Below are 275,681 nucleotides of genomic sequence, written 5' to 3'. Positions count from 1 at the left end.
CTAACTCCTTTAATTCTGACGACACCCCTAAGTTGTAGGTGCTGTTATTAGCTCTGTTCTACAGTAAGGAACCAGAGGCACAGAGAGGTTCAGCAACTTTCCCAAGGTCATCCAGCATTAAATGGTAGACGTGGGATTCCAACCTAGGCATCCTGACTTAGCATCTGTGCTCCTGTACTGAGGTTCAATGTCATGAGTAGGGCAGAGTGAGAACTGAAGCCATCTTCAGGTTTTTTTTGTTGTTGTTGTTTTTTTTAAGATTTGTTTATTTATTTACTTCTGACTGTGCTGGGTCTTCATTGCTGCCCACGGGCTTTCTCTAGTTTCGGTGAGCAAAGGCTCCTTTCTAGTTGCAGTGCCTGGGCTTCTCATTGCAGTGGCTTCTCTTGTTGCAGAGCATGGGCTGTAAGGTGCACCACCTTCAGTAGTTGTGGCACACAGGCTTAGTTGTTCCACCACGTGTGGGATCTTCCTGGAGCAGGGATCGAACCTGTGCCCTTGCATCAGAAGACCAGAGTCTTAACAAGCAGACCACCAGGGAAGTCTGAACCAGTCTTCAGTTCTGCCACTTACCTTCTCTGTGCCCTTGGGCAAGTCTTTCGGCCTCTCCTCAATCATAAAATGGGGTCAGTAACCCTAGGAAGGTTAGAGATTTCAGGGAGGTAAGCATAGAAAGTGCTTGAATAAGTGCTTGATGCATGTGAGTTGTCATTTTTTTGAACGGGAAACGCAGACCTGAGAGAGGGCGGTAGAGAAAGACTGGTGAGGGAGACACCAGCCAGACTGCCTTTTCCTTTCTCTCCCAGGTTGCTCCTGTGTCCTGACTCTTCTAGTTCCCCACCCTCTGTCCCTGGCACCTAAGCCCAGGCCTGACTCCCTGAGGGGGTGCTCAGAAACTCAATCTGTTCCCATTCCCATTCCTAGCCCCAGCCAAATATAAATAATTCACTCACCAATGCCCAGCCTGGCCCAACTCCAGGTATTTCAGTGAATAGGAGATATTTCTAACAACTGTGTTTTTTTTCTCTCCCGACTTTTTAGTCACTGGGACCTCGCAACTTGTAAGTAATTTTAAAACAGTTTGGTTCATTTGTTACAGGCTTCCGGAGTTTATCCCCTAAATTGGCTCTAATAGGAAAGCTTATGGTTAAAAGCATCAGCGTCCGGTAGGCCCACGTTCCCATCCCCACCTCTGCTGCTGTGTGTCCTTGGCCAAGTTGCTTGCCTACTCTGGGCCTCCGTTTTCTCATATGTAAAATGGGCCACATTCCAACCATGAAACTCTTGTCAGCAGTTCATGAGATCTCATGTATCATATGCCTAGTGCATATTAAGTTCTTTGTAAGTGTGATGCATTTTTATTAATTTTATTCTTTCCAGAAAAATTTATTGAGCATGTGCTCCAGAACCATAACACCAAGATTTGAATCCTGGCTCCATCACCCCCCCGCTCTGTGACTTTGGGCAAGGCATTTAACCCCCCAGGACCTCAGTTTCCTCTTCTGGAAAATGGAGGTTCATCCCTTGAATCATCCACCGTGTTGACAGAGCACCTACTATTTGCCGGCACCTGTCCCAGGTACAGGCTGCCACCCTCCCCTTGGGGCGCTTGTGGCTGTCACAACACTGGGGCAGTTTTGCATCTCTGGTGGCGTCTGTGCTCCTTTTTCTGGTGTGGGTTACTCTTCTCCTGATTCATTTTCAGCCCCTCATGCCAGTTTTGCCTGTTTGTCCTTCAGTTCAGTTCAGTTCAGTCACTGCTCATTGGTGTCCGGCTCTTTGCGACCCCACGGACTGCAGCACCCCAGGCTTCCCTGTCCATCACCAACTCCCGGAGCTTGCTCAAACTCATGCCCATCAAGTCGGTGATGCCATCCAACCATCTCATCCTCTGTCATCCCTTTCTCCTCCTGCCTTCAATCTTTCCCAGCTTTCTTGGATTTTTAACATTTTGTTTCCAGGTTGCAATGAATGATCTGGAACCCCGTTGGTTTAGGGAAAAGTTGCCAGCCTCTCCTCCTTGTACCCAATTGTCACATCTGGGCGCCCCCTGGTGATGCAGTGCTTCCCCTGCCTCCTTCCTTTATTTGTTTGTCTTAAAAAATGTGTCTGCTTTCCAAGTTACTTTGCCTTTTCCTCAAATCTTAAATGTGTTTCCAACCTGGGTTTATCTGAAGCTTTGTTGTTATTCAATCGTTTAGTCGTGTTTGACTCTTTGTGACCACATGAACTGCTTACTCATGCAGAATGATATATTATATATGTATATATATATAGGTTTTTTTTTCTTTACTATTGCTAGCAACTCTGGTAAAGCTGCATTATTCCTAAAAGCACAAGTTTTCTTTTCTTTTTTTTGATATTTATGTATGTATTTGGTGGTGTCAGGTCTTAGTGGTGGCACATGGGCTCCAGAGCACACAGGCTCAGTGTTTGAGGCACTCGGGCTTAGTTGCCCTGTGACATGTAGGATCTTAGTTTCCTGACCAAAGATCGAACCTGAGTCCCCCTGCATAAGAGGGGGGATTTTTAACCACTGGACTACCAGGGAAGTCCCCAGGTTTTCTAAAAGACTTGGCTTGTCACCTGCTCCTGACCCCTCGGTTAACATTATAATCCCCACCTTACACTCTTGAGTCCTTTCACTTACTATATTTGTTTTCCTGTAGCACTGTGAGATTTACCCTGTCTCCAATCCATGAGGACTAGGATTTCTGTCTCCTGTGTCCCGCATGTCCCCGATGCCCAGAACAGTGTCTGACACATAGTAACTGCTCTGTAAATGCTGTTTAATTACTAGGTGAGACCCAGTACCAGACAGTAACAAAGTAATGGCCATGTTTTGATTATTGGGGGGGAATAGGACCGGTTTAATTTCAGAATGTAAAATAAACAGGGAAGTGGTTTATCAAGTATAACCATCAAGTGGTTGTCAGACTCTTGAGTGGTCCCTATTTTTTTTTTTTCTTTTTTGCCATGCTGATGGGATCTTAGTTCCCTGACCAGGGATCAAACCCCTGCCTTCTGCAGTGGAAGCTCAGAGTCCTAACCACTGGACCACCAGGGAATTCCCTGTCTTACCTTTTCTTACTTTCCTTTTATTTTTTTAAAAACTTGTTTTTATGTGAACCATTTTTAAAGACTTTATTGATTTTATTACAATATTGTTTCTGCTTTATGTTTTGATTTTTTGGCCCCCAGGCATATGGAATCTTAGCTCCCCAATCAGGGATATAATCCTCACCCCCTGCACTGTAAGGAGAAGTCTTTAACTACTAGCCGCCAGGGAAGTCCATGTCTCACCTTTTCTTAATAATCCTGGTCCCTTCATATTGAAGCTGTCCTTGGTGCCTCACTGGCATTGAGCGCTCTACTGATTTGATCTCAATGAATCAGCAGCCAACCCATGGGTGGGTACTGTTACTATCTGTATTTTACGATGGGGGAAACTGAGGCATAGAGGGATAAGGACCCTGCCTGTAGTCACAGCCCTAAAAGTGAGAAAGCTGGGGTACTCCGAAGCCCTGCCTGGATTCTGTCTGTGGCCTGGATTTCTAGATGCTGAGGATTTGTATGATTCTGACCAGCTATTAGAAAGAAAAGCTTAAGAGGAGAAGAGAGACCAGCAGACCCAGAGTCCAAAAAAACCAATAAAGGGGCATGGATGGATCAGGATTGTGGACACAGTTGTAGCGGGGGTGACAGGGTGGAGAGAGTGGAGAATTGAAGGAATAAGACCAGGAGCAGTGCCATGAGGGTCCTGCCACCGGTGCCTGTTGTAGTAATGGGCAGGTACGCTCCCTGGACACCACTCTGTGCCCAGCCCTGTCCTGGCATGACCCTGACCTCTCCAACTTGCAAGATCTTCGTTCCCTGACCGGAGATTGAACCCAAGTCCTTGGCAGTGAAAGCACAGAGTCCTAACCACTGGACTTCCAGGGATTCCTGTTTCCAGCTTCTTAAGTCCAAGGCTTAGCTTGTTAATTAGCAGCCTTTTTCCTTTCTCTGTGCATTTATGGAAGCAGGTTCTCCCTTAACCTGCTACACAGCTGTCCCCGGAGCTCCCTTTATCGTCATCTGCGGAGTCCTTCCTTTTGTCTTTCTTCTGAGCTAGATCTTATCTCCTTGATCTCATAGGTTCCTTTTTCTTGGTTTTCTCCTTTACTTCTGTGAAGCAAATCCTTTGGCAGCTTCCCGAGAAAGGGTTCCTGTGCCTGTCCTGTTGGTTCTTTCATTTTGTTTTGCCAACTTGCACCTCTCACGGAAGGATTTTTAAACAGGGGAGTTCTGTGGTCTGATTGGTGTTTAGGAAGATCTTTCTGGCTACCATGAGAAGGATGGAGCCAGAAGAACTAAACCAGGCCAGGGAGCCGAGTGCGGAGGCTGGAGCAGCTGTGCCTTTGGGGAGAGAATCCAGCCTTCCAGAAACGCAGAGGATGGAGGGGAGAGAGAGAGGCCCGAAGCCAGGTCATTGTCACTCAGCCGGGACAGATGACAGATGTGGCCAGAGGAGGTCTCAGGAGGGCACCAACACGGCTCCTGGAGGAGGTGGCCTCCTGCCTTGGTCCTGGGAGCAGGATTGCCACCACTGGACTTGGCTGGACCAGCTCATGTTTCACAAGAGGCCCCCAGGAGCATCTGTGCAGAAGGCGGACAGTAAGGCAGTGTTAGGGGTTTGTTCCAACCAATAAGTGCTGTACACCTGCAATGTGCCTGGGCGTAGATTCTCCAACTTAATCGTGTGATCCCCCAGAGATCTTGTTGACATGTACTTTCTGATTCAGCAGGTGTAGGGGAGAGCCCAAGATTACATTTCTAATACACTTCCAGCTGCAGCTGCTGCTCTGAGGACCACACTCATAGTAGCCAACCACTTGGTGCTATTCTAAAAGCTGGGGATGCAGAGGTGGGGAAGAAAAAACTAGGCAAAAAATACCAGTCTGGGGGAGTCTTCATTTTAGTGAGGGGAGCTGACAATAATAAAGTTTATAGTATAGTAGATAGTAATGCATGCTAAAGAGAAAAATAAATCAGGGAGAGTGTGTATGTCTATCTGTGGCGGGGACTGCAGTTTTCAATCAAGATGTTCTCAGGAACAACAGGATCCTACTGTATAGCACAGGGAACTATATTCAATATCCTATGATAAACTATTATGGAAAAGAATGTATATATACATATATATATAACTGGATCACCTTGTTGTATAGTAGAAATTAACATGACATTGTATATCAACTATGCGTGCTAAGTCACTTCAGTCGTGTCCTACTCTTGGCGACCCTATGGACTATACCCTGCCAGGCTCCTCTGTCCATGAGATTCTCCAGGCAAGAATACTGGAGTGGGATGCCATGCCCTCCTGCAGGGGATCTTCCCGACCCAGGGATTGAACTGGAGTCTCCAGAATCTCCTACGTCTCCTGCATTGGCAGGCGGGTCCTTTACCACTAGCACCACCTGGGGAGCCCCAGTTGACACTACTTCAATAAAATAAATTTAAAAAGAAAGGTCTCATGAAGGTGATCTGAGGAGCGGGGTGAGCCCTCTGGATACCTGGGGAAGAGTATTCCAGGCAGAAGGAACAGAGAGTGCAAAGGCTTTGCAGACAGAACAAGATGATCCAGGAAAATCGCTCCGTATACTCCATGAAGGAGCTGCTTGCACTCTGGAGTCAGCCAGACTCTGATTCAAAGCTTGGCCACAAAGCTGTGTCCGACAGCAATTACTTAGCCATTCCATGCCCCCACTTTCTAACATCTGAAATGAGATTTAAAAGTAGTAAAATGATGTGAGAATTAAATGAGTTAATATTTATAAAGCACTCAGAACAAAGCCTGGCTCACCCTGAGGGCTCCAGTGTTAACTGCTGTTGTGATCATCATTTCCTCTGTAATACATTCATTTGGCCATGACTGTTTCTTTGGATGCCTGCCCCCTTTCCCATGAGCTCTTTCTGGTGATCTCAGTGTCATCTCTGTATCTCCAGCACCCAACCCAGGGCCAGCACACAGGAGGACCTCAGAATGTCAGATGAGGGACATAAAGCTGGATTCTCTAATTGGGGGTATTCCAGCAAGAGTGCTGATTGTGTGGTTCAGGTCCTTACTGATTTTTCTCTTTTCAACCACTGTCTTATGAAGAGATACATTAAGGTTTCCCACTACAGTGGTGGACTTGTCAAGCTGGCATTTTGTTGCTTTGTGCCTTGTCTGTTTTGAGGCCATAGTATTAGGAGCATGTATGTTGCAAACTTTTGTGTATGATGGGTCAGTCTGTTTTGTCACATTCTTTGTCCCTAATCATCCCTTTTTTCATTTGTCCGTTGTTAACTGTTTTTTTTAAATCAGCACTGTCACTTCTCTACTTGACTTTTTTTCTTTGGCTGTGCTGGGTCTTTGTTGCTGCATGGGCTTTTCCCTAATTTCAGCAAGCGGGAGCTACTCTCTGGTTGTGGTGCACGGGCTTCTCATTGCAGTGGCTTCTCTTGTTGCAGAGCGCAGCCCTGTAAGGCACATGGGCTCAGTAGTGCCGGCTTCCCGGCTCTAGAGCACAGGCTCTATACTTGTGGCCCACGCGGGCTTAGTTGCTCCACAGCATGTGGGGTCTTCCCAGATCAGGGATCGAACCCGTGTCTCCTGAATTGGCAAGCCGATTCTCTACCACTGAGCCACCAGGGAAGCCTCTCTACTTGACTCTTGGTTCTTATTTGCCTGGTCAGTCTTTTTCCATCTTTTGATTTTCAGTCTGTTTGGCTCCAGATGTTTTTCAATAAGAGGATCTTCACGGAGCATTGCCTTAGGGTATGGCCTTGTTCGGAGCCCAGTGTTTGGGAAGTTAGAGAATTCTGCCCTAGTAACCTCTGACACAAATAGAATATTTGGGTGTAAAAGAGAGTTTACACTGCCAGGCCTCCAGGCTTTTGAGACATGGAGCCTTAGGGCAGGGAACTTTGATCCATTCCGGCTGTGCTGGGCAGTGTTGCTGGGGTCACCATGATGACCATGATAACTCTGACCTTTCCTCCCATGGGTTCACTATTCAGTGGAGCAGATGATCCATCCCTCGATAGTGACAATGGACAGAGCTAGGTTTGGGGAACCCAGAGGACCTCTCTGGGCAGGTGGAAGGTTTCTAGAAAGGGAGCTCAGGGAAGGCCTCCTGGTTAAAGATACAGGCCCATGAAAGTTACATTTGAGCTAAGACCCAAATGGTAGAAGGGATAGAGCCATGTGGGCTCGCTCTTTCTTTTCTGGGGGGAAAGCATGCCAATCAGAGGTAACATAGGAGGAAAGGGCTTGGTGACTCTGAGGAATATCCAGCAAGGAGGCCAGTGTCGGACCCCAGAGGTGGAGCCTGACCCACCCTTAGGGGGTTAGCTTCCTGGAGGAGAGGATGGCTGAGCTGAAACCCCAGAGAATATATAATTAAATAGAGCACAGCAATCTAAAATCAGATTCCCTGGGTTCCCATCCCTGCTCTAAGTCCCACCAGTTATGTGTGACCTTGAGCTAGTTAGGCAACCTGACCTGCCTCAGTTTCTTCATCTATACAATGGAGATAACCACTCCTGAGGATCAGAGAAGGCCTCAGTATTCTAACTATTCTATAGGCCAGAGCTGGTGCTTACCTGGGTCCACTGGGGGCATGGGAAAGTGGGGAAGGATGAGGCTAGAGTTGTAGAGTATCTGGGCTTTTCCCCAGGGGCACTGGGGAGTCATGGTAGGTTCTGAGCAGGGTAGGGACAAGGTCAGGTTTATATTTCGAGAATACCCTTCTGGCTCTGATGTGCAGGATGGCTGGTAGCAGACAGGGTGGTGGGAATGGACAGATGCCTGCAGTGGAGTGTCTCTTGAGCCAGCCTGGCACTGAAAGTGCTGTTCAATAGAAACAAGGTGAACCTTACATGTAATTTAAAATCTTCTAGTAGCCACATTTAAATCAAAAGAGATGAAGTCAATTTTAAACATTTTAACTCATTTATATCCTAAATAGTCTCATTTTAACAGGTAGCCAATATTAAAAAAAAATTATTAAAGTATTTCATATTATTTTCTTGTGCTATTTGCGGCGCCTGTTTAGAAGGGCTGGCCTGAGAGGTCCTTTTGGCCACGTGGCTTGAGCCTCGAATGCCAGGCCCAGAGGCTTGGACTTGATGCCGACGACGACGGTTCTGCCCATTTGTTTTTCAGGGTGAGGTGATCCTGCTGCTCCGTTTCCCCCGCGGGAAATCTCTCCCTCCAGGTTTCCCTACCAAAGCTAGGCACTTTTCAGATCTTTCTGCGCCCTTCCTTTCCTCCGGACCTGGAGTCTCAATCCCTGAACTGCTTGGCCCTTTAAATCTCAGCTGTCAATCAGGGCTCCTGTTTAGAGGAAACGTCGTAATAAACCTTTCCTTGATTGTCATGGCTTGGGTCCTGGCCTCGTTCTTCCGTTTAGCAGGAAATTAGGAATTGTTCCACACTCTCTTGCACTTGACTGTTTCCACACCCCGTTCATCACCTCTCGCCTACTCCACCCTCTTTCGAAGTTGGGCCCCTTCGCCAAGGCCTGCCTTATATGGGCATGGCTCCGAATGGCCGCCGCTCATTGGCTGGGGCCATCACGCGCACGTCTGTCAACAAAGGGGCGGAGGGAAACCAGATGGGTGCCGGGCAGGCAAGACAGCTGGAGGGAAGGAGCGAGGGGGCGGGGCCCTCTTCTCTTGCGCATGCGTGGGTGCCGCCTTCTCCCCGCAGGGGGCGCGGCGCGCCGGTGGGGCGCTTTGAGGGGGCGTGTCTAGGTTTCGAGAGTAGCCTTAGAGGTTGGTGAATTCCAGGGAAGCTGTAATAGGAGGGAGTGGGGACATTTTTCGTGGGTATGGGGATACTTTGGGATTCTCTTGAGTTTAGGTGGCGCCTTGGGATTTGAGTTTGGGTTCCCATGTACTGTGTACTGTGGAAGATTCGAATGTATTGTAGGGAATCGCCCATGTGGTTTGGGTGTTTGATGGATAGAGGATTTGGGGAGCCACGGAGAGACTTAGAAGCAGAGAGTCCCATGTCTGGACCCAGAATGCATGCGCTTTCGGCTCTCCCGACTTCCTCCCTGTCTGGGTCCGGACAGGGACTTAACCTTTCTGCCCCTCATCTGGACTCGGACAAATAACACTCCCTGCTTCCTAGGGAGGAGCGAGGATTAGCAGGAGTTGTTAAAACAGTACCCAGTAAGCTCATGTCTGCATATTAACATTTTGTGAGGTTTCTTTGGGAGTATTTTGGAGGTTCTTTTGACTTTGAGAAATAAATGGTTTGGTATTAGTTTTATGTGTGAGGGAGCATTGATGTTTTAGTTAAGTTTTGCGGTCGGGGGGCCTTTTGTGGGATTAGGAGGTTTAGAGAGAGTTTGAGCTAAGAATAGAATTTCAGGAAACTGGTCTTTTGGGTCATCTGTGAGGTTGGGAAATTGCTGTGTGTGTTGGAGTTCTTGGTAGGCATGGGATTTGTGTGGGTCTACATTGAGATTGAGGCTTTCTGAGCTGGAGGGGATATTTTTAGGTTTGGAAGTTGAAGATTTTGAGAGGGTCTGGATGTTTTGGGTTAGGATATATTTGCATCTGTAGAGAATGAGTGGCTTTTGCTGTGGTAGTTTCTATTCCTGGACATTTTATTTATTTATAATTTTGTTTATTTACTTTTGGCTGTGCTGGGTCATCATCACTGTGCAGGCCCTTCTCCGGTTGCAGCAAGCAGGGGCCACTCTTGCTGCGGTGCACAGGCTCCAGGGCACATGGAGTCAGTAGTTGTGGCTCTCTGGCTCTGGAGCACAGGCTCAAAGTTGTGGTGCATAGGCTTCCTTGTTCCGAGACATGGGGGATCGTCTCAGATCAGAAATCAAACCCGTGTCTCCTGCATTGGCAGGTAGATTCTACATTCTTTACCATCAAGCCACCAAGGAAACCCTGTTCCTGGACATTGTAGATGTGTTGGTTGTTGGTAAACTTAGCCATCTATAGGTTTTAGGGGCTGTGTGGTTTTTTTGTTTTTTTGTTTTTGTTTTTGTTTTAAGCAAGAAAGAGATTTCAGCAGGGGCTGTGTTAGGAGTAGTAGGTGGGATTGGGAATTATGGGGGGCAAGGATTCTTAGGATTAAGACTGGTGTCTGTGAGTGCTTGGAGGTGCTTGCAGGCTGTCTAGATCTTAAAGCTATAGGGCCATGAAATAAATGGTGATTTAGTGGTGTCTGTGGTATTGCCTGAATTTAGAGGAACCATATATACTGCAGAGGTCAGCAAACTTTTTCCATAAAGGGCCAGATAATGAGTATTTTAGGCTTTGCAGGCCATATGTTTTCTGTCACCTCTACTCAACTCTGCTGTGGTAGCATAAAAGTAGTCATGAACAAAGGAACATGTTTCGATAAAATTTTATTTGCAGAGACAGGCAATGGGCTGGATTTGGCCCGTGGCTCAAAATAGTACAACCAGGAGTCAGCAAACTACTTTCACTGGTCTGTAAGCATGTGGAAGTTTTGACATTTGAAGAGTGTCTTGGTTTCAAGATATCTGGAGGGAGATGGCCCAGGGAAAGACTGAGGATTTGAGACTGTTAGTTCTGCAGTAGAACATAGTTGGGTCAGGCTCATTAGCAAGACTGCCTCCAGATTAGGTCATGCACACAAAGTCATTGCAAAATAAAATGGTCACTATTACAAGCCCTAAATTGAGAAATCTGGAAGCCAAGTTTGAGGGCCTGGTTTTGCAATATACAAACCTTCCCCACTCTAAGCCTCAAATTCAGCAAGTTGGGAGCAACTTGAAGAAGCTAGACTAGAAAGCCCTTCTCATGCCAGGGGTCTACGTTTCTGCTTAAAGGAATTACCTGCAGTCTTGGGGCAAGTGTGGTGCATTTTCCTGGGTGAGGATCCACAGCTATAATAGATCCCCAAAGAGCCTCACAACCGGAACCGAGTGAAGAGCTCCACTCTTAAGGACCTCTCTGCCTCCTGCCTCCAATCTTCCCCTGCCCAGCCCACCTTGTTCCTTCCTCCATGGGTTCAGGCTCCCATAGCTGTGGGCAGGGCTGGGAATTGTCTTTTCAGGAACTTGTTACTGGGTGAGCAAATAGAAGAAGGAGGAGCTTTCCATCAGTTGGTACTTTAAATTCTGTTTAAAGTTCTGGCAGCGGAAGGCCTGTAGATCGTGAGTAAAACCAGTCAGGCAGTGGAGGGTTGGAGCAAACTGCCAGCTCCTGTCACACTCTGGGTATTACAGAAGCAGGTCCCAACCTCTCTGCAGCCCTCCATTTGCTCATCTGGGTCAGGGCGGGGCGGGAACAGGATCTGAGTGGTATAGCCTGGTCTGTCTCCTCAGGTCCGAAGAAGTTGAGGTCAGAGAGGAGCTGACAGGGCTGGCTGTTCCCCAGCTCCCCCACCCCCTCTTCCGTGTCTCCAGGTGACCTGTGGAGCCCCCCACCGCCATCCAGGCCCTGCGATGTGGTGAACCCCCGCCTGTCTGCCACCATCCCCAGAATGGACCGAGGTGGCCTTCTGCCCTTCCAGCTCTGGTGCCCTCGGCCCTTTGGCACCTACTCCCAGAACCAGCCACGCCCCCCTTCTGCCACCCTCAAGCCCTCAGCCTGCTCCGAGCCGGGCGGTGGGGCGGAGCCAGAACATGGCCCTGCCCACTCTGAGAACACGCCCCCGGTCTTGGCCTCCGATGCTCCCGCCTCCCAGCCTGCCCCGCTCCTTTCCGCAGCGGCTGCTGGCGACGAGGGTCGAGTCCTGCTGGACACATGGTATGTGATCAAGCCGGGGAATACAAAGGAGAAGGTAGCCTTCTTTGTGGCCCACCAGTGTGGTGGGGGCAGTCGGGCCAGCTCCATGAAGGTCAAGGGGCACTGGGGCAGTGACAGCTCCAAGGCCAAGCGGAGGAGGCGCTGTCTTGAGTCTACGAAGGCTCCGCCCGACCCAGGGGGACAGGACGGGCCCCCTGCCGCAGAGGGGGCCCCAACCTCCGCCGGGGAGGATGTGGACCTGCTCTCTGTGGCCGAGATGGTGGCCCTGGTGGAACAGCGGGCCGCCCTGGCCCTGCAGAGCTACCCGCGCCCCAGCACCCCAGCGCCTGTGGTCTTCGTGTCGGCTGAGCAGGGTGGGCCTGGCAAGGGGCTGGGATCCGAACGAAGGTCTGGCGGCGGGGACTGCAGCCGTGTAGCCGAGGCAGTGGCCCACTTTGAGGCCCAGCGGGACAACCCTCCGGCCAAGGGTCTCCGCAAGGAGGAGCGGCCTGGGCCAGGCCCCGGGGAGGTGCGCATCGCCTTCCGGATCTCCAACGGCAGAGAGTCCCGAGCACCGGATGGCAGCTTACCCAACGGGAGCGGGGGCCGGCCAAGTTGTGCCTACCCTGGCAGCCCAGGTCCCGGAGCCCGGGCCAAGGACAAGATCACCTGCGACCTGTACCAGCTCATCAGCCCCTCTCGGGACGCCCTTCCCAGCAACGTGGAGTTCCTGCTGGCTAGGGCAGACGAAGCCAGTGAGGGTGAGACCCCCGCCCCCGCCAGGCCCGAGGACACTCCCCCGGCACCCCCGCCACCCCCTGCCCGGGACTGCGGAGCGTCAGGCTTCCACGTGGATGTGGTGGTCACAGGAGTGGTGGACGAGTGCATCTTCTTTGGCAAAGACAGCACCAAAAACGTGAAAGAGGAGACGGTGTGCCTGACTGTCAGCCCCGAGGAGCCACCCCCACCAGGCCAGCTCTTTTTCCTCCAGTCCCGGGGGCAGGACGGGCCCCCTGAGCCCCCGCCAGCCGACTCACCGGCCACAGCGCCAGGCCCGGACGATGCCGAGGGGACGGCCGACACCTCCCTGTGCCGCCTGTACCGGCACGTGTCCCACGACTTCCTGGAGATCCGTTTCAAGATCCAGCGGTTGTTGGAGCCGCGGCAGTACATGCTGGTGCTCCCAGAGCACGTGCTGGTCAAGATCTTCAGCTTCCTGCCCACGCGGGCCCTGGCGGCTCTCAAGTGCACCTGCCACCACTTCAAGGGCATCATTGAGGCATTCGGCGTGCGGGCCACAGACTCGCGCTGGAGCCGCGACCCACTCTACCGCGATGACCCTTGCAAGCAGTGCCGCAAGAGATACGAGAAGGGCGACGTGTCGCTCTGCCGCTGGCACCCCAAGCCCTACCACCACGACCTGCCTTACGGACGTTCCTACTGGATGTGCTGCCGCCGAGCCGATCGTGAGACCCCCGGCTGCCGCCTGGGTCTGCATGATAACAACTGGGTGCTGCCCTGCAATGGGCCGGGCGCTGGTGGGGGCCGGGCTGGCCGCGAGGAGGGGAGGTGAAGCCGGGGGAGGGGGTGGGGAAGAGCCCACCACGCCCACCCCCACCCCCTCCCCCTGGGAGCCGAGGGTCAGGACTGGGTCACCAGCCCATACCCCCAACCCAGGCAGCATGGATCCCCCTCCAGAACTAAGATGGGGTTCCTGGGGGTGACCAAGAAAGCACTCCAATTGACCCCTACTGGTTTTCTACTCTTCAGATCCTCAAGTTGGGTGTTTTTTTTAATCAGCATCTCAATTTCCTCTCCATTCAGCCCCGATGCCCTCCCTGCCACTCTCCGTACCCCAGGGACCCACTAGCAGGGAGCAGACGGCAGCTAATTTTGGTACTACTTAAGGGTTCCCCCATTCTGGCCCCCTTGCATTCCCTCCCCCAGTTCTTTCTGGAGTTATTCTTTTCCCCCAAGAGGCCGCAGCACCCAGGGTTTGTACCCTTCCTAACCTGCTACACCAGGGCTCACCTCCTCTTTAGGAGTTGGGGGCCATCAGATCACAGATCACGTTTTGACACTTTTCATGGCCACCTGCCATTTCTAGACATTTTCCCCATTAAAACAATAAAAATCAGTTTTCTCCGTAACCTCAAGCTATCAGTCTCTCTAGGTCCCCAAGAGGAAAACAAAAGTTGAAGTGTAAAACTTATCTTCCAATATTTAAGCTATTGCCATGACCCCATCCCACCCCCACCCCACCCCCACAAAAAAAGCTGTGAAACCCTTTGCCTAACTCTGGACAGCATAGGGGGGCCGGTGGGCAGGGACTAAGGGTTTCAATATCTGTTTTTTTTCCTTCCACTCTGGGTACTTGTTCAGGTGTTAGAGGTCTCTCCATCCCCCAGCCACATATTTTTTTAAAGAATCCTTTAGTGAACCAAGACCTTGACTTTCAGGCAGTTTGATCTGGAGTACTTTTGTTTGTTGTTTTTTTTTTTTTTAATTTGGTTTTGTTTTTTCATCCTTGTGGTTCTGGAAAGCTTCTAACGTGTGGCATCTGACCAATTTTGAATTGGTCCTTTCTATAAAATCAATATTTATAAGGCTGGGCCCAGACTGGTTTGTGTGTTGTTAAGGGAAGCTGTTTGGAAGAGAAGGAAGTCATGGGCCAGTTCATGGTGAGATGGAAAAAGCTGAAAGAATCCTTAGCCAATTCCCTTGGACTGAGATGACTTGACTCTTCATCTGTGTCAGTTTGGATTCAAAAATCTCAAAAGAGTATTAACAGAAACTCAAACAGGGTAGCTTTTATTCCTTTAGAAACTCAGTGTTGGGCAGGTATGGTGGCCCTGAAGTCACTGGGAGCCCAGACTCCTTCAAGCCCACTGTTCCATTATTCTTTGCCTTTGGCCCTCAGCCTCATGGTCCAAGATGGCTGCTGAAACTCCACCCATTACTGTTTTGTGGGGAAGGGAGTCTCCTTCCTCTCAGAAATACTACACCCTGCTTCTGTGCACAGCTCATGGATCGCAACTTTAGCCACGTGGAAGGACTGCACGGGAGACGGGAATGCAGACGCTTAGCCAGATGCATTATGCCCAACCGGAAACTCATAAAGATCCCTGAAATAAAAGTTTTAAGATATTCAGCTAATTATTAACTAACAGAAGAGGGGGAAATGGATATTGAGCAGTGGCTAACAGTCTCTGACATTCTTACCAAGGAATCAAAATTTCCAGAGATGAGGATATGTCAGAGTAGTTATTTAATACTTAGATTTTAGAATCAAAGAGACCTGGATTTATAACTTGGCTTGGTTTTGTGGAATTTTGGATTCCTGTAAAGAGAAGGCCAGGTTATTTGGACTCTCCTGCTGAAAACAGGAAGTAAAATCTGAAAAGCCTCAAATAGCCAATAAAACACAGTTATGGATATACTAAGCCAAAAATTTAAGGAAAAGGTCCATAGGGGTCCTAAAGCCACTTTTGCTCTGAGGGCATTTGCCGATGTTAACAACCCTGGGTTTCCAATTTGTAGCCTTATTGGGACAGGCCAGCAGAAGTCAAAGCCTGCCCAAGGTGAAGAATCTAATAGGAGCTGGGATCCCACCAAACTACAAGCTCAGGTAAGACTGACCCAGAACACTGCAGAGAAGGTAAGGAAAGAGGGGGGAGGAGGAAATGAACCCTGAGAATCTGTGGTCACAGGCTGGCCCTTGGCTTGGGTTTGCAACCCAGTTTTGCATCACCTATTGTGATCCAGGGTACTGAGATGTCTAGCAGAAACAAAAAAATCCTCTGGTGGAAGGAGCTGACACCTAGAATCCCCACCAATGAGCAGTAAGAGTCAAATAACCAAACACACATGGAAATAAAGCAGCTGCAGTGGCCACAGAGCAAAAACAGACCCACAAAGGCTGCAGGTGGTGGAACCATCAGTCAAGATTAGAAGAAAAAAAAGAGCTTGGAAATACATGCAGGGAACCCAGACCTGAATAATGGCCTAGCCAAAATGAAAGGAAAAAACCCACAAAGGTATATAGTAGCCAAAAGTAAAAAACCAGTGACTAGGCTAAACAAATCAGACACAATGAAAGAGTTATTCAGCTAGAGCAAGGTCTGAAAAAGTGGCACAGAGACCAAAAAGAAAAAAATGTAAACGGTTATGGAGGATAGAGGAAGTCTAACACATTTAACTGGCATCCTAGAATCAGAAGAGAAAATGAAATGGTGCGATGATAGTATGTCAAGACACAATGATTGCAAATTCCAGACTGATAAAAAGGTGGGTACACGCAATGAATCATAGGCAGGATAAATAGAAACAAATACCTAGACACATGCAATGAACATGTCCAGCTGTGATCTTCAGCAATTGACTTCTCTGAAGCTCAGTTTCTTAATCTGAAAAATGAGAATGTTGGACAGTTCCTCAGAAGGCTGATACACTAGAGTGCTCACTGGTTGTGCCCATCAAAGACCCCTCTTGGGCCCTTCATAGTGTGAAGCTGGGGGAGGCTGCCTTTCAGGGACAGATGGGAGGTGGGGAAAGCATTACCTTGTCAAGCATCGGCAGCCTCATCTGTAAAATGGGCTCATGATACTGACCCCAGATTCAAGTGGAAAGCCCTGCCCAGTGCCTGGGTGTGGTCCACTCAGCAAGAAGACTTACAGGGAGGCCTGGAGGCCCAGGATAGAACTGAACAGTTTCTTCTAAAGCTGAGGTGATGGTTTCACCTACCTCTGAGATGGCTGTGATGATAAGGAGATACATTGTAGTTTTAAGTGCTTGGCATCATGAAATGAACAAACAGGAACTCTCTGATTTGAGACCCTCTTACTACCCTAGTTGTTGATATCTGTCAATTTCCTTTCTGACTTCTGGCAATTACACTTCTAAGAGGCTGTTAGTCCCCCCTTCTAAACTTCATTGTAACTTGCAGCCAAATAAAAGCCTCAGGAGGAACTACTTTTTTGGTCAACCATCTGTTGGATCAGCACAGGTGATTTTTAGAAAGAGGTAGGACACGGGCTTAGGAGCACAGCTGTGGGTGAGGATCTGAACTCTGTAAACTACAAACAGTTTGTAATTCTCAGCCCCGGCCACTTCTTTTGCAAAATGAGAACTGAAATTGTCCCTCAGCCCACAGGTCCTCTTGAGTCAGCCTTGAGTTGTCTGGGAAAGCCAATGTTCACCTTCACACTTTTAAGGTTTTTTTGATGTGGACCATTCTTAAAGTCTTTATTGAATTTCTCACAATACTGTTTCTGTTTTGGTTTGTTGGTCATGAAGCATGTGGGATCTTCAACTAGGGATTGAAACCGCCCCCTGCATTGGAAGGTTAAGTCTCAACCACTGGACAACCAGGGAGGTCCCCACCTTCACTCTCTAACCCTCTACCCTGGCCTGGCCTCCCTGCGGCCTACCAAGTCTCCATCAAAGTCACAAAGTCAGCAGGCACAGAGCTGAGCACCACACTCCCTGCCTAAATACTCTCCTAGGCTTTCTTTGGAGCAGGTTTGCTAAGCAGCTAGAATGCACCAAACTTATATCCTTAAGGACAACATGTCCCAAAGTGCTGATCAAAGTGAAGATTCCCCAGGTGCTTATAGAGTTCCAGCCTCTGAATCTGCTTTTTGTTGTTGTTGGCTTTGCTGCGCAGCTTGTGGGACCTTAGTTCCCTGACCAGGGGTCAAACCCAGGCCCCAGCAGTGACACGCCAAGGCCTAACCACTGGACTGCCACGGAATTCCCCTCATTTTTCAAAAAGCACCCCACTTGCATCTGAAAATTAGATAGGGCTGGGAAATAATTCCTTGGGCCATCACTAGAGTTTGCAGTTACACATGACATCTCTCGTTCCTGTGCTCACAGCCAAAAGGGAAAGGATGGTTTGGTGTAACTATTTTATAGTGAGTTTTAGATCAGACCCATTTCTACCATAAGCACTTTTGAACTATCAAAACCCAATGTTTCCCAACATATCTCCTGAGGTACCCAGATTCTGTGAGGTGCTTCCCAATAAAGGGGTTCCGTGGTGAAATACTTGGGGGAAACATTGCATTCCTACTCTGGATGAAAATCGCACACCGTGAAATGAAGAAATTCATTTAATACTGTTTCACCCTGCTTTGGTCCCCTTTTTCATGCAACACCTATGTACGCTAGTTGTGCAGAATATGTTTTGCAGAAACACTGGTCTATCAGCCATTGGAGGTGGCAGAATCTGGAGTTCCCAAGGATTGGCTTCTCCCTCCTCTGTCCCTGCTTACAAGCAGAGCCTCGGTGGGCCCCACATGCCACGTCCGTGTGGGAGTTAGGTTTGGACCGGTGCAGTAGCAAGGCTGCCATTCTGGAGAACGAACTGCCATGAAAACAGAAGCCACAGAATTCATTTGGTCGAGGGTATTGCTGGTCCGGATGCCAGTCCACGGTCTGCTGATTAAAACTGCAAACGGCACTCAGTCCCCTGTAGATGTGCAACCCGAGCGTTTCCTCAGGACAGGAGCCTGGCTCGTTCCTTTGGCTCTCACCCCATGGTGATCTCTCTCTCTCTTCCATGTCTTTGAAGAGTGGCAGCTTGAGATCAAGAAAGAGCATCTTCCAGTCGGAGCACAAACAGAGCCGAAGGGGTTAGAAAGGGCAAGCCAGCGCATCCCAGAAGGGCCTTGGCCTGTCTCCTGCTGGGCGTTTCTCCCTCAGAGTGTCCCCTGGGCAGGCTAGAGCCCCAGGTACTCAGCCAGGAACACGGCCAGGATGCGGCTCAGGTTGTGTACCGTGGGTGGGTGCAGGTTGGCCTCGGAGTCATCGGACGTGTGCCAGACAGAGGGGAAGGGTGTGGCGATGAGGTGGAGCACGGGAACTCCTGCAGGGCAAAGAGGAAGCACAGCCCCATGTGTGGCAGGCCCATGCCTGGGGAAGTCTGCCTCCCCGCGCCCCCCACATTGTGCCACTTGAAGAACTCTGAACAATTATTTTAAGTGTGTGAGGGTACGTGTTGATTAAAAAAAAAACACATCCAATACATTCATAACACAAATCAGAAAAGCTCAAAACTTCATGGCTTATGAAAAGACTAGAAGATCTGAACACTCGCTAGTGCCGGGCACTGGTCAAGGTCTTTACGTTCAGTCCCCTCAGCAACTCTTGAGATGGGGGGGGGGCTGTTAATTATCCCCATTTTATAGATGAGGAAATTGAGACACAAAGAGGTTAAGCAATTTGCCACCAGTCCCCAAATCTAGGAAGGGGCCAGGTCCTACCTGTGGCCCCCCTGTCCCCCAGTTCCCATAGCAGGTACCTCGGCGGAGGAACGGGATGTGGTCGTCTTCCACGGAGCCGGGGGGCTCCCCGGTCTGGAAGTACATCACTTCCCAAGGATGAGACTGCAGGAGGTTCAGACGGTGCAGGCGCTTCTCTGGATGTGGTGGGGATTAGAAGCAGAAGGTCAGCCCCTCCAGGGTCAAAGGTTCCCCTGCTCACAGATCAGAGGAGGGTGGGAGGCCTGGGGGTAAAGCACTGATCATGCCAATAAGGATGAATGTTACTTCATCATTCTGGGATAATGTCAGATACCCCAGACTGCAGGCTGACTATGTTCCTGATCTCATTTAATCCCTTCGAGTCTAAGGAAGCAGACACCCCCATTATTAGCATTGAGTCTAAGGAAGCAGACACCCCCATTATTAGCATCATGCCCATTTTATAGGTGGGAAACTGAAGCTCAGGGAAAGGAGGCCACTTGCCCAAGCTCACACAGCTGGTAAGAAGGAAAGCCAGAATCTGAACCCAGGGCTCTCTGACCCTAGAACCCCTGTCTGTAATCACTTCATTTGACTGCTATGGGATCTTTTGTGTTTCTGCCCCAGTGCTTTAGGGAGAGGCTAGAGAGGTGGAAGGAAAGCTGGATGGCCCCTCAGAGGCCAGGTGCCTGGTCCTCTCTCCAGCATCCCAGGCAGGTGTCTGCCTATACCTTCACCCTTACCAATGCTCCTGAGCCGATGGAACCAGCGGGCCGTGCGAGGGAAGTGACTGTAGAAGGTCGGGTTGGGGGCTCCCAGGAGATCAAGAAGCATAAAGAGCTCCTAGGGAGAGAAGTCAGGACTGAGCAGCCCTGCGGGATGCTGCCAACCTCATGCCCCCCTCCTCCCACCTCACCGGCACCCAGCAGGGCCCTAGTCTTACAATAGCCTGGATCCTGGTGGAGCCCAGGCCGTGGGGTGTAGACTCCATGAGCTGGGCCAGGTGCCGGGAGCCATAAAGCGAGTCCTTGGGTCCCCACTGCTTCAGTGCCTCTTCACCATCCAGGAAGATCAGCTGCAAGGTCATTGGCGCTGCCTGTGGGGGCCAGTGGTCAGGGCCAGCTCAGTGCTAGCCTGCCACCTCAACGCACCCACATTTCCTGCCTGTTTGCACAGCTGACTAGGGCAAACAGTCTCCTCACTTGTAGAACCTGATAGCCAAGAGTACAGTCTGCCTGGATTTAAATCCTGGCTGGATTGCTCACTAGCCAAGCAGTAGTGGGTCAGTTACTAAGTTCTCAAAGCATCGACTTCCTTATGTAGAAATAGAGTTAATACCACTTCTCATAGGGTAGGATTTGAACCCGGGTCCTAAGACAGCACGGGTTTCCCTGGTGGCTCAGTGCTAAAGAATCCACTTGCTAATGCAGGAGACGTGGGAAACGCAGGTTCAATCCCTGGGCTGGGAAGATCCCCTGGAGAAGGAAATGACAACCCACTCTAGTATTCTTGCCTGAAAAACCCCATGGACAAGGAAGCCTGGCCGGCTACAGTCCATGGGGTTGGGAGGAGTAGGACACGACATAGCCTCTGAACAACAAGAATAATAAAGCAGCCTAGGACAGTGCCTAATGCATAGTAACTAAATAAGGATTAGCTCTGATTGTAAGAGCTATTCCTCAAGTTCATTTGGCAAAAGAGACAGATCCACAAATAAATAATTGTACAAACAATGAAATGAAGTCGGGCAAATGCTTCTAAGAATAACAGGGTCCCGAAACATCCTCCAAGGGGGTGGGGGATAACCTGGCCTGGGGAACATGTTGGGTCTGCTGAGAAGGGATGTTTGCACTGAAGCTGAGGAGGACCTGGCCTGGCAAAATGGAGCAAAGGGAAGCGTGTTCCCTGGTGAGGAAGCAGCATGGACCAGGACTGGGGACAGAGAAGGGGCCAGAGAGGTTTGAGAAGAGGCCCTAGGGCCCAGCAAGGGCCAGGGAGCTTGGGCTCTGTTACAAGGGCGCTGGGGTTTCAGCCATGGAAGGGATCTGAGCAGGATAGAGGCATGAGGTGCTTCCATTCATTCCATACATTATTACTGACATCCTACTTTATGCCAGGCAGTATTCTGGGCAGTGTTCAGGGAATACACAGGAAATAAACACAGCCAAGGGCCCACCTATCTGAAGCTTATTCGAGCTTGGGAGACAGACAAACAAATCAACCTAAAGCCCCATGAGGCATGGGATAGCGACAAGGAGCTATTTTATGGTGGCTGGGAAGGTCTCTTTAGGAAGTCTCTTTGACATCAGAGTGGACCCCTGAATGAAGGGTGGGAGCCAGTCAGGAAGGTATCTGAGAAAAGCACATTGTAGGCAGAGCAAACAGCAAGCGCAAATGCCCTGAGGTTGAGAGTGAGGTCCACAGAGGAGGTGGGAGGCTAGCATGGAGTGAGTGAGGGATGAGGGGTGGGAGAGGAGACCAGAGAGATGAGAGGGCACACCTCATGGGCTAAGAGAAGGACTCTGGCTTATTCATGGAATGACATGGGAGCCATGGGAGGGTTTTAGGTAGAGAAGGGACAGATTCTGACATTCGGGAAATGGAAAGACCCCCTGGACTCTGGTGTGGAGTGGAGGAAGATAAAACCAGGGAAGGGAGAGTGGCAGTATGGACCAAGGAAGAGACATCCCTCATTCACCCACCCCTACCCTAACCCCTGCTCTCCTTACCCTCTCCTTGGCTTTGCCCAGCTCCTGGTCAAGGGCTTGGGCCAGCTCCAGTAGCAGGGAGCAAGGCACTGCCGAATCCGTGGCCCCCACAAAGGGGGCTGAGTCAGATGGGAAGAGCTTGGAGTCATAATGGCAGGCAAGGGTAAGGTGGCGGGCAGCCCCTGGGTCCAGCGTGGCCACCACATTGCTGAAGTCCAATGGCCCCACGGGTGTGGAGGCAGTGAAGGAGTCGAGTTCTATATGCCAGCCTGCTGAAAGTGTCCGCAGCGTAGCCTCCAGGAACTAGTGGCAATAGAGAAGAGGGAGGGTGGGTGGGACTGGGGAGAAGGTCAGAAGGGCCATGTGAACCATGCTGAGCAGTCAGGTTGGCTCACCAATACCACTTTGGTTGAATCATTCCCTTGAGACACTTCTGAGTACCTACTAAGTGTCAGGCATGGAGTGCCCCTATTTCTTGAAGCCCAAACTAATCACAGCTCACCCTTCCATAGCACTCACTCTGTGCCCAGTCCTTGTTCTAGGAACCCCTATGGAGTGGGGACTGACAATGGTTCCATTTTGCAGATGAGGAAACCGAGGCACAGAGAAGATGAAATTAGTTTAAGGTCATACCAAGTGGCTGAGGTGGATTTGAAGTCAGGCAATGTTCAAATGACTCTCAATGCCTTCTGGGGAGCAATATAGAGCTCTGGAGCCAAACCATTTGGGTTGAAAGCATACCATTTATTGGCTGTGGGATTTGGGCAAAATGCCTAACTATTCTGGGTGTCAGTTTCCTCATCTACACAATGAAGATCAGATTGGTACCCACCTCGTTAGGCTCATAGGGCTGTTGCTGATGCATATAATAAGATTGGGGGAGGCGCAGTATAGAGGGCAGTGGTCTGGTGGTTAGCAGAATAGAGCTCCTATTAGCTCCAGGCAGACCCCCAGCTCTGCCACTTGGGCAGGATACCTATTTCCTATTCATTGATGGGCTGTGGGGTCAGGAGTTAGAGGTGGGGTCCTTTTACCTTTCTCACTTGGAGATTGCCCGGGCTGCCCGGAGTCCGTACAACCAGCAGAGGGCGCAGGAAAGTGTTCCAGAGACGGTGAGGGTCCAGTTGCCCCACTACCCTCCGCACCCGAGCTTCGGGGAGGCTTCCGATCAAAGGGCCCTGAGGAAGCAGGTAGGGAAGAGAAGAGCAGAGCATGAAAACGACCCTCGTTCCAACCATATCCTGGAGGCTGCCCTCCTCTTCCTAGTCGCAGCCTCCAGCATCAGAGGTTTCTAGAAGTCCCTCCAAACCCATCCTGCCCAGCCCACGGCAATCCTGATGGGGGAAGTCTAGGCCCAGCGAGAAGGGACTCTTCCAAATATCTGACTTTAGGATTAGAACCCAGAACTCCAAGTCTTACTACTCCAGACTCTCTTACGGGGTAACCGCTATTACAAAACAAGCCCGAAGCCTCATTGCGTTGGAAAGGGGTATGCGCTCTAAGAACGGAGACGGCGGCACCGCAGCTAGGGCCATATGGTACAGACAAAGCCAGGTCAACCCAACCTAGGGTCTTCCCGTGAGACCTTGGGGAAGGGGAGGCAAGGAGTAAAGGGTTCCGCAGTGCCCGTGTCCCCGCCTGTCCTCACCCGCAGCTCCCGCCCCAGCGGTAGCTCTTCAGTCTGGCTATGCCAGATCCTCCAAATGGTATAGAACACCGAGGCTACCGTCAGAGCCAGCAGCAGCTGGGGCAACAGCTGTGCCCGCGGTATCAGGCGGCGCTTGGGCGGTGAGGGTCGCTCCAAAAGGCTGCGTTCCCCGACCTGGAGCCGGGGCCGCCCGCGGCCCCCGGAAGGCATGGCAGCTTGGCCCTGAAACGGGTCGGAGACGGCGGATAGAGTTAAGGCCCAGCCAAGTCCCGCCCCATGAAATAAGCCGGACCAATGAGCAACAAGAGCGGCTGCACCATCCGCCCTCCCGCGAGCAGTAAAGCCAATGGGACTTTCGGCCTGAGGACTGGGCTCCTTTCCTTCAGGGAGCTTTGGGGGTTGGTTCCCCCGGGTTGCACAACCCCAAAGGGAGAGCGTAAGAAGTAGGCGCCGCCCCAGCGCAGGAGGGGAAGCCAATGAGAAGCGTTTGATCACCGAAAACATTAGTCTTACTGGGCGCAAATCCACGCCGCTCCCGGATGGACCCTCTCCCTGGTCCAGAAAATCCAATATACACGTAAATCAACAGTTCCCGAAGGAAAGGGGGAGGTGCCCATCCCTGAAGCGAGGAGCGGATTGGCTTCTCGAAGGCCGCGCCCCCAAAGGCAGAGCTGGAGGGCATTTGGAAATGGCTAGTATTTCCCTCGGAGAAGGCAATGGCAACCCACTCCAGTACTCTTGCCTGGAAAATCCCGTGGACAGGGGAGCCTGGAGGGCTGCAGTCCATGGGGTCGTGAAAAGTCAGACACGACCGAGCGACTTCACTTTCACTTTTCACTTTCATGCACTGGAGAAGGAAATGGCAACCCACTCCAGTATTCTCGCCTGGAGAATCCCAGGGACAACGGAGCCTGGTGGGCTGCCGTCTATGGGATCGCACAGAGTTGGATACGACTGAAGCGACTTAGCAGCAGTATTTCCCTCCTTCAACCTATGCGGTTCTACAACAAAATGGTTTGAATCAGTCCCGCCTTCTTTTCCTCTCCATGGTCGTGAATATCTGCCCAGTACTGTCTTGAATGGTGGCCTGGAGCTACTTACTAAGTAAGGCTTCTATTCTGTAGCCTCCGCCGAAGGCGGAGGTCGCTATAGCAACGGGCCACGCCCCACTCGCTGGCTAGGTTTGCGCAGGCGCGCGCGGAAGTGGGCCGTAGGAAGAGGAAGTCCCGCCTCTGGCTCTCTGTTCCGGAGGCACACCACGGAGGAGACGGTAGTGACTTGAAAACGCGGTCACCATCATCATGTGAGGCCGGGCTGGGTTTGGGTGGCGACAGTGGGGTTGAGGGTGTAAATTTGGCTTCTTACCGGTTGGAGGGGGTAGGCAGAAATGGGAGCGGAAGCAAACATTTGGGGGTAAAGTGGCGTATCTTTCTACTGATTAGTTGCGAAGGGACTCATTGGGGCCTTTGACGGATCCTGACTCGGGAGAGGGGACAGCTTTATCAGATAACAGGGTGGGCTTTCCCAAATAAGCAATCTTATTGAACTGAATTTTAAGAGGAAGCGTTTTTACGAATTAAAAACCTGGGAGATGAGGAGTACGGACTTGTAGGAAAAGTGGTCTTAAGGTAAGAGGCTTAGCTGGAGACAATTGGCTTTTCGATCACATCCGCCATTTGTACGGATAACGAGTTATGGGGGTGATTTTACTTATATATTCACTCAACAGTTATTTATTGAGTGTTTGGGTATTAGGCTGCTTTAGACACATAGATTATTATCACTGAATTACTCCACTTTCCCCAAGGAAAAAAAATCCTCTTCTACATCTTACGGGATGGGAAGAGGCAGGCAGGAAACGTGCTGGTAATAAATACGTAAATTCTAGAATGTGTTAGGGAATAGGGTTGTGAATAAAGAAATAACAGAGCAGGGTAAAACAGTGTGGAATGTCACTTTTGAGAGACAGAACACATAAAGGAGGGAACACTTGAGCAAAAACCTGAAGAAAGTGAAAAAGCAAACCACAAAGATACCTGGGGAGGTACCTAGGCAGAGGGAAAAGTGAATAGAGGGGCCCAAGAAGGTTTGCCTAATATCTTCAAGAACCGCTGAAGAGGCCATTGTGCCTGGAACAGAGTGAGGGTAAAACCTGGGTTTTACTTTTTACACCGAGAGGAGAGCCATGAGAGGGTACTGAAGAGTGAGATGATTCTTGACACAACCCCTGAGACTGCTCTGTGGAGGGCAAACTGTTGGGGAGCGTGGGTGGAGGCAAGGAGACCTCTAGGAAAGAGATGATGGAGGTTTAAGCCAAGGTAAGAAATTCAGATTCTGATAGGTTTTAGTGGCAGATGACTGGATTTTCTGACAGACTGAATGTAGGATGTGAGAGAAGAGTCAAGTTGACAGCAGGGCTTTTGCTCAAAGAACCAGAGGGATGGAGTCACCATTGACAGAGATGAGGAAGGCTGTGGATAGTATAAGTTGGGGTTATGGGCGGTCTGGAGTTCAGTCTAGGACATGTGAGGATTGGAAATATCCATTAGGCATCCAAGTGGTGATACCAAGAGAGAGGACTGAGTAGGAGGAGAGGGTATGTGTCGGGGAGACACCGAGGGAGAGGCCATGAGCACCCAGGCTGTGGGCCTTCTCACCTCTGGGTTCCATACTTGTCTTCTCAGGAGTCTCCTCAACAAGCCCAAGAGTGAGATGACCCCAGAGGAGCTGCAGAAGCGGGAGGAGGAGGAGTTTAACACGGGGCCACTCTCCGTGCTCACGCAGTCAGTCAAAAACAACACTCAAGTGCTCATCAACTGCCGTAACAACAAGAAGCTCCTGGGCCGCGTGAAGGCCTTTGACAGGTGAGCACCAGGGTCTGTGGAGGTATGCTGTCCGGGCCTCAGTTTCCTTACCTGTGAAATATGCGTCATAATAATATCCTCCAGAAGAGTCATGAGGCTTCAGTAATACTGTGTATGAAAAGCACTTGGCTAAGTACCTAACACATGATAAATGCTCAGTAAACATATGCAGCCTTTAGTTAGCATTTGGGAAGTGCTTTCCTCACCATAGATTGCTATACAGCAAGATACAGAGCTTTCCCAATTTTTTTCTTTTCTTTCTTTCACTCAGTCAAAGTTTCCTATATCCATCTATCCCTTTATGTGCGTGCATGAGGGCTAAGTCGCTTTAGTTGTGTCTGAATCTGTGCAACCCTATGGACTGTGGCCCACCAGGCTTCTCTGTCTATGGGATTCTCCAGACAAGAATACTGGAATGGGTTGCCATGCCGTCCTCCAGGGGATCCTCCTGACCCAGGGATCGAACTCGCATCTCTTACGTCTCCTGCATTAGCAGGCAAGTTCTTTACCGCTAGAGCCACCTGGGAAGCCCCCTGTCCCTTTACCTTGCTTTAATTTTTCTTCATAGCACTGACTACCACTGTTTACCTGCTTCGTGTTCTGCTCCCTTCACTAGCCTGCAGAGTTCATGAAGACGGGGCTCTTATCTGTTTTTTTTCATTGCTCTAATCATCGCAAAAGTTTGTTGACTGAGCCATTCCACACTGTCATCACACATGCCCATAACAAGAATACTGTGTTGATTCACTTAATTTTCACAACAGCCCTAGGAGGCAGGCACCATGAATGTCTCCATTTTAGAGAAGAGGAAACTGAGGCACAGAAGGTGAAGTCCTTTGCCTGAGCCTTGGAGCCCTGGCTGTCCCCCTTCCTGGAGGCAGTGCCGCCCAGAGGAAGGGTCAGGACGCACCCCTCACTCACTCCTGCTGCCTCCTCGTCCCCACCAGGCACTGCAACATGGTGCTGGAGAACGTGAAGGAAATGTGGACGGAGGTCCCCAAGAGCGGCAAGGGCAAGAAGAAGTCCAAGCCCGTCAACAAGGACCGCTACATCTCCAAGATGTTCCTGCGCGGGGACTCTGTCATCGTGGTCCTGAGGAACCCGCTCATCGCTGGCAAGTAGGGGCCTCCTCCCTGCTGTCAGAACTTGCCCCCCGGTTTTGCGAAGACGTGCCCTCTATACTTGAAATAATAAAACCGTGCGTTTTTTCTAGCGGCCTCTGCCTGTTCCCAGGGCCTAGAGAGCGGAACAGACCCCAGGGAGGGGTGGCAGGGTGTGGGGCCAAGCATGGGCTCAGGCCTCTCTGAACAGGTTAAGAGGCCCAGTCTCTGCCCCTTCCAGGCCTTAATTTTCCCATCTTGCGGTCTTTTGTGTTTTAAACTTTTTTCTACCTTCTCATCACTTTCTCCTCCTCCTCCCCACCTCTCAGTAAGTCACTCTCTCTCAAAATTTTTTTTCACTCTTTTTTTTTTCCCCCATTTGTTTGAACAGTCTGTGCCCAGCCCTGTGTTGCCATGCTGGGGACACAGCAGAGCCCAGAAAAGCCCCCAACCTGCCCTCACTGAGCGGAGGTTAGAGCAATTAACACTGACAGCATTTGTAGCTGACACCTGCTGAGCTGTGAGAGCACCAGGCCCTAGGCTCTGTCTGTTGCTACGTCTCTACACCTCTGAGCAGGCACTGTGATCCATCACCTCCAATTCCAGGGGCAGGGGCTGAGGCAAAGAGTGGTGATGGTGCCTCCCCAGGGGAATCCAGCCCAAAAGTGGTGATGCTGTGATTCAAATCCCTGTTGCTCCTGATCCAGTGGCTTAACCCCTGAACTCTGCCCTCAGATCACAGCTTCATGAGCCCTGAGAGAAATTCTCTGACAATTGTAGAGAGGTGGGGGTGGGAAGAAAATAGCAACCCACTCCAGTGTTCTTGCCTGGAGAATCCCAAGGACGGGGGAGCCTGGTGGGCTGTCGTCTCTGGGGTTGCATAGAGTCAGACATGACTGAAGCGACTTAGCAGTAGCAGCAGCAGGAGGTGGGAAAGGAGGTCCTGGCTTATTGTGGGTGGATTAAGGGAAATCCCTTTAGTCTTTCTCTGAAGCATATCCATTATGCTCCTCCCACCCGCATCTCTCTCCGAGTTCTGTCTCTGCATCTCTCTCTGTATTCTCCAGAGAGGGCCAGGTGCCAGGCTGGTGCAGTTCCTAGGCACGAGGTCAGGATCCAAGGAGATGTCTGACACGCTGAGCTCTGGAAGGCACAGCCTGAGTTATCCCAAGAGCCCATCAGCAACAGGGCTGAGGACCCTGCAGTAGAAGAAGGCCTCACACATGCAGGGAGATGGCTGTGAGGTTATAAGTGTGCATGTTCATGTCTAATTGAAACACCCATCTGAGGGATAGATACCAGAGCCATCCCATTTTATCGATGAGACAGCTGAGGCCCAGAGAGGGTAAGCGACTTGCCCAGGATCACTCAGGAAACAAGCCGAATTCAAACCCAGGGAGCCAGACCCTGTGACTGGGAGCGGGGCAGGATGGAGCCATGATATCCTAATCTTTAAAGCATGGCGGGGAGGGGACGGTGCTGCTGCAGAAATCTTCCCCCTGGATTTGATGATTGTTTGGAGCCTGGGATAGCACAAGCCCTGGGGTCACACTCCTGGGTTTGAGTCCCGGTCGCACGTCCCTCCTGTCTTCCCCAGGAAGTAGCAGGTCCTTTTCCTGCTTTGCCAGGCTGAGAGCAAAGATTCTAGCCTAGGGCTAGAACTGATGACCCTGCCTGTCATCCATCGTCTCTATCCAGCCATCTGCCCAAATAGTTTCTAATCCCCTCTTCCAATTCAAGTGTGTGAAAGTGAAAACAGGTTGCAGGAAAAGCACTAGGCAAACCGGCCAAGTGTGTTCCATGCACCGGTGAGATCCTCTTAGGAACTTGAGGCCATCCTGGGATGTCGGTGTGATCATTTCTATTTTCCCAAAGTGAACCTGAGGCATTTCCCCCAAGTCACATAGCTAAACAGTAGCCAATCTAAGATTTGAGCCAGGCTGGTTCCTGCAGCATTAGTATTCCTCCACCATCTTTCTAGAGAAGCAGCTTTCAGAAAATGTTGGGTCTGTGGACTTCCCTGATGGGTCCAGTGGTTAAGAGTCTGCCTGTCAATGCAGGGGACACTTGCATTGTGTCTGAACCTAACATGGGTTCAATCCCTGCTCTGGGAAGATTCTGAAACTACTGAAGTCCACCGCTGCTGAGAAGCCTGTGTGCCTAGAGCCCAAGCCTCGCAGCAAGCGAAACCAGCACAGTGAGGACGCCACATACAGCAACTAGAGAGTAGCCCGCAGTTGCCGCAACTAAAGAAAGCCCGCGTGCAGCAACGAAGACCCAGCACAGTCACAAATTAATTTTTTTAAAAAAAGAACATGATCGTCACACGCACAATTTTAATCATACACACTGCAAATAGTTTAAATAGCAGGCGATCACAGGAACATTCCCAGTTGGGGCTTAAGCATGGAGAATGGTAGCGGCATGGTGTCCATGATCTCTTGGCGACTCGAATCTCTTGAAGTTAGGCAGCACTGCTCTCCAGAGGGTGCAGGGCCACCACCAGCACCTGGCCATACAGCCTGCCCTCCCTACTGTCATCTCCCTTATGGCCTGGCCAAGATTTCCCCACCCCGAAAGCAACTGTTTTTCTCATGCTTTATTTACAAGGACCCAGCTCTCAGGCCCCCACCTTCCCAGAACCCACAAGAGGGGCCCAGGAGGGCCGCATGCTTCAAAGGACATTGAATTCAGCGGCCGTGAGCCATATCTGTCCAGAGAGCTGGGGACCCCAAGGAAGCGAATCAACAACACCCAGGTGCTAACTGAATCTAAGTGTGTGTCTGTGATGGGGAGCAATTTAGGAGTGAGAGTCTTGTGTGTGTGTGTATATATATACGTGGCCCAGCCACATTGAGGCTGCTGGCTTCCCCCCTAAATCTCATAGTTCCCAGGGGCCACCAAAAAGGGTAGGTATGTCTCCAGGTGGCAGTGGGCCTGGCCTCCAGATGTCGATTTCAGCTCTGGTGCCTGCCGTGAAATTGCTTGTTTCTATCCACACTCAGAATCCTCTCTGGACCCCAGTGCCCACTCACATTTCTATCTCTAATCTTTGCTATGAGCTCCAGACCCTTATTTCCAGCTTAACAAGTCCAGAGAGCACTCCTGGTACTCCCCACCTCAAACCCCATCTCCCTCCCTCTTTCCTCTCTCCATCCCAAACTGAGAAATCATCCCTGGAGTTTCTCCTTCTTCAGCAAATCCTCTCAGTTCTACCTTTAAACCAGCTCTAGAATCCAACCATTTCACACCCTATGTGGCTGCCACCCCGGTCCTGCTAACATCACCTCCCACCATTCTCAGACTCCTGACTGGGCTCCCAGCTGCTCCAATAGCCCCTAATAATCCATCCCCCGACAGGGCAGATGGAGCGGTCTGTTTAACACCTTAGCCCATTCCATTAGGAGACACTCCAAAGAATCTTCCATGAACTTGGAATAAAATGCCCACTCTTCTGTCCCCACCTACTTCTCTCTCCCCATCTGTGGGCTGTGACTCATCCCGCTGCAGCCTCGTAGGTCACCTCTCTCTTCCTCAGACACAGCCAAGCTCCTTGCCCCAGGGTCTTCGCAGGTATTCTTCCTTCTGCCTTAAAACCTCGCCTGCCAATTCTTTGCAAAGCTGTCTCCTTCGCCTCTTTTGGGCATGACTACAAAGTCGCTTCATCAGAGATGCCCTGGACCACACTAGGTCCCCTTCTAACCTTTCTTCCTAAGCCATCCCACAGTGTACATAATATAATTTAATTTGGCCTCACCGCCTGTTTCCCCCACTCAGTTGTGATCTCTAGGAAAACAGGGGCTTTTCTGTTTCCTTCCCCGCCCCCAGTCCCAAACCCCCGCCATTTCCCCAGCGCCCTCCAAGCCAAACCTGGTACACAGCAGGCCCTCAATAAATACATGCTAACTGAATGGACCCAAGAATCCCGCTGCCTAGCAGTAACTTTCTAAGACGTGGTTGGCCTCACCCCCAGGACCTGGGAGGGTCCTCGAGCACAGAGCGCGGCCGGAGGCGACCTGGCCCGGGCCGGAGCCAGAGGGCAGGGTCCGGAAGACGGGCTCGGGGCGCTGGCGCGGCTCCTCGCTGAGGCTGTGGCGCAGGCGGCAGCGGTGCCAACCCCGGCGGATCTCCGACTGCACCTGAAACCGGACGGCGCTCAGAGGCGGCGGCGCGCGCGCCATTCCCTGCGCGGCCGGCAGAGGGCGGGGGCGGCGGGCCGCGGCTCTCCCTACCTCCTTGTTGATGAAGCAGTAGAGGACGCTGACCAGGAAGCCCTGCCGTGGGGGGAGCGGGGGTTAAACTGGGAACAGGGGCAGGGTTATAAACACCCCTCAGTGAGCTCTGACCCTTTACAGGCCCAAACCACCTCGCCCGTCGCCACATCGGTCCCAGATTATTGCAGTCACCCTTTCCCTGGCTCCTGACTTTCCCCCTCCCCTTGTCCTCGTCAATTTGCAGAGCCATAAGGGCTGGAGATTAAGAACATGTAACCCCAGAGGCTGACTGCTTGGATGTGATCACTGCTTCTCACTTTCTTCCCCACTTAGGCAAGCTGCTTAACCCCTCTGTGCCTCAGTTTCTTCATCTGGAAAATGGAACAATAATACAGTGGTGGTGCTGAGATTTAAGGTATTATTAATACACAAGAAGCTCTAGTGCACGGCACATAGTTAAACCTTTTTCTAAATCTTATCATAACTTACTACATGACATATTGGATTTATTTATTTGGCCGTGCTGCAGGGCTTGCGGGATCTTAGTTCCCAGACCAGGGATGGAACCTGGGCCCTAGACAATGAAAGTGCTGAGTCCTAACCACTGTACAGTCAAGAAATTCCATAATAATAAACTTAAATAGGCACATCCAAAAAATTAATTTTGAAAAATTAGTTTTATATTTATAATTTAGAAATTTAAATACATATAAAATGTATTTATAATTAATAAAGTAATTGATACATTAATGCAAGACAAGGGCTTCCCTAGTGGCTCAGATGTTAAAGAATCTGCCTGCAATGCAGGAGACCCAGGTTCAATCCCTGGGTCGGGAAGATCCCCTGGAGAAGGGAATGGCAACCCACTCCAGTATTCTTGCCTGGATAATTCCAAGGACAGAGAAGCCTGGCAAAGTCGGACATGACTGACTAAGCATACAGTAAGATATTACTTATTATCACTTTCCACAATCCCATTAAAATCCAACTCTGATCACATTCCTGTGCTCCCGTGGCTCCCAAATGACTCAGAGGAAAAGCAAAGGGTCCTCTCTAGGCCCAAGGATCTACCTGGGTATCTCACCTCTGTCCTATCCACCCACCCCCTGCTTCAGGCATGCTGGCCATGATAGTGCCATCATGATCAGTACTCTCTCTCACCTCAGGGATCTTGCACTTGGCATTTCTCTTCCTGGAACATTTCCCCCAAATATCTTCCTAGCGCATTCCCTCATCTTCTTTGGGTGTCTGCTCTAGTGTCTTTTCAGCAAGGTCTTCCCTGACCCCTGTCCATAATCCCATTCTTCTTTGTCATCTCTATTTTCTTGCCTTCTCATCCCTCCTTCCTTAAGGCACATCTCACCATCTGACATTCTGTGTATTTTACTTATATAGCATCTTTAGCATCTGTCTCTCCCACTAAAGGATAGGGACCATTGGGTTGGTCATATCCCCATAGTAAGCCTGGAAAAGTGCTTGGTATATAGTAAGTGTTCAATAAATTTTTGCTGAATTGATAAATGAACAGCCTTTTAAAGTGAAACTAGTATTGTCCCCACTTTAGAGATGGGAAAACTGAGGCCCAACAAGGTAAAGCAGGGTGGAGACTAGGGTAGGACAAGCACAGGCAGGGTTGACCTTAAATATCAGTGGACATCTCCTTCCATTTGGCATGTTAGGGACTTCATATGCTTCGCCTTTTCCCTGGCCCTGAGGTGAAGGTCAAAAAGCTGGGAAGTGAGGACCCAGATTTGGTCCCAGCCCTGGCTGATCTCAAAGCCCTCGATCTTAACCAGGAGGCAGTACTGCTGGGGCTGCCGGGTCTCCTGCCTTCTCCCTGCTTCCCCAGTCAGGACAGAAGTGTAGAATGAATGAAAAAAATCCCATCTTCGCAGCCCATTCTGGGCTGCACCAGAGGATGTCTCTAACCCTCCTTCCTCTCTGAGTAGGAGGGCCCGAACTCAAAGGGCATAGCTCCTGCACCTCGCTTAGGCACCTGGAAAGAACTGAGGAAGATTTCAAAGCCGAGCTTGGCCAAGCGCAGGGCACCCCGGGCCTGTTCTTCAGTCACGGGAGCAAACACCACCTCGTGGACGCCCAGCAGGGGCACCAGCGTCAGCGTGGAGCGAGCCAGCCTGCGGGTAGAGGGTGGCAGTGATGCCGGGGTCCTGAGTCCCCCACCTTGCCCCCAGTCACCCTCCCCTCCGTCCCCACCTCAGTCGGTAGTCCGGGCAGCGCATCTGTCGCGTCCTCAGCTTTGACACGAGGATGCCAAGGATGCGGACAAAGATGAGAAAATTAATCTGTGGCGGGTGGGGGGTCGGGGGGGTGGGGGGTGGTAGGGGAGAGAGAGAGACTGAGCCAGTTCCCCGCCACCTTGGCTTCCCAGAATGGGAAATTCTTGAGACCAGCCTGGAGGAGATGGGACCGGTCGTACCAAGATTGTTAGGAGAATAGGGGTTCGTATGATCCACCAAATGGCTTTGATATCGTTCCGCTCCCAGCACCTGGGGGAGGGGGCGTAGAGCTGAGATAGACCAGAATACCTGAAGACTCACAGAATTGAGCACTTAACCTCCCCACCTTCCTTAAGGCCACACCCACATTCCCCTAAAGTCCCTGCTACTATTTAGGCCCAGCCCTCATCCCGCCCCTTGCAGTAGTCCTGGAACCCATCTTCCTAAGCGACTGGTTCCTTTAGACACCCTCCCAGGCTCCTAGAGACAATTAGAACCTCCCCACGATTCCGTCTCACCCCGCCCACGTCCCTCCAAGGACCGCCCACGTCCCTCAAAGCCCCGCCCACCCCCCAGACCCGCCCCCCAGACCCCGCGACTCACTGCGTGTTCTCGAACAGGTACCTGACGATCACCCAAGGAATGACGAAAAGCGTGGGGGCCCCTGTGCAGACCCCAACCCCCGCCCCCCACCCCGCCGCAGCTGTCAGAGCGCGCACGGGCCCTGCCAGGCCCAAGACCCGCGGAATTCCCCCGCCGGGAAGGGGAGGCAGAGAATCCTAGAGAGAGGAGGAGACCCCCTCAGGCAGACCAGCTGGGTAGTTTGCGGGAGGGGAAGCGCGCTGGGCAGGGCAGGGGACAGGGTCGGGGCTCACCCCAGCCGAGGAGCATGTAGCAGCGGAAGTGGCCCTTCTCGGAGCCTCCCACAAGCACGAGAAGACTGTGCAGGTAGATGCCTTCCACCAGCAGCCACGTGTAGTTGGCGCCCACGCAGTACTGGGTCACGATCTGGGCCGTGCGACAGGCAACTAGGGCCTAGGGGGTGAACAGACAGGGGGAGGGGGCAGTCAGGGTCCCCTCCAAGCCCATCTCTTATCATCAAATATTCTCTTCCCATTCTGTATCACCAAAGGATGAAGTAGCTATCCTCTCCTCACTCATTCTGTTCTCTTTCCCTACGTGAACTCTCCCACTCTAACCTCTTTAACGATTGGTATCTTCCCTGGAGAAGGAAATGGCAACCCACTCCAGTATTCTTGCCTGGAAAATCCCATGGACGGAGGAGCCTGGTTGGCTACTGTCCATGGGGTCGCAAAGAGTCGGACACGACTGAGCGACTTCACTATCTATCTATCTTCCCTGGAAGCTCAGCTCTAAGGAATCCGCCTGCAATGCAGGAGGCCCTGGTTCGATTCCTGGGTCGGGAAGATCCGCTGGAGAAGGGATCGGTTACCCACTCCAATATTCCGGCCTGGAGAATTTCATGAGTTCCCCCCAGATTCCCCTGAATATGGACTCTCCCACGCCATCTCCTAAGAATTCAACTACTCCACCTTTCAAAAGGTTTTTCTCATCACCCACCAGCACATGGACTCTCCCACCCCCTTCGCTTTCAACAATTGGTATGGCCCAACTTGCTGCCAGACAGGTTCTCTCCCCACCCGCCCCTAGTCTCTAGTCTCTCCCACCTTGTCTCCCTGGAACAAATTGGTATCTGCCAAATCCCCCCATCGGTTAGTTTCTCCCATCCTCCCAACTTCTGTCTCGCCTCTAGAAGGGGCCTCTCTTATTGGTGCAAAACTCCAATGACGGGTGAGATACCAAGAGAAAGGGAATGGAAAAGTTCCAGTAGAGGAGATAACGGGATGAGAGAGTTCAATGATGAGGGAGGCTGAGTAGGGAGGGTCCCTCTCTAGTTGTGTCAGAAGGGTCTAGAGAGATTAACAGAGATTAACAATAACATTATTGTTCTTTTTGTTGTTTCCTTGCTAAGTCGTGTCTGAGTTTTTTGTGACCCCGTGGACTGTAGCCCATCAGTCCCTTCTGTCTGTCCATGGGATTTCCCAGGGAAGAGCAGTGCAGTGCGTTGCCATTTTCTTCTCCAGGGGATATTCCCGACCCAGGGATCGAACCCATGTCTCCTGCATTAGTAGACAGATTCTTCACCATTGAACCACCAGGGAAGCCTGGTTGATAAGGTGAAAATTGCTCAGTCATGTCTGACTCTTTGCAGCCCCGTAGACTCTACAGTCCATGGAATTCTCCAGGCCAGAATACCGGAGTGGGTGGCCTTTCTTTTCTCCAGGGGATCTTCCCAACCCAGGGATCGAACCCAGGTCTCCTGCATTGCGGGCTGATTCTTTACGTTCTGACCCACAAGGGAAGCCCGTTGATAGGGTAGGGAGGTAGTAAATGGAATGGGAACCCTCTGGCCCTACCAGAGGAGGCAGAATCTCAATTTGAGAAAGAGAAGGATGTTGCTCACCTGGTTCCACAGGGTAAGGACCTGATCCCCAGGGTAGGGACCAGGGGGAGGAAGCAGACGGTCCCGGGTGAGGATGGCAGCTGCCCGCAGCATGAAAGACGTGAACAGGTTGATGTGGATGTAGTTGCGAGTGCAGCGCAGCCGCCTGGGAGATTTGGGAGGCAGTCTGGGGGCCTGTCCATGGCCACACAGAGTCCCTTAAACCATGTCCCAGCCCTCCCCATAGAACCACCATTGGATACTTGTTGCCGGTGGAGCCTGACTACCCCCATCTTTCTGGGAAAACTGAAGCCCAGTCTCTGCTGCTTCTGTTCAAGGTTGGGGGGTCCCACCTGAAGGTACTCAAGATGAGCAAGGCAAACAGCAGTGTGGCAAGAGACAGGGAGTAGCCCACGGTGTACACAACCTGCAGCCGTTCCAAGGTCAGCCTTTGGTCCTGGGGGTGGAGGTGGGGGGAGAGGACACAGAAATAGAGCTCAGATACCGCAAGCCACAACTGCTGAGCCCGGACCGAAAAGCCTGCATGCCGCAACTAAGACTAGACCCCGCTCACCGCAACTAGGGAAAGCCTGCACAAAGCAATGAAGACCCGGTGCAGCCAAAAATTAATGAATAAATTTTAAAAAGAAATAAAGCTCAACTCCTGCCCTCAGGCCATAAAGGAGCTGCTCTTTGTTCATACTCGCACCCCAACTTTTTGGGGGGGATCTATCAACCTTTTTTTGAGTGGGGCATTCCACCCCTCAACCCCAGGGCTGGGCATGTGACCAACGAATCAAAGCATGCTATCTAACACCACACACACACACACACACACAGAGTGACTACTCAAGGGCAGGTATGCTACTCAAATCAGGCCAATGACAGTCATTCCTGGAACATTAAGTTGGAGCTATTGAGAAAAAAGCTCAGTCTGCCTATAGCATTGCTTGCAGGTGGAATGTGAGCCTGGTACCGATGGGGGCCACCTTTTCCACCCCACAGAAAAAAAAAAGAGGACACCATCATAGAGAAAAACATAAGTACAATATGGTGAGAGAGATTCCCAACTACATCATTTTAGCACCAGATCCAGCTGTACCTGAAGCTGCAATCTTATAATTTTCAATCACAAAAGCCAATATCTTTTTCTTTCTCCTTCAAGAAAGGAGTTGAATTTCTATCACTTGGAACCCAGAGTCCTGAATGGTACAAGGGGTTTCAGGCTCTGTCTGAGGCTGCTGCTTTTCTACTGCTGCCTGGAAATCATACCCTGAAATCTCTCCTCTTCTTACCTGAAAAACCCCATTTTTCTCTGGGTTTTCACACTGAGAATGGTCTCTCCAAGGTCCCCATTGGCCATCACTGCCACATTGGCGGAGGACAAAGCCTTTAGCCACTGAGGGGAAACAAGGGAGGGAATCAGAAGCGCACAGAAAGAGATGGAGACAGAAAGACAAACTGAGGCAAAGGCAGAGAGAGATATCCAGTGATGATGATGATAAACCATAATATAGCATTTTACATGTAATAATTTAATATTCATAACAAGCCTATGAATTTGGTACTATCATAACCATCAATTCACAAATGAGGAGTTGAGGCATAAAGAAATTTCACTGGAAAAAACTCTGATGCTGGGAAAGATTGAAGGCAGGAGGAGAAGGGGACGACAGAGGATTGAGATGATTGGATGGCATCACTGACTCCAGGGACATGAGTGTGAGCAAACTCTGGGAGACAGTGAAGGATAAGGGAGCCTGGGGTGCTTCGGTCCATGGGGTCACAAAGAGTCGACACAACTGAGCAGCTGAACAACAACCCCAGGTCACACTGCTAGTTAGGCAAGGAAGACCAAGATGTGCAGAGACAGACTCATGAAAAGGAGAGAAAATAACCTGGTGGCCGTCAGAAAGATACAGAGACAGATAAGGGACGTTATGTGGAGGGACACACAGACGGAGACACCCAGCCCAAGAGGACCAGGGGAGCTGCGGGGGAGTGGCGTCTGGGACCAGGGTTAGGAGGGAGATCTTTGTGTCAGAGGTGGGCCTGGGGTCCACCCGGCAGCTCACCGTGACCGTGCCAGGGCAGATACCAAGGGCAGGAAGCACGGGCAGTGGCGTTGGGTGCAGTGTAGTCCCAGCAGACGTACATATCGAAGGACCCGTTACAGGCGAGGCCTGGGGTGGGCGTGGGGGCCAGAGTTCGGACAGACCTGCTGTAACTCGAGCCCAAGGAGTCTCTGCCCCGCACACACAAGCCCCGCCCAAGCCCCGCCCACCTGGAGTGGTCGCGTCCCTGCTCCTTCGTAGCCCCTCCCACCAGACCCGAGGCCCCGCCCATCTTTCGAGCCTTACTCTGGGCTCCTCCCACCAAGCGAGTTCCCGCTACAGATGCTTCCCAGTCAGTAAGGCCCTTCCTAGACTCCACCCCAAACCCCGCCCCCGTCGCCGTCCACTTTAGGTCCCACCCACCGAGTGTAAGCCCCTCCCAAGACCCCTCCCCTTTCAAGCTTCATCTCTGGTTTCTCCCACGAGGCCCACTTTTACCCCAGACACTCAGACTTCCCTTTCAGGCCTTGGCGGCATGTCAGTCCCAGGCCGGCCTCAAGCCCATCCCTCTCAGCCCCAACCCTTTCCTTACCCCCAGTCCTCCACCCCTGTCACACCTGCTGGGGGCTCCGAGGCCTCCAGGGTCTCCTGGCACTCCCTGCGGTACCGCTCCCAGCGCTGGTACAGCTCTCCCGCTGTCTGCCCCTCAGAGCCTGCCTACAAAAAGAGAGAAGGAAGGACCACACCCACCCCCCCACCTCGGCCCGCGCCTCGACCCGAGCTCCCAGGCAGCAAGATCCCTGAGGGCCAGAGATACCCTGAAGGAACTTGAAGCGGCTGTCCTGTTTTGCTCAGGCGTCTTGGGTGGCTTAGAAACCTCTTTTAAGTCTTGAGGGGTGCCTAGAAACCACCAGGGGAGTTGCTGTGGGGAACTAAAAACCTTCAGGAAAATGAGGAGACGGAGGTGGCTGGATATTATCAGGAGGATTTGAGGGGAGTGGCGGGTGGGGGAAGAAGAAGGACTAGAAACAACCATCAAAACTTGAATCTGGGCAGGTGGGGAGCCTTGAAACAATCTTCCCTGTGGGATACGACTTAAAACCGGCCCCAACATCCCTCCAAGCCTTGAGATCCTTGGCTCCTCTGGTTCTCACCTCCGCGCTCCGGAGCAGCGGCTCCCACAGCGAGAGCAGAAGCAGCAGCCACCAGGGTGGACAGGTGGGCATCGTGTGGGCAGCAGGGCATGGGGAACGAAGGGTCCGGTCAAGCAAGGGCAGCCGGGTCTGGGGGTCCGAGGCAGAATCAGGAGCCTCTGCCTCCTCTCCCAGCCCCAGCGCCCTCTGCTCAGGGAATCACGTACCCCGGAGACAGCGCCCCCCACAACTACGAGGGATGATTTGGGGCCGGGGGTGGGGGTGGTGAGTCTTGAGGAGTGGGCGGAGACCTATCTCCAACACCTGATTCCCCGGCCCGCCCCCGGCTGTTGCTGGGGCAGCGGTGATGGAAGGGGAGTGTTTGCAGAGGGTGCGGTTGCCTTAGAGTTGCGCTGGACGGGAAGCTCCAGGGTCACCCACAGTCTAGACCTAGAGACTCGAGGGAACCTGGGGACCACCTTGGAGAGGAGGGCATGTAGCTCGAAGTGACTCTTGGACTTCCCACTCTCCCAGCTCAAAGGGTTTTCAAATCACGAATAGGAACCCGACCTTATCAAACATTTCCGGCTGCGGATAAAACCCATAGTTAATGGGACAATGGTTCTCCTTAGGGACTAGAAAGGTGAGGGGCCCAGATGCTTGGAAATCAGTCTACCCCCCAACACACCACATCTGGCACCATGCAGGGAAAGGAGGAAACAGGAGGATGTCGGTTGGAGCTCCAGAAACACACGAATCAGAAATGCTTGAGACAAACATAGAAACTGAGAGACACAGAGACAGACAGAATGAGACACACTGCAAGAGACTAGAGACCAAAAGGGAGAGGAAGACAGAGACAAAAATGTGGGCTCGGAGACAGAGAGAAGGTAGAGACATGGAGAGACACAGAGAATGGGGGTCAGAGACGGAGATATAGAACTAGCGGCTAAACAGGGATTTGCGACGTGGCGACAGAGATACTGAGAGATAGATAGGACATAGACCGTGGGCACAGAGAAGCTGAGACAAAGGCACGGAGCAAGAGGGCTCCAGAGACGTGAGGGGACACAGGGCAGGGGAGTGGCTGAGATGGGGGAGCGCTCACCTGTTCCCAGCTCTCCTCTCAATCACTTGCTTCTGACGCTGTCGCCTCCACGGCCTCGCCTGGGCTCCGCGGGAGGTGACAGCCTGGGGTAGGGGTAGGGGGCGGGGCCAGGGCGGGCCAAGGAACAGGAGCGGGGAGCTGGGGCAGAGACCTGGCGCAGGGGGCCAGTCATCTGTGAGTATCACAGCCACTCAGGGTCGCGTGGGGGAGCACAGTCACAGAGTCAGCATCCTGAGGAGCCCCTCTTCCAGCGCACACAGCCTCTCACGTTGTCCCACTTGTCCCATCCAGCCACCACACGCGAGGCCATGCACACAATGTCACACACGATCCCATACACTGAGCCGCCGGGAGGCACAGAGTCTTATATACTGCACCTCACTGAACCTGTTCTTCATATTCATTCATAGTCCCACAGTCCAGCATCACACCCCGTGAGCCAAAGGTTCTCCCCCACAGGTTGACAGTCATTTGTGATACAGTGACACACAGCCACGCACTCTGGGCATGGACTCTTGCACTCACACAGCAACACAATCACAGCTTCCTACAGTTCCCATGATACTGTGTCCACCACGCATACGTTCACACCATCATTAAATCACATCACAAATACTGTCTCCCCCAACTGGCCTGAGTGCCCCCATGAGGACAGGGAAGGCATCTGTCACCACTGGGTCCCCAGGGTCACTCAGCACAAGTTGGGGCACAGAGCGGAGGCTGTTGATGACATAAAGGCAAACAGTTATAGGTGATTGTCATACAATCCTTTAATGACAGTCTGAAAATTATATATACAATGTTACACAATTCCACTCATTAATGTGCTCACACAACGTCTCACACACTTCACATAATTACCAACAGAGTCCACAGTCACATTCCAACAACACATGTTCTTCAAGTGTCTCTAAGGCACACACTCCCATGAGCTCTGGATGTTACATTGTCATCCTCAGTCACGCCCAGTGCTAAGACATACAACGGGCCATCACAGCCTCACTTGCACTCACAAGTCGTATACAGCCACCCGCAGTCGCACAGTTGTGCACAGGATTGCACACTATCCTCCTACCACCATGCACGAACCCACAGCCTCGTGTGGTCTCCCGGTCACAGTCACCACTGAATCACACACCTCCTCAGAGTCTCCACTTCCAGTCTCTTCCTTTGCCCTAAAATATGGAAAATATTTGGCTTAGAAACTGAATCCCGGCTCTCAGCACTCACTTCCCCCTTGAATGCAAACCACCAATTCCTGCACATTAATAATACTAGTAACATTCATGAGCACACACTCCCTGGGGAGCTGGAAGATAAATGGGACAGAGGTGAGTCTGCCCATTTTGCAGAGGAGAAACTGAGGCCCAGAGGCGCCAGGAGGGGCAGAGAGTAAGGAGTGGTGTGAGATCCAGCACTAGAGGCTGGAAAGAAACAGTCTCGGGGAGGGGGAGTGACATGGGGGCTCCTGGCTTCCTGACCTCCAGCTGGCCTCCTGCTCTCTGCCCCACATTCCTGGCGCCCTCTGGGTCCTGGGAAAGGCTCGGTTCATGGAGTGGAGAGGAGAGGAGTCTGAGAATGCCAGACACCTCAGGAAGAGGCTGGGGTTGGGAGGGAGCCTCTCCTTGGTCCCAAGAGGGTCTGGGGTCACTTGCTGAGGATGGGAAGTGGGGGGAGGCTGGAAAGGGGCAGGAGAGGGACTGGGTGTGAGAGGGGGAAGCAGGGGAGAGGAACTGAGGTGATGAGAAAGACAGGAAAAGAAATCAAGGACCAAGAAAGAGCAGAGACAGACAGAGACAGGAAGAGGCAGAGATGAGGGAGACCAGGAAAAAGAGATAGAGAGAAAGAATCAAGAGAGACAGAGAAGTAGAGAGAAATATACAAAAAGAGAGAGACAGAGAGAAAAAATCAGGGAAGACAAAACGGACCAAGAAAGGGAGAGAGAAAGAAGAGATACAAACTGAGAGATGAGACTCTGAGAGATGGAGATGAGGTGGGTGGAGGGAGGGAGAGCCTGAGAGATGGGCCCTGAGGAGAGACAACCAGGACAGGAGCCTGGGGATGAGCAGGCTGGCCCCTCCCTCATGAATCCCTCTGGGCAGAATAGAGCACTGTGTCCGGGGGTGGGTGTGGAGGACAGGAGGAGGGGTGTCTGGGTCCCCAACTGGCCCCCTGCTCATCTTAGCCCTCCTGGAGGTTTTTACATTCTCCCAGGGCCTGGGGAGGAGGTAAGAGGGCCTCAGGGGTAGCCACACGGGCCCTCTCCAGTCCCCATGCTCAGGGCTTTGGAAGCTGCAGGCAGAGAAGCGGTCATGCCCTCTCCCCTTGCCCTTCTTCTCTCTCCATGCCCCCTTCAGTCCCCTTGATCCAAGAATCTCTTCTTTCTCCTTTCCTCCAAGCCTGAGTGCAGTTTTTCCATCTTCCTTCCTTGTTGGCTGGGCTGTATTTTCTCTTCTCTTCCCTCCGGATTTCCTTCTGCCCCCTCCTCATTTCTCTTGCTCGCTCCACTCTCCAGCTCAATTTCTTCTTGCCTATCTTGAAGCTTTCTTCTTTCTCATCCCTCTTTTCCCATCGCCTCTCAGGGTGTCTTTCTGTCTGTTTCCCTTTCTCCATGTCCCCTGGTCCCGGGTCTCCAGGCTGTTGTTCCCTCTACCCTAGCCACGACCAGGCAGTGTTCCCCCCCACCTCAGGATGCCATGGTGGGGAGGAATCTGGGGTGGGTTGTGCCTCCCCCCATGGGGCTGCCTGGCTAAGAAGAGCCTGCGGGGAGCAGGCGGGGGCCTGGAGTGCCGGCAGATGGTGCAGGAGAAATGAGGCAGAGAGAGATGGGGAGAAGGGGGGCCCCATAGGGACTGAGGCCAGAAATGGGAGGCTGAGATGGCCCCCTGAGATTCAGGACTGCGGAGAGACAAGGCCTCAAAGACAGAAACCCAGAGAGAGACACACACATGCACACACACACACAAACAGAAAGAGATTCAGAATGTCAGAGACTGAGACTGAGAAAGACACAGCTGAAAATATAGGAACCCTTAGAGAGAAGGAGGGACAGAGATTCAGAGAGGGACCTAGGGGTGACACAGGATCCGGTGAGACACAAGCCGACAGCGCTCCAGAGATGGGGGTACACGGAGAGAAAGATTAACAGATGACCTAGAGAAAGATAGGAACCCAGAGACACAGATCCAGAGAGGAGGGCCTAGAGAGACCAACACCAAAAACACGGGACCGGAGAGAGAGACAAAGACCCAAAGAGAGATGGAGACATAGAGACAGGATAAATACCTAGAGAGACACAGAGACGTGGAGAGACATAGAGGTGGAGACCCAAAGAGAGAAAGCAAAGGACAGAGAGAGAGACTCAGAGAGATGGGAGCAGAGGTATCCAGAGAGATAATCAGGGACAGAGAGGAAGAGATGGTCCAGAGAGAGCGCAGAGGGTCGGGGGAAAAGACTTGGAACGCAGATAAATGGGGATGGGATAAACTCCCCAAGACTCAATCAGGTAGAGGTGAGGCAGAGATGACGCCTGGCTCCCCTCACCCTCTTCCAGGAGGGAGGGTGCTCCCCGTGACCCTGCCTCTCTTCCCTCCCCCCTTGCCCCCCGCCCCGCAGCACGTCCCCAGTCTCCATAGCAACCTTCCCAGATCCTGAGGGCAAATATTGTCCTGGACAGAATCAGCCGGACTGTGTTGACATAATCTCTTGCTGGTGGGGTAGGGGCTCCAGGGAACCAAGAGGCCAGGATCGGTGTGTGTGTTGGGGGGTGGAGCAGGAAAGCAGAGGGGCTCTCAGCTGGGGCCCGGAAGACAACTTCAACCTCTCCACACCTCGGTATCAAGGTGAAGTTTTCGCCGCCCTGGGGGAGAAGCCGCTGGGAGTTTCAAACCTGAATTCCCGGCTGCCCCCTGGTGGTGGTGCGTGAGCCGTCAAGCCCATTTTCTGGCATCACGGAAAGCAGGCTGACCGAGGCACTTTCCTCCTGGTTATTTATTTATTTTTTATTTTATTCTGGCCGCACGGGGCTTCTGGGATCTAGTTTTTCCAACCAGGGATTGAACCTGGGCTCTCGGCAGTGAAAGCGCGGAGGGAATTTCCCGTCCTGGTTTTTAGAATCTGGCTCTTCCTCCCTCTCTCCCCAGCCCCTACTCTGATCCAGTTCGCTTCTGGCCCCCGCCCCCCCCCCCCCACCCCCCCGTTCTCCTGCCCCAGTCATGTCCTTCTTCCTTCCATCCATCACCTCCCGCCTCGACCTCCCCAGGGCAGCCAGGCTGTAAGAGTGGTCCTGCTAAAGCACAAACCAGCCGTGGTCCCTCCCCTGCTCAGAACCTGCCATGGCTCCCCAGTGCACTCAAGAGAAGAAAGCTCACGTTCCTCTCCACAGCCTTCCAGGCCTTTGCTGAGCTCTCCAGCCCTCTCTCCATCACTTCCCAACTCTTCAGACTCTTTCCCACCCTCTCTTACCTCAGTCCCAGCAGTTTTCTCTGCCTTAAATATCTCCACCCAATTTCGGTCGAGTCTTCCAAGCTCACCTCAAAATTAGCTCATTCATTCAACACATAATGATTTCCTCTCCTGGATCGTGAGCTCTGAGAAGGTAGGGCTGGGGCTGTCTCAGTCACTGCTGGGTCCCCAGCATCTCCCAACACTGGTTCGGCACAGAGCTGGGTTCGGTACAGAGCTGGGTTCGGTTTACTTTATTGGGTACTTGTTTTTTCTTTTTTTTTGGCCATGGTGCGAAGCGTGTGGGATCTTTATTCCGTGACCAGGGGTCAAAACTGAAGCTCAGAGTCTTAACTACTTTACCAGCATAAAGAGGTTCCTTCACTGGGTACTTGTTATATATCAGGCCCTGGGCTTGACAATGCTGGGGACCCCAATGGCCAAGATAGTTCTTGCCCTGCCCTCATGGAGCTCCCAGCCCAGGCATAGACCTAAACAAACAGAAGGAGAGGTAGAAAGAAAAACAGGAAGAAAGAAAGAGTTGGAAAGACAGAGGAAAAAAAAAGACGCTGAGAGAGGAAAAAAAAAACACAGTCCCAAATCAGAAATAGAAGTACTGCTACCCCTACTGCTGTCGAGTCGCTCAGATGTGGCCCACTCTGCAGCCCCATGGACTGCAGCACGCCAGGCTTCTTTGTCCTTCACTATAACCCAGAGTTTGCTCAGACTCATGTTCATTCGTCAGTAATGCCATCCAACCATCTCATCCTCGGTCTCCCTCTTCTCCTCCTGCCTTCAATCTTTCCCAGCATCAAAGTCTTTTCCAATGAATCAGATCTTCCCATCAGGTGGCCACAGTATTGGAGCTTCAGCTTCTGCATCAGTCCTTCCAATGAATATTCAGGGTTGATTTCCTTTAATATTGACTGCTTTGATCTCTTTGCTGTCCAAGGGATTCTCAAGAGTCTTCTCCAGCACCACAGAACTACTACTACTAATTAACAAATAATAATAATAGGTACCATATTTATTAATAAGTACCATATTGGGCATTTTACATGCACGTATCTCACTTGATCCTCATAACAGACCTTCAGCAGAGGCTTTTTTTCCCCCTAAACTGCAAGGCATATGGGATCTTAGTTCCCCGACCAAGGATCAAACCCATGTGCCCTGCAGTGGAAGTTCAGAGTCTTAACTATTGGACCACCAGGGAAATCCTGACATCTTGGCGTGTCATCCTCGCCGCCCCACCCCACCCCTAACAGCCCAGCAGCCTAAACTCCTCTGCCTGTGGTTCCTTCATTCACTTCCTGGCTCCCCTCCCCTTCCCCAACTGCAGGCTTTGAAGTCCCTTGGGCTCCCTCCGTCCTCTGGGGACACTCCAGTAACAGCCTTTAGCACATTGCACATTTCACCCCTTGCATATCATTCTGTATGTAGGAGTCTGATTTCCCCTTTCCTAGAATCTGAGCTTAGGGAGGTGGAGGCTGGGAGAAATGGGAGTTGGGAAGGCAAGAAATCTGAGTTCCTGCTTTGTTTCTTCAGTAAGAAAATTAGCTGTGATCATAGAATGATAATGGCCCACGTCTATTTTAGTCATCACTTGGAACTTATTATTGATCTTTTAAAATTTATTTTTATCTAGCTGTGTCGGGTCTTAATTGCAGCATGTGGGACCTACTCCCCTGACCAGGGATCGAACCCAGGCCCTCTGCATTTGGAGCGTGGAGTCTTAGGGAAGTAAGTCCCTATTGACCTCACATAGTAGTTGTTCACTGGCACACGAACAGGGGTTGCTGCCTTTTACTTGTGCCTACTGTGTGCCGGACACTGTCCTCCTGTGTGATTTACCAATGTGGCCTCCCTGGGCCTCATGGAGGATACAGTGACAAACCGCCAACATCTGCCACAAGATTTGGTGCTCCCATTATCTCCCGATGCCATCTACCTCCTGCTCTCCTCTTCACATGGAAGCTCTCCACAGTTCCATCATCAACAGCCTTCTTGTTGCCAAACTCATGCCTACCTCGGGACCTTTGTACTTCATGTTCCCGCTGCCTGGAAAGTCACCCCCCTTCCCCCTGCCCCTGTGTGATTGCTTCCTGCATGTCGTTCACATCTCAGCTCAAATGTCACTTTCTCAGAAAGACTTTCTCTGGCCACACTCTCTAAATTAGCTTCAGCCTCCCATCCTTGACAATATCACTCTGTCTTATCTCTCTAATGCCAGGACCTGAAATGATCTTACAAGCTCTGTGCCTGTTTCTTCATCTATCAAATGGTGATGAAACTAGGGCTTGTGGTGAAGATAACTGAGTGCTTGGCACATAGGAAGTGCTCGGTAAATGTTAGTTATTATTAACACTCTTTATTTGTTTTGTGTCTTGTGGTTTACCTCCTCCAGAAACTGCAGGGTCCATGAGAGCAAATTCTGGGGGCTGACTTGCTTATCACTGAAACTCTGGCACTTAGAGCTTGGCACATGATAGGCACTCAGTAAACATTTTTTAATGAATAAAAGAAGTCGGTTCGATATTTAACCTTCACTCCCCTCCTCCCTGCTGTTTCCAGATGTGGAAACCGAGGCTCAGGGTCACAATCAGACCCTGGTGGAGTCAGGACTCAAACCCAGGTCAATTTGGTTCTAAAGCCCTGAGCTTCAAGGCCTGGCTGTGTCCAGAAGCAAATCTCTTCTGATTTACGGTCACTTCCCAGGTGGGGCAGTTGGTAAAGAATCAGACTGCCAATGCAGAAGGCACAAGAGACCCGGGTTCGATCCCCGGGTCATGAAGATCCCTTGGAGAAGGAAATGGCAACCTATTCCAGTATTCTTGCCTGGAAAATTCCATGGACAGAGGAAATTGGTGGGGACTACAGTCCATGGGGTCGCAGAGAATCTGACACGACTGAGCACGCACTGGCTGGCTGACATACATATGTCTCTATATATCTGGCCCCCAGATATATAGCATGGTCTGGGTCATTTCTAGGGGCTGACTTTCAATAAGGACTCGGAGAAAGTGGTTCAGTATTCTTTAAATCCATTGTCAGGTTTTCTTCCCTTTTCTCTCCCCACAACTTCGGAGCCAGCTCCGACTGACACCGCCAGTCGTCCAAGCATCACAACTAGGCCTTTGTCAAAACCTGGACTGGATAATAAGGTGGGAGGTGAAGCCTGTGGGGGAGGAGCTAAGGGCCGGGGCTGGCCAATAGGAAAGTGGAAGGAAAGGTGAGGGAGGGACTAACCGACTTAGGGTAGAGGGGGCTCTAAACTTCAAGGGCGGAGCCAATCCTATCGGTTGGCTGGGTCTAGATGCTCAGGAGGCGGTGCCAAAAGCTCTGGGGGCGGGAATAGAACTTTAGCTCCCCCCACGGGGTTGGGGGGGGTGGGTGGAGCTAAGAGCCTTGAGGGCTGGTGTAGATAGAATAAACAAGAGCTCGAAGAAATGAGCTAGAATAAGAGTTCCAGGGCGGAGCTTGTGGGTATCTGGGCGGATTTGAGGCTCCAGGATTTGGTCTTGCAAGGAGGCTTCTCGAAAACCCAGGAAAAGATTAGGAAGATCTGGGGGATGTGGGAGTGTCTTCTTCTACCCTACCTTTCTCTAAAAGCCGGGGGCTATGCTTCGGGCTGAAAAGCAGAGAAGGCCCTGCCCCTTCCAATCCTTTTGCATCCCTATTGGTGGAGGGGGCCTGCGCGACAGGCTCTCATTGGTCCTGAACAGGCGAGGAGGGGGTCTAGAGAGAATATGCGCCTGTTGTGGGCGGTACCAGACAGTACCGAGAGGGATCTCGGCTCAACCAATCCCGGCCCGAGGATTGTGTTGGGGGGCCTGGCAGGGGGTGTCCCGACCCCCTCCCCCTTTCTGGGCATCCTGGGGGATGACCCCGGTGCCAGGCCCGGCGTCGGCCGCCTGATGCCGGGCGGGCCGAGCCGGGGATGCTGGAACGAAGGGCGTTGCTATGGCAACGGGAGGCAGGGCCTGGGGGGGGGAGACCGGGCCCGAGCTGGGACCGGGGGGGCCGGCGGTGGATGTGGCGGGGCGATGGCGGAGCGCGGCCCGGCCTTCTGCGGCCTCTACGACACGTCCTCGCTGCTTCAATATTGCAACGGTGAGACCCCTCCTCAGTTCCGACCCTGGCCCCGCCCAGGGCAGGACCTATCTCCTTCTACCCCAACCTCCTTCCAAGTCCCCATCCTCGCCCCTAGCTGAAGATTCTTCTTTCTCCCCTAGCAGGACCCTGACCCCAGAGCAAGGTGCCTGATCCCCAAAGCCCTGATCCCAGTCCCCTACCTTCTTCGACCCTCCCCTTTTTCCCCAGGTGGCTGAACCGAGAGAAGAGAGCAGAGCCTTTAGGATCTTGGGGTTGAAGGAGGGAAGGCCTGGAGGTGTGGAACTCTGCTCTCTCCATCCCCTCTCAATCCTCCGGGACCCTCTCCCTTCTCCTCAGCAGAGGGACCGATTGAGGGAGAGTGGAATTGGGTGTTGGCTTGTGGGCTGGGTGTGGGACCAGGCAGGATGACCAGAGGACTTTGCCTCCACTCTACCCCCCAAGTCCTCAGGCCCCACCCCTCCCGCCCATTAGGATTCATCCCTTCTCCCTAGACAAATGGGTATGAAAAAGAAAGGCCACTGTGGGTGTCAGACCCAGATGAGGGGAGCTGGAGGCAGAGGGGAGAAGTGGGAAATGGGGGCTGGCCTCTTGGCAAAAGAGCTGAAGGTGGGGGATGAACCGGCAGGAGGGGACAGAGGACTTGAGTCATGGTAGGTGAGGGGTGGGTGGGTAGGTCAAGGCCTCAGAATAAGCTGGCTCCCTGGATGGGGGTTGCAGGGGCAAGGTAACAGTTCCTCCACTTCACTCTGAGGCCCTGAGAAGGAACTCCCTTTTGGAGGCTTACCTCTGGGCATACACCCCAGTGTCAGGGACCAGAATGCTCATTTTTGTCCTTCTCAGCCCCTCTGAGAGGCAGGCTGACAGGGTGCCTAAGCCTGGGTCAAATACCTGTTCCGGGGCTGAAAGGTTGTGTGTCTGTGTACAAGTAACTTCATCTCTCTGGGCTTCAATCCCCATCTATCTCCTTGCCTCCTAAAATGGGTACAATACTAGAGCTACTAAAGTTGCTGGGACATTGGGTACCATGTACTCAGTCACTTCAGTCATGTCCAACTCTTTGCGACCCCGTGGACCATAGCCCACCAGGCTCCTCTGTCCATGGGATTTTCCCAGCAAGAATACTGGAGTGGGTTGCCATGCCCTCCTCCAGTGTGGGTACCATAATAACATTTAATTATATTCTGGATTTATTGAGCACATACCAGAGCCAGGTGAGATGCTAAGTGTTTTGCACGTGTAAGCTCTCTATGACAAATCTCATTTTTGGGGGTAGTATTATTAATGGTAAGTAAGAGGGGTCTTGGCACAAGGAGGTGATCAGGCCCTCCTACACCTCCTCTATTGGCTGTTTGACCTTCGGTGATCTCTGTACTCTCCCCCATCCTCCGTTTTTAGTTTCCTCTTTTGCAAAACGCAATGCCAACAGGCCCCTGAGATTCCCTTTCTTATGAGTTCCGAGTCCTGACAGCTCTCTCCCTCAGACCTAACCCCCACCTTCCAATGCAGGTCCAGGCACCCGACCAGAGTGGCGCTGGGTGGGGGGCAGGGCAGGCGAGGCCAGGCAAGCGATTGGGCCGCAAGGGGTGGGGGAGGGAGGGGAGGGACCGATGGCTGCACTGCGGAGCCCAGCGGACGGGCGGGGCATCCTATGGACGGGGGATAGCAGGTGCTACTTCCAAGCCCCGTTCCTGTTAAGGCTACCACCTTGACTTCCACCGAACTGGGAGCCAGGGCCTCCTTGGTTCTTGCCAGCAATGAGTCTGGGTATGAGTGGTCTGGGACGAAAGGGGGAGGGGGGACCACTTTGGTACTCTGCCCCTCCCACTTTGGGAAAATGAGGACCGCGGGAGATGCAGGAGGAATTATTTGGCTGCATCTAGAGAAGAGAGGGAGAGCCGAGTCAGGGGCATGGGAGTGAAGAAGCTACATTTTAAAAGAGGATCAGAGGAGAGACGCTTGGGTCGGGGAAGTTAGTTTGGGTGTCAGATCCCTTGCGCGAATCTCGGGTCTTCGAGGAGCTGCCTGCAACTCCCAAACTTGCCGCCAGGGGCCGCAGAAAGCCTGTCCTTGCAGTAGGCTCTGGGGTCGAACCCCTCGGTGACGAGAGAAAGCAGAGAGGGACCAGGCACAGACCTTTTTGGCTTGGAAAGTCTTAGAAACAGACAGGGAATGTTAGTACCCGCGATAAAAAATCTCGGTATTCGTCAGAGGATATTGGGGATCAATTCTAGAATGTTGGTGTCGTTCGGAAAAAGTTGATGTCATCCTTAAGATGTTGATATCACTTATAGGTATTTAGCATCTTAGTCATAGAATCTTAAAACCAGAGTCGAGAGGCTCTTGATTTGTAGACTCTTTCTTAGAAGGTTAGCGAGGAAGGGACTTCCCTAAGGTCACGCCTCCAGGGCGCTGAGGCAGAGAGGAGTGTGCGGGCAAGGGTTGAGAGCCGTGGGGATTTCCTTCCCCTCTTCTTGGCCCACATCCAGGCGTTCCAGCCCCAGGTCGCGGGAGATGAAGGGGCGTGGCTGGCCCGGGACTTAGCCCCGGGCAGGTGGGAGGGACACTTCCCCTTGGGCGTTGGAGCTCCTGGGTGGCCCTCGCAGCCAGCGATCTCTTGCCTTCCAGATGACAATTTGTCGGGCACGAGCGGGATGGAGGTGGACGACCGCGTGTCGGCGCTGGAGCAGCGGCTTCAGCTGCAAGAAGATGAGCTGGCGGTCTTAAAGGCGGCGCTGGCTGACGCGCTGCGTCGCCTGCGGGCATGCGAAGAGCAAGGCGCAGCGCTGCGCGCGCGGGGCACCCCCAAGGGCCGGGCTCCTCCTCGCCTAGGCACCACTGCCTCCGGTATCTTCACTAGACTAGAGGGGTGAGGTGGTAGGGGCTGGGGCCTGTACTTCAAACTCATCCTCTTCTGTCCTCTAACTCCATCTATCTAGTGTGTCAGCTCCTGAAAGGTCTTCCCACCAGGACGCCCCTCAATGGCTCGGGACCTCCGCGGCGCGTGGGCGGCTATGCCACGTCTCCATCCTCCCCCAAAAAGGAGGCGACCTCTGGGCGCAGGTGAGGCGCGGAAGTCGGGATCCCCAGCCTCTTCCAAGACCTCGGAGGCTGTTTATATGAAAAGGGATGGACTCGGGTGTCTGAACATCAGCAGGGGAATGTCCTGTAAAGTTCTCGCCCGCCTCCGGCACTCGCCTGCTGGCTTCGCAGGTTCTGACCCTAACTGTGTGCTCTCTATTAGCAGTGCCCGGCGCTACTTGTCACCAGAGCGCCTCGCCTCGGTGCGCCGCGAGGATCCCCGCAGCCGCACCACATCCTCTAGCAGCAACTGCAGCGCCAAAAAGGAAGGGTAAGTGTCCAAAGCGGGGTCGTACCGCAAAGGGTGGGACCAAAACCTCAGTTAGGCTTGGAAAACGATGGGGAGATTAGGGTGATGCCCCAGGCCACGAGGTAGTAACCTAAAGCATGATCATCTAGTTCAGAAAGCGGAAACGGTGCAGGAGGATCGGAGGGACCAATCTTGAGACAGAGTGGTAATAGTGAAAGGCACGAGAAGGCGGAGCCAACATTGAGGGGCGTGGTCAAAGCTTTAGAGGCTGGACTAGCGCGTAGGAGGCGTGGATGGTCAGAGTCTCTCGGAAGAGCCCGAGTAGAAGTTAGGGAGGATCCAGGATTGTGGGCGTGGCTACTAAGGTAAAGGCAGAGTCCGCATTTAGTCTCGGGGAGGCAGCCAGGTCAGGGCTCTAAGAGGAGTTTCTGCAGGAAATGGGGTAGTCAGAGGAACCGGCGTGAAAGGAATTTGAGGGCTTGGCCAGAGGGTAAACTGGGCAGAATCAGAACCTGGGGTGAGGGCAACGGGCTGAGATCATGTGCAGTAGTGTCCGGTGCAAGAAACTGGGAGGAGGGGAGCCTGGGCGCTGCCAGGTGGAAATGGGCGCGGTTTGAATTTGAAGGTTAGGTGTGGTCATAGGAGGAGAAGGGGACGACAGATGAGATGGTTAGATGGCATCACTGACTCAATGAACATAAGTTTGAGCAAGCTCCGGGAATTGTGATGGACAGGGAAGCCTGGCGTGCTGCAGCCCACGGGTCGCAAAGAGTCGGAAACGACTGTGCGACTGAATTGAACTGTGGTCATAGGTGGACGTGGACAGACCCCAGTAGGTCTGCAGGGACTGAGGGTGAATGTTATCTTGGTCTGCTTGCTTGACCAGACCTGAAGACGATAGGAGTTTCCATGGGGAGCTGTCGACTCAGGGATAGGTTCAGGAGAGGTGAGACTATCAGAATGTTGGGCGAGGTCAAGTTCCCAGAGGCCGGGCCAGACTGAATGTCTGGGCGGTGAAAAAACCTGCGTGTGGAGTCCCATGCGGCGGGCGAGGTCAAGGCTGGGGGGTGGGGTGGACTAAGGCTGGACCGGAGTCAAAAACCCACACATTTCACCCCACTGAAATAATAGCAAACACGTACACAGAGCTATGTGCCAGGTACTACACAAGGCACTTTACATGAATTAACCAACTGAAGCCTCACAATCGCCTGAGAGGTTTATTATCCCCAAGTGAAAAGTGAAGAAACCGAGGCAGAGGTTTGGCAAATTGTTCACAACACTGGGAACTGGCAGAGCTTGGGTTGGAACTCAGGCAGACACGTCCTCTAGTCTGTGTTCTCAAAAAACACTCTCCCTCCCCCGACAAAAGAGCCTGGTGTCAGGACCTCACAGCCCCGGAACACGAACCTCCGGCTGCGGGGTCTTCCGTGGAGGGCGGGGCAGGGCGCGGCGGCGCGGGCGCCTCCCAGGGCCGGAAGCGGCGGAGCTGGGCCCGGCTCCACCCCCGGCCCCGAAGCGCCGCCAGCCGCCGCCATGAGTAGCTTTGGACCTGGGTGAGACCCTCTTGCACATACCCCACTCCTTCTTGCACTAGCAGGACCCAGGTCTCCCCTTTCTCCGGGGACCCAGACCCGCGGGCATCACCTCTTTCCGTCAGCAAAAAGGAGTGTAGAGACACGCCCCTTCCCTTAAACCCTCACCTCTTCCCTTTCAGTTAGAAGTTTGGGGCGCTGTGGGACTGGGGGTGGAGAGCGTTGGGAGAACTGTGCTGACTTAGGAGGGAGGGGTACCTTGTGACTCCCCGCTTCCAGGATCGCGTCCCTGCCACTTCGTGCTGTGTGATCTTCGGCGATCACTGCCTCTCTGGGCCTGTGTCTTAGGCTCTGCAAGATCAACCGAGCAAAGCACACGGCCTGCAGAGAGGCAGCGCTCAGCTCCTTACTCGCCCCCAACCCCCCCCCCCCCCCCCGCCCCATTACTTACCAAAGACCTCGGGAGAGCCGTGGGGTGGGGGAAGTGGTTTCTTCCATTTTCTGACTTGCCTGCTAATTAGGGCTTTCTTTTCTTTCTTTTTTTCCCCTCCTTCTTTATCCTTTCCTGACAGCAAAACCAAAGAAGTTATCTTCAGCATGGGTAAGTAGGGAGAATGGGAGGGCCTCGCTGGGGTGAGAGGCCAATGCTGGAGGTCAGGAAACCTCTTTGACCTCATCCCCACCCCACACCCCTTCCCTTTTTTACTTAAAAAACATTTAAAAAGTGAAAAAAAAATAAAAAGTGAAGTCAGAAGGGGAGAGGTTACGGGGTTGCGGACTGGTGTCAGCACCTGACCTCTGGGGATATGCATCCTAGCAGAGGAGGGCTCGGTGAAAATGTTCCTGAGGGGCCGCCCTGTACCCATGCTGATCCCGGAGGAGCTGGTCCCCACCTACAGCCTGGACACACGCTCTGAGCTGCCTTCGCACCGATTCAAGTTGGACTGGGTGTATCCTTTTACTTTAATCCCTTCCTCCCGCTCCCCCCACCCCCCACCTCCCCAATCCGGAAGGGAAGCCCTTCCGTGGGACTGCAGCTAGAGGGAGGGTCTTTGTACCGAAAGTGGGACTTCTCAGGCATCTGTGACTTAAGGGATCAGGAAGAGCTTGGAGTCTGCAGGGAGCAGAGGGAGGCAGATTAGCTCACGTGACTTTTATGATTCATTAGAGCAGCAAACATTTGCTGAGTGCCCTCCATCTATCAGATTCTCTTCTACACACAGGCTAGGTTCCCTGAGCTCCCTTCTAAAGTGGGGGAGACTGAGGCCAGTGAGTCAACAAATAAGATAATTTCAGCTAAGTAATAAATGCTGGTCATACAGTAACCTAAGCTCAAGTAAGAGGAGTAACTGGGTTTCTCTGAGGAGGGGGCATTTGAGCTGAGAATTGAACATTTAGGGGCCAGCCATCTCTGGTGGCTCAGATGGTAAAGAATCTGCCTGCAGCGCAGGAGACCTGAGTTTGATCCCTGGGTCGGGAAGATCCCCAGGAATGGTTACCCACTCAAGTATTCTTGCCTGGAGAATTCCATGGACAGAGGAGCCGTGTGGGCTGTAGTCCATGGGGTCACAGAGTCAGACACAACTAAGTGAGTAACAGTTTCACTTCACTTTCATAGGAAGAACAGAAGGCACGGCAGGTCCAAGGGCTCTGTGGCCAGAGTGAGTTTGGTGAATGTGAGAAATGAAAGAAGTTGGCATTGGTTAAGAACTCTGTCTTTGGAGCCTGGCAGAAATAGGGTGAAATGCCAGCCCAGCCTCTGGCTGGCTTTGTGACCCTGGATGAATCACCTTGCCATTCTGTGCCTGATTAGCCTCCTCTGAAAAGTGGGTGTCATGATCTCGGATTCATAAGACTGTGAAACAATGTGCTTATAATATGTGCCAGATAAACAGAGATTGATCAAAATAATGACTAATCACTGTTGAGCACGTACTGACCATGCCACATGGCACGTGGGATCTTCGTTCCCTGACCAGGGATTGAACACACATTCCCTGCATTGGACATGTGGAGTCTTAACCACTTGACTGCCAGGGAAGTCCCTATTGAGCGCTTATTGTATGCTAGGCACTGTTCGAAGAAGGCAATGGCACCCCACTCTAGTACTCTTGCCTGGAAAATCCCATGGATGGAGAAGCCTGGTAGGCTGCAGTCCATGGGGTCGAGAAGAGTTGGACACGACTGCGCGACTTCACTTTCACGCATTGGAGAAGGAAATGGCAACCCACTCCAATGTTCTTGCCTGGAGAATCCCAGGGACGGGGGAGCCTAGCGGACTGCCATCTATGGGGTCGCACAGTCGAACACCACTGAAGTGACTTAGCAGCAGCAGCAGGCACTGTTCAGTTCTTTCAATATAAATACATCGAATAATATGATCCTTCTCTTTTGTAGGGTTCAGAATATATTTTTACAGCCAGTGTTCTACAAGAGCCCTCTAAGGCCTGCAGATTGGGAATGATTACCCTTACTTTCCAGATGAGAAAACTGAGGCCACGAGAGGGGTCCCAGCCCTGTCCTAGGGAGTCAGAGCAGAACTGAGGCCAGAACTCTGACTCTGAGCCCTAAGCTTTTTCCAAAACACAAACTGAGGTTTGGGGTTAGTATCCTGGGGATCCACTCCCTGTCCTCTCTTGGCCTTGCTGTTTTCTCTGGAAGAGGCAGGAATAGTTGGAGCCTGGAACCTCTTTAAGGCAGCTGGAAATATTCACAGGAATTGAAGAATACCATGCTGTCATGCCAGGCTTGGCTTGATAAGTGAGCATCAGGAGAAAAGCAGCTGAGACAACAAAAGTCCATGTGGGCCTCATTCCCCAGCCCTAAAATGGCTGCAGGGTGAAGCAGTTTCTATGGGGTCGGGATAGGCATATTGACATCCATTCAGATGTTTCGCAAACATTCTGGGACTAAGGACTGGAGTCCAGCAGTCCCCAAATTAGTACAACCTGCATTCCTGGGCTTATAATCCAGTGTGGGGACAGAATCCATGAAAATGACAACTTAGAGCGGACAACTTAGATGGGGGAACCCAGAGAGGGCAGCCGACCCAGCCTGGGCATCAGGGAAGGCTTCCTGGAGGAGGAGTTACAGAAGAGAACAAAACAGCCCAGTTTTGGCTGCCGTGCAGTTGACAGTCTCATCAAGGACTGGGTGCAGTTACCACATTGATCAGATGAGTAGGATGAGTCCAGCAGATGAAGTGAGACTGAGGCCTGCTCTGAGGATGTGACAGCTGAGAAAGGTGGCAGGTAGCATGTAGTAGGCAAAGGGAACAGTTAGTGCCAAGACCCGGGTGATGGTCATGATTGTGGTGTTTTGGGGAAATCCAGTGTCAGAGGGCAGAAGCTGAGACTAGGGGAGGGCAAACGAGGCCAGCAAGAGGAGCTTGGACTTTCTCTTAGGGGAACAGGGGAGCCACAGAAAGTTCTGAACAGAAGAGGGGTCACACTCCTTCAACAAATATTGAACTCATATGTCCACTGTGTACCAGGACCTCATCTGGGCACAGGGGGTACATCAGTAAACAGAAAAGACAGAGGCCATGCCCTCCTGGAGCAGGCACTCTAGTTGGGGAGACAGAATAATTCAAACAGATGGACTTCCCTGGTGGTCCACTGGTTAAGACTCTGTGCTTCTAATGCAAGGGGCGCAAGTTACATCCCTGGTTGGGGAATTGCCGTGGGATGTGGCAAAAACAAGAACACAAATGGAACATGTGGGATGCTGATGAATGTACTGCAGGAAAATTAATAGGGAAGGCGGATGGGGGCATTGAGGTGCATAGGTTTTCTTTATTTTTTAAGTTTTTTTTTTTTTTTTGACGTGGACCATTTTTTTTTTTAAGTCTTTATTGAATTTGTTACAATATTACTTTTGTTTTATATTTTGGTTATTTGGACCTCAGGCATGTGGGATCTTAGCTCCCTGACCAGGGATCAAACCTGAACCCCCTGCATTGGAAGGGGAAGTCTTAACCACTAGCTTGCCAAGAAGTCTTGAGTTTGCAGCGTTTTTTTGGTCATGCTACGAGACTTGTAGGATCTTAGTTCCCCAAACAGGGATTGAACCTGGGCCCCGGAAGCAAAAGTGCTGACTCCTAACCACTAACCCGTCAGGGAATTCCGGTTTGCAGTTTTAAATATCTCAGAACTATTTGGGAGAGGCTGAGAAGGCCTCTCTAAGGAGCTGAGTAGAGAGCCTGAGCAGGGGACACATGTAAAGTGACTTAGTGATAATAGGTTTTAACAGGATCCCTCTGGGGAAGAAGAGTAGACAGATTACTTTCCTGTGGCTGCTCTTAACAAATGCCCACAAACTTAGTGGCTTAAAACAACAGAAAAATCTCACAGTTCTGGAGACCAGAAATCCCCAATCAAGGTGTCAGCAGGGCCATGGTCCCTCTGGAGGTTCTGGGGGACTTCTTCCCTGGCTGCTAGCTTTTGGTGGTTGCTAACAAGCCTTTCGGTTCTTCCATCACTCCAGTCTTACACTGCCTTATCCCACCCAGTGTCAGTGTCTCTTTGTTCTCTGGCTCTTACAAGGACATTTGTTACTGGAATTAGACGGCCCAGCCAGATAATCCAGGATGATCTCATCTCGAGATCCTTAATTACATCTGCAAAGACTCCTTCTCCAAGTAAGGTCACATTCTCAGTTTCCAGGTGGTAATATTTTGGTGGACACTTTTTTTTTCCTTCATTATTTGGCTGGGCGGCATGTGGGACGTTAGTTCCCTCACCAGGGATTGAACCCGCGTCCCCTGCATCGGAAGGTCAGAGTCTTAACCACTGGACTTCCAAGGAAGTCCTACAGTAGACATATTTGCGGGGGCTGTTATTCAACCTCCTACACAGTAAGAGTGGAAACAGGAAAACCTATCTCCCATGACCTTCATCTGGGAGTCAACCAACAGCTACGATGCAGAAGACACTCCTTAACCGGCCGCGGGGCATCTCTAGCTATGGTTACCGTGGCCGAGACTGCAGAGCCAACCTTTACCTGCTGCCCACGGGGGAGATAGTGTACTTCGTGGCCTCCGTGGCCGTTCTGTACAGTGTGGAGGAGCAGAGGCAGCGGCATTACCTGGGACACAACGATGACATCAAGTGGTGAGGCCAGGGCGGAGGATGCCAAATATCTCCCGCACAGGGCATCAAGGGGGAGGCGGGGGGCCAGGTCTTCACTTGGCCTGAATTCAGGCAGAATTCAGGGGGAAAAACATCGTGGATTAACTATCAGTACTTCAGATGTCGGTGAATTCACTCCGATACCTGGATTTTTCACTTCTTTTGAAAACTTCAAGCAGGCACACCAGACACAGTGTGTTGGAATCCCGTGGTGGCAGCCACCCTTTCGATGGGTGTGTTCTCTTGGCCATTTGTGGTTCAGGCTTGAGCCCTGTGGGCCCCTGAGTTAGAGACCAGAGGTCTGAGTCTTGCTTCTGAGCCAGGGTACCCAGAGAGTGTTCCCTAATTGTTACTGAAGAATTAAATCAATGTTCATTGACTAACTCAGGGGTCCCCAACCTCCAGGATCTAATCCCTGATGATCTGAGATGGATCTGATGTAATAATAATAGAAATAAAGTGCACAACACCTGTAGTGCGCTTGAATTATCCCCAAACCATCTCCCTCTTCCCCATCTGAAGAATCATTTTCTTCCACGAAACTGGTCTCTGGGGCCAAAAACATTGGGGACTGTTGGATTAAAAATAACTCATTGAACCAACCCGTGGAATGAATAATCAGGCATCATAACTGTGGCTGCTGCTGGAGGGGTTCTGGGCTGCTGTCATCCCTGCCCCCCCGCCTCACTCCCTGAGTCCCCTCCACCTGCGCTTCTCTCCTCAGCCTGGCTGTCCACCCTGATATGGTCACCATCGCCACTGGACAGGTGGCGGGCACCACTAAGGAGGGGAAGGTAACAGAGTGGAGGGGGCAGGACCTGGAGGCTGGGATGGAGTTGTGGGTGCGGGGTTGGGGTGGGGGTGAGGGAGTCAGGCCCCCCAGGTAACTGGCCTCTCTCCTTCCTGCAGCCGCTGCCGCCCCACGTGCGCATCTGGGACTCGGTTTCCCTCTCCACCTTACACGTGCTGGGCCTGGGGGTGTTTGACAGAGCTGTGTGCTGTGTGGGCTTTTCCAAATCTGTAAGTCCTGTGCAAGCCTGGCCCTGGGCCCTCTCCTGCCCCTTGTTCCCCTTTGAGTTGGAGGCCACGCCTTCATCGTGACATCACAGGTGCTGGACACGCCCCCGGCCAAACTCCCGGCCCTTCTGACCTTCCAGGCTGGGTGCCCACAGTTGCAGCCTCACCGGCCTGCTCTGGTGGCTCAACTGTAAAGAATTCGCTGGCCTATGTGGGTAGACGTGGGTTTGATCCCTGAGTCAGGAAGGTCCCCTGGAGGGGGAGATGGTCAACCTGCCCCACTATTCTTGCCTGCAAAAGCCCATGGGCCGAGGGGCCTGCAGGCTACAGTCTATGGGGTCGCAAGAGTCAGACGCAGCTTAGCAACTAACAACAGTAAAACAACATGTCTGCCCCCAGACAGACTTCTCAATGATCCTTTGTAGATCAGGTAATGCTTTTTGCATTGTTTTTCACACCACCTTTCATTCTGGAAGGATCCTTATCTGTAGGCATTTAAAGCCCTGTGTCTAGCGCAGCCCTGCTCCTAGTACCATCCGGAACATGGGTGTTGGCAGATATGTATGGGGGTGGTAAGCACAGAAATCAAAGAGTAAGGCTTTAGGGATTTGTAGAGCAATTTGACATTCCCACAGCATCCAAGTGCGTGATTGGTGGTTTTTTCCTAAAATCATATTTTACATTTTTATCGCATTTCACCAAAGCAGTGGCTGCAGCGAATCAGGAAATAAAAAACAACTGGTCCTCCCACCTACCTACAGGTTTTCTGAGACCTTTGGAGAAATAAAGCAATTTTTTGCCAGCGTCTGGGAGAAAGAAAAACTCTGCAAAATCAAAACTAACCTATGCCTAACTAAAGATATAAAACAGCAACATTGTCCCAACTTTATAGTTGTTTAACTTCATAGTCATACAAGTCATTACAGATAAAGAGGCAGGTTAGATGTTCTTAGTAAGAATTCCTGAGGGCGTGCTGGTTGCAGAGAAATTATAGCTGAGGGGAAATTAGATGAATTTCTTAGGGACTAGTCATTTCAAAAGGAAAACTATAAACAGCCTTTAAAATGTGTGTGGCCCTGGATGGAGAGTGTATTTTAATGTGTTCCATATGCCTTGGGCCAGGGCCTTCGAAAATCTTTAAACAGGCCTGAGTGGCTAATGCGCCAGTGGGCAAGGTATTGGTGTTGGGGGCGGGGAGGGAGGGTAGACCCAGAGCTGTCTGCCCCTTCCCCATCCTCTCTCCTCTTCCTAGAATGGGGGCAACCTCCTGTGTGCAGTAGATGAATCCAACGATCACGTGCTCTCCGTGTGGGACTGGGCCAAGGAGACCAAGGTGGTGGATGTCAAGGTGAAGTAACCCCCTTTTTTTTTTCAATCCTCATTCCTTGGGGTCCCTCTCTGGTGGCCAGATCTCAGTGTTCATGAGTCCAGAGTCAGACTCACCTCCAAGTCCTGGCTTTTCCATTTGCTAGCAGTGTGACTTCAGGCAAGTGGCTTGCCTTCTCGGTGCTTCAGTTCCCTCATCTGTAAAATGGGAGTTATGGTAGCATCTCCCCTGTAGGGAAAATTTGGCTTTGATGTTGGGATATGGGGTGGGCAGACCAGGCCAAACAGGAGGATCAGTACAAGGTGGCTGCTGTTTCAGTTGCCCTGCGATGTCTAAGATAGACCTTGACTTGCATCTCTGGCTGGTGGCCTGTTTTACAGATGAGGAACCTGAGGCAGAGGGCAGAGGGGAGAGCTACTTGCCCAAGGTCACATGCTCATTCTGGGCTGGGGGCAAGAGACCTGGAATGGAGGGCCCATGGTTTGGGGAAGGAGAAGTAGTTGAGAGCCTGGGCTCCCAGTGACTTGATTCCAGACGGAGTCTGGCTGTGTGTCCTTAGGCAAGTGACTTCCCCTCTCTGAGCTTCACTTTGTCATCTGTAATGGGAGGTACTAATGAGCTTTACCTCACAGGGTGCTGTGGGGTTAAATGAGTTGATGGATGTAAAGGGCTTGGCACGGAGCTTGGTGCAAAGTAAAGGCTCTCCACGTGTCTGCCATTAGATTGGTGAAGAAGGCAATAAAGCTTCACTGACTGGCCCTGCTTCCTGTGCTTTAGCTTGCCTGTATAGGAGAGATACAGGCAAGTCAGTTGTGCAGTACACAACCCACATGGCTGTATTCAGGGCAGTCCTTCCTGAGATGGATGTGGTGGTCCTGGTGGCTTTGAGGTCCTCATTCTGAATCTCCTCCACCCCTTAAAGTGCTCCAATGAGGCCGTGCTCGTGGCTACCTTCCACCCCACGGATCCCACCGTGCTCATCACCTGTGGGAAATCCCACGTTTACTTTTGGAACCTGGAGGGGGGCAGCCTGAGCAAGCGGCAGGGCCTCTTTGAGGTGAGTGCCAGGGGTCCCGGGACTGGCTGGCCCTGAGGGAGGCTGGCAGGGACACCCCAGAAGAGGCTGGAATGTGTAGGGATGCTGAGATATTGCCTGCTGGGGCCTCAGTTCCCTTATTCATACCAGGGGATGGTCCTCCTCAACTCTTTCAAGTTGTGAGGATTCAATGGGATGACGAGTACAGCAGCTCCTAGCAGATAGTGGATGCTGGGTAAATGGGTTGCTGTGGTTGTTGATACTCTGGATAAATAGAGAGGTTGGAGCCTGGTGACCGGGAGAGAGAGAAAAACAGCAGGAACCAGAGGCCCACCTTTGGTGAGAGTTGGGTCTTCCACCCCAACAGAGGAGGCCCTGAGAATACCAGACTCAGATGGAGGTGAAATGGAGATATTGAGAAGAAGGTGGGGCAGGGCAGGGAAAGGGACCTAGGGGCAGACAGGGGTTGTGGGGGAGGGAAGGAGAGGGAGAGGGGTGGGGCAGAGAGGGGAAGACAGCAGGGGAAACTGAGGACAGAGACTGGGACAGAAGTCAAGATGAGAGGAGGGAGGAAGGGAATCTGGGGTGGAGAAGGGAGACAGTGGGGTCAGAAACTCTAGGCGACGTGACACTCCGCGGGTGTGCACTGGAGACAAGGATGCTCCTCACAGGGCCGCACCTAGAAGCAGGGAGGACATCCCCTGGACCGTGGTCCTGGCTGGTGGGTGAGCTCGGGGAGGCCACCCGGCTTCAGTGACCCTCTGACACCATCCCCTTCTCCCCCACCTTAGAAATACGAGAAACCGAAGTACGTGCTGTGTGTGACCTTTTTGGAGGGTGGCGATGTGGTCACCGGAGACTCTGGGGGGAACCTCTATGTCTGGGGCAAAGGTCAGTGTTACCCCACCGTTTGGTCCCCAACCCAGTCCTCCCTGACTCCCTTTGGCTGTGCCTTCCTTCCTCAGACCCTGCTGGAATGTATGATGTGCGTGCGTGCGTGCTAAGTCGCTTCAGTCGTGTCCAACTCTGTGCGACCCAATAGGCTGTAGCCTGCCAGGCTCCTCTGTCCATGGGATTCTCCAGGCAAGAATACTAGAGTGGGTTGCCATGCCCTCCTCCAAGGAATCTTCCCAACCCAGGGATCCAGTCCACTTATCCTACGTCTCCTGCACTGGCAGGCAAGGTTCTAGCACCACCTGGGAAGCCCTGGGTATGATACAACAGGTTAAATCCTTACTTGACCAAGTCTAATGCCTCCATCAAGGTTCAGCTCTATCCCCACCTGCATGAAATCTTCACGTATTCCCTTCCCTGGTCCTCTGCAAACCCCATGGTAGTGATCAAGTTTGAACTGTAAATGAATGGATTAACCCAGGTTAGATGGATGGAAAGATGGTTTGTTCCAAAGGAATGAATGAATAAGGCAGTGAATGAATGTAGGGGATGTCCTACTCAGTGAATAGAAGAATGAGTAAATGAATACACTATCTTTCCAGATGGCTTATTAATGGATGGTAGGGTGGTTGGGTAGATGGGAAGGTAGGTAGAAGAAGAGGTGAGTGAATGGCTGGATGTGGGAGTGAGAGTTTGAGGTGTTTTCTGGGGTCAGTGTGGGGCAGCTTCTGCATGCTGACCCCTGCCCCTGGCCACCCTGCAGGAGGGAACCGAATCACACAGGCAGTGCTGGGTGCCCACGATGGCGGCGTGTTTGGGCTCTGCGCCCTGCGGGACGGGACGCTGGTGTCCGGAGGGGGCCGCGATCGGCGGGTTGTCCTCTGGGGTTCTGACTACAGCAAGCTGCAGGAGGTGGAGGTGAGGAGGGGGAGAGGCTCATACAAGGGTGAGGGGATCTCCCATCACCCCCCCAGGGCTCCTAACACTAGACCCTGTTCTCCCAGCCTGTCTCCCCCATCCCCACCCTGCCCTCACGTCTGTTGTTGCTGTTCAGTCCCTAAGTTGCGTCCGACTCTTTGTGACCCCATGGACTGCAGCATGCCAGGCCTCTCTGTCCGTCACTATCTCCTGGAGTTACCCAAGTTCATGTCCATTGAATCGTTGGTGCTATCCAGCCATCTCACCCCCCACCTCTACATGTGTCCTAAACTCATCTGCCCACCCCTCCCCCCACACCCAGGTCCCTGAGGACTTCGGCCCCGTGCGCACCGTGGCAGAGGGCCGGGGAGACACGCTGTACGTGGGGACCACCCGCAACTCCATCCTGCAGGGCTCTGTCCACACCGGCTTCTCGCTGCTGGTCCAGGTGAGCATCTCTTCTGCACCTGCCCCGCTCCGTCTCTACACGCCTCTCTTCTCTCCTCTGCACCATTCACTTCTCTCTTACTACTCCCATTTCTCCTCACCTCTCTACCCCATTCCTTATCCTCTGGCCTAGTTAACACCTCTTACCTTCCTTTTACCTGCTTGTGACCTATAACCCCACCCCTGCCCTAGAATTCCTGCCCCAGAACACCCCATGGCCCAGCAGTGGGTTAACTGGTTGCACGGCAGGGGCTTCCCAGGACCTTGCTCCAGCTATACTGCCCCCTGCTGGTCAGGGCGGTGTACTGTTTCTGTAAGTACCCTGGCAGGTTGTCCCACCTGCCACACACCTTGCATGTCTCGGGCTCCAGGGCTCTAGGAATGTCCTCTGGAGTCTGCTCAGACGCCCACACCTCCCTCCTGGTAGGCCACAACCCTACCCCACATCCAGTTTAAAGAGCCCACCTACCAAGTGATGGTCTAGAAGGATGGCTTAGCATATGAATTCTGGGGAGTGACTGCCTGGGAGTGAAAGAACCCTGTCGCTCACTCGCTGTGTGATATGAGGCCAATGAGTAACTTCTCTGTGCCTTTATGCAATGAGAGAGTAACACAACTGATCTCACAGGGTTTTATAAGGATTCCGTGAGTCCATTCATATACAGCATTTTGAATGATGCCTGGCACAGAGTAAGTGCTCAAAGAATCTTGGCCAAAACTGCTCCTTGCTGGGACTGCCCTAGTGGTCCAGTGGTTAAGACTCTCACCTTCCATTGTAGAGGGCATGGACAGGTTCGATCCCTGGTCTGGGAACTAAGATCCCCCATGCTGCATGGCATGGCCAAAAAGAGAAAAACAAAAATTGTTCCTTATTCAGTGGTTTTCCCCTTCCTTCATTCCCAACATGCATTTTCCCTCTTACAAGGTGGCTGAGATCCATGCAACTGAGTTTAGATTCCCCCTTCTGGCTCTTAGGGGCTTTCCCAGTGGCCCAGTAGTAAAGAATCTGCCTGCATCACAGGAGACATGGGTTCAATTCCTGGTTCAGGAAGATAGATCCTCTGGAGAAGGAAATGACAACCCACTCCAGTATTCTTGCCTCGGAAATCCCATGGACAGAGGAGCCTGGCAGTCTAGAGTCCATGGGGTCAAAAAGAGCTGGACATGACTGAGTGACTGAACACACACACATGTGTGTGAAGAAGATGAAGAAAAACAAGGGCTAGAGGGATTTCTTAGGTGTCCCAAGGCCAGAATGGACCTTGTTGCCGCTAAGTCACTTCAGTCGTGTCCGACTCTGTGCGACCCCATAGACGGCAGCCCACCAGGCTCCCCTGTCCCTGGGATTCTCCAGGCAAGAACACTGGAGTGGGTTGCCATTTCCTTCTCCAATGCATGAAAGTGAAAAGTGAAAGTGAAGTCGTTCAGTCGTGTCCGACTCTTAGCAACCCCATGGACTGCAGCCCACCAGGCTCCTCCGTCCATGGGATTTTCCAGGCAAGAGTACTGGAGTGGGGTAGACCCCTAATAATAGCATCACTGTTCTACAATATTAATTATACATATTTTTAATTTTTTTATTCTTTTGGCCACACTGGGCCACTTGTGGGATCTTAATTCCCCAACCAGGGATTGAACCTGTGCCCTTGAGCAGTGAAAGCAGAGTCCTAACCACTGGACCACCAGGGAATTCCCAAGTTATATATGATTAGTGTATTACTAGAATTGTATTATTTAGCATTAATCATTATGCTGCTATCAATAATTATAGTTCTGTTGATTATCATAGTTAATTATTTTAATAATATATTAATAGGATATGTTATTATTACTAATAATAGTCAGCCACTTTCATTTGATGAGCACTTTGTACCAGCCTCATATATCTTCCATGTATTTGCACTTTCCATCCACAATTTGAGTAAGCAGAATGCCACGAGACACATACAGTGATTGGACCCATTTTACAGAAGATGAAACCAAGCCTTCAAGGAGAAGTCACCTGCGCAGGTGACTGCCGTAGTCAATAAGTGAGATGTGGTCAGACTTACCAGGCTGAGTACCCTCCATGGTTTCTCGCAGCCTTCTGGGCACCGTCTGACTCCTAAGATCTAGCTCCTACGCACCACGTCTCTTGCTTCTCATTGTGCAAACTGGAAAGCAGAGGTCTGAGGGGAGGGGGCACATTTGCCTGGAGCCCCCCCACTGGGGCAGGGATCTGCCCAATCATTGCCTCCTTCAGATACCCTGGGCAAAGCGTCGTCCCTGGGTCACCTGTGGGGAGAGTGTGTTGCTGAGGCTAGTCCAGCACTTCTTTCTGGCATCAGAGGTGGGGGATGCGGAGGAAAGATCTGGATCGGTGGTCTCCATGCTGTAATCTGTCCTTCCTGCCAGGGCCACATGGAAGAGCTGTGGGGCCTGGCCACGCACCCTAGCCGGGCACAGTTCGTGACATGCGGGCAGGATAAGCTGGTGCACCTGTGGAGTGTGGAGTCCCACCAGCCCCTGTGGAGTAGGACCATCGAGGTAAGGGGCTGGGGGACTTGATATACCGTTCTAACAGGACCACCTGTCTCAATGTGTCAGGGATCAATCAGGAACCACACCCAGTGTCTTTCAGCAGAAGGAGATTTAATGCAGGGAATTGGGTGCTTACAAACTCGCTTGGGAGGGCTGGGGGGAGTGAATTCTTGACTGGAAGGAAGCCTAGAACAACACCCCAGACCTGACGTGCCTGAGGAGCTGCTGCCTCTTCCATAGTCAGGAAGGTGGGGAGTCAGGAACCACTGGGTTCAAGAAAATGCTGTCCTCATAACTGTGATCCAGAAATCAGGATGCTGTGGTCACTCAAGTGTTGGCTCTAGAGCTACACTGTCTAGTACATGTGGCTATTCAAACTTAAATCAACTTTAAATTTAAGAGTGAAAGGTTCAGTTTCTCCTTTGCACTAACTACATTCCAAATATGTGACTGCATGCGTGTGTACAGGCTCAGTTGCTCAGTCGTGTCCAACTCCCCTGTCCATGGAATTCTTCAGCCAAGAATACTGGAGTGGGTTGCCATTTCCTTCTCCAGGGTATCTTCTCGACCTAGGGATCGAACCTGCATCTCCTGTGTCTCCTGCATTGCAGGCAGATTCTTTACCTGCTGAGCCAAAACATGTGGCTAGTTGCTACCAAATTGGCAAGTGCAGATACAGAACATCTCCATCATTGTAGAAAGTTCTGTTGCACTGTCTTGCTAGATCTAGAGTGACTCAATTCTGGCTATATTTGCACTGACCAAATCAGATCCTCGGTGCCCTTGCCTTTCAAGGCTAGTGACTGCTCACCTGCACAGCAAATGTTTTCACAACCTAACTGATCAGCGGAAGTGGCAGAGTGGGGCCTCTACTTTGTGTCTTCCAGAGCCCACGGTAGTGTAACTGATTGTTGGACACATCACAGCTGACCCTAGCCGCATGGGCTTCTGGGCAATGTAGTTTCTAAGCTCCCCTGCCTGTGCAGTATGGGAGAGTAGAAAGTCAGTTGTCATAGTCTTCACACCACCTTTTGAGGTTTTGTTCTAGGCATCCAGGGTTACCTGTGATCCTGGAACACCTGATGGCCTTTCAACTTCTGGGAGTCAGGGATGGTGTGTCCTAGAAATTACTGGGGCCATATGTAATAATCCTCACCTTGGCTGCTAACTGAACGCCTACTATATGCCAGGTTCCATGTTCAGCACAGCAGTTCTGTAGCCAGGGCATCAGAACCACCTGCGATGTCAGAAACACAGAATCGAATCGTGAGCTCCAAGCACAGGAAGTCTGATTCAAGAAGTCTGAGTTTGGTCCCAGATTCTGCCGATTGTAACAAGCTCCCTTAGGTTACTCTGATTCAGGCAGTCTTCCTACCATTCTTGAAACTGCCTTAGCACTTTACCCACATCATCTTTTTTTTTCCCTAACTTAAAATGTTTAACTTTGTATTGGGGTATAGCCAGTTAACAATGTTGTGGTAGATTCAGGTGAACAGTGAAGGGACTCAGCCATACGTATCCATGTATCCAATCTCCCCCAAACCTAGCTCCCATCCAGGCTGGCAGATAACATCATCTTTTTAACTGCTTCCGCCCCCAACCTCCACAAGGCAGTAGGAATGATGGATCCTCACTTGGAAACAGGCCCAGAAAGGTAAAATCACTTGCCCATCAACAAGTGTAATTACGATCATAGCTGACCTTTATTGAGTGCTTCCTGTGGGCCATCTTGCTTACCATTCTCAGGGCTTTACACCTTGCCTATAACAGTCCTGGGAAGTGTGTGTGCTTATGTTCTCCATTTGAGACAACCAAGGCCAAGGTGGAGAAACCTATTTGATGTCACATCACTAGGAAGTATCAGAGCCACTGTTTGAACCCAGGTCTGATTCTTCTGTTGCCTGTAAATCAACCAAATCCCCCCCATACCCACACCCCAATTAAATATTTTTTTGCTGGAGATTAGATAAAGATGCGGGGAAACAGGCACTCAGACACACCTGGTGATACGCTGATAAATTTTATAGCAAGCAGATTGACACGATGTATCAAAAGTCTTAGAAACGTGGACAGTCTTGATCCCAGCAATCTCATGTCTAGAAAAGTCCCTAAGGAGATCATCTTGGGTGAATAAAAGTGTGGGAATTTAGAACAGGAGTGATAAAGGATCCAGAGTCCACAGTGAGGAGGAATGTTTTCTGTTCGAGCCAACATGTTAAAGGGCAGGAGAGTGTTTTCTGAGTGTCTGCGGCAGGGGGTTACCAGAGGGCAGCAGAGGGAAGTGAGAGCCCTTAGGCAGGCTCCGAGGCCGGGAAGGTGGGCCAGATGGATGGGGACCCCAGCTTCCAGCCCCGGTTCTTCTCTCCCTCCTCAGGATCCTGCCCGCTCTGCCGGCTTCCACCCCAGTGGCTCTGTCCTGGCCATCGGCACAGTGACTGGCAGGTAACACTGACGGGCATTTGGGGTGGGCTTCTGTGCTCCCCCCAGGAACTATCCCTTGATCCCCCCCTCCTTCCCTACTGCCCCAAAGCCTACAGAGAACGATAATTAGGTCCCAAGTGGTTGCCAGGACTTGATCTCCCATCATTCTTCTTTGAGAGTCCGCTTTCTCCCACATCTTAATGCGGTCCCTCCCTCAAAGCCCCAGATTGCCACCCCTCTCTCCCAGATCAGCTCACCCCTCCTCCCCCCACCACGCCTTCTCCTTAAAGATGGCTGCTGCTGGACACGGAGACCCATGACCTGGTGGCCATCCATACCGATGGGAATGAACAGATCTCAGTGGTCAGCTTCTCTCCGGGTAAGGAACGCGACTGGGGACGCTGGAGAGGCAGGGCCCGGGAACCGAAAAGCTGATTTACAGGCAGGAGGAAGGGTTGGAGCCTGTGTGGCGCTGGCCTAGGGGTGGGGCCAGGACTGTGGTAGGGATGGAGCTCGGGACTACTGAGTTGTCTGGGATAGTGGGGGGGCTGAATCTGAGAGAGGAGGGGTAGAACCTGGGTGCTTCCTCATAGCCCCCTCCCCCTCCCCCAGACGGGGCGTACCTGGCCGTGGGCTCCCACGACAACTTGGTGTACGTGTACACGGTGGACCAAGGCGGCCGCAAGGTCAGCCGCCTGGGCAAGTGCTCGGTGAGTGGGCCGTGGCCCCCAGCCCGCGCCGCCACCCCGTTCGGGGGGTGCAGGATTAACCAGTTTTCTACCTCAAGGGAGCACAGCTTCAACACTCAACTGACTGCCCTGATTACGTCTAGGAGTCTTAGCCGGGCACACACGCATTTACCCTCTCCTGTGTTTTAAGCCCGCCCTTTGTGTAGCCCCGCCCCTCACATTCTAAGCCCGCCCCTTCGTGTAGCCCCGCCCCTCACATTCTAAACACACCCTCTGTGTTATAGCCCAGCCCCTTGCATTCAAAGCCCGCCCCCTCTGTGTCTAGCTCGGCCCACTTGTTCTAAACTCTCCTGTGTTCGAAGCCCTCTTTGTCTAGCCCTGCCCATCACGGTCTGCCCCTGCCCCCCTGCCCATCACGGTCTGCCCCTGCCCGTGGTAGTCTGGCCCCACACTCCAAAGGCTTGTGTATCCTTCCTCTAGACCCCTTGTGTTTTCACCCTACCTCTGTATTTAGCCTTCCCCCCATCCTGGGCGGATCCTGCCCTCTCCAGCTCTAACCCCACCTCTTCCCTCCCCCGCAGGGCCATTCCAGTTTTATCACCCACCTGGATTGGGCCCAGGACAGCAGCTGCTTTGTCACCAACTCTGGGGACTACGAGATTCTGTACTGTGAGTTCGCTGAAACCCAAAGGCACGCCTCCCTCAGCCTCTCTACAGCGCATGTGTGATTTGCATAGCCTTCCCCAGGTTCTGGCAGAAAAGCCAGGGCATTCAAGTCCCTCACCTCTGGCTGGTGTATTCAGGGGCTGATCTGTTGGGCTGGTCTCCTGACTTCTGGTTTCCTCCTTGGTGGACCCAGCTTTTAACCAATTCCTCCCCTCCCTGGTTGGATGGGTTAGGTACAGGTTTCTATGCAGATACCCTTGCTCTGGCCTTGGGGTAGAGCATCACCATCCAGGATCTAGTCCCCTCAGCCAGTCTGAAGACTTAGAATAAGCCCTGGGACCTTAACCTCCTGTCTCGGACCTCAGTGTCCACTGTCTGTGAAATGGGTGTGTTGTCACTAGTTCTTTATGCTCTGAACATCTCTCCTCTGTTTTCTGCCCCAGGGGATTCATCTACCTGTAAGCAGATCACTACTGCCGAAACTGTGAGGAACGTGGAATGGGCCACGGCTACTTGTGTCTTAGGGTTTGGGGTGTTTGGTAAGTTGTGGAATGGACAGAGTCTTGCTGAGGACAGGAGTTCTGAGAAATATCCCTGACTGGTGGTTTTTGCGGCCTCTTATTACCAGGCTGGGAAACTCATTCCTTTACCCATGTGAGCAGCCATGTTTGTGTCAGAGGAAAGAGGAGGGTGAGATGACTGCTCAGGTCCCTTGGAGCTGTAACGAAATGAGAACAAATGAGGGGTGGCGCCTGGCCCAGAGAGATTTGCACGGCCTGTGTCCCAGTCATGAGTTCATTCAGGCATTAATGTACTCAACACATACTCCCTGAGCACCTGTCTGCACAGCTGGGCAGTGCCGAGACCCAGTGGTGACCACAACAGCCCTGGCCTTGCCATCGTGGGTCTCACAATCCAGTGGACAAGACAAACCTGTCCCCAGACAACCCAGAATAGATCAGGTGGAGGCAAGGAACTCCAGAGAGGACATCTGGCCCCAGTCTAGGAGGGAGTCAGGGAGGACTTCCTGGAGGAAGAGACATCCAAACTGGGCCCTGCAGGATGAGGAGTTACATTCCAGTGTGGTGAAGAAGGAAAGCAGTCTCTAGGCAAAGGGAATAATACTATTACTACTAAGTCGCTTCAGTCGTGTCCGACTCTGTGCGACCCCACAGACGGCAGCGCACCAGGCTCCACCGTCCCTGGGATTCTCCAGGCAAGAATACTGGAGTGGGTTGACATTTCCTTCTCCAGTGAATGAAAGTGAAAAGTGAAAGTGAAGTTGCTCAGTCGTGTCCGACTCTTCGAGACCCCATGGACTGCAGCCTACCAGGCTCCTCTGTCCATGGGATTTTCCAGGCAAGAGTACTGGAGTGGGTTGCCATTGCCGTCTCCAATAGCCATGTGGAAAAGTGCAGAGGTGACAAAGCTTGCTATTTGGAGAAATGCAAAAAGGCAGGATGGCTAAATCATTTCAGAGTTCAAGGGAAGCACTGGTGAGGGGAGCACAGAAGGGTTTTTGTTTTGTTTTGGCCACGTTGTGTGGCTTATGGAATCTTTGTTCCCCAACCAGGGCTTGAACTCAGGCCCTTGGCAGTGACAGCATGGAGTCCTAACCACTGGATCACCAGGGAATTCCCCATGAGAAGGTTTTGAATGATGGAAGATAGGGTCAGATACATATTTCCAAAAGATTATTCCAACTCTCATCCCTGGCTAGAGACAGGCTAGATGAGAGGAAGGCAGGGAGGCTGCAGCTGGGGCCTGCTTGCCTTGGGGTTTCCTGGCCCCAACTGACATCTTACCATCACCACCCACCCCCAATCTTGTCCACAGGGATCTGGTCCGAGGGAGCAGATGGTACTGACATCAATGCTGTGGCCCGCTCCCATGATGGGAAGTTGCTGGCTTCAGCTGATGACTTTGGCAAAGTCCACCTGTTCAGCTACCCCTGCTGTCAGCCTCGAGTGAGTCCCTGTGGGGGCTGGCAGGGTGGAGGTACCAAGCAACCCTTTGCGGATCTCAGTTTCCCATCTATACAAAGAGGGCAGTGACTTGATCCCAAGGGCCTTTCTTAACTTGAAACTTGATAAATTTCTGAGTCTGTCGTGCTAAAGCTCTGAGCACCTGCATTATGAAATCTTTGGTTCTTTTATCCTGTTAACTCAAGAAATATTCATTGAGTACCTACTATATGCCTGGGCACAGGGAATACAGCAGTGAACAAGACAGGTGACCTCCTTTTCTTTCCTTCTTTCCCTATCACAGGCCCTCAGCCACAAATATGGTGGACACAGCAGCCATGTGACAAATGTGGCCTTCTTGTGGGATGACAGTATGGCCCTGACCACGGGGGGCAAGGACACCAGCGTGCTGCAGTGGCGGGTGGTCTGAACTGAGGAGGGTGGGGTTCCCAGGAACATGGGGCCCAGGTAGAGTCAGGTGGTGAGGGTGCAATTCTATTTTCGGGAGATGTCTATTGCCGAGTAGAGTAATATATACCCAGAGTATGTCTATAGCAAAGGGGGTTATGGGGGTGGGTGGGTGGACTGACAGAAGTCTCTATTTATCGGGGTGGGAAGAGGGGTCACATTGATTTGGGGGAGCCATTAGAGTGTTTGGTTCAGAGTGTTTTTTAAGTTTATTATTTTATATCATCCAGAAATAAAAACATGTGCACTGAGGTGGAGTGTCAGGGTCTGTGTATGGGAGTATCCATAGATTGAGTGTGTCTATAAGTATATGTGTATGTGTGCATGTATTACAGTGTTTGTGATGAGAGACCATTATTGGGTCTTAATTGGTCTTTTTTTTTTTTTTTTTTTAATTGGTCTTTAAGCTTGACAGAAACCAAGCTAGCTCTAACTTAGGCCAAAGGAGTACTCAGTTGGCCAACATACCCAAACAAGGAAAGGCAGTTGTCCCCTCTGGCTTTCAGGGCCCATGAAACAAGGGTTTGAGGGCAATCAAGGTATTCCATACCTTCTCTGATCTTCTGCAAGTCAGCATTTTTCTCTGGGAACAGCAGTCTCCACGCAACAGAAGGATGGCACCCAACAGCTTGAACCCCAAGCCCAGAAATCCCAGAGAAGGGCTATGATTGGGCCATCTGCAAATCAATCAACTTGGACTGTTGGTTGGTCTACTGTGATTGGTTAGTTCCACTTAGGTGCTGACCAGTCCTGGACCAATGATTGTGGCCAGAAGATGGAATCATTAAAAACATGGAAGCCTCACTTGAACCATAGGGTTGAAATAAGGCAAGGAAAGTTTTTAGAGAAGTGGACTGATGACACTATAGATATCTGGTGGATGAGGTGTGAGCGTTCTGCATTACAAGAGACAGAAACCTAATTTCATCCAGCAGAAACAGTAAGAAGCAATTGCCAGGTCATGGATCTGAGTAGTCCAGGAGGGGTCTAGCTGGACTGTGGTGATTGGGTTTGTCCCATTGGGGATTTCTCAATTTTTTATCTGTAATCTTGAGCAAATTTTGAACTTTAACCTTTTATTGGTGTGTTGATACATTACATTCAGAAAAGTACACTCAACATAAATGTACAAAAATAAACGGATCCCATCCGTGCAGCCATCTCCCAGGTGATGACATAGAACATCCCCAGCCCCCAGAAAGCCCCCTTGAGTCCCTTCCTGGTCATTGCTCCCCTCTCCCCTCAATAATCGCTACCCTACTTCTCACACCGTAGAACAGTTTTACCCATTTTTGAACTTTAAATCAGAGGTCAGCAAACTTCCCAGAAAGAGCCAGTTAGTAAATATTTTAGACTTTAGAAGCCACTCAGTCTCTGTCCCAAGTAACTCTGACCTTGTCTGTGTGAAAGTGACCACAGATGACGCGTGAATGAATGAGCTTGGCAGTGTTCAAATAAAGCTATTTATGGATACCGAAACTTGAGTTTGGCAACATTTTTGCTGTGTCATGAGATACTATTGTTTTAGTCTCATTGTATTTAGAAGTGTGAAACCATCTTAGCTCATGGGCCATACAAAGATGGGCAGTAGATAAGATTTGGTCCACAGTGGTACTGATAGTTTGCCCACTTTTGCTTTAAATCATAGAGTATGAACTCTTTTTGGATCTGGCTTCTCCCCTGGAGCCGGGTTCTTAACCTCTCAAGGCCTCAGTCTCCTGGTGTATAAAATAGAAGTTAATATTAGCACCTGCCCCATAGGGGTGCTGTGAAAATGACTTAAATACCCACAGAAAGCTTAGGACAGGGCCTGACACATAAAAAGCCTTCTAGAAATGTTAGCTGATTATTTTTACACTTGAGAACACAGACACCGTGGCTGCAGGCATTCTGCCAGGCCACATGATAGCAAAGCCAGAGGAAGTCTTTCTCTCATAGTGTTCCTGTCTCCAGAGGAATCAGATGGGCTCAGCTTGGATCCTGTGCCCAGTCTCCATGGCCTAGGGCAGCAGTCCCTAACCTTTTTGGCACTAGGGGACTGCCTTTGTGGAAGACAGTTTTTCCATGGACCAGGGTAGGGGGATGGTTTGGGGGTGATTCAAATGCATTACATTTACTGTGCGTTTTGTTATGACATCAGCTCCACCTCAGACCATCAGGCATTAGATCCCAGAGGTTGGGGACCCCTGGCCCAAGGGCTAGGGTCATGTGATGGGCCAGGCCTGGGTCACTTGCTCATCTCTTTGCTTCAGTTCAGTTCAGTCGCTCAGTCGTGTCCGATTCTTTGCAACCCCATGAATCACAGCACGCCAGGCCTCCTTGTCCATCACCAACTCCCAGAGTTCGCTCAGACTCACTTCCATCAAGTCAGTGATGCCATCCAGCCATCTCATCCTCTGTCGTCCCCTTCTCCTCCTGCCCCCAATCCCTTCCAGCATCAGAGTCTTTTCCAATGAGTCAACTCTTTGCATGAGGTGGCCAAAGTACTGGAGTTTCAGCTTTAGCATCATTCCTTCCAAAGAAATCCCAAGGCTGATCTCCTTCAGAATGGACTGGTTGGATCTCCTTGCAGTCCAAGGGACTCTCAAGAGTCTTCTCCAGCACCACAGTTCAAAAGCATCAATTCTTCGGCGCTCAGCCTTCTTCACAGTCCAACTCTCACATCCATACATGACCACAGGAAAAACCATAGCCTTGACTAGAGGGAACTTTGTTGGCAAAGTAATGTCTCTGCTTTTGAATATGCTATCTAGCTTGGTCATAACTTTCCTTCCAAGGAGTGTCTTTTAATTTCATGGCTGCAGTCACCATCTGCAGTGATTTTGGAGCCCCCAAAAATAGTCTGACACTGTTTCCACTGTTTCCCAATCTATTTCCCATCTCTTTGCTTAGGAAGGGGTTAATGTATGATGCCTGGGGCTGACAGCCCCACCAGCCTCATGGAATTGGGGGGACTTCTCTCAGAGGAAGGGAGGTGGGGAAGCACATGAGCAGGAGATGGAGGTTACCGGCCACCTCAGCCTATTTACGTCAAGGTGAGTGACACATCAGAGGGCAGGGTCAGCAACGTTTCTGGGAGTTTGAAGACCCCTATTGCCAGTATCCACTGTTTCAGAACAAAGCTTTTCAAAGTTTAATGGTTTAGCAGGACTTCCCTGGTGGTCTAGTAGCTAGGACTTTATGTTTCCAATGGTGGGGGCCTGGGTTCGATACCTGGTCAGGGAACTGGACACTACATGCTCCAACTAAGATCCAGTGTGGCCAAATAATTAAAAATAAAATAGTTTCTTAAAAAGAGTTCAAAGGAGAGTTAAAAAAAAAACTTAATTGCTTAAAACACAACCATTTTGCTATGACTCAGTTTGGTGTTAGCCATTCACACATGATGAAAGTTTGGGTTGTATCCATCTTCTGCTATTGTGAATAATGCTGTGATAAATATTTACATTCATGCATGCGTTGTAAGTCGCTTCAGTTACGTTTGATTTTTTGCGACCCTATGGACTGTAGCCCACATGGCTCCTTTGTCCATGGGATTCTCCAGGCAAGAATACTGGAGTTGTTATGCCCTCCTCCAGGGGATCTTCTTGACCCAGGGATTGAACCCATGTCTCTTACATCTCCTGTGTTGGCAGGCGTGCTCTTTACTGCTGCCACCACCTGGGAAACCCAAACATTCATATACAAGATGTTATTTGGACATACGTTTTCATGTCTCTTGGGTATATACCGAGGTGTAGAATTACTGGGCCATATGGCAATTCTATGTTTAACTTTTTGAGAAACCTCTGTGTGTATGTGGTTTTACTTAAACAATTCTGAAATAACTATAGACTCAGATGATGTTGCCAACATAGTACAGAGAGGTCCTCTATACCCTTCATCCAGTCTCCCCCAGTGGTAACATCTTGTGCAATTATTCTACACTGCCAAACCTGGAAACTGGCCCTGGTGAATCTACAGACCTTATTCAGATTTAACCTGTTTTATACGTCTTCTTGTGTGTATGTGTGTGTGTGCAGTTTTGTCACATGTATGGATTTTTTCAGGAAGAAAAGGTTATAAATTCCCTTTTGTTTCTACAGTATTTCCAAATTATACCTGCTGTTTATATATAAGTATATTTTCTCTCTGGTCTTTGGCTAGTTAACAAGCCCTAATAAGTACAATGAGTTCTGTCATCTGGGCTGAACATACTTTAGGTATGGGACGATATACTAAAGAAGTCCTTAGATTAGTGATAGGATATCCTGCTTGATAACATCTAGTTTCAGTTTTGAAGTAGTATATCAGTCAGAGAAAACCCCAGAGAAACAGAGCCAGCGGGGTTTATATATTATAAGGAATTGGTTCACTCAATTGTGGAAACTGACAAGTCCCAAGATCTGCTGGGTCAATCAGCAAACTGGAGAACTAGGAGAGGCAGAGATGCAGTTTCCAGTCTAAGTTATTCACATGAAGTGCTTAGAATGGTACTTTGACTGTAGTAAGTGGTCATTAAATGTTAGCTGCCCTTGTTTTCCCCTCGTTTCTGATCTTCCTTTTTAAGCCAACATCTTCTCCTGTCCCCATCTCTTATCTCCAGCCACTTGAATCGCCAGTACTTGCCCTTGCCTGTGACATTTCATGCCTCTGAGCTTCAGCACATGCTGTTCCTTCCCTGCTGGTACACCCTTTTGAACTTGTCCACCCAGACAACTCCCATTCGATAGGCAGAGTCCAGCAATCATATCCCGACTCCAGACCCCTAGGTTTTCGATCAAACTCTCCTTTCCTGGGATCAAAGTCTCCTTTCCTGTCCTCCAGCTTTTAGACCCTTCCCTACTGTCCAAGTTCTAGGGAGTAAGTGGTCCAGCTCCATCAAAGCATCCCTTTCCCTGGGTCTTGGTGCTCTGGCGCCCCCTTGTGCCCAGCTTCAGACCTGCGTGGAAAAATATGCCTAGAAAGTTCTGGGAGAATAGTGCAGGTGCGGGGAAAGATTGAAGGCCGGAGGAGAAGGGGACGACAGTGGATGAGATGGTTGGATGGCATCACCGACTCGATGGACATGAGTTTGGGTAAGCTCCGGGAGTTGGTGATGGACAGGGAGGCCTGGCATGCTGCAGTCCATGGTGTCGCAAAGAGTCGGACACGACTGAGCGACTGAACTGAACTGAACTGCGTGCAGGTGATTCTCCACAGTGCACCCAAGGGGTCACTCTCAGCCTTTCTCCTCCAGCTCTGGGTACTGTGAGAGTGCCCTGTGTGGACTCCATGCACGAGAGTCTATTGGTTGGGTTCTTCCCGTTACAAGCACTGACAGGAAATCTGAAGGTCAGTCGTGGGGGAAGAGGTTGGAGTATTTATTTTCCAGGCCTCTCTCTGCATCCCTGCAGTTTTGCCAGTGACTGTGTTCTCTATCGAGAGCTATAGCTCCTCTTGTGGCTCAGACGGTAAAGAACCCGCCTGCAGTGTGGGAGACCTGGATTCGGTCCCTGAATCAGGAAGATCCCCTGGAGAAGAGAATGGCAATCCCATGGACAGAGGAGTCTGCCAGGTTACAGCCCACAGGGTCGCAAAGAGTTGGTGCTACTGAAGCTATTCAGTACACAAGCTCTCTGAATGGCTACCTGTTTCCTGTCAGGATCCTAACTGAATCACATCATAAACTTAGGGTGTGTGCATGAGAGAAGGAGACCCTCACCCACCAGAGCACCTCAGAGTTTCTCTGCAGAAGGACCTTGGGATGGCCAAGGAGCTGACTGGAGGACTTGTCTGAAAGCTGGTAAACTTTACCTGGGGTTATTTGTGGGGAGGGGCTAAACTCTTCTTGACACTTCCATTGGTATGTCTCTCTGCCTCTCCCCTTGAGGGAGGGTGGAAGGAAAAAGCTTTTATTCCTGTGTGCATCGCAGGTCACTTGGGTACTTGGTTAACTCTTACTTTCTATGTGCCTCCAGAGCCCCGAGAGGAAAGGGGTACTATGGTTCAGAGAGGTGAAGTCACTTGTCCAAGGCCACACAGTGAGTGATTATAATAGCTACCTTAAATGAAGCAGAACAGAACTGTTTCATTTCATTTCTATGAAGTTCTAGAACAGGCAACACTCATTTCCAGTAAAAAAAAAAAAAAAAAAAAGGCATGGAGTGTCTCTGGGGGTAAAGTAGAGAGTGAGTGCCCTGGAAAGGAGCAAAACACCAAACCAAACAGTGGTCGCTGGTGATGGAATGTTTATGTTTTAATTTGGCTTAGTCACATGGGTGTATCTGTTTGTCACAACTTACTGGGCTTCTCCCTTAAGATCCCAGCATTTTTATTCTCAAAATAAATAAACAGGGATTTCCCTGGTAGTCCAGTTGTTAAAAATCAGCCTTCCAATGCAGGGGAAGCAGGTTCCATGCCTGGTCAGGGAACTAGGATCCCACATGTCATGAGGCAACTAAGTCAGTGCACCTCAGCTAGAGAAGCCCTCATGCCACAATGAAGACCCAGAGCAGCCAAAATAATAATTATCACTGTGTGTGTGTGAGAGAGAGAGAGAAAGAGAGAGAGAGAGAGAGAGAGAGCGAGAGCATGCGCATGCGCTCAGTCATGTCTGATTCTGCGACCCCATGGGCTGTAGCCTGCCAGCCTCCTCTGTCCAAGAAATTTTCCAGGCAAGAATACTGGAGTGGGTTACCATTTCCTTCTCCAGGGGATCTTCCCCACCCAGGGATCGAACTCTTGTCTCTTGCATCTCTGGCATTGGCAGATGGGTTCTTTACCAGCTGAGCCACTGAGGAAGCCCCAATAATTATTATAATTATAATAAAAGAATAATAAATAAACAAAAAAGAATTTGCAAGCCCGATAGCTGTCACTTCCCCCCCACACACACACTGTGCCAGATCTTAGTTGCTGAGTATGGGATCTAGTTCCCTGACCAGAGATCGAACCCAGGTTCCCTGCATTGGGAGCTCAGAGTCTTAGCCACTGGACCACCAAGGAATTCCTAGCTGTCACTTTTTCTAAAAAAAATTTGTTTTATTTTTTTACTAGTTGTCACTTTTGAGTGTTACATCCCAGGTCTGTCCAAAGTGCTTCGCCTAAGAATGGATCAGTTTATGAAGGACATGATGATAACATAAAAATCAGCAAATATTTTTGCAGCACTTAACATTCATGTATTTACTCCTTGAAAACAACGTGTATTGCACATGTATCGTGTAGTAAAGTAACCCAACAGAAAAATGACACTCCTCCTAGTGGGAAGGCAGATATTTAGAAAAACAACCAAAAAAAGTGGAATACACAGACTGTTAGGACACTTTCTATGGGGAAAAGCAAATAAAGCAGGGCGAAAGAAGGTCGTGGCGGGGGGAGGGGGGGCGGGTCATGTTTTACAGACTTTATAGTATGACGTCCTCTTGATAAAAGGACTGTGAGAGACCACAGCATCAGAAGAGGAAACGGAGGCACACAGAGGTCACCAGCCTAAGTCTGGCCAAGAGGCAGGGCTGGAGCTGGAAACCCCAGGAGAGATTCCTTCCAGGGGTGGCCCTGACCATGGGCATGGGGAACTAACAGACCCCTCATTCTCTCCCTTGGGGAAGTGGGAGTGCAATGACCAAAAAGTTAATGACTTAGGTCTGGGGTCTCCCTAAACCCCCGTCCCACACCTCCCCATAGCTTAAGGCTTGATCTAGTTGGAGTGCGGGGTTGGAGGGAGGGTAAGCAAAGGAATTTATGAGATGGAGGCTTCCAGGCTGGGGACGTTGAAGGACTCGGGGGTGTTTCACCAGCAGGTGAGGTTTCTCCAGAGCTGGAAAGCTTTAGTGGGGTGAAGGGGTTAAGGGGGAGCGACAATGGAGGGGTTAACGGGGGCGGGCCCGGTCCGGGCGGGGCGGGGCCTCAGCTGGTGGCTCTGGCCCGGGGCCGGGAGGAGTCGCCGCCGGGTCCCTGCGCCGCCGCGGATCCCGGATCCCCCAGCCGCAGGGAGAGGCGCCGCCCGCCCCGTCCAGCCGCCACGCGCAGGTAGGCGCCGGTTTCTCCCCGGTCCGCGCAGGTCCCGCGGCCGCCGGCGGCCGCTCCTCCCCGCGCCCCTCGCGGGCTTTGCGTCCCCGCGTCCGTCCGCTGCCTCAGTCTCCCGCGTGGCCTCGGTCCCCGCCCCTCTCTGGGGCTGGCTCTCCCTGCGTCTCCGCGACTGACTTTGTCTCTGGGTCTGTCTCCATCTCTCTGTCTGTCTCTGATGTCTCTCTGGATCTGCGGTCCCTCTTCCTCTGCTCGTGTCTCTCCTTAGCCATCTCGATGTCTCTGTGTTGATATCTTTTATCTCTGCCTCTCCGTGTCTCTCTGTCACTCCGTTTGCCTGGATCCCTGGGTCTTGATGAACTCTCAGTCTATACGGATCTCTCTACCTCCGTCTCCCCGTTTCTGGGCATCTCTTTGCCTTTTTTCTTCCTGTCTCTGTATCTCTCTGTATCCCTCTGTTTCTGTCTCCATGTATCTTAGACCCGGTTCTGGCAACTTCACTCCGTCGTCATCCTTCTCCAACTTTCCCCTGGGCTGAGGGTCTTCTTGGGAGTCGGGTAGGGGGCAATAGGATTACCACCTGGGGCAGGTGGACTTTGAGTACCCCTGTGACCTGGGCTCCCCCTTAACAGAGTCACCCCACTGCTCTGGAGGTCGCACCCACCCCACCCTCCAATTTCAGGAATTCCTGGCTGGGGGAGGGGGTGAACTTCCTCCCCAACTTCCTCCAGTCCAGGATTTGGCTGGGTCACCCATTAACTCCTTATTGTCTCGGCTTCATCCCCGCCCCCCGCCCCCCCAAGCACCCTGAAGGACAGCTCTGGAATTTCTGTGAGGCATCGACTGTGGGATGAATGTCATATATACTCAGGTGGGATGAGGGCTGGGGGATTTTCTGGAGGGCAGAGATGAAGATGATGGGGGCCGCACCCCTCATCACCCCCCACCAGGGCCCTCCACCAGCCACACCTCTCCTGAACTCACCAGTGTGTCCCTGCGAGCTCAGTTGTGGCCAACTCTGCGACCCCGTGGACTGTCCCCACCCGCCAGGCTCCACTGTTCATGGGATTTTCCAGGCAAGAATACTGGAGTGGGTTGCCATTTTCTTCTCCAGGAGATCCTCCCCTCCAGGGGTCAAACCCGCATCTGCTTCTCCTGCACTGCAGGCAGATTCTTTACGGCTAAACCACAGGGGAAGAATTCACCAAGGGCCCCCCAACTCTGTCTCTGTGGTTGAGCTTGACTTCAGGTTTGGGGTGAGGATGGGGAGGTTGTCCTCTCTGGGCGGGGTTTCAGTAGGAGAAAATGAGAGAGATTGATGGGTTTTTTTTGGCGGGGGGAGCTCCAAAACTCTGGGAATCATAGCATCAAGAAGTTAGTGAACTCTTTTTTTTAATTAGAGTATCATCAGTTTTGAATGTGAAGTCTTTGCATGAAAGGACCCAAGTATGTGAGAATGATCTGAAAGGAGGATTGGGAGAGCTCAAACCTTCAAGTTAAAGGTCTTGGGGTATTTGAATCCTTCAGTCCAAAAAGATGGGCTTTGGAATATTGGCAGTTTTCAGTGGTCGCAGTCGAGAGCTCGAAAGTGCTGTCAGAGCCAGCTAGACTAAACCCCCATTTCAGAGATGGGGAAACTGAGGCCCAAGTGTAGAAGTCCCCAAGGTGAGTCAGTTTCAGGCTGGGTTGGGACTCCGGTTCCACTGAAGCCCAAATCCAAAGTACTGGCTTCTTTTGCTGCTACTACCTCAGATTAATGTGGGGAAGGAGGTCTTCACAGGCAACAGGGAAGAATGCCAGGGTGAGTGTGAATGGCTGGAACCCAGGAGGGAGCAATTTTAGAAGCAGAGGAGAGAAAATATTTCTAAAACCATGGTGGTGGAGAGGGAGAGGGGATAAGAGTTGGTTGGAGTGGAAGGGGTGGAATTTCAGAGAAGGAGGGAAGAGAAGAGGGGAAGTGGGGAGAGGGGGCAGCGATTAACTCCCCACTGACTCTGTCTCCTGACCCTCCCCATGAAGCCCACTGCTCCTGCAGGACAGGGCCTATAATTTGGTTTGTGTCTAGACAAATAATAACTCAGCCTCAGCCAGTATGTGATCCAGTGGGGTGGGATGAGACAAAGTTTCTGGGCCAGGTATAGAGAGGCAGCCTGGGCTCTTAGTGTCCCCACCAGGAGGAGAGAATTTAGGGGCCAGGTAAATGTGACTACCCACCCCCTGCCAAAATTGAATTCTTAGTATTTTACAATTTTGCACAATTTTAGAACTTCAGGCTGCTGGAATGTTAAAAAAAAAAAAAAACCGGAAGAGATAAATGGAGAAAAAAGGAAGTGGGGTTCACCATATCTGTAAAAAAGAAAGGGGAAATACAGATAAGTGTTTGCTGAGCAAAGATAATGATCACTGAGAGTTTAATAATATATTATGAAAGTTGTACAATTTTTTTTTTTTTAATCATAGAGCGTTCTAACAATAGAACTTGAGAATCCTGGAATGTGAATTTCCTGGGATATTGGAAACCTAGAGGGTAGGGGTGTGGAAAGCCGCCATAATAATAATAATAGAATGGAAGGAAGGTAAAGCTCTAAAAGGTTATAATAATAGAACAGTAAACCATGGCGTGGACTAACAATAGAATCTGAGGATCTGAGAGCCTTGGGAATCTAGAACATCAGAGGAGTAGAGTCAAGGACCCTCCCTGGTGTCCCTTCTGGGTGGTGTGGGGGACATATGTGGAGGGGATGGGGATCCCTTCGGTAGAAATGGGGCCAGTGGAATGGTCTCGGTGGCCTGACTGTCCCCGGTTCTCGCCGGCCAGCCGCCAAGGCGCCAGGTGGGGAGCGAGGCTCTGTGATCACATTTCGTTCCCCTAATGAGCAGACCTACCGGAGCTGACTGGTCCCCAGGGGGCTGACAGGGGAGCAGGAGCCTTCAGAGGAGGGAAGCGGGGAGTGAGAGAGATGACCTGGAGGCTTCTAGGACAAGGCTGGTGGTGAGTGGGTGCGGGGGCTGTATTACCTCTCCCTCTTGCCCTTTCAACCCCCTACCCCCAAGCCTTCAGCCTTGCTGGACTGAGAAGTCGCTTCTGGAGCCTGGCTTGAGCAGCTAAGACTGTGCAAAGTGGGGTCAGGGGTCTGACAGTCCTTTCTGTCTCCCCACTATCGCTCCACATTCCCAACTTATCTCTCTTCCCTGGCCCTCTGGGAGGGACCAGCAGGGACCAGGAGGGAGCGGGGGTGTGGGGTTGGGGGAGAGAGTGCTGGGCAAGGGAGTCAGGTGATGGAGGGGCATGCAAGACCCCCGAGATCACTTGCCTTCTGGTGGTGAGAGAGTCTGTGGGGTTTTCAGCAGAGTCTCAAAGAGGGCTGAGAACCCCAGAAAGACTTGAGAAAAAATTACAAGAGTGCAGGGAGGGAAGAGAGAAAACATTCTTTTTTGTTAAGAACTAGCGATCTAGGCAGCCTTGACACGTCATGTGACTTAGACAGCTAACTGCCTTGTGGCCCTGGGCCTCAGTTTCCCCGTCTGTATCAGGTAGGAGTCAAATAACCTTGTGCCCACAGTTGTGGCATATAGGTTTATTGCATTGTGGAGTTCTAAGAGTCTGCCATTCCATGCTATCTTTATATGTGGTGGGGTTGATGTTGGGCATATCTCAGGTAGGGGAGAAGAGAGGGTTGAATGCCCCTCCCCCCACGCCTAGCATCCCCCAAGAAGCAGGTGGGTTGAAGTAGAGGGACCGGAGGAGGAGGGAGGGGCGAGTGTCCCCTGGAGGAAATTAGCAATGGGAAGTACATTTCCTTTGTCTGCAGGAAATCAGTCTCCGGCCTGTGTACCCACCCCAGCCTCAGCAGAACTGGGGGGTTCTTGAGAGGGTGGGACAAAGGGAATTTCTCCAGGCTCACTGCCTCCTTCCGTTATGAACTGGTTCATTTCTCATGTCAGCTCCCCAGTGCCTGTGGAATAGTAATAATTGTTCAAACACTGCACAATTTATAGATGATATCACCTCTACCAAGGATTTTGTTTCTTTCTTTAAAATTCATTTTCTTTTTTAAATTGAAATATAGTTGATTTTGGCGCTGTTAGATAGCATCACTGACTCAATGGACGTGACTGTGAGCAAACGCCAGGAGATGGTAGAGGACAGAGGAGCCTGGCGTGCTGCAGTCCATGGGGTCACAAAGGGCTGGACACGACTTAGCAACTGAACAAGAACAGTAGTTGATTGACAGTGTTATGCCAATCTCTGCTGCATGGCAAAGTGACTCAGTTATACACATTCTTGTTTTTTAAATATTCTTTCCATTATGGTTTGTCACGGATGTGGAGTTAAGAAAATATTCACACCCAAAAAATTGTTCATAACCTATAAGTTGAGAGTTACATTTTACTGGGTGGGAAGTTTTAGGACTTCAAGCCTGGGAGATAGCATCTCAAGTCACCCTGAGAAAACATGCTCCAAGGAGCCAGGTTATATAGATGTTTTGCAACAAAGGGTGGGTAGTCTGAACATCGGAAGATTGTTGTCAATTAAAGAAAACCAGATATCCCAAGTTGAGGGAATTTAGCGCTTTTCTCTGTATTATGGGAAGATGCCAGAGTCTGGGCTCAGTGAAATCATTCCTTTGATAGGCACCTCAGCTATCTGGGGCCAGTATCCTGTGTTTTCACATCCTGAGCTTTCTGGGGGTGGGGGGGGACTCACCACGGGGAGTGGTTGCAGTCTGATGGCTGCTAGATGGCAGGTATTCTTTCCTTCCTGAGTTCCCTCAAGGCTCACCAGCTCACCATCCATTGTGGCCACAGTTGCTGGTGACTGTGACATCCTCTTTTACTGATACGGCAGGAAATATTTCATTTCTCACAGGATATTGAATATAGTTCCCTGTGAATAAGTTGGGAGATGTTTCATCCTCTTCAATTTTCTGTAAGTTTGTATCAAATTGATATTTTCTTCTGTGTTTTTTTTTGGGGGGGTGGGGGAGGGGCCATGCCATGCAGCATACAGGATCCTAGTTCCCCAAATCAGGGATCAAACCCACAGCCTCTGCAGTGGAAGCCAGGAGCCTTAACCACTGGACCACCAGGAAGTCCCAAAGATTTTTGTATCTGTGATGCAACTGATATAAAAGTTGTGTCCCACCTCCCCTTCATGCAGAAGGAGAAACTGAGGCTCCTGCTGCTGCTGCTAAGTCACTTCAGTCGTGTCCGACTCTCTGTGACCCCATAGACGGGAGCCCACCAGGCTTCCCTGTCCCTGGGATTCTCCAGGCAAGAACAGTGGAGTGGGTTGCCATTTCCTTCTCCAATGCAGGAAAGTGAACAATGAAAGTGAAGTCGCTCAGTCGTGTCCAACCCTCAGTGACCCCATGGACTGCAGCCTACCAGGTTCCTCCATCCATGAGACTTTCCAGGCAAGAGTACTGGAGTGGGGTGCCATTGAGGCTCCTGAAGGAGAAGTAATTCCCTTGGTCTTACAGGCTGAAGGAGAGACCCAGGGCAGAGAGAGAGAGGTGTTTTGAGTGATTTGTTCTGGGCTGGAGGAGGGGTGGTTCAGTTCAAAGGGAGGGACCGGATTGTACTGTTCCAGTCGGGAGCAAGCCCCCTCCCTCCCATCTCCACAGGATCCAGGAGTGTCTGTGAGTCTGGGGTGGGGGCAGCTCTTCTGTTGCGGAGGACCCCACAGCGGGTAGGACTTACTAAGCGGGACTCAGCCCTGACCTTTCAAAGTCAATTATGCAGCAGAGAGAGCCTGCCCTTTTCACTTTTTCCTTCCTCATCTCTTTATCTCTGGGACCCTGCAGGGACTCGCTGGAGCTTGAAGTGGGGGGTGCTGCTGCCTCAAGGGGAGGTGGTGCCTGTGTGGAAGCAGTGGCTGACCAAATGCCTGTTCCCTCAGCCAAAGGCATTTATTGAGTGCCTACTGTATGCTGGGCCTGTCCTGGGTGCTGGCGAGAGCTACAACAGTCAATATACAGTCCCTGCCCTCCCGAGATATCCACTCAAGACAGACAGGCAGACACAAACAGGATGCAAGGTGATGTGAAGAGAGTTGTTTAGTCGCTCTGTCATGTGTGACTCTTGCTCAGTCATGTCTGACTCTTTTGCGACCCCACGGACTGTAGCCCGCCAGGCTCCTCTGTCCATGGGTTTTCCCCCAGGCAAGAATAGTGGAGTGGGTTGCTGTTTCCTTTCCCAAGGGATCTTCCCAACCCAGGGATGGAACCCTTGTCTCCTACGTTGGCAGGCAGATTTTTTTTTTTTTTAACCATAGAGCCACCAAGGAAGCACTGGGACTATGGATAAGCATATTTTCATTTTTCATTTGTGCCTTTTCTAAATTTCCTTGAATAATGACAGATTTCCCTCACTTCTTGAACTTCCAAGTACCCAATCTATTCAGTCTATCCCTTTAACATCAACTTCATAGCCATTGCCTCTGTCCTGACTCAGTCCTCTTTCTTGCCTTGACTTTTACAACAACCTTTTCCAGCTGTGAATAAACTAACAAAAAGCACCTCACAGACATGTGTACCTCTCTCCCACCAGCCATCTATGATGGCAGAAATCATGTCTTATTTATATTTATCTCCAGTGTTCAGTCCTATGCGGGGCACAGAGGAGGCACTCAGATGTTGGATGAACTGAAGTTCTCCTCAAATAGGATGTAACCTCCTGGAAAAGAAGAGCCCTATCTTGAGATTCTGTGATCTCTGTAATTCCTCCACACAGAGTGTGTGGGTGTGGGTGGGCAGGACTGTGGGTACAGAGGGCCGCCCTGAGGAAGTGATGGAGATATAGGAGCTAGTCCTAAGTAGATCTGAAGGAAGGACAGAGGTGGTGAGGCTGGAAAGAAGGTCCAGCCTTGAGTCTGCTGAGGGGGAGGGAGAGGTGGGTATGAAAGTCAACTAGGCTGCAGAGGCTGGGCAGGCAGTGCCTTGTCATCTGGGGAAAGACTTGGGATTTTGTCCCAAGTCCATGGGGAAGTTATTGGAGGATTTCAAGCAGAGAAGGATTTAATAACAAGAGCTGACTGACATGTTAGAGAGACCTGCCTGGCCGCCACATGGGGCCGCCACGTGGGGAGTGAGTGGAGGGAAGCCAGAGTGGCAGGCAGGAAATCCTCAGGGAGGCTCAACCGTAAGGTCCAAGCCAGTGGTCGTGGTGGAGCAGAGTGGGCAGCGGCTGGGGTTTTAGAGACACGCGTGGGCACAGAATTTAGTGTGGAGGTTAGGGAGAGCCCAGAGCACTCTCCCATGGGAAGACACTGCTCAGGCACCGGGGAGGTTCCCGTGAGCCTGCTGGATGCCTTGGGTCTCATCCCTTCCCCTCTTTGGCCCCTCGGTTTCCTCATCTGTCCTACTGAGTCAACCACTGGTTTTCAAAATGTGTCCTGGGGACTCTTCAGAGGTGGACTTCCTCCCACCACCTCCTTTTATCTAGAGCACAGAGTAGCTTCCCCTTTTCACTGTCTTAGATGAGGTTTCCTGTTGAGATATGTTTTTTTAAAAAGTGGTTCCACAGCCTACAAACTGATGCAAACCGCTGGATGGAATGGCCTCTAAAGATGCCTCTACTTCAGGACTTCACTCCCATCCTCTTGGGGGCTGACAGTGGTCCAGGGCTTGGTCCAACACTGTCTTTTTCCCTGTGCTTAAAGATCTCCCCAGGACCAGGGCACGACAGGCCCAAGACTCTCACTCAGGGAAGTCAGAGGGAAGCGGAAAGAGACAATGAAGGGGGTGGTCTCTGAGGGAGGGGACTCCTGGCACTGCCCCTAGGGCTCCCCCTTGGTCAATTGAGTTCTCATAACTTCCCTGCCCCAGCCCCCTGCAGCTATGCTTCCATGGGCTGTCAGACCAGGGCCCCTTTCTGTCCAATTATTCTTGGGTGAAAACTGACGTTCAGGCTGGAGAAAGGAGGCGAAAGCCAAGATTTTCCCCGCTCCCGTTATCAGGACCTTGGATAGGTCTCTGAACCTCTCTGTGCCTCAGTTTGTCAAATAGGGGAGTAACAGTACTTTCCTCATAAGGTTCTTGAAAATTTTAAACTCACATCCATAAAGTGCTAAAGACAAGATCTGCTATGTAATAGGACTCAGAAAAACTTTGGTTGTTATTATCACTACCATCATCATCATTGTCAAGAATTCAGTGCCCTGGGTTAAGAGTAGGAAGCTGATTCTATCACTGTCTTGCTGTACATCCTTGAGGGGAGTGACCCAGCCTCTCTGGACCCTGTCTCAATGTTTATGATATGATAGGTGAGACTAGTTCAGCATTTCCCAAAGCATGATATGAGACTTGTGCCAGTTTTATATGGTTTCTTGAAGAAAGTTTTAAAGAAACAATTAGGGAAAAAATATAACTGACATCTCAAATCTGTGTTTTCAGTGATCTGTTGCTTAGATTAAGCATCATTAAGGGGCCTACCCTCTGGAGCTCACAGAAGGGTGTGGGGAACAGAGGGAAGTCCCTGACACCTCTCATGACAGTTCTCTTTCCCCACAGGTACCGCAGTCAGCTTTGAACTGTGAAGCAGGGCCACCTTGTCTTAACTGCTCAGCCCCCACCAGGACCAAGCTGGAGCCCCTCCCATGTCCCTTTAAATTTCCGGTATTGGTAACCTGGTGCTGATAGAGCCCTTACTCACCACCTTCCTGTTTCTTTAAAACCCTTCCCACATTCCCCAGACTGAGTCTTCTCTCTCTTTCATCCCTCATAGGACACCCCCCTTTTTTTGTAGTCTTCGCCTCTTTGGTTACCTCCCTTATTTCCATATTTCTTACTGGGGTCCTAGGAGGTGTCAGGTGTCAGCACCCCCATCCATCTGGCCTAGTCTCCTCTGCTCCCAAACTGTGAACTGCCCTATCTCAACACTACCGCATACATTTCCTGCGTCTTCTAGTATATCTCACCTCACTGTTACTTCAGCATAGCCACGCTTACTTTCTACATCCTCCACAAATCTCTGTCTCTCACCACTGCCCACTGATGCCTTCACCTCCCGTATAAACACTCCCCTTGGTCAATCGTGTGTTACCCCAATACTCTCCCATTTATACTCTGGTTGGGTCTATAAAACCTCCTTGACAAAGCTCGTTGTTAATCCTGCCACCCCCAAACCTCCCTCCTGTCGTAATTCTATCCCTTCTCCAACTTTTCTCTCTGAAGCCTCTGTCCTTCTCTGCCCAGTCTGGCCCACAATTTTCAGTCCACCTCATCCTCTAACCCCGTGAACTGCCTCCCACCATGTTCCCCTGAGCCTCCAAGGAGGGGGCTCAGGGGGGCCTGATGGCCTCCCGCCCCCCGTGGCCCCAAGCCCCCGTGGGCCAGGGGAAGCACCCTGAAAGACCCAGTGCCAAGGATGGGCAACCGCACGTTGGAGGGCTGCCACGTGGACTCCCGCATGGACCACCTCTTCCCGCCCTCCCTCTACATCTTCGTCATTGGCGTGGGGCTGCCCACCAACTGCCTGGCCCTGTGGGCCGCCTACCGCCAGGTGAGGCAACGCAACGAGTTGGGCGTGTACCTGATGAACCTCAGCATTGCTGACCTGCTGTACATCTGCACGCTGCCACTGTGGGTGGACTACTTCCTGCACCACGACAACTGGATCCACGGCCCTGGCTCTTGCAAGCTCTTCGGGTTCATCTTTTACACCAACATCTACATCAGCATCGCCTTCCTGTGCTGCATCTCGGTGGACCGGTACCTGGCCGTGGCCCACCCGCTGCGGTTCGCCCGCCTGCGCCGTGTCAAGACAGCTGTGGCCGTGAGCTCTGTGGTCTGGGCCACGGAGCTGGGCGCCAACTCGGCACCCCTGTTCCATGACGAGCTCTTCCGCGACCGTTATAACCACACCTTCTGCTTCGAGAAGTTCCCCATGGAGGGCTGGGTGGCCTGGATGAACCTCTACCGAGTCTTCGTGGGTTTCCTCTTCCCCTGGGCGCTCATGCTGCTATCATACCGTGGCATCCTGCGGGCTGTGCGGGGCAGCGTGTCCACTGAGCGCCAGGAGAAGGTCAAGATCAAGAGACTGGCCCTCAGCCTCATCGCCATTGTGCTGGTCTGCTTTGCGCCCTACCACGTGCTCCTGCTCTCGAGGAGCGCCGTCTACCTGCGCCGCCCCCGGGACTGTGGCTTCGAGGAGCGTGTCTTCTCGGCATATCATAGCTCGCTGGCCTTCACCAGCCTCAACTGCGTGGCTGATCCCATCCTCTACTGCCTCGTCAACGAGGGCGCCCGCAGTGACGTGGCCAAGGCCCTGCACCACCTGCTCCGCTTTCTGGCCAGTGACAAGCCCCAGGAGATGGCCAATGCTTCGCTCACCCTAGAGACCCCGCTCACTTCCAAGAGGAACAGCATGGCCAAAGCCATGGCAGCCGGCTGGGTGGCAGCTCCGCTCGCCCAGGGGGACCAGGTGCAGCTGAAGATGCTGCCCCCGGCACAGTGAACCTCGAATTCTGCAGAGCCCCCACTCCTCCGGTCTAATCCCCCACTCCCTTCCCTTCTGGCCCAGTGTATGCAAATTGTATGTAAATAAGGCCCTGTTACTATTCATAAAATGTAAGAAAATAGGAAAACAGTGAGGCTGATGTGTCACTGACCAGCCATCATCCTCTGCCATGACCCCCCATGATAATTCAGTAGAACTGTGCCAAGCCCTGTGCTGGGTGGTGCTAGTGACCCAGCAGTGACAAATGGCGGCCCTGGCTCTGTCTTCACGGCTCCTATTCCAACGGAAGAGACAGATCTATCCCGGGAGGGTGATGCTCCAGAGTGGGCAGGGCTCAGACAGGGGAGCCTAGGGGCCGGGGGAACCCAAGAGGGCCTCTGTTGCAGTCTGGGGGATGGAAAGGGCTTCCTAGAGGAGGGGACCGATAGATTAAGTTTCCAAAAGGCAAAGACAAAGAAGTTAGGATTATTTCCAACAAGGGAGTAAAAGTCTGTGATTCAAGGGGAAAGTGGAGTATTGAACAATCACTTGTGTCTTGGGAAGCCCCTGGTCATATAGAGTAGAGAGAGAGCAGGACAGAATATTTCAGAGTTTGGAGATAAACAGATTTTTCCAAGTCAGGCCTGAGGAGGAAGAGGGAGTGTGTCAGAACCCAAATAAAGGGCCACTGGCCAACTATCTGGAGGAGCAGGGAGCAGGATAGGCTTGGGAACAGGGCTTAGGACAAGAGAAGGGTATTCATTCATTCAAGAGAGATTTATTTATACCTGTACTGGCCAGTATAAACAGTGACCAAGACAGTCCAGGCCCCGCCATCATGGAGCTCACAGTAAATGAGTAAATAAAGATAAATATTAAATTTGGAATCAAAGGACTTCCTTGGCAGTCCAGTGGTTAAGACTCCGCACTTCCACTGCAAGGAGCACAGGTTCAGTCCCTGGTTGGTGAACTAAGACCCCATATGCTGTGTGGTGCAGCCAAAAAAAAAAAAATGGAATTGGTAAGGGTAATGGAGCAAGATAAAGCCAATTGAGAGGACAGAGAATGATATGGAGTCTGATCTAGATCAGGAGAGTGGGGAGGGCTCGCTGAGAAGGGGGCATTTGAGAAAAGACCTGAAGGAGGCGAGGGATCAGATGGGAGAGGGCTGCAGGCAGAGGGGACGACAGGTGGAAAGTCCTGGAGTAAGAGAGCGCCTGCATTTCGAGGGCCAGCAAGTACACACAGCAGTGTGGTGGGAGCAGAGGTGTGGGAGGACATTAAGAATGGAGATGAGACAGGTAGGGACAGGGGCCAGTGTCCCAGAGCATTGTGAATCCATGTGAGGGCCTTGCCTTTTATTCCAAGGTATATGGGAACCACAGAGGGGCTCTTAGCAAAGAACATTTGGGATTGGCTTAAATGTTAACAGGAGTCCCAGGCTGCTGAGTGGGGAACAGAATATGGGAAGTAAAGGCAGAAGCCAGAAGCCCAGGCAGGAGATGCTGACAGCTGGACCCGGGTCAGGGTGGAGCAAGCAAGGATTGGTGTCAGCTTTCGGATTTCTCTTGAAGGAATCCAATGATGGAAGAAATACAAGGCCCTGTGGGATTGTGTAACCCTAGTCCCTTGCCCATCCTGGGAAAAGGGTGACCAGAGGACCTGAATTAGAAGGAACTCTGGGAATGATCCCAGGCGCTATTCACCAGAGAGGCCAAGTGATTAGCCCAGGGTCGCACAGCCGGTGAGTCAGTGCTGAGACCATCCTGGGTTCCCTTTCCCCTCCCCGCCTCTGCCTCTGTTCCCACGCCCCAGAGTGGCCAAGGCTGCTGCCCTGGCTAACGGCGTTCCCCTCCCTCCGCTGGCCCTCAGGGGTCAACCAGGAATGGCTGTCCTTCCAGAACCAGACTGGAGAGCAGGAGGAGGAAAACACCCAGCTCTGTAGGCCTTGACCCCTCTGGGTATGTAAGAGGCTCCAGGCTAAGGAGATGTGAAGCCTATACACACACACACACACACACACACACACACACACACACACGGGCATAAATACACCCTTGCCCCGAAAGTTCCCAGGAGAGGTTCCTGAGAGAAAGAAAGAGGAAGGAGGAGGGGAATGAGGGGGGAAAAAAAAGAACTTAATGAGGACAACTTTTTTGCAAGAGGAGGGTTGGGTCACTGAGATGCAGGAAGTTGGGGCTCTGGTGTTATGGGAGAAAGAAAAGAGGGAGGCCTGGGATCTGGTGGTTGGCTGGGGTGGGGGGGGTGTTATAATTTTCCCACCCTGTCTCATTGCAGTACAGCTACCAGGATGAACATGTAGGGAGCCAGAAACTTTCTGAACATGGGCCCCTTGGGGAATCGGATGAAAGCTTGAACACTACCCCTCCACCAAATGCTCATTTCCATTCATTCAACAAGTATTGAGCACCTACTGTATGCCTGAAATTGTTCTAGGAGCTGAGGAAACAGTAGTGAATTATACACAAAAAAATCATGTACAAGTTTAAAAGTTTCCTAAATGCATCAAGTGGAACCTGAGCCCCACTCCCAAGTCGGTTCTTGGACCCCAGGCTAACACCCCTAAGAATTAGGAGAAGACTCTAGGCTGGGACTCAAGAAACCCAAGGGGTTTCTCTCCTGATTACCCATGGAACTCTGGATAAATCCTTGTGAAGTCTCTGGCCTCAGTTGGTCAGTCTGTAAAATGGGGGAGTGGTTGGTTCCCAGTGAGTGGGTGATGGATCTGGAATAGGTCCCAAGCTCCTTCACACCTTCAGTCCAACAGGGATCCTGGAGAGGAGTTGTTTTCATGGAGTCTTGGTATTCTTAGTAATTTAGAATATCAGGGTTCATACATGTCAGTATCACCATTATCTCAGATGGAGAAATGGGAGTCCATCAGGGCCAGGAAAGTGACAAAAGCCACACAGGGAGTCAGAGCGGTTGCCGAGGAAAGCCCTGGGTCCCCCGACTCTGACCTGAACGTTTGTTTCCTCCTGTACACAACTCTGCTCTTTGGACTTTCCCTCGCCCTCTGCCTCTTCGAGAATCTCTCAGTTACCCATTAGCACTCCACCACCCAGGCATTTCTCTCAGACGAACTTGTTTACATGATTTTGCTCCCCGCTGGGTAAGGGATGACAGTCTGGGACATGTTCTTTAAACTCCTTCCTGAGCCAGCTCCCTAGGGACCCTCCTCCCCAACAGAGGAAGTGGACCTGCTTGAGAACGGATAAGTTTATTAGCCAAGAGGCTGGGCTATCAACCTCTCCTGGCCGAGGGACCTCGTGCCACTTCCCTGGCCCCTTTTTAGGCCTGTTTGTCAGTTACTTGGGAAAGGGTTGAAACAGCTGTTTCTGGAGATGAAATGAACCCTCATGCTCAAGTTAGCAATAACAATGCTAATACCTGTGCAGTTATAAGGGCTGTTTGTTGGGTGATTCGCATCATTCTAAACACTTAACATAGTTCACTCGTTATGTATTTATCTTCAAGATTCTCATGCAAACCTCGTAACAATCTAATAAGGAATGTGCCTTCTTATGATTTCTATTCTGTAGATGGGAATGCTGATACTCAGAGAGGTTAAGTCACTCGCCATACACAGCAGGTAAACCGCAGAGCTGGGATCTCACTACAGGTTACCTGGCTAGTTTCTCACGACCAGTGACAGCTCTAAACTGAGAGAGAAGGTGCATTTGGAATGCCTGAGCCCTAACTAGGACTAATTAAGACTGCTCTTTTGGAGAAGCCGCGCAGGTACGCCACGTCACGGAGGAAGGCGATGACGTCAGCCGAAGCGGGCGTGGGAACCCATATAGGCTACAGCAGCCGTTTAACGGTACCACCCTCTGACAGCCTCACTTCCGCCGTATATTTGCATATTCATAGGAGCGGACGTCGGAGCGTCAGCGTCTACGCCGTGACGTCATGGACCGCCCCAGCGGTTCCCCCGGGGCGTACGCACGTACGTACGCACGCACGGCGACGAGAGGGCGGGGGAGGAGGGAGCGATCTGAGGCGCCCCTCCCAGTCAGCAAGGTTGCGTGTTCCCCTTGCGACCGCCAAGATGGTGGTGGGCGCGTTCCCTATGGCGAAGCTGCTATACTTGGGCATCCGGCAGGTCAGCAAGCCGCTTGCCAACCGCATTAAGGAGGCCGCCCGCCGAAGCGAGTTCTTCAAGACCTATATCTGCCTCCCGCCGGCTCAGCGTGAGTCTGACCCCACGTCCCTCCAACCTTTCCATTCTCTAATCCTTCTCAGGTGGTTGCTCAGGAGATGGGCTTCTGTTCACAACCAATCACAGCCCGAACCGGCAGAGTCTTGACGCCAATAGGGAGGGTTCCTTGAAGAGGGGCATACGAATAGCCCAATAGTAAGAACGGGCATGGGGTGAAGGGCGGTACAAAGTGCCCGCGCTTGATTTGGGAATATTAGCCAATAGAGGAAAAGAGCGCGAGAAGATTGACGTCTAGACGAGCCAATAGTGTGGGCAACGGGAGTGATTTGGGCGGGGCATGCCAGGACTGAGAGGACCAGGGGAGAGCTGAGGAAAAACTTGACCGGGTCATTTGCCAAACCATCCTTGTGTGGCATCATTCCTCAAACGCCACCTCGTGCCTCAGTTTCCCTCCCGTCCTGGGAAGTCAGGGGTGCTTTTTTCATCTGTTTATGTCATTCGTTTGTCCCAGTTGGACTCCGGGGAATAGGCCTAGGTTAGGGGCGTGGCTCCGGGCAAAGTCTGGAGTCCTGACATGGGAATTTGGCTAAAGGAGTCATTTTAACTAAAGTGGACATTCATCCGTCTATTTATTAATCCACACATACACCATATTTGTTCTTCCATTCATTCAGTAGACAGGCCGTTCTGGCTTTTTGCTGGGCTGGGAGACACATTTATGATCCATCGTTGTCACTCCAGAGCGGACAGGATGGTGCCAACTCCAGAGCTGAGAGACCTCCTGACCCAGGGGCGTGGGGTCGGGAAAGCTGTCTAGACTCTGGAGGAAGGCTGCCTGAGCTGAGATCCGAAGGGCATAGTAAACATTTAAAATACGGGCTACTGTGAGAAGATGATCTATGTGCTAGGGGCCTGTGGGAGCAAAGAATAAGGAAATTTAACCTAATTTGCTAGGTCAGGGAACCACCATTAATCCAGCTGGTACTTCATTTGGTTGGTGTTTTCTGAGTGTCTACCCTGTGATTGGCCTTGTGCTGGGCAGTGCTGGTGAAACAGCAGGAATCAAGCCAGCCCTAGTCTGTGCCCTCGAGGAACTCACAGTTGGGTGAGGACAGGCCCATCCTTCAAGGTGATGACCCAGAGTGGGCAGAGCTTGGATAAGGAAGCCCACTGGACACTTGACCTGATGTAGCATTCAGGGAGAGCTTCCTGGCAGAAAACCTCTGGGCTGGGAACTGAAGGGTGAGAAGAATGTCAGCAGACAGCACAGGGACACGGATAATGTTGAGGGACAGGGAGGAGCGTGTGCAAAGGCCAAATGGTTAAGGGAACCACACTTCTTTTCTTTACAAGTTTGGATGCCTAAAATTTGCTTTGCAGGGCCTGGAATTCTTAATCTTTTGGTGTTTGGTCGGTTGTCTGCCAGAGTTGCAGATCTTAGAATGGAGAAATGTTGGATTTCAGTTACTGAAGTGCTTTCCTATAAGCTTTCTCATTTGACTCTCACACTGTTTTGTCCCCATGTCAGGGAGGGGAAATGACTCCCTGCAGTTTATCAAAGAGAAAACTAAAGTCTTGAGAGCAGAAGAGAATTGCTGAGGTTACACGTGGAGTCTGGGCCAGACTTAAACCCTGGCCCTTTAAGGCGGGACTTAAACCCTGCATTCTGGATTCCCAGAACTGGTTTCTGTTTCCTGCCACTGCCTTTCTCCCAGACACCGTGGGATGTCTTAGTGTTGTGGTTTAAAAAGCAGCAACTTGAGTCAAACTGACATCGGTTCCAAACTGGGGTCCCCCCCTTCTCAGCCAGGTGATTTTGGGCAGGTCACTAACCCCTCTGAGGTTCAGTTTCCTCCTCTGTACAGTGGGTATTATATAATAGTGACATTTAATGGGCACTCACTTTGTGCCAGGCAGTGTGCTAAGCACTTCACAGCATTAAGTCCTCACCAATTACTCTGAGTTAGACACTGTTATTATTCCTATTTTGTGTATATGCTGCATATGCATTTATGCTATAAATAATACTTATCTCATCCTGTTGTTGTGAGGAGTAAGTGGATGTAAAATGGTAGGTCAGTGCATGGCTCTGAGTTGTGGCTGTCGTGTAGATGTTATGGATACAGCAGAGAAGAAAAAGCAAAACATTTTGTCTTCAGGAGACCTTACATTCTCAGCTTTGGGGGAAAGTCAGACAATAAAGAAAGCAGTAAAGTGTGAAATATATTCGATAGCACAAACTGCTCTGGAGAAAACATCAGGGATGCAGAAGGAGGAGTATTTGGGGGACGGTTGTGAAGTTTAGATAGGATTATCAGGGTGACCTCATCGACAATATGAGGAGAGGAGGGAGCCAGCAGTGCGGGTGTCTGGGGGAAGAGCTTTCTCACCCGAAGTCTCCACACCTGCCAAGGCCCTGAGGTGAGCACGCACCTGGCATGCTTGATGAACATCGAGGAAGCCAGTGTGGCTGAACAGAGGGACAGAGTAGAGGCTGAGGGCTGAGCAGGTGGCGGGAAGGGGGCAGATTGTGCAGGGCCTGTGGACCCCTCTGAATGGCTGGGACTCACTGGAGGGTCCGAGCAGAGGAGGGACCGGATCTGAGACCACTTTTCAGTGATCCTTTTGGCAATCATAGAGTGAGAGTGGTTGCAGGGAGGAGATGACTACAGGAGTCCAGGTGAGTGGGGAAGTCACTTGTCCACTGCCTCACACTCTTTCTCCAGCAACTTCTTTCTAAAATTTCACACTCCCAGAAAAGTTGAAAGAAAGAATGGTATGGTCATCGGTTATATGCCCTTCAACCCCTAGTTCGCTCTTATTAGCTTTCAGCAGATTTGTTTGGTCTTCGCCATCATACATGAATGTATACACACAGTCTTTTTTTTTCCCCCTGAAAAATTTGTAAATAAGTCTTGGACATGGTTCTAAACTCCTAAATATTTCAGCCTGTATTTTCTAAGAACACGGAACCAGTATCACACCTGAGAAATTTAGCATTGATAACAATAATATTGGTGACAATATTGTTTAATATACAGCTTCTATATAATATATAGCTCATATTCTGGTCCCCAAAATGTCCTTTTTAAGCTGTTTATTATTTTTATTTTTAATCTAGTGTCAGCTCAACAATCATGCACAGCATTTGATGATCATGCCTCTTTAGTATCCTTTAATCTACAGCAGGTTTGGCAGTCTGGCCCAGTGCCTGTCTTTGTAAATAAAGTTTTATTGGAACAGAACCATGTCCATTTGTTATACGTTGTCTGTGGACACAGAGATGGATTTCTATGGTCCACAAATGTGAAATGGTTACTCTGTGGCCCTTCACAGAATAAGTTTGCTGGCCCTCCTCTATAACAGTATCCCTGTCCTTGTGACGTTGACTTTGGGGTAGTTGTTCCATAGTGTCCTGCAATCTGAGGTTTTCTGATCGTTTCCTCTGATTTGATTCACGTTGAGCATATTTGGCAGGAACACTTCAGAACACCTAAGGACATCACCTCAGGGGGTTCCTGATGTCTGTTTGTTCCTTCATTTGTGGTGGTAACTTGGATCCCTTGGTTAAGGTGGTGACCACTAAAAGAACCTTTCTTTTTCCCCTTAGTAATGAATAAGCAGTAGATTTATTTGAAAGGTAGCTCCAGCAGGATTTCCTGTGGATGGGGTGTGACAGGCAGTCTGGTGGAGGGGCAGGCTGAACAGAAAGCACCAGGAGCTCAGTGGGGGGACAGGTTTGGTTGGAGATGCTGTTTGATGTTGGAATGCACTGACGTATCAGATTTACGCTTTTTGAATTATGTTGTTGTATTGTCTTCATACTGCTAACTGCTGTTCACCATGGCCCCTGACCCAGGCAACTGAAGTTTTCCAGCATTATGGCTACTGTGTGTTCTCCCGGGTCAGGCCTCCCGAGCTGACCCACACATACAGCGACTGTATCTTTGGCTAAGATTCTTTAGACACAGAGGGTGGGCCTGGCCATGCGTCTCCTCACAGTAGAAGCTGGAGGAGTAGGTGTGTCTGCCTGCGAAAGAACAGTAAATGCACGAAGCATAAATCATCGGTGACGCACTGTGCCGAGGAGGCAACGATCTTTTTCAACCAAGATTTCTTGGGGAGAGAAAATAAAAGAGGGCAGTGATGCCAGGCAGGTTGGGGCCATGCCTACAAAGTGCACTGTGGGAAGAGCTGTGGGAGGTTTCTGGGCAGTGGGAAAATTCCAGTGTGTTTCCACTTAGGCCTTTGGAGAACACTGGTTATTTTTCCAGTTTGCTACCCTGGTGGGCAGAATAATGAGCCCTCCCCTGCCCGGAGATGCCCACATCTTAATTCCAGGAACCTGTTGAATGTGTTACCTTACACGACAGAGGAACATTATTACGTGTATGATTGAATCAGGTATTTGAGAAACGAGAGTGGCCTGAATTGTACAGGTGGGCCCAGTGTCCTTGTAGGTGAAAGAAGGAGACAGGAAAGACATCCATTTGAAGATGGAGGAGGGAGCGTGAGCTCAGGAATGCAGGTCCCCTCTGGAAGCTGGGAAAGGCAGGAAAACAAATTCTTCCCTACAGCCTCTGGAAAGGAGCTCTTACTTACTGACAGAGTGTAGCCTAGTGAGAACCATTGCAGACTCCTGACCTTTGAAACTGTGGATAACAAATGCGAGTTGTTTTAAGCCACTGCTTTTGAGGTCATTTCTTACAGAAGGAATAGGAAACTAATATGCCAGGTAATTCTTTCAGGCGACTGGGAGAGTTTTTTCAGAAGAGCTCAGCTCTGTGGTCGTTCTTACAAGTTTTGGCTTTGGAGTTGGTTTTTGTTTTCTTTTGCTTACAAAGCAATGTGACCTACTGTTTAAGGGCTTTACACAGCGACCGTTTTGTTTTTCTCTCACAGTTTTGTGCCTTGACTGGGCTCAGCTGGCTGGTTCCTCTGTCCGTCTGGCCTGGTGGTCTCTCAGGGGGTTTCAGTCAGAGGGCAGCCGGGCCTGGAGTCATCAGGAGGCTCGACTGGGGTGTTGGAATATCCTGTTTCCTCTCTCCATCTCAGTGTTGTCTACAGACCTCTCTTTTCCACATGTCTTTCCCCTCATGGTCTCTCAGGGCTTGCTGGAGCCGGATTTCCATGGGAGAAGGAGCAGAAGCTGCAGGCCATTTAAGGGCAGGACCTGGAACCACACAGCATCACTTGCAGCGCACTCTGTTGATCCCAGCAGCTCTGGCACAGACTAGAGGGAGTGTGGGAGGGGGCTACACAGGGCGCAATACAGACAGTCACCAAAGGCAGTTTGCCCCAGGGGAGACCCTCCTGGCTTGGCATCTTGGTGCCACTAATGAGCTGTGGGCAAGCAGCTTGACCTCTCCGAGACTCCCAAATCCATGTTTGTCTGATGAGGGTGACGACAGAACTCACCTCCCAGGATTCTCGTGAGGATCCAAGAGCTAGTGGATATCAAGGCCTAGCCCAGAATGTGCGGATCTGGTCGTTGGTGCTGGCTGTGATAATCTGTTCTTATCCTGCATGGGCATTACTGTCCAGAGGCAGAACACTGCCTCCAGATAAAGGCTTCCCGCACTCAGCTTTCTGCTCTGCCATCCAGTGTGTGTCCTGGGCGAGTCCCTCTGCCTTTCTGTACCTCAGTTTCCTCCTCCGCACAGTGTAGCACTCACCTCATAGGTCTGATGGGAGGATCTGTCAAGTACGTGAATACCCTTAGCACAGGCCTGGCACGTTCTAAGTTCAGTGACTTAGAGTGAACTCAGTAACTTGGTTGGGTGGAGTGGGCAAAACTAGCCTCTGAAGCTGAGCTGTCTGGCTGCATGTGAATCCCAGTTCTGCCATTTTCTGTGTGGCCCCAAGGCAAGTTATTTAGCTTCTCTGGGTCATACTTTTGTTGTCTATAAATTGTATCATTATAATTCATATTCCATGAGTTCATATATCCATAAAGCATTAAACAATGCCTGGCTCTTAAGCACTGCATAATTCTTTGTTGAATATATGGAGATGTCAGGCACCATACTATTTTGATCATTATCATTGCCTTTGTGGGGGCTTGCAGCTATCCATTTATCATCCTAGAGTATTTTTTTAATTTTTTTAAAATTATTTGTGTGTTTAGTCATTATTTTTGGCTGCATTGGGTCTTCGTTGGCATGCTCATGCTGTCTCTAGTTGCGGCGTGCGGGCTTATTGTGGTGGCCTCTCCAGTTGAGGGGCACAGGCACTGGGCGTTCTCAGTCGTTGTGGCACAGGGGCTTAGTTGCCGCAAGGCATGTGGGATCTTCCCAGACCAGGGATCAAATCTGTGTCCCCTGCACGGGCAGGCAGATTCTTAACCACTCTACCACCAGGGAAGTCCCATCATTATCTTAATACTAAACTTTCTAGTGCATTCTTTCTCAGGTGCACTCCCTGGCGGCCTCTTGTGGCTGAGCTGTCAGTACTTCAGGCCTCTAGGTGGTGTTGGTGTCTCTTCCTCAGTCATTCCTCACAGCCTTGCCACAGGCAGAGGAGTTGGGCCCTCCCCGCGAACATTTCTAACTAGCACAGGGCAATTATGTTGATCTGATGGGACTGGAGGTGTGTCTCTGAGCAAAGAAAAGTGAGAAGGTCAAAGAGAGAGGACAGTGTGGCTGAGTAGAGAACCTCCTATGACCCAATGCTTCCTGAAATACTTGAAGCATCCTTTGGAATGAACGGTTTGTACCTGCGAGGAAGAAGGACTCCTCGCAGAGCAAGGAGAAATCAAGAGCAAAGAGCCAAGGAGGGGAGCAAGCACAGAGGCTACCTGATAGTCTGGGGACATTGAGAGGTTCACGTGGCCTCAGGGACAGAGGCTGTGTTGTGGGAAAGCTGGACAGGGGACCACCTTGTGCACAACCAGCTCCCAGCGAAGGTACCCTCAGGGGAAGAGTGGACTAAAAAGAGCCCATCCTGCAAAGACACACACCCTTAGATCTAGGCAGAGATTGAAAACGTCTTCCTCTGTGAATTGGCAGTCACCGACTGTCCCTGTGTGGGTTCGAGGCTTAATTTATACTCTTTGAAAGATCCTGGAAACAGGAGGCTGAAAATGAACCTGGGTCTGTGTGCCCCTAAGTACCTGGTCAGGACAAACATACACCCTCCCTGGAGGAGGTCTCCCCCCTCTGCCTGGGCCTTGGAAAATTCCTTCAGGTAGAGTTCCAGCAAATACGAGCTCATGAGAAAAAATTGTGTGCGGTGCAGAGAAGCAGGCACCATGATCAACAGTCAGCAGATACAAAATATGGCAGCTCAAGACCTGCCAACACTGTGGGTACAGGAATGGTCAGATGTGGATACAAAAGAGCTCTGCTTATGTATGGAAAGGCTAAAATAGGAGGGATACAAAAATACAAATGAATACAATAAAAAATCACCAGGGAGTTGGGAAAAAAGCCAAAGAGAACTCCAAGAAGTGACAGATAGAATTGACATTCAGAGCTCAATAGGATTACACAAACCCCAGACTAAATACAGCTGCTGTGAAGACTGATGAGCTGAAAGTAGATGCCCTGAAGGGGAAAAAAAGTGAGGTTTGTGGGGTGCTCCCTTTAGCCACCCAGGATCCTGATCAGGTCCATCTGGGGAAGGAAGAGCTGGGCATTTTTATTTTTAATCTTCTTCAGAAAGGATCCTCATGTGCATGAGTGTTTGAAAACCACTTCCCTGAAGTCTATTTATAATCTCCAGAGCACCATACCAGTTTTGTTACACGGCAGCAGGCTGATGCTGGTGACTTCCAAACAGTTTCATCATGCTCTCCTATTAAGGAAACATTTTGAGCGTTCTCCTCTAGTATGAATGTATGTATGTGTGTATATGTGTGTGTGTGTGTGTGTGTGTGTGTGTGAAGTGAAAAGAAAGTGCAAGTCGCTTAGTCATGTCCGACTCTTTTCGACCCCATGGACTACACAGTCCGTGGAATTCTCCAGGCCAGAATACTGGAGTGGGTAGCCTTTCCCTTCTCCAGGGGATCTTCCCAACCCAGGGATTGAACCCAGGTCTCTCACATTTCAGGCGGATTCTTTACCAGCTGAGCCACAAGGGAAGCCCGTGTGTGTATATATATTACAATATGAAGAGAGATATATATATATATAACTATATATATAGTTAATTAGGAGTCGTGTATAGTGCTGACATATTACTATGAATATATTATGTGCATTTAGAAACATTTAAAAATTAGGAGGGATGAAACTAATATTTAAATATTTTTTGTTTTATGTATTCCTAGCCCCCCAAATATTTTTGCTCTCACTAAAAATATTTTCCTATACAGACATTGTTAATGCGTTTGGAAACTCTCCATGAGACCCTCTGTGAGAGCTGTGACATTCTTTGTGCACAGCTGTCACAGCTGGCAAAGACCTCACTAAGATACAGAGATCCAAAGAAGAGTGTGCTGTCAGCTGCTTTTAATCCCCTGCTCAGTTTGCATCCCTACCCTTCATATGCAGAGGCATTTGTTGGAATTTCCTCTTGCTAGTCTTGTTAGATGTGCAGTCTTTGGTTTCTGAGCAGGAGTCTAAGAAGCTCCTGTGTGAGGACTTGATTTGCAACCTGAGAATGTCCCTGGGAATCGATTTGCCCAGCTGCAATGCGCTGAGTGGACAGGAGAGGGCGGCCGTGTCAGTCCTTTGCCTTTAGGTCTGGCACCTGGGGAAGCTGGCACCTGCCGGTGGAGGGGCCCTAGAGGCCTTTTCTGGGTGTATCTCTACATGCCTGTGGTGGTGGTTGTTGAGTCGCTTCGTCGTGTCTGACCCTTTGCAACCCCATGGACTGCAGCACACCAGGCTTCCCTGTCCCTCACTATCTCCTGGAGTTTGCTTAAATTCATGTCCATTGAGTTGGTGATGCCATCCAACCATCTCATTCTCTGCCACCCCCTTCTCCTTTTGCCTTCAGTCTTTCCCAGCATCAGTCTTTTCCCAGTGAGTTGGCTTTTTGCATCAAGTGGCCAAAGTATTGGAGTTTCAGCTTCAGTCCTTGCAATGAATATTCAGGGTTGATTTATTATATGCCTAGTAAAGCTTAATTTCTTCTCCTTCTCTTCTTCTTCTCCCTTTTCTTACCTTTCTTCCTCCTTTTTCAAACAAACATAACTGTGAGTTCTGACTTTTTCTCCCTCTGCACCAGAGAAACTCCTCATCCACCCCTCCTTGTTCACCTGTCCTTGAGACTTCCTGGTCAGTTCCTTAGAAACCTGTCCTGATGGCTCGTGCTCCCAGGGTGTGCTCCTGTCTCTAACTGGGGTCTTAACCCTCATTTGTAGGTAATTGGTTCTTTCTCTGTTTCTGCTGCCCTGGCTCCAGCTGACCCCACATCAGACCCCTAAGCCACTGTATTTCTTCAGATTTCTTCAGACCCCCCCCCCCCGACTCCCTCTCTTTCCTCAGTGATCTTCCGGCTCCCGGACTCACCTGGGTCCTGCCTTTGATGAACACACAGCCACAGTGGCTTCCTTCTGCTGAAGGCCTAGTGTGTGCTGAATTCTGTGCTGTGTTTTATCTCTTTTCTTTTTAAAATTGAATCACATTTTATTTTAAATCACATTTTATTTTATTTTGGAGCTTTAGGGTTTTTTTCCCTCCGAAGTTTTTTAGGAGGACTTAACTAAATCTGAGAAAGTAATGCATGCTTATTGTGAAAGAACAAGACACAAATTAGTTTGTGCCCATCTGTGATGGATTGGAAACCCAGCCAATAAATCTTACCCAAACCTTAAGTCTAAGGGATGTTTATTGTTGGTGGAGGAAGGTAGCTTGTGGTTGGTTCGGTGGCTTGGTGATGTCATTAGGGACTTGAGAACTCTTTTTATCTTTACCATCTTGGTGTTCAGGCAGTAACTCCCCTCAAGGCCTCAAAGGAACTGCTGGAGTGCCAGGCATCACGCCTTTATACTGCTGTGTCCAAAGGGAGGAAGTGTGTGTGTGTGTTCATGTGCGTGTTCAGATGTGGGATGGGGGTTCTAGGGATATGAGAGAAGGCCCTGCAAGGAGAAAAATATTTTCCCAGAAGCCCCCAGGGGACTCCCCTTACTGCTGATTGACCAGAATTGAGTCATAGTCTCTAGCTATCTGGGAAGGTCATGGTAGTCAATTGATATAGTTTCTGCACTCTAATGGCAGGAGTGTGCTTGGTTGCTCCATCGTGTCTGACTCTTTGCGACTCCGTGGACTGCAGCACGCCAGGCTTCCCTGTCCTTCACCATCTTCTTGCCAGGCTCATCTCTCCTGGGGATTCTCCAGGCAAGAATACTGGAGTGGGTTTCCATGCCCTCCTCCAGGGGATCTTCCCCACCCAGGGATTGAACACAGGTCTTCTGCATTCCAGGCAGATTCTTTACCAGCTGAGCTACCAGGGGAGCCCATTGGCAGAAGAGAATGGAGTTAATAAGGCAGTAAAGAATGGTACAAAGTGAACACTAAAGTTGTCGTCCTTCTCTATGTTATTTCTCCATGCCCCATGAAGTAGATCGCTATCACTGACATAGCTAAACAGACGGAGAAACGAGCAGAGCAGCTCTGCAACCTGCCCAAGGGCACATGGGTGCCGAGTGCCAGAGCTGGGACCCGATTATCTGGTTCCACTTTGCACCCCGTGTGTTCAGCCTCATTCCTAGTCTGCAGGTAGCCTTGCTGAATCTCCCGCTGGACAGTTCATTCATGCACAAGCCTTGACTGCGCCAACATCCTCACAAGCCGGGGTTTATGATCCCCATTTTGAAAAAGAGGAAATGGACAAAGTCAAGGAGCATTAGTTCCCCCTCAAGGGCTATAGATAGTATTCTTTGCGATGTCCTGTGAGCTGTTTTGCAGGTACTGAAACCCCCACCAGGTGGGAGATGTTAACTATATGCTGCCCACAAGCATGCAGACCCCAGACTGGTTGGAATTGGAAGATTGATGATGTTGGCCCTGGATTACCTCACCACCAACCAATAAGAATGTCCACCAGCTGATCATGCACCCCACCTTCCCCCTGCCTCATTCTGTCTCTTAAAAACCTTTCCTTGAAAGCCATCAGGGAGTCTGTGCCTGGACTGCTTGCTTGGTGCCCTGCAATAAACACTACACTTTCCTTAACGACAAAAAAAAAAAAAGGAGGAAATGGAGGTGTAGAGAGGTTGAGAAATGTCTGCAAGCTCACAGAGCATGCAAGTAGCAGATCCAGAACTTGAATCCGGGGACTTAGAGCCCACTAAACTCTTAGCCTCTGTTAGCTGCTTCCCTTGTGCCTCTTAACATCCCCAGATGCCTTCTGTACTAAGTTGTACAGACTCTCCAGATCTGGGCAGGGAGTAGAAGTGGAATTATATTCTGGGACAAGGACTTGCTTCAGTCCATTAGGCATCTGTATACTTGACTCATTCCGTCTTTATCTAGTGCCAGCTGTGTGCCAGGAGCTATTCTAGGAGGTGTGACAAACAACAGAACAGACAAAAGACGCTCCTCTCACGGAGCTCACAGTTGAAGTACTAGTTACCTGCCCAGTGACTCCAGGGCACAGGGAGGTCGTTCTTCCCAGGGTGAGCCTCAGTGGTGCAGCTTGGGTCACGTCCCCAGCCCTGAGCCCATCCCTGTGGCCTGGGAATGCCGTGCTCTGATTGGCCAGCCTGAGGGGCGGGGTTAACCTCTAAGAAATTTTTTAGACCCAGAGTGTGGGACATGAGATTGGCCAAGGTGCTGGAAAGACAGAACCAATCGTGTTTCCTGTGGTGACTGGTGTAAAGGGGGACAGGACCAGGTTTGCCAGACAAGGTTCCCGCTTGCGGCGGCACAAGTCTGTGAACACCTGGAGCACTGTCGGGGTGCGCTTTCAACTGGCTGGAAGGCAGCCAGCAAAAAGGGCAGCTGGCCCAGGGACTGGCTCAAAGCTGTGTTTACTCTAAATAGTAATTTCTTAACTGATGATAATAGTTCTCATTTATTAGCTTTCTGTGATCTCAACAAATGATATTAACCACTTTATTAGGGAGTTTATGTGATTGTCCTGATTGTATGAATGATGAAATAGCCCAGAGACCGTTAAGTTCCCCAAGGCAACACTGAATAAGAAATCAAGCCTCACGGGCTCCCAAACTCCTCCTCTTACATTTAGTTACTAATATTTATTTGTCTGTATATTACTTATTGAAGTACAATACAGTATACAGTGCAATACAGATCTAAAGGTTAGTAAAGATGTATAGTTTAATGAGCGTTAACAAATGCATATGCCCATATAATCAGCATTCAAGATATAAAACATTTCCATCACTCTGGGAGAAATTCCTTTCTCTCCGGCTCTGTTGCCCTGTATGACTCCTCTCACTGTAGATTAACTTTGTTGTAGTTTTAGTCGCTAAATTGTGTCCAGCTCTTGGGACTGTAGCCTGCCAGGCTCCTCTGTCCATGGGATTTTCCAGGCAAGAATACTGGAGAGGGTTACCATTTCCTTCTCCAGGGGATCTTCCTGACCCAGGGCTTGAACCCACATCTCCTACATTGGCAGGTAGATTATTTACCACTGAGCCACCAGGGAAGCCCATAGATGAACTTTATGTGTTGTTAAATGTCATGTAAGTGGAATCACACAGGATGAAGCTCATGTCTAGCTTTTGTTCACAAGATGCTTTTGAGATATTTCCTGTTGCTGTATGTATCAGTTCATTTTTTAAAATTGCTTTTAGCGTATATTCTTTTATTCTAATACTTATATGAATAGCCTGTGTTTTGTTTATCCACTCTCTTAGTCATTTGGGTTTCCGTTGATTGATGAGAGACTTGAGTAAAGTGAGGAAGTATTGACGTTTGGAGAGGAGTGTTTCAGGCATAAGGTACAGTAAGTGCAAAGGCCCTGAGGCTCGAGCATGCCTATCAAGTTCTAGGAACAGTGGCTTGTGTGGCTGGGGCAGAGGTTGATGGAAAGAGGAGGCAGTCAGAGGTCAGAACCTCCAAAGGTCACTCCCCAGGCACCTTCCAGAGGTGTTCTGGGCGTGATCAGGTGTATTGTATGTATAAACTTAACTCACATAACAGATTGTGTACTGTTCACATTGTTCAGTGACCTATTTTTTTCCCTCTTAACTGCGTACCTTGAACATTTATCCCATGTTCTTTTTCACAGCACTTGGTACTTGGTGTGGTTGTACTCGGCCCCGTTGGTGAACATGAGGCGGTTTCTGGGTCAGGCTCCCCGGAGAATGCCGCTGTCGGCAGTGCAGACTGTGTGGTACGTGGCAGGGGCCTTCAGGCTGCAGATGTGGCTTCACCGCCCGCCCCCACGCCCCGCACTCCTGCAGGGGAGTCTTAAGGGAATCCTTTCCAGAGCTCCAGTTTCACCCGACTTGCCTGAGGAATCTGCTGGGTTCCCTCCTTTCCTCCCTCCCTCTTTTCCTTCCTTCCCTCCCTTTTCAATGGCTCTGCTCCCAGGAAAAGAAATTCTGGGAGAAGTATGAAAAAAGAGGCGAATCTCCTCTCCCTTCCTACTGATGCATTACCCCATATCGAAAACTAACCAGCATAACAAAGGAACAATTTAGAATGTTGATGGAATGAATGCTTTCCCCAGTCCACCTTATTAAGACATGCATCTGTGGTCAAAATTTACTTTTTATGCTCAATAGTATTAATATGTATCAAGTTGTGTCATATATGATATCTTGATCAGCTGATATACCAGTAATATGGAGAGGGAAATGGCAGCCTACTCCAGTATCCTTGCCTGGAGAATTCCATGGACAGTGGAGCCTGGGGGGCTATAGTTCGCAGGGTCGCAAAGAGTTGGACATGACTGAAGCGAGTTAGTGCATACACATACTAATAATAATTGTAAGGGTGACTCAGTCTTAGAGAAAAATTTAACTAAGATCACAAGAAATGAAAATTTTGATCTTAATTCATAGGCACATTTTTTGTTTCAGAGAAATATAATAGGACATTTGTGCATAAAAATATGTTAGGATAAGATTTTGTAGAGAAAGTAGAATAGAGATTGAACATCGAGAGAGTAAGGAACAGTGTCAACACTGTTCAGGAGGAGCTGCTTGGTGTTTATCTTTAAAATGAATCATGCTAGAGGTTCCCTGGAGGCTCAGTGGTAAAGAATCTGCCTGCCAGGGCAGGAGACACGGGTTCGATCCCTAGTCCAGGAATATCCCACATGCCTCGGGACAGCTTAGCCCACATGCCACAACTACTGAGTCTGTGCTCTAGAGTCTGAGAGCTGCAAGTGCTGAAGCCTGAAAACTCTAGAACAAGAGAAGCCACCGCAGTGAGAAGCCCGCACACCACGACTAAAGCCCGTGCAGCAACAAAGACCCAGCACAGCCAGAAATACAACAAATAAGATGAATTTTTAAAAAGAAGAGTAAGGAACAGTGCAAAGTGCTGTTAAAGAAGAGCTGCTTGGCATGCATCTTTAAAATGAACCTGGAAGGTGTTACATTTCTATGGCTCTTTAGCCCTTTGCATATGCTTAAAAGAGTGATGCAGTGGATTTCTTTTAAAATTCATTATGTTCTTTGCAATAATTTAAATTTAGGATGGAAAAAATGGATCTGACCGCTTCAAAGTGTATAAAGAGGGTGCACAGTTCTTCCAAAATTTGTTGAGAATACACAGGAGCAATGCGATGCTTATTTGGCTCCTACACAAGGGTGTCTCCCTGTAATTATTCCTGAGTGCCTGTCTGTGGGTCTGGGTCTGCGTCTGTGGGAATGTGGGCTGTGGTTTGGGGACACCGTCCAGCAGCTTTCAGCCTCCTCCCTCTAGCATCAGTGTCCCCTCCCTCTTGGCACTGGCAGGACGTGTGTCCTTTAGCCATTCCTGGAAGAGGTCTTCATCTTTCTTTAGCAGCAGAAACTGGCTGGGGACCACATAGGCCTTGTCAAAACCCCTTTCCTCCAGCTTGTCACCCAGGTCTTTGCCAGCCCGGGCTAGGCTTCCCGCTGACTTTTCCCCCATGGGTTCTGTCCTGAAGTCTCAGTGCCTTTGGGAGGTTGTCCTCTTGCTCAGGCTTCATCCCTGGCTCTGGTTCCCGTATTGGCTTCTCTCACCACCCAACTCCTCCCAGCGATACCTCAACCCACTTGGGATCCATCTTATTTTCTTTCCTAGTTGGCTTTTCAGTTGTCCCAACAGCATTGATTGAACGAAGCATCTTTTTCTCACCACACTGATATGTCTTCCCACTCCGGTATTCTTGGGCTTCTCTTGTGGCTCAGCTGGTAAAGAATCTGCCTGCAATGTGGGAGACCTGGGTTTGATCCCTGCGTTGGGAAGATCCCCTGGAGAAGGGAAAGGCTACTCACTCCAGTACTCTGGCCTGGAGAATCCCATGGACTGTATAGAGTCCATGGGTCGCAAAGAGTCGGACACAGCTGAGCGACTTTGACTTTCACTTTGATATGTCTTCACAGCTCAGACTTTTCACTTTTGGTGTCATTCTTTCAACATATCTCCCGTTTGCACATCTTCTCCATACCATGGCCTGTGCTGAGTGCTGGGGACACAGGGGTGAGACAAACCCTGTTCATCCTTATCTCATCCGTCCATTAACACTGCCCAACAGCTTCTCTGTGCCAGGGCCTGTGCTGAGCAGTGGTGGGGACACAGCCCTGCCCTGATGAGTCTCCAGTGCAGAGCGGGACACAGGCCCAGCCCTCGATGATGAGGGGTAGTTAGTGGGTCAGTGCTGGGCTGGGCAAGCCTGGAGGGGACCTTAGCCTGTCTGTGGGTTTGGGGGAGGGCTTTGGAGAGAAGGGGATGACTCAGAACTCAAGGAGGAGTGAGCCACAGTGAAAAGATGGAGGCACAGGTGCAAGGGTCAAGGTGTGAATGAGAGGAATAAGAGGCTGGGGTGGCTGAAACGTAGACGGTGGGACCAGATGGGCATCCAAAGACAGATCACACAGGGCCATGTTAATACATTTGGACCTGGTCTGGGAGGTCATAGTGACAAAAGAAATGAAGGGCGGCAAGGAATCAATCAATTTGCTTTATTATTTTTCGAAGAAAATTGATTTCTGCTAATAAAGGTAACACTTGCTCAGTGCAGAAGACCTGTCTAGCCTCTTGTCTGTGCTGTCAGCGTCCTGTTGTACTCTGGCACACTCTTCTAGGCATGGCCCCCTCAGCGCTCCCTGAGTTTCCTGTCTCTCAATATTTGTCAAGAAGGGGTGGTGACCTCATTTTGAACTCCTCTCTCAACTCCTGTTTACAAGTGGCAGAATCCTAAGCTAATGGGCAGGGGCATAAAAGCTCCGGAAGTGTACAGCTTCAAGCTCAGCTGCATCCAGGAACCCAGACAATTCCTGGAAGGCGCAGTCCCCTCCGCGGGCCCTGTGTTTCTCTGTGCTGTCTTCTTTCTCAGGCAGTCTCTCTTTGGGGACAAGATGGCCTCAGTAACTCCAGTTTCACATCCCACTCACCAGGCAACCCCAGAGGAAGGAGGAGGCCTCTTTCCTGAAATTCCAGGAAAAGTCCCAGGGCTGAATGCCAGCATCTGAAGATGAGGGGAGGGTCAGGTTTACCTGAACAGCATGCGGGAACAGTGGGGGAGCGGCTTCCCCACAGGAGGGTCGGGGAGAGTTTCCAGAAAGAGGAGTGGATGCTGGGCTGGCAAACCTAACAGATACCCACTTCACGGGGGCTTTAGAGGAAGAGCGGGGAGGGGGCTCTGGATTCCTGAAGAGAGAGGCCTGGGAGCTACTGGTATGTCAGTGGCCTAGACCTTCCCTGTGCCCCTGACTGCCAAGGTCACAGCTCAGCAGAGCCCCTTTCTAAAAAAAAGTGCCTCAATGAACGATGTGGCCTCACTCCCAGCAACTCCCGGCTGGGCCACTGGCCTTCACTCTTGACCTCTGGGCATTGACCACCAGTCCCAGGCCAGAGGGGCAGGCCTGTAAAATTTCAGCATGGCACCCGCTCCCTCAGCGGTTCCTGGAGTCCTCCTGGTTCACCCTCTGCAGCTTCCTGTCAGGTGGGGAAGAGGTTCTGAGGGTCCTCAGCTTATCTCCACTCTCAGGGGCACCAGGGCCTGCTATCCTGGTCTCCTGCCCCACCCCACCCACAGGTGCCCCCCCTCACTCCCTCCAGGCCACTCCGCCCTCTCCGCTCTGTTCTTGTGGCTTCTGGCTTCTTTCTACCAGATCACCATCTTAGTGGGACTTGAGGGAAGAGCAGAGTATTTCATCTAAACAGGCTTGACCCCAAATTCTGGGTCCAGGGTGGCTTGTTTGTTGATTTTTGGAGAAAAAAATTTTAGTTATCTGTTTTGTCTTCAGTTTTTGGTTTCAAGTTCCCATAGTTTAAGGTTCAGAAGAGTTAAATAGGGGAAAGTCTCCCGCCACTTCTGTTCCCCAGGCACGCTGTTCTCCTCCACATCGGCAACCATGGTTATCTTGAGTATTTTCCAGAAAAAAACAAACAAACAAACAAAAGACAACTGTGCATTTCCAAGCAGATGCTGATATGCAGCCCCGCCACCCCACCTTCTTTTTCCGTGAACTCAGCACACAGTAGACACTGTGCTGGCCCTCACTGCTTTTCACTGACTGCTCCATGGCATCCTGGAGAGAATTGTCTGTCTACAACAAAAAACTTCTTACTCTCAGCTACTGACAGATTCTTGTAATTTCTGAGACTGTAGATAGTCTCGTAGGGTCTTCCTGGTTTTGTTGTTGTTGTTCTTATATCATAAACGATGCTGCAGAACTCATGTGCCAGGCAAGCCTTTCACACCTGCAGGGTGAATCTGGCCAGAAGCGGAATGACTGACTCAAAGGTGTGCAACAGATTTACCCTGGCAGCCAAGAATGTTCCCAAGGTTCATTTCCTCCCAGTCTCGCCACCTGGAGGCTATTTCTTTTTTAAAAAATTTATTTATTTGGCTGCACCAGGTCTTGGTTACAGCATGTGGGATCTAGTTTCCCGATCAGGGATCGAACCCAGGTCCCCTGTGTTGGGAGCATGGAGACTTAGCCTGTGGACCACCAGGGAAGTCCCTTCTTCTTTTTTTTAAATCTTGTTCCTTTGAGCTCAGGGTAGATTTAAAGAAAAGTTGTGAAATGGTGCAGAGTTCTTGCAGACCTTTCCTTCAACTTCCCCCCATGATAGCATCCTCTCTAAACATGGTACAGGAAGCAAACCCAGGGAAGGAGCGCAAGTGCAGTGCTGGTAACGCAGCCACCATGGCATTCCCATTTCACCAGTGTTTTCACCCAAGTCCTTATTCTGTCTCCAGATCTCATCTGGTGTCCCGAGTTAGTTGTCATGTCTCTGTAGCTCCCTTTAATCTGTGACAGTTTCCCGGTTTGTCTTTGTCTTCCTTGACCCTTTCGAAGAACACTGGTTAGTTAATTCTGTAGACTGTCCTTTGATCTGAGTTTGTCTGATGCTTTCCCGTGACTGGAAAGAAATTCCACGTTTTTGGCAAACATAACCCAGAGCCAGTGTGCGCTTCTCAGTGCACTGTGTCAGGAAATTTAGGATATCAGCCGGATTTCTGGTCATACCGACCTTGGTCACGTGGTCGAGGTGGTGTCTGCTAGGTTTGTCCAGTGTGAAGTTAGCATTTTTCCATTTGTAGTTAATCTAATTTTGCAGTATATACAAGGACCAAGTCATTAAGTCATTGAAATTAATGTAATACTCTATGTCAGTTATACCTCAATAAATAAAATGGGGGACTTCCCAGTGGTCCAGTGGCGAAAACTCTGTGCTCCCAGGGGCAAGCAGGGGGCCCAGGCTCAATCTCTGGTCAGGGAACTGGATGCCATGTGCTGCAACTGAGACCCAGCACAGCCAAATAAATAAATAAAAATTTTAAAATGAAATAAATCTCTTGGGGAAGACACTCTGAGACCATACAGATATCCTGTTTCTCCTGAGACTTCTGCCCACTTATTTTAGCGTCGTCTATGGATCTTATCTGTGGCAGTTATTATTGTGTTATTTATCCAGTGTTGATTTTCTGTTTCCTTCTTTTCTTCTCCATTTACTATTTGGAAGTCTAACGTAGGAAGAACTGTTCCTCCCTCTTGGGGGCTGTTTTACCAGTCACTGCGGTGAGGGAAAGGGGGTTCACCAAGGACATGGAGACTGGATCCAGGCCCAGCCTGCCTCCAGCCTGTGGTCTTGGCATTTGTAGGAGCAAAGAGGACCCTCTGGGTATTGCTAACAGTGACCTTGTCTCCCAAGCCTGGAGGAGCACACCCCTGTGTATTTTCTGTCATCTCCCTGCACCACACCCAGTGAAAACTTTTCAATTTTGAGATTCAGGAGCCTCAGCCCAGGCCTGATTATAACAACGACAATAGCTGCCCAGTATGGAAACCTTCAGCTGGTGCCAGTCTTGATGGAGTCACACACCCTATGGGTAAGGATTATTATTAAACCCTTTTTATAAAGCAGGAGACTGAGGCTTGGACAGGGAGCATCGCTGGGCCTCCAGCCTTGGAACTGCTGAATCCAAGGCTGGCTCTTAAAATAGCAGGTTCCCCTGCAGGAGGGAGCAGAGGGACAGCGTCCCACCTTCATCTCAGGCCAGCAGAGGGAGACGGAGACCCAGTGTCCCCTGAGGTCCCTGTTCCTGGAGAGGAGATTTCTCCTCTGTGTTGGGCACCTGGCCAAGAACTAGACAGCTGCTCAGTTCACCTGTTACATTCAGAGCCCCTTTCCACATTGGCCATAGACAGCTTTCATCATTTCTAAGACCACGGCATCTTCGGGGTTCACTTGCAGGAAAGAGAAAACACTCCAGCTCTTTTAGGAAAAAGGATGGTTCTCAACATTTTATTATTAATATAAACATTTCCAAACATACAGCAACATTGAAAGAGGTTTACATTGAATACCCATATACCCCCACAAAGAGTCTCCCAGTAGCATCTTACTGTACTTCCTTTACCACGTTTTGACCCATTAGTCCATCCCTCTATCCATCGATTAATCTGTCTTATTTTTGGTACATTTCCAAATAAAGTAGGCAGAAAGCAATTTAATACAAAGGATGAGGTTTGCAGAGTCATTGAAAGGGCTAGAAGAAGTGCCTCTTGGCTGGGCTTCCAGGAATACCACCACAGAACTGACCCACCAGGGGAGATGCTGCCTCTGACGCTGCCTGCTTGACTTTTGTATTGAAGAACACACTGATTTAATGCCATCCAGGGGCCAAGAAGCCATCACACCCCTGAAGTTGGTAATAGGACACTGGACATTTACCTTGGAAATCCTTGAGGTCCCTAACCTACCTTCACCAGCAGAACCCATGCAAAGCTGCAGTTGGGGGACCCTATCTCAGTAATGTCTCCTTGCAAATCCTGGGTGATGCGTCTCATTGGTGGACTCTTAACTCATATCCTGGTCTCGCGTGGTCAGTCAGTTGGGGAAGGACCTTGCAGCCTGTTGGTACAGGAAGGCCCAGTCACCTGGGACTGTTGCAGCACAAACAAAATCATCTACTTCTGGCAGCTGAGTTATTTTCCACTTTTTACCTCTGTAAACCTCACTGCCAGGAACATCCTTGAGCCACAACTAGAGAAAACCCTTGCAAAGCAATGAAGAGCCAGTGCAGCCAGAAAAAAAAAAAAGAACATCCTTGAATGCCTGTCTTTCCCCCTCCTGGATCTCTTGCCTCTCTGGTGCTAGGAGGAAGACCAGCAGACTGGCCTGCAGCTCAGGAGAATCATGAGGAAGGAGAAGGTCCAGAGAGAAGTTTCTGCACCATCTTGTGGTTTATGAACTCAGCAAACTGGGGCCTTTGGCTCAGCATGTTCATTTACTTGCAGAAAGAAATCTGCCTTGCCACCACATGCTTCATCTTCCCTAGCCATCATCCTTCACCCTCCGGCTAGAGCTGGAAACCTCTCTAATTTGGTCTGTTTTGCAGACAAGGAGCCCCAGACCAGGAATCTGTGGTCCATAACTTAGAATCTTGGAAAGAAGAGACCACTGGTGACCCCGGGCCGTGTCCTCAAAGTGAAGGTTCAGGAAGGAAGGGGAGGAGTAAGGGGAGGGGACGATGCCTTCTCAGGGCCTGGACGTTCTTCCTGTAGTATTTCCTGCAGTTATCCTATTCTGACTTGGTATTGTCTTCAGAGATGACCAGGAGCTCCATCTCAACTGAGCAGCTCTGATGGAAGGAGCAGTAGAGCCCACAGCCCTCTCCGTGCGCTCCCTGGGATCCAGGGCCACACTGCCTCCACTGAGTCACCTGCATATCGCCTGGGGGCCAGAAACAGCTCAGCCTGGGCCTGGGCAGAGCTGGGAGGCGGGCTCCCTGCCTGGGAGTGTCTTGGGCCCCTCCCCTCTTCACTTTAGTTCAGCTTTGATCCCCCTTTCTGGGGACTGCCCTCATCTCCTGTGGTATTTGTTGACTTCACCCAGCTAACATCCGCTCCTCTTCCTTCCTGGCTGGCTTAGTCTGTTCTACTCTATTTTATTCTCGTCTGTTTCTTTTAGTGTTTTTTTTTTTTTTTTTTTGCCACACCATGTGGCATGTGGGATCTTAGTTCCCCAACCAGGGATTGAACCCACATTCCCTGCATTGGAAGGTGGATTCTTAACCATTGGACTGCCAGGGAGGTTTCCTCTTTTAATTTTTAATGACTTTATTGAGGTATAATTGACACATCATAAACTGCATGTATTTAAAGTATACAACTTGATAAGTTCTGACAAACGTGTACACCCATGAAACCATCACCACAGCCTAGAGAGTGAACATAGCCATCACCCCAGGGTATCCCTGTGCCCCTTCCAGCCCCTGCCTGTGACTCCCCGATCCCTAGGCAACCACTGATCTGTTGGAGAGCAGCTTGCATTTTCTAGAATTTTATGTAATTGAAATTACAAAATGTGAATTAAAATGTTTTTACTTTAAAGAGACGCTGGTTACCACATACCATATTGATTTTGCAGCTTATGATCATAGATCTGCAATTTACAACTCCTGCTTGGAAGGCTGTCATACCCACATCTCACCTCACATTTACCACCCTTCAGAAGATCCTGGCTTTCACACCTCCTCTCCCTATACTCACCCCGGGTTCTTGGCTCAGGGAGGGCAAGCTGTTAAGAGAATGGCCACAGCAGGAGGCAGAGGAGAGAAGAGTGAGGACTGACTGGGTCCAGGGGGTCTCCAGCGAGGTAGTTACTGGAGAAGGTGATGTGTCAGATCGTCCTGCTCGAGTGGACCCTGGGCCCCATTACACCGGCTGCTGGCGGGGCCCGCCACCCTCTGGGGTTCTTCTGGCTGGTGCACACTGACACTGCAGCAACAAAGCTTCCCGAGAAAGATCCAAAGTCTCCTGAGATATTTGTGATTAACTTCCCAAGAACCTGTCTTCCCCATGAAGGTTATTCAAGTGATCTTATCACATGGCCATAAAACTTCAGGTCATCAAATGGTGTCATGCACCACTCACGTGCCTCTGGCCCTAATAGTCACTGATAAAGTCCCCTCCTGGTGCGCCCCAGTGGTCCTGCAGATCAGCCCCTCAGGAGTGGCTGGTGCCCAGGGTGCACCCCTGGGTAACTGAATGCAGAGCAGGCCCCTGGCCTAGCAGGTGAAAGAAGCTCCCTGCTAAATGGTCCCAGCATGTGGGGGTTAACATGCATTCCTCTGGACTCCAGATCTTTCTATAAACCCATACATACTTTTTTTTCTTGGAGAAGAAAGTGATAAATTCCTAGAATCAGAACTGTGAGTCAGTGTTTTTGTTTTCTTCAGATAAATACCCAGGAGTGGGTTTGCTGGATCATATGGTATTTCTATTTTTAATGTTTTGAGGAACCTTCATACTGTTCTCCACAGTGGCTGCACCAACTTATGATCCCACCAACGATGCCCACAAGTTCCCTTTTCTCCAAGTCCTCACCATCGCTTGTTATTTCCTGTCTTTTTGATAATAGCCATTCTCATAGGTGTGATAGCTCACTGTGGTTTTGATTTGCAATTCTCTGATGATTAGTGACGTTGAACATCTTTTCATGTACCTGCAAGCCATCTGTATATCCCCTTTGAAAAAATGCCTGTTCAGACATCCTCTGCCAGTTGAGTTGTTTGGTTTTTCTGTTCTTGAATTAAATGAGTTCTTTATATATTTTGGATATTAACCCTTTATCAGATATATGATTTGAAGATATTTTCTCCCATCCCATACGTTACCTTTTCTTTTTGTTTATGGTTTTTCTTTACTGTGCAGAAGCTTTTTTAGTTTGACTTGTTTATTTTTGCTTTTGGTGTCAAATCCAAAAAATTGTTGCCAAGACTTATGTTAAAGAGCTTACCACCTGTTTCTTCTAGGAGTTTGATGGTTTCAGGTCTTACAGTCAGGTATTTAATCCATTTTGAGTTAATTTTTGTATGTGGTGTAAGATGTGTGCATGCTAAGTCACTTCAGTTGTGTCCAACTCTTTGCGACCCTATGGACCATAGCCTGCCAGGCTCCTCTATCCATGGAATTCTCCAGGCAAGAATACTGGAATGGTTTGCCATTTCTTTTTCCAAAGGATTGTCCCATCCCAGGGGTCGAGCCTGCGTCTCTTATCTACTGCATTGGCAGGCAGCTTCTTTACCACTACTGCCACCTGGGATAGTGGTACAATTTAATTCTTTTACATATGGTTGTCTAGTCTTCTCAGTGTCTTTTATTGAACATAAATATATTTTTGAAGATAATATTTCTTCATGATTCAGTCTTGGAAGATTGTATGTTTCTAGGCATTTATTCATTTCTTTTAGGTTGTCCAATTTGTTGGCATACAATTGTCTATAGTACTCTCTCGATCCTTTGTATTTCTGTAGAATCAGTAGTAACTTCTTCGTTTCTGATTTTATTTGATTCCTCTCCCTTTTTTTGGTGGTCAGTCTAGCTAAAGATTTATCAATTTTGTTTATATTTTCAAAGAGCCGGCTCTTGGTTTCATTGACCTTTTATGTTGTCTTTTTAGTTTCTTTTTCATTTATTTCTGCTCTGGTCTTTGTTATCTCCTTCCTTCTATTAACTTTAGGCTTCATTTGTCCTTCTTCTTGTTCCTTGAGGTATAAAGTAAGGTTGTATATTTGAGAGTTTTTGTGTTTCTTGAGGTAGGTGTTTATCACAATGAACTTCTCTCTTAGAAGTGCTTTTGCTGAATCCCATGAGTTTCGGTATGGTGTATTTCATTTTCATTCATTTCAAAGTATTTTTTATTTCTCCATTGACCGATTGGTTGCACAATACATGTTGTTTAATCTCCACATATTTGTGAATTTTCCAGTTTTCTTGTAATTGATTTCTAGCTTCATACCAGTGTGGTCAGAAAAGATACTTGATATGATTTCAGTCTTCTTGTTAAGGCTTGTTTTGCTGCCTAACACATGATCTATAATTGGAGAACATTCCATGTACACTTGAGACTTGAGAAGAATGTCTTTTCTGTGACTTTTGGATTGAATATTTGGCTTAGACAAGTCTTTTAAATGTATTTGTGTTTTCAAAATTACATTAATTACTAATGTTGTCAAAGGAACATGAGTATTTAAAGAGTCAAATACATCTATGATTTATGATAAAAAGAAGAAAACTCAACCATCTTCTTTTCTACCTCAGTTCCTGTTCCCCAGTTTAACTGTTTTATCTGTTTTATTGTATTTACCACTGTATTTTCAAAAATTGTTTTCCCTCTTAGAACTGCTTTTGCTGATTCCCATGAGTTTTGATATGTTGTATTTCATTTTCATTCATCTCAAAGTATTTTTTAGAATTTCTCTTTGAATTTCTTCATTGATCCATTTGTTGTGCAATATATGTTGCATAGTTTCCTTTAAAATTTAAAAATAGAACTATATACGATCCAGCAATCCACTCCTAGGCATATATCTGGACAAAACAGAAACACTAATTTGGAAAGATACACGCACCCCAGTGTACATAGCAGCACTTTACAATAGCCAAGACATAGGAACAACCCAAGTGCCCATCAACAGACGATTGTGATTTTGCTGGGAAGAAGAGGGACCTCAGTCCTTGTCTTCTTTGAAGGAAGAATTTAGCAGAGATTAAGACTGTGAAACAAAAATAAAGCATTTATTAGAAGCAAAGTATGTGTGGAAGAAAACAGGGGAACTCAGAGTGAGTTGTGTGTCAATAGGAGAGAGTTAAGTCTCTTACATCCGGGCAGTCTTTGGGTTGCCTCTGACACCATCTTGTCTGTGCCCATCTTTGGTCTGACTCAGGGTCCTCCCCAGTGTGTGTGCGTCTCTCAGCCAAGATCAGTTCAAACATGAAGGTTTCTGGGAGGTTGTCAGGACAAATTATGGGCTGGTGTCTCCTCCCTCCCTTTTTCTCTCCCCTGGACTGAGGACCTTCTCTGCCAGTGTGTCAGGCAGGGAAATCCTCTTAACCACAAGAATTAGAAGAATGTGGTTGCTTTGGCTTTTACGCAATCAAGGCCCTGATGATACCTTCTATCTCCAAGTATCAGCCAGGAGACTGGTTGGAACTGTTCAACCTGGGGCCCCATCTATGTCCTGCCTCAGTTGGATTAAAAGAATGTGATATATATATATCTAATATGTGTGTGTATGTATGTGTGTGTATACATACATATAGAGAGAGATGTGTGTGTGTGTGTAATGGAATATTACTTGGGCATAAAAAGTAAGTAGTGCGATTTGCAGCACATGGATGAACCTAGAAAGTGTTATGCTTAGTGAAATAAGTCAGACAGAAAGAAAGGAAAATACTATTTGATATCACCTATACGTGGAATCTAAAAAATAATACAAACGAATGTATATGTAGAACATAAACAGACACACAGATACAGAAAACAAATTTGTGGTTACCAAAGAGGAAAGGGAAGTGGGAAGGGACCAATTAGGGGCATGGAATTAACAGATGCTAACTATATATAAAGTAGATAAGCAACAAGGGTTCACTGTATAGCACAAGGAATTATACACATTATCTTGTAATAATCTGTAATAGAGTATAATCCGCAAAAAGACTATTACTATGCTGTACACCTGAAACTCTTGTTCACAATACATAATATATTCAGTTCAGTTCAGTTCAGTCGCTCAGTCATGTCTGACTCTTTGCGACCCCATGAATCACAGCACGCCAGGCCTCCCTGTCCATCACCAACTCCCAGAGTTTGCTCAGACTCACGTCCATCGAGTCAGTGATGTCATCCAGCCATCTCATCCTCTGTCGTCCCCTTCTCCTCCTGCTCCCAATCCCTCCCAGCATCAGAGTCTTTTCCAATGAGTCAACTCTTCGCATGAGGTGGCCAAAGTACTGGAGTTTCAGCTTTAGCATCATTCCTTCCAAAGAAATCCCAGGGCTGATCTCCTTCAGAATGGACTGGTTGGATCTCCTTGCAGTCCAAGGGACTCTCAAGAGTCTCCTCCAACACCACAGTTCAAAAGCATCAATTCTTCGGTGCTCAGCCTTCTTCACAGTCCGACTCTCACATCCATACATGACCACAGGAAAAACCATAGCCTTGACTAGAGGGACCTTTGTTGGCAAAGTAATGTCTCTGCTTTTGAATATGCTATCTAGGTTGGTCATAACTTTCCTTCCAAGGAGTAAGCGTCTTTTAATTTCATGTCTGCAGTCACCATATTGTAAATCAACACACCCCAATTCAAAAGGAGAAGAATTGAAGGTGGCAGTGCGCCACCGTGATATGATGTTAAAAGTTCCAGCAGAGTGACTAAGGGCAGATGAGCAGGTTAGGCCAATCCTGCCTTTCTCTTGGCTAAAGCGACCTGTGAAATTCTCTCCCGCTTGGGAAGGGCAGCATTCTTGACTCCTGAAAGATAGGATAAACATCAAGCTTTATTTAAGATATAAACTTCAAAACAGACAAGAATGTTTGGGCAAAATTTGGTTGCTTATAGTGACATTAAATACAATAAATTTGAGGACACCCAAAGGAAAGATGAGCCGTTCATCCACTCATTAAACATTGCCTGAGTGCCTTCTTGATGCCAGGTGCTGGGCTGGGCATTTCTGGGAACCTGCCCTTCAGTCTAGCCTCCAGGCAGTGACAAAGGAGTTCCCCATGAAACAGGGAGAATTGCCAAAGATCCCAAGAAACTTGAAAATAGTGAAACCAACATTTCTGGTGAAAGGTCAGACATGCCTGGGTGAAACTGATTTCTGTATCCATTTTAGAAGCAAGGAGTTCTACATCCGTATTTAAAGAAAAAAAAAAATTCAACCTGGAATAAACAGTGTCATGATAAGGGAAGCCTGGGAGCTTCGCCAGCCTAGAGGAGGTGTTTGATGCAGCCTAGCTGTCAGAGAGGTGTCTTCCTCTAGGGAGAAGAGACCCTCCAGCTGAGACCTAAAAAGTGAATTGGGCACAGTGGGAAAAGAGGAGTGCAGGGCTGGTACCCCGGGCAGAGGTGAACTCAGCTGTGAGATGGAAGGGCAAGCAGAATGCGCCTGCGCCCAGCCCTTGTGGAGCTCGTGACCAGTGGGGAAGACAGATCTGTCACCAGTGATACCCAAGATTGATCAGGGCTGGGATGTAGGAGCCCAAGGAGCTGAGGATGCCCAGAGGGGTCTTAGTCCTGAAAAAGGAAGCACCTGAGACACACCTTGAAGAACAACTAGGAGTTAGCAGGCATTTCAACAAAGTCAAAAGATGTTTCTTTGAAAAGGTTAATACTACTCAAGGGGAAAGACATAAAGTTCCATTAAAAGGGATGAAAGACGAAAGATGAATTCAGATCCTAACTCTAGGATGACAAGAGTATATCATGATCAACTATAGCCCCCAAATTTGGCAATGTAGAGGAAATGGACAGTTTCCTTGAAAAATACAATTAACAATGTTGACACAAGAAAAAATAGAAACTCTGAATAGCCCTATATCTGTTAGAGACTTTGAATCTATAATTTAAAACCTTCCCCTTAAAGAAAATCACAGGCCCAGATGGCTTCAGTGATAAATTCTTCCAAACATTTAAGAAAGAAATGAGGTCATTACCCAAACTCTTCTAAATAATAGAGAATGTGGAACACTTCCTTATTCATTTTATGAGTCGAATGAGATACTGATAACCACAACCTAACGAGGTCGTTATAAGAAAGAAAAATTTTAGGCCAAGGTCCTTCTAAACATGGATTCAGATATTCTGAACAAAAATGTTAGCAAGTAGAATCCAGCACTGTATAAGAAAGATAATACTTTATAACCTAGTGGGATTTGTTCCAAGACTCCAAGGTTGGGTCTAGCATTTGAAAAGCAGTCAAACACGTGGGGCCCCAGTTTTGGACGGTCTGTTCTTTCCCAGTCTCTATTTGTCCTTGGTCCAGTACTGTCTTGTCTTAATTACTTTAGCTTTGTAGTTAGTCTTGAAATCTGATTGTGTAAATCTTCCAAATTTGATCTTCTTTAAAATTTTCTATTCTTAGGACATCTGCATTTCCTGTGAATTTTAGGGTCAGCTTGCCCCTAACAACGAAATACTTCATTAAGATGTGTGTTGGATTGTCTGGGTTATGCAATGCCCTGTGATTCAGCAGTTTCATTCCTGGGAAAGCTTGCTACTGTAGGCTCTCTGAGTGTCCATCCGTGGGGTGTGGGTGAATGAACTGTTCAGTCAACACACTGGATGAGCTGAACGCATGGCAACACCATGGATCTCACATATTGCTAAACAAAAGAAGTCAGAACAGAAAGAGTAACAGAGTGCTCTATCACGAGGAAGACAGACTAGGATTTCAGGGAGCTTTCATCTATCATGAGCGGTCAGAATAGTGATCTTAGGAGTACCAACTGGAAGAAGGCTTGAGGGTGGGAGCCGTTTGGAGTGTGAGAATGTCCTAGATCTTGACCTAGATGATGCTTACATATTACAAAACTATGCAGCTCTTGGGGGAGAATGGGTACATGTGTATGTATGGCTGAGTCCCTTCACTGTTCACCTGAAATCATCACAACATTGTTTGTTAATCAGCTATACCCCAATACAAAATAAAGATTAAAAAAAAATTCTCTAGCTCTACAGTTAACATTTGTATACTTTGTGTAAGTTATATTTCACTAAAAAGGGAAAAAAAGAATGGATGGGGGTGGTCACTGGAGAGAAAGTTATTTACATAACTCAACTGTGTCATCACTGTGCACCAGCCCCAGCCAAATGGAAAATGGAGTTTAAAATACCATGAGTAATAATGGCAAAACTATTAGTACCTAGGAATAAATAAAATTAGAGAAGTGCAAGGCTGGCCGAAAGAATGCGAGGCTAAGTGGAGAGAGAGAGAGACCATACTCACGGATTGAAGGACTCAGTGTTGGGAAGATAGCACTGTCCTAAACATTGTCTGGAGATTTGGGGATCCAACCAAAGTCTAGGACAGTGGCTTTCAGCCTTTTGCCCATGTTCCAGTCGCACACACAGTCATATAGTCCCACACAAAACGAGAATAAAAGTTTTGTGAAACAGTCCGTGCCCTGAGTTCATGAGATTGGCTTGGATGTTTTGTATTTTTTGTTGTTGTTGTTATATTGATGAGCTTGGTTTTTTGTTTTTGTTGTTTTAGTTCCACATGTAAATGAGATCATCGGGTATCTGTCTTTCTCTGACCAACTAGGGTAATGCCTCCAAGTCCATCTAATATTTTTTATTATGTTGCAGGAAGGGGTACCCCTTCCAGGGCCCGAGAGTGTGCTCTGTTCTAACACCTAGAAATGCGTTGTCTGAGGAGAAACACGTGCTGACAAAGCAAAAGACTTCATTGGGAAGGGGCACCTGGGTGGAGAGCAGAAGGGTAAGGGAACCAGGAGGACTGCTCTGCCACGTGGCTCGAGGTCTCAGGTTTTACGGTGATGGGATTAGTTTCCCTGTTGCTCTGACCAATCATTCTGACTCAGGCTCCTCCCTGGTGGTTCGTGCATCACTTAGCCAAGATGGATTCCTGCGTGAGGGTTTCTGAGAGGTTGGCAGGATATATCATCTCCTCCCTCCTCCACTGGCTTCCCAGGTGGCGCTAGTGGTAAAGAACCTGCCTGCTAATGCAGGAGGCATAAGCAGCTAGGATTCAGTCCCTGGGTTGGGAATCCCTGGAGGAGGGCATGGCAACTCCCTGTAGCATTCTTGCCTGGAGAATCCCATGGACAGAGGAGTCTGGCGGGCTACAGTCCATGGGGCTGCCAAGGGTCAGACACGACTGAAGTGACTTAGCACTCACCTCCTCCCTGGGCTCCCCCTGAATTCTGGGCTAATTTTACAGGACATGCTGTGGGCGGGCGTATCCTCTCTCCTTTGGTCCCTTCTGAATTCTCCAGGTTAGCATTTGCAGGCAGGACCGCATTCCTTATCAGGACCTCCTATTGCAACACAGGTCATGCAAGTGGTTATCATCATACCTGACCAGGGTCAGTCACCAGTTCCCTAAAAATTACATTCTTGCTTATATTTTTAATGATAGTTTGTGCAACCACACCGGCCTCATGACCCACTTATGGGATGAGATATGCAGTTTGAGAACTGTCATGCAAGAGAAGGTCAAGTCATCCTAGAAAGTCATCGTCCAGCTGAGAGCAAACTGACGTGCTCCGTGGAGTAAGAGTAGAGAAGCTGGCTGACCTGATCCTGAGGACACATCAAGGCACCGAGGCCCCTCTGCCAGGCGGCCCCCACCCTCACACAGCCCATCACAGGGGCTCCTTTCTAGCGTAGTCACGTCACACCGAACAGTGTCTCCATGATTGGTGCCTTGTATGTGCCATTTATTTTCATTTTTCTGACTTACCTGATGCACAGAGTGCAAGGGACTGTACTATAGCCCCTGAACAGCCAGTGTGTTAAACCTTGATCTTGAGAAAGAATGGTCTGACCTAGGGAGATTGCGGGGTATGAAGTGGAGAGAGGAAGAGGGCTTGCTGGCTTCCTCCTCGGCCATGTTGGGAGCCAAGGGAGATGGTGAGAAGAGTGTAAATATAAGAATAAAATATATATTACAAATCACTTGTAGGAATGGGAAGCAGAGGGGTCAGGGAAAGACGAGGTGCTCATCTCTTATGGTGTGGCTGGGGGACCAATAGGAACTACAAAAGATATCATTTCTGTTGTGTTAGGAATACAACATTTTCAAACACCTGGAGCATCCTTTCTTTGAAGTATTACCGAAATCCACATACTCTTGTGATTTGGTGCCTGCCGTTGCCCGGTTTATAAGGAAAAAAAAAAAGAGCAAGTTCTTCTTTTACAGTCAAATTTTATGTTGTCCCTTTTTGTCCTTGAAATTATACTTACAGTTTCATTCCCCGAAGAATTCTAATGAATGATGTATCAGCAACCAAAATATGTACAGAAATTCAAATTTGAATCTGTTTAATTTCCTATGTAAGGTTCTAAATGTTAAAATATTTTCTTCTGGTTTGAATTGCCTTTAAAATTATTGGTCCAAAAAATAAAATTATTAGTCCACAATTAATTAAAACCTTTTATGTGTTCTACATTTTCTGGATAATTATTATACATTAAAAGTAAAATGAGAGGAAGGAAAATGAATCTCCAGATAAGTCAGAAAACAGGACATCACCCCCAATAATCCCAAGTGTCCTTGGATGAATGTTAACTGTCTTATGAGTGAGTCAGGGTTCAGCATCCATTCTGCCTTGTTTCTAAGACTCAAACGCTGAGAATCTTCCTTCACAAAGAAACAGCTAGGCAAGGAAGTTTTTTGTTCCAGCAGCATCAGTCAGCTGTGAGCTTCTTCCAGGATATGTGCCCAGAACCTTACTGTGAGGAGCTCCATCTTCAGAGTCGATGAAGATCTAGGCTGGGAGCCAGACTTGCAGAGGCTCGGGCACCCTGTGCTCACAGTCGCTTAGCATCCATTCCCACATTTCAGCTGCCCTTTCTTTGGATCCAGGAGGTGCCCCCCACACCGCCGCCGCTGCATTTGGGGAAGATCTGGAAAGGGTTCTGCCTCTCTCAAGTGGGTGGGGTGATGGTACCCAGGGAGGTGGCTTGAGAGACAAGCAGAAGGAGCTAAGCTTTCAGCAGTTGACCCTTTCTTTACACCTCCTGGGACTTTGAGCCCTGGGAGCTCCTAGTGACCTTCCAGGAGCTTGGTCCCCAGTCTCAGAACCTCCCCTCTGGGGCACAGTTTCTCATTCCTGGCCCCTTGCCAGAATCTTCTGGGAGATTTAAAGGATGCCCTCAGGGTCACCCCAAGAGGGGTGACTTGGTGTTCCTCAGACCAGGCCAGGGGCAGGGTCTTCTTTAAAGCACCCGCCTGGTGATTTTGGCTGCTGTGTCCCCAATTCTCTGACCTGGACACCGAGGCGTGGAGGGGCGGGGGTGGCAGGGGGCCCTGAACGCACAACCTGACCCCTTTCTTCCCCCGCAGTGTACCACTGGGTGGAGATGCGGACCAAGATGCGCATCATGGGCTTCCGGGGCACGGTCATTAAGCCGCTGAACGAGGAGGCGGCCGCCGAGCTGGGTGCCGAGCTGCTGGGCGAGGCCACCATCTTCATCGTGGGCGGCGGTTGCCTGGTGCTGGAGTACTGGCGCCACCAGGCGCAGCAGCGGCGCAAGGAGGAGGAGCAGCGCGCCGCCTGGGACGCGATGCGAGACGAGGTGGGCCACCTGGCGCTGGCGCTCGAGGCCCTGCAGACGCAGGTGCAGGCAGCGCCGCCAAAGGGTGACCTGGAGGAGCTGCAGGCGCAGATGCGAGAGGTGCGCGCCCAGCTGCGCGCCGGGGACCCGCCGTCCACCCCCGGGGCCGCGTCCACGTCCCAGGCAGCATCCTCACCCAAGAAGTAGGAACTTGGTGAAGCCTGAACTTGGACGTGGCCTTTTGTGCTCTGATGTGGCCTTCTCCCTGCGTTACCCTTGCCTGTGCTGGCCCAGGGGAAACCACCAGGATGTGGATGGATGGGACTTGGCTTAGGTCACCCTGCTGTGACCAGTGGCCAGCAGGTGAAGCGTTACGTGGCCCCTCCAGCCTCTGACTCAGGTGGTGCAGTCCGCAGTACTCACCCCTCCCGCCCACTCCAACCGCACAGACCCAGGGCCCAGCCAGCAGGACAGCAGGCTCACTCCTGTGGCAGAAGACCTGGAACCGGACTTGAGCCAGATCAACCTGTCAGCCCCCCCGTTTACGGTGATCAGTGTTACGTTTCCCTGGAACGCTCATCCTTGACATCAGAATACCTCCTTCCCTTTGTCAGGTGGTGCCGGCCATTGTGAGGAAATGCAGTGTCTTTCAATGTGCTTCTGCCTCCCTCACCTTCTAAGGTGGGCTCTCTGGCCATCACTCCTCTCTTTGAGGGGAAGACACAGGGGATCTTGGCTTACAGTTGATCCGTCAAATATTATATCTTTCCCCTTAATCTGATGCATGGTCTCTTCCCCCGAGACACTCAAATGGAATTTTCCAACAGAACCAACCGCCACCCCCTTCCTTTGGTCTAGGGCACAACCCACTGGAATGGCTGTGCAGGGTCTTCTAGCAGTGCCCTACCACTCCCACTTCTGGGAGTCCTGCAAATTCGGTCCTGCAGATGGCTAGTCTGGCCTGTCTTGCAGCCTCAGCCCCCTGGTTACCTGTCCTCAGAGTCCCAGGCCTTTCCTGATGTGTCCTTTCCTGCCTTCCCACTGTCATCTTCAGTGGCATCGCTCAGGGTACTGCCTGCCATGGATTAGATGACCACATCCCCATGTCCCATCAGATCTGTAGATCTGTGTGCTCTTGCCCTCCTCTCATGGGGCTCTGGTCCAGCAGACCCTCTTCACGCAGCATTACCCTCCTGCCTCCAATCCCCAACTCACACCTCCATCCCACTGGGCTTGGCTACCAGTTGGTCTTACCTCTGTTATTAGTTTCCAGGACTTCCATAACAAATTACCACAAACTCGGTGGCTTAAAGCAACAGGAGTTTAGGGACTTCCCTAGTGGTCCAGGGATTAACTCTGCGCTTCTAGTACAGGGGGCGCAGGTTCAGTCCCTGGTTGGGGAACTAAGATCCCACATGCTGCAGGGCGGCCAAAACAAACCAAAAAAAAACCACCCCACAACTACAGGAGTTGTGGAGGTCAGAGATCCGAAACCAGGGTGTTCACAGATCTCCCTCCTTCCACAGGCTCTAGGGGAGGACGCTTTCTTGCCTCTTCAGCTTCTGCGCCCTCAGGCATCCCTTGGCTTGTGGCCACATGTCCCCAGCCTCTGCCTCCATCTTCCCATGGCCTTCTCTTCCTCCCTGTCTCTTGTGAAGACTCCTGTCATTGGATTTAGGGCTCACCCTAAATCAAGGATGGTTTCACGTCAAGATCCTTGACTTAATTACATCAAAGATTCTTTGCACATAAGCTCCCATAACTTCCTGGGTGAGGCAGCCCAGGAGTACTTTGGGACTCCTGCCAACCCCGTGGGACATTTGGGGAAGCACAAGGGTGAGAGGAACAGTCCAGGAACCATACTTCACAACGTGGCTTCTCTTCCAAGACTCACCTCTGAAGCGGGAGGGGTCTGGGCCCCACCAGTCAGCATTCTGTCTTTCAGGCTGTTGCTGTTTAGTCGCTAAGTCATATCCGAGTCTTGTGACCCCATGGACCGTAGCCCACCAGGCTCCTCTGTCCACGGGCTTTTCCAGGCAAGAATACTGGAATGGGTTGCCATTTCCTTCTCCAGGGAATCTTCCTGACCCAGGGATCAAACCTGTGTCTCCTGTATTGGCAGGCGAATTCTTTACTACTGAGCCACCTGGGAAGCCTCTTTCAGGCTGTAGATGTTGCTTACTTAAAGGAGCCCTGGAGTGAGGAAGTCAGCTGAAGGATGTGTTTGAGAATCATGAGCTGATCTCCAAAACGGGTACAAGGCTTATTGAAATTAGGAGAGAAGTGAGAAGAAAGATGAGAGGGAGGTGGACTACTCGGGGAGGGGACAGAGATCTCTACACAATAGCGAAAGCAGGGGGTGCAGTTCTCTATCAACAGCCCCCCATTGCACTCAGGATCTTAGCATTTGACGAATGAGGTGAGACCCATGCCACATCTGTTTCCCAGCAGCTGCAGGTGGGGTGGGAGGGGCCAGCTTTCTCTCTTTCCTCCCTCACCTACCCTCCCCAGGGGGGTGAAAACCACATGGACACAAGACCCACCCAGATAGGAAACCAAGAAACGGGTTCTGAGACAGCATCTTAATTCCTTCTAGAAGAGCCTCCACTGATACAGAGGGAGCTGAGGAGGTGGGCCCAGGTAGGGATACTTTTTAAATTGGAAGTGACTTGAGTGGGTTAAATGATGAAGGCAAGAGACAGAGCTGCCACAGGATGATGGAGTGGTTGACTGAGCCAGGTGAGCCAGCTCAGTACCTGTTTCCATGGTTACCTCTGGTGGGGTTGGGTCCACTCTGGCACTGACACATCTCTGGATCAGGGTTTCTGGAGGCCAGGGACTGTAACTGCCCCCCACATCACATCAGTGTCAGTGACATCAATGTCAGTGACCTCTCTTGTCAGTTAGATGTCATTATCAGAGTGGTGGTGGTGGTTTAGTTGCTAAGTCATGTCCGACTCTTGCAACCCCATGGGCTGTAGCCTGCTAGGCTCTTCTCTTCATGGGATTCTCTAGGCAAGAATACTGGAGTGGGTTGCCATTTCCTTCTTCAGGAGATCTTCCTGACCCAGGAATCGAATCCGGGTCTCCTGCACTGCAGGCAGATTCTTTACCAACTGAGCTACAAGGGAAGCCTCTGGTGGAGTTAATTATTGAATTCCAGTTAGGCGCAGGACACTGTTCTAAGTGCTTCGTATAGTTGGCATAACATTATTTTCTTGGTTTCCTTGATGAGGAAACTGAGGCACAGAGAGGGAACGTCAACCACCCAGGGTCACACAGGAGGGGAAGAAGCAGACGTGGGATGAGAAGACGGGCAGTCTGGGTTGGAGCTCCTACCCCCTGCGCCTGATATAGTGCTGCTCTCGCATCTCGGACTCAGAACTCAGCCCTGACGCATACTCACGTGCGGCGAGACGTGGGATGTAGCCGCTTCACCCACTGCGTGCGGGTGGGGTCAGTGCATGTGAGGGGAAAGAATCCCCCCAAAACGTACAAGACCAGAGGATGGCTCATCGCTCTGGTTTCCTGCTAGCTAAAATTTTGTATCTATTTGTGACTTGGGAAAAGGGGTTAGAATAAATTTGTAATTCAAATTGGCTGTCTTCAAGTTGGTGTATTTTTTTCCCCACATTTAAAAATCCCTGTTAACCTTAGAAAAACTGTCCTTCGTTTATTCTTTCATTCAAAGAACTGTCACCGAGGGAATTGCCTGGAGGTCCAGTGGTTCAGACTCTGCGCATCCACTGCATGGGGCAGGAGCTTGATCCCTGGGTGTTGCCCCGCCTGACCAACAAACAAACAAAAAACTGTCACCAAAGCGCCCACCATGTTCCTCACTGTGTTCTGTGCAGGGCTGGTGACCCAGCTGTGAAGGAGACAGTCCCAACCCTACCCCCAGGGGGCTTACAGTCCAGTATTTCTCTTCCAGTGTTATCTGCCCTGTGGTTATTTAGGAAGGAGGGACTCCTCCTCCTGAGGAGGGCTGTTAGCCATCAGAAGCAAATTCTTCAACAGTGGCTCACAAAAGCCTCATCCGGTGTTCCGAGGACTCTGCCTCTGTCATCTCCTGGCAGGCCCTGTTGGCCCCCATGTTGATTTCCCTGTTGGGCAGGCCCTTGCCTGGGGAGAGCCACCCCAGGAGAAAATGGACTTCCTGAAGCCCCCACCTGACCCACTGGCCCATCGCTGAGCTGGCCACTGTGATGCTGTGGGGCCAGGCTGGGGTCCCCCAGCCCCTATAGGCAGAAGGAGAGGAGAAACATGTCCAGAGGAGGGTGGAGAGGGCACCGTCTACCCGCTTACTGGACAAATGTTTACTTCGCTCCTGGCCCCGTTCTATCTAGCAGCTGGGAGGCAGCCAGGAACTAGACAAGGTTGCCGTTACCACGGAGCCACCAGCTAGTGCAAGGACAGTAAAGGAAAAAAACTAGGGTCTTCCCTGGTGGCTCAGTGGTAAAGAATCCACCTTCCAATGCAGGGGAATGTGGGTTTGATCCCTGGGGGTGGGGTGGGGACTAAGATCCCACATGTCTTGGGGCAATTAAGCCCTCGAGCCACGACTACTGAGCCCATGTTCCACAGCTAGAGAGCTGTGCACCACAACGAAGACCCAGCACAGCCAAAAACAGGAAGGAAGAAAGAAGAAAAACTAATCTGGGTCTGGGTGATGGGGGCTGAGAAGAAAGAGTTCAGGAGTAATGGAGATGGGGGTGTAGATCAGCTGGTCAGGGAGGAGATGCGAGGAGCCCTGTTGGCAGCTGCCAGAGTGAGAAAGGGTTAGCAGGCCCTGCAACAGTGGGGGGGTCTGCCTCTTCCTGGACCTGCAAGAGGCTCTGCTATGAGAACAGGGCTGGGGTCAGCGGACTAAGGGCCTGGCACTGCCTGTCTTTGGGAATAAAGATTTATTGGAATCCAGCCACGCTCATTTGTTTGTGTCTTTTTATGGCTGCTTTTGCATGGCAATGAGAGTTAAGTCATTTGTGAAAAATACCATTTTGCCTTCAAAGATGCAAATATTTACTATTTGGCCCTTTACATAAAAAGAGTTTACTGACCCCTGGAACAGAGTAAGCAAGGGAAGAAGGACGGGCAAAGGGCTCCAGAGGACAAAGGCTGGCCCCCTTGCCTCAGCTGGCACAACTCTGGAGGGGCCAACCAGCTCCGACATGCCCATCAGGTCAGCTCTTACGCCCCCCTGCCTGGGCCTGCATCCATCACGTCCCCACCCACGGGAACTACTTCCTGGAGATGCCGCAATAACCCTGCCATTCTCAGATTGCAGAGTCTCCATCTCAATCTACAGCAGCAAGGTGAAATAAGACCTATGTTTTATATAATCCACCATATATATGTATAATAATTCACAACTCACCCTCCGTGTTGGATATACATTGTGTAATTCCTGCATTATGTGACATAGTATATAATGGAATATAAAAACATTTTATGTAATATGTCACATAACATCATATATGTTGTGTGTGTTGTGTGTGTGTAAAATTTATCATTGCAATGAACATTTCAGTAATTTACCCTTAATATGTGCTATGTAGTCTGATATCTCCTGTTTTATTGTGTTGCATTTAGAAAAACTACAGATGAATATGTATCATATACCTAATATGTATCATAAACATAAAATCCATCGTATCATAAAACACGTGTATGTTAATATCATGTGTTATATAAGGTGGAGTGCTGAAGAATTAATGCTTTTGAACTGTGGTGCTGGAGAAGACTCCTGAGAGTCCCTTGGACAGCAAGGAGATCAAACCAGTCAATTTTAAGGGAAATCAACCTTTAATATTCACTGAAAGGACTGACGCTTAAGCTGAAACTCCAGTATTTTGGTCATCTGATGGGAACAGCTGACTCATTGGAAAAGTCCCTGATGCTGGGAAAGATTGAGGGCAGAAAGAGAAGAGGGCGTCAGAGGATGGGATGGCTGGATGGCATCTCCGAAGCAATGGACGTGAAGTTTGAGCAAACTTTGGGAGATGGTGATGGACAGGGAGGCCTGGCATGCTGCAGTCCATGGGGTCGCAAAGAGTTGGATGTGACTGGGTGATGGAATGACAACAATGTTAATATCATACATACCTTGTTAGAACAAAATTTTGCTAAACAATAATTGCCCTTACTGGTGTGTGATGAACTCTGTTACTTTCTATTCACTTTTTTTTTTAAGGAAAGCATACACATAGGTATGGATTACACTAACCTCCATAAAGCAGGCTGCCTTTGGCCATGGTGAAGACTTTGGCTTTTACTGTGGGGTGAGCAGGAGCCAAGGGAGGGCTCTGAGTGGAGGAGGATGTGAGCTGGCTTAGTTTTAACGGGAGCCCGGTACACATTATGAGCGCGGGGCAAAACTGGAAGCTGCCAGCCCAGTGAAGAGGCGACTGTGATTGTCCAGGCCGTGGAGACAGTGGGGGTAGGGAGAAGTGGGATTCTGGGCAGATTAATATTTCAAAGGTAGAGCAGACAGAATGTGCTCAGGGATGGGAGATGGCGAGTCACTGATGGCTTCAAGGTTTTTGCTCTGTGTACCGAGAAGGGACATGTTGGTGCTGAGGGGCTGAGGCTGCAGGAGAACCAGTGTGAGGAGATGTGGATAGCCTTCCCCTTCCCCACCCCACGGTCGTCTCAGATCTGGGTGCCCTCTGGAAGGCTTCAGTTTTTCTGAATTGTAGCTGGTGGGGGCTGATCCTGGGTGCTCTCCTCACACTGTGTAACTGACATTGTTTATCTCCAGGTTCCTCCATCAGGGGACTCTCCTGGGGTCCATTTGGGACACCCTGGAGGAAGGAGGCAACTGGAGGTGGCGGGCTTGGACTTGGGACTCTGATCTTAGGGCTGTCCTCACCCCTGGAATAGCAGTGCTCAGGCCAGGCTCCCCAGAAGCACCTCCACCAAGTCAGGGCTCATATGGACCTGGTTTGGGGGGTGCATGAGCGCAGTGGGCTGTCTCACTCAGGGGTCACATCCCTGTACCTCGATATTTATATTTGGAAATTGCAGTCTCTTCCTAAAGTTTGGCCACTTCAGAGAGACCAAAGTTCCCTCCCTAAAAGGATTCTTGTTTCTGGTGGTGGTGGGGGGACACGTTGGCAAGAACCCTTTTGGGAGTGGTCTGGCCACGACACATCTACTAAAGATCTCCCTTTGTGGGCACGAGTGCTGTCCCCCTCTTCCCTCTTGTGACAGTCAGGGATCTGCCCACGCCTCTGTGGCCAGCATGAGCGTTTCCTCAGGAAGATGCCCAGAGCTGAAAAAAGCAAATACCCTTAAAGACATTTATGCTGGGCTGTGTGCTCAGTCACTCAGGCGTGTCTGACTCTTTTCAATCCCATGGACTGTAGCCTGCCAGGCTCCCTTCTCCATGGAATTCTCCAGGCAAGAATACTGGAGTGGGTTGCCATGCCCTCCTCCAGGGGATTTTCCCAACCCCGGGATCAAACCCAGGTCTCCCGCGTTGCTGGTGGATTCTTTACCAACTGAGCCACCAGGGAAGCCAAAGACATTTATAGTTAATCTAAAAATGCCTCGTAGGGACTTCCCTGGTGGTCCAGTAGTTAGCACTCTGCGCTTCCACTTCAGGGGGCATGGGTTCGATCCCTGTTTGGGAAACTTAAGATCCTGCAGGCTGTGTGGCACGGCCAAAAAAGGAATGCCCCTAAAATCTCAGTGAAGTGTTGGAGGAACTGTCGACACTTGCAAGGATCAAACTAAAAAAAATTTCAACCCACACAAGTGCATGGTGGAATTCCATTATTCTTTTAATTCGCACTTTCTTGTTTTAACCCGTAGGATGAACATCTTTTCCGCCGCTTATTGGACATTTATACCGCTTTTGAAAGATGCCTCTTTTCATTGTCTGTGAATTAATGTTCATTTCTGGCATGTTTTGTCCTGCTGAAGTTTTTTCATTTTAAAGTAACCAAATCTATGAGACTTTTTCCTTTCAGGCACTTGTTGTGATTGTTTGTTTCTGTGTTTATTTGAGAAGGGCTTCTCTACCCTAAGAGTTTATATCTTCACCATCTCCCTTCTTCTCGTATTTGTGTTAATGTTGCCTTTGTGCTTGTCGTTCCCTGAACTTGTGTTGCGTTGCGTTTTGGTTTCTGGTGAGTGTAAGGTTGGGTGCGGTCTGCGATCTTCAGTTTCCAGACGTATGACGGCTGGCGTCTCAGAGTGCGTGGAATGGCACATCCTTTCCCGCCTCATCTGATTCTGGACAGCAGCGTCCGCTGCGTTCCCAGACACAGGTACTTCCTTCTTGATCCTGTTCTGTCAATCTTTGTCCGTCCTGCACCAACACCAGGTCTTCTGAATGCCAAGAGCTTGAAAATATTTTTTGGTCTCTTCAAGGCAAACTGGTAGCCTCGTCCTTGTTTTCAGACTTATCTGAATACCTTTGTTCCTTGATAAACATTTTCCAAAATTAATAGACTTAATTTTTTGAGAAGTTTTGGGCTTACAGAAGGGCTTCCCAGGTGGCTCAGTGGTAAAGAATCCGCCTGCCAATTCAGGAAACAAGTGTTCGATCCCTGGGTTGGGAAGATCCCCTGGAGAAGGGCATGGCAACCCACTCTAGTATTCTTGCCTGGAGAATCCCATGGACAGAGGAGCCTGATGGGCTATAGCTCATGGAGGTCACAGAAGAGTCAGACATGACCTGGTGACTAAACAACAAGAAGGTTTATAGGAAAATTGAGCAGAAAGTACAGAAAGGGCTTGGCTGGTGGTGCAGTGGTTAAGAATCTGGGTTGTAACTCAGGATGCGGGGTCAAGGATCTGACTTGCCTGGTGGCAATAAGCCCCCACACCACAACTAGAGAGAAGCCTGCCCGGCATAATGAAGAGCCCACATGATGCAACTGAGACCCTTCACAGTCAAATACATAAATAAAAGGTATTTTAAAAATATGGAGAATTCCCACATATCCTCTCCCCCCATACACATATAATTGCTCCTATTATCAACATCTTGCTGCAGTATATTTGTTACAATTGAGGGATCAATATTGATATATCACCAAAGTCCATAGTTTACATTAGGGTTCACTCTTAGTGTTGTATATTCTATGGGTTTGGACAAATTTATAATGACATCCACCATTATGAAATACAGAATGGTTTCACTGCCCTAAAATTCCCCCCTGTGCTCTACTTATTCACTGGTCCCTCTCCTACCCTGACCCCCTGCAGCACTGATCTTTTTACTGTCTCCACAGTCTTGTGTGATATGAGACCTCTGTCACCCACCAACACTCCTGCATTTGCTGAGTCAGTGAATCCATGAGTTTCACAACGTACCTGGTCAAACCCCAGCTAACCTGTAGCCTCCAGGCCCTCCCACCCTACAGTGGACAAGTGGTGGCCCCCAAAGAGCCTCGGACCCAGTCCCTGCATTCCACGAATGTGATCTCATCCCATAAAAATGTTTGCAGACATGATCAAATTAAAGACACTGTGAGAAAGAGATTTACAGTGTGCTCATAAGAGACAGTTAGAGGGAGGTTGCACACCCAGAGAAGAAGGTGATGTGAAGATGGAGGCAGAGACTGAAGTGATGAAGGCACAAGCCAAGGAATGAAGCCGTCATTGGAAGCCAGAAGAGGCAGAGAATAGATTCACCCCTTTGGCTAGCTGCACAGCAGTATTCTGGGCTTTCCAGGTGACTCAGTGGTAAAGAACCTGCCTGCCAATGTGGGTTTGATCCCTGGGTTTGGAAGATCCCCTGGAGAAGGAAATGGCAACCCACCTCAGTATTCTTGCCTGGGAAATCCCATGGACGGAGGAGCCCAGCGGGCTACAGTCCACAGGGTCTCAAAAGAGTTGGACATGACTTAGCGACTAAGTGACTGAACAACATTAAATCTGAAAGACATCTGAAAACATTCCTTCACCTAGCTGAATTTTCTCTTGTACATGTCACAAAATATTTATTATATAAAGTCTTTGTCCTTAAATTCAGCATCTCTCTAACGTAGAATAAAAATTTGACTACAGGGAATTCCCTGGTTGTCCAGTGGTTAGGCCTCTAGGCTTCTACCGCAGGGTGCGTGGGTTCAATCCCCGGTAGGGGAACTAAGATTTCGGGAGCTGTCTGGCAGGGCCAATAAAGAAATAAATAAATTAAATAAAAAGGTTCTTACTGAACCAATTAAAAAAATGATTATTATAATTTTCATTAGGGTTGACAAGGCACATGAAAGACCTTCTGTATTTATCAAGGGTCAGGCAACCCACTCTAGTACTCTTGCCTGGAAAATCCCATGGACGGAGGAGCCTGGTAGGCTACAGTCTATGGGGTCGCAAAGAGTCGGACATGACTGAGCGACTTCACTCACTCACTCACTCATACCAAAGGAAGTTTCTGTTTGGATCTTCCATGAACAATTGTCATGGTCTTTGAGATGAAAATATTTAAGTTGATATATTTAACATGAACTTTTAAAAAAGCAGTCGGGATTTTACTGTTTATGAACACTGGGCTATTTTATAATTAACATCTGTGGAGCTGATCTCAAAGCATGGTGCGGCAGTAGTGGTGTGAACATTGCACCGTGAGGCAAGAGAAACACATTCTGACCCTAGCCCTTTTCCTGTGTGCCCCAGAGAAGGTTATTCTCAGAACCCCAGTTTCCTCATTTATTTTAATGGAGATGCAGACTTGATGAACAGGTGATAGATGACCAGGACATTGAACAACTGTGCCTCAGAATATGATGAAAACAAACAAAAAAAGAACAGATTCTCCCCTCAGGCTTTGAGAGTGAGTGGAGCCCACTCACAGCTTGATTTTGGGGCCGGTGATGCTGATTTTGAACTTCTGTCCCTCAGAACTGTGAGAGAGTAAGTTTCTGGGTGGTGGTTGTTTTGTTTTGTTTTGTTTTGTTACCTTCTGTTGTTTTAAGCCATCCAGTTCATAGTAATGTGTTACGGGAGCCACAGGAAGTTAGTCCACTCCCACAGTCTATCTGATGGCTCATCCCGAGTAACTCTGGCCTCTCAATTAAAGACGGGACAAGCCTACTTCATTTTGCTGGGGGTGTGGAGGGCCTGGATTTTCCAGAGACTTCTCTTGGCTTTCCTCTATGTTGCTGGAGAGAAGGTAATTCCTCAACTGGACACGGTATTTTGATAGCTTGTTTAGTAGTCTGTGGTGAAAGAGTAGTCATGTCTTTACTAGCTCACATTTTATTGAGCAGTTAATTTTTTCCAGATTTTCAAAACTCTGTTTCTAACCTTGGGCCATTTTTTTTTCCCCATTACATGTTTCTCTTTTCTTTCTTTCTTTTTTTTTTGGCTGCGCTAAGTTTTCACTGTGAAATGTGAGCTTTCTCTAGTCGTAGCCCTTAGTCACTCCACAGCATGTGGAATCTTCCCCAGCCAGGGATCAATCCCATGTCCCCTGCATTGCAAGGCAGATTCTCAACCACTAGACCACAAGGAAGTTCCTCTGATTGTGTTTTTGTTTTTTTTTTTTAATTTAATGTTTTTTAATTGGAGGATAATTGCTTTACAATGTTGTGTTAGTTTCTGCTATACAGCATAATGAATCGGCTATAAGTATACATATATCCCCTCCCTCCTGAGGCTCCCTCCCATCCCACCCGCCATCCCATCCCTCTAGGTCATCACAGGGTACCAAGCTGAGCTCCTCGTGTTATTATTGTGGTTTTAATTTGTCTTTCTCTCAGGTATGATGTTGAGCATCTTTATATGTGTTTACTGGCCATGCTCATCATCTTCTTTGACAAAGATAATAATTGCATCTGTTAATACCATTATCTGATAATAATTAGATCTGTTCAAGTCATCAGTCAGTCATATCAGTTTCCTGTGGTGGTTGTAACCAATTACCGCAAACTTGGTGGCTTAAAAGAATACACTTTTAGACCTGACAAAACAGAAAGAGACTCACAGACTTAGAAAACACACTTATGGTTGTTCAGGGACAGTTAGGGACTTTGGGTGGTCTTGTACACATGGCTATATTCAAAATGGATAACCAACAAGGACCTGTTGTATGGCACATGGAATTCTGCTCAATGTTATGTGCCAGCCCGGATGGGAAAAGGGTTTGGGGGAGAATGGATACATGTATATGTATGGCTGAGTCCCTTTTCTGTCCACCCGAAACTACCACAACACTGTACATTGGCTATACCCCAATACAAAAAGTTCAAAACAGAAGCACACATTTATTCTCTTAACAATTCCCGAGGCCAGAAAACCCAGATCAATATCACTGGGCTGGAATGCTGGCAGGGCTGTGCTCCCTCCAAAGGCTTGAGGGGAGAGCAGGTTCCTCGCCTCTTCCAGCTTCCGGTGGCTCCAGGCTTTCCTTGCCTCATGGCAGCGTCAATCACTCTCTCCCTCCTTCTTCACATAGCCCCCTCCCCTGTATGTCTGTGTTTTCTTTTCCTCTTCCCTCTCATATTAGGACACTTGTCACTGGATTTAGGGCCCATCTGGGTAAGCTAAGATGACACCACCTTGAAATTCTTAACCTTAATCACATCTGTAAAGATCCTTTTGCCAAATAAGGCAACAGTCACATGTTCTAGGGACTTGGGTGTGTTCATCCCTTCCTCCTACTCCAGTGATCAAATCTCCCCCTGCCTCCCTCACACAGGGACCCTTTGGGTTGCGTTTAGGGCCCACCTGGATAATCTTGGATCATTCCCCATCTCAAATCCTTAACTCCATCACATCTGCAAAGTCCTTTTTGCCACATAAAGTAAGATTCACAAGATCCGGGGATTGGGACCCACTATTTAATATACCACATCCCCCTTTTTTAGGCTGTTCTGTTATGATTTCTAAGTGCTCTACACAGAATTTGCATACTGCCCCTTCATTTGAGATGGGGACATTCAAAAAAATAATTCATTTGTTCGTTTATGGCTGTGCTGGGTCTTCATTGCCGCGAGGGCTTTTTCTCTAGTTGCGTGGAGCCGGGGCTTCCTAATTGCAGTGTGTGGGCTTCTCATTGCGGTGGCCTCTCGTGTTGCGGAGCCCAGGCTTTAGGTGCGTGGGCTTCAGGGTTCTAGAGCGCAGGCGCAGTAGTTGTGCACAGGGTTAGTTATTCCCAGGCGTGTGGGATCTTTTGAACCAGGGATCGAACCCATGTCTCCTGCATTGGCAGGCGGATTCTTTACCTCTGAGCCACCAGGGAAGCCCGAGATGGGGATACTTTTTGGCAAACCTCTTGTTAGAGCCTTGGAGTGAGAAGGCTGACGTGGGGCTGTGGTCTGTGCTTCCCAGATGATCGCTAGGGAGCTCAGCATATTCATTTTCAGCTGTTTATCGGACCTTTCAATTCTATGAGAAATGCCTGTGTTGTAAAATTGCCTGGCGGTCCGGTACTTAGAACCCCGTACTCTCACTGCCGAGGGCCTGGGTTCAATCCCTGGTCAGGGAACTAAGATCCCGTAAGCCACATGGGCACAGCTCCCCCCTCCCCGCCCCCAAAAAGAATGTTTGCTTTGCTCATCCTTGGTGCTTGTTTGTGAGGTCTTCTGTCCTTTTACAAAAAGTTTTTCAACTTTAATAAACAGGTTTTCCCATCTTTTCCTTTATGGCTCTTATTTTTCCTCCCTTGTCTGGGAAGAGCGTCCTTGCCCCAGGTTAGAAGCATCCCCACCCTAAGGGTGCAGAATGGTAATAACCTTCATTTTACAGAGAAGGAAATTGAGATACAGAAGAACATAATCTCTTCCAGTTCACATTTCTTAGGTTCCAGGCACTGCGAGGATTTTACAAGAGTCATATCACTGAATCCCTGAATCTCCCTGTGTCATGGGTCCTCCAAACCACCCTCAGACCTGATGATTTATTTGCTACATAGTAAGCCGACATAGCCTTACAGTGAAAGGATACAGATTCTTACCAACAAAGGGAAAACGTAAACGGGGTGAAGTCCAGGTGCAAAGAGAACAGCATGTGCAGAGGCCCAAAGATGAGAGTGAGAAGGGATGACTCCATGGCTTAGTCATGGACCTTAGCGGGCAGGACGAGAGGCGGGAGACCAGATCACACAAGGCTTGGGGCCTTGGAAAGCAGGGTATGGCCTTTCGTGACTTGTGAGCTGAGAGCACTGGGTGGTCTGGAGTTGAAGGTGTCAGTACAGAAAGGAATTTCACTCCAATCACGTTATTTCCCAATCATATTTAGGAGACAACAGGTTCAGTATAGAAACAGCAGTGAAAACTGAAAAACAATGAAATGAAAAAAAAAATCATCTGTAATCCCACTACCCAGAGATGATCATTGTTAACTTTTAGCTGTATTTCATGATCCTAAATGCACACACGCACGTGTGTGTACAGAAAAAAAGTTATGCATTGTGTATATATTGGTGCGTGCTAAGTCTCTTCAGTGGTGTCCAACTCTGTGTGACCCTATGGACTGTAGCCCACCAGGCTCCTCTGTCCCTGGGATTCTCCAGGCAAGAATACTGGGGTGGGTTGCCATGCCTTCCTCCAGGGGATCTTCCCAACCCAGGGATAGAATCCCTGTCTCTTAGGTCTGCTGCATTGACAGGCAGGTTCTTTACCACTCTGGCCACCTGGGAAGCCCCATGTATATTGGTAGATATACACATATGTATTAATATAAGTGGGAATCATCCTATAAAATGCTCTGTATCTGTATGTTAAGTGACTGAGAAGGAGTCTTGGAGGAGAAGGCGTCAGGTCCCCTTGGCCAGGTGAGGGTGGATGGATCTGTGAGCCTCTGTTATGCACTAGCAGCAGTGTGGGAGAGAAGGATGATCTAGTAAAGGGCACAGCTTGCGAAAGTATCCAGTGGCTGCAGGGAGCGGTGAGAGCGGCTGGAGCAGAGTGGGGGCAAGATGAGCTTGGGATGGCAGATTTGTGCAGGACCTCAGGGGCCCCGGAGAGCTCCTGGGAACTGTGCAAGTTTTTCCTGCATGTGTGTTCGTTGGTTTTGTTTATTCAAGCCCGTGCAGGACCGAAGTGTGGGCTGGTATGGTGAGGGATCCAGCAGGGGGCTAAGGTCCCCGGGGACCAGACACTGTCCGGAGATGTCAGACGGGCCCAGGAGGACTTCCCTGGTGCTCCAGTGGTTAAGAACCCACTTGCCAATGCAGGGGACACGGGTTTGACCCCTAGTCCGGGCACTAAGATCTCACGTGCTTCGGAGCAACTATGGACTTGCATCACAACTACTGAGCCCACGTGCCCAGAGCCCACGTCCTGAAACAAGAGAAGCCACCACGATGAGAGGCTTGCGCTCGGCAGCTGGAGAAAGAGTGCTGCAGCAATGAAGACCCCGCTCTAAGAAACAAATGCATGCTGAGTCTCTTCAGTCGTATCCGGCTCTGCAATCCCATGGGCTGTAGCCCTCCAGGCTGCCCATGGGATTCTCCAGGCAAGAATACTGGACTGGGTTCCCATTTCCTTCTCCAAAATAAATAAATATTTGTAAATGTCTTTAAAAAAGGGGGGGCACCAGAAGCAGGACCCAGATGGGCAGATGTAAGAGCTTGCAGCCCAGCCACAGAGGGGACTGAAGAGACAGGCCCCACCTCCACCTTCTCCTGTCCCCGCCTTGTTTTTATTTTTTATTTTAAAGCTTTTTTGATGTGGACCATTTTTAAAGTTTTGTTACAATATTGCTTCTATTTTATGTTTTGATTTTTTGGCCCAAGGCACCTGAGTCCATCTTAGCTCCCCAGCCAGGGATTGAACCCACCCCCCCTACACTGGTAGGCAAAGTCTTAGCCACTGGCCCACCAGGGAGGTCCCTATCCCCTCCTCTCTTGAGGGCACTGCCCAAAGTCAGTGTCCACCAGAAGCGGAGGAGAGGCACTGAGCTTCCAGGAGCACAGAAGGGCAGCCAAAAGTGGAGAGAGGGGTTCTGGGGGCGGAGGGATGTATCGTGGCCCCATCATTCCCCAACTTTCCAGGTGAGCAGGAGACCAAGACCACTGATATCCATGGCTCATTTGAGCTGTCCACACTCAGGGGCAGACCCTCACCCATCACATTTTTGCTGTATATTTAAGCCCAGCCTCTGTGCCATGAGTTACCTGGTGTGATCTTTCAGAGTGAGACCTAAGGTCCTGGGCGTGGTGAGTCACACTCGAAGCATCGAGTTGGTGTCAAGGTTTTTGCCTCCCCTCCCAGGTATGACTCAGAAGGCAGGTGGACAGGCTGCCCTGCAACACACAATACTACACGTGACTTCGGGTTAGTGCCGGATTCCCAGGGGACCTCCTCTCACAGGGCCGGTGGGGCTCATGTCCCTGGGAGAAGTTTACTTGGATCCATAGAGGTTCCAATCCCAAGAAGGGAGATTGCTCTTGTTGTTCCTATTCTCTAACACCTGTTCGTGAAATGTAATCAGCCAGAAGGAAAAGAAGAATGTCCTGCATTTCTAGCCAGTTAACACGATGATTTGCTTTTCATCAAAGCCAGATCAGAATGTATGCCCATCAGTATCAGGCTTGTTCTGTCAAGGACATGTTTGCTTGAGAATGCACACAGATCTAATCATCAGTCTTTGTTTTATTCTGTAATACACGGAGAAGAGAAAAACAAACACCCAGGTCACCACCAGCCCAGTTCAGGGACAGGGCCTGTGACCTTGGAAGTGTCTCTGGGACCCTCCAGGGAGGCAGCAGGCCCCACTGCAGTGTAGTGGCCCTCAGGTGATTTCCACCTGGTGGCAACTTCCAAAAACCAGGAGCCCCCACCCCTGCCTGTGTTTGGAGTCGGCCATTCTTGTGAGATACCCAGGGGACTTCCCATCACACATGCACACACATGTGGGGATCTGGGACCCGGGACGGGGAGGGACTCAGAGGAGGGCAGAACACAAGAGGGATTGCCCCTGATGTCACTTCCAATGACTTTGAAAGGCCCCGCCCCCGACCTTTGGAAAAGTTCTTGTGCATGCCCTTACTCTGATGACAGGTAGACTGGGCCCAGAGAGGGCAGAACACTTGTCTGAGGTCACACAGTAGGGAGCTGGAACGCAACTAACTTCTTGGCACAGACCCCTTGTCTGGTAGCAGACAAGCCCCTAGGAGGAGGGCAGAGCTCCCGGGAAGGAAGGAGAGAGAAAAGGGTCTCTGTGACCCCCAGAGCAGACAGAGAGGCTACCAGTGGGGACAGGACCTACCTAGAGCTTTCTGGGTGTACATCCTGCAGTCTTCAGCCTCTGACTTTTCCGGGTCCATGGGGATGACCAGGAACTTCCCCCAGGTTTGGCAGCACCTCTGCGTAGGGCGGTGGAAAGGGTAGAAGCCTCTGCAGCAGCTCCACTTCTTGTCCTTGGGGTCCAGCGCCATGCTGCCGCAGAGCCGCCAGCGCTCCTTTCTCAGGACCAGCACCTCGCCTGCGGGCCAGACTCGGCTCAGCGGGAGGGCCTGGGTGCAGGGGCCCTGCCCTCACATCCATTCATTTCTGGGGCTGGGGGATGTTTTTTGCCTTTGTGTAGTTTTTTGGCTTGTTCTCGAGACGTTGGCAGTGAAAGCATGGAGTCCTAACTACTGGACCACCAAGGAGTTCCCTGTGTTTTTTCTCTCGAATACCTTTATTAAGATTGAATCCAGCGGACTTCACTGGTGGTCTAGTGGCTAGGACTCTGAGGTCCCAGTGTAGGGGACCCAGGTTTGCTCCCTGGTCTGGGGACTATTAGGGCTTCCCCGGTGGCTCAGCAGTAAAAGAATCTGTCTGCGATGCAGGAGACATGGAGATGCAGGTTCGATCCCTGGGTCGGGAGGATCTCCTGAAGAAGGAAATGGCAATCCTCTGCAACAATCTGGCCTGGAAAATCCCATGGACAGAGGAGCCTGGCAGGCTACAGTCCATGGGGTCACAAAGAGTCGGACACAACTGAGCGACTAAACAACCAAACAGGGAACTAGATCCCACATGCCACAACTAAGCCATTCTGCACGCTGCAGCAGCAGATCAAAGAGCCCATGTGCCACAGCCAGGACCTGGACAGCCAAATACATTAGTAAATACTAAAAAAGAGAGGAACTGACAACAGCAACAACAGAGAGATAGAATTCAGGGACTTCTCCGGTGGTTCAGTGGCTGAGACTCCAAGCTCCAAGTGCAAGGAGCCGAGGTTCAATCCCTGATCAGGGAACTAAATCCCACAGGCTGCAACTGAGTTTAAGTGGCCATAACTAAAAAAGATCCCACATACTCACACTAAAAGATCCCCCATGCACAACATTTGACAATGAAGATCCCACCTACAGCAACTAAGAACCAGCAGAGCCAAATAGATAAATTAAAAAAAAAATTTTTTTAAAGGTAGAATTCACATATCATACAATTCACTCATTTCAAGCATACATGGTTTTTAGTATATTTTCAGAGTTGTGCAGTCACTACCACGATTGATTTTAGAAGATGTTCAATCACCCTAAAAGGAAACCCGTGTCCATCAGCAGTTGCTGCTCTCTTCTGCCCACTTCCCGACACGCCCCAGCCTCAGGCAACCACCACCAGTCTACTTGCTGTCTATTCTGGCCACTGCCCCATTTCATTTCCACCAGCAGTATATGAGTGCTGATTTCCCCACATCCTTGCCAGTCCATGATGTCTGAGTCTCTGATTATAGCCATTCCTTTGTGGGTGGGAAGTGGTATCTCCTTGTGGTTTTGATCTGTGTTTCCCTGCATCCGTTTATCCCTTACCCAGCACTGCGGTCCAGTGTCCAGGTCACCTCTGTCCCCAGAGTACACGTGCCCCCTTTCCTCTCGCTACCTCCTCATCTGCCTTCCTCCTGGCCCAGGGCCGTGGCTTCTCTGCTGAGTTCTCTGGCCCTCTGTGGGCAGAGTTACAGACACTCACCTTGGGTGTCCCGTCACAGCAAAAAAGTGCATACAGCCAATGGTCATTAAAAAAAAAGTACTGATCAGCCTCCCTCAGTTTCCAGAAAGAGAATGGGACAGTGAGGAGGACTTCCCTGGCAGTCCAGTGACTTAAACTCCATGCTCACAATGCAGGGGGCCTGGTTGGGTTTGATCCCTGGTCAGGGAACTAGATCCCACGTGCAGTGACTAAGACCCAGCGAAAATGAAAAAAAAAGTGTTTTTTTTTTTAAGTAGAGGAAAGAGGACTTGCCGGGTCAAGGTTTAAGCCCCGTTTTTCCCCCTCACCTCATGCAATTAACTTCACCCCTCTGAGCCACACTTTCCCCATCCCTAAAATGGGATTGTCTGCTTCTTGAGGGTGTCACCAGAGTGAAAGTTGCTGTCGGGCAGTGATGATAGAGAAGCTTCCCCAGCTGAGCTTTTTGTAGAAAGGGACTTTTGACCATGACTCATCTGGGCTTCCCAGGTGGGACATTGGTAAAGAACCTGCCCGCCAGTGCAGGAGATGCAATAGGGAAGAGTTCCATCCCTGGGTTGGGAAGATGCCCTGGAGGAGGGCATGGCAACCCACTCCAGTATTCTTGCCTGGAGAATCCCATGGACAGAGAGGCCTGGTGGGCTGCAGTCCAGGGGGTTGCAAAGAGTCGGACACAACTGAGCACAGCACAGTTACAATTACTTGACTCAGCTGGCCCCTCCCTATCTCCCTCCAAGCCCCATTTCTCCTCCCTCCTGGGAAGACCCCTGCCCCCCAGCACAGGGGGCTGGCAGAGGGGATCCTCCCAGAGGCAACCCCAGAACCCGAGGGTGGAAAGTGTGTCAGAATTTCACGCTCAGGCTGGCATTTCAGCTGAGCAGGAGCACCGAGGTGGAAGCTGGGCCCCTCCCCACTGCCCGGCCACCCCAAAGGAGCTGGACTTCCCTGCCCCACAACACCCCTGCTCACCTTTGGAGGCACGGGGCCAGCCTTGCAGGCATGGGAACAGCAGGAGGAAGAGAGCTGCAGGAGAGAGAGACGTGAGGGCCGGCTGGGGAGCTGGGCCGGAGGAGGAGGGTGGGGAGAGGCCTGTACCTGAGAAGATGAGCAGTCGGGACCCTATGCCAACTCTGGCCCTGGGCCCCGGCCTGCCTCTGACCACTGCCGGCTGCCACATGTCATGGAGGCCAGCAGCACCCAGGGAAGACAGCTTCTGTCTCTGGCCGTCTGCCCTGCAAAGTCAGTCACCAGTGATGACAATGTATCAAGTAAATTCCTTTAGTGTTAATAATAAAGAATATATGCAGATGTTTTCGCAACTCCTAACAGCATTCCAGAAACATCCATAAATTTCTAAAGGATGGGTGTGTGTTTGCTAATGCTAATGAGATTACTCAAACCAGGCTAGGCCGGTCACCAGAAGGACCTATGAATAAGGTATAGATAGAAGATTTACAGCACTGTGATTTTATTTTATCGAAGTATGTAGGTAATTTACCATGTTGTGTTAAATTATACATATGTTTTCAACTATACATATGTATTTTTTTCAGGTTCTTTTCCATTATAAATACCGAGTAGAGTTCTCTGTGCTGTAAAGTAGGCCCTTCTTATTTACCTATTTTATATATATAACAGTGTGTTTGAGTGAACTCCGGGAGATGGTGATGGACAGGGAGGCCTGGCGTGCTGCGATTCATGGGGTCGCAAAGAGTCGGACACGACTGAGCGACTGATCTGATCTGATCTGATCTGTGTGAATCCCAAACTCCTAATTTATTTTTCCCCGCCTCAGACCCCCAGAGGGTTGTGACTTTAAACTAGCCATATTGAGACCGCCAAGTTCAATCACTTGGCAGAAAATTTCATCACTCCTGATGGAACAGTGATTCCTGGGTGGCAACCTGATTCCTGTTCTGATTCTCAGGGAGAGAGCCAGGAAGCTCTCCTAATCTCACCCTCTGTGCATCTTTTATAATGAAACTGTAATTGCAAGTATGTTTATAATGTTTTTAGGGCATCTATGAGTTATTCTAGACAGTTTTGAACCTGAGAGAATTGTGGGCACCCCGAATTTGTAACCAGTCAGTCAGAAGTGCACATGGCTTGGGAACCCCACTTGTGGTTGAGGTCTGGAGTCGGGGTAGTCTGCTGGGACTGAGCCCATATAGTGTGGGGTCTGCACTAACTCTGGGTGATCATCATCCGGGTCATATTGCAATACAGCCAGTTGGTGTTGACCAGTTGGCTGTGACATAGAGCAGCACCTAAACCAATTTCTCGTTGCCAGGTTACCTTTTCTTTTTAAATTGTGGCAAGATATACATGATTTTCCCCTGGTGGCTCAGCAATAAAGAATCCACCTGCCAATGCAGGAGATGCAAGAGAAATGCATCTTTACCTCTTCAGAAAGTAACTATGGGAATAATAAATGACTACTATTCTTTGACTCTTAGAAGGGTAGGTACAAGGGGTGCCTGGAGAGGCAGGTGAGACCGAAAAGGAAGAAAGTCTTTATAGGATATGTTAGTGAGCAGGTTACTCCTGTACCTGGGGCTCAGTCTTGCAGGGACCTCTCCAAGAGACAGCGTATAAGGTACCCCAGAGTTTGCCGTTCTGTTCTTCTAAGTTTCCCATGAGCTTTGAGTTTTAAGCTTAGAAGATGGACATGTCACACACCAAACAGTGGCTCCACTTCTACTTGATCTGAAAGGCAGCATCAGGACACCTTGGTGACTAGAAGGGAAGGAACTTCCCAAAAGCCACTCTGGGCAGAAAGGTGTCAACAGGGACCTTGGACTCAATCTTTGTGCATGCCAATGAACCCACCTGCCAATACAGAAGATGCGGATTCGATCCCTGAGTAGAGAGGATCCCCTGGAGAAGGAAATGGCAACCCACTCCAGTATTCTTGCCCAGGAGATCCTGCGAACAGAGGAGCCTGGCAGTCTCCAGTCCATGGTGTTGCAGAGTCCGACAGGACTTAGTGATTAAACAACAAGAAGATTCTTCTTAAGAATAACACTTGGGTGAAAAAAAGAGAAAGAACTTCCCTGATAATCCCGTGGTTAAGACTCTGTGCTCCCAGAGCAGGGTTTGATCCCTGGTTGGAGAACTGAGATCTCACAAGCTTCTTGGCGCTGCCAGAATTTTTTAAACAAAAAATAAATTAAAAAAAATCCCATTGGGCCTTGTGGCCATTTTAAGCAGTCAGGACATTTTCTGTGAGCAAGTAGAGACCACTGTAGCAGGGTTTTCTGCAGAAGAGGGCTGTGGCTTAACATTGTATTTTTATTTTCTGGATGATCCCTTCTTGGTGGGGAGCTGCAGGGGGCGCCAAGGGGCAGAGACTGCGATACATCAGACCTGGTGACCAATCAGAGCAGGTGGGTGAGGATAGGCGCTGCAGTGCTCAGGTCCCATGAGTATTGTGTCTGTGCCAACGCGTGTGTGTAATTACACAGTTCAGTTGCTCAGTAGTGTAATTACATTAAATGTTTATTTTTTAATTCTCAGTTTAAAGAATAAACATTCCCGGGGCTTCCATGGTGGTCCAGTGGTTAAGACGCTGGCTGCCGATGCAGGAGACATGGTTCGATCCCTGCTCCAGGAAGATCCCACATCCCCAGGAGCAACCAAGCAGGTGCAGCAACTACTGAAGCCGGGCCTCTAGAGCCCGTGCTCTGCAACAAGAGCAGCCCCCTCAGTGAGAAGCCTGCACACCGCAGCTGGAGAGCAGCCCCTGGTTGCCGCCGCTGGAGAAAGCCCGTGCACAGCAACCCAGGACAGCCAAAACAAATAATCAGTTAAATCTTTAAAAAAATAAATAAGCATTTTCTAAGGCTCCTCATTAAAAGCAGCAATTCTCAGCCACATACCACCCACTCTGTACCCCGTCTCCTGCCACAAACTCTTTCAGTCCTTTTTCTCTAAGTCCTTACCCTGCCTTCCCTTGGATATTTTTGTCAAAGCGGCTTTATTGAGGTATAAGCGACACACAATACAATGCATGTATATAAAGTATAAAATTTGATGGTTTAAATGTTTAAAATTGTATTGAAGTATAATTGACTTACAATGTTTTTTCTATATATATATATACAATGTCACTACTTATAGTGTGTGTAAATTTGATGAGTTTTTTAGAAATGTATTTATTTTTGGCTGTACAGGGTCTTCATTGCTGCAGCCTTTCTCTAGTTGCTGAGAGCAGGGGCTGCTCTTTTTGGCGGTGCATGAGCTTCTCACTGCGATGGCTTCTCTTGTTGCAAAGCACCGGCTCCAGGTGCCAGACTTCAGTAGTTGCCGCAAGTGGGCTCAGTAGTTGTGGTGAGCAGACTTAGTTGTCCCGAAGCACGTGGGCTCTTTAAATCCATTTACTGAACTGAAGTGCCCTGCATTGGCAGGCGGGTTCTTCTTGCAGTGAGGGTGGCTCAGGGAGTGGGAGGGGCGGAAGCAGTAGCTGCGGATGTCCTGCCGGCTAGGACAGTCATAGAGCAGGGCTGGGGCTGGCCTGCCCTGGCTCCAGAGCATCCCCCCTCCCCTCCAATTCCATATGAGACCATTGTACAGTCTTTTTTTTTTTTTGGCTGAGTCAGGTTTTAGTTTCAGCATCAAATTGCCAACATCAAAATTAGCATCATAGAGAAAGCAATGGAATTCCAGAAAAACATCTCCTTCTGCTTCACTGACTACGCCAAAGCCTTTTACTGTGGATCACAATAAACTGTGGAAAATTCTGAAAGAGATGGGAATACCAGACCACCCTATCTGCCTCCTGAGAAACCTGTATGCAGGTCAAGAAGCAACAGTTAGAACCAACATAGAATGGCAGACTGGTTGAAAATTGGGAAAGGAGTACATCAAGGCTTTATATATAATCACCCTACTTATTTAACTTACATGCAGAGTGCATCATGCAAAATGCCAGGCTAGATGAAGCACAAGCTTGAATCAAGATTGCCGGGGAAAATATCAATAACCTCAGATATGCAGATGACACCACCCTTATGACAGAAAGCGAAGAGGAACTAAAGAGCCTCTTGATGTGAAGGTGAAAGAGGAGAGTGAAAAAGCTGGCTTAAAACTCAATATTCAGAAAACCAAGATCATGGCATCCAGTACCATCACTTCATGGCAAGTAGATGGGGAAACAATGGAAACAGTGACAGACTTTATTTTCTTAGGCTCCAAAATCACTTCGGACAGTGACTGCAGCCACAAAATTAAAAGATGCTTGCTTCTTGGAAGAAAAGCTATGACAAACCTAGACAGTATATTAAAAAGCAGAGATATCACTTTGCCAACAAAGGTCCATGTTGTCAAAGCTATGATTTTTCCAGTAGTCATGTATGGATATGAGAGTTGGACCATAAAGACGGCTGAACGCCGAAGAATTGATGCTTTCAAACTGTGGTGCTAGAAAAGACTCTTGAGAGTCCCTTGGACACAAGGAGATCCAACCAGTCAATCCTAAAAAAAAATCAGTCCTGAATATTCATTGGAAGGACTGATGCTGAAGCTGAAACTCCAGTACTTTGGCCACCTGATGCGAAGATCCAACTCATTGGAAAAGATCCTTATGCTGGGAAAGATTGAAGGCAGGAGGAGAAAGGGGTGACAGAGGATGAGATGGTTGAATGACATCATCGACTCAGTGGACATAAGTTTGAGCAAAGTCCTGGAGATGGTGAAGGACAGGGAAGCCTGGCATGCTGCAGTCCGTAGAGTCACAGAGTCAGACATGACTAAGTGACTGAGCAGCAACAACAAAGTGTGTGTGAAATGGAATCTCATGTGGGTTTGATTTGTATTTCTCTGCTGACTAATGATTTGAGCATCTTTTCACTTGCTTATTAACAGTTTGCATATCATGTTTGATGAAGTGTCCAACATGCTACTGGAGATCAGTGGAGAAATAACTCCAGAAAGAATGAAGGGATGGAGCCAAAGCAAAAACAATACCCAGCTGTGGATGTGACTGGTGATAGAAGCAAAGTCCAATGCTGTAAAGAGCAATATTTCATAGGAACCTGGAATGTCAGGTCCATGAATCAAGGCAAATTGGAAGTGGTCAAACAAGAGATGGCAAGAGTGAATATTGACATTCTAGGAATCATCGAACTGAAATGGACTGGAATGGGTGAATTTAACTCAGATGACCATTATATCTACTACTGCGGGCAGGAACCCCTCAGAAGAAATGGAGTGGCCATCATGGTCAACAAAAGAGTCTGAAATGCAGTACTTGGATGCAATCTCAAAAATGACAGAATAATCTCTGTTCGTTTCCAAGGCAAACCATTCAATATCACAGTAATCCAAGTCTATGCCCCAACCAGTAATGCTGAAGAAGCTGAAGGTGAACGGTTCTATGAAGACCTACAAGACCTTTTAGAACTAACACCCAAAAAAGATGTCCTTTTCATTATAGGGGACTGGAATGCAAAAGTAGGAAGTCAAGAAACACCTGGAGTAACAGGCAAATTTGGCCTTGGAATATGGAATGAAGCAGGGCAAAGACTAATAGAGTTTTGCCAAGAAAATGCACTGGTCATAACAAACACCCTCTTCCAACAACACAAGAGAAGACTCTATACATGGACATCATCAGATGGTCAACACCGAAATCAGATTGATTATATTCTTTGTGGCCAAAGATGGAGCAGCTCTATACAGTCAGCAAAAACAAGACCGGGAGCTGACTGTGGCTCAGACCATGAACTCCTTATTGCCAAATTCAGACTTAAATTGAAGAAAGTAGGGAAAACCACTAGACCATTCAGGTATGAACTAAATCAAATCCCTTATGATTATACAGTGGAAGTGAGAAATAGATTTAAGGGCCTAGATCTGATAGATAGAGTGCCTGATGAACTATGGAATGAGGTTCGTGACATTGTACAGGAGGCAGGGATCAAGACCATTCCCATAGAAAAGAAATGCAAAAAAAGCAAAATGGCTGTCTGGGGAGGCCTTACAAAAAGCTGTGAAAAGAAGAGAAGCGAAAAGCAAAGGAGAAAAGGAAAGATATAAGCATCTGAATGCAGAGTTCCAAAGAATAGCAACAAGAGGTAAGAAAGCCTTCTTCAGCGATCAGTGCAAAGAAATAGAGGAAAACAACAGAATGGGAAAGACTAGGGATCTCTTCAAGAAAATCAGAGATACCAAAGGAACATTTCATGCAAAGATGAGCTCGATAAAGGACAGAAATGGTTATGGACCTAACAGAAGCAGAAGATATTAAGAAGAGATGGCAAGAATACACAGAAGAACTGTACAAAAAAGATCTTCATGTCCCAGATAATCACGATGGTGTGATCACTGACCTAGAGCCAGACATCCTGGAATGTGAAGTCAAGTGGGCCTTAGAAAGCATCACTACGGACAAAGCTAGTGGAGGTGATGGAATTCCAGTTGAACTATTCCAAATCCTGAAAGATGATGCTGTGAAAGTGCTGCACTCAATATGCCAGCAAATTTGGAAAACTCAGCAGTGGCCACAGAACTGGAAAAGGTCAGTTTTCATTCCAATCCCAAAGAAAGGCAATGCCAAAGAATGCTCAAACTACCGCACAATTGCACTCATCTCACACGCTAGTAAAGTAATGCTCAAAATTCTCCAAGCCAGGCTTCAACAGTATGTGAACCGTGAACTTCCTGATGTTCAAGCTGGTTTTAGAAAAGGCAGAGGAACCAGAGATCAAATTGCCAACATCCGCTGGATCATAGAAAAAGCAAGAGAGTTCCAGAAAAACATCTATTTCTGCTTTATTGACTATGCCAAAGCCTTTGACTGTGTGGATCACAATAAACTGTGGAAAATTCTGAAAGAGTTGGGAATACCAGACCACCTGATCTGCCTCTTGAGAAATTTGTATGCAGGTCAGGAAGCAACAGTTAGAACTGGACATGGAACAACAGACTGGTTCCAAATAGGAAAAGGAGTTCGTCAAGGCTGTATATTGTCACCCTGTTTATTGAACTTCTATGCAGAGTACATCATGAGAAACGCTGGACTGGAAGAAACACAAGCTGGAATCAAGATTGCTGGGAGAAATATCAATAACCTCAGATATGCAGATGACACCACCCTTATGGCAGAAAGTGAAGAGGAACTAAAAAGCCTCTTGATGAAAGTGAAAGTGGAGAGTGAAAAAGTTGGCTTAAAGCTCAACATTCAGAAAACGAAGATCATGGCATCCGGTCCCACCACTTCATGGGAAATAGATGGGGAAACAGTGGAAACAGTGTCAGACTTTATTTTTCTGGGCTCCAAAATCACTACAGATGGTGACTGCAGCCATGAAATTAAAAGACGCTTACTCCTTGGAAAGAAAGTTATGACCAACCTAGATAGCATATTAAAAAGCAGAGACATTACTTTGCCAACAAAGGTTCGTCTAGTCAAGGCTATGGTTTTTCCTGTGGTCATGTATGGATGTGAGAGTCGGGCTGTGAAGAAGGCTGAGCGCTGAAGAATTGATGCTTTTGAACTGTGGTGTTGCAGGAGACTCTTGAGAGTCCCTTGGACTGCAAGGAGATCCAACCAGTCCATTCTGAAGGAGATCAGCCCTGGGATTTCTTTGGAAGGACTGATGCTAAAGCTGAAACTCCAGTACTTTGGCCACCTCATGCGAAGAGTTGACTCATTGGAAAAGACTCTAATGCTGGGAGGGATTGGGGGCAGGAGGAGAAGGGGACGACAGAGGATGAGATGGCTGGATGGCATCTCTGACTCGATGGACGTGAGTCTGAGTGAACTCCGGGAGTTGGTGATGGACAGGGAGGCCTGGCGTGCTGTGATTCCTGGGGTCGCAAAGAGTCGGACACAACTGAGCAACTGATCTGATCTTATCTGAAGTGTCTGTTCAAATCTTTCCCCCATTTTAACTGGATTATTTATCTTCCTGTTGTTGAGTTTTAAGAGCTCGTTATGTGTTCTGGAACAAGTCCTTCATCAAATATATGATTTGCAAATATTTTCTCCCAGTCTGTGGCTTGCCTTCTCACTTTCATAATCGTATAAAATGTAAACTTCCTTTTTTATTTAACAACATTTTTGAGGTATAACTTACATGCAATAAACTGTGCTTATTTTAAGTGTTCACTGTGATGGGTTTATCATGGGTATTTGCCATGAAATCACTACCACTAAAAATATTTCCATCATCCTCCAGATTTCCTTGTATTTTTTTTTCGGTCCATCCCTCTGGCCACCCCTGCCCTCAGGGAACCAGTGACCTGATTTCTATCACTGTGCATTCATCAAAATCTCTTCGCCTGCCCCCAAGTGGCAAATATATATATATATATATAAAATTGGGTGTTTTTTGGAAATACTCTTTTACTTTTTATATATTTTTATTTATTTATTTGGCCACCGCATGCGGGATCTAGTTCCTTGACCAGGGATCAAACCCTAGCCCTTGCACTGGGAGCTCAGAGTCTTAGCCACTGGACCACCAGGGAAGTCTGTAATCTTTTACTTTTAATCATTACGTATTGCAGACATAGAGAAAATAATGTAACAAACACCCATGTACCTATCACTTGGGATTAACAGAGATGAACATTTTGCCCTACTTGCTTTGGGTTTTTCCCCCGTTTTTAGGAGATAACATTAAAAAGCCTCTTTTCTTCCTGCTTCCTCCCTCATCTGTCCTGAAGTTGCTGAGTGTTAGTTACTCCATGTGAGATTTTCCTTTTCCTAAACATGTGTGTCCACAGTCAGTGCACATTCTTGTTTTTTTCACACTGTTTGTATCTATTGGAACTTGCGTTTCTTCTCTCTGTGTTATGTTTGGGAGATTCTTGTGTGTTGAAATATATAAAGCTCCTTTGCAAATTATGAGATTTATTTATTAGTAATGAAATAACTCTGAAGTGTTGCTAAGTTGGCAAAAATATGCTTGGGAATATAAGACACTGTTAGGGAAGCAAACGTGAGTGGTTTCACCATTTTTTTGTTTTAACTACTGTGCTTGATAACCATAGCTGCATTTATAGATGGTGACATAAAATCCTCCTCAATTTCAGGCTGAGATTCCCTTTAGAGCCTTTACCTTTAAGGAACTGTCTAGATTTGTGGAGGTAATTGACATGTGGAATTTGAAAAATTTTAAAACTTGTGGTTCAAATCATATAATACAAGTATATTATAAAGACTCTCTTGGGGACTTTCAGGTGACCCAGTGGTTAAGACTCTGTGTTTTCAATGCAGGGGACACATTTTAGATCCCTGGTTGAGGAACTAAGATCCCACATGCTGCTTGGCCAAAAAAAAAACTGTCTTAACTGCTCAACAAATTTTGTTTTTTAAACAAGAAAGGAATGTGTGTTCTGCTATATTCAAAATGGATAACCAACACGGACCTGCTGTATAGCACAGGGAACTCTACTCAGTGCTTTGTGCCAGCCTGGATAGAGGCGGGTATAGGGGAGAATGGATACATGTGTATCCATGTATGGTTGAGTCCCTTCTCTGTTCACCTGAAACTGTCACACCATTGTTAATCAGCTATGCCCCAATACAAAATAAAAAGTTTAAAGTTTTAAAAAAATAATACAATTACAAATGTTAAAAAAAAAGAGAGAGAGAAAGGAATGTGTATTTGAGTCCCTTTAACACAAGCCATAGTCATGCCCCTTGCCCTCCCATTTTGAGTGAGGGACTGGAATTTCTCAGGCCTGGGTTCTGAATCCATTTTGCCTTCTAACAGACATCAGGGAGAGTAAAGAATTCATGGTTCCATCACAACCCTTCTCCCTGCTCCCTGCACACAAGCAGAAGCCTGGAGGACATCATAAGACTGGGATTCCTCTTGGGAGGGGCCTGTACAATTTCCCAACTGGAAGAGGATTAAATAGGCAGTCAGGGCACCTTGAACTTAGATGTCTCAGGCTCATCTGACAGGTGGCCAAGGCCGAGTCTGATCCCCCACAGGCAACAGGGAGGAATAGACTGATGAAGGGCAGGGCACCGGACAGTGGCATTTCTCTGGGCTCCTCCAGATGTTGCAAGTGAAACTCACTTGGGAGAGACCAGGAAGGTGGCTGGACAACACTGATTCATTTGGGTTATGAAAATTTTTAACTGGATTATAATATACCTAAAGCAAAGTATACAAATCCTAAGTGTCCAGTTTGATAAACTCACAGAAAGAATAGGAAACAACATAACCAGCCCCCTAGAAAGCCTCCCATGTCCCCCTTCCGGTCACTAAGCCTGCCAAGGGTAGCCACTCTCCTGACTTGTGACTCTGTGGGTGGAGGTTGCCTCTTGGGGGTTGTTACATAAAGGAAATCACACAGCAGTGTACGCTTGTGTGGCCTCTTTCATTCAACACTATTCAGTTTGCTGTATGTTGTCATGCTTCACTTGTTCTCACTGCTGTTGAGTGTTTCACTGTGTACATTTTTTTTTTTAACGAATCCTGCAGTTATGGGTGGGCATTCAAATTGTCTTGGGTCCTTTATTCATAGCACTGAGATGAACATGCAGGGACATGTCTTTCGGAGAACATGTGACAGGTTTTGGTGGGTGTCCACCCAGGAGCGGAATTGCTGGTTTATCAGGATTGGATGCTAAATTTAGTAGTCCACTGCCAACCAGCTGCCTGAGTGGGTGTGTGTCCTCAATGACCTCCTCGGAGTCTGACTGCAGTTTGTCTTAAGCAGCACTTAGGATATGTAGAAACAGGCTTCCGTCATAGCTCAGCTGGTAAAGAATCCGCCTGCAATGCAGGAGACCCCAGTTCGATTCCTGGGTTGGGAAGATCCACTGGAGAAGGGATAGGCTACCTACTCCACTGTCTTTGGGCTTCCCTTGTGGTTCATCTGGTAAAGAATCCGCCTGCAATGCAGGAGACCCCAGTTCGATTCCTGGGTTGGGAAGATCCCCTGGAGAAGGGAAAGGTTACCCACTCCAGTATTCTGGCCTGGAGAATTTCATGGACAATATAGTCCATGGGATCCCAAAGAGTTGGACACGACTGAGTGACTTTCACTTCACTTCAGGATGTTTGGTGTTTTCATTTCAGCTATTCTGGGGGGTTTATAGGGCTTTCTCTTTGTGATTTTAATTAGTATTTCCCTGATGTGTAATAGAGGTCAGCTTTTTTTTTTTTTAACGTGTCTAGTGGGCTTCCCTAGTGGCTCATATGGTAAAAAATCTGCCTGCAATGCAAGAGACCTGGGTTCCATCCCTGGGTCAGAAAGATTCCCTGGAGAAGGGAATGGCAACCCACTCCAGTATTCTGCCAGGGAAATCCCAGGAACAGAGGAGCCTGGCAGAGTACAGTCCATGGGGTCTCAGAGTCAGATATGGCTGAGAGACTAACACACACACACACACACACACACACAGAGTGGCCATTTAGTTCTCCTCTTAGGTGATTCAAGTCTTTTTCTATTGACTGGTCTCACATGCTCTTATTGATCCCCAGGAGGTCTTTGCATATCCTGAATCTGAGTTATTTGTCAGATAGGTATGGTGCAAATGGCTTCTCCAAGTCTGGAACTTGCCTTTTCTTTCTCTTGCTTGTGTCTTTCCCCCCACTTTTTTTCTTTTTTGATCACATTGGGTCAGCATGTGGAAACTTAGTTCCCCCACCAGGGATCAGACCAGGACCCGAAGCATTGGATGCATGGAGTCTTAACTACTAGATTGCCAGGGAATTACCCTCTGGGGCATCAAACAGGAATGAATTTCAGAGCATTCCAGTGTGTCAAACTTTTTCTTTACGGCTAGTCCTTATCATGTTTTGCTTAACAAATGTTAACAGAAAAAGATCAAAAGCGGTCAACCTTTGGAGTTCCCCGGTGGTCAGATGATTAGGATTCCATGCTTTCGTTGATGTGGCCTGGGTTCAATGCCTGGTCAGGAAACTGAGATCCGCCAGTCAGAGTGTGACCAAAAAAAAAAAAGTGGTTAACCTTTGAGGACTAGGAGGACCAAAACTGGAGGTGGAAAGATGGACTTTTGTCTTACAATTTACTCACTTCTGTGTGATCTAAATGATCCCCCCCACCACGTGCATGTTATTCTTCTAACTTGCAAAAAAAAAAAAAAAGCCTTATTAGGTCAGCCTGATTGCTGTGGAGGATGGTTGGCAAGGGTCAAGTATAAATGTTTTCAGAAATTCATCCCTTAATGAGCCCAAGGAACCTTATTTTCCCCATCAGTTCTTGTATCAATGGATGAGTATTAATTATTACTGCAGGGATTCAGGCTTAAATATCAACTCTAGGCCACTCTTGCATTGACAAACAAGGACAATGGTGATAACTCTTGTTCACACAAGTGATCAGATAAGGAAGAAGTTGGCATTAGAGCAGGAGCCCCAGCCCTGAGCTCTGTACAAAGCCCCAAACCCCACACTGAACTCACTTCCGGATGGAGTGCATCACCATCAGCTCCACCTTTGGGGAGAGGGAAGGAGCCTGGCTGGTGGGTTGGGGGTGGGGCAGGAGCAAGGTTTACACCTGCCCTGGACTTATGACCACTCACCTTCCCCTAGAGATGCTGCCCCACACCCTGGACCTCCCCTCCAGGGCAGCAATTCTCATCTGCAGTAGTTAACCAGAACCTTCTGGACGTTTTCAAAATAATGCCCTCAAGGCCACTTCTGGTCAGGTAACTGCGAGGCCCGGCGCCGGTCTTGGTTAAGGCGCCCATTTCCCACTAGCGCTCGCGATTCTGGCCGCTGCGTCCCCATTGCTCCGACAGGAACACTGAGCATCGAGGGGCAGGGCTTGCGGTCCTAGCCAAGATCCCTGACCCCTCTCTTCCCCTGCAGTGTACCACTGGGTCGAGATGCGGGCCAAGATGCGCCTCATGGGCTTCAATGCGGAAACCATCAAGCCGTTGAACGAGGAGGCAGCTGCGGAGCTGGGCGCCGAGCTGCTGGGCGAGGCCACCATCTTCTTGGTGGCCTGCGGCTGCCTGGTGCTGGAGTACTCGCGACAAAAGACGCAACAGCGTCGCAAGGAGGGAGAGCAGCTCGCCGCCTGGGACGCGATGCGGGACGAGGTGGACCACCTGGCGCTGGTGCTGGAGGCCCTGCAGGCGCAGGTGCAGGCGGCGCCGCCGCCGGGCGCCCTGGAGGAGCTGCAGGCGCAGATGCGAGAGGTGCGCGCCCAGCTCTGCGTCCAGGACCTGCCGCCGGCGCCCCAGGAAGAGCCCACACCAAGGGATGAGGGGCCGCCAGACCCAGGTCTCGGACAGGACTGAAGTCTGGGCTGGTATGTCTGTCTGCACTATCCCTCCCTGAACCGGCCCAGCTAATACCACCAGGCCCCTTTAGGGGCAGTCGGGATCCTGGACAGGGGTTGATCCAACCAGGCCTTTGGTCACCTCCCTACTAACCTGCCCAGTGAGGGGTACCTTCTACTGGGACTCCCCCATCCACTGGTGAAGCGTTCCAGCCCAAACCTCCACCCCCTACTCCACTGGTTTAGCACTTTGGAATGGAGAAGCGGTGTCTTCCATTGGACCCCACCCACCCACCACTACACCATCTCTCATTTTATCACACATCTTCAACCTACCTGAGGAGTGGTCCTCTTCCTGGGACCCCCATCTACCTTTTCCCGCTTCTCCACTGGTACAGAACATTGTAGTGGAAATATAGAAACCTCTGATGGACTTCCTGACCCCATGACCTTCCATCTACCTCACTCTTTTAGGGGATTAGGAATAGGATGGATCTTGGCATGCATCAGCTCTTCTGAGTCACTCTGTGTCTCCTATATTTAGTCCACCATTGGTATCCTGACTGGGGTCCTCCCCTCTTTAAGTGGATCTCCCCTTCCACCCTTTCCTCCATCCAAATCTGCCCTTCAGAGTACTCAGGGATTCCCCCTTACTTCCTGCCTTTGAACTGGACACTCAGTTACCACCCACCTTCATGCAAAGTCTTCTGCCACTGAAGTCTGCCCCTCAGCCCTGAAGTTCCCTACCTCCAACAGAATGGAATAATTCCACCAGGCTGTTACCTACCTCACCTACCCCCTGCCCACCCAATGAACCACTGAAGGGGGTGTGTATGACCTCTGATTCCTGAATTCTACTTTTTAAGACTGTAAATATTATAATAATTAAAGGAGCTCTGGGGGGAAAAAGTCATCTTAAGAAAGTGTCTTGAAAACCATAATGTACATCTGCCAAATGGGTACAAGGCTCACTAAAAGTAGAAGCTGGAAGGGTTCCCGGTGGGAGGAGCCCTGCCTGAGTCATCCTTTGAGTCCTTTCCCAGACCGAGACACTGAGGTCCAGGAGAACCCAAGGGTCTGGCCCAAGGGCAAACGGTCAATGAGGGATGCCCTTGGCTTTCTTTAGGGCTGGGTGGAAAGGACTAAGGAAGCTGCCTGTTGAGGGGCACTGGGAAGCAAGAGGGGGCAGAGGAGCAGGTTCTGGTGGGAAGGAGGAAAGTGAGGGAAGGTGGATTACTGAGGGCGGGAGGGACATGCCCATCCTCATGAGAGCAGCTAGTCAAATGACGCCAGAAATCTTAGCATTTATAAAAACTGGCAGATTTATTCCACAGGGGCCCATTTCCAAGAAGCTAAAGGTGAAGGTAAGAGGAGAGGTTTCCTCCCCTATTCCTTTCCCCCTTATCTTGTTTATCCCCAGGGGGTAAAAATGGCCTAGACCCCAAAACCTACCCAAATAAAAAACCAAAAAACTGAGGTTCCAAAAAGTTACAGCATCTTAATTCCTCATAGAAAAGGGGAAGGAGCCAGAGGGAAGGGAGGTCGGTCCCTGGGGTAAGGGGAGGCACCCCCAGCCTGGTGGGACAACCCTCCTTACACAGCTGTCCCAAATGGGACAAGCCAGGGGCACAGCATTTAAAAACTCCCACATCCCATTTTATCAAAACCAAAGAGAAAAAAAAATTTCCTCCCCCCGCAACAAACCTAAATATATATATATATATACTTTTTTTTCTTAAAAAACAAAACTTCAAAGGCATTAAGCGTTAAAGTGAATCTACAAGGGAATGTGAAATTCCCTCCTTCCTTCCCCCTTACTGTGGGGTTACTTGGTACATCCCCAGCAGAGGAACCAGCCCCAAGGGGATGGCAGAGGGGAAGGACCAAAGGGAACAAAGGGTGGGGGCTTCCCCAGCCAATCAGCAGCCAATATGGGTGTGGGCGTGGTGCTGGGGAAGCCACACCCCCTTGGAATTTTCCAAGTGACATAGGGAGTGGGGAAGATGCATTCCTGTGTAGACTTCAGCCAATTCCAAGTCGAGTTGAGGCAGGGAAAGCAGGGTGACAGGCAGAGGGGGTGTGCGGAAAGGAGAAACTGGATTTTCTGGGGCCCTGTGGTCAGGGGGCACCCCGCTTCCTCAGCTCCTGAACAAAGGCTGGAAAGAAACAGTGGGCAGAGGTCAGGGGCAGAGCCTCTTCCCCTTCTCCCTTCCAAAACAAGGGCTTTCCAGGGGACACCATGCCTCCAAAATAAATACATGTTTAAAAAGGAAAACACCTCACCTTCAATTATTTCCTCTTTCACTTTCTGCAATTCCTTCCTCACCTCTTCCAGAAGCTCCTGAAAATAATGGGGGTACAACCAATGAGGAAGAGTACCTGGACTTGCAGAAGTGAATCCCCCGTTTAATGACTGAGGGGCCAGAGGAAGGAGGGTCAAGACCCGTATCACACACACACTATGACATCACTGGCCAGGCCATAAAGTGACTGAGATTTCTAGGGGAGAATTCTGGATCCTCTGAGCCAGAGAAAAAAGTACTGGAGAACATTCAGTACCAGGGCTGGCAAATAAGACATTCCAGTCTCCTGCCAACTCTGGTTGGTGATAAATGTCTGCAGCCAGTGTGCTGAAAAAGATTCTGGATACTCATCAGGAATGAATGCAGTGATAGATTAGTAAGGTCTGTCATGGGCATTGGACAAGGTGGTTATGGGGTCTGTCATCCCTGACACGATCCAATTTCTCCAGTTTTCAGACTGGGAAGCTGAGGGTTCCAAGGCCTTTTCTAGAATCACATAGCAGGTCAGTGGCAGAGTCTAGACCCAGATCTCCTTTCTATCCCCTGAGCCTCACCCCCAGTCCCCTCCCCTACCTGTTTCACCCTCTCCAGGTCTGACTCGTCACTGGAACTAGGCGTAGCGGGGTGGGCCTCGGAAGTGGTCACTGAAGAAGACGACTTCATCCTGGGAGAGGTGGCATGGTGTGGGGCAGAAACAAGGTTAGAGAGAGGGTCTGCCTCCCCTGCCTCCCATTCCAGGGGTCACACTGTGTTCCTCCCTACAAATTTGGCAAGTCCGACTCTTTCTGGGGGTAGGGCCCCAGTATTGATGGCCCACCTTGGCAAGGTTGTGCTGTTCTTCTCCCAGGGTCTCCGCACAGATTCTGTGGGACAGACAATAAGTCAAAAAGATCAGGAACAAGGAATGCCCTGCCTCAGCCTTTCTTCCCGAGCCTCATCAGCCCCCATTCAAAGAACCATCTCAGACTACAATCCCCAGAATTATCTGTACAGATTTTCCCATGAAGGTGTGTTATATATGAGAAGAGGGCATCCTGGGACTTGTAGTTCCTGTGACTAGACTGGGCTCTCACTCACCACTGTGGGCTGGGACTCTGGCGTCTGACTCCTCCTGCTGGTGGGAAATAAAACTGTCACGAGCCAGACATGGCCATTCTGCTCCTTTTCTTCCTCCACCTTCAAACACAGCCAATCCCTATCACAGCCCCCGCCCCAATATTCCTACTCTAATGGTATATCCTAAGGTGTATTAGGCAGGAAGGGTCCTTAACTCACATTGGCAGATTCATCCTTGGCGGGTTTCTCCCCAACTTGCGTGGCTTTCCTTCTGCGGGAGAGAAAGGCAGAAACAGATGGCTTCTGTCCTCTCTCAGCCACTCAACAGTTCCCTTCCCCAGGGTTCTGGAAAAGTGGGTCCTAGGGTGCAGGCTTCTGGAATTCATCAAGGCTAAGCACATTTTAATTTTAGAAGTTAAAGAGGGTGCTGTTCGCGAATGAGGGGGTGGGGGTGGCGTTTAGGATTCCTGCATTTGGGAATCACAAAATTCTTAGGGCAGAGTCCCCAGCTTCTGAGGCTAGGTCATCTAAGGTCCTAAAATTCTGAGTTCCAGACATTCCAGAGGCTACCTAGGGGGTTGCAAACCTCAGCCATCTCAGGAGAATGCAGTCCCCATCAGTATATCTCAAACCTGGCTATCAAAGGATGAACTTTCACCCAAAGAAACAAACTAACCAGGAATCTGAGCCCTCCCCACACCTGGTCCAACTGAACCGGAATCTCCAGGTGATAACTGCTGGGCTGAGGGGTTTGTTTTGAGAGCTTTCCACGACCATTGAGAGCTCTGGGCTCAGGCTCACCTCCGGGCCAGCATGGCGTTCATCTCTTCCATGAGGCCTCCACCCGTGCTTCGACTGCTCTCAGCTTTGGGGGCCACAGGCCCCGCTGAAGCCTCTTCCTGCTGGAGAAATTACAGAGAAGAGAGGGCTTTACGGGGGGGCCTCCCAGCCCTCCTGTGAGGCTCCCAGGCAACTCTGGCCTCATTCCATTATTATATCAGACCCATCACCCCACACCCACTGCGCCTACCCCTCACCTTGCTAACTTTCCTGAGTTTGGCACCAGCAATGGCTGAGGCCAGGCTGGGGGCCCCAGTCCCTCCACCACTGGGGCCTTGTGCTGTAGGGAGAGGGGGTGCCGGGGGTGGGCCTCCCCCTGCTCCCTGCGTGGCAGCCGAGACCCCTGAGGAGGAGAGACCAGGGGGTGGGGGTGGACCCGGAGGAGGGGGAGGTCCTGGGGGCGGTGGTGGTGCCCCAGCTGAGGCAGCAGGCGGGCCTCCTGTAAGAAAAACAAAACAGGAGGGGTGCTAAGAGAGAAGCTTCATTCTTTGTTGTCCGGCTGGCCCACCCCCTCCTCTGGGGCGGTCCCCTGACCCCTGAGGCCATTTGAGCAATCACCTGCGTTGGAGGCTCTGCGCTCCCGCTCCATGAGCTCTGACTGCTGCTGCCTGGGGAGGGAGGGCGAGTGGCTATCACTCAGGGCCCCCAGATGGCCAGCAACCTCCCGGATTGCCTCTCAGAGGTGTCCGGCAGGGCTGGTTCCTAAGCCCCGCTCATTTCTTCTATCTCCCAGGGGCCCAGGAAAGGGCTCGGGGGTGGGGTGGTGAGGGCAGGGAAAGGGTGAGACCAGGATGTGAGCGATCTAGTCATCAGACCATCAGGAATCACAAAACGCCCAAGATCCTTTAAAAAACCCAGTTCTGGACTCTGTGAGTCCAGGGGACTGAGATTTGAAGGGTTCTGTAACTCTGGGCATCAGGAGTTTTTCAAACTCCAAGTGGCGGGGGAGTGGTTCTTAAAGATGTGGATTTCTAGTCCCCTGGGAGTTGGAACATTCTGAAAATTGAAAGTTGGAGAGGTCTTAATTCTAGGCGTCAGGGGTTCTGGAACCACCTAGAACTCTGGCTGGGGGAGGGTTTCCCACCGGGGACCGGCCCCACCTTTTCTGCTGCTCCATCTCCTCTGGCGAGGGGCCATTCTGGGCAGACCAGGTGGGAGGCGCTGTAGGTGGTGGCGGGGGCAGGGGCCCACCTCCTGGAAGTGAGAGTAAAGGCTAGTGAGTCACACGGAAGCCAGCCCCACCCCTTGGCACGCTCCCGAGGGGCCTCCAGGTACCCTATGAGGAGGGTTGGCACCCGCTTCCCCTGACTGAGCTGACAGGTGGTGGGCACTGGAAGGATACCCAGATCACAGGCAGGACAGCCAAGGCCCAGAGAAGGGGGTCACCCACCCCAAGGCCTGCAGATGGGAATTAGCAGGGACAAGACTTGAATTCAGGCAGATTCCAGAATCCAGGCTCTTAACGCACAGTCACAGCTGCTCAGACCCCCCTACCTGAGAGCTCAGAAGAGGCTGACAGCCCCCTCCTCACCCAGCCCCAGGCCTCCCGCTCCCGTGTATTTCTTGTGCTTCAGACTGCCGCTGAAGTTGCTCCTAGAAGCAAATGCCTCCACCATTTGACAACCTGCGAACCTAGACGCACAGCCGCCACCTAAAACTGTTGCTCCTCAAAGCGCTCTTTATGGACCGGTCAACTTTGGCATCATCAGGGAGCTCGCAGGAAGCACAGAGGCTCCGGCCTTGGCCCACCTACCTGATTCAGAATCTGCATTTTTTCCTAGATGACTCGCAGGCACATTCCAGTTTAAGAAATACCAACTGCAAGTTTTTTCTTAACATTGTGGCTTGAAAACTAACTGACAATGATGTCAGTCAGTCTAATGGTTACCTGAAGAAAGGGCAAAGGAAACCCCCCGGAGGCCTGAAATATTTCTATCTTGATCTGGGAGGCGGTCACACAGGAGTGTGCAAGTGTAAAAATTCATGGAGCAAAATGGGCTCTTAGGAACCATGCGTTTGACATGTGGGTGCAACTGGGGCAAAGAGGAGCCCACAGAATTGGGATGGCCAAAAAAATCCACGTGGGTTTCTCTGTAACATCGGAAAAACCTGAATGAGCTTTCTGGTCAGCCCAGTAACTCTCCATAGCAGCAGTGAATGAGCCCTGTTTTCAGATGAGTATACTGAGGCCGAGTGGTAAAGGGGTGGCCCCAGGCCCCACCGCAGGGCTCAATGGTCCCCTCCGCCCGCTGTCTCTAACCTTCCAAGGCCTCTAGGGCGCTGGCCATGCCGTTGGCAAACTGCGTGGCATCCTCCTTGCTGCCAAAGTTGAGGCCCCAGACCTGCCGGGCATCGCGCCACTGGTGGAAGTTGGGGGTGGCCTGGTTATACTTGACACCCCGGACGATGGCACAGTTGATGACCACCTGGTGGGAGAGGGGTAGGGGAGAAGTGGGTGAGCGGTGGTGAGGCCCCACAGGCAGAGGGGGTGAGGAGGAGGGGAGCCTCACCTGCTGGTCCGGCTGCATCTTGCGGCCGACCACCCGGAAGGAGTTGGCGGTGGGGTTGTGATAGATCTGGACGCGGCTGAAGGCCTGCGGGCCCGTGCCGGCGGGCAGCCAGCGTTTGTTGCTGTCATCATAGAGCATCACCGTGGCCCGGCTGGTGCACACAACCGTCTCGCTGCAGAGAGGCAGGCGGGCAAAAGGGAGAGAGGCCAGTTAGCTGTGGGGAGCCTGGCATCCTCCCCCCAGGGGCCGGTCGCCTTCTCGTTCCCCTGGGAGATTCGGAGATGCAAAGCCAGTGTGCCAGGAATAGGGGACCCACGAAGAGGAAGACAGACCGAGAGAGAGGGCTGAGGACAGGCCCTCGGAGAGACCCAGACAGGGAGACTGGAGGAGAAAAAGACAGGTGGGACGGCGAAAGACACACCGGGAGAGACAGACAAATAAGACAAACCGGGGGATGTGAGACAGACAAGGAAAGAGACAGACAGTCAAATGGGGAGCAAGAGACAGGAAGAAGAAGAGTCAGACCTGCTGGAAGAGACAAACATACAGACTGACGATGGGGAGAGAGAGGTAAGAAAGGGGGTCAGATTGTTACAGGGGAGATGGACTGAAAGTAGTAATGGGGAGAAGAGAGGCAAAGGCAGAGAGCAGACAAACAGGCAGACAGAGAGGACTGAGATGGACCGAGAGACAGAGATGTGGCATGAGAGCTGGAGGAGGGGGCCCGGGAGAAGCGGATGCAAGGGACAGAGCAGGTGTCCTGGGCAGCACTGGGAACAAGCCCCTGCCCGATGCGCCTGGAGCCTCAGTTTCCCTGTCTCTGCTGGGAGGCTTGGACCTTCCTGCCCCCATTCCCCACTGTGGAGGAGGAAGCTGAGGCTCAGGGAGGTGAAGGGTGAGGCTTGCAGCAAGTTGGGGACCGATGCAAGATCCCAGGCTCTTCCCCTTCCTGCTGCCCACCCCATCCATCCGGCACCACCCGCCCTCCCCCGCCCCCTGGCGCCAACGGCCATCAGCAGACACTCCCTGCTCTGTGTCCGGCAGTGACCCAGACAGCCCCGGCCCCACCCTGCAGGGCAGGGGAGCATCGCAAGGGACTGTGCTGTCCGCACATGGTGATAATCCAAGACCAGGCCTGGGGTTGCCCAGAAGCAGGGCCTGCCCCAGCCTTTGAATCAGAGAAGACTTCCTGGAGGAGATGACATCTGACTTAGCCCTGCAGGGAGGGGGCTCAGTAACGCAGCTCAGGGTTCAGGATCTGATATCCACAGACGTAGGTTCAAACCCCCGCTGGGCCACCTACTCCATGTGACTCAGGCGAGCAACCTTCCCACAGAAGTCATCTTCTTTGCCCGCAAACTGGGGAAATGACAGACCCCACCTCCCAGGGCAGTGGGAGAAGTAAGAGTCTGGGCATGTAGAATGCTTGGCGTGGTGCCTGGCATGAGTGCTGAGTAACTGTCAGCATCCCTTCCCTGGGCACTCTGAACAGGCACCGAAGGGCCCTCCTCCACCCCTCACCAGTCCTTCTGGAAAGGTTCAATGCCCTCCTCTCTCAGTGGGGAAACTCAGGCTCCCAGACGGGAAGTGACTTGGCCAAGGTCACCCACAAACCAGGGGGAAGCACTAGTCCCTGCCCAGCCCCACCCCCCACCAGACTTTTTCCTAAAAAGAGGAAGTTGGTGGTCAGAGGTTTCCGGGGAGATAAATTATACCCCGCAATGGCTCTGTCTCTACCAGGGCTAGGGGCTGAAGCGTGACAGTGACACTATAAAAGACAAGGCAGGGAAAGCCCCCTCAGCTGACCCAGATCCGAGTTCTTAGGCCAGGGAGCTAAGCCCCCAGGTTTGCATAATTAGGGGGGCTCCCTCTTGTCAGGCACTTCACCCAGCCCTTTCTCCGGATCTCTCATTTTATTCTCAGTGCAGCTCTTCCAGGTGGGCTATTTCATCCTCATTATGCAAAGACTGCAAACAGTGGCACAGAGAGGTTGTGTGACTCACCCATGGTCACACAGCCAGCGGGCAGCAGAGCGAGGATGGGAACCCAGGCCACCTGGCCCCCAAGTCCACTGTCTTCACCACCACGGACTGTGCGGGCCCTCCCCAAGCACCAGGTGCTGGTTCTAGACAAGCGCAGCCTCAGGGGCTGTTTCTGGCTTCCGCTGCCCCCGGCAGGGCAGGGTTAAGGCCTCGCCCACACCTGCCACCCACACCCAGGGCAGACTCTGGCCAGGTGCCCAGGGCCTTCGTTGCTACCCCACCCTGGCTGCACTTTGCTCTTTCCAAGAGCCCCTGCCCTGCTCAGTCTCTGGACTAGCCTGAGCTGTGGGTGTTTGCCGAGTGACCCCGGACTGGTCTTGTCCCTCTCCAAGCCACGGTATCCCCATTCCAGCAAAAGGATCCTGTTAAAACACAAGTCAGATTGTGTATCTCCTCTTCTTGGAAGCTCCGCTGGCAGCTCCCAGCAGAATTTTTATTCTGGCCAAGTTCTCTCTGCGGCCTTCATGATCTGTATGATCTCTGATCTCCCCTCGACTGGCCCCAGCAGCCGTTCTAGCCCCCACTTCAACATGCCAGACACATCTCCACCTCAGGGCTGCGCTCCCTTTCTCCCTCAACCTGGATTTTCACCTCCTTCGGGCCTCTGCTTAGCCATCACCTCTTCCGAGAAGCCCTCCCTGACTACCCTACCTGGAAAAGCTCTCACTGCACACACCGTTGGGTGTTTCATCAGGGCTCTATCTGTCTCCCCCACCAAAATGTCAGGACCACAAGGGCGGGGATTTTTGTCTTTTCTGTTCACTACTGTGTTCTCAGAACCTAGACTCGTGCCTAGAACCTAGCAGGTATCCAGGAGTTGTTAAATTAGCCGTCTATAAAAAAAGGAAATTTTTTTTTTTTTTTTAACAGCAGCTGACATGTATTGGTTAGTCTGTGTCCCAGACACCGTTCCAGGTACGGAGCTCCAGCTGCCACAGTGAACCTTACAGTGACCTCAGTGCACACCCTTTTTCCAGACAAGGAACTGTGGCCACAGAGGAGTGAAGACAGCCATCCCAGGTCACACAGCAAACAAGCACAGGGGCTCATATTTGAACCCAAGTCCTGATCTTCCCCACCCGCAATGTTCTTAACCTCATTTAAAGATGAGGAAACAGCTAAGCTGATTTTTTTTTTTTTAAGGCAAGGTATAAAGTGGTGTGAGAGATTAAAAAAAAAAAAAAAAAAAGCTGGGGAGGATATAAATACCTCTGCACCCAGAGTGGTGAAAAGCGAGGTTGCTTCTCAGGGGACTAGCCTCCCCTGCTCGCCTCTGAGGCACTGAGGCACCGGGGGTCTGACAAAGGAGGCAGGAAGTGGACAGTTCGCACTGTTTACCCACTTGAGTTGCTTGATTATGTCTTCTCTTTTTGCTTTGTTTTACCATGGGCTGGTATTACCTATAAAAAATTAATTCATTACTTAAGTACAAAAAAAAAAAAAAATCCACCTATAAACCAGACAAAAAGCTAGATCGGAAAAATCTCACAGCCAGGAAGCCGGGAGTGAGATGCATATAAGGTCTGCTTAATTCCAGTGGTCTCTGGGGGCTTCCCTGGTGGCTCAGATGGTAAAGAATCTGCCTGCAATGCAGGAGACACGGGTTTGATCCCTGGGTTGGGAAGATCCCTTGGAGAAGGGCATAGCTACCCACTCCAGTATTCCTACCTGGGAAATCCCATCACAGAGGAGCCTGGCGGGCTCCATGGGGTTGCAAAGAGTAAGACACAACTGAGCGACTAACACTTTCAATTCAACACTGGGGTCTCACAGCCTCAATTTGACATGAGACAGCCTGAATCCCCAGTCAGCCCAGAACTCTCCCACAAGCCCTCCCATTCTGGAAATCTCCAGTATGTGGTCAGTAAAGGAGAATTGAAGTCAACCCCTTGCTGCATGGCTTCACCTCTCTAAGCCTCACTTTCCAGCCCTGGAAACCGTAACTCCCTGGGGTTTGGTAAGGATTGAAAGAGATAAGAAAAGCCTTAAGCGCAGGACCTGGAATTTGGCACAGGACCAAAAGGGAGAGCTTCCCCGATGGCTCAGAGAGTAAAGAATCTGCCTGCAATGCAGGAGTCATAGGAGATATGGGTTTGATCCCTGGGTTGGGAAGATCCCCTGGAGAAGGAAATGGCAACCCACTCCAATATTCTTGCCTGGAGAATGCCATGGACAGAGGAGCCTGGCGGGCTACAGTCCAAAGGGTCACAAAAAGTCAGACTCAAGTGACTAAGCACACAAACAACATATAAGGGAGCCAAGAAGCAATACATACAGGAAAGAGAGAGCCTCTCATCATGGGAGGCAATCAAGCACAGTCACTCTGGTTTACTGAAATTTACCCATTGAGAGGTTTGCCCTTCCTTCTACCCCTTCATCTGATAGCCCCTTAAACTGTAATCCACCCCACAAAGACCCAGGGATACACAGCCTTTACAAACTACAAATCTTTGAAGCAACCCTGGATAGAAACACAGGTATAGCGTCTGTAGGGCTTCTATGGGTTCACTCTAGTCCCTCCTCCTTGACAGGCCTCAGTTCCCCATAAGTGAACAGGAAGGTAACTGGGTTCCTTCTTGCTTATCAGCATTATCTTCAGTGTTTGTACAGTAAAAGCAGGTTACTTGTTTTTTGCTAAGGCCACTAAAGGTTTGACTTTGCTTTTCTTTAAGAGTACAATAGTCTGGAAAGAGGCTTTGGTTCATATCCAATCTTGCCTACTTCCAAACTGACTTTAATAGGTAATCTGCTTAATTCCCCAGTGCCTCAATTTTCCCATCTGGGAAAGGGGGACGATCATAATAGTATCAATCTCTTACAATTGCCGTGAGGATTAATTTGAATCAGGCACCTGGTACAATGCCTGGCACAAAGGAGTTGCTTGATCAAATGGTCTCTCATTATTAAAAACAATAATAAATGAACCAAGTTCTAGAGTCTCCTCTGCCCTTAGAGTCTCAGACCTCTGCCCCACTTCCCAGAATTCCAGCGCAGAGTCCCGGACACGGCAGACACTCAACAAATATTTGTCAAACTGAGAAAAAAAAAAAACTGTAATTTTCCATCTTTACAGCCTCTCTTCCAACTGTCCCCAAGACTGTCTCCAGCCTAACCAGCCAGAAATCAGGGGATCCCAGTGCCCTCCCATGCCTCAACACTGCTTAGAAATTTCTGAGGGATCTTGGGCCAGGCCTTTTCTCTCTTTGAGCCTCCCTCAGTTTCCCCAGCAGCCCCTAGACAGGGCCGTGGGTCTTTTTGAATCCTAGCTGTCCTGGGAGTAGGGGCACAGCCCAAGAAGGCTAGTGTGGCCATCAGCAGGGAAGACCCTTCAGGAGATGGGAGTAACCCTCTGCTGGGACAGGCATCAGCTAACTTCTGCCCACCCCCCAGGAGATACAGGAGGTTTGGTCACGGCTCGCAGTAGCAGGGGGCCTTGTGGGAGGGCCAGGGCCTCTGGGACTGGGGGAGGCGGGGGCGGGAGGCTGGCCCAGACATTGCTCCTGCCCTTTTACGGTCTCAGTGAGTGAGGCAGCACTAACTCGGACATCCGCCATCCGCCTTCCACGCCTTCCACCATGCCTGGGACCGGAAACGCGGGTGGCGGGGCGGGGGGGGGGGGGGGGGGGGGAGGCGCGCACGGGGCGGGGCTGGGGGGCAGTAGGAGAGGAGAGTCCCCCGGGAAGAAGGTGAAGGAACAGGGCCTGACTCCCCAAAACTGCCCTCTCTCCCGGGCAGACCTTTTAGAGATGTTGCTATAGTGGCGGTAAGAGTAGGCAGGAAGTCTTGTGGGTGTCTGTGGGTGCCCCCATTGTTCCAAATTTTCCAACAATCCCTTTTCAGCAGAAGGAACAAATGTGGGAGGGGGTATTCTCTAATGACCACAAAAAGGAATGCCACCCAGATGTCAAAGGGCAGGGAACGTGGCAGATGAGAGAGGATGTGGGCCCCAGGGGGTTAATCCCCAGCGGCCCCCCAGGGGCCTCCCCCTCAAGCTGGGGGCTTTGGAGCAGGAAGTCTCTGAGAGAGTAGAGGAAAGGAGATAGTATTGTCAGGCTCAGGCCTCAAGGGAGAGATTATGGGGGGCCGGGGAGGATGGGAGAATGAGGGGGAGGGCCAGTCGGGTCCCCCAGTCTGCACCGGCCCCGCCCTCAGGTGAGCCCAGGAGTTTTGAGGGAGGCTCCGGGGAAAAACAAAATCCCTGGGTCCCTTGGGACCCCCACTCAGGATTAAATTCCTGGGAAGATAGCTGGAACTCCCTGGGAAGCCTGAGTCCCAGAGGGAGAGGGCTATGACCTTGAGGCTTTCCAACGCCCCCTCCTCCAACCGCACAACTCCGGACGGCTGGGTAAGGGGGGGCGGTGTTGAGAGAAGGGGGAGGCGCCGTGGTGGGGAAAGCAGCCGGCCCACGGCACTCTCAGCCCGCCTCCCCCCCACTACACACACACACACACACCAGCTGTCTCGACAGGTGAGTCAGTTAGACAAAGGCCCCTCTTCCCCCAGCTGCCGCGCCCCCTCCCTCTCCAGGGCCGCGCAGGTCGGGGAGAGGGGCCGCCCTTCGGGCCGGGGCCGGGGAGGCGCCCTCGGCACAGAGCGCTCGCTCCCTCCTAGGCACAGCCTGTTTTAAGCACATTGTGGGTGGGGAGCGGCGAGGAACGGGAGTCCCAACCAGACCCTCCAGACTGCGTCTGGGTCCCTGGATCCGTCCACATCAACCTCCTTCACAGGGGGATGAACCGCCCAAATTTAGGGGTTAGGTACCCCCTAAGTTAATGAGCAAAGTCCCTCGTGGGAAGAATTTCCAGCGCCATGTATAGGGGGACCCCGAAAACCAAGCTCTACGTCTCAATCTCTCTTCCAGGTCCCAGGGGATTCCCAAACCGGCCCCCCATAATCCCTCTCAGGGCCAGGTTGAGATTTGGGGGCAGTCTGAGTCCTGCCTAACCCCTAGCTTCTCTGCAGGGATTATTTGCCAACTTGGAGGTTCTCTGAAAAGTCTTAAAAAATTTCGGGAGTCCTCGGAGCGCCCCCAAACCTAAGGGCTCCCAGGAGAATCTCACGGCACCACCTAGAGCCTTGAGAGTCAAGGGGAAGTGGTCAGTGTTTGGAGCTCGTCCAAGGGGGCTCGGCCTCAAATCCGAGGCGCCCAGTGCCCAGTCCCCAAATTCCAACCGGGACCAAGCTGGGGGGAGGAGGGGACAAAGGCAGGGCGGCAGGAGCCCGCGCCGGCCAGGGAACGGTCTGGAGGCAGTTGGAGGCTCACCTCATGGCTGCTCGGCGGGCGGGCGGAGCGCCCACGGGCTAGGTGCTCCCGGGGCGCCCCTGGCTCGGGGTTCAGAGATTCAGCGCTGGCTCTAGGTTCTGCTCAGTCTCCCCCAGGGTCCCGCCCCATAGAGTCCGGCTTCCTGGGGGGGAACGTGGACAGGGCCGGGGCGGGTCCTCGGGCGCCTCTTCCCTCTGGGGTTCTGCTCGGGGGGTCCGTGCGGCAGAAAGAGGGTGCGGCGTCCCCTCCCCGGCGCGCCCCCTCGGCCGGCAGCAGCTACAATGTTACTCTTACTACTGTACTTCTCTTTGCTACATTTCGTTCCAAAATTCCACTCCCCGCACCCACAATGCCCTGCGCCTTAAAGGGGCCGCGGACACCTTAAGGCGGTGGGGTTGGGGGGGGTTGGTGGAGGGCGCTTAAAAGGGCAACGCGGAACCTTCGACTTCCGCTATTTCCCTCTTCCCCAACATTTTTGCACAGCGATGCACTCTGGGGGTCACCCCCAAATTAGAGGGGAAGCTTGATAGAGAGGAAGGGATCCTTCCTTGATCCTGAGTTCTCTGCCACGATGGAAATTCTTAGGGGAATATCAGGGGGGCAGAATTTCTTCTTACCTTCCTCATCGACTTTTTTTCATTTCTTTACATTCTTCTCAATTTGGGGGACGAGGAGGACCCTCGGGTCAAGCATAGATTTTCTCCGATTTTCTCCCTTAAATCCTACCTTCGGGACTACCCCCCCCCAAGGTCTCCCTCCTCCCCCAATTTATGAGGGGTCACTAGGGTGATCCACCTCCCTCGCCGAGGAGGGGGATGGGTGGGGAGGGGGCCCACCTCTCTCGTTGCCCCCCACCCCCGCCCGCCCAGGGAAGGTGAGGAGGAAGTGGGCCGAGGGGGCGCGGCCGGCCGCTGACTCACAACCGCAGGGTGTGTGTGTGGGGCGGGGTGTGGGGGGGGGTGGTGCAGCGGTGGACCTGGGTGGGAATGGGACTCCCGATCCCTGTGTGAATAAGGCTCCTGGCCCCCTACCCACGCACGCCCCGCCGTGACTCAGTTTCGCGTGCGGAAGATGGTGGGATCATGCAGCAATCCGAGGGCACGGAGTTGGGGGACCCTCCCTCTACCGACTCCTGCGAGACCCCTCCCCCACGCGCAAGGTTCAGGCTGAGTCCCTACAGCCTCCCGGGCTTCCGCACCGGGACCCGCAGACTCCACCCCCACGAGACGCCAGCAATATGACCACGCCCCTCCTGTAGAGCGCCACCTGGCCTGGAGGGCAGGAGTCTGGGCAATCAGTTGAAAGTTTAGAAATGGATAAACTGAGGTCTAGAGGCAGGGAATAAATCTGGGCTAGAGCCCTCTTGCCTGAGCCACCAGGACTCCAGTGGTTAATGAGAGTAAAACAATTCTTAGGGCCTAGCTGATTTGGTGAGGGAATCAAGCTTCCTACCTGTTTCCTAAAGGAGCCTGCTGCCTGGGCGATACCCTGATCTTTATCTCATTCTTCTAGGCCAGTCTCTGATATTAATTCTTCTCTGAAGAACTGAGTAATCCTCTCCCCTTCTCTACCGTACACTGCTGCTATTGCTGCTGCTAAGTCGCTTCAGTCGTGTCCGACTCTCTGCGACCCCATAGACGGCAGCCCACCAGGCTCCTCCGTCCACAGGATTCTCTAAGCAAGAATACTGGAGTGGGTTGCCATTTCCTTCTCCCCTACCCCACAGTGGAAGGCCTTAAACCCTGATCCACTGTAGGTTATAATTATTTCTCTTTGTGTCTCCTCAGGCTGTGAGTCATTTGGGGACAGACTTGAGAACCCCAGTTCTTTGTGACCATGGGCAAGTCCTTTCTCCTCTCTGGGTCTCAGCTTTCCCATCTGTGAAATGGGAAAGTGGTGCTTCTGTGTGCCACTTGCACTATAGTCAGCAAATTTTTTGGTAAAGATCCAAATAGGGACTTCCCTGGTGGTCCAGAGGCTGAGACCACAAGTAGGGAGCCCGGTTTCCATCCCTGGTCAGGGAACTAGATCGCTGGTGCTGCAAGTAAGACCCAGAGCAGCCAAATAAATAAAGCCCAAATAGTAAATATTTTAAGTATATTAGACATAGAGCCTCTTTTATGTATTTTTTACAACCCTTTAAAAATGTAAAAATCATTCTTAGCTCAAGTGCTGTACAAAACAGGTGGCGAGACCCCTGCACTAGAGAAACTCTTGCATGTGTACACAGGAGTCTGATCAAGAATCTTTATGGCAGCAGCAATGCAAGGGTAAGAAACTGGAAACAACCTAAATAGCCATCAAGAGGATGATGGGTGTTGAAACCATTCCATATCTCATTTGAAGTGCTGAGAGGCAGCTAAAAAGAATGAGGTGTGTGCAAGTGGCATGAAAGAAGGCTCTAACACATTATTGAGTAAAAGGAAACAAATTACCAAATGATACATAGGGTATGAGTAAAAATCAAGGAAACACTTTAAGGTACCATATACGTGTGTGTACTTGTCCAATAAAAGGTCTCGAAAAATCCACTCCAAACTCATTGCAGGGATTACCAATAGGACAGTGAATGGCATCATGGAGAGTTTGATGATCATAATCTCAAGCCTCATCTCGAAAATGCCAAGTCTGGGAAGTCCCTGCTGGTCCAGTGGTTAAGAATCCACCGCCAATGCTAGAGACAGGGTCGGGGAAGATTTCCACATGCCCTCAGGGCAACAAAGCCCATGCGCCACAACTACTGAGCCCAGTGCTCTAGAGCCTCTGAGCTCAACTGCTGAGCCCATATGCCTCAACTACTGAAGCCGGCATGCCCTAGATCCCAAGCTCCCGAAACCACAGAACCCCTCGCTCACTGCTGTCAACTAGAGGAAGCCCCTGGGCAGCATTGAAGACCCAGTGCAAGCAAAATTTTAAAAAATAAAGAAAAAAAGAAAATGTCAAGTTCAATCTTTCCTCTAGGCTTTCACACTAGCTGTTCCTTCTGCCCCGAGGGGTTTTTGCGTGGCTGACTAGTTCTCTGATACGTTTCTACTCAGCTGTCCCCTCCTCAGAGGTGTTCACAGACCCCCCTGTCTAAAGCAACCATCCCCAGGTGGAAAATGGAATGATGACTATGGGTGGGGCCTTGTCATTGTATACCATTTTGTGCCCTGTGAATTTCAAACCAAGTAAACTTACTACTCATAGATAGCAATGTAAAAAAACCAACATAGCTCCCCTAGACGTTTTCTTAATCAATCCCCCATCTCCTTTTTTTTTTTTTAAGACCCTTGTCAGTGTCTGAGATGACCTTGTTATGGGTTCCCTTGTTTGCTGTTCCCCCACCCCCCCACGCCCCCCACTAGGAAGTTCCAGGGGGAGGAACTTCAGTGGGTCTGCCAGGTTGATGGCTATGAGCAGGGCCTTTTGCCCACAGTAGGTGCCCCATACATATTTGCCAAATGACTGAGCAAATAATGCATATGTTTTTTTGTTTTTTTTCACAAAAATATATTTTGAATTATGTAATTAAAATTTAATCATAAAAACTTTCCCCAACCTTCCTGCCAAATAGATGAAAAATAGGAAGCAAAGAGAAGGTTATTGAACTGGGTGTTTTTCAGAGTCCAGTCAGCTCTAATTATTAGACATTTGGTTTGGGGGTTTGGATTTTTTTTTTTTTTTTTTTTCGGTCTAGCTGGTGGGTGGAATTTCCCCTCTCTCATAAGACGTCTTATGAGAGGGAAGTAGGAAAAAGGGAAATAAACATTCTGGGGTTCCTCCATCAGCTTCTCTTCCTTCCGCTGGTCTCATAACTGGGGAAGGGGAGTTCTCTTCCTTAATTCCGCTGAGGTCCCTGCTGGGCAGAGGGTCCTCAAAGGATGACAGCTGTTAAGCCTCCAAGTGCAAGGCAGAGACTGAAAGGGCGCCAGTGGGTTCCTCAGCCCCTTTCTGCCCCTTCTGTAGAAACAAAACGTGGAAGACGGTGAATAGGAACCCCTTCTTGCCTCTCGGTATTTACTCCCTGGTGTTCTGAATGCTCCGTTCCTATTTTTTCCTTTGAGGAACCAACATTCCTCATCTCTTCAACCCCTTTGTTTTAGGGCGAGGGGACCCCAAGGCAGGCACTAAGGGATGGACCTGTGACCCCAGCCTGGCCAATCAGAGACACGGACACTGGTCAGGCACTTGACCCAGTGTGGCCAATGAGAAGCAGCTCTGGAACCGCGGCTGCCCCCTACTGGGAAACGCCTGCTCTCCCCACTGGGGATGTTAGGTTCCTGGGACGTAAGCCTGGAGCAGAAACTCTGTGCCACCTCATGTGGAGACCCTGCCAGGAAATGAAGCCAACTCAGAGAAAATAAAACTAACTGCATGACATCATTTGACAACTGGATGCAGTCATGCCTTAAGTCCCTGAACTCTTCAATTACACGGACCAGTAAATTCTCTGCTTTGTATTCGCAGTTTGAATGAGGTTTCTGGCACTCACAAATCAAAAGAATCCTTACTAAGTTCTCCTTTCTGCTGCTAAGAAATTATCCATACCCCCCGCCAAAGAGTAATAAATAACCCAGCTCCCTTCTCTGCCCTGCAAAGGCCTTCCAGTTTCCATTCTCATATTTCCTCCCAGACCTCCACCCTGTACCTTAGTTTATATGGCTTCACCCACCACCTCCTTGGACATCTTCAAATAAGCTTTGTGATCCCACGGACTGTTGTCCACCAGGCTCTTCTGTCCATGGAATTTTCCAGGCAAGAGTACTAGAGTGGGTAGCCATTCCCTTCTCCAGGGGATCTTCTCGACCCAGGGATCGAACCCAAGTCTCCTGCATTGCAGGCAGATTCTTTACTGTCTGAACCACTAGGGAAGCCCCCCAAATGGGGTATCTGGGCCCAATCCACAACCTCTGTCCTCTAAGACCTAGACCACCCTCAGAGATGTCCTGGTAGTCTCCGCAGTGCAATCAGGTTGGTCATCAACGTTCCGTGAATTTTTCTGCCTTATTCCTGGATGGAGGGGGTGGTGCTTGGGATGATGGCGCTTCACAGAGCAATGTTGTTGTTCAGTGGCTAAGTCATGTCCCATTCTTTGTGACCCCATAGGCTGCAGCAGGCAAGACTTCCACCTCCTTCACTATCTCCGGGAGTTTGCTCAAACTCATGTCCATTGAGTCGGTGATGCCATCCAACCATCTCATCTTATGTTGCCCCCTTCTCCTCCTGCCCTCAATCTTTCCCAACTTCAGGGTCTTTCCCAATGATGGAGCAAAGTCAGAGGCATATTTCTTGGAGAAGAAGCACAATCTCTTCTCTGCTTCTGCTTCCGATCCCACCCCCCACCTTCCCACACACACCTATCACAGTTCTTCAGGAACAGGTGTGAGAATTTATTGATATATCTGGCAAATCCACTCTGGCTGCAATTGCCCCATCACTTAAAGGAATCGGGTGGGGGCCTGAATTACATGCTTCTATGAAAACGTTCAAGAATACAGGGTCCTTACCACGCAGCGCTGTCTTGAGGCCTGGCAGAACTGAGAATAAGCTTCAGCGATGACTGTGGCCCTAGAGAGCAAAGGAAGGCCTTCAGGAGGGCATCCTCCTCCGGCCAGCAACTCTCCCATTCCAACCTACCTTACCCCAACTCACTTGCAGTAGAGTCCTCCCCCAGGAGGTAAATCCAGGATGTCCTCAGAGGCCAGAGTCCTGAAAACTGTGTTCAAGCTGGGGGGCTCTGAGGCAGAAGCACACAGCTCTGAGAAAGAGACAAGAATTGTGGGGGTGCTCGGCTGGCAGACAACCCCTTCTGCTGGACTCCCAACACCGCTCACCTGCAACTCTGCGTCCCAGGGCTGCATCGAGCAGTACCTCCTTCCTGATGGCCTCCTCACAAGGTCTGGGAGCCCCCGGAAAGCAGACCAGGAGGCAGGTCATGTTGTCCAGGCTGCCCTGGAGAAGGTGGAGGAAAGAGAGCCTGGTGGAACACGTGTGAGAGCCCCAGCACAGGGCTCTATGCCTTGGGCAGCAGTTTCCGAACATTACCCTTGTTCTAGTGCCCCCTTCCCAATCTGGTTATGCACATTTCTCGAAAGTCCCACCCTTCTGCCATTCTAAAGCAAGCCTCTCACAGAGACCAATTGCTTAGGCCACGCCCTCTCTTGCTGTCCTAGCCCACCCTATCAAGGAGAACCATTTTGGCCACCTGATGCGAAGAGCCGGCTCATTGGAAAAGACCCTGATGCTGGGAAAGATTGAGGGCAGGAGGGGAAGTGGGCAACAGAGGATGAGATGGTTGGACGGCATCACCGACTCAATGGAAATGAGTTTGAGCAAACTCCCGGAGATAGTGATGGATAGGGAAGCCTGGTGTGCTGCTGTTCATGGGGTCGCAGAGCTGGACATGACTGAGCTACAACAACGACAACTTCTCTTTTCCAAAGCTCTTCGCACTTTGCTGTTTAGCTGCTCTTCCTTCTGCCACTAATCACACCTCAGTACCCACCTCTAGGCCTAAGCGGTTGTGTTTAGTCGCTTCAGGCGTATCCGATTCTTTGCGACCCCATGGACCGTGACCCACCAGGCTCCTCTGTCCGTGGAATTTTCCCGGCAAGAATACTGGAGTGGGTTGGCATTTCCTACGTCAGTGGATCTTCCCAACCCACGAATCGAACCTGTGTCTCCCCCATCTCCTATATTGCAGGTGAATTCTTTACCACTGAACCACCTGGAAAGCCCTAAGAGCTGTCCCATTCCAAAAGACCACGCCATTTATCTTAAACCCCTCGAGTATCTGTCCATCCCATCTTGTCTCCAGTCTTCCCTCAGTCTCCGCCCTCTGCATCTTTTGACCCTGCCCCGTTCCTGCAGGCCCCGCCCCCTAATGGAGCCCCACCCATCCTCTAGTTTTACTTTAGCCTCTCTATCAAAGCTCCTCTTCCCTAAGTCCTTAGGTTCTTCCCTCAAAGACCTCAAGCCCCGCCCCCAGGACCTTGCAAAGACACGTGTCCAACAGCTGCGCGCAGAGAAGCTCCGGGGCCAAGCCCAAACAGAGGCGCGATGCCACCAGTCCCACTAGGGCAGACCCGGACATCGCGTCCCACACGCCATCAGAAGCCAAGAGCATGAACTCGTCCTCCGCTTGGCGTGCCAGGGCGGTCACCTCAGGCTCCGCGGAAACGAGTTGCTGTTCTGGGGGCCTTCCTGGAGCCTCTTTGTAGGCAAAGTCTCCCAGGGCTCTGGACACTGCCAAAGAGCCCTCGAGGCGCCGACGGCTGATGGTGCCACCCGCGTCATGGATGCGTTCACGTTCTCGGGGACGGAGGGGCCGATGGTCCTCGGTGCTGAAGGCCACGGCGCCGGCGCGACTTAGCACCGCGCGAGAGTCACCGCAGTGCGCCAGGTACAGAAAGCGCGGGGAAACCAGTAACGCCACAGCGGTGGAGCCCCCAGGCTCGCCGCGGGGCCAGAGAGCACGCAGGCGCGCGTCTGCGCTCAGAAAGGCGCGGCGCAGTGCTTCGCACACTCCCTGGGGCTCGCTGGGCTCCGGGCCTAGAGCCTCAAGTACTTGGCCCTTCAGGTGGCGCGCGCCGAAGAGGGCGGCTCTTGCCCCGCCGTGGCCGTCGAGGACTGCGAAGAAAGCCCAGCCCGGGGGCAGCCCAGGTAGCGCAAGGCAAGCGCAATGAGCATCCTCCATGTGTGCGCGCCAGCCCTGCACTGCGCTAGCCCCGAAGCGCAGACCCCACGCCGCCGCCGCACCCCCGTGCGGCCGCTGGGCGCAACGCGGCGCGTCTAGGAGGGACTGAGGCCGGTTGGGAGACCTGCATCCCTCCTCTTCTTCCTCCGCCTCCTCTTCCTTGCGGGCTGGCCAAAGGAGACGTTCCAGCAGGCGGGCAAGGGCCGCCATCCTTCGGCCTGGGGATCAGGAAGACTCCACCCTCTGCACCTGCTAACCATCCCCGCCCCACCCGCCCACTAATCCCCTGCCTTGTGACATTTTAAACCACCTAAATCTCCTTCCTATGCCCTTGACTTGCACTCAAGTCACTAGAAAGGGTTGAACTCTTAGGGCTTCCCTCTTCAGCATCTTCAAAGCGAGGCTTTGGGTTTGGATCAGAGGAAAATGACAATAGTGCCAATCTAGCACTGACCACAGCTAAACATAATTTTACATCATCATCTCCAGTTTACCGAAGAGGAAACAGAGTCATAGAAGTAAACAATATTATCGGGAAACGATTTCTAGAATCTGTATTCTCAACACAACACTCGGCTTCGGGTACCCAGCCCTGCTCTGTCCAATCTTCTCCCATATCAGTGGTCCCATCCTGGGTTTCAAAAGCTTTCAACTCTTAACTTTTTTATTTCTACCTCTCGCTCTCGGGTTTCAGTCGCTTCTCTTCCAGGTCCCGCCCATCCATTCATACATACAGTGGCTCCAAATATTTGCTATCCCCGACTGGACTCTAGCTCCGCCTCTTAGCTACAGGCCCCGCCCCCTCACTCCAGATTGCGCTCCCCTTCTGAGCCACACCATCTCCCTTGTTTTGTTCTGCCTTATTCCCCCTAGGCCACGCCTCTAGCTCATCTGTCTCGGACTGACTCCGCCCAACTCTGAATAATTCTAAATTAGTTTAAGGCCCTTCAAGTCTGAGCTCCTCCCCTTGTCTCAAAAGTTTCCAAGTAGTTTCCTCCCGCCCCCTTTCCCACTCCCATTGAGATTCTCAGCTCTTACCTTTACCTCCCAGCGGTAGAATCTTTGTACCCTCCCTTCACTGACACCTCTAGCTCCACCAGAACAGGGTCTGAGTTCCACGCCTCCATCCTCTCCGCCTAGGCTCCTGCATCCTTATCTCGCTGAGCCCCTCACCCCACCCTCGGCCCCCACTTCACTCCCACTAAAGGCCCCGCCCTCCTCTCGCTAGATCCCGCCGTTCAGACCGCCTTCCAAGACTTCTCGACCAGTAGCCTACCGCCCTAGCTCCGCCCCTCTATTAGAAAGACCACACCCCTCCATCCTCCCGCGCTTTTCCCCGCCCCCTCGCCCTCCCTCAGGTTCCTCCCCCCGGTCTGTGGCCCCGCCCCTTGCCCTCGCGCTGCAGTGCCCCCCCGCCAGCGGCCCCGCCCGCCCCTGCCAAGCCGAACTGAGGGCGGCGGCGGCGGCGGCGGCGACGACTGCTGGAGCGGCCCGGCAGGAGGAGGCGGCGAGGATGGCGGCGGCGGCGGCGGCGTCCTGGGCGCGGCGGAGATGAGCGCTCGCGGCCCCAGGCCCAAGGCGGCGTGGCCGGAGTGGGCGGGGGTCCCGATGCAGGCCCGAGGGGGGCCATGGGGCAGGTCCTGCCGGTCTTCGCCCACTGCAGTGAGTAGGGGGAGGCTCAGGCCTGGTGTGGGGCCCAGAGGCCCGGGTGGGCTCCTCTTCGGTTTCCCCTCCGACCTGGGCCGTGGGAGAGCCGAGATAGGGGAGGAGGTGAAGGAGACAAAGGAAGATCTGCCCTCCCCCATGTTCTAGCAACGGTGGGGGCGACTTGACCCGGAGAATCTGAGTGAGACTGAGCAGAGGTTGGGGGCACTGAGATAGCCGACGGGGGGCGCGCTGGGCGCTTGAATGTGCGGCGGGGCTCCGCCCGGCATGAGGACGCTCTCCAGGAGCTGTCCCCTCGCCCTGGTGCTGGCCGCAGCCTGCGGGGAGGGGTAGAGTCAGGATGGAGAAGAGGGGTCTGATTCCCCCTCCCCCGCATCACCCATCTTCGCATCCCACCTCCGTTTTCTGCCCAGAATCAGAGGCAGCTCTGGGCTCACCCGAAGTGTCCAATCCCCTGTCCCCAGGAAACAGCCAATCTCTGGGTTAGGGCTAGGACTCCTGGATCCTTAGCTGTTTTTACCCCTCCAGGTCTTTCATTCCTGGTCTCCTATTCCCCATCTGAGGAAATGAGGTGGGGGCGGGGGGTATGCGATTTCAATTTCCAAAAGGTATTGAGCATCTCCTGTAGGCAAAGCCCCAAGCTAGCTCTGAGAGGCTGAATTCCATAATTGAAATTAAGCCTTGTCTAAGCCTCATGATTTCTGAGCCCAGAGCTCTAACGGTCCTCGTCTAACATTCTCTGTCTCACATCCCCGAGGTTCTGAGAATTGGGGATTTCAACACTGACCTAGCCACTTGTATGTCTTGGGAGTCCAGATGCCAAGATTCTAAGAATTTGTTATTTCAACGTTTTAGCGTATCATCCCTACATTCTAAGATCTTGTCCCTACCTGGGCTTACAAAGGAAGGCCCTTCGTCTTCTCCCCACCCCACCCCCACCTTACCTCTCTGCTCTCATCTCCCATCATCTTCCCATCAGTCACTCTGTTCCAGTCATATCTGCATACTTCTCTGTTCCTCAAATATGCAAAGCTTAGTGCTTGCCTCAGGGCCTTTGTACTGGCTTTTCCCTCTGCCTGGAAGACTCTTCCCTAGATATTCTCATGGCTTCATCACATCATTCAGATTTCTTCTCAGATGTCATCCAAGGAGTCTTCCTCACCAACCTGTCTGAAATAGCATCCCCTTATTTTCTCTTCCCTTACTTTGATTTTTCTCCATACACTTAGCACCCAACACCATAAGTTTAATTGTTTGTGTCTATCTCCTCTATAGAGTGTAAGCTCTATAAGACTAGGGGCTTTGTTTACAGTTGTATCTTCAGGATCTAAAATAGTGACTGGAATTTATTAAGCACTCAAATAATGGTTGTTGAAAGAATTAATGAATTGAAACCTCCTAAAAGCCTCCTAAAATCCTGAAGGGTTTCCCAGGTGGCGCTGTTGGTAAAGGACCCGTTTGCCAATGCAGGAAACATAAGAGACACGGTTTTGATTCCTGGGTTGGGAAGATCCGCTGGAATAGGGCACAGCAACCCACTTCAGTGTTCTTGTCTGGAGAATCCCATGGACAAAAGAGCCTGGCAGACTACAGTCCATGGGATCGCAAAGAGTCAGACACGAGTGAAGCAACGCTTGAAGACTCTAAGATCAAGATTCCTGGATTTGAACTTCCAAGACTGAGCTTCAGATAACAGGGATAGGAAGGTTTTACAGTTTGTATACAGAATGTTCTAAAGGTCCTGTGATGAAAATTCTAAGATTCCTTAATTCAGACAAGTTTCCAGGACTGGCTCACTACTGTAACTCAGGCAGTCTAAACTTCTAAGTGTCCTCGATATTTTCCTCTTGCAGAAGAAGCTCCGTCTACAGCTTCATCTACCCCTGACTCCACAGAAGGTAAACAAAGAGGGAGGATGTGAGGGTGGAACTTGAAGGGGGCTCACAGCTGGGCCAAGGGATTAAGGGGAGTGGGTTAGGGTCTTCGTCAGAGGAGCTCATGCCCTCCTTTGCTCGTGGCAGGAGGGAACGATGATTCGGATTTTCGGGAGCTGCATACAGCCCGGGAATTCTCGGAGGACGACGAGGAGGAGACCACGTCGCAGGACTGGGGCACTCCGCGGGAGCTGACCTTCTCCTACATCGCCTTCGACGGTGTGGTGGGCTCTGGGGCTCGCAGGGATTCAGCCGCTCGCCGCCCACGGCCCCAGGGCCGCTCAGTCTCGGAGCCGCGAGATCCGCCCCCTCAGCCCGGCCTGGGCGACAGCTTGGAAAGCATCCCCAGCCTGAGCCAATCCCCGGAGCCCGGGCGTCGAGGTGACCCCAGTTCCGCCCCTCCAGCTGAGCGCCCCCCAGAGGACCTGGGGCTGCAGCTGGATCAACTGGGCTGGGCGACCCGGGGAGCAGGGACTGGGGAGGACTCTGCCACCAGTAGCTCCACTCCACTGGAAGACGAGGAGCCCGAAGGATCAGTGGCTGGAGAGGCTGGGAAAGGTGAGATGTCTGAGGTGCTGAGACTGAAGCCACAAGGGGTGGGTGGTTTCTTTCCTTAGGGCACCTCCAAAGCGAAAGCTCACAGCCTTCTCTCTCTAACTCACCAGAATTGGACCTACCACTCGCATTCGTTCAGTCCTCGCCGCTGGAAGTCTTTACTCCACAGCCCAGCCCTGTCTCTGGGATCCCCCAGACCCCCACCCCATCCCCACCTCGATCCCGGGATTCGAACTCTTGGCTGGATGAGCCCTTGCCGGACGAGAAGGAGGAAGAGCCCTGGGGGCAGCTGGAGCGAGAGCCAATCACGGGACAGTGCCTCGCTAGCACGGACCAATCAGAATTCACATTGGAATCACAAGTTCTAGGTAAACTCCGAGAGGGAAAGTGCTACTTTGGACCACTGGGAGGGTGGAGGATTGATATTTAAAGGCACCAAACTCGCGAAGGAGCGGAGAGTGGAGAAACGGAGGAGGTATTCCTTTTGGCAGGACATTATAAACTCTAGCCTTAAAAAAAGTCCCGTTACCTAAGATTGCCATTGCCTCTTTTTAAATAGCTGCCCCTCCCACTCGAGAAATTAGCCCTCCCACTGAGGGTTTAGGATTGGGATTGGCTAATTGCTAAAAAAAAAAAAAAAAAAAAAAAAATCCCTCTTTTGTAGTGCTCCCCCTGGAGGCTGATTTTGGATAGGCCAAATCCCTGAAAAGGCTCTTTTGAATGTGGCCACCCGGCTCGTAAAAGTAAACTCAGAGCCTTTTAAAACTTTTCCTCTTCCCTGACCACTAGCATTGGCAAATTGTAAATATACCCGCCTTGCCTTAAAGTATGCTCAGTCTCCATGAACGGTTCCTATAGATTGGTTGTAGACATTCCTGCTTTCGGCTGTTTACAAAGAGAGCCACACCGTTTTGGAATAGTTCCCACCTCTATGGAGAGCCATTGGCTGGGTACAAAGGGGGCCCCGCCCCCTATTCCCTCCCTCCCGGTTCCACTGAAGTGGGCAAAATCCCTGAGAAGCAGCGGTGTCTGTAGCCTCTCACTCGGAGGAGCCGAGATGGGGAGTAAAGGTGGGCTTTCGGGGCGGGCTGGGGCGCTGGGACGCGAGGGCTGGGGGACCGTGGAAAGGGCCCCAGATTCGCTTTTGTCGCCCTCAACTCTGGGGGAATGTTTCCTCTTGGTCCCAGATTCCCCAGAAATGCAGGCTGGGGCTGAGGGGCTGTGGGGGTACCTAGGGAGGGCGTGGTGGGAGTGTGGGGTCCCCTCTCTCTCCAGCCGGAGCTTTGGGGCCCGAGAGCAGCGAGGCCCCCTCCCCCTGCCTCTGGTCCAGGCGGCGCTGTCACTCAGTAGCCGGACAGGCCAGCACAGCTGCGGGAGAGGCTCCCTCCCCTCAGCGTGCCTAAACTTAGCCCCCGCCTCAGACGACCCGGCCCCTCCCCCACCCAATGGCCCAGGCCTTGGGGAGCCTGCAGGGGAGGGGTTGAGGGGAGACCTACCCTAGTTACAGTAGATGGGAGGATGTGTACAGGGAGGATGCAGAAGTGAGGAGAGTCAGACTCTGAGGGGGACTGGTTGGGATGGGTCAGTTTGATTGCAGTAAGGGTGGTAGGATGGAAACTGTCCAGAAATAGATGGCAGGGTATCAGGCTCTCAGTTCAGGGCTCAAAGGGGAGCCGATTATAGGGAGAGCTGTTAAAAGTTAAGATGAGTGAGATGAGGGTTGGAGTCCAAAGGCCACTGATCAAAGCTTAGGCTGGGCTTGGGAGGTGAGTTAGAAATTTGAGTTAGAGCCTAGGAAGGAGAATGATGTCATTAATACACTTAGGACTTAGATATATGTGTTGGTAGGGTTTCAGGGAGATGTTACTTTATACCCCTCAGGGTACATAAAATAAAAAGAACAATAACCCATTGCTGGGTAGGATGCTGGGAAAAGGTCACTTTCATTTCACAGAAAAAAGGATTGTTAAGTCTTGTTTGTAAGCAATCCAATAAAATTTATGATACTTGAAAATACAAAACTAGTCCCCCCTGCGATTTGACCCCTGGGATTGTATCTCAGAAACAGAACCTCCTGGAGGTAAGAATATCTACAGGAGGCTGTTGTTTGCAGTACTGTCTAGGAAGGGGACGGGGGGAGGAAACAAAAGAAATGGCCTGGCAATAGATACGTGGTTGAATAAAATGAATAATGGTGTAGCTACACCATGGAATATTGTGTAGCCCTTAAAAAGAATGAATTAACAGCTGTTCCAGTTGACCAGAAGAGAATTCTAGGAGAAAAAGTAGAGTGAGATATACATGATGCAGAAGAATGATTTTTTTCACCCAAACTTCTGTTCACACATAATAAGGAGTAAGCTTGTGGGGACTTGCTAGACAGTTAACTTGGGTTTTCCAGGAGGCATGCGTGGAATGAAAGTGTTAGTCAGTCAGTCATGTCTGACTCTTTGTGACCCCATGGACTGTAGCCGGCTAGGCTCCTCTGTCCACGGGATTCTTGAGGCAAGAATACTGGAGTGGGTAGCCTTTCCCTTCTCTAAGGGATCTTCCTGACCCAGGGATCGAATCTGGGTCTTCCACCTGGCAGGCAGATTCTTTACTGTCTGAGTCACCAGGAAAGCCCAAGCATGGAATAAAAGAAGACAAATAAAAATCTGGAAATTGGGTTAAGGCTCCCACAGGTGTGTCAAGAGGTCATGGTTCAGCCCCGAGACAGGAAATACGAGGTCAAGAGGTCAGCCAGGGCAGCTCCATACCCCAGCCTGATCGCCGCCCCCTCCCTCCACAGTGGTGGACCTGCTGCACTGGAAGGACGCGAAGACGTCAGGAGTGGTCTTCACATGCCTCATGGTCTCCCTGCTAAGCCTCCTGCACTTTAGCATCGTGTCCGTGGCGGCCCACGTGGCCCTGTTGCTGCTCTGCGGCACCATCTCTCTCAGGGTTTACCGAAAAGTGCTGCAGGCCGTGCACCGGGGGGACGGCGCCAACCCCTTCCAGTGAGAAGCCCCGGCCCGGCCCCCCACCCCTTATCTCTGTCCAGACCCCAGAGCTGACCCATGACCTCAGATCAGGCACTGACTTCTCACTCGGGCCCCAACCCATCCTCTTCCTGTTCCTAACTCCAACCTGATATCCTGACATTAAACCGAACTCTGACCCTTAGCTTCCAGCCCTGACCTCTGACCCTAACCTCTGATCCTTAATCCTTGATCCCATCTCCTGACCCTGACCTCCACCCTACCCCTCTACACCTGGCCTCCTCCCCAACCCTCATTTCTTGTCCTTGTCTTGGGCATCCCCTCAGCCTGGGCCCCCTCCACCTGCCGAGTTGCCTCACACATCTCTGTTCTCTCAGGGCCTACCTGGACGTGGACCTGACCCTGACTCAGGAGCAGACTGAACGCTTGTCCCAGCAGATTGCCTCCCGTGTTGTCTCTGCGGCCATACAGCTGCGGCATTTCTTTCTGGTAGAAGACCTCGTGGACTCCCTCAAGGTGCCCTGAAGCACCCCCACCTCCCTCCTGGGTCCTCAGCATTCACCTGCCTGCCCCTGGTGGGGTGGAGGGGGAGGAGGGCCATTGCTGTGTGAGTTCCCAGCCTGGGGTGCACCCTGTAGGCTCTGCTGACCCTCACCCTCACCCTCAGCTGGCCCTTCTCTTCTACATCTTGACCTTCGTGGGTGCCGTCTTCAATGGTTTGACTCTTCTCATTCTGGGTGAGCTGGGAAGGCTGTGGAGGGCAGGGTGGGGAGGTGGGGCGCTGGGGCTTGGGGGGGACAGGGTTATGAATGGAACTGTTAATCTCCGGGGAGGACCCTGACCCCCCATCTCTGTGCCTGCAGGAGTGATCGGTGTATTCACAGTCCCTCTGCTATATCGACAGCACCAGGTGAGTGTGACAGGCCTTCAGTTGGCAGTACCCCAACCAAACACAACTTGTCTGATCGCCCCCTGCCCCCCAACAGCCAGGGTCGATGACAAATGTCCCAGCCAGAGAAGAGAGGACCAGCTGGTGTTCCTACCCCGACAGTCAGGATCTGACACATGCCAGGCACAGGTGGTCTGCCTACTGCCCTTCCTCCATGCAGCTAGAGCCTACCTAATACATTTCAATAGTCAGAGACAGGCATTTTGATTGGTGTCCCATGACAGAGCCAGTGGCAGAGCCAGGATCTAGCTGATGTATCCCAACCCAAGGCAAGTGGACTCACCGATGCTCCTCCCCAACAATGATGCAAGGCCTGCCTTGACATGTCCTAACTCCGGAGAAGGAGCCTGACTGGTTCTTCTCTCCCTGACACAGCAGGAGGCCAAACAACACTCATCCTAGCTAGAAACAGGCAGACAGATGAATGCCTCCTCCTGACAGCCTGATACCCTCTGTCCCTGTGATACCACCAGGGACTGACAAACACATATTCCATTTGCAGACACACAGACAGACTGATGCCGTCTATCCCTACACATAGCCTGGGTCTGACTGGCACCCATCTCAGCCAATCAGGGGGACTGACTGATGCCCTCACTCCCTGAAACTGCGAGGGACTGACATTTCAGTTAAATCAGGTGGGATGTCTGTTACCCAGAACACTGACAGAACCAGGGCCAACTGACATACCTCCTATCCAGAGACAGACAGATGGACTGCATTCCATTTTGACATTCTCCAGCACAGCTGAGAGCCCAGTGATGCCCATCCCTGCCAGGGACATAGTCCTAACTAACTCCCTCACATGCTGGAATCACTAAGACTCACAAAGTCAGCTAATGTTGTGAATTAAACTAGTATTTAAATCAATCCACTCAGGGACTTGACAAGCAACACTAATGCCCTCTGCTCTTACACTGTCCCTAAACACACACACATACACACATCTCAAAGATTAACAATAGTGCCCAGGACACAAACTCACTGGCAAATTCTTGTGTCTACCCATCATCCCTTCCTACACAGAGTACGGTCCAATCAGTTTGACACTTCAACTTGGACTTCTGACTTCCAAGGGTATTTTATTAGGTTTAGAGTTGAAGGTTGCATGGTAGGCCACTCCCCCAAACTCCTGATTTGAGGCGGGGGGGAGGAAGCAGCCACCTTAATGAATTAGGGAGAAGAGCACCCTCCAATCTCTCCTTTCACCCCTCTTCTTCATCCCCCCAGGCCCAGATTGATCAGTATGTGGGATTGGTGACCAATCAGTTGAGCCACATCAAAGCTAAGTAAGTGCATGTGGTGGAGATGGATGGGATGGGGAATGGGGAAACTTGGGGACCGTTCCCCTTGCTCCCTTTGCGCCCCCGGCCCCATATTCCTTATACCTAAATCTCCTGGGGTTGAATATCTCCTTCCTAAAAGGTAAGAGACAATTCCATCGCAGGCCAGTAGGTGGAGGGCTGGGGATGGTTTGGGCCCTAAGTTCCTTCTTCAGTTTTCCCTTTAGTTCTCAGAATTATCCTCTCTTGCCCCACCCCTTGACTCCACCTGTTTCTCACTCAGGATCCGAGCTAAGATCCCAGGGACCGGAGCCCTTGCCTCGGTAGCAGCTGCAGTCTCCGGACCCAAAGCCAAAGCCGAATGAAAGAGGTGTCTCTGCCTGCGGGACGCCTGCTCCCACCCCGTGTAGCCCTCTGCCCTCTTCCATCTCCCTTCCATCCCTGCCCTCTCCCAGCCTCAGCCCGAGCCATTTCCCAGTGGGTGTCAGGATCACTCACACCAGGGAGTTTGCGCAAATTGCCTGAGCGACCAGGACTACATTTCCCAAGAGGCTCTGCTCTACGAGTCCAAGGAAAGCGAGGCACCTTGGCCACGGGGCCTGCTGGGACTTGTAGTTGCCTAGATAGGGCGCACGCCCTGCACTTCCGTGACCCCACCGCTGGAGGCGCCGTGAGGGCTTGGTGTCTCTTTTGACGCCACTAGCCCCAACGCTGGGGCTTTGCATGGGGCCCAGGGGAGGCCTGAGCTTGGATTTACACTGTAATAAAGACTTCTGTGGAAAACCCAAGGCCTCCTGTGCTTCCAGCCCCCTCCAGCTTTCATATTCCTGCCCTGAAAAGTGTGTAAGTGATTCTCAAGAAGGAACCTTCCCCATCTCTGCCGAAGAAGAACCGAGAGGCAGCGGATCCCAGGGCTAGTCAGGCCTTGACGGTCGCTTTCCACACCTGTACTCCTGGCAGACATCACTAGGCGATCCCCACACTCTGCCTGCTGTGCCCCCGTCTCGCCTGAGTACCAGACCCATGTATCCAGCTGCCTTCTGGAGGACTCCTTCCTCAAATCTATCCAAACCTCTTCTGGTCCTACCTGATTTCCAAGTCCGGGAGCCCCCTCCTGTCCACGTTGTCGCCCAGCCGGAGACCCAGATTTGGCCCGGGGCTCCTACTCCCTCACATCTATTCAGTCGTGAAGCCACACCTATTCACTCTCTCAAACGTCTCTCATCCACCCACGTCTCTATTCCAAATGCCTTGGGAATAAACACAGGGCCTTGTGGCCTCTGGGCCTCGGTTTCCAAAACTAAACCGGGGCAAGAGAAGGCAGGAAGCTCGACTCTAAAGACCCAGGGACCTTGGGACTTCCTTGGCAGTCCAGTGGTTGAGACGCTCCGCTTCCCCAGAGGGGGCAGTGCGTTCGATCCCTCCTGGGGGAAATAAGATCCCGCACGCTGTGCAGAAGGGCCAAAAAAATAGGGGAAAAAAACCAACAACAAGCCAATAGATTGGACTTGAATCAGCTTCTCTACTTTTCGACTACGTGACCTGCAGGAAGCCTCCCTTTCCTCAAATGAAAAGTTGTCACCCTAAGCTACCTACATCCCACTCAGTTCCTCGGACTTTGATGATCTGTATACCACCTGTTCTGCTAGTTAACTATTTTGTTCTTTTTTGCCATATCACATTGCTTGTAAAATTTAACTCCCAGACTAAGGATCAAGCAAGGGCCCTTGGCGGTGAGAGCACGGAGTCCTAATCACTGGACCACCAGGGAATTCCCTAAATTGGTTTATTAAAAAATAAAGCAAACATCTTTTAAAATGAAATGTTACTCCACCACTAAGGAAGTCAGTATCCCTTGCCAGCAATAGAAGACAACAGTTAAACGCAAAACTATTACCATTTAAAATGTTTACTTGTGCATCACTTAAAATCTTGCCTCTAGTGAGGCATGTCACATTTTACAAGATACATAATAATAAGAGTGGTAGTTACGGTATCAGATTTTGTATACAGGGGTTGCCTAGCAGCAGCTTGCTGCTTAAAAGAAAGAGTACTTGAGGGGCTTTTCCTGCATCTGGATTTGGCAAGCAGGAGCAGTGTTTTGTTTTTGTTTTTTAGGGGCAATGTTTTAAACTTCCAAATAAAATAGCAACATTTCCTAAAGATATTTTTATTGATACTTTTCATAAGATGAAGTGTCCATTTGTCTTTATCAAAAGCTGGAGGAAGAGGGACTGGTTGAGATTATGGACCCAAGAATGTCTAAAGCCCCCAAGCCCATCCTTGGCACCCCCACTGGAGGCAGGAAACAGGTTGGTGATGGGAACAGTCTTAATTGAGTCACTCACAGTGCCATGTCTGGCTTTTATATCCATCTGCTTGTTATGATTCCCCCTAGTTGCACTAGTCTTGTTTTTCAGACGGGGAAACTGAGGCTCAGAAGCATGCAGATCTTATTTCCCCACCTAGGGATGGAACCTGTGCCTCCTTGTAATGGGAGTACAGAGCCTTAACCACTGGACCACCAGGGAAGTCCCCATATTCTTGCATTCATTGTACAAACGTTTAGCCAGCATCTGGAAAGTGCTCAAGCACTCTTTAGTTATCAGGGACACAGAAATGAACCAAAACAAAGTCCATGGTTTCATGGAGTCGCTATTTTAGCGGGAGCAGCCAGACAATAAGCAAATGGACATAGACAAGGGTAGGTGGTGATCAGGGTGATGGAGAGAAGTCCAGCAGAAGAAGGGGACAGAGTGACAAGGCTTGCTATTTTAAACTGGGTGGTCAGGGAAGGCCTCATTAAGTGGTGATATTTAAGCAGAGGCCAGAGTGAAGGGAGGCAGTGAGTCATGGAAACATGGAGGAAAGGAGACTCAGACAAGGGAGTCAACAGATACAATGGCCCTGGGAAGCGAGCATGCCTGGTGTCTGCAGCAAGTGATCTGTGTGCCAGAAACCAAGTATATGAGGAGAGAGGAGTAGGAGGACATGGGGTCAGAGAAGTGCAAAAGGCTAATCGTCAGGATCGTAAAGCTGTGGTAAGAGATTTGACTTTTCCGCTGAGAAGGGAGACACGGGAAGATTCATGTCGGGGAATGACATTGTTGTCAAAGGATCACCGACTTGGATTATAAAAGGATCACTTTTTTTGGTTTGTTTTAAATAGTAATTACGATGGCACAGTTTCTATTTTCCCACGTGGATGGGCTGTGTGGATAGGGTAGGGTACTATCCGTTTCTATGGCTCACTTTCCTCGGCCATAAAATGCAAATGCAAAAACTGATGATCTCTAGTGTTTAAGCTCAATGGGGACAGAAATTCTGTCATCACCAGTACCTAGGATTGTGTCTGGGACTCTGTAGGCGCTCATTGGAAAAGACCCTGATGCTGGGAAAGATTGAAAACGGGAAGAGAAGGGGACGACAGAGGATGAGATGGTTGGATGGCATCACCGACTCGATGGACATGAGTTTGAGCAAGCTCCAGGAGCTGGTGATGGACAAGGAAGCCTGGCGTGCTGCAGTCCATGGGGTCGGAGAGGACTGAGCGACTGAACTGAACCGAGAGGCGGAGAGGACTGAGCGACTGAACTGAACCGAGAGGCGCTCATAAACTTTTCAAAGGTTTAGATCGCTGAAGTTCCACAAAAGAACAGCAGGTGTCGCACCAGCCCTACAGCCGCCAGGGCGGAGTCTCCGCGGCTGGGCTAAATCAGACTCTTAACGGAAACGGACACACTTGAATTCAGATTTTTCAGGAAAGAAGCTTCTGAATCCCGAATTATGAATCTTTTTTGTTTTAAAAAAATTAATGGACTTCTCTCTTGGATAAAAGGGGCTTCAGTCTCTTTAACAGCTAGACACGAGGGGGCCACGTCCTGTACCACCGTTTCCCAGAATGCGCGGCGCTATGCAAATGAGACAGTTTCCAAAGAGACGTGATTCAATTCATAGGAGGCAAACGCAGCATTTTGGGAGGATGTCTGTCGTAATAATATTGGTAGAGTTTATAGATGTTGAAATCGACAGTTTCACAGTCTCGCAAACTATATCACCATAACTGTAAAAAAGTAGAAATTTCTGGCTTTTATATAGCTGTACGGGTAAGTTTTTATGTTGCCCGGATGATCCTCAGTGGTCTGGGGTGCAGGCTTCAAACCTGTAGCTGTCTAGCGACAGAGTGGTTCAATTCCACCTTTCGGGCGAGGTGGTTTCTCTTTTTCTTCTTCCAAACTGGACATTAGAATGCGAGTTGGCCCAGAGGACCTCGGACCCGCGTCTGGAGATATCGCTGCAGTCTTTGTTTTTCGTCGCTCAAGTTTTTCCCTGTGAATACATTCACACACCCCACCCCTGCCCGCCCCGGGGAAAACCAAAGAACACCAAAAGATGAAGAAAAACTCGTGTATACTCTCAGTTCTAGGAAATTTACAGTTAGAAAGTGATTCTAGATTCCTCCCCTTCACTTGCTTACTCACTTGTTCAGTCATTTACCCACTCATGTATTTAATCACGCATGCAGTTATAAAACCGTCGAATATTTATTCCTTTAATCATTTATTCATTCACATATTCAACAAGCATCTGCTGGGTGACTGCTCCATGCCCAGCCCTGCACTGAGCGGTCTTGGGGACACGCTGATGACTACAAAACCCTGACCCTGACCTCGTGGCCAGTGGAGGAGACAAACTTTAAACATTAATTAATTCCCCATTGAATTAACAACTATCAAAGTGTTCACTACTGGGAAGACAGGTACAGAACCTATGCTGCTGCTGCTGCTGCTGCTGCTGCTAAGTCGCTTCAGTCGTGTCCGACTCTGTGCGACCCCATAGACAGCAGCCCACCAGGCTCTCCTGTCCCTGGGATTCTCCAGGCAAGAACACTGGAGTGGGTTGCCATTTCCTTCTCCAATGCAGGAAAGTGAAACCTATGAGGACATCTTATAAGGAGACCTGAGTTCAGGTAGGGTGTCAGGGTAACGGTTGAACATATACCTGAAGGATGGGAGTGAATTAGTCAGCAGAAGGGGAGAGTATTCCAGAGAGGGAAACAGGATGGCTGTAATAACAGGGATGAGGATGGTAATAATTGCACCGTTACTCTGTGCTCAGCGCTGGCATGTATAAGCTCACTGATACCCTTCAGCCCATTCTGCAGCTGAGAAAACTGAGGTTCAGAAAGATGAAGCCTTTTATTCAGGATCACCTTTGGGAGGCCTCCAACCCCAGGGCTCTCACACCCTTGGCCCATACTATTTACCACTGCCCCCTGCTGTCTTTCCTAAGCCAGCTACTCACCAAACCCTGCCTGTTTTGCCTCCTCGAAGTCTTTTGAATCCTTCCCCTCCTCTCCAGCCCACAGCCCTGGTGCTGCTCCAGGCACCCCCTCACACCTCAGTGTTCTCATCCTAGCCTCCTCCCTGGTCCTCTGCCTCATCCCCACCTCTTTCCCAATTACCCTCAGCCTGGCAGCTAGAGGAGTCTCCCTAAAGCACAAAACTGTCCTTGAATTTCTTATGGCCAAAACCTGCCAGAGCTCCCCAATACTCTCAAGAGAAGATCTAAACTTAGTCTGGAATTTTAGCTTGCAGAATCTGGTCCCTGCTCAACCTCTCTCTTCACACCTTTTGTTTTAGCCCCTGGGAACCTCTAGTTTTCTCAATGTACCAAGCCCTCCCCCGTCAACTCTTTGCACTATTTCATTTGACTCAGTTTTTTCTATTTCCTTCTATGCCCTCTGTTTATCCTCTAAGACTCAGTTTAGGGATCCTCTCTTCCCAGAAGTCTTTCCTGACTCCCAGACCAGGTTAGGTGCCCCCACGGGGCCCCCCAAATCCCATGGACTCCCCTAACTCTGCCCAATTTACATCATCCCTGATTGGGAACAGGTCTGTGTCCCCCACTTGACTGTGAACCCTGGGAGGGGGAGTTTGAGGCTGTCTCAGTCTCTGCAGTGTCCCCAGCCCTGGGCACATAATATTGTGTGCGTCTGCTCAGTCGCGTCCGACTTTGAACTAAGTAATAGTTCGAAATTAATAAGTTAGTACATTTTTGAGCTAATTAATAAATTAAGGGATTCCATCATGACAAATCCCCCTGCTTAGTCATTTACTAAGACACCTAACCTCTGGACCAGTACTTCAATTCTCAAAGTGCTTGCTGCTATGCGAATGAGAGTGGGTTTGGATCTTGCAACGGGGATGGCTCAGTGTATCTGTGGACAAAGTGGCAATATCTTTGGTTTAGTCAGTCTTAGGTTGTCCCCAATATGTTCCTCACTCAGAAGATGTGATCATGTGAAAAAGCAAAAGGAAACTCATCTTCACTGTAAAGTGATCCAAGTTTTATGATTCATGTAACCCTGAGGACTCCCAATGTACCTGAGTGATCTTCAACCGTTCGAGTTTTTTTCTACCTCTCACTTTTGCTCAGGCCAACCCCAGAGCATTACATGGTCAAGTATAAATTCTTCCCTCACCTGGAAACCTCCCTGAGCCTTTAGTATTTTGGTATCAGACGCCTCATGGCTAATATTCTGCCTCATTACTTCTTCAAGGAGGAGGTACAGCCTGTGTGTGTGGGAAGTCCTCCTGACTATCTAGCCTCCCTCCATCCTGCTGTTGACTGATTCACTAGTAAGAGTTCCAGCATATATGTGTGTGTGTGTGGTCCTGGAGCAATCTAACCTCACTCCCTCATGCTGAAAGGAAGGCAGATGATGGGTGTCAGGAGCAAGGAGACCCTGAAGCTTGGTGGATACATTTTTAAGAGTTTTTTATTGGCGACAGTGCAGAACCACGAGGAGGGGGGTAGCGGCCCAGTGCCAGCCAGCCCCAGCCCCCGGGGGGTCAGGTGCAAAATACAAAAAGAATCACAAATACAGCGTGGGGTGGGGGGTTTGGGGGTTCAATACATTGTGATCTGCAGGGGCAGGCCCTGCTCACAGCCTCACACTCGCACCCAGAATTCTCAAAGATACAGATTGCAAAAATCTATAATCCCTCAGGCTTACTCACAAAAATAAAATATCAGGTCCCCAACAAACCCAGAGTCAGAAGACGGCTGGAGAACCAGGGACAGTCACGTGGAAAGAGTCAGGTAAAAACTGGCAGAGAACAGACAGAGGCGGGAGAGATTCAGGAAAGAGAGAACCAGAGATGGCCAGAAAACAACCAGAGACAGCCAGAAAAGAGACAGCTAGAGACAGAGGCAGCCGGAGACAGGCAGCCTGGAAGTTTCCAGAAGCAGTGTTTCCAATTCAACGGCATGGCTTTGAGGGCCAACGTGACCTAGGCCAAGGATGCAGAAGCGCTCACACACTCACACGCGCGCACACACACTCATATATAATATATTTATTTATATATAATAGATATAAGTGCCTTTCGGAAATCAAGAAAGGGATAAATAGCCACGGAAGTGGGTGGGGGGGCGTCTGGGTTCAGGGCGGGAGCCGCAGGACGGGGCAGTGGAATGTTCTCCATGCAGCACAGAGGGCGGCGTGACCCACCCGATATTAAAAAATACCAATTGGCCTCATGATACAATCCTCATGAGGGGAAACACAGGGAAAGGCAGAGTTAGGGAACCTAAACCGAGAATTGGGGCTGGGGCTGGGCGAGGGGAAGCTGGGATCCTGGGGAACCCAGCCCCTTGGAGTTTGCCAGTCCAAAAATATTAGGGGGTGGTGGGGGTCAAAGCCTCAGCCTTTAAATCTTCTCCGGGAAAATGTCGGGCCCCCTGGCAATCTCCCGTTGCTCTCTTTCTAGAAAGGTTGTGGGAGGCCAAGGCAAGGGAGAAGTTGGCGTCCTAGGCTGGGATAGGGTGACAGGCCTTAAAGAAAAAGGCCAGGGCTTGGTCTGGGTGCGGAGACGGGGGTCCTGAGGAGAGAGGCCACGTGGATGGATAACTGTCCTCCCCTCTCGATTCTGTCACCCCCTCGAGTCTAACTCATTTTGAGGGGAGAAGGGAGGCAGATGAGGGGAGGGGAGACCACGGAAAGGCTTTGGGGAGTGGGGGGCACAATCCCTCCGGAGGGGTTCTGTCCCACCCGGCTCCCCCCACAATCCGGCCAACTCGTTTCACAGTATAAAACACTCCAGCAGGACAGGCATCACAACGCCCCCTGCTGCCTGAATCAGAGAGGCCCAACAAGGAAGGCCCGGAGGGGAGGCTGTGGGAGGTGGGTGGCGGGCAGGGGGAGAATAATACTGTAATCAGAAAGGAGGGCTGGGGGCTGAACGTAGGGGGAGGCTTAGGAGGCGGGAAATTCAAAATCGGAGCCAGTTTTGCCGGGACGGAGCAGCTGGACGGTCAGGGAGGGAGGTTCACATTTCAGACTAGGTCTGGGTGGAAGGAAGATTAACAAAGGCGGGGGCATCAACTTCCCTTTAAAGGGGGGCTCAATTCGGAGGAGGATCGAAGCCCGTGGAAATGTTGGATAAATAAGCTGAGGTCGTGGGGGGCGGCAGGGAGAACCAGCCTAGTCACCCCTGGAAGGGTGGGCGTAGGAGAAACACTTTGGGGGCTTGGTGGCATCTCCTTGTTGGGCCTCTCTGGAGAGAACTCCAGCCCACCCCACAGCCCACTGCCAACACCCCGCTCCCTCCAGCCCAAAGGTGGGCATCCCTCCCGCCCCCACCCCCCATCCCCAGAGGTTGGGTCCAAGTGAAACGGCCCACAGGCAGCACTGGGCAGCCTGGGGGGTGTCCATCCCCTCCCCACCCCGTGCCCCCAAAGTCACCAGCTCTCTGGCCTCGCCGGGCCGGCAGAAACAAGAGGCGGCACAAAACACAAGGAAGTCCTCCTGTCCGATGGCAGCGGCAGCAGAGGGTCAAACAGGAGAAGCAGGGAAACCACACGCCCGCTTTGTCTCTTCCCCTCTCTCCTCCAGTTCCTCCTCGTCCAAATCTCTCTCCCCTGTGTGTTTGTTTGTTTTGTCTAAAGCTCACAGAGCAAGAAGGGAGGGCGAGTTCAGGGGGTCGGAAGGCTGGTCACTGCCGCTGGTGCGTTGGGCGCCGGCGAACGCGGAGACCTCCGGGCAGGTGAGGACAAACGAGGAAGTGTACGAAGGGTTAACAACGGGGAAGGGGTCGCCGAGGACTTGAACTTCACTGTGTGTAAAGAGAGAAGCTGTCAGGTTGGGGGGTGCGTCTTGGCTGGTCTGGAAGGGCAAGGGCGGTGGTGGCGGGGGCGGCAGCAGCCAGCTGAAACCATCTTCCTTAGTGGATGCTGACCCCGGCAAATCTCTCACCTCCGCCAGCGGGCCCGGCCCGGGCCCCCCGGGCCCCTCTTCGTAGGGGATCTTGCAGCCCGGTTTGTGGGCCACCAGCACAAACTCCAGACGTTCCTTCTCCTTTTGGAGCTCGGCGATCTCCGACTCCAGCTCCGCCTTTTCTTCCTCTAGCTGATCTGTCTCCTGAGGTCCCCAATGGCCACGGTGGAGCACGGAGGAGAGCAAGGAAGGAGGAAAAGGCCGTGAGCGACTGGAGAAGGTGGGTCATGGCTGAAACCAGTTCTCCTACTCTGACGGCTAAGGCCCATGGCTGGAAGGCGGCTCCCGATTGAAAGACCCCCTGAAGTGGAGGCCTGGTGTGCCAGGGGACTTGGGGGAGGGGTCTTGCCTTCTAGGACCCTCAGTTTCCCCATCTGTCCAGTGGCTGTTTGGGAAAGGGCCAGGTACACACAGGAAGTCTCTGGTTGCAAGAGGCACTCGGAGGGTTGTTGAATGGACCAACCATCCTTACTTGTTTTTCATGCCCCCTATTCTCCTCATTACCCTTTCCCCTCTGCCTCCCAGGGAAGAGACCAGGTAGCTCAGGGAAGTAGACAATTTCCCTAATTTCCTCCTAGGTGAGCAGGTCACCCTACAAGCATAAAGTAGAAAACTCTCAGACTGAGGTAGGGTATGAAAATAGAGGGGCACCTTGGCACAGGCCCCCAGCCCAAGATCGAACTACAGGTGGCGGGGGCAGATGGTGGGGGAATTGACATAGGATTAAAGGATTTCGTTTCTCAGACTCTCCAGAATGTTAAAGCTAGAAGGAACCTGGGAGATTCAATGAGGAGTTGAAGAGATGGAAAACTGAGGCAAAAAGGGTTATCACTTGCTCAAGGCCAAAAAAGGGGTATGACTGAAGCATCCCTCTATTAAAGGTCGCTCATAGGTCCCCCTCAGGATAAAGTGAAGGCCAGGCAAGTGGTCAGGGGCGTGAGGGGGTCTTCAACCAGGACATGGACTGGCCAGGAGTATGTGAGGGTCGGTGTGTGTGAGCTGGCTGACCCCATCTATATCCAGTTCCACGTGTGGAACTTCTTGCTCTCAGTTCAGGACAGAGGCACAGGTGGTGGTGGGCAGCAGAAGATAGGGAGAGAGCCCCCCTTCAGCCTTCCCTCAGCCCACCCCATCCCAGGGACCACCCTCACCGCCTGGAGTCGGTCAGTCAGCTCCCTTCGCCGGTTCCTACACTTCGCTGCTGCCAGTTTGTTTCGTTCTCGGCGAACCCTTCTCTTCTCCTCCTCCTCTGGGGTGAGCTGAGTAGGAGAAATAGAGATGGTGAGATCTGGGGACACGGTGTGTACCTCCCCCTCCATCCTGAACCTCCTCTTCGTCAAGAACCCCCAGGAGTCAGAAAAGGACCAAGTCCTCACTGTAGGGAGGAGGACAGGGTTTCTGCAGCATTGAGGCTGCAGGTGGTCCCTCACCCCAAGAGTGGGAAAGTTCCTGCCTCTCTCTTTTCCTCCCCCCCAGCCCCCAGAGCAAGCTCTGATGCCCCTTACTCACCGTCTCCTCTCGGGGTCTCCTAGGCCGGGCTCGAGCTGGGCGGGAAGGCCCAGGTCCGCTAGTGGTTCCGCTGGTGGAAGGCCCACCACTGCCACTCGCTCCGCCACTGCTGTAGCCACTCATGCCCGGTGTGGAGTAACTGGTTCCTGGCATGTCATAGGGGTCGACGGCCGGGGGCTGGGAGGCCAGTGGCTGCCCCTGGGACTGGGCCATGGAAGAGATGAGGGTGGGTTGCACAAGCCACTGGAGGTCCTGGCTGGTTGTGATCGCGGTGACCGTGGGCACGAAGGAACCGGGCATTTCCCCAAGACCGGCGCACTCCTACGGGGTGACACATACACACACAGGCGTAGACACACAAACAGAGACACCGACACACACACACCCAACACACATACACACACCGACCCGGTGAGTGAGCACAGGGCCAGCGGGTGTGGATGTGTGTGTCACAGGCAAAAAGCCACAACACCCACCCTTCCACTACACCGTGACGCAGTGGTTAATGAGGATTTCTGTGCAACTGGCTTCTACCTCCTCCTTCTTCCTCGGGGAAAGGTTGCACGGTTCCAGCGGGTGGTGAATCACACCCCGGGTTGGTGACTCTTAGGTGTGGGGGGTGGGGAGGAGGCTGGACACAGCCGGGTGACAGAAGCCCCGGGATGGAGTCACAGCCACACACACAGCCACAACACCCCACCCCCACCCCAGAGGCAAGGGGAGGGAGAGGGAGAGGCCTTAGGCTAAGCCTTCCTCTACACTCACACACATATACACACCCCTCTGAGCGCAGGGATAAGGGACTAGAGGGTCCATGAGACCCCCGTGCAGGGGCGGGGGGTCCCAGTTAAAAGAGTGTTGGGGGACGGGCCTAGGAGTTTAGAACAACGTTTCAAGTAATTGTCTCTCCCCAGAGTGAAACTGACAAGCGACAGGTTACGGTGGGCAGACAAGGACAGCAAGTGAGCAGCCAGGCTCCCTCAGACTGTCGCGGAGGCGGGGTGGGGTAGGTCCTGAGACCCCAAGCCCAAGCAGCGCTCATGTCCCCCCCGCCCCCCACCCCTAAAATGTAATCCTAGAACTGCTCGGAAGGCTCAACTACTCTCGCAGGGGGCGTGGTGAGGGATGGGCTGGCTCACTGGCCAATCAGCGCCCCGGAAACTCAGAGGGGGCGGGGCTCCTGGAGACCACCTGGCTGGATCCCCCAGGGCTAGCGGCTTTAGTCCTATTTTCTGACACACCGGAGGCACCCGGCGTCCGGAGCAGAGGGAGTGAGAACGTGTCTGTGTGTGCCTGGAGAGGTGGGTGACGGTCACTACGTCTCCCAAAGGAACCCTGGCACACAGACACGCTCTGACCCTGAGAGCGGAGGGACAGGATCCCTGCCAGGTCCTTGCGGACTCATTGGGTCGCAGAAGATCGCTCCTGTGGCGACAGGAATCCCCTCGCTGTGCCTCTAGAGGCCCGTGAAAGAGACCCTAGTGCCGGAGAACCACAGGTTCCGGGGACGAACTGTGGGAAGGAAACTGCGCCCTACAAATAGGAAGCGAAAGTTGATTGGCCACAGCTCGTGCCGCGGCGGCCAATCGGGACGCTGAGCTGCCCCCTCCCTTAGCAACGTGGCCCGGCGTTCCAAAATAGAACGCTCCCGGGACGTCAGGGGCGGGGCGGACGAAGGGGGCGCCACGCGCCGTGCGTGCCCCGCGTCAGACGGAGGGTTCCAGCGCGTCAGCCGTTACGCACGGGTCCCCCGTTACGTCTCCGCGCAGGAGGCGGAGGCAGCGCCACCGAGGGTTCGAGGCCCGCCTTCCCGCTGGGTCCAGGGTGACCCGGCGCCGGAGTAGGCGCTAGGATGGAGAAGGAAAAAGAGAGGCGGCTACTGGAAGCTTCTCCGGGATTTCCCTCACCTGCCTAACCTCTCTGGCTTCAGGTTGGTGACTTGAGTGGGGGGCAGTTCCCGAACCGGCTAAAAGTTCTCAGCCCTGCTACCTCACGCACGTTGCACTGAACGGCGCGCTATCCCCACCCGCAAAGCTCACCCCTCTGTGTTCCCTCCCTGCGCTCCACGCACACAACCAATTGCAAGCACGTCCGGACTCTGCAGTTTGCAAAGTGCGCCGTGAACCTACTCCCTGTCAGATCCTAGATTTGGACGCGTTGTATTTGGGGTGAGGGGATTGCTCGCTCCACCCTTGAATTTTAAAAATTTATAAATACAAAGCAGTACCCCAGCCCTCTAGAACTTACCTGGGAGGCGGCGGCGGTGGGTGGACTGCCGAAGGAGTCCACCGAGGACAGATACTGAGACTCGGCGGAGGGTGAGGAGCTGCACCGGGAGCCGGAGTCGTAGTCTCCAGGGAAAGCTTGAAACATTTCCCTGGGCACAGGGGGGCCCCTGTGACCACGCTGAGGTCGCCGGGAAGCCAAGGCTATGGCCGGGTGGGGGAAGAAAGATGCGAGTCCGGGGTGAGCCGAGCGCGTCCCCAAAGTACGCTGTTCGGGGAAACTCAGGGTGGGGGCACCGTCCCGCTCCAACAATGGTAAAGTTTCCGTGTAATTCCTTTGCGGTGCCCAGGCCCCCACAAGATGCCGCTGTGCCTCCTGATAGTCTAGGCTCCGTAGGACCCGGGGGCGAGGGGGGATCGCTCCCCCAGAGGCGGAAAGCTCTGTCCTGCTGTACAGAATCTGCTTCGGGTGCGATCACCTCCACGCGTCCGGCGGGTCCCACGGGGGAGGAGGGAGTAGTAAAGAAGACGAAAAAAAAGTCGATCCTCCGAAATAAAATGTAGAATTATCTAGAAGAATCCTTCCAAAAACTTTCCGGAAGAAAATAAACCGAATTTCACAGCCCCCAAGAAGAAGAACCACAACAATCAAGTTCCAGCTCCGCGTGTCCCAGCCTTGACCGTAGATCTCAGTCTTATGAATGAAGCTCGGAGCCGCCAGCCTGTATTTATATGCCCGGGGCCCGGCCCCCTTGTTGACGTCACCCGTCCCTCACTCGGCAAACTTCTCGATATCTCCGGCCCTTGTGAACCCAGCCCCGCACCGTCCGGCAAGAGGTCTGTCTTAGCCTCGATCTGATCATCTGCATCACCTTCGTGGCCTTGGGGGTCTTGGGGGCTGCATTCTAGAGCACTCGGCGGGAGGGGATCCCGGCCGGTCTCCCCGGAGTTCCTGTGACGCAATTAGCCATATAAGGAGCTCGGCCGGCGCGGCTGTGTTTGTTTGGTATCCTAGCAATTACGTCAGAGGGAATCCCTCGCTCGCTCGCTCGCTCGCGCGCTCACCCGGCGCGCCTGCGGAACCCGCCCGCGCCTGCGCAGTCCAGGCGCCGCCCGGGGGACGGGGGAGGGCTGGTATTAATAGGTTATTAGACTGACCCGGCAAAGGATCCAGGCGGGAGACCCCAACTGGGGGGTCCATATCACTCTGGCCCCCCCTCCCATTTCCCCTGATGGTGCAGCGCCCTCTCTCGAGAGGAAGGTCAATCTCCAAAAGGAGACTCTGGCTCTGTGGTTGTAGTCACATAGGCGGGGAAACTGAGTCCCAAGACGGGTGGGTGGGACTCTGATGCTCCCGGTGAAAGTGGAGGTGAGGGTGGAGTCCCTAGGCTCGTACAAGCTTCTGCCCTGAATAGTTGTGCAATCTTGAAAAAAAATATATATATATTTTTTCTCTCTGAACTTCAGCTTCACTTTTCCCGGATGGACAAAGAGTGTGTATCTTGGACCCTGCTGCCCCCAGAGGTGCGGCGTTTGGGAGGTACGCGGGTTTGGGGGAGAAGGGGAATGAAACTTGGGGTGAAGTGTCCCTGCTGCTGCTGGTGCTCCCCTTTCTGCTTTATAATCCTATCCGTAGTCAGAAATATGTGTGACGGCGGTGCGGGGTGGGGTGGGAAATAAATGATAGTAATAATAATGATATAATAATAATAGATGCCAAGTATTTAGCATTTACCAGATACTGGCTCTTGTACTAAGCCTTTCAATACAAGGTTTTCAATCCTTGTACAGCTTCAGAAGTTTAAGGGAGGAAAATCTTCATTTTATAAAAGAGGAAAAGGATAGATCGCGACTTGCCCAAGATCTCATCTCAAGAAATTCAAACCCAGAATTCTCGTTCTCTTCCTGACTTCCGAGAGCTGCCTGTTTCAGTGAAACTCCCTGAAGAACCTGGGTGTTGGGATTATTTAAATAACAGCTTCCATTGGTGGGGAGTGATACGCCTTGCAAACCTGTCCCTGTCTGCTCACAGCATACACTATTATAACCCAGGTTCCAGGTCGGGCTGGGGGGCCACGGCGGGGGCGGGGCGTGGGTGGGAGCAAGCTGCTTACCTGGCTATCCAGTTAGGAAATGTGGTTCAAGAGTCTAATTAGGGTATTTCAGACCCCGCAGCCTCTAACTCTTTAGCACCCATTGGTAAGGCTCTTACCAGGTGCTTCATAAACCCGAGTTCCTGGCATTTCCCTCCCAGGTTGGAGCCTGGCTCAGCCAGGGCACAGAGGAAGAAGCACCTTAAAACTGTTGAATCCCACAGGCCCAGAGAGAGGGAGGGCTGGCTCCTGGTCACACATTAGGTATGAAGCCAAGTTGGAGGGGTTAGGTCTTTCCTCATTCCCAGAAGACTTTTGATTCCCTGTCCCCAAAGTGGGGAGGAGGGAGGGAGATGGGGAAGGCTGAAGGGACATGGGCTCAATACAGGGAGGTTGAGAAAAAAGCACAGCCTCAAACACCTCGTTCGCCAACGCCCCCTCTGTCTGCCACCAGTCTGGGAGTAGGGAGGGGACTAGGAGATGACACAGCAGCCACCAGCAGGCAGTGACTCGGCTCCAGCATCAGACAGGGAGTGACCCCTCATTCCTGTTCTGTCCAAGCCCCTCATCTCCTCTCCCACGGGATAAAGGAGACACATAAATGCCTACCCTCGCTGCCCAGAGACCTTCATACCCCAACCGAGGTGGCCCATATGACCACACAGCTGCTGGCATATCCTCAAAGGGGCATAGTTGGGCATTCAGGTTTCACACACACACACACACACCCCGCACATAGAAACACACCTTCACATGGTTACCAACACATATGACAGGCACATCCTCACTATAGATACTTGTGGTTGCTCTTTACACACAATGACAATTGTGTGTTAATTCTTCTGAGCACTTGTATTAATTTATTTAATTCTCACAACACTCCTATGAGGTAGGAACTATCATTTCACAGGCAAGGAAATAGAGGCCCAGAGAGGTGAAGTCACTTGTCTAGAGTCACACAGCAAATTAGTGGCAGAGCTAGGATAAGAATGTAGCCCCTGCTTTTAATTATTATTAAATGAGTTATGTACATTGACATATTCACAGGCAGATGGTGACACTCATGCAGGCACTGGGCATTTACGACCCTCCTCCCCCCGCCCCCTTGCCCACAGGCAGACCCAGAAACTAGGCGCCTTGGGCTTACATTCTGACCCCACCACTTAGTAGTTGGATGAACTTGAGCTGGTGAAGTCTGGAGCCTGTTTTCTGTCCTTGGAAAAGAGGAGAAATAGTGCCCAGCTTATGACGCTGGTGAGAGGATTATGTGAAGTGAATATCTTGGAACATGCCTGGCACAATGGAGGGGCTTGTTTTGTTTTTAAAACAAAGCCACCCTAGGACTTGCCTGGCAGTCCAGTAGTTAAGACCCTGCACTTTCAAGGCAAGGTACATGGGTTCAGTTCCTGGTCAGGAAACTAAGATCACACATGCTGTGCTACCAAAAAAAAAAAATTAATTCATTTAAAAAATAAATAATGATAAAAAATAAAACAAAGCCACCAGACACGCCAGATCACGTTGCAGTTTTCATGAGTCCTGAGTACTTTTGCCTTTGTGGGCCTCTTTCTCCATAAAGACATCTTTAAAAGTATTTTTTCATGACTGCATTGATATAAAGACAAATACTGAATATTAAAACACTTCACTTAACCTAGAAGTTCAGTTCTTCTTGGATTTTATTGGGTTGGCCAAAAAGTTTGTTTGGGTTTTTCCAGGAGATGTTACGGAAAACCCCGAATGAACTTTTTGGCCAACCAAAGAAAAGCAATTAAACACTTATATGGGCCCCTAAAGTTATCATAGGTCCTAGTACCATGCCCTCTGCACCTAAGGGAAAAATTGGCCTTGAAGACATACCACACACACACACACATACACACACACCCTCACATTCACACAGTCTCACTCGAGCATACACGCAGACATGCATACCTTGCCCTCGCAACATGGCAGGGGCAAGGCAAGTCTTCCTCCATGAGGCTCAATTCCAGGGAGCTTCCAGGAGGAGGAGGACTTGAGTGTAGGGGAGAGGGCAGGACCCCTGCTCTGGCTCCCAAGAGCTTGGGCTCTGCAGGTGATGGGGAGCAGGGGGACCCTGAGCCTCCTGTTCCTGTTGGGGGTGGGGAAGCAGTGACAGCTGCGTTTGCTCAGAGCATCCTGTAAACAGCCCGGGAGGCCCAGTTCTGCCAAAGGGAGCCCTCATTCTTTCATTCTTCCTTTGGCAAAACCCTTGCTACTGTGTTCCTCAGAATCCCCACCCATAGGGCAAGAAGGTTGGATGGCCATGGGCTCTCAAAGTCCTTTCCGGCTCTGAAATTTAATAGTGAAAATGACAAGGAGAGGCTTCCTGGTGGCTCGGTGGTGAAGCATCTGCCTGCCAATGCAGGAGACATGGGTTTGATCCCTGGTCTGGGAAGATCCCACTTGCTGTGGAGCAACTGAGGCCCTGTGCCACAACTGTTGAGCCTGTGCTCTAGAGCTGGGGGACCGCAGCTGTTGAGCCCACACACCTAGAGCCAGTGCTCTGCAACAAGAGACCCTGCCGCAAGTGAGAAGGCCAAGCACCGCAACAAAGAGTAGCCCCCACTCCCACAGCTAGAGAAAGCCTGCACAGAAGACCCAGCACAGCCCAAAATACATGAATGAAATTATAAAAAAAAAAAAAAAGAGGAGGAAGATACGGGAAGTAAACACTTAGCTCTGCTCACATGAATTCTCTCAGTTAATCCTCACACTACATCAGCCCCATAAGTAAGTTCTGATGTTATCCCCATTGTACAGAGAAGGAAACTGAGGCACAGGGACGTTAAACCTGAGAACAGGGTTTTTCAGCTGTTTCTGTGAAATCAAACCAGCTAGGGAATCTGGTTACAATGCATGTCTGATGTAGTCTTTTGTGTTTCCAGGCAGCCCCTGTGTGATTCCAAGGCTCTGGCTCCAAAAGACAGGTCTGTGAGAGTTTCTGATGCTGAGTGGAGAGGGTGCACATGTGTGGGTGTAGGTTCTACTGCGGCGACTGCGACCTCCAAGAGGGTAGAGCTGAGCTGGTTAGTAACTGCTGGGTCCTCCGGGCCCAGGGTTAAGTAGTGAGTGTTACTGGCTGGCTGGGCCCACTCTCCATTGAGCAATCCTGGAGGCCTCCTGGAGGCGGTGTCTGTGGAGTTTCAGGGAAGCAGAGCAGTCCAGACTTGGGACTCTTAGCTTGCCCTTAGTACCCCTGCATCCTGCATTCAAACTCCTCACTCACCACAGCCCACAAAGTCTGGCATGACCTGGCTGGGGCCGACCACCCCAGTCTCGCCTCCTCCTCCTCTTCTTCGTGTGGTCTGTCTCCCTGGTCTTCAGATCTTTGCATGTGCTCTTCCCTTTGCCTGGAGCATGCTCCCTTTTCCTCCCTCTAGCTCATACTCTCTTCCTCCAGGTCTCAGCTCCTCTGTTCCCTCCTCCAGGAAGCCCTCCCTGGGTTAGCACCCTTCCCTTAGAGAGCCCCCCTCCCCTCTATGCCTGTCTGGGTTCATCACTCTCTGGGGACAATCTGCTCTTCTTCATTGGGGTGTATTATTATTCAGACCTGAGTCGAGGTTGTCCAAGTCACAGCCACCTCCCCAGCACAGTGCCAGGTACTCAGCAGGTGCTCAGTAAATATTTGTTGATTAAATGATTCTTCATCTTCCACTCACTTACTCAGTTATCAACTCTGACAGACTGCCTTGGACAGAAACATATCTGTTCCTTTGCCATTTCATGGATTGAAGGGGGAAGATGCTATAGACTAACTGACAGGCAGCACGGCTGTACACGGGTGTAGGGACTTGGCTCTCAGTGTTGATAAACAGTCGCCTGTCTGTCCTCCCTGCCTTTTCCCAGCTGAGCTGGTGACCCTGGGTCTTCCCAGGGTTGAGGTGGACACATTCGTCAGGGGTGGGAAGGAGGAGGCTTGGTTTACAGAATCCAAACTGTGGAGACAAAAAGACAGACACACAGGCAGACAACACAAATGTGCATGCACACAAAGAACTAAACGAACACACAATCACACACAGAGCTTAACACACACTCTCATGCACACACACTGCAGAAATGTGTAGACAACAGATACTGACAGGCCACAACTCTACACACACAAACTGGCAGAGCTAGGCACCCCCACTGCCACGGAGAGGCCCCAGGGCTATAGACTGGCAGCATTTCTTAGCTACCCACATTTGTGTGGAGATTCCCGCCTCCAAGTCAGTCGGACACAAGGAAGCTTCACAGTCTTGCTCAGAGTTGCATACAAACCTACAGAACAAGGCACACAGGGATACAGCATCACACACTCAGATCCCATTTCTGTGTACCCTCTTTCCCACGCATGCTCACAGCTACACACACGCAGTTTCACGTGTGAGGGCATGCAGACACTGCTAAGCAGAGGCTACTTTCAGATGCTGACTTGTGTCAGGCCCTGGTCCAGAGGCCCTGCGAACCCCGTCACTGTGGGAGCCAACCTCTCACCCATCCCAACTCAGACCCACACAGTGTGATGGTGTTTCACTGGCTATAACTGCTCTAGGCATTGGGGGGATGGGAGTGCTTAGGGAGGCCTGAGCAAGTCAGGAGGACTTCCTGGTGGAGGTGGGTCTGGGCAACTACTGTCAAATCCTGAAAAGATTTAGATAAGGAGGGAGTCTGTGAAAGCACTCTCTCCCTACTATAGACATCCAAGACCAAAGAGAGGAAGCAGGAGAGCCTGCAGGAAGCTAAAAGGAAGGACCGGACCAAGGTGGTAAGGATAACAGTTTTGGAGACCTTTCCAGCTGCACTTTGAATGAAAATAGTAGTAGTAGTAATAATAGCTGGCAGTCACTTGAGAAAACTAACCATGTGCCAGTTGCTCCATACAGATCCGCTGTATTTTCTTAAGTCTTCTGATACACTATAAGGAGGGCACTAGTTGTGTGACTCTGGGCAAGCAACTTCTCTGATCTCAGTTTCCTCATATGTAAAGTGGAGATAATAACAGCACCTCCCTCCTAGCGTTTTGAGGAATAAATGAGTTTGTATGTAAAAATGCCCAGAACAGTGCCTGGCAGAAAATATGTTCCCTGTAAGTGTAAGCTGCAATGGCAGTGATTATTATTAGCCCCATTCAATGGATCAGGAAACTGAGGCCAAGAGTCCGTAGGGAACTTGCCCAACCTGCAGGTTTGTGTGAAGTGAAGACTGGTTCCGACACTGGTAATGGGGCTCTGGGGTAGTGGGTGGGGGAGGCAGGGCCTCCCCACTTTGGGGTGTGTGTGTGCTTGCGTGCGTGCATGCGTGCGTGCCTGAGCACACGTAGGGTGATTCCATTGTTCTCTGCGCAAACACCCAGACCCCATCCCACCCCTAGCAGGTCATCTAACTGCTAGCCACAACCCACAGCCTCCCAGTCATACCCGCTGCGGGTTTCCTCTTTACGGCCCAGGGGCCTCCCCACCGGCTGACCCCCTCCCCCGCCTCCCCTTCTTGCACCTTGAGGATGCCTGTGGCTGGACTGGGTGGTCTCAGGCTGGACCTGCCCCATCCCTGACTCAGGCCTGTGCCCCCTCACTGACCTGAATGTGGCCTGCCTGGCCCCCACAGCCAGACAGCCACGCGGGGGTGTCATGGGGGGGGGGTGTCACAGTGGGCCACGTGCCCGCACCCGGGGTGGCTGAATTCCGCCTGTGATTCAGTCGGCTTGTCTGGGTCGCCGGGGGTGCCCTGGTCTGATGTCAGCGGCCAGGTATGCGTCCGGGGTTTCTCTGAGTGTGACTCAGGCCCAGAGCTACCCTCTCCCTCCTGCAGACACTCTGGGCAGCTCTCCAGGGCTGGCGGCCGGCAGGCAGCCTGACACTCCCTTCCCGGCCCCCTCCACGCCCTCCACACCCCTGAGCTGTGGGAACAGCGGACTAGGGGACCGGCAGGAGGCAGATTCCAGAGGCTCAGACCCCAGGCCAGCCCCAGCAGCCCACCGGGACCTCCCCACCTCCCCTGGAGATCAGGACTCACAGATTGTTATGGGATGGAATTCATTCATTAACTTATTCATTCAACCAGCCATTCAAACACATGTTCTCAGCACCTCTCCTGTGTCAGGCTCTCCAGACGCTGGGGATAGAACTGAGAATAAGACAGAAATTCCTCACAGTGCCCCATCAGAGCCTGCAAGTTGTATAATATTATTATTGCTATTGTTATCCCCTCTCCCCAGATCCCACCAGGCTGCAAGACTCAGGTTAGTTTCTGTTCCTCCAGGCAGCTGTCCAAACAGTTCGAGTTCCTTTTAATCCTTGGCTCCCAAACAGTCCCTGGGAGGAAGTCCTTTCAGGACTCTGACCTTCAGCCAGCCTGCCGCAGCAGGTGCCTCTCCTTCCCTCTTGGACTTTCCTCGTTCCCTGTCCCAATGAATGATTTAAGCCTCTGTTCTCCCCAGCCTCAAACTCTTACCTTCCACTGGCTTCCCCAGAACCTGAGCTTCACAGTGATGATCATGATCGGCCTAGCAGACACCGAGGGCTCCTTAGGTCCTTATACCAGGGTCAAGACTTAGAGACACACCTTCATCTGGTCACAGCCACCCGTGGAGGAGGCCTGTTGTCATGCCCATTTTATAGGAAGGGAACTGACGCTAAACCACACAGCTAACCCCTGAGCCTATATAACTCATGTTCTGGACACATGCTTACAGGGCACACACAGAGAGGAAGTAACAATACTGCTGACAGTCAAGTGTGGTATTTTGTAAAAGTTTATTCTGTGCTGAGCACTTTCTAAACGTTCTCTGTAGGAACTCATTTACTCCCCACGACAGTCCCATGAGTGCCGGCAATTATTATTCCCATTTTACAGATGAGAAAACTGCGGTCCATAGAGGTCTTAATGCTAATACGGTTCAAGTCCACAAATACTGACTGAAATCCAGCTATGTTTCCCAGTGTGGTGGTGCTGAAAATTAGAGCTGTGCAACTGGACATGGCTTACCCAGAGCCACAAAGCTGGAAGACACACACAGGAGACACAGAACCATGCACACAGTTACACAGATGTGCACTCAACGTGGACACATGAGTCACAGATTCATTTACAAATTCTGTGGAAAGAATTGAGAGAGAACTGACGGACAAACGCAGCCACCGGCACAGTTGCACACAGATGACCACACACAGAGATCCAGAACTACACACATGCACACACACAGAAAGGCAAGCTAAGAGCAAGACTGTACACATCCAAATGTATGTATCTGTAAGTACTGTGTATATAGGTACTTAAACAGTCATATTTCACGTACAATCACACAAAAAGACTCAAGTACACACACCCAAACACACAGTCAGCAGGGTTCAGATACCCATACATCCAGTTGGTGGTGGTGGTGTAGTCGCTAAGTCATATCCAACTCTTGCAACCCCATGAACTGTATAGCCCACGAAGCTCCTCTGTCTATGGGGTTCCCAGGCAAGAATATTGAAGTGGATTGCCATTTCCTTCTCCAGTACATCCAGTTACACAAGTGCAAACTGGGGAAACCACTCACTGAGTCCGTCAGTTGCTCTCACACACACGAAGGAAGCCCTCATAAGCATGCTCTCCCACCGGAAACCCCAGATAGACACTGTCACGGACAGAATCACTCACCTACAGTCAAAACCATTCACAGTCAAACACCCAGTTTTTTTTTCTCTGCTTGGAGATTTGCCCCAGCCCTGGTCACATGAAGCTACTGGTTGGGGGGTGTCGGGGGTGTGTGTTGGGGATGAGTTATTAAAACCTCCCAGCTGTGGACAGCTTCCCGGACACAGGATGGAAGGACTTTGGGCTGCCTGTCTGACGAAAAGAGCTTCGAGGAAGACAGGCAAGAAACCCCGAGGGGAGCAGGGAAAGGAGCGGGAGGGAGCTCTAGCGCTGTGGCTCCGGGTGTGTGTGTGTGTCCTGCCAGTCTCCACTGGTTGGGACCCCAAACTCAACAGCCCACCCAGGAACCCGGGAGTCTGAGGCAAAAGCAGGCCAGAAAAGTGTGCTTGGATCTATTTTAGTTGTTATCATTTGGGGGAATGTGAGACAGCCACCGCACAGGAGATGCTGGACAGACAGACATGCCGGGGAGGAGGGGGCGCAGACGGACAGATACCCAGCGGAGGCGGTCCTAGGTCAGACAGGAGGAGCGGGTGACAAGCAGACGGCGGCTGTCTAAAGGGAAACCGGCAATTTGGGGGCCTGGTTCTCCCCCGCTCCATCACCGCAGCGCCCCCCCACACCAGGCTCCCGGACGGCTCGTCTGTCCGCCCGGGCCGGTCCTGGGTGTACCCTGTGCGGCCGCGCGGCCAGGCCCGGGACAAACAGCCTTCACGTTGCTAAGCGACGGCGTTCCACAGCCCGTCGCGTCACCGCGTCTGCGCGGGCGGGGGGGCGGTGAGCACGGAGACGGCGGCTGAGTCGTTTGTTGACGTTGCCTGGCGACCGCCAAGGCGCTGCCAGGCAACGCCGGCCGACTGTTCATTCTCTTAAAGAGGCAGGAACATTTTACTGGATCCGGCTGGACCGCGCGGCGGGGACTGAGGCTCTGCAGGGAGAGGGGAGGGTCGCTGCCCAGGCGTTGGGGAGATTTAGGTAATCGGAGGCTGACTTACACCCTCTGGAGTAGAGAAAAGGATATAAGCGGCGGACTGTTGATATTTGAACTAAAGTTTTTAAGATGTTAGTGCAAGATGTTAGATCGATTGCACGCGTGCATAGGCGCACTTATAGGCACGCACTTCCACGGGAGAGTGGGTGGCAAAGATAAACCGATAGATGATAAAACTGGGTTCAAATACCCTCTCTGTGACCTTGACCTGTAACTTCTTTTTTCTGAGCATCTTTGCTTCCTGAAATGGGAGTGATAGCATCACCCGCCTCCAGAACTCTGACTGTATGAAATCCTGTTAAGTACTTAGTACATAGTAAGTGCTCTGTACATAACAGGTGAAATTATATTCTTTAATAACTGAGTTCTTTCCCTACCTCACTGGGATTTGGAATGAGATGGTATTTGTAAAGTACTTACTGCAGCACAGAGTGCTAAATACACAGGCGCTGTCATATTAGTGCTGATGTTTTAACTATCATTTCCTCTACTCTGTAAAATAACACATCACAGGGCATTGTCAGTCATCTCCTTTCTTTGTGTCTTGGGGTGCAAAGGCAAGGAAATCAGGCAGATGTGATTGGAATTTTTGTTCTACTGGCCCCTGGCTGTGTGACCTCAGACAAGTGCCTTGCCTTCTCTGACCCTCTGCTTTCTCCTCAGTGAAACCTGTGAGCTCTCACTTCTCACATAGTCACTTCCAGGTAACGGTCCTGGGTGAGGGGTCCGCTCTCATTGGGTGTGTCAGGTCACTGCCCCATGTCTGCAGCATGACTCATGGGGCTACATTATGTAAAGCTCTTAGATTCTGCACAGAGGGCAGGTTATATAAACGTGTTTAATGTGCATCCTACATGTCGAGCCTAGGGAGGGGACCTGGCTTGCTAAGCCTGCAATTGCCAAACTGTGGCACTGGCTGCTTCTAGGAAGTCAAGCCTATCATGTATATTGCCTCATTCAAAATATGCCTCTGTTTGGGTCTCTCTATCCCCCTAAATGCTGTGTCTCAGTCTCTGTCTCTTAATATGTCTTCAATTTCCCTCTTCATCTCTCTGTCTCTGTTATGCTATCTCTGTGCTTTTCTGTCACTCTCTATCTCTGTTCCCCTGAGTTCCTTTCTGGGTTTCTGCCTCCCTCCCACTCCCCTTTCTCTGAGTTTTTATCCATTTCTGAGTCTCCTTCTGTGTCTCTGTGATTCTCTTTAATTTGTTTAACTCCCAAATTTGTTCCCAGAGTCCACTGATTCTGAACAGCACCAATCCCCTCCCAAGTGAGTGCTGTGGGTGTCGGGATGGTTCCTCTGCTCCTTGGGCCTCTGCTCTTCCCTTTGTGCAAAATCAGATGGAGTACCAAGTGGCACTAAAGGTAAAGAACCTGCCTGCCAATGCAGGAGATATAAACGATGTGGTTCGATCACTGGGTCAGGAAGATCCTCTGGAGGAGCGCATTGGCAACCCACTCCAGTATTCTTGCCTGGAGAATCCCATGGACAGAGGAGCCTGGCGGGCTACAGTCCATGGGGTTGCAAGGAGTCAGACACGACTGAAGCGACTTAGTATGCACGCACGGCAGTGCAGATTGACAGGGAGCCCCATCTCCTGGGCAACTTGATAAAGGTGGATTGCCTCAGTCCCACACCCAAAAGCTGTGGGTCAGAATCTCGGAGAAGGAGGTGGCAGAGATTATGACCTGTGAGAGTCTGCCTGAGAGATTCTGAACAACTTATCTGAGGCCTCCACATGTGTCCTGATGCCAGGTGTTGTTTTTTAATGGCTTTTAATTGAAGTATAGTTAATTTACAATGTTGTGTTGGTTTCAGGTGAATAGTGAACTGATTCAATTATGTGTGTGTGTATATATACATATTTATATACATATATACATATTTATATATTCTTTTCCACATTCTTTTCCCTTGTAGATTATTACAAAATATTGGGTATAGTTCTCAGTGCTGTACATAGGTCCCTGTTGGCTGATGCCAAGTTCTGATGCCACATAATAGGTGAGGTTCCGTGGAGACATGGCCAGGGACAAGAGTGATCTCCCCTGCAGGTGGAGGGTCCTGAGTGTGGACAGAGCAGGGGGTCAGGGTGCGGAGAGGACAGATAGCAAGACACAGACAGACAGAGACAAAAAGATATAGGCAGAGAGATACGGAAACAGAGAGATCAAGCCAGAAATTGCATTTTCTGCACACTGCCCTGTAAATGCACCTTCATGGTGGAGGGCCACGTACCTACCTGCGTGCGTGTGACTGTATTCAACAGGTCGCTGCAGGCAGCACTGGGGTGTGCCGGGTCCAGTGCTGGGACTGAGTGTGGGAAGCGGATGCTGGGCTGGGAGGTTCTGGGTGGACCCTCTCTACATGTACCTGCCTGCCTTTAAGCCAGTGTCCCGGGCCAGCATGGGTAACTAGCTGACAACTGGAACACCAGTCAGGCAGCTTCCTCTGTCAGGCCACCACTTTCTACGCCCACTGGGTGCGGCTAATGAGGATATAGCTCCAGGGGTCCTGGGGCCCACGTGGATAAATTTGGGTATAGCTCCAGACTCCGAGGGTGTTGTGGACTTAAGAAGAGCCAACCTAATAGAGGGGCACCATCTTTGGAGCCAGACTGAGCTGACTCCTTAGGCAAACTGAGTGACCTCTGGGAGCCTTGATTTCTGCATCTGTAAAATGGGGAGGATAAGGACTTGTGTGAGGCTTTTGTGAGCTCTCTTTCACAAAATGGTAACTGCTGCCATCTACTGAGGGCTTGCCATGAATGTGCCTGTCAGCAAATTCTGCAGCTCTGCCTTCAAACATCTCCAGAATCTCATTCCTGTTGCCCCTTGTCCAAGTCGCCGTCACCTCTTGCCTGGACTATTGCCTGGCTCACCTCGCTGGTCTGCCTGCCTCCACTCTGGCCTCCCAAAGCCCATTCCCCACATACAGCTGGAGGGATGGTGTTTAAATCAAAGTCAGTTCATGTCCCTCTCTTGCTCAAAACCCTCCCCTGGCGTCTAAGTCACCCAGAGTAAAAGTCACGGCCCTCGCCATGACCCATGGGCTCCTTGTCTCTGCCACTCTCTCTCCCCTCCCTTTCTCTGCTCCAGCCACACTAGCCTCCTCCTGTTCCTCCAACACACCAGGCATGTTCCCTCCTTAAGGCCTTTGCATCTGCTGCTCTCTCTGACCCAGATGCTCTTGACCCAGATATCTCCACGGCTCCTTTCTCACCAACTTTCAGTCTTTGCTCAAAGAATCACCATCTCATGTCGGCCTTCTCTGACCACCCTATTTGAACTGGCAACTTCAACCCTCCCTTCCTCTCTACCTCCCCCGCACTGCTCCTTTCCAATGTGCTATGTAAGATCCATCATCTCCTTCCCCACTCCCAAAGTGTGAGCTTCTGGGAGGAAAGGGACTTTCATCTTGTTCACTGTTGAACTGCCAGAGCTTACCACAGTACCTGACACATAATGTGTGCTTTAGAAACAGGCTGAACGAATGAATGACGTGCCAGGAGTGTGCCACGAGTTCTAGGTCGGTGAATTCATTGAATCCTTACGTTGAATCCCTATTGTCACAACAGCCCTCTATGCTAAGCGCTACCCATTTCACAAATACGGAAACTAAGAGTCAGAGAGGGAAGTCCCTAAAACAGAAGCTCAAAGGCCCGGACGATCCGAGGTAGATTATCCTGCCTTCAGGGGCGTCCCTGCTGACCGGTGCTTTGTCTGTGTTTATCCTCATCATCCCCATGTTTATTTCAGGGCCAATTCCTTCTTTCCTTGGTTGCTCGGCCTCTATTACTGAGTCCCAGGCAGCTCCCTTCAGACTCTACGAATTTCTCGGGGTTTCTGACTCCAGAGCCCAGAATCTCTACTTCCGCGTTGCCGTCTTCCCGGGTCCCTGCGCCCGGCGGACCTCCGGAGGCGAAGGCCCCAGCCTGGTGCGCCCACCCCGCCTCCGCGCCCAGTCTCAGCCCCGGCGCGGCCGGGCTCGCAGCGGGCAGCCCTGGGGCGGGCGGGGCCTGTTGCCCGGAGACCAATGTTTTGCCGCGGCAAACTGGGTCTCTGGGCCACCGCGGGGGGGCAGCCTGGGAACCTGAGCCGGGCGTGGGAGCGGGCTGGGGAGGGGCGCCGGTGGCCAGGGGTCTGGGGCCGAGAGAGCCCAGCGAATGTCTGGAGTCGGGAGGGAATCGGAGACCCGATTTGAGGGGAATGAAGTAGGGATATTAGCGCAGTTTCGGGAGACAAGGGGGCTGGGATTAGAGACGAGAAGAGTATTAGGTGTCAGTTTGAGGGAGGTGGGGAGGGGTTTGGGGAAGACAGGTGATGGAGGAAGCTTGGAGAAGCCACAGGAGGAGATTGGGAGGGCGGGGGCGGGTAGGAAGTTGGGGATAATTTGAGGGACCCGGGACAGGTCCCCCCGCCCTCGACATGGGTGAGTGGAGGGCGTGGGAAACTGGACGTTTAGGGGATTCAGAAATGACAAAGGACTGGTATGAGGGCAGGGAATTTGGGTAGACAGCTGCTATTTGCAGGCCGAGACAAATTTGCAGGCCGGGACAGAGCTGAAATTTAGCGGGGACCAAGAAGTGAGGGTAGAGAGCTTGGGGGAGATACGGATCCCTGAGGAGAAGGAGGAGGCTTAAACGGGACGGAAACAAGGGTGAATCAGAGGAGAGGGTGCCCTTGCCACTTCCAGGTTCCTGGCGGGAGGGCCTCTCCCCGCCCATTGTCCCCGGCCTGGCCAGGACGTCCGGAGACATCCCTGGGGACGCGACGTCGGGGTTATGTAATACCGCCAGGCCCCGGGGAGGGGCGGAAGTTAGGACTCCCGGGTTCCTTTCCACGCCCCATCCCAAGGGAGGGACAGGGATCGGGATCCCCAAGCGGCTTGTGACATCACATGTGGGCGGAGTCCATCAGAGGCAAGAACTCGTTTTCTTGCTCACCCCCCTCACCCCTCAAAACGGGGACTGAGAGGAGACCCTGAGTGGGGAAGGGTATTCCTAGCAATGCCTCCGGCTGAGGTGGCCTGATGGTCCGGGCTGTGAGGCAAGAGATCCAAGGAGTGCTAATCCCTTTCATTCGATTCATTCAACAAACATGAGCCCCTACTGTTGTGCCAGTCATGTTCTGGGTGATGGGAAACAAGCCACAAACAAAACAGAAGTCCCTGATCCCAGCAGCCCCTGATTCTGTGCCCAGACCTACTCCATCCCAGTCAAAGGTGGCTGAAACTAGACCTTCTTCACTAAACAGAGCCCCAAATCATGGATCCTCCCACCCAACCTTCCCTGGTGTAGGGGGCAGGACACACTGGCTCAGCTCTGGTCCCCTGGTCTCTGAATGACTGCATCCCTGTTGCCCCCACCCCCGTGGCCTGTCACTTCCTCCCATCCTCATGCCCCCCACAGGGCATGACTAGAGATGCTGGTCGTTGGCGAATCACTCCGACGTCATTACAGCCGGCTGTGCTATCACCATGTCCCTGAGTTGTCATCAAGAAGCCTCAGTCTGTCCCTATCATCACCTCTGGGGCATGAGGAGGGGGCACTGCCCTGCTGCCAGGGACACCTCAGCCCCCCAAAGGCAGTGACTTGCTTCCATCCAAACCCCTCATCAGAAGGTTCTGGAAGTCACCTTCCTAGCTTTCCTCACTCCTCCTCCAGGCAGCCTCCTTGAACTCCCAGTCACTCCCCTCCAGGTCCTTGGGCTCTGGACCCTGGCCCTTTGGACTTGTTCCTCTGATCTCATCTGTTCCCATACCTTTAAGTTTGAAGAGCCTTCACAGCCAGGCCCTTGAAAGAACACATTCCCACATCTCTCCAAAGCCTCAGTTTACACTTCTCTTAAATGGGTATAGCAGTGGTGCCTGGCTTACACATTGGGTGATGAGTGATTTGGACAAGGTCATTTCTATGATGGGCTTAGCACAGGCTGGGACATTGTGAGAGCTCAATGAATTCTGTTGGCCAAGGCACAGGGGATGTAGGTAACAGTGAGAAGTGGGGATCAGAGGGAGGAGGGAAATTTACTTTTTCAAAGTATACTCTTTTTATTTGCCAATGTGCTTGTGTGCCAAGTTGCTTCACTTCAGTTGTGTCTGACTCTTTGTGACCCTGTGGACTGTGGCCCACCAAGCTCCTCTGCCCATGGGTTTCTCCAGGCAAGAATACTGGGGTGGGTTGCCATTCCCTCCTCCGGGGGATCTTCCCAAACCAGGGATGGAACCCATCTCGCTTGTCTCCTGCATTGGCAGGTGGGTTCTCTACTACTAGCGCCACCTAGGAAGCCCATTTGCCACTATATGTTCCCTCAATTTTTTAAAATCCCCTTTTTAAAAAAAGTTTAAAAATGACCCTCTTTGGACTAACTTTGAAACTTACCTGGGCCTCCTCTACCCACACCTGCCCTTCCTCCTCTTGGGCATCATGTCAGGGATGACCCCACCATCCCAGTCTCACCTGAGCAGAGATGCGGGCCTCATCTTGGGTGCCTCTTTCCCATCACAGTCTCTCAGCCACCAAGTCTGGCCCTTCTTGCCTTCTCACTGTCTTTCAAATCTGCTCTTTCCTTTCCTCTCACTCCTCCCTAGGTCCAGGCCCCTCCTCTCCCCCTCCTTTCCTCAGTCTACCTCCAGGAAGCAGTCAGACAGGTCTTCAAACCTGCCTGGGTCCTTCCCCTCCTCAGAACCCGCTATGGCTTTCCCAGTGCCCCTGGGGGAAATAGTCCAGGCTCCTCACCATGGCCCATGGGGCCCAGGGTTGTCTAGTCCTTGCTCACTTTTGTAGCCTAATTCTTCGATCCAGCTGCACGATTCTTCTTGCCTTAAAGGATCCTCCAGCCCAGTCCCTTTGCCTGCTGGTTGACGTCCCATCCAGACAACATAACCATCAAGGCACCTGCCTAAAGCTCAGTGTCCACTACGGACAGGGACAGCACTTGAGGGTGCCTTCCATCCGCAGCCGAAGGGTTCTGCCTGAATTTTCATCAAGACATCATTCTACAGGGCAGTTTCTGTTCTGTGGTATTTCAAAGACTAGAAAGATGCAGGCACTGAACCTCAGGTGAGTTTGGTATAAAATCTTTGAGGCTGATTCTGAGAGTAGGCACTGAAAGAGTCACAGGATATCAGAATAGGAAGGTGCCCCCAAAGGATCCAAGTACACAGGGGAGACCCAGGCCCAGAGCTCTTCCCACTGCCTGGGGCTATCGTGTCCCTGCCTTGCAAGGAAGGGAAGAATCATAGTTGAATTGGGTTTGGTGAGCCAAACAGTGGGGCGCCGGGCACAGCCCTGACTGATGACACAGAGACCCCAACTTTGGTGACAGCAGACTGCCTCTGTCCCCAGTCTGAGCCCCAACCCTGGCCCAGGCTTGAATCCCTGACCCTTGGCACAGTATGAGCCCTGAAACTGGCTAAGACCCAGAACTAAGCCCATCCGATCCACTACAGAAACTAGCCAAGAAGTGAGAGCCTCACTCCCAGCCCTCTGCCTGGCTGGTCCGGCATGAGTTCCTGTGACCTTTGCATCGTACCCCCATAGAAGCGGAGCTGAGGGCTGGGGGTGGGGGGAGAGGGGGCGCGAGGTGGGCTTCAGAAAGGCGAGAGAGAGTAGGGACAGGGCTTCGGGAAGGGTGGGCTGAGGGATGGAGACGAATGTCAGCGGGGGACTTGGGGAAGGGCGGCAGGGTTAAGAATAAAGGCTAGGATACGGAGGGGGAAGCTGGATAACGGTCAGGGGTGAAGAACAGAGGGGAAACTGAGGCGTGGGACCAGGAGACAGGGAACTGCGGGGGATGGAGGGGCTAGGGGCACTGATTCGTGGCTGGTGACAGTTCGGGAGATGCGGATTGGGGTCGCGGTTGGGGGTCGCAGTTGGGGGCAGCGCGGGGACGGCGGGGGCCGGTCGTCCGGCCACAGCTACGCGGAGAGGCCCAGCTGAGCCCGTCCCCACTCCCCTCGCCCCCCCCGCTGCCTCCCCCTTCCGCTCCCCGGAAGCGCTGAGTCGTCCTGCCTTATCTGGGGGCCGCTATTTCGGGCTCCGCTCGGAGCGCGGGGGCTATTTTTAGCGGCGCTCGGGTAAAAATGGACGCGGCACCGCGCGAGTTCCCGAGGCCGCGCACGCTCCCTCGCGAGAACTGGGGGCCGCGCGCCTGAGTCACCGCCCGCCCCCCTGCGAGGCGCGCGGACACCCGCCCATCCGCACAAACTCTTGGATTCCTGAGCGCTTGGAAGCCCGCGCGGCTCAGAATATTCCAGGACCGTCGGGAAGCGTCCACCCGGGCTCGAGCGTTTGAGGGCCGACTTTTGGGCAGAGGCGCCGCGCCCCCTGGTGGCCCCTGTGGGGATCGCAGGCAGGGGCCGGGCCAGGAGTTCACACACCCCCACAAACCACCCACGGCCGGCCACACACCCGTTTTATAAATGAGGAAACTTGAGGCCGGGACAGGAACTGGGTTGGGGACCTCGCATCATGAATTTCAAGGTACTGCTCGTTCAGTTTCACCTCCAGCACTTCCCTTCATGGAGAACTCACTACGTATCAGAAAACTAGGCACCCTATGTTTTTATAAACAGCGTCTAGCTAGTCACTGGGCAAGTATTTATCAAGGGCTTAATGTGTACCAGGGAACGTGCTAGGTGATGAGGACACAGCAGTGAACAAGACAGACCTCAAATATCCTTGGTGTTGCGGGGCTGACATTCTAATGGGGGAGACTGAATAAATAAGATGATTTGGGACATCCATGGTGGTCCAGTGGTTAAGACTGTCCTTCCACTTCAGACGCATGGGTTCGATTGCTGGTTGGGGAACTTAAGATTTCACATGACATATGGTATGCCCCTCCCCCCACCCAAAGACCATAAGATGATTTCAGATTGTGGTAAGCACTGTTAAGAAAATAAAATGGGAGGATCTATTATAATTAGAGGAATGCTTTGGTAAAAGTGGGCTTCCCATATGGCTCAGTGATAAAAGAATCCTCCTGCTGATGCAAGAGGCGCAGGAGACTTGCAAGAGGCGATGGAACCCAGACTTGGGTTCCATCCTTGGTTCACCTGGAGTGGGGGCAATGGCAACCCGCTTCCAGTATTCTTGCCTGGAAAATTCCATGGACAGAGGAGCCTGGCTGGCTGCAGTCCGTGGGGTTCGCAGAGTTGGACGGGACTGAGCACCCACACACTGTAAGAGTAATCCAGGGGAAGCCTTTTTCTAAGGAGGTGGCACTCTAAAATGATCTGGTTTCATTCAGTCCCCTTACCCCATTTCATAGACTTGGAAACAGAAACCCGGAGAAGAATCACTTGGGGACTGAGCTTGTACACTGTAGATTGCATGAGTGTTCACTGTGTGATTGTTCAGCTTAAGTTTGGTTTCCTCCTGAGCCTAGGTGCTCATTACCTCCCAGCACATAGATGCCATTCATCATCAATAATAGTAATACTGATTACTGGTTTTTAAATAATAGCTACCTCTTATCCAGCACCTACCTTTTACTGAGCAGTCTACTAAATGTCTCACCTGCATTAATTCATGTAATCCTCACCCTAACCTGCAGAGGTGAGATCATAATCTCACACCCCATTAACAAATGAGAAAATCTGTTTTCCCATCTCCCTTTGCTTCCAGCCACATGAGTATCTATGGTTTTGCCAAATTTCTACTTGTTTTTGGGGAAACCACCCCTTTTTCAAGTTCAGTTCACCTGATTGTCTTGGGGGCTCACCCCATCCCCGTTCCAGAGAAGGATACCTGACCTAGGTCCAGCCAGTCAGAATATTCCAATTGGGCTGGCCTTTGAGGACAGTGATTGGGTCCGAGGTGAGCATGTGGCCCATTTAAGACCATGAATGATGAACCCTTGAGCAGGAGCCCTTTCTCCCCTCTGGGGTGGCTAAGAGATTGAGATATGAGCCTCAAGCTGTTAGGGCTGCCTTTGCTACTTCAACGAATGTCTTCCTGAGGAGAAAATCAAATAAAAACCCCAGATATGGGACAGTGACTTCATATCATTGTTTAAGCTCCTGGATCAAGCTGTGACTGAAGCTGGTTTTACTCCTTGACCTTTTGAAAGTGTGAGCCAATAGGTTTCCCTGAACCAGTCTGCATTTGAAACTGCTGCTGCTGCTGCTAAGTCGCATCAGTTGTGTCCGACTCTGTGCGACCCCATAGACGGCAGCCCATCAGGTTCTACCATCCCTGGGATTCTCCAAGCAAGAACACTGGAGTGGGTTGCCATTTCCTTCTCCAATGCATGAAAGTGAAAAGTGAAAGTGAAGTCGCTCAGTCGTGTCCAACTCTTAGCGACCCCATGGACTGCAGCCTACCAGGCTCCTCCGTCCATGGAATTTTCCAGGCAAGAGTACTGGAGTGGGGTGCCATTGCCTTCTCCGATTTGAAACTGAGAGCTAAGTCGCATCAGTTGTGTCCGACTCTGTGCGACCCCATAGACGGCAGCCCACCAGGCTCTACCATCCCTGGGATTCTCCAGGCAAGAACACTGGAGTGGGTTGCCATTTCCTTCTCCAATGCAGGAAAGTGAAAAGTGAAAGTGAAGTCACTCAGTCGTGTCCTACTCTTAGCGACCCCATGGACTGCAGCCCACCAGGCTCCTCCATCCATGGGATTTTCCAGGCAAGAGTACTGGAATGGGGTGCCATTGCCTTCTCCTTGAAACTGAGAGACTCCCAATTAATTCACTTTCGCTTTCTAACCGCCCCCACAACCAGGAACTTTGCACCACCTCTATAACTGTACCCCCTGAAGTACCCATTCATTACACACACACACACACACACACACACACACACACACACACGGAGGCATGGCCTGCTTGTGTACACCTGAGCCCCCACCCCTCATCAGGCAGGTACTCCTGTGGTGGCTCTGGGTCTGCTCGTCTTCCTGTCCCCAGGTGTAGACCAGAATGAGAGCCCGACTCTGAGGCTGCTGCCCCGGGCAGGACCACTCTCCACTGTCATCACTGGCCGACGGTGGGTTTACCCTACTGCACCCTCCCCTTTCTCCCACTGTCCGGGTTTCAGCCTTGCCTGAGCTCTGCCTGCCTCCCAGCCTCTGCTTCGCCATCTCTCCTGCACTCCAGACCCATGTATCCAGAAGCTTCTTGGATGCCTCCCCCTGGTTGTCCCACAGAATTTCACCCTGACCTCGGTGTCTTCCTTCTACGCCTGTGGTCCGTCCCTTCTCCCAGGCCCCCCAGCTTCCACTTAGTCCCACATACACCATGTCTCTTAGACCAGAGTCCTGTTGGCGCCTTCCTCCCCTTACCTCCCATAGCCCATCACTCATCTCCATTCCTTTTTTTTTTTTTTGCCACCCTGTGCAGCTTGTAGGGCCTTAGTTCCCCCATCAAGGATCGAACCTGTGCCCCTTGCAATGGAAGCTCAGAATTCCCAACCACTGAACCGCCAGGGAATTCCTCTATTCTTTTTTTTTTTTTTTTTAACTGCGCTGGTTCTCCATTGCTGTGCTCGGGCTTTCTGTAGTCGCAGCAACGTCTTTAGTTTCCGTGGGGCTTCGCATTGCAGTGGCGTCTCTTGTTGCGGAGCGCGGGCTCCAGGGCGCGTGGGCTTCAGCAGTTGCAGCTCGTGGGCTTGGTAGTTGCGGCGCGCAAGCCTCGGTGTTCTGCGGCATGTGGAATGTTTCCAGACCAGGGGTAACTGTGTCCCCGGCATTGGCAGGCAAACTCCTAACCACTGGACCACCAGAGAATTCCTCCCTCCATTCTATCTTTTAAAGATTTTATATGTTCTCCTTCCTCCTCTTCCTTACTCTGACCCAGCTGCCTGCTTGGCCCCCTTTCCCCACTTCTTCCTTCATATCTACACTCAGCCCTGGTTTCCTGCCCCAGATCTGCCCCCGCCCCCCACTGCAAGGATTTTGCTAAACCACAAATCCGCTCCTTTCCGATCTCCCCCCTGCTCAGAGCCTGCTGTGGCTCCCCAGTGCTCTGGTCCTGTGATCTACAAGGCCTTCCATGGCCTGCTGCTGTATTCAACTCCATCGCTTGCCCCCCACCCCTTTCCCTAACACTCACCACTCCACCTTCAAACAATCTCGAACAGCCTGCCTTTTACCAGTGCCTCACGCATGCCTCCTGACTTAAACATTCAGCTTTCTCTGCCCAAATACCTTTCCCATCCTCCTCCACCTAGTGAATAGTGCTCCGTGCTTTGAGGTTCAACACAGCGATCCCCTCTGCTGAGAAACCTAACATGATTCCTTCCGACCTAAGCCAGCTCCCAGCCTCTCAAGAAACCTGGTGGCTGTTGTAGCTCATTCTCTGCCTGGCAGTGTACTGGGCCCTTTGCACACACGGCCTCACTGACTTCCCCCAACACCCATCAGGGCACAGGAACAGACACTTCCAGTTTCTGGATGAAGAAACTGGAACTCATGGAAGGAATCCCAGCCAGGGAGGGGACAGAGTCAGGATTTGAACTCGTGATCTCATGCAGCCTGGTTCATCCATGAGTATTTTATCTCTGTTTTGTTTGTTTCAAGGGTTTTTATTTTTGTTTGTTTTTTGCCCATGCCACCCAGCATGTGGGATCTTAGTTCCCTGATCAGGGATCAAACCTGTACCCCTTGTATTGGAAACGTGCAGTCTTAACCACTGTTCCACCAGGGACGTCCTTGTATCTCCGTTTTGTAAGTTTTATAATGTTTTTAATAAGGTCACGTGAGTGCATGCTAAGTTGCTGCAGTGGTGTCCAACACTTTGTGACTCTGTAGTCTGAAGCCCACCAGGTTTCTCTGTCCATGGAATTCTCCAGGCAAGAATACTCGAGGGGGCTGCTATGCCCTCCTCCAAGGGATCTTCCCGACCCAGGGATTGAACTTGGGTCTCTTAGATCTCCTGCCTCGGCAGGCGGATTCTTTATTACTAGCGCCACCTGGAAAGCCCAATAAAGGCATGCGTGTATATAATTTATGAAAAAAAAAGTATACTCCAGACACAGAGTGGCTGCAAAATACTGCCTGGCACTGTGGTTTCTCTCGGCTAAGTAGCTTCTTCACCTGGTGCAGAGAGGAATTTGAGAGTGTCCTTTAAAGCCATGTTTTTGATGTGAGGATTAGTCGCTCTGTTTGAATGTGCTTCTGACATGGATTGTTCTGGAACAATCACAAGAAATCCTGAGGCTCAGTGACCCCCGGAACAAGTGGCATCCCATCATCTGATGCCCTCCCAGATGGAGAGACAGCAAATCCCATGGACCAGCGCTGTCCACAAGAAATAGGACGTGGGCTTGAATGCCCTAGTAGCTCCCCTGCAAAAGCCAAAAGAAACAGGTGAAAATAATTTTGTTCCTGTATTTTATTTAACCAGATAGATGCAAAATATTATTTTGACATGTGCTTAATATCAGCAGTCTCCTTTTTTTTAAAAAAAATTTATTTTTGGCTGCGCTGGGTCTTTGTAGCTGAGCATGGGCTTTCTCTAGCTGTGGTGAGCAGGGCCGTCTCTCTAGTTGCAGTGCATAGGCTCCTCGCTGCGGTGGCTGCGCATGGGCTTTCTCTAGCTGTGGTGAGCAGGGCCGTCTCTCTAGTTGCAGTGCATAGGCTCCTCGCTGCGGTGGCTGCGCATGGGCTTTCTCTAGCTGTGGTGAGCAGGGCCGTCTCTCTGGTTGCAGTGCACAGGCTCCTCGCTGCGGTGGCCCCCTGGTTGCAGAGCATGGGCCCTAGACTGTGCAGGTTGCAGTAGTTGTACACAGGCTTAGCTGCCCAGGGCACGTGGAATCTCCCTGGACCAGGGATAGGACTTGTGTCCCCTGTATTGGCAGGCAGATTCTTAACCACTGGACCACCAGAGAAGTCCAGCAGTTTTCATAACGAGATAGGTTTTTTTTTTTTTTTTTTTATCACACTAAGTATATGAAATGTGATGTGGAGTTTACACTCATGACACGTCTCATTTTGGACCAGCCATATGTCAAGTACTTAAGAGCCACATGTAGCCAAATGGCTGCCATATTAGACATCGCAGCAGTAGCCAGTCCCTGACCAGGGATCTGAGAGTGTGGCTTTCTCAGAGTTCAGATTTAACGTGAGATGGTGTGCCTCCAGGTGACAGTAAGGTTTAACATCAAGAACCTAGACACTGAAGCCAGACTACAGAGTTCAAGCTCTGAAACTTCCAAACTGAAACTCTAGCCTCTCTGCACCTCAGTTTATTCTTCTATGAAAGGAGAATCGGCAAGACATCAGAGCGGGTTTTGTGAGGATTAAATTAATGAATAGATATTTAAACACTTATAACAAGACTTGGCACATATTAAGTGCTGTGCGAGTGTTTGACTTTTATTATTATTTGGAATTTTGTGAAAGAGAAAATCTCTCAACTCCACTTTAAGAGTTGAAGAATGAAAAACTCCCTTAAAGACTTCCCATCCTCATGGAAATATCCGAGCATGGTGGCCACACTCGACTTCTGACCATCATGTGAAGCACACCGGGACCACTCTGGACTCTCAAGGGCGCATGCTTTGACATTCCCCACTGGAACGGGGGTGTGCAGTCACAAAGCTTTGGGTGCCTCCCAGCCCAAACTCTGCCACATGTTTTCCTGTTCTCATTTTTCTGTTTTAATCCGTGTAATGGGTTGAATGATGTGCCCTTCTCCAACCCATGATGAGTCTACCTGAGATCTGTGAATGGGAACTTATTTGGAAAAAGAGTCTTTGCAGATATAATTAAGGTTAGGATCTTGAGATGATATCACTGTGGATTATCCAAGTGGTCCCTAAACCCAGTGTCAAGTGTCTTTACAAGAGAAAGGCAGTATGGGGGAGGAGATTCCCTGGAGGTCCAGGGGTTGGGACTCACACCTCCACCGCAGGGGGCGTAGGTTCAATTCCTGGTCAGGGAACTAAGATCCTGAATGCCTTGCAGCATGGTCAAAAATAAATAAATAACAGATGTGCAAGATCTGCACACTAATAAAACATCGCTGAGAGAAATTAGGGAAGACCTAAATAAATGGAGAAGTAGATATTAAAAGAGAGAAAGAGAGAGCCCAGCAGAGGGAAACTAGAGATGGATTAGAGATGTAGTCATGTGAAAATGGAGGGAGAGATGAGACTGATGGAGTCACAAGCCCAGGAACGCCTAGGGTGACCAGAAGCTGGAAGAGGCAGGGAAGAATCTTCCCCTAGAAAATTCAGAGGGTGGTCTAGTGGTTAGGAATCTGCCTGCCAATGCAGGGGACGAGGGATCGATCCCTCGTCCAGGAAAATTCCACATGCCTCGGAGCAGCTAAGCCACAACTACTGAGTCATCGATCTAGAGCCTGTGCTCGGCATCAAAAGAAGCCACCGTGATGAGAAGCCCAAGCACCGCAACAAAGAGCTGCCCCCACTGGCCAAAGCTAAAGTCCGAGCACAGCCACGAAAATGCAGTGCCACCAAAAATAAATAGATAAAAGTAATAAGAAGAAAAGTTTAAAAAAAGCCAGAGGGAGTGTGACCCTGCTGATATTTTGATTTATAATAGGATTTCCGGTCTCCAGAACTGAGAGAGAATAAATTTCTGTTGTTTTAAGCCACCAAGTTTGTGGTAATTTGTTAGGCAGCCACAGGAAATGAATACAGTCTGTTTGGGGGCCTGTCCCCTTACACCCTGAAGACGGCGTTTCTGTGGCTTTCAAATGCTGTCTCAAAGGAGAAAACTGAGGCTCAAAAAGAAGGCAGAGTCAGAATCAGATCTCAGGTCCCCAGAGCCTCATTCAAGATCCAGGGGCCACTGTGGAAACTCACAAGGTATTATGCCTATTTAAAAAAAAAAATACAGAATGCCTATTGAATTTTCTTTTAAGGCAGTGGTTGAGAACACAAGCTTTTGTTGAAGTCCTGGTTTGTTTGCTTCTTTGCTGTGTGGCCTTGATCAAGAGACTTGCCTCTCTGTACCTCACTTTCTCCTTCTACACAATAGGAATAACAAGATAAGTCATCTCAGGGACTTTCCTAGCGGTCCGTTGGTTATGAATCTGCTTTCCAAATGCAGGGGATGCAGGTTTGATCTCTGGTCGGGGAACTAAGATCCCACATACCACAGGGCAACTAAGCCTGCAGGTGGAAACTATCGAGCCCATGTTGCTCTAGGGCCGGCACACCACAACTCAGACCTGATACAGCCAAAAAAAAAAGTCTTCTCAGAAGGCTGCGATGTGGAGTATATGAGGACCGATCAACCTTGCCATTTGACATCGTCCTGAAAGTCTTTGCAAATGCTGTAGGACAAGAAAAATGAATGACATATAAAGATGGGAAGGCAAGAGATAATGCTACCATCTCAAAGAAAGACTAAGAGAATCAACAAACTATTTTAAACTGAGAATCAGGCCAGATTGCCTGGCCAACGGATGATATTCAGTAACATTAATCAACTAGAAATTATAATAGAAACAAGAGAAGCATGGACTCTAGGCGATGGGGCTTCAAGAGTTGCAGCACATGGATTCAATAGTTTCGGCTCGAGGGCTCTAAAGCACAGTTCAGTGTTTGTGGCATTGGGACTCAGTTGCTTCTTGGCATGTGGGATCTTCCTGGACCAGGGATCAGACTGGTGTCCCTTGCATTGCAAGGTGGATTCTTAACCACTGGACCACCAGGGAAGCCCCCACAAATTTCTTTTGACTTCCCATCACCCTTGTCTAGACTACTATCTGATCTTCCCTGGACAACTGAGATCACTTTGCTACTGGGCTCCCAGCTTCCATCCTTGGCCATTCTCCACTCAGAATAAAATCCAAAGTTCTTACCATGGCCTTTGCAATCTTACATGATCTGGTCCCTTGATTGCCTCCTCTTATTTCTTGCCATTCTACTCCTCACTCCGTGTGTTTCATCTTTGTAGGCTTAGCAACTTCCTACCACAGGGGCTTTGCACAAACTGTCCCCACTGCCTTGAAAGCTCTCCTCCCTTCACCTGGTGGATTGCCCGTCATCCTGTAGATCTCTTTAATGTTTCTTTGGCAGAAAAAAACTCTCCCGCCCTCCCATTCTCCCACTCCCAGTTAAAATGATGTTTCATACTCTTGTCTTTCATATAACACTTCGGTATTAGGTCAGTGATCCTTAAACTTTTGGTCTCAAGGTTGCTTATGCTCTTAAAAAGTAATGAGGACTGGACTTCCCTAGTGGCACAATGGATAAGTCCACCTGCCAGTGCAGAGGACATAGGTTTGATCCCTGGTCCTGGAAGATTTCACATGCCACGGAGCAACTAAGCCCACGAGTCTCAACTGCTGAGCCCAAGTGCTGTAGCTACTGAAGCCCGAGCTCCTACAGCCTGAGCTCTGTGACAAAAGAAGCCACTACGATGGGGAAACCCTTGCAACGCAGTGAGGAGTGGACCCCATTCACTGAAACTAGAGAAGGTCTGGGCATAGCAACGAAGACTCAGTGCAGCAAAAACTAAAAATAAATGCATAAAAAGTAATGAGGACTCCAAAGAACTTCTGCTGATATGGATTATATCTATCCATATTTATTATATTAGAAATTAAAGCTGAGATATTTAAGGATTATTTATTGGTTCATTTAAAAATAATTTCCAAAAAATCAGGTTAACATAAATCCTATATTTTAAGTTTAAAACCACCATATTTGGGGGAATTCCCTGGTAGTCCAGTGGTTAGGACTCTGAGTTTCCACTGCAAGGGGCACGGGTTCCATCCTGGTCGGGGAACTATGACCCCACAAACCTTGAGGCATGGCAAAAAAAAAAAAAAAAAAGCCAACCAACAAACAAAACCAACTGTACTTGAAAGAAAGAACATTTAGTAAGAAGAGGGGCAATGTTTTACAAATTACTTTAATGTCTGGCTAGACAGAAGATAGCTAGGACTTCACCTCTGCTTCTGTGCTCAGTGTGTTGAGATATTTTGCAGGTTGGACTGAACATTTGAGAGAGAAAGTGAAAAAATGAGTTAAGTGTCAGCGCTATGATAATCATTTTGACCCCAGGGAGCTCAAGAAAGAGTGCTGGGGAACCCGCCAAGGTTCTGTGGACTGCACTTTGAGAATCACCCCTTACCTTTCGGTCCAATAGGAACTAAACACAGTGTCCTGGGAACTGAACATCTCCGGGGCCAGGGTACCTGGTTCAGGAGACAGTTCTGAGGACATGTAAGGTATTCCTTGAATCTCAGTTTCTTCATCTCTAACATGGTGTTGGGCTTCCCAGATGGCTCAGTGGTAAAGCATCTGCCTGCTAATACAGGAGCCGCAGGTTCGATCCCTGGGTTGAGAAGATCTCCTGGAGAAGAAAATGGCAACCCACTCCTGTATTCTTGCCTGGGAAAGCCTGTGTACAGGAGAGCCTGGAGGGCTACAGTCCCTGGGGCCACAAACATCATGAGGTTGGTGATGATGAAAATAATAAAAATACCTCGCTCCTAAGGTTGTAGTGAGACCCATAGGAGATAACTGTCCGACTCACACCTGGCATGTAGCATACAACCAACATTTGCTGTGATAGTTTGGGAAAAGTCATTTTATTTTATTACCAACAGTTTTTATTCACGCAGTTAATTTCTCCAGAGGTCTATCTTATGTTGGGAAAATGGTGATGATTGAGAAGCGCCTGGCCCTACCCTCATGGGGCTTCCAGTCCAGTGGGTCATAGTTTTAATTTGTGAGGGATTGCCCTTAGCACCAGGTCTCTGAGGAGCATGAATTTGTAAGACTGGGGAGGCAGGAAAAGGCATTCTAGGGAGTGGGAACAGCATGCAAGAAGCCATGGCAAGCGGAGAGGGGGACAGCTGTGACCCAGGGGTTTGGCTCGGTTGTGTCCATGTTTCTGCCCCCAAGACGCCTCAGTCCTATTGCTGGTGATAAATACGTGTGTATATCTGGTTCATCTCCCCTCCTTCCCAACCCCTCTTCTTGTATAAAGTTAGTTCTTTGATTCTGGGCTCTTTGAGGGAAGTCCCACCTCTGATCTAACCTCAGTCTCTCGTGCTGCAGATCCTCCTTTTTGCTGCGTATCCAACCACAGTGCCTCGTGGAAACCTGGGACGTCCCAGCAGAAGAGGTGCCCGGAATGGCGTGGGGTCGAGTCCAGCGCCTCCACTGTCCCCCATCCGGGGGCCGCCGCTCCGGGCCGGGTGAGTCAGCCCCCGGCGGCTCCCGCGTCATCCCGGCCGCTCGGCTCCGCGCTATTTCGGGTTCCGGGCTCTATAAATAGAGGCTAGCGGAGCTGAGCCGCTCCCCCTCCGATCGGGCCCCTCTGCGTCCCAGGCCCCGCCGCTATAGCCGGGCCGCGCGTCACCGCGGCTAAGTTTAGAGGCGGGTGGGGACGCTGGCCGGGTCACTGCGCCCCTCGGCCGCGCCCCCGCTTCCAGAGCCTTCGGTCCAGCGGCAGTCGGCCCCTCGCCCAGAGTCTCTTGGGTGGAATTAGGAGCGAGGTATCCTTATGTTCACCATTCTCACCCTAGTCCTTTGGAGGTTAAGAGGAAAGTCGAAGTTGGGGTTAGGGGAAGGTTTGGGAATGGGGCAAGGTCTGGACTCCGAGGAGTTACCCAGGAACTTTGGTTGGGGCTGGACTTTGAACTTGAAGTATTTGGAAGAAGGATGGGGAAAAGAGTACAGTACGGACAGCTGTTAGACTCGAACTCGCAACTCTGGGAGCTGGAAAGATTCGAATTCAGGATCCGAAAGTTCAACTTGGGAACTGAAAGTAGGAATCCAACTTGGAAAATATACTGTAGAAGTGAGAGCAACTTTCTCCCGCTCAACTAATCAAATAGGCTCAGAGTTAACCTGAGCCGCGCTCCGCGGGGCCTTTGTTGCACTTCAGCGAGAGAGAAACGGGTCGGGAGATGGGGACAGCCAGCCACCTTCGCTGGGGGGTCTTGCCTGAGGGTGGGTACCTGTTCCAGCGCCCCTACAGCTCAAATCCTCTTGTGGGATGCCATCGCCCCCTGGCGGAAAAGACACGAGTTGCAGGTTTCTTTGATAATTTCCATTCTCCTTCGGGAGAAACTGAGTCCCACCCAGGCTGGCTTCCTTCTAGGAACCCTCTCTGCCCTTGGATTTAGAGACAAATTTTCATAGGCCATCTCCTTGTCACTGGGGCCTCAGCTGCTTCATCTGTTAAATAAACTATCGATACCAACATGCATGCTCACTCGCTAAGTCGTGTCCGACTCTTTGCGACCCCCGTGGACTGTAGCCCGCCAGACTCCTCCGTCCATGGGATTTCCCAGGCAAGAATACTGGAGTGGGGTGCCGTTTACTCTTCCAGAAGATCTTCCTCTCCAAGGGACCTTCCCGACTCAGGGATGGAATCCGTGTCTGCTGAGGTTCCTGCACTGGCAAGAGAATTAACACTAGTCCCTAAGAGGAAGGTAATTATGAGGATTTAGCTCATAGTATGCGCTCAATCTATTTTGATAGTTACCTCGTTGATGGTAATATATTAAAAAAATTTTTTTTAATTTATAAAGTCCCTTTTCTTGAGACTGTGTGGTCTCCTCCATCATCTACTTCACATCACGTTTTTTTTTTAATCACCTCCAGAGCATAAATGACTGGAACTCTTTTATTTGTGTTTTTTTCTCACCGTCTGTCTCCCATGAAACCATCCGCGCCACAGTACAGGGACCTGGTCTGATGTACTATTAGCTGTGTCTCCAGTTGAGCTTCCTAGGTGGCGCTAGTGATAAAGAACCTGCCTGTCAATGCAGGAGACATAGGAGACAACGGGTTCGATTCCTGGGTGGGGAAGATCCCCTGAAGGAGAGCATGGCAACCCACTCCAGTATTCTTGCCTGGAGAATCCATGGACAGAAGAGCCTGGTGGGCTAGGGTCCATAGGATCGCAAAAAGTCGGACATGACTTAGCACGCACACACGCACGTATCCCCAGTGTCTGTCACGTAATAGATGCTTAATATGTAGTTAGTTAGTCAAGGACTGAGTGAACCATGCAGCTCAAGACATGTCTCTGTGGTCTTACTGAATTCTCACAACCTCAGCAGTTACAGATGTGGAAGCAGCGGCTCCAATAGTAAAGTCGCTTGCTGGAGGACCCTGTTTCAGTTCTTTGTTCATTCAAACAATATATGGTTCAGTAGTCCCTTCTGGTTTCTGGGCACTTTGATACAGCAGTGGTCACAACAGCCTCAGTCCCTGCTTGCCCAGGATGTGGTTAAGGATTATATTATTTTTATGACAGACCTGAATATTGCATATACTGTGTGCCAAATACAGATGTAGGCACTTTCCACATACCTCATTCCATCTTCCTAATAGTTCTGCTATTGTTATTCTCATTTTAGAGGTGAGCAAACTGACCTACATGGAGAAACTGAGTTGCTGGTACTAGGTCACACTGCAAGTAAAGAATCCTGGGGAAAATTAAGCACAGAGATGAGCTTGCTTATGACGAAAGATTTATCATCAGTGACCCAGATAGAGGACCAGTATCTCCTTCTTTTTTATTCTACTTATTTATTTTTGGCTGCACTGGGTCTTCCTTGCTGCCTGCGGGCTTTTCTCTTGCTGCCAGCAGTGGGGGCTGTTTTTCGTTGCAGAGCATGGGCTTCTCACTGCCGTGGCTTCTCTTGTTGTGGAGCATGGGCTCCAGGCGTGTGGGCTCAGTAGTTGTGGTGAGTGGGCTTAGTTGCCTTGTTCTCGGCATGTGGGATTTTCCTAGACCTGGGATCCAACCCTCGTCCCCTGCATCGGCAGGCAGATTCTTAAAAACTGGATCACCAGGGAAGTCTGGACCAGTATCTTCTAACTTAAAATAACTAAGAACCCAGAATTTGAGATTCTATTTGGTCTTCTTTTTGAGGAGCCATGCAACATGTGGAAGCGTAGTTCCCCAACCAGGAATTGAACCCATGCCCCTGCATTGGGAGCTCAGAGTCTTAACCATCAGGGAAGTTCCTCTAGAATTTGAGGTTCCTTTTGTGAGGGTCAAATAAAGACATTTTCAGATGAACAAGACTCAGAAATTGCCTATCTAGAACCTTATCGGAAAGAGTTAGAAGAGAATGCACTCTAGCAAGAAGCAAATTAATTCAGAAGGAAGAATTGTATAAAAAGTAACAAAATTGTTAAGGGTTGAATTGTGGCCCCCCAAAAGATACGTTGAGTCCTAACCTCCATTACTTCAGAATGTGACTTTATTTGGAAATAAGATTCGATTCCTGGGTCAGGAAGATCTGCTGGAGAAGGGATAGGCTACCCACTTCAGTATTTGTGGACTTCCCTTGTGGCTCAACTGGTAAAGAATCCGCCTGCAGTGGGGGAGACCTGGTTTTGATCCCTGGCTTGGGAAAATGCCCTGGAGAAGGGAAAGGCTACCCACTCCAGTATTACGGCATAGAGAATTCCATGGACTATAGTCCATGTGGTCGCAAAGAGTTGGACACGACTGAGCTACTTTCACTTTCAAGGTCTTTAGAGACAAATTAAAATGGGGTCATTGGTGCATGCATGCTCAGCCACTCTTTGCAACCCTATGGACTGTAGCTCACCAGGACCCTCTGTCCATGGGATTTCCTAGGCAAGAATACTGGAGTGGGCTGCCATTTCCTTCTCCAGGGGATCTTCCCAGATCAGGGATGGAACCTGTGTCTCCTGCATTGACAGGCAGATTCTATACCACTGAGCCACCAGGGAAGCCCAGGAAATTATGCATCAATTATAGAAATAAAAATTAATTAGAAAAAATATTTTACAGTAGGCTCCTAACAAAAGGCAAAATCAATGGAGAGATAAAGACAATATGTTCATGGATATCAAAAAAGATGTCAGTCTTCTTGTCATTAATTCATCAGTCCAGTGCAATTCCCATCCCAATCTCAATAGGAGTTTTCAGGGAACTAGCTAGAAAAGCAGCCACTGAAATCCATCTAGAAGAGAAAAGGGACAGGAATGGTAAAGACAGATTTGAAACTGAACAGAGGTGGGAGACTACCCTCATATGATATCAAAACATATCTAAATAAACAGTTTGGCATGGAGGCAAGAAGCAGATTTAGAGATCAATGAAATATAATAGAAATGTCAGAGATCGACCTGTGGATATATGGGAATTTGACAGATGACAACAGTGGAATATAAAAAACCAGGGAAAAGGACTGACTCACTCTCTCTCTCTCTCTTTTTTTTTTTTTTTTGGCTGCTTGGCAGTGAGGCTTGTGGTATCTCAGTTCTCCAACCTGGGATGGAACTGGATCCCAGCAATGAAAGTGCCAATTCCTAACCTCTGGACCGCCAGGGAATTCCCAGAACTGCCTTTTCAAATAAATGTGTTGGGGACTTCCCTGATGGTTCAGTGGCTAAGACTCCACATTCCCAATGTAGGGGGCCCTGGATGGGGAACTAGATCTCACATACCTCAATGAAGATAGAAGAGCCTGAATTATGCAACTAAGACCCAGCACAGCGAAATAAATTTAAAATAATAATAATAAAATAAATGGTACTGGGACAACTGCCTATATCCCTCATAAATCCCTACCTTAACACATGTTCAAAAATAAGTCTCATGTGGATTCAACACAGAAAGAAAATCAAAACTAGGAAAGTATTAAAAAAATGATAGCCTATATTTATGACCTTGGGGTATGCATGCCTCAATGCCAAGTCGCTTCAATCGTGTCTGACTCTTTGCAACCCTACGGACAGTAGCCTGCCAGGCTCCTCTGTCCGTGGGATTCTCTAGGCAAGAAAACTGGAGTGGGTTGCCATGCCCTCCTCCAGGGGATCTTCCCGACCCAGGGATTGAACCCATGTCTCTTATGTCTCCTGCAATGGTAGGTGGGTTCTTTACCACTAGCATCACCTGGGAAGCTCCCTGGGGTATGGCAAGCCTCTTAAACATACCAAAAGTCAGGATAGACTAGATTGATAAATAGGTGCACATAAACACTAAGAATTTCTGTGTGAGGAACATAAATAGATAAAGTTAAAATATAAAGTACAAACTAGGAGGAAATGTTTGGAATATATGTAAGTGACTAACAGGATTGGAATTCATAAAGCACTCCTGCAAATTAATAGTAATAAAAAAGGCATACAACCCCATTTTTAAAATGGGCAAAGGATATGAGCAACCAATTCACAGAAAACAAAATATTTAAGGGCAATAAACTCACGAAAAAATGTTCTCTTCTTAGTAATCAGAGAGTTACAAGTTGGAACAGTGTGATACGATCTTTCAGGAAATGACTAATACTAACTCATCAACCAGGTCTCTGCTCAGATGTCCCTTCCTCTAGGAAGCTCTTCCTGGCCCTCGGGCTGCATTAGGTGTCCCTGTCCCCACCCTGCTCCCTGGCCCTCTGGGGTCTCCTATCGAGCCCTGCCCACTCTGGGTCGCCTCTGTTGGGGAACAGGTCTGTCTCTCCGAATGCGTTGTGAGCTCCAAGAGAGCAGAGCGGGGCTGTCGTTATCCTTGGTTACCACTGTGTCACTAGAAGTGCCTCGCACAGAGCTGGGAACAGAGGAGGCGCTCTGGGATCATATGTGGAATTAATGAATGAAGGGGGAAACTGAGGCCAAGTCAATGACAGAACTGGGATTCAAACCCAGGTCTGTACAGAGAGAAGGAACCTAGTTTGATATGCTGCCATCTCTTCTCCTTTAAGCCTTGCCCAGAGCCCGGGCACACTAGAGGCGTTCAATGCTGCTGCTGCTGCTAAGTCGCTTCAGTCGTGTCCGACTCTGTGCGACCCCATAGACGGAAGCCCACCAGGCTCCCCCATCCCTGGGATTCTCCAGGCAAGAACACTGGAGTGGGTTGCCATTTCCTTCTCCAATGCATGAAAGGGAAAAGTGAAAGGGAAGTCGCTCAGTCGTGTCCGACTCTTAGCGACCCCATGGACTGCAGCCCACCAGGCTCCTCTGTCCATGGGATTTTCCAGGCAAGAGTACTGGAGTGTGGTGCCATTGCCTTCTCCGGAGGCGTTAAATAAGGGCACTGAAATCAAACGGCTTGGCAACCCAAGACGCTCAGGGCGAGAGGTCGACAGCTCTCTCCAACCCAAACCTCAGGACCATAGAGAGCTGCAGTCCTCCAGGACCATAGAGAGCTGCGCCAGGACCGCCCCTCTACTCTACTCTTTTGGGGAACGTCGGGAGCGGGCTACAGGGCTAGAGAGGCCGGAAGTGCGGCGAGCCTGGGGCCGCGCTGGCCGCGCGGGCGGTGGGAAGCCTCTATCTCCCTCCGGTCTTTTCCTCGCGGCCCGGGGGCAAGGAGGTGGGTCCTCCGGGAGCTAAGACAACCGGGCTCGGGCGAGAGGGGTCGGGGTGGAGACTGCCGGCGGCGATTGGCAGCTGCCAGTCAATCGGTACAGCGTCTAAGAGATTGAGGAAGTGGAACTAGGGGAAGGTATCCAGGTGCGAGCCCTGGGGGCGGGGCGGACGGGGACTGTGGTCGGGCCTGGCAAACGGAAGGTGGGGAACTGTGAGGGCGGGAGAAAAGAAGGTTGGGGTCCTGGAGGGCGTGGTGAATGGAGAGTGTGGACTGGTAAGGGGAGGGGCAAGCTGGAGGTGGTGGCTGGCTGGGGCGGGGCCTTATAGAACTTGGCTCCTCCCCTGGGTGTCTGGAGCTGGACGCTATCGAGCCCTGGAATTTTTTTTGCGGTTGGAGGTGGGGGGCGACTGTGACTGGAGGTGGCGGCGGCGGCGGCGGCGGCGGGGGGGGGGGGGGGGGGGAGGGGGCGTTCCCGCTGGAGAATGCCGATGTCTCTTTGGCTCCCAACACCACGTCTTCATTTTCAGGCCCCAGAAGGAGCTTGCGATGGACGAAGAGGGAGTACACAAGCCCGCTGGCCCACCCACAAGGAAGAAATTCCTCATTCCTACGGACGAGGATGTGGTCCCTCCTCCTGGGGTAGGACTAGGAGATGAGGGAACCGCTGAGAGGCTTGGGGGAGTTGGTTAGGAGGAAGGGGCCTGTAGGACCGCCGTGTGGGTTAGGAAATGTTGGGGCCTGGGTCACCTCGAGAAGACAGTCCTTTGACCTACGCAGGTCTCAGTTTCCCTATCTGTAAAATGTCATAGGAGGGCTAAGGCAGAGTTAGAAAACAGACACCAAGGGGACTAGTTCTGGAATGTTTCACGTGGTCAGCACCTTGGTTCTGCAAAAGCGTGAATTTATTGCTGAACTTTAAGAATTGGAAGGTTTTGTGATTTGAATGGAGAAGGCAATGGCACCCCACTCCAGTACTCTTGCCTGGAAAATCCCATGGACAGAGGAGCCTGGTAGGCTGCAGACCATGGGGTCGTGAAGAGTCGGACACGACTGAGCGACTTCCCTTTCACTTTTCCCTTTCATGCATTGGAGAAGGAAATGGCAACCCACTCCAGTGTTCTTGCCTGGAGAATCCCAGGGACGGGGGAGCCTGGTGGGCTTCCGTCTATGGGGTCGCACAGAGTCGGACACGACTGAAGCGACTTAGTAGCAGCAGCAGCAGCGATTTTGAAATAAGTCTGCACATCTCACATCTTCTGGTAAAAAGGATCTGGCAGCACGGAATTCTCAACCCCACAGGAACACAATTGGCTGGTGCTAAGTACTGGCTGCCACCTATGTGCTATGAAGAAAAAGAAAGTAAGCTAAGGATATACAGTGTGATGGGAAGGGAGAGCTCCTTTAGATAGAACAGTTAAGGGAGGGCTTCTAGGCGGAGATGATGCCTTTGGTGAGATGTAAAAGAGGTGAGGGAGCCAGCTCTGTGATATGGGGCAGAAGGAAACAGCCAGTGCAGAGGCCCTGAGGTGAGAGAGAACCTGATGCATTTTAGGGCAGCAAGAAGGCCGGTGGGGCTGGAGTAGACAAAACCAGGGGGAGGAGATAGAAAGGAAGATCTCTGAGGTGGAGGGGCAGGGACAGCTCTTTAAAGGTCTGGAGGGCTGTGGTGACAGCTTCGGCTTTTACTCTGAGGCAAGAGCCATCTCGGGGCTTGAGCAGAGGAGGGGCATGGTGTGACTCAGTGTGGGGAGCAGACGAGGGGCTAAGGGCCAGTGAGGGAACTGGTGAGGAAGTGACCGCAGTGGCAGAGGGAGAGAAGACGGTGGCTGGGACCAGGGTGGCAGTGGCCGAGGAGGTAGGAAGAAGTGGCTGGATTCAGACTTCAGGTGCCCTCTCACATCTCTTCCCACAGGCCAAGCCTTTATTCAGATCTACTCGGAGCCTGCCCACCGTAGAGACCTCACCCCCGCCAGGCCCTCAGACCTACGCTGAGTATGCCCTCTCTGGACCTCCAGGCGGGGCTGAAGCCACACGCCCGGTGGGGCCAGAACCCCTGGCAGAAGAGACCCCCAACCAGGCCCCCAAACCAGGAGCAAAATCCAATAGCATCATTGTGAGCCCCCGGCAGGTGAGGACAGGAATGGAGAAGTGGAACTTTGGACTTTCTGGTGGGAAATGCATTTTTAAGGAGGGCTTTCTGGTTGGCAAGGAAGGTCTGAGTTCCACCTGTTATGCTCTCAATAGCACCATTCATCCATTCAGCTAGTGTGTGCGGGTTGAGGATGCCCCATGTCCTAGTCCTTTCGGGCTGTTCTAACAAAAATGCCGTAGACTAGTAGCTTAAAGAGTGAACATTTATTTCTCACAGTTCTGGAGGCTGGGAAGTCCAAGATCAGGGGGCTGGCAGGTTCCATGTCTAGTGAGGACCTGCTTCCTGGTTCATAGCCAGCTGTCTTCTCACTATGTCCTCACAGCTTCAAAAGGGGCGAGGAGCTCCTGTAGTCTCTTTTATAGAGACACTAATCCCATTCATGACACTTCCTCCTCCATGACCTTATTACCAGCCTTTACCTCCTAATAAAGAATCTGCCTGCAATGCAGGAGCCGCAGGTTCGATCCCTAGCTTGGGAAGATCCCCTGGAGGAGCGCATGGCAATCCACTCTAGTATTCTTGCCTGGAGAATCCTATGGACAGAGGAGCCTGGAGGGCTACAGCTCTTGGGGTCGCACAGAGTTGGACACGACTGAAGTGACACAGCACACAGCACATACCGTCACACTGGGGGTTAGAATTTGGCCTATGAATTTTGGGGAGACACAGACATTCAGTCCATAATGCCCCAACTCTTTTTTTTAAAAACGATATTTATATACTTATTTATTTGGCTGCACCAGGTCTTAGTTGCAGCAGGTGGGATCTGGTTCCCTGAGCAGAGGTGGAACCCAGGCCCCCTGCATTAGGAGCTCAGAATCTTAAACCCTGGATCACCAGGAGAGTCCTGCCCCAACTGTTGTGGTTGGGGCTGTGAGTGTATTCATGCAGCTCCATCTCCTGCCCCCAGTTTTGTCCATTTATTCAAAAACTCCTGAACACAGGCCCAAGGTTGAATCCCGCTCTGCCACACTGTAGCTGTGTCTTGGGCAGGTGACCTAGCCCCTCTGAGCCACTTATAATCCTCATAGGTGGTCAGAGTTTACCTGCTGCTGCTCTAGGCTCTGGGGACAGGAGACAAAGTCTCTGTCATTGATGGGGCTGGCATTTTGGAGGGAGAGAGTACATGATGATAATAGTAAGATCCAAGAACATGAAACGATGCTCAAAATTGTGAGCCATGGGGGAAATACGAGCCAAAACCACAATGAGATACCACTTCATACCCACGGGGATGGCTCGAATCAAAAGCATAGACAATACCGAGGGCGGGGAGGACCTGGAATCCTCGTACACTGCTGGTGGGAATATGAAACGGTGCGGCCACTTTGGAAAACAGTCTGACAGTTCCTTGGATGTTTAAACATAGAGTTACCATATGGCCCAGAAATTCCACCTCTAGGATATACCATACATTTGGGTTTTATATTCTAGGTATATACTGGGTATATACATTTGAGTTTATACTTTCCATTGATTGTGAAAATGCTGCTGTGAACATTTAGGTACCACTGTTTGTGTGGACATGTTTCTAGTTCTCTTGGGTATTTATCTATGTGTAGATTGGCTGGGTCATGTGGCAGCGCTGTGCTTAACTTTCTCAGGCACCCCCAAACTGTCTTCTAAAAGACTGCACCACTTTACGTTCCCATCCAGCCGTGGATGAAGGTTGCATCTCTGCCATATCCTCACCACTTGTCATTGTTGGTCTTTTGGATTTTGGCCATTCTAGAAGGGTGTGAAGTGGACAGAACAATCCTTTAAAAATTAAAGTCAGATCCTGCCTCTCCCTTACCCAAAGCCCTTCCATGGCTCCTGGTGTCTCAGGTCGAGATGCCCCAGGGCTGCAGACCCTTCCCACCCCAACTTCTCTGACCACACACCACCACCCCGCTCCCCCCACAAGAGCAGATCCACACCCTCATTCAAGCCAAATTCCACTTCACTTGGTGATTACATGTTCATCCTCCAGGTACTTTTTTGGAGGGCAGTGTGCTGGGTCTTTGTTGCTGCACACAGGCGTTCTCTAGTTGTGGGAGGTGGGGGCTACTCTCTAGTTGTGATCCGTGGGCTTCTCATTGCGGTGGCCTCTCTCGTTGCAGAGCGCAGGCTCTAGAGTGCATGGGCTCAGGAGCTGTGGTTCCCAGGCTCTAGAGCGCAGGCTCTAGAGTGCATGGGCTCAGGAGCTGTGGTTCCCAGGCTCTAGAGCGCAGGCTCTAGAGTGCATGGGCTCAGGAGCTGTGGTTCCCAGGCTCTAGAGCGCAGGCTTGATCATTGTGGTCATTGTGGTGCAGGCGCTTAGTTGCTCCACAGCATATGGAATCTTCCCAGACCAGGGATTGAACTTGCATCTCCTGCATTGGCAAAAGGATTCTTTACCACTAAGCTTCCAGGGAAGTTCCCCAAGATGCCTTTGTTTAATGTCTGTGTCCCCCACAGGGGCCGGGATCTGTGTCCTCTTGGTCAGACTTAGACACAAAGTGGGTTCTCAGATACCTATAAATAGATCAGCGCTTGACTTGCTCAGAGTATTTCCGCCTTGGGTAGAGTGTGAGGTAGAGAGTAGAGTGTAAGGGGATGTTTAGAGGGAGGCGTCTGCTCAGCAGACGCCAGGGGTCTAACCCTGTGGAGGGTCACAGGCACAGTGAGGAGCTTCCTCCTGAGGGCAGTAGGGATCCAGAGCAGGGCTTAGAGCAGGGGAAGGGCAGGTTTGTGCTTTAGGAGGAGCTGTCTAGCTCCTGTTGGGAGGGTAGCCAGGAGGGGCAGGGGACCAGGAGGAGGTAGGGTGGAAGCCGTGGCACTGGAAGGGGAAGCATTTCTGGGGGATGCTTAGAAGCTAGATGTCCCACTTGGGGGAGGGGAGGGAGAGGGAAGCCCTGGGTTTCTGGATGGTGTGGTCATTTCTGAGTTGGGGCTGGGAGGGGTAGCAGGTATGGGGGCCAGTGAGGTAGACACTTGGGGACAGGTGTCCAGTGGGAGAGAAGACTGAGCCCGAGGGAGATCCAGGGACCCTTAGGTTAAGACCGAGGGCTAGGGAAGGCTTCCCTGGTGGGTCAGTGGTAAGGAATCCACCTGCCAATGCAGGAGACGTGAGTTCCATCCCTGGGTCAGGAAGGTCCCCTGGAGAAGGAATTGGCCACCCACTCCAGTATTCTTGCCTGGGAAATCCACCAGAGAAGCCTGTCGGTCTACGACTGAAGCGACTAAAGAACAGGGCCCGGGAGGAGGGGCCTAGGTCAGAGCCCCAGCACCAAGAACATTCCAGGCTGAGGGGGGCGGGTCTGAGGAGAGGAGGAGAGTGGAGCTGGAGAAGCCCCGGTGCAAAGCAGGAGGAAGGTGGGGAGGGGCGGAACGGAGGCAGGAGGAGGGCCCTGGGGTGGCGGTGGGTGTGGTGGTCCCAGGGACCCCCTGCTAATGGCTTCGCTCCTCTGTCCACCCAGAGGGGCAACCCGGTGCTGAGGTTTGTGCGCAACGTGCCCTGGGAGTTCGGGGATGTGCTACCTGACTACGTGCTGGGCCAGAGCACCTGTGCCCTCTTCCTCAGGTGAGCGCTGGGGCTGCCCACCCTCCAGACGGCCTGGGAGGGGGGTGCTCCGGGTGTTCTGGGCTGTCGAGGGGAGGAGACCCCCGGGCACGGCCTTGTCACCTCTGGGCCTCGGTGTGACCCTGTGGAGGAGGCAGAGATCTTGGCCCGTAAGTGCCCAGCACAAGAGCGGAGGTCCCAGGTCCAAGGGAGGAGAGGCCTGGGCCGGAACTCCTGCCTGTGAGGGAGGAGGGGGCCTCATGCCACAGACCCTCAGAACTGGAGCCAAGGTTTCAGTAACCTTCACCAATTAAAGACTCCTGGGGGCCTTTCTTCAGACAGAGCCAGACAGGGGAAGTGAAACTTGTTAAGTTCCTGTCCTCCCTGTGGGGTATGGAGCTGGCGGCTGCTGGGCAGAGACGCCCCTTTGTTCCTGGGTGGCAAAGCTGTCCCACCCCTCCCCGACAGCACCCTCAGAGGCCAAAGCAGGCAGTCCCGGGGGCAGGTAGGTGGGCCCTGCTTCCCCAGACCAGCTGTGCAGCACCCCGCGACCCTAACCCCCTGGGAACGAGCGCTCTCTAGGGTCTCTGTGCTCTGCCTGAAACCCGAGGTCTTCTCTTCCTTGGTGAAGAGTCCGGGGGTCCACCCTTCAAGGGAGCCAGAGTCAGGTAGCTCTCACTGCCAGGCCCCCTGTGCTCCCTTCTTGAGGGGTGACCTTGGGCAAGACACTTAACCTCTCTGAGCCTCAGACCCTGGCAAGCCTGTCTGCCTCAGTCTCCAAGCCCTTCAGCCAGAGGGAAGAAGGAGGGCTTCTGGGGTGTCTCAGCCAGAGACTTCCCAACGCCTCTTTCTCTCCCCACCCCCCAGCCTCCGCTACCACAACCTCCACCCAGACTACATCCACCAGCGGCTGCAGAGCCTGGGGAAGAGCTACGCCCTGCGGGTCCTGCTCGTCCAGGTGGATGTGGTAAGCAGGGGTCACTCCCCCGGGCCTCAGTGTCCCCATCTGTGAAATGGGGAGCCTTGGGCCTCCTGGTTGACAGGTGGGTGTTGAGTCCTTTCCAAGGAGGAATGCAAGTCGGAACCTCAGTGGGAGTTTCTTGCATCTGAGCTGCAACCTGTGTTAGCAAGGAGATGGGATGGTCAGATTACCCATCTCTCCTTCCGCACACACCACCCTGCCTTCAGCCAGGCCCAGCCCTCTGCCACCTAAATATTTCTTCAACCTGTTTCTGTCTGTCCTCGCAGCCCTGCCCTGATCCAGGCCCTTGCTTCTCCTGCCTGGGTCTCTGTCCCAGCCTCTTCTCATCTCGTGGCCTCCAGCTTAGCCCCTTTGCAAGCGGAGGGCTCTTCAAGCACACAGACCCGCGGTCCAAACCCCCCACAGCCCCTCAGTGCCCTGTGTGAAGCCCTGCATGACCCAATCCCTGCCCTACTCTCACAGCTCATCTCTCAGCTTCCAACGATCACCTTGCATTTCACATCTTCCATCCCATAGCAGTGAATTTTATTTCTTCAAGCCCTCTCTCCCTTCCCTTCATTTGCACACACTGTCCCCTGTCTGAAATTCCCTTTTTTGCTGTCTTTTGTTACTCTCACTCCTCATCCTCCTTCAGGTCCCAGCTCAGATGTTCCCTCCTCCAGGAAGCTCTCCCTGATCCCCCAGGTACAACAGATGCTCCTTTGGCTTCTCTACCTCAGCCCTGGGCACTCTGGGTCATCACTGTCTAGGAATGGGTCTGTCCTTTGCATTAGACTGTGAGTCCCCAGAAGACAGAGTCAGGGCTGGCCTGGTCACTGCTGGGTCCTGAGACTGCCCTGCCCGGGTCAGGCACCCCATCGGAGAATAGGAAGTGTCAGTTGAGTGAAAGGCTCTTGGCTTCCTAAGGTGCTCAGCTTTTAAGACTCTTTAACTCCTTGCTTTCTCCCATACCCCTCTTTCTGGTTTTCTTCTCTCAGAAAGATCCTCAGCAGGCCCTCAAGGAGCTGGCTAAGATGTGCATCCTGGCCGACTGCACCCTGATCCTTGCCTGGAGGTGAGATGGAGGCTCCCCCTCAGGTCAGGCTCCATCCCAAGAGTTCTTCTCCCTTCCGCCCCCAGACCTTCCTTCTTCCTCCCAGGAATGCCCTTTGTGAGCCTGGTCCAGGCACTGCCTCTCTGGGTGTCAATTTCTTTTTTAAGATATTTTATTTATTATTTATTTATGGCCATGCCGGGTCTTTGTTGCTGCACACGGGCTTTCTCTACTTGCAGCGATGGAGCGAGCAGGGGCAGCTCGCTGGTTGTGGTGCGTGGGCCTCTCACTGCGGTGGCTTCTCTTGCTGTGGAGCACGGGCTTTAGAGCTCGTAGGCTCAGTAGTTGTGGCACATGGGCTTAGTCGCCCTGAGACATGTGAGATCTTCATTCCCCGACCAGGTATCAAATCCGTGGCCCCTTCATTGGCGGGCAGATTCTTAACCACTGGACCACCAGGAGAGTCCCTGGGCTTCAATTTCTTTATCTATAAGCCAGGGTCTTAATATCTTTCTTACAGGGTTGTAGGCACAAAAGAAGGTGACATAGAGGAAATTCCCAGGACCACGCTAGGCACTTATGAGTTAGATGTAAAACCTGGCTGAATAATTAATTCCCAGTCTAGGTTTATAAAGACCATTTTGATTGGTTCTCCACAGGAAAAAGAGATCCCTTCCTCACACCATAATCAGAACAAAGTCATGATGATTATAGACATAAAAAGAAAAACTACAGTGAACGTATAAGAAATCATATATATATATATGGCTTCCCTGGTAGCTCAGCTGGTAAAGAATCCCCCTGCAGGAGACCCTGGTTCGATCCCTGGGTTGGGAAGATCCCCTGGAGAAGGGAACAGCTACCCACTCCAGTGTTCTGGCCTGGAGAATCCCATGGACTGTATACAGTTCATGCAGTCACAAACAGTTGGACATGACTGAGTTTGACTTTCATCTCTATCTATCTATATGATGTTCTTGTGCTGGGAAAGGTTTTCAAAGCAAGACTCAAAACCCAGAAGCCATAAAGGAAAAGGCTGATGTGAGAAAATTACAATTTTAAACTGCTGGATAGTAAGAGATACTCTAGACAAAGTTAAAAGATAAGCGACACACTGAGAGGAAATACTTGCTGTCTATGACACAAAGACGTAAGACCCCTAATTTACTTTTCTTTTGAAAGGAACCTTTATTTATGTGTTTGTTTTTGGCTGTGCTGGGTCTCAGTTGCTGTCTGCAGGCTTTGTCTAGTTGCGGCGAGCGCAGGCTCCAGGTGCTCCAGCTTCAGTAGCCGTGGCTCACAGGCCCTTCAGTCATTGCATTTCCTGGGCTCTGGAGTTCGGGCTCAGTAGTTGTGGTGCACCGGCTTAGTTGCTCTGAGGCATGTGGAATCTTCCTGGACCAGGGATCGAACCTGTGTCCCCTGCATTGGCAGATGGATTCTTATCCACTGCGCCACCAGGGAAGTCCTAAGATCCCTAATTTATATGTTTACATATAAATGTTATATTTATACAGTTCAAAAAATTTACATGTTTATATTCACAGGAATGTATTTAAACATGTATTATGTATTTATATATAGAAAGGACCTCCTACAAATCAGTAAGAAAAATAGCCCAGGAGCTCCCTGGTTGCCTAGTGGTGAGGGGATCCTGGGCTTTCACTGCCGTGGCCTGGGTTCAATCCCTGGCTGAGGAACCGAAATCCTGCAAGCCATGCAGTGCTGCCAAAAAAAAACACAAAAAAGCCTGAAGTCTAAAGCAGGTTGTCAAGAAGACATGAAAAAACTGTCAGCCATACAGTTTGTCAGGAAATGTCAATTTTCAAAGAACAAGGTGTTATTTTTCACCCATTAATTTGGTGAAAACGTCAAGAAATAGGCACCTGCATGTTTGGTTAGCAGGAGACTTGACTGGTGATTAAAGCAGAAAATAGTCATACTCTTTAACGCAGTTCTTCCTCCTGTGAGTCTCCTTCACTCCTCAGGTTTAGCTCAGTTCTGACACTCTCTTGGAGATAAGGTTGGATCCCCCAGGTTAATGGCTCACAGAGCTACCCATCCCACACACGCTGCAGGCGCCAGTCGCAAGCCCAGGGAATCACCTGTGCTTTGAACAGCGGCTGCAGGTCAAGACCTCCAATGACCCTTCCTCAGGTTTGATTATTTTGCTAGCACGGTTCTCAGGACTCAGGGAAACACTTATATTTACTAGTTCATTACAGGATACACTCAAGGATACAAACAGGTACACAGGGCAAGGTCTGCGAGGGTCCTGAGCACAGCATCTTCTGTCCCAGGGAGCTGGGTGTGTGTCACCCTCCCGGTGTGGATGTGCTTGCCAGCCTGGAACTCCCTAAATCCCAGGGTTAGTGTTGAGATTCTATGGCGGCTTCTCACATAGGCATGGTCACTTATTAACTCCATTTCCAGCCCCTCTCCCCTCTAGAGGATTGGGGGTGGGGTGGGAAATTCCAAGCTTCTAATCCTGGCTTGGACTTTCCAGATACCAGCCCCCCATTTAGGAGCCACCCAGGGTCACCTCTGTGGAACAGAAGCCCTTGGTGATCTTATCACTTGGGAATTTACAGGGGTTTGGAGCTCTGTGTCAGACACAGGGACAAGAGACCAGTATATATTTTCTGTTAGCTCGAAGATGCCTTTTCAGACTGGCTTCTTTAAGGTTTCTCCATGTCTTTTTTTTTTTCATTCATTTGGCTGCATGGGGTCTTAGTTGTGGCATGCAGGTTCTTTTAGCTGAAGCATGGGGGATAGTTAGTTTAGGATGCAAACTCTTAGTTGCATGTGAGCTCTAGTTCCCTGATCAGGGATTGAACCTGGGGCCCCTGCATTGGGAGCGTGGAGCCTTAGCCACTGGACCACCAGGGAAGTTCCCCTCCACGTCTTTTCACATCTTGGTAGTTCATTTGCTATCACTTTACTACTCACTGTCTGAATCCACATTCTTTTCCAGCTGTGTAGTATTCTGCCTGTAGCCCTTTGTTGGCGGACACTTGGCTGACTCCCAGGGTTTTGCTGTTACAGCAACCCTCCCACTACTGCCCCCAACCCCAGGGATGGGCTTTGAGGTCAAAGGGTACATGTATTTGTCATTCTGTGTCCTCTCTAGGGCTGTGTCACCGCTATACTTTTTGACTACTCAGAAAAATGTGCTTATGTATTAGTTATATATTAAAACAGAAGCAAGTATGAAAAATGGCTCTCTCTTTGCTGTGGGAGGTAGCACAGTGGCGTATGGGGAGCCCGGCGGTGTGATCTTGGGCAAGTGACTCAACCCCACTCATCTGTTTCCCCCTCCATTGTCACGGATTGAAAATAACTGCCTTACAAGATCTCTCAAGAGAGCCCAGAAGCTTCTGAAGATAAAGGGCTTTGAACGGTGTCTGGAATGCGGCTAGGCCCCCACACGGGGAGTATTTCCCATGTCTGTATATCCAAACTGGGGAATATTTTGGACCCATTAAGTAAATGGGGTCGAGGGACTTTCCTAGTGCTTCAGTGGCTGAGACTCCGTGTTCCCAAGGCAGGGGGCCCGGGTTCGAACCCTGAACTACTCAGGGAACTAGATACCACATGCTGCAACTGAAGATCCTACCTGCTGCAACTAAGACCTGCCACAGACAAATAAAGACACAAATATTTTTAAAAAGTAAATGGGGTCGAGCTCTGTCTTCCGATGTGGAAGAGTGTCCTCATTGTACTGGGGAACAAAAGTGAAATTGAGGAAGTGGATACAGCATGTCCTGGACACATGATTAAGAACAATAACAGTCCCCTCTGCGACTAGAGCAAAAGCAACAAAGCCCACAGAAAGACAGAATTTTAAAAATGAGTATTCTTTTGAGAATATAAATCAGTGTTTAATCAACAAACATTGTCCTCTAGCTAGACTTTGAAGGCTAAGAAAATGCCTCAAGACAAACATTTGAGGAAAAAGGCCAGCTTTTTCCTGGTGTGAATAAACTTGGGTTCCTCTGTTCCGCACACAGACAGGCCCGTTTAGTGATTTATTGTTTCACCTACTTTGGAGACAGTTAATTACATGTCAGAAAAACCCAGTGCCTAATGGAAACATGAATGGTGACTGTGAGGTTAGTTGCAGCAGTCAGCTTCTAGAACTTTCCTCTTGAAGGTGTGCTGCATATAAAACCTCCCTCCCAGAATAGCTAACATTTCTTAAATAGGCTTCTAAGCACCAGGCATGGCGCTTAAGTGTGTGGACTTGTTTAATTGTCATTAGCATCCACCCCTCTTCCCTAGTGGCTCAGTCGGTAGAGAATATGCCTGCAATGCAGGAGACTGGGGTTCAATCTCTGGGTCGGGAAGATTCCCTGGAGAAGGGTATGGCAAACCACTCCAGTATTCTTGCCTGGAGAATCCCATGGACAGAGGAGCCTCGAGGGCTACAGTCCATAGGGTTGGAGAGAGTCAGACATGACTGAGTGACTAACACTTAGAACTTAGCATCCACCCCACTTGACAGGTGAGGCAACCAGGGCCCACAGAGAGGAAAATTGTTGGCCCAGGGTAACTCAGGTGGGAAGTGGGGCCTGAACCCCACTGGTCAGGCTCCCAAGCTATGGCCCTTAGCCATAAGTCTTAGAAAAGACCTGTCAAGATGTGCCCGCCCAGCAGGGGTTACCGCCAGGGGACATTTAGGCAAGGTTGAGAGCATTCATTTCTCTATATTAAAAGTTTGGAATTCTAGCATCAGCAAATGAAATTAATGTAAAACATGACCCTCCTGCCCTCTTCCCCTGACCCGAATGTCTCACCCCAGCCCCGAGGAGGCCGGGCGGTACCTGGAGACATACAAGGCCTACGAGCAGAAGCCGGCCGATCTCCTGATGGAGAAGCTGGAGCAGGACTTCGTTTCCCGGGTGAGGCACCCTCCCCTCCCTGCCTGGGCCTCCCCCCAGCTCCTTTGGGGGTCTGAGCTGCAGTCCTGATCTCAAGTCACACCTCTCCCCCCTCAACTTCCAGTCACTTCTGCCCCAACAGCAGCTAGCAGGGTCTTCCTAAGCCTGCTTTCTTCAACTCAAAACCCTTGAGTGGGGACTTCCCTGCTGGTCCAGTGGCTAAGCCTCCGAGCTCCCAATACAGGGGGCCTGGGTTCGATCCCTGGTTGGGGAACTAGATCCCACATGCCACAACTGAGTTTGAGAGCCACAACTAAACCTCCTGCATGCCACAACTAATGCTTGGCATAGCCAAATAAATAAATATTAAACAAACACCAAAACCCTCCCATGGCTCCCCAGTGCCCTCTCCACTCTCTCCAAGGTGCTGCCTGTTGGACCCGGCAGCCCCACCTACCCCCTACCTCCTCATTCTGTCACTTCTGTGTCCATTCCTGTTCTGTTGATTAGTTGCCTGATCTGGTCTTTCCCCTATCTCAGCTCCAATCTTCCTTCTCCAGGAAGTCTTCCGGGATCCCCAGGTCAGGTCAAGTGCCCCCGCTGGGCTCCCTCAGCCCTGCCCATCTGGGTCACTGTGTCTGGAACTGATCTCCCTCTCACAGTGGACTAGGAGCTCCAGGAGGGCAGGGCTGGGGCTGTCTCGGACCTGTCGTGTCCCCAGCACCACCAAACACTCAGGGAGTGCTCAGAGAATATTTGCTGACTGAACTGAACTGGGCCTCCAATGATAGCGTAATGGAGGGTGCCCCCAGCCACCCTTGTGCAGGGTGTTGTGAGAACCCCCATTTTTTGAAAATGTAGGCCCAGAGAGGTCAGTTCCTATGCCCAGGGTCTTACAGGGAGAAGGCAGTGGGACCTGGTTTTGAACTCGGGTCCAACTTCAGAGCCTACAGTCTTCCCCGGGGCAGAACCAGCTCAAGATAAATGACTTTTGTCTTCTCATCCCATGACCAGAACCCTCTCAGCTAGTTGGGGATCACTCTGAGATGACCTTTTAATCATCAAAACACATAATCAAAAAACACACCCCCAAAGCATTACTGAGCTCTTCCTGCATGCAGAGCAGCCTAGGGACACAGCAGTGACCCAGTGGCGCCCTCACAGGCTCAGTCTTGTTTTCCTTTCTTCTCCCACCTCTGACCCCGTCTCCTTTCCCTCCAGGTGACTGAATGTCTGACCACCGTCAAGTCAGTCAACAAAACGGACAGTCAGACCCTCCTGACTACTTTTGGGGTGAGGAACAATTCCCTTGTGCCGATTGACATTTCTACCTGCTTTGCTTTTCAAGGAAGCTGCCCACCTATTTCCTTCTACCTCCCAGTGCCCCCTCCCCATCTTCCTGCCTTCCCCGGCCCCTGCAGGATCTCCCTGCCCTCCAGGAATATTGTACACCCACCGAGCAGCTGCGGGCAGGGGAGGTTTTGGGTTTATTTCCCCTGACCACTCGCTTCTACCTTCCTCAGTCTCTGGAACAGCTCATAGCTGCATCCCGGGAAGATCTGTCCTTGTGCCCAGGTCTGGGACCCCAGAAGGTAAGAGCCTGGGGAAATGGGCTTGAGGGGCTAAGGGCAGGAGGGAGCCCCAAAGAAATGGGACTGCAGATTCCAAAGTTCTGAGGTTTCAGAAGGCCCAGAGAGGGTGGGAACCAGCCCAACCTCACACAGCCAGTCTGGGATAGAATCTAGATCTGACTACTTCTCTGCTCGCCCCCACAATGTCCCCTCCAACTGAGGAGAAAAAGAACCAGAAGCCCACTCCAATGTATCAAACAAATGGCTCATTTAATGACAGGTTCCTTTTCTTCCTTCCCCCCTCTCCAGGCCCGAAGGCTGTTTGATGTCTTCCACGAGCCTTTCTTGAAAGTGCCCCACTGACCCCAGATGCCAAGGAGGTCCTCGGTGTAATAATAAAGCACTTTTTTCTGGCCCAGCTCTGGCTGGTGTGCTGGTGTGGTCAGTGGGAGGGGGGGTTCTCTGCTCTCGCTTTCTGATGGCCCAGGTGGCCACCTTCAGCTTGTCTGAGTTGCAGTCATCGGTTTCCCCGGTGGACACTTACATGGGATCCTGCTGCGGCTTCTTCTTCCGCTTCCTCTCCTGTCCCTTGGGAGCCACCTGCCCAGACTCGGGATTCAGCGGGGGCTCTGGCATCTCCTCCTGGGGTGCTGTCTCGGGCACCTGGCTTTTTTGGCCCTGCTTTTTCCTCTTCTTAGTGGATGCTGGATCTGCCCTAGCCTCAGGCTGCCCCTCATCTGGCAGCTCAGGCTCCATCATCTCGCCTTGGGGGTTAGTCATCTCAGTCCCAGGCTCTGTCGCTAGATGCCCTCTTTCCTTCTTCTTCTTCTTGGTGGATGCTAGAGCTGCCTGAGGCTCAGCAGCACCTGGCAGCTCGGGCTCCATCCCCTCTGCCTGTGGCTCCACCACCTCTGTCCCTGGCTGCATCATCACATTTTGCTGTTTTTCTTTCTTCCTTCTCTTTTTGGGGGATCCCAGAGCTGCCTCAGACTGTGCCTGCACATCAGGTGGCAGGTCAGGCTCCATCACCTCCCCTGTGAGCTCCAGAGGCTTCACCTCTGGCTCCATCACCTCCATCCCTGGCTCCCTCATTCCTTTGTACCTCTTTTCCTTTTTCTTCTTCTTTGAGGACGGCAGTGGGATGGCTTCCTCCTGTGGCTCCGTCTTTACCTGCAGCTGAGACTCCACTGTCGTCCCCTCCACCGGCTCCATCTCTCCTGGCTCCTTCTGCTTCTTCCTCTTCTTTCTGGGAGACAGGACTGTCTCTTCCAGAGGCTCCCTTTTAACCCTGAATTCTAGCTCCTCCACCGTCTTTTCTTTGGATTCTGGCATTCCTGTTTCTGGCTTGACCATTTCTACAGACTCTTTGGGCTTCTTTTTCCTCTTCCTGGTGGTGGATGGGGACAGTGTTCCTGGAGGCTCCAGCATCTCAGCAACGGGCTCTGTTGCCAGTGGCTCTGTCGCCTCCAGTTCTTTCAGCTGGTGCTTTTTTTCCTTCTTCCCCACATCCAGCTCCAGGGACCCCAAAGCTGTGTCCACCTCCAGGGCCCCATGCTCATTCACTGCCTCCTGAGGAACTGAGGCTTCTGGCAAGTGTCTCTTCTTTTTCCTCTTCCCTGAAGCCAGGGACTTCAAGGCCAAGACGGACCCAGGCCCTGTGACCGGCGGGCTGCCTCCGAAGGCACAGAACCGAGGCCTCAGGCCAGGGGGGATCTGTGGTGGGGGACTTGCAGGAATGGACTGCAGTAGAGTCCCTGTCAGGGATTCCTGGGGACTCTCAAAGATCCTCAGGCTGCCCTGGGGTGCCAGGGCACAGGTGAGTCCCCCTCCTGCCTCTGCTGAGGGGGCCAGCAGGGTTGCTTCTCCTCCAGCTCTGGGGCCACTGCTGCTGAGAACCCTGTAGCGGTGCCGCTTGCCTGCCAACTTGCCCTTCACAATCTGGGAGCCAGAGAGAGGCACGAGTCGTCCATTGAGGCTAAAAGTTGAAAAGAGGAGGGCAGAAGCTTGATCAGATTCTTTTGGTGGGACAGGGGACAGCAGTTGAGATGCAGCATTTCTGGGTTCCCCAAGAAAGCCCCTTTAAGTACCCCACCTCGTTCAGCCACTGGGGTGAGAAATGTTCCCCGGAGTTGGCGTGGGACCTCTTACCAGTCTGGGGCGAAGTCCACAGGGGCCTGGATGAGCCACAGCTCTGTATCTGGGCCGGTCAATGCCTCCAAAGAGAAACGACTGTGTTCTGAGGCTGGGGGCGTCGCAGTAAAGTTGGGGGGACAAGAAAACCGAGCAGCACCTGCAGAAGGGGAAATGGTCATTTGTGCCGATCCAGTCCCCCAGGGCACGCCTATCGGTCCATTGGCCTCAACTTCTTGAGAGCCCCAATCCTCTTACCACGCCTTCCCTCTCTCCTGTCTGTTCCCCAGAGGCGCGCCTATATCCGCCATCCCAATCCTAGTTCTCCCCACCAGTATACCCCAACCCCCCGACCCTCAAATATCCTCTATCTGAATGCCTCCCCGTCCCCACCATCCCCCGGGGGATACACTCTACGCTTGGTCAGATTCTTTTGGTGAGACGGAGGTAGTAGCTGAGAAGAGGCATTTCTGGTTTCCTCAGGAAAACCCTTCTAGATTTCCCCCAGGTTTAGCCACTGGAGAGAGAAGCATGGTCCGGTCTCAGAGGAAGTCTCTTTTTTTACGTCCGAACGCTCTAGGGCGCCCCTTTCTCTTCCCGCCAGCCAACTCTCTGCACCCTGTAGGCCCGCCGTGAAGCAACTTACTGCCGGACGGGGTTCCCGCCATCCCTGGACCCGTGCCTCAGATAGACCCAGCAACCCAGGCCCCGCCGCCGACCACGTGAAACCAGAGGTGGGGCCTCGTCTGTGAGCGTTCATGTGGCACGGGAGCGCGGGAGGTGTCGCTCGGAGCCCGCTCTCTCTGTAAGCATAACTAGGGGGGACTTCCACTTGTGCACGGCCGAGGAGCGAGAAAAATCATCTTTTACTGAAAGTCTACTCCAAAAAGCAGCTGATTCGCTGTCTGGGGCGTGGGGAGGAATTACAGCCGCACAAGGTCCCGGCGGGAATCCCCACAGTATTTCAGAAATGATTTGGTCCAACGTTGCCTTAAAGGGGCCGCCACATTCATAGGCCCTAACTCTTAAAGAGACAGGAAGATCGAGTGGTCTGAAATCCTTAAAGAGACCGGTAAGGGTCCAGGTGTGCAGGACTGTGGTTTTAGTGTTACAAAGCCTTTTAGGAGGCCCAGATGCCTCAGAAGTTCAGAACTTGACTGGGAGAGGTGGGAAAGCCGAGGAATGAGGGCTTTTAACTACCAGACAGGGGCGGGCTTTCGGGGCTCCAGGGGAGCGGGAAATACAGGGGGAGGAGCCTGTGGATCCCGGGGAGGAGCCTCCGGGCTCCCGAGCTGGACACGCGTGGCGGCGGGGGCGGGGGCGGGGGCGGGGGGGGGCGGACTAGGGGGAGGGACAGTGGGCCAGAAGAGACGGGTCGATTCCCTCGAGGATTTAGTCTCCTGCGTGGGGGGCATTTCCAAAGGCTTTGAGGAAGGGAGAATGAGTAGAAGTCCTGATCAGTGCCCCGTCTCTGTCCCTGGGCGCGTGTAAACAGCGGCACGTGGACGCAGATTTGGGGGACACGCCTACGTCCCTTCCCACGGGAATCGTGCCGCGTGGGGAGACGGGCGCAGCCGCGGGACGGTGACTAGACAGGGTGACCAGACTGCATTCCTGACCGGTGTGTCAGCGCTGATTCCCGCCCCCTCTGCCGAGATTGCGGATCCTACTTTAGAACTGGGGCGCCCACCTTCTCAGCGAGCCAGAGGCTACCCAGAGCGGAGGGAGAGTCAGGCAAAGAGGATGGGTTGCCTCTTCCCAGATCTCCAGTTTCCCGTGCGTGGGCGAGACAGGCGGGCGCCGCCCCTGCGAGCTCCGGGACTACAGTTCCCAGAGGATGCGAGACTGGGTGGCGCCGGACGTCGGTCGAGGAAGCTGCTGGGAGTTGTAGTCCCAGCATCTAACTGTGAGCTGTAGCTGCGAAATTCTATCAAGATCCCAACCACTCTTTTTACCGATAGAGAGACTGAGGCTCAGAGACCCGAGGGGATACTAATTTTAGCGAGGCCCTCTTCTCGCCTTGGGGGCGGGATACGTGTCTCCCCCAGCCTCTGTAACTTTCTGCCTCTTCGGTGTTGTCCAAATCTTTATTCAAGAAGTGGGAAACTGAGCCTGGAGGGGAGGGGCAGGGAGTCAGGATTTCGTCTCTTGCAACCACAGCGAGGTGAGAGTCTGAATTCTGTTTACTTAGTTAGGTCACCCTTGGCTTTTCGACCTCGCCCTTCCTGTCTGTGAAATGGACTTTATGTCAGTTCGAATGGGAACGTACCCGGCTATGTCCCGCTCCTCCGGGACTACAAGTCCCAAAGTGCTCGAGGCGACCCCCTACTCCCCCTCCCCTCCGAGACCCGCCTCCCTCTGGTCGGAGTCACGTCGTCTAACCTGTTCCCGGCGCCTGCCCCGCCCCGTCCTCGGCTCCCCGCAGCCGGAGCCGGAGCCGGAGGAAGCCCCCCGGTGCCAAAGTCTGCCCCGGATCTGTGAGTTACACCCCCTTGGGTTCAGCGGCTCTGGTGGAGCCCGAGACTCGCGTCCCTGGGAGGGTCCTGAAGAGGCTAAGACGCCAGGTCCCAGGGCGGAATTGGGAGTGCGCAGGACGCCAGGGACATTAGAAGGCTAAAACTTGGATGCCTGCTTTACTGGGCAGAAGGAAAGAGGGCTCGAATGCCTGAGTTCTTGGACGGGTGGGAGCGGACACCGTAGTCCTGGGGAGAGGTTCGGAACTGGGACTCCTCAGTCTCTCGAATTGGGAGCTCTAGGAATCCTGAATCCTTGAGTAGAATTGGGATATCGGATCTCTTGGGGAGAAATGGGAGACTTGGACTGCTGGGGCTCTGGAATGGGCGGCCATCCCTGCCACCCTTCAGCTGCCTTTTCGACCGAGTCTTTAGGTCTGGGAGCAGAATTAGGGACGGGGTGAGGATAGTGGAACCTGGGTTCCTGAAATGAATCAGAACTAACACCCTCGGTCCCTCTGAAGACTGTGCCCCGGCGTTCCCCCCTCTTTCTGGCTCTGGGGTGGGGGCCGGGGTTGGGGTGGGGAGGACTAGGGCAGGTCTCCAACCTTCTCTCTGCCGCTGCACGATCCCCAACCTGTCATTAACCGGGGCGTCAGACCTGCCTAACCAGAGGGACCGCCCCAGGGCGCCCCCTGGCGGGGGCGGGGAACCTCCTATTACCCCTTGAAGGTGGGAAATATCTGGGATTTGCAAAGAGGGTTCTAGAATCCAGGGCAGAATTCCAGAAGGTGGGGTGGGGTTGAGGGGGGGCTTGCAAGGCTGGACACAATACAGCCATTATACAGAGAAGAGGGGGTAAGCTGAGTCATAGAGGTCACAGTGGCAGCAGTGTTGGGGGGTCAGTATTTGCCCTCCCCCTTCCACACAGCTCTCTTGGGCGTCAGGAGTCCATCCCCTCCCACCGGATTTTCTGACTGACTTCTCTCCTAGGGCTCCTGGCCCTGACCCTGAGGTGAGAAATGTCACCTCCCCTCCCATCTGTCTGACCTGAGGTAGTGTGGCAGATAAGGGAGGATAGAGGCTAATTCTGGAGGTGTGTGTCTGTCCTTGAAGCTGGGGGAGGGCAGACGCCCAGCACCTCCCTCCCAAGACTCCCCCTTCTCTCCACCCCTATGTGTCACGTGAAGGGATTATACAAGGGGGTGGGGGAGGCAGGGGGTTCTGGTGAGAGAGGGAAGAACTTCCTAACGTCTGGGCTTGAAGGGCATTTGCTGATAGCCTGGGATGAAATTAAAAATAATAACCGTGGCTGCCAAGGCAGAGCTCACAGCGTGCCAGGCTGAGGGCTGGCAGGTAGAGAGATGGTTCCCACCGTCTACAGAAGTCTCTGGCAATTGCCCAAAGGTCTTACTTCCACTGGGGTTTGCTGATCCCACCCCAGGGAATGACTTCTCTTTGGTCCATTGGGGAAACTGAGGCTGGAGTGAAGGCGATACCTTCAGCTTTTGCCACCTTCTGTCTAGAATCTTCTAGGGATTCCTATGCCCTGGAATGGGCCAGGACTAGAGATGGCCAGAACTCAGGAAAGCAGGGGAGAAGATGGGATGGGATTGGTGGTGGTGGGCTTGCACAATGCAGCCATTATATGGAGAGGAGGGGGTAAGCTGAGTCATAGAGGCCACAGTTTGGGTTCTGAAATCCGAGGACTGGAGTCAAGACGGAAGGGTCAAAGCTCAGGGCTTTTAGAATCTCAGAGATCTGAATGGGCCGTTTCGGAGAAAAACAGTCACTTTGGGTTTTGAGCTCTCTGTCTGTTCCAGGCCTGGGAATTAGGAATCTTATCCGTGTGAACTTTACTCCGAGCCCTGCAGTGTTCTAAACTCTGTACATAGATTATGTCATTCAAACGTCACATTTCTATTGAGGTGAAGGTATTGATTCCCCCTTTATACACTTAAGGAAACTGAGGCACACAGAAGCTAAATAATTGAAAGAATGGGAAGGCCCAAGCTCATTGCACAGACGTCCACAGAGGAGGAAACCAAGTCCCAAGGCGGGGATGTGTGTGTAGGGGGGTGGCTCCCAGCGTCTGTCTCGGAGGATTCCAACCTGGGTACTGTCAGTCCAGCCTAGCACTCTGACCCGGTTCTTACGGAGGATGCTTCCTCCAGGACCTCCGCCTCCTCCCCTGATTTTTAATTCCAGAGAACCTGGCTGGGGTGCAGAAGATGCTGGGGAAAGAGACCTAAGAGCGGAGGAGAGGGGCGCCCGGTGGAGAGGACCTGGGTGTGGAGGACAGGGGCCGCGAGCAGAGGCGCGGCCCGTGCCACCCTTGCGCCCCGCCCGGTCCCCGCTCCCCTGCCGCGGGAGGTGCTGCACCTGCCTGGGCCCGCCGCGCATTCCCAGTGTCTGAGCTCAGGCAAGGTCTGCTCTCCCAGCTGGGGTCGTGCCGTGACCTGGAGCGCCCCCTGGAGGCCCCGACGCCCCCTTCGCCCGCGTCAGCCCCGGGACGGCTCCACGCCCAGCCCTGGCATTTCCTTAGACCCAGAGGATATCAGCGTGGGATGTGTCTTAGAATTTGAGAATCAGAAACTACCCCAAAGAACCACTCGCTACCAGAATGCTGGCCCTGGAGGTAGCATAGATAGTTCTTTTTTATATTTTAACAGAGTGTTTCCTATGTATCTCTAAGATTCTAAAAGATGCCAAGTTTTGGTTCCTATAGTCTCTACTTTTTGAGGCCTCAATTCTCAGAACCTTAATTCCTCTTGCACTTTCTGGCCAGTTGGATCCTCACAGCAGTCCTCTGAAATTAACTGCTATTGATTCTAATTTTACAGATGAGGAAACTGAGGCTATCTGGTCAGGTGGGTCAGTGGTGCTACCAGATTTGAATCCTCCTTAACTGTGCTTTCAACGGCACCCACTCCAGTCCTCTTGCCTGGAAAATCCCATGGACAGAGGAGCCTGGTAGGCTGCAGTCCATGGGGTCGCTGAGGGTCGGACACGACTGAGCGACTTCACTTTCACTTTTCACTTTCATGCATTGGAGAAGGAAATGGCAACCCATTCCAGTGTTCTTGCCTGGGGAATCCCAGGGATGGGGGAACCTGGTGGGCTTCCATCTATGGGGTCACAGAGTCGGACACAACTGATGTGACTTAGCATAGCATAGCATAACTGTGCTTTCAGCAGCTCCACTAAACCAGACGTTCACCCAGACTTTTAGGACCTTGGAATCCTGGAATAGGTAGAACTTGGTGCAGGAAGACAGAGAAATCTAGGCTAGCCAAAGTGGAGAATTCTAGAATGTTCCAAAGATAGACTCTTGAACTCAGAACTTTCAAACCATAGACTTCTCAAGCAGAGGGTTTTAGGTTCTGTAGGAATTTAGTTACAACCTCAAGATCCTTATAATTTCAGAATCTAGGGCTCTGAGGGGTTAAGGAGGCTCCTTAGAATAGCTGATTTGCTTCCTCCTTTCACAGTTGGGGGAAACTGAGGCTCAAGGAGTGGAGGGGACTCGGAGTCCAAGGTCACACACTCCTAACACACCCAAATGAGCCACCAGCCCCAACAGGTTCTGTTCCGAGACTTCCCAGACTGAAGCCAGAATCAGCATGCCCCAGCCCGCCCTGCTGCCCACGCCTGCACCCCAAATCAAAGCTAAGCCGCGGGTTGGTGCAGCAGGGAGGTGGCAGACTTGGCGGGCGTGGCGGTTACCATGGAGATGGGGGTGGTGCTGGCCAGACTGGTTCCTGGGGGCCTGGCTCCTTCCCACTGGGTTGGCGAATTCAGTGGCCCCTGGTCACCTCCCAGTTCTTCTGTTGACGGTGGACCCGTGTGAACACGCTGAGTCTGCTTTGGGCGGAGACTCTGGGGAGAGGAAGCTGAGTGGCCCCTGTCCTCTGGAGCCCCTCCAGACTGACTGAAATGACCCAAAACGTCAAGTTAGGTTCAGATGTGAAACCTAGTATGCTGACTTCTTGCAGGGTGATCTGAAATGTATGTTTCTGAGCCTCACTTCCATGCCTGCTATGGAGGTTTTGATCTCAGGATAAGGTATTGGATGTAAAGCACTTGGTACGATTCCAGGCGACAGTGACCTCTCAACAAATAGTTGTTTTATTTCATTAAACCCTCAGGCAACTAGCAAAGGTCCTGGCACATAATGTTGTCATTCAGTTGCTCAGTTGTGTCTCTTTGCGACCCCATGGACTGCAGCACCCCAGGCTTCCCTGTCCTTCACCATCTCCCGGAGTTTGCTCAAACTCATGTCCATTGAGTCGGTACATAGTAGGCACATATAGAAGGCAACACCATCATTATTTTTAAAAAGATCCCCAGCATCTAGTACAGTGTCTCTTGGTCCCTAGAAGCCATTCAGTAATTGATAGTTATTATTATTGCAACCTCTGTTCACTATAATGCCTGGCACATAGTAGGTGGTCAATGGATAATGGTTGAAGGAATGATCCAGTTTTATTAAGGCAGAGAGATGAACAAGGAGTCACGTAAAGAGAGTGAATTGTCCTGAGCCAGAGAGTTTTGCAGGAGTTGGCATTTCCCAGCAGGGGCGATGGAGAGGCATAGAACTTCCAGTGGAAGGAACAAGGAGAATAAAGGCACCCTCGCTCTCCTTAGGGCCCCAGGTTCCCTGTAGGCGGGCCCTGAGCAGACACCCCCCCCCCGCCCCTGCCTCCCCAAACGCAGGCGCCCCGCTCCGGCCGGCCGGCACCATGGACAGCGAGGCGTTCCAGAGTTCGGGGGACATTCTGGACCTGAAATTCCAGTGTGAGCTGGGATAGGGGGCGGGGCTTGTCGGGGCGCGGCCCTCGGTGGCGGGGCGCGGCCCACGGGTCCCGGTCCTCATTGCCACTCCCGCCCGCCCAGCTCTAGCCATGAAGCACATGGACCTGAAGCAGATGGAGCTGGACACGGCGGCGGCCAAGGTGGACGAACTGACCAAGCAGTTGGAGTCGCTGTGGTCGGACTCGCCCGCGGCACCTCTTGGCTCTCAGGCCGCAGCGCCGGCTAGGGTGAGCCCGCGGGTCCTGGTCCCAACCCTGGCCACCCGAAAAGTCAGCTTCTTTTGGCCAGGAGTTCAGGCAAGCCTGTCTCATGGGGCAGGCGGTGGGCTGTTTAAGGGCATCTGATAAAGGAGGCCAGTGGAAGCGGACGTCTGTCAGGACCCTCGGAAGAGAAGGGGCTTTTTTCTAAGCGGCACAAAGGCACTGTGTGCGCTGGCCCCAGCCCCGACGGCAGGGCTCCCTAGGCCTGAATCTCCAGCCCCGCCCACCTCTCCAGGGTTGGCTCTCGATCACCGCTATCGATTGACTTACCAACCCTCTACTAACGTCTCCTTTGACCCCACAATGTCCCCACAGCTGCCCCGGTACAGCACCAGCCCGGTCCCCGAGCCCTTGGGCAGCCGTGGGTCCTCCCGGAAGGCGACCACCGACGGCGCAGATACCCCATTCGGACGCTCGGAGAGCGCCCCAGCTCTGCTCCCCTATAGCTCGCTATCCGCGAAGGGCCGGCCGTCGTCACCGCGCACCCAGCTCTACCTGCAGCCGGACGCCTACGGCAGCTTAGACCGCTCGCCCTCGCCCCGGCCCCGCGCCTTCGATGGCGCAGGCAGCCCCCACGGCCGGGCGCCCTCCCCTCGACCCGGCCCGCTCCGACAGCAGGGTCCCCCCACTCACTTTGACTTCTTGGGCCGCTCCGGCTCCCCGCGTGGCAGCCCCCTGGCGGAAGGGCCCCAGGCCTTCTTCCCGGAGCGCGGACCCTCGCCTCGCCCCGGGACCTCAGCTTACGATGCGCCGGCTGCCTTTGGGAGCCCTCTGCTGGGCGCGGGCGGCAGCGCCTTCGCCCCGCCTCTGCGCGCTCAAGGTGAACCACAGGGCCCTACTTGGCGGGTGTGAGGGGTGCAGCCCGGGACCAGCCTCTCTTCCCCTACTCCCACCCGGGATCCTCATGAGCAACTTCTCCCCCAGACGACCTAACGCTGCGCCGGCGGCCCCCCAAAGCCTGGAACGAGTCCGACCTGGACGTGGCTTATGAGAAGAAGCCCTCGCAAACTGCGAGCTATGAACGTGAGTGATGGAAGGCCAGAGGATGGGGGAGCCGGAGAGGCATCCCCCAGACCCTAATGATTCCCGCCTCACAGGTCTGGATGTCTTCCCGCGGCCTGCTTCTCCAGGCCTGCAGCTGTTACCCTGGAGAGAGAGCAGCCTGGATGGGCTGGGGGCCACCGGCAAGGTGAGCGGCCAGAGAAACTTGGGGAGGGGTTTTGTGGGGTCAGGACTAGTCTCCCCTTTCTGGCTGCTCCCACAGTTTCCATACCCTCCCCCGGCTTTTTCCTGGATTTCCACCCCCTCCCCGACCCTCTTTTCTTTCCCTCTCTCCTCTGCGCTCCGCTCCTTCTCTCCCTTCTTGCCTTTTGCCTTGACTTCCCACGTCCTTTCCTCCACTCCTCTGTCTTTCGTCCCCTTAAGCCTATCGCCCTCCCATCTGAGCCCTTTCTATCTTCCTTCCTTCCCTCTTTCTCCCCCAGGACAACTTCACCAGCGCCACTCTGCCCCGCAATTACAAGGTCTCCCCTCTGGCCAACGACAGGCGTTCTGATGTGGGCAGCTACCGCCGATCACTGGGCTCCACGGGGCCGTCAGGCACTTTGCCCCGAAGCTGGCAGCCTGTCAGTCGCATCCCCATGCCTCCTTCCAGCCCGCAGCCCCGCAGTGCCCCCCGCCAGCGCCCCATCCCCCTCAGCATGATATTCAAGCTGCAGAATGCTTTTTGGGAGCATGGAGCCAGCAGGGCCATGCTCCCAAGCTCCTCCATCTTCTCGCGAGCTCCCCCACCTAAGATGCCTCCCCAGCCCCAGACACCCCCCCAGCCCCAGCCCCAGCCCCAGCCCCAGCTGCCCCCACAGCCCCAGCCACAACTACAACCCCAGCCTCAGCCACAAGCCCCTGCCCCAGCCCCCCAAGCCCCCCAACAGACTTGGGCCCCTGTAAGTGAAGGTGAGTCAGCGCTGGGGGTTCTGGAGGGCTGGGTGAAGGGAGGACAGATGGCTGGGGACCAAACCAGCTGGGGGACCCATCACAACCAAATATCTGTTTCCAGACACTGTCCCTGCAGAGCATGAGGCCAGATGAGCTTGGGGGTTTGCTCAGGAACTAGCCATAGCACAGTGCTTAAGCAGGGACTCAGGAGTCAGACTGGCTGGCTGCATGCTGTGTGACTTTTGGCAAGTTACATAACCTCTCTGGACTTCAATTTCCTTGAGTGGAAAAGATGAATAGTGGTAGAACCTACCTCACTGGGGTATGGTATTGGCTTATATAATCCCTATAAAGGCTTCAAAATAGGGCCTGATGGATACTAAGCCCTCTGTAGCTATCATAGTAGTCATAATAATTATTAATAGTTTTTGGTGTGAGACCAGCTCAGGGCTTAGATTTAAACAGAGTGGGTTTTGAGCCCCTCTCTGCGATTGACATGCTGCGTGACTCAGGATAAATTAATTAACCCATATGAGCTTCCATTTTCTCATCTGTGAAGAGAGATGAATAATACTTACTTCATAGATTATGATGGGCATTCAATGAAATCATGTAGAAAATGATCATTATAAAAAGAAAAACAAGAACAAGCATTATATATTTCAACCTGCTTTTAGAAACTGATCGAGAGGCAGGAAACAGCGATGAGACCATCAAATACCAGAATTCTAGTCCCAGCGATTGTCTGCCTGAGATGTTAAGAGAGGAAATGATTAGAGTCTTAGTCAAGTCTATCATAATAGTAGGAGTAGAGATTCTGGAGTGAGATAGAACTGAATTCAAATTCCAGCTGTGTGGCTTTGGGCAACTGACTTGCCCTCTCTGAGACTCAGTTTCCCTTTCTGTAGTAATGAGATGATAGTCATACCAGCTTCACAAGGTAGTGGTGAGAATTCAGTAAGACAGGCATGGAGAAAGCACAAGGCACAAGCTTAAGTGTGTAATGAATGGGGAGGTCATAGTTGTCTGTTATTTACAACCCAAGGAAGTTATAGCCCAGAGAGAGCTAGAACTGCCATGGGGACACAGAGCAAATCAGGCCTTGGTGGCAGGTCCTGGAAGCTGTGCAGAGGGAGTCTTGAGGGGCTCCAGGGATCCCTCCTCTGATGGGGCGCTTGTTCCTTCTAGGCCTCGCCAAACCTCCTGCTGATCTGGAACCTGAGCCAGAGCTGGAGGGGCTGCTGACGCCCGTGCTGGAGGTTGGCGATGCAGACGAAGGTGCTGTGACTCGGCCCCTTAGTCCCACACGGCTGCAGCCAGCGCTGCCACCCGAAGCACAGTCGGTGCCGGAGCTGGAGGAGGTGGCCCGGGTGCTGGCAGAGATTCCACGGCCCCTCAAACGCCGGGGCTCCATGGAGCAGAGCCCGGCTGTAGCCCTGCCCCCCACCCACAAGAAGCAATACCAACAGATCATCAGCCGCCTCTTCCATCGTCACGGTGGGCCTGGGGGCCCTGAGCCCGAGCTGTCCCCCATCACTGAGGGATCTGAGGCCAGGGCCGGGCCCCCTGCTCCAGCCCCACCGGCTCCCATCCCACCCTCAACCCCTCTCCAGAGCAGCCCACCAGAGCAGCCACAGAGCATGGTAAGTAATACAGGAGGAACCCAGGGTATACCACTTAGCATATGGAAGTGTTCCTTCCCTTTTAGGACAGAACCTGGAAATTGCACACCTCACAGCTGCCGCATTCTGCTGGCCAGGAACCCAATTGCAAGGGAGGCTGGAAAATGTAGTTTTTAATCCAAGGGTCAAAAGAAAAAGAACATATATGGAGGGGCATCTGGAAGTCTTGACCATATAGAGGCTTTCTCTGCTCTTCTCCAGTAACCTGTCACCTGCCGCGGGCTTCCCTTCAGGAATCTAAGAGTTTTCCAACCTGGAAATGACTTGTCTTGGCAGGACAGAGGGTTTATTCTAGGATCTGAACAGCCTGCTGGAATCAAGGCCGTCACCATTTCTCTCCTGAGCTGCCTCACAGCTTCTCATGTCCCCTTTCTCTGGAGATCCACTCTCCTCTTACACCTCAGCAAGCCCGTGCCATAGCTAGAAATGGCCCACCCAGCCCTGAATCAAAATGACCTCTCAGTTCAAGTCCATGGTGTCCTTTGACTCTAGTCAGAGCTTCTTCCATTCAAATTTTCAAGAACCAGTCTCTGGTCTTTGAGCCTGTGGGTTTCGTGATTAAGTGTCCTAGCTGCAGAGCAAGGCTGCCTGGGTTCACATCCCAGCTACACGGTACTTATTAGCTGTGCATCCTTGGGCCAGACATTTAGCCTCCCTGGACCTCAGTTTTCTCATCTGTAAAATGGGAATGAGAATAACTACAGAGTTGCAGTGAGAATTTAATACATTAATGTAACTCTTAGGATAGTGCCTGGCACTTAACTGTTAACCATTATTGTTACTGTTATCATTTGACCAGGAGACAGTCTCCTGCTGATCTTGTTCAGGTTTCTGCATCTAGGCTGGGGGTGGGGAGCAGTCACATGGAATAATCTTAATTGTTCAGCGTGGGTAGACAGGGGGAGGGAAACAATTCCCAGAAAAGAAGTGGGGGCCAGGTGGACCCCCAAATGCCTATTTTCCTAGGCCTTCCTGAGGGTGGAGCCAAGAAATGTTGGCTCAGCCAAGATCCTGAGGTTAAGGATCTTGAATCAAGAATGGAAGAATAAAAACACCTTGAAATGGTCCAATTGCCTCATGGTAGAATCACAAAGTCCTGGCCACAGAGAAACTTGAAAACTCACAGCATTCAATCATTAAATCCTGGCGTCACAAACTCAAAACTGAAATTTCAGAATCCTAGGACACTGAAGATGCGAACAGTAGAAGTAAAAAAGTAGTAGCACAAACCCTGGTTGTACTGATTCTTGAAGTCCCCAATACTGAAAATGAAAGACTTATTGATTCAAAGAAACCACAGATTAGGGCACTAATATGTTATAATACAAGATTTTCTTTTAAGTGAGCATTTTCCACTAGAAAGGAACACATAGTAACTAGGAAGAAATAGATAAAATAGAATAAAGAGGCCAAAATCACAAGCACTCAGAACCACGATGAACATTTTGAGCATTTCCTTCCAATCTTTTGGAATGAAATTCTAACCATAAAATATTCAAGTTCTCAATCACAGAATCTTGAGAATGCAACGTCCTGGGTCCCCAGCAATTTGAAATGGCACAACTTTAGCATTTCTGGACTCACAGTATACTGGAAACAACATCAGAGAATTTTGAAATCAGTGGCTCTTGGGATCTTCAGATTACAGAATCCTGAAATCATTGACAGCAAAGGCTGGAATCACAAATGCTTTGTGCTCAGAATAAATGAATTTTGTAGGAGAACACTTGAAAATAACAAATAGGAAAGCAGAAGGAATAGTATGACAAATATTCAAATTTCAAACATTTAAAATGAACACCTGGAAACATCATGTTTATTATCTAAATGAAATGAAACTATGAATTGAATATCTGGCTTCCATAGTCATCAACCTGATGGTCTCCCGGCCTCCTCTCAAGCCTCAGGGCCCTAGATTCCCAAATCTCTGGATTCCCTGAGTGTTGTAGGGAACCAGAGACTATAGAACTGAGCACCCTCCTCCCCATGGCCCTGTGGACTCAGGCTCTGTACCTTCCTGGGTTCCAATTCCATCCCTGTCTAGGGATGACCTGGAGCGGTCACCGGGTTCCCGAGCCTGTTTCCCCCTCCAAGGAATGGGTATATTAACGACCCGCCCCCCAAGCCACTGAAGCATCCCCACCCTGTCCCCCAGGAGATGCGCTCGGTGCTGCGGAAAGCCGGGTCCCCGCGCAAGGTCCGCCGTGCGCGCCTCAACCCGCTGGTGCTGCTTCTGGACGCCGCACTGACCGGGGAGCTGGAGGTGGTGCAGCAGGCCATGAAGGAGGTGAGTGCCGCGGGTGCGGGAGAGCTGGGCTGGCGGGGTAGAGGCGGCCCGATGAGGGAATGAGCCTCCCGGTCCCCCGGCCCGTCCAGATGAACGACCCGAGCCAGCCCAACGAGGAGGGCATCACCGCCCTGCACAATGCCATCTGCGGCGCCAACTACCCCATCGTGGACTTCCTCATCGCGGCCGGGGCCAACGTCAACTCCCCGGACAGCCACGGCTGGTGAGCCCTGATGGCGCGCGCGGCCGGCGTGGGGCGGGGACGGCGCTGGGGGCGCCCAGCGCCGCCGCTCATGCCCGCCTCCCCACGCCTAGGACCCCGCTGCATTGCGCGGCGTCGTGCAACGACACGGCCATCTGCACGGCGCTGGTGCAGCACGGCGCGGCCATCTTCGCCACCACGCTCAGTGACGGCGCTACCGCCATCGAGAAGTGCGACCCCTACCGCGAGGGTTACGCCGACTGCGCCACTTACCTGGCAGGTGCGAGGCGGGGCGAGGGGCCCAGCTGCTAGAGATACTGGGCAGGGAAAGGAAGCCGACCGCGGCTCCCGAGAGAGGATGCCTGGGGAGGTGAGGGGCTGTACGGACCTGTGACAGCATCACCGAGGAGGGGCCGGCGGGAGGGACCACCCGCGGGGATGGCGGACGGGGCCTCCCACCTGGCAGGTGCGAGAAGGGTGTGTGACTGCAGCAGATTGTGCCACCTTCGAGGGAAAGGGGGGCAGGGCAACTGTGCCCCTCAAGCTGGACACCGGTGGTGACGAGAGCGGTTGCGGAGATTGCGCCGCTTTATCTGCCTTCCCATCTGTGGGGGTTGGGGAGTTGGACGTACCAACTATACTGTCTCCGGGCCCAGGGCTACCTGGGGGAGATACAGTGCCACACAGGTGACCAGTGAGTGGGCCCTGGCTTCTGGGGAGGGGCTTGGGGCCTCTTCCACTTGTAGGGAGACACAAGACTGTACCATGTATCTCCAGGAGCCGGTGAGGGGCGGGGGCGGGGGGGCGGGAATCATATCATCTAAACAGGTTTGGGGAGGAGCTAGGTAGGCAGCATAATGGCGATGTGCCTAGGGTCTGGAGCGAAGGGGTCTGTAGCCTAAGGTGGGCTCCGGAGCGTCACACAGTTGGAGTAAGGCAGGCTGTAGGACGTAGGGGTGGGACAGCGTGTGTAAGAGGGGAGCCTGCAGGGACTGCGGGACAGCATGCTGTGCTGTGGCGGAAAGTAGTTGGGAGCCAGGGGGCTGTAACACCTGCCTTAGCGGTGAGCGGCGGCAGGCCGGGACTTGGGGATGAGGGGGAGAAGTAGACCTTCCACCGAAGAGAAGGGCTGTAACCTCCGGGTTAGGGGGGCACTGTGACCCCCTTTGTCATAGGTCGGCGGAGCCTAGAGATACGAGGATTGTAGCGTCCTACTAGCCTGGACTCGGAGAGTCCTGTGAGAATGCAGTAGAGATTGGACCGCGCACCTGGAGGGGGAGGGAGGGGCGAAGAAACTGGAGCGTGGTGAACTGGACCATTTAAGGGGGGAGCCTGGTGGACTGTACCATTTGGAAAGGGGGTAAATCCTTGGGCATTTTACCACTTAAGGGAGTCGGTGCGGGTGGGCTATACTATCTGGAAAACGATTACATCCTCTTTGGAGACTTTATCATTTGAGTGGGAAGTGCGCAGTGTGCACTGCACCACCTGGAAAGGGGGCGTTGGGACCACTTCCGTGGAAGGAGTAGGGCCGTACCCTTGGAGGGACTGCTTGAGTCCTCTGTGGAGACTGAAGCTCTTAAGTGGGGGGCGGGGCGGGGGGGGGGGGCTGCAGACAATTGTACTTCTAGGAGTGGTCCAGGAACCTAATCAGGTATAAGAGGAAATGGGGACACCGACCCTTCCCTGGGGGTTCGTGGCCAGGCCCGATGCATCCTATTAGAGACTTCCAGTACCAGCAGCTGAATGCAGCTCAGGAGCCCCCCTCCAGACAGGGCTACACACACAACTTTAATAGGGGCTCATTCCCCCAGGTGGGGCTGGTGTCAGATCTCAGGCTCTGACCCTGAGTGTTCCTGGCTTGCCCTGAACCGGGCGCTGACCATCCCTGCGATTTCCTGTTTCAGACGTGGAGCAGAGCATGGGGCTGATGTACAACGGGGTGGTGTACGCCCTCTGGGACTACAGTGCGGAGTTTGGGGACGAGCTGTCCTTCCGAGAGGGCGATTCGGTCACCGTGCTGCGGAGGGACGGACTAGAGGAGACGGACTGGTGGTGGGCCACGCTGCATGGCCAGGAGGGTTACGTGCCCCGTAACTACTTCGGGGTGAGCCCAGAAGAAATGTGCGGGTCTTCTGATGGCTGTTTGAGGAAAGGGCTGATCCCTCGGGGTGGGGAGAGGGGCAGGAGAGAGAGCCCTTTATACTGGGGTGGAGGGGCGGTCAGAAGAGTCCATTACCTGTCATGGGGAGGTGAGGAAGAGACCATTATAATAACAGGGGATGTAAGGGAAAATCCCTTCTTAGAAGAGGAAGAACCCCTTGCTGGTAGTACTTCGTAGGGGTACTCAACAGTACTCTTTTCCCGATTATGTGATTGGTTTCTGCTCAAGCAAATATTTTTATTATCCCTAATTATATTCATGGAGAGGTAAAGAAGAATGTATTTTAGCCAAGAGGAGTATGAAGAATCCCAGTTTGGTGTTGGGGTAGGAGGGCACTTGTGTGTTACCGGCATGGAAACTTTTTGTTACACTGCACTGGGCAGGGTGAGGAAGACTCCATTAATATAATCGCGGTAGGATTGAGGGAGAGTCTGCTTGGTACGGGGAGGAGACCAGGAAGGTCTCATGACTTTCCTGGGAGACAAGAAGATGCCTTTAATTAGGGCATAGGTGGCAGGTGGGTCCCAATCAGACGGCCATGGTGGGCGGGAGCGGCGGGCGTCTTTTTTACGATGGGGAAGTCTCCATTTCGTCCAGCCCGCTGCCACCTGGAAGGCTCCATCTGGTGCTTGCCGGGGGATTCCAGTGTGGTCTTCGAGATGGTGAGAGGGTCCGTGAGGAAGGGATTGGAGGATGGAGACGGCCCACGTGTTTGGGGGGGGGGGTGGATTAGGTGACTGTGTTACATTTGGGGTGAAGCGAAAGGGTGGGAGCTCCCGGCGTCTGAAGAGCCTGTCTTCCCTCAGCTCTTCCCCAGGGTGAAGCCTCAGAGGAGTAAGGTGTAGCTGGAGAGAAGGACGTTTCCAAGGGAGACAGGATGAAGCAGCAGCTGCCTTCGCTCCAGACCTCCTCCTCCCCTTCCGCTGCATATCTCTGTACCCCCAAGCCCTTGCAGCGGTGGGGTCCTTGCCAACAGCTCTCCGGAAACCCTGGGGAGAACGAGAACCCCAGCCTTAAACTTAGAAGCCTGCCTTAGCTGTGGGAGGTCGTGGTGGGGCTGGGAATATCATCGGGGGCAAGAGAGATCCCCCCATTTGCCAAATCAGGTCCCATCCGAAGTGCCTCCTACTTCCACTGCCAACCCACCCCCTGCAGCCCCAAAGCAAGCTAACCCACCATCCCAGCAGAGCCTTGAGTGGGTCACCGCCACTGGATTACCCCGGGAGTCACCTGCGCCCCGTATCTACCAGCAGCCTTCAGGGGCCAGGTGAGGCATGGGCGTCTTTGTCTCTATCAGCATCCCTGCTCTATCTCTCCCAGTCAAGTGCGTTCACATAGCGCTGGTGTGACAACAAAACGGGGAGTTTTCCTTTTTAAATAAAGGTAGTTTGCACAGAAATTGACTTCCTTCTCTTTGAATTCCATCCTGACTTAATAAGTGCTTGTCATTGTTAATATGTTTGGTAAACCAGTCTTAAAGTAGTCCCTTTGGAAGGGATTTCTCTCGTGTGAATCCAATCCTCCCTCTTTCAACTATGCTTTTTTTTTTTTTTGACCACACCTCTGCAAATGGAAGCGCAGAGTCTCAACCGCTGGACTACCAGGTAAATTCCTGGCTGCTGCTTTTTAAGCATCTTTAAACTGGACTTCCCTTGTAGCTCAGTCGATAAAGAATCTGCCTGCAGTGCAGGAAACCTGGGTTCGATCCCTGGGTTGGGAAGATCCCCTGGAGAAGGAAATGGCAACCCACTCCAGTATCCTTGCATTGGAAATGCTCATGGACAGAGGAGCTTGGTCCCAAAGAGTTGGGCGGGACTGAGCGCTGACCTAAGCTTAAAGTCATGAACGTGAA

At 51.1% G+C, this 275,681-nt stretch overlaps 14 protein-coding genes, 2 long non-coding RNA genes and 2 other non-coding genes across 62 annotated transcripts in view; 10 read left to right on the top strand and 8 right to left on the bottom strand.

Moving 5' to 3' along the window:
* Positions 1-16,722, top strand: part of FBXO46 (F-box protein 46) — a 17,892-nt gene extending 1,170 nt beyond the window's left edge. For 2 of the 7 annotated variants that reach the window (XM_005219433.5, XM_003587275.6), the window contains exon 2: positions 11,430-16,722. In XM_005219433.5, the coding sequence (XP_005219490.1) occupies positions 11,507-13,324 (1,818 nt within the window). In that variant the 5' untranslated portion in view covers positions 11,430-11,506 and the 3' untranslated portion in view covers positions 13,325-16,722. Of the gene's footprint in view, positions 1-1,380; positions 1,580-8,191; positions 8,803-11,348 lie in introns of all 7 variants that reach the window. The other 5 variants (XM_010815176.4, XM_059877077.1, XM_059877078.1 and 2 more) reach the window with 4 other exon arrangements.
* QPCTL (glutaminyl-peptide cyclotransferase like) lies at positions 6,494-23,766 on the bottom strand. 2 transcript variants are annotated; one of them, NM_001075940.2, is given in 10 exon segments: positions 6,494-6,504; positions 13,358-13,361; positions 14,242-14,255; positions 17,847-18,619; positions 19,055-19,171; positions 19,739-19,838; positions 19,939-20,091; positions 21,725-22,006; positions 22,738-22,881; positions 23,352-23,766. In NM_001075940.2, coding segments are annotated over 7 exon segments (1,152 nt in total). In that variant the 5' UTR covers positions 23,562-23,766; the 3' UTR covers positions 6,494-6,504; positions 13,358-13,361; positions 14,242-14,255; positions 17,847-18,473.
* An 801-nt stretch (positions 23,767-24,567) lies between these two features.
* Positions 24,568-27,427, top strand: SNRPD2 (small nuclear ribonucleoprotein D2 polypeptide). Of its 4 annotated transcripts, none has more exons than XM_059876687.1 (4): positions 24,590-24,654; positions 26,036-26,215; positions 26,617-26,711; positions 27,163-27,427. In XM_059876687.1, coding segments are annotated over exons 1-4 (306 nt in total). In that variant the 5' UTR covers positions 24,590-24,652; the 3' UTR covers positions 27,192-27,427. The 4 variants fall into 4 exon arrangements, with proteins under 4 accessions (NP_001029648.1, XP_059732670.1, XP_059732671.1 ...); XM_059876688.1 differs by having other exon boundaries at positions 26,591-26,711; positions 27,163-27,249; XM_059876686.1 differs by lacking the exon at positions 27,163-27,427 and adding an exon at positions 26,980-27,108.
* Positions 27,428-29,631: 2,204 nt separating this feature from the next.
* On the bottom strand, positions 29,632-41,753 carry GIPR (gastric inhibitory polypeptide receptor). Of its 4 annotated transcripts, none has more exons than XM_015458214.3 (13): positions 39,439-41,753; positions 38,902-39,001; positions 38,306-38,413; positions 37,526-37,629; positions 36,584-36,687; positions 36,252-36,396; positions 34,642-34,801; positions 34,370-34,430; positions 33,967-34,036; positions 33,744-33,832; positions 33,526-33,664; positions 31,548-31,589; positions 29,632-31,454 (listed from the first exon to the last, which is right to left on the bottom strand). In XM_015458214.3, the coding sequence occupies exons 1-13, from the start codon at positions 39,508-39,510 to the stop codon at positions 31,248-31,250; spliced, it is 1,401 nt and encodes a 466-aa protein (XP_015313700.1). In that variant the 5' UTR covers positions 39,511-41,753; the 3' UTR covers positions 29,632-31,247. The 4 variants fall into 4 exon arrangements, with proteins under 4 accessions (XP_015313700.1, XP_015313701.1, XP_015313699.1 ...); XM_015458215.3 differs by having other exon boundaries at positions 33,744-33,784; XM_015458213.3 differs by having other exon boundaries at positions 29,632-31,589; positions 39,439-39,567; positions 40,526-41,753.
* A 7,132-nt stretch (positions 41,754-48,885) lies between these two features.
* Positions 48,886-73,695, top strand: EML2 (EMAP like 2). 6 transcript variants are annotated; one of them, XM_024979154.2, is made up of 22 exons: positions 48,886-49,081; positions 51,710-51,928; positions 52,021-52,144; positions 52,329-52,433; positions 54,520-54,548; positions 54,765-54,897; positions 58,909-59,058; positions 59,801-59,870; positions 59,986-60,096; positions 61,346-61,441; positions 62,343-62,477; positions 63,248-63,347; positions 64,114-64,268; positions 64,591-64,716; positions 67,110-67,241; positions 69,610-69,677; positions 69,947-70,035; positions 70,269-70,366; positions 70,927-71,014; positions 71,455-71,550; positions 72,848-72,978; positions 73,280-73,695. In XM_024979154.2, the coding sequence occupies exons 1-22, from the start codon at positions 48,886-48,888 to the stop codon at positions 73,403-73,405; spliced, it is 2,577 nt and encodes an 858-aa protein (XP_024834922.1). In that variant the 3' UTR covers positions 73,406-73,695. The 6 variants fall into 6 exon arrangements, 5 of the variants coding, with proteins under 5 accessions (XP_024834922.1, XP_003587322.2, XP_010813463.1 ...); XM_003587274.6 differs by having other exon boundaries at positions 52,326-52,433; positions 54,768-54,897; XM_010815161.3 differs by having other exon boundaries at positions 52,326-52,433.
* Positions 53,965-56,219, bottom strand: LOC132342712 (uncharacterized). The gene is made up of 3 exons (XR_009491193.1): positions 55,006-56,219; positions 54,399-54,512; positions 53,965-54,328 (listed from the first exon to the last, which is right to left on the bottom strand). It is a non-coding gene; the product is annotated as an uncharacterized lncRNA (long non-coding RNA).
* On the top strand, positions 54,259-54,352 carry MIR330 (microRNA mir-330). The gene has a single exon (NR_031211.1). It is a non-coding gene; the product is annotated as a microRNA mir-330 (primary transcript).
* A 7,643-nt stretch (positions 73,696-81,338) lies between the features above and the next one.
* Positions 81,339-92,022, top strand: GPR4 (G protein-coupled receptor 4). 5 transcript variants are annotated; one of them, XM_005219241.3, is made up of 2 exons: positions 81,339-81,435; positions 89,946-92,022. In XM_005219241.3, exon 2 carries the CDS (start codon positions 90,802-90,804, stop codon positions 91,888-91,890), a length of 1,089 nt encoding a protein of 362 aa, XP_005219298.1. In that variant the 5' UTR covers positions 81,339-81,435; positions 89,946-90,801; the 3' UTR covers positions 91,891-92,022. The 5 variants fall into 5 exon arrangements, with proteins under 5 accessions (XP_005219298.1, XP_059732639.1, XP_024833924.1 ...); XM_059876656.1 differs by having other exon boundaries at positions 81,339-84,265; XM_024978156.2 differs by lacking the exon at positions 81,339-81,435 and adding an exon at positions 84,278-84,424.
* Positions 92,023-95,912: 3,890 nt separating this feature from the next.
* Positions 95,913-162,630, top strand: OPA3 (outer mitochondrial membrane lipid metabolism regulator OPA3). Of its 2 annotated transcripts, none has more exons than NM_001079605.1 (2): positions 95,913-96,086; positions 161,307-162,630. In NM_001079605.1, the coding sequence occupies exons 1-2, from the start codon at positions 95,945-95,947 to the stop codon at positions 161,738-161,740; spliced, it is 576 nt and encodes a 191-aa protein (NP_001073073.1). In that variant the 5' UTR covers positions 95,913-95,944; the 3' UTR covers positions 161,741-162,630. The 2 variants fall into 2 exon arrangements, with proteins under 2 accessions (NP_001073073.1, NP_001232863.1); NM_001245934.1 differs by lacking the exon at positions 161,307-162,630 and adding an exon at positions 128,442-128,860 and having other exon boundaries at positions 95,945-96,086.
* Positions 162,631-163,019: 389 nt separating this feature from the next.
* On the bottom strand, positions 163,020-176,475 carry VASP (vasodilator stimulated phosphoprotein). 6 transcript variants are annotated; one of them, XM_005219266.5, is made up of 14 exons: positions 175,736-176,077; positions 171,682-171,872; positions 168,431-168,602; positions 168,181-168,346; positions 167,021-167,114; positions 166,479-166,528; positions 166,118-166,359; positions 165,882-165,982; positions 165,300-165,351; positions 165,102-165,138; positions 164,842-164,887; positions 164,598-164,688; positions 164,005-164,062; positions 163,020-163,877 (listed from the first exon to the last, which is right to left on the bottom strand). In XM_005219266.5, the coding sequence occupies exons 3-14, from the start codon at positions 168,566-168,568 to the stop codon at positions 163,840-163,842; spliced, it is 1,113 nt and encodes a 370-aa protein (XP_005219323.1). In that variant the 5' UTR covers positions 168,569-168,602; positions 171,682-171,872; positions 175,736-176,077; the 3' UTR covers positions 163,020-163,839.
* Positions 176,476-179,209: 2,734 nt separating this feature from the next.
* Positions 179,210-184,567, bottom strand: PPM1N (protein phosphatase, Mg2+/Mn2+ dependent 1N (putative)). Of its 2 annotated transcripts, none has more exons than NM_001102128.2 (5): positions 184,452-184,567; positions 181,552-181,669; positions 181,370-181,475; positions 181,225-181,285; positions 179,210-179,677 (listed from the first exon to the last, which is right to left on the bottom strand). In NM_001102128.2, exons 2-5 carry the CDS (start codon positions 181,652-181,654, stop codon positions 179,609-179,611), a joined length of 339 nt encoding a protein of 112 aa, NP_001095598.1. In that variant the 5' UTR covers positions 181,655-181,669; positions 184,452-184,567; the 3' UTR covers positions 179,210-179,608. The 2 variants fall into 2 exon arrangements, with proteins under 2 accessions (NP_001095598.1, NP_001421726.1); NM_001434797.1 differs by lacking the exon at positions 184,452-184,567 and adding an exon at positions 182,709-183,684.
* Positions 184,568-185,033: 466 nt separating this feature from the next.
* Positions 185,034-193,563, top strand: RTN2 (reticulon 2; the record flags this gene model as incomplete). Of its 2 annotated transcripts, NM_001113260.1 has the most annotated exons (10): positions 185,034-185,075; positions 186,932-186,976; positions 187,100-187,570; positions 187,678-187,935; positions 190,359-190,566; positions 190,926-191,064; positions 191,216-191,285; positions 191,412-191,458; positions 192,728-192,786; positions 193,064-193,563. In NM_001113260.1, exons 1-10 carry the CDS (start codon positions 185,042-185,044, stop codon positions 193,143-193,145), a joined length of 1,413 nt encoding a protein of 470 aa, NP_001106731.1. In that variant the 5' UTR covers positions 185,034-185,041.
* Positions 193,564-196,901: 3,338 nt separating this feature from the next.
* Positions 196,902-196,988, top strand: TRNASTOP-UCA (transfer RNA opal suppressor (anticodon UCA)). Its single transcript has one exon. It is a non-coding gene; the product is annotated as a tRNA-Sec (tRNA).
* Positions 196,989-199,543: 2,555 nt separating this feature from the next.
* FOSB (FosB proto-oncogene, AP-1 transcription factor subunit) lies at positions 199,544-206,497 on the bottom strand. 3 transcript variants are annotated; one of them, XM_059876884.1, is made up of 5 exons: positions 205,817-206,497; positions 203,570-203,890; positions 203,212-203,319; positions 202,040-202,204; positions 199,544-201,899 (listed from the first exon to the last, which is right to left on the bottom strand). In XM_059876884.1, the coding sequence occupies exons 1-5, from the start codon at positions 205,940-205,942 to the stop codon at positions 201,897-201,899; spliced, it is 723 nt and encodes a 240-aa protein (XP_059732867.1). In that variant the 5' UTR covers positions 205,943-206,497; the 3' UTR covers positions 199,544-201,896. The 3 variants fall into 3 exon arrangements, with proteins under 3 accessions (XP_059732867.1, NP_001095718.1, XP_024834236.1); NM_001102248.1 differs by having other exon boundaries at positions 199,544-202,204; positions 205,817-205,967; XM_024978468.2 differs by lacking the exon at positions 203,212-203,319 and having other exon boundaries at positions 199,544-202,204.
* Positions 206,498-224,981: 18,484 nt separating this feature from the next.
* ERCC1 (ERCC excision repair 1, endonuclease non-catalytic subunit) lies at positions 224,982-256,319 on the top strand. Of its 7 annotated transcripts, XM_059876912.1 has the most exons (11): positions 224,982-225,008; positions 235,514-235,653; positions 242,288-242,399; positions 243,673-243,888; positions 247,353-247,456; positions 248,303-248,402; positions 249,395-249,471; positions 254,252-254,351; positions 255,552-255,623; positions 255,854-255,922; positions 256,211-256,319. In XM_059876912.1, exons 1-11 carry the CDS (start codon positions 224,997-224,999, stop codon positions 256,262-256,264), a joined length of 1,056 nt encoding a protein of 351 aa, XP_059732895.1. In that variant the 5' UTR covers positions 224,982-224,996; the 3' UTR covers positions 256,265-256,319. The 7 variants fall into 7 exon arrangements, with proteins under 7 accessions (XP_059732895.1, XP_005219393.1, XP_010813384.1 ...); XM_005219336.5 differs by lacking the exons at positions 224,982-225,008; positions 235,514-235,653 and adding an exon at positions 241,663-241,895; XM_010815082.4 differs by lacking the exons at positions 224,982-225,008; positions 235,514-235,653 and adding an exon at positions 241,663-241,903.
* On the bottom strand, positions 229,846-235,706 carry LOC112442336 (uncharacterized). Its single transcript, XR_003030436.2, has 3 exons — positions 235,494-235,706; positions 234,582-234,803; positions 229,846-232,773 (listed from the first exon to the last, which is right to left on the bottom strand). It is a non-coding gene; the product is annotated as an uncharacterized lncRNA (long non-coding RNA).
* On the bottom strand, positions 256,153-272,444 carry POLR1G (RNA polymerase I subunit G). 2 transcript variants are annotated; one of them, XM_059876944.1, is made up of 3 exons: positions 271,939-272,444; positions 258,050-258,191; positions 256,153-257,876 (listed from the first exon to the last, which is right to left on the bottom strand). In XM_059876944.1, exons 1-3 carry the CDS (start codon positions 272,063-272,065, stop codon positions 256,442-256,444), a joined length of 1,704 nt encoding a protein of 567 aa, XP_059732927.1. In that variant the 5' UTR covers positions 272,066-272,444; the 3' UTR covers positions 256,153-256,441. The 2 variants fall into 2 exon arrangements, with proteins under 2 accessions (XP_059732927.1, NP_001069953.1); NM_001076485.1 differs by lacking the exon at positions 271,939-272,444 and adding an exon at positions 258,678-258,744.
* PPP1R13L (protein phosphatase 1 regulatory subunit 13 like) lies at positions 258,173-275,232 on the top strand. 6 transcript variants are annotated; one of them, XM_059876552.1, is made up of 15 exons: positions 260,442-260,508; positions 261,416-261,499; positions 262,693-263,122; positions 265,201-265,281; positions 265,381-265,526; positions 265,875-266,379; positions 266,484-266,582; positions 266,657-266,748; positions 267,044-267,512; positions 268,683-269,137; positions 271,332-271,463; positions 271,553-271,686; positions 271,779-271,945; positions 273,573-273,772; positions 274,636-275,232. In XM_059876552.1, the coding sequence occupies exons 4-15, from the start codon at positions 265,227-265,229 to the stop codon at positions 274,672-274,674; spliced, it is 2,493 nt and encodes an 830-aa protein (XP_059732535.1). In that variant the 5' UTR covers positions 260,442-260,508; positions 261,416-261,499; positions 262,693-263,122; positions 265,201-265,226; the 3' UTR covers positions 274,675-275,232. The 6 variants fall into 6 exon arrangements, with proteins under 6 accessions (XP_005219260.1, NP_001068692.1, XP_059732535.1 ...); XM_024978029.2 differs by lacking the exon at positions 261,416-261,499; XM_010815011.3 differs by lacking the exon at positions 262,693-263,122.
* The last annotated feature ends 449 nt before the right edge of the window (positions 275,233-275,681 follow it).

The sequence above is a fragment of the Bos taurus genome, chromosome 18, assembly GCF_002263795.3.
Source record: "Bos taurus isolate L1 Dominette 01449 registration number 42190680 breed Hereford chromosome 18, ARS-UCD2.0, whole genome shotgun sequence".
Lineage (NCBI taxonomy): Eukaryota > Metazoa > Chordata > Mammalia > Artiodactyla > Bovidae > Bos > Bos taurus.
Note: the sequence above shows the minus strand (reverse complement) of the source record. Positions and strands in the feature narration are given on the sequence as shown.

Bases quoted from the DNA above. Each gene is read 5' to 3' on its own strand.
- QPCTL (XM_024978336.2), bottom strand. From the start codon at position 23,561: ATGCCTTCCGGGGGCCGCGGGCGGCCCCGGCTCCAGGTCGGGGAACGC. The intron at 22,007-22,737 runs GTAAAAGGACCC...TATTGCCACTAG, and splicing joins GCAATCTCCAAGTGAGAAAG to TTCCTGGAGGCTACGCTGCG. The intron at 19,229-19,738 runs GTAAGGGTGAAG...ATCTGTGAGCAG, and splicing joins CCATCGGCTCAGGAGCATTG to GGGAACCTTTGACCCTGGAG.
- SNRPD2 (NM_001034476.2), top strand. The intron at 26,216-27,162 runs GTGAGCACCAGG...CGTCCCCACCAG, and splicing joins CGCGTGAAGGCCTTTGACAG to GCACTGCAACATGGTGCTGG.
- GIPR (XM_015458212.3), bottom strand. From the start codon at position 39,510: ATGCCCACCTGTCCACCCTGGTGGCTGCTGCTTCTGCTCTCGCTGTGG. The intron at 39,002-39,438 runs GTGAGAACCAGA...CTCTTTTTGTAG, and splicing joins CGCTGCTCCGGAGCGCGGAG to GCAGGCTCTGAGGGGCAGAC. The intron at 37,630-38,305 runs GTGAGCTGCCGG...GTTTCCCCTCAG, and splicing joins TCTGCCCTGGCACGGTCACG to TGGCTAAAGGCTTTGTCCTC.
- EML2 (XM_010815161.3), top strand. From the start codon at position 48,886: ATGCCGGGCGGGCCGAGCCGGGGATGCTGGAACGAAGGGCGTTGCTAT. The intron at 51,929-52,020 runs GTATCTTCACTA...CCATCTATCTAG, and splicing joins CCTAGGCACCACTGCCTCCG to TGTGTCAGCTCCTGAAAGGT. The intron at 64,269-64,590 runs GTGAGGAGGGGG...CCCCACACCCAG, and splicing joins GCAAGCTGCAGGAGGTGGAG to GTCCCTGAGGACTTCGGCCC.
- GPR4 (XM_005219241.3), top strand. From the start codon at position 90,802: ATGGGCAACCGCACGTTGGAGGGCTGCCACGTGGACTCCCGCATGGAC.
- OPA3 (NM_001079605.1), top strand. From the start codon at position 95,945: ATGGTGGTGGGCGCGTTCCCTATGGCGAAGCTGCTATACTTGGGCATC. The intron at 96,087-161,306 runs GTGAGTCTGACC...CTTCCCCTGCAG, and splicing joins CTGCCTCCCGCCGGCTCAGC to TGTACCACTGGGTCGAGATG.
- VASP (XM_005219265.4), bottom strand. The intron at 167,115-168,180 runs GTTAGAGACAGC...TCTCACTTCCAG, and splicing joins CGCCCTAGAGGCCTTGGAAG to GAGGTGGGCCCCTGCCCCCG. The intron at 164,063-164,597 runs GTAGGGGAGGGG...CATTATTTTCAG, and splicing joins ACCTGGAGAGGGTGAAACAG to GAGCTTCTGGAAGAGGTGAG.
- PPM1N (NM_001434797.1), bottom strand. From the start codon at position 183,623: ATGGCGGCCCTTGCCCGCCTGCTGGAACGTCTCCTTTGGCCAGCCCGC. The intron at 181,670-182,708 runs GTCCTGGGGGCG...CACCTTCTCCAG, and splicing joins TGGACACGTGTCTTTGCAAG to GGCAGCCTGGACAACATGAC. The intron at 179,678-181,224 runs GTAAGGACCCTG...TTGTTTCTACAG, and splicing joins CCTCAAGACAGCGCTGCGTG to AAGGGGCAGAAAGGGGCTGA.
- FOSB (NM_001102248.1), bottom strand. From the start codon at position 205,942: ATGTTTCAAGCTTTCCCTGGAGACTACGACTCCGGCTCCCGGTGCAGC. The intron at 203,320-203,569 runs GTGAGTAAGGGG...TCTCCTACTCAG, and splicing joins GGAGACCCCGAGAGGAGACG to CTCACCCCAGAGGAGGAGGA. The intron at 202,205-203,211 runs GTGAGGGTGGTC...TGGGGACCTCAG, and splicing joins TGACTGACCGACTCCAGGCG to GAGACAGATCAGCTAGAGGA.
- ERCC1 (XM_059876912.1), top strand. The intron at 254,352-255,551 runs GTGAGGCACCCT...CTTTCCCTCCAG, and splicing joins AGCAGGACTTCGTTTCCCGG to GTGACTGAATGTCTGACCAC. The intron at 255,624-255,853 runs GTGAGGAACAAT...TACCTTCCTCAG, and splicing joins CCCTCCTGACTACTTTTGGG to TCTCTGGAACAGCTCATAGC.
- PPP1R13L (XM_005219203.4), top strand. From the start codon at position 265,227: ATGGACAGCGAGGCGTTCCAGAGTTCGGGGGACATTCTGGACCTGAAA. The intron at 266,583-266,656 runs GTGAGTGATGGA...CCCGCCTCACAG, and splicing joins GCAAACTGCGAGCTATGAAC to GTCTGGATGTCTTCCCGCGG. The intron at 269,138-271,331 runs GTAAGTAATACA...CCTGTCCCCCAG, and splicing joins CAGAGCAGCCACAGAGCATG to GAGATGCGCTCGGTGCTGCG.
- POLR1G (XM_059876944.1), bottom strand. From the start codon at position 272,065: ATGCTGTCACAGGTCCGTACAGCCCCTCACCTCCCCAGGCATCCTCTC. The intron at 258,192-271,938 runs GTAAGTGGCGCA...CCCCTTCTGCAG, and splicing joins CCCCGCCTCGCACCTGCCAG to GTGCTGCTCGGTTTTCTTGT. The intron at 257,877-258,049 runs GTAAGAGGTCCC...TTCAACTTTTAG, and splicing joins GTGGACTTCGCCCCAGACTG to CCTCAATGGACGACTCGTGC.